The 288,358-nt window shown below is 37.9% G+C and overlaps 5 protein-coding genes and 4 long non-coding RNA genes across 13 annotated transcripts; 6 read left to right on the top strand and 3 right to left on the bottom strand.

Moving 5' to 3' along the window:
- Positions 1-26,444: 26,444 nt before the first annotated feature.
- Positions 26,445-30,276, top strand: LOC141359315 (uncharacterized). Its single transcript, XR_012365730.1, has 2 exons — positions 26,445-26,897; positions 30,169-30,276. It is a non-coding gene; the product is annotated as an uncharacterized lncRNA (long non-coding RNA).
- Positions 30,277-54,039: 23,763 nt separating this feature from the next.
- On the top strand, positions 54,040-68,418 carry LOC129454145 (protein NLRC3-like). Its single transcript, XM_055218643.2, has 8 exons — positions 54,040-54,372; positions 56,832-57,034; positions 59,006-61,057; positions 61,497-61,667; positions 61,751-61,924; positions 62,000-62,176; positions 66,331-66,380; positions 67,033-68,418. The coding sequence occupies exons 2-8, from the start codon at positions 56,919-56,921 to the stop codon at positions 67,575-67,577; spliced, it is 3,285 nt and encodes a 1,094-aa protein (XP_055074618.2). The 5' UTR covers positions 54,040-54,372; positions 56,832-56,918; the 3' UTR covers positions 67,578-68,418.
- Positions 68,419-71,300: 2,882 nt separating this feature from the next.
- On the top strand, positions 71,301-176,037 carry LOC129454148 (sialoadhesin-like). Its single transcript, XM_073861513.1, has 7 exons — positions 71,301-71,349; positions 71,558-71,635; positions 84,759-85,106; positions 165,867-166,076; positions 166,213-166,530; positions 166,721-166,930; positions 175,692-176,037. The coding sequence occupies exons 1-7, from the start codon at positions 71,316-71,318 to the stop codon at positions 175,715-175,717; spliced, it is 1,224 nt and encodes a 407-aa protein (XP_073717614.1). The 5' UTR covers positions 71,301-71,315; the 3' UTR covers positions 175,718-176,037.
- Positions 72,668-76,115, top strand: LOC141359300 (sialoadhesin-like). The gene is made up of 3 exons (XM_073861551.1): positions 72,668-73,050; positions 73,221-73,430; positions 74,742-76,115. Exons 1-3 carry the CDS (start codon positions 72,702-72,704, stop codon positions 74,747-74,749), a joined length of 567 nt encoding a protein of 188 aa, XP_073717652.1. The 5' UTR covers positions 72,668-72,701; the 3' UTR covers positions 74,750-76,115.
- Positions 90,745-93,630, bottom strand: LOC141359307 (uncharacterized). The gene is made up of 3 exons (XR_012365719.1): positions 93,483-93,630; positions 92,247-92,295; positions 90,745-91,384 (listed from the first exon to the last, which is right to left on the bottom strand). It is a non-coding gene; the product is annotated as an uncharacterized lncRNA (long non-coding RNA).
- On the bottom strand, positions 141,316-144,734 carry LOC141359603 (solute carrier family 2, facilitated glucose transporter member 9-like). Its single transcript, XM_073862319.1, has 10 exons — positions 144,626-144,734; positions 144,326-144,475; positions 143,863-144,008; positions 143,577-143,709; positions 143,204-143,391; positions 143,017-143,127; positions 142,478-142,579; positions 142,265-142,340; positions 141,674-141,801; positions 141,316-141,558 (listed from the first exon to the last, which is right to left on the bottom strand). Exons 1-10 carry the CDS (start codon positions 144,732-144,734, stop codon positions 141,316-141,318), a joined length of 1,386 nt encoding a protein of 461 aa, XP_073718420.1.
- On the top strand, positions 155,257-208,427 carry LOC141349208 (uncharacterized). Of its 5 annotated transcripts, XM_073861523.1 has the most exons (6): positions 201,769-202,029; positions 204,798-204,875; positions 206,878-207,225; positions 207,299-207,511; positions 207,648-207,971; positions 208,162-208,427. In XM_073861523.1, exons 2-6 carry the CDS (start codon positions 204,830-204,832, stop codon positions 208,410-208,412), a joined length of 1,182 nt encoding a protein of 393 aa, XP_073717624.1. In that variant the 5' UTR covers positions 201,769-202,029; positions 204,798-204,829; the 3' UTR covers positions 208,413-208,427. The 5 variants fall into 5 exon arrangements, 1 of the variants encoding a protein (XP_073717624.1); XR_012365707.1 differs by lacking the exons at positions 201,769-202,029; positions 204,798-204,875; positions 206,878-207,225; ... (1 more) ...; positions 207,648-207,971; positions 208,162-208,427 and adding exons at positions 155,257-155,377; positions 156,554-156,631; positions 156,966-157,235; XR_012365708.1 differs by lacking the exons at positions 201,769-202,029; positions 204,798-204,875; positions 206,878-207,225; ... (1 more) ...; positions 207,648-207,971; positions 208,162-208,427 and adding exons at positions 155,384-155,639; positions 156,577-156,631; positions 156,966-157,235.
- A 36,521-nt stretch (positions 208,428-244,948) lies between these two features.
- Positions 244,949-250,926, top strand: LOC141359309 (uncharacterized). Its single transcript, XR_012365723.1, has 3 exons — positions 244,949-245,223; positions 247,806-248,024; positions 250,821-250,926. It is a non-coding gene; the product is annotated as an uncharacterized lncRNA (long non-coding RNA).
- Positions 250,927-281,922: 30,996 nt separating this feature from the next.
- LOC141359308 (uncharacterized) lies at positions 281,923-283,851 on the bottom strand. The gene is made up of 3 exons (XR_012365721.1): positions 283,380-283,851; positions 282,642-282,766; positions 281,923-282,315 (listed from the first exon to the last, which is right to left on the bottom strand). It is a non-coding gene; the product is annotated as an uncharacterized lncRNA (long non-coding RNA).
- Positions 283,852-288,358: the final 4,507 nt, after the last annotated feature.

The raw sequence follows: 288,358 nt of genomic DNA, 5'->3' as shown, positions 1-288,358 counted from the left end.
TGAATGTCGAGATAACGAACTGGGAAGAGAGCCATACCTATCCAAAGCTGTAGTCAGCGACGAGGTGAGAGAAACCATTGGAAACCGATTCACTGTGCCCTTGTGTCCTAGCAGTCACCTGTGGAGAGAGAGAGACAGCGTGAATGTCGGGATAACGAACTGCGAAGAGAGCCATACCTACCCAAGGCTGTAGTCAGCGACGAGGTGAGAGAAACCATTGGAAGCCGAGTCACTGTGTCCTAGTGTCCCAGCAATTATCCGTGGAGAAGGAGAGAACAGGGAAGGAGAGTGAGTCGATCAGCAAGGAGCTGTGCGCGATAGGCGGTGAACCGCCTCGAGAGAGCCACAGGTACACGGAATAGGAACAAGCTTATACGAACACTGACTTTGATTTATTCTGCCTCCAGGAAGGAAGAGGAGCGCGCCACGGGTAGAGGGAACCAGAGGCGGGAGCCGTTCCCCGACGTAACCCCCACCTCCTGTCACTCACTTGCTCGTGGCTCCCCTGGAGGGCAGAGCCGCACTTTAGTTTTAATTTCCCTTTTTCCCCATTCCCCAGTACTTTTTAAATATTTAACTAAATAAAGAATATTTTTATACTTACCTGTTCCTCGTTGTTGTCTGGTCATTGGGTTGGTTTTGGGGACCTCCTCGAGGTGGAAGTTAGAAGGGGCGTGGCTTAAACAGTAGCGGCCCGCCCTTGGCTTGTGACAAAATAATCCGTTTTTATAATAAATCTTTTAAAATCAACTTATGGATTTGAATTTTTTATGTTTATATAACCTAAAGATGCTATGTGAAAGTTTGTAACAGAAAAAAGTTGTTTTCATTTGTCACTTTCTTGGTATAGAAAACACGTTTTTACCAAAATTTGTCAAAATGGATTTATTGCGTTTTGGAACCAAACTCTTCATATATAAAAAATATATATACAGATGCATAAAAGTAAACAAGTTGATTTTTAAAACAAATTGAAACAATTTTAATGATTAAAATCTAAATTTAAAGATACCAGTGTGATTGCTAAAAGACACTGGCACTGACACTGTATTCCCCCTTTGTGCAGGAGGCATAGCCCCCCATATGTATATATAGTACTTTTTTTTCAAATTAAGCTACAGCTTTGGAAAAATGATATCCAGTTTACCCCAGGGACCAAACACCTGACAGCCTGTGATAAAAGAAACAGAGGAACTTGTAGTTACTGTATATAAAATACATATAATTACAGTACACAGTCAGTGAGTTATCATTGAGCTTAAAGGGACAATATGCAATATTCACCACTAGAGGCCGCTCAACAACAACAACAGCCACAGTTTAAATAACGCTGTGAAAGAGTGAGGAATGATAAGAGTTGAGGTCTTTACCTTCACTGTTGATATAAATCAATCTGACCATACTCATAAATCATGTGACATGTCCATGGATAATATAATAAAATAAAGTTTTTTAACCCACAGTTTGCACTCTTAGATCAGATGTGTTAAAAACAACACATTAGTGTTAGTTTAGAGACAACACAATAAATTCTCTGGATTCAAATAGTTTTGGATATACTGTATTGTTTTTGTACATTTTAAAGCAAAAATACTATATATTGGAGCTTTAAGTGTCTTAAACAAGAGAGGGCACAGTGGTGAAATGTCATAAATCGCCCTTTTGGGATTTAAACCTGCAGGGTTTCTGTTATATGCCCACATGTGCAACCATTAAACCACTAGCAGAAACATGGGATAAAACATAGGAAATTAAAAGTTGTATATAGTTATTCATGATTACATTGAGGATTGAGGTGGGTCAAAGGTCGCTGGGCCTCCACGATGGCATTCAGGAGACCTCTGAGTCCTGCTGACACATCAAAAGACACAGGGAAAACAATAAAAGACAAAACTTACACCACATACAGCTAGTCAACTCCATTTGCCATAACATGTGCTTGAAAATGTCATGACACGGAGGTGGAGTGAGGACACAAACCCAGAGTTCGGAAAAATAAATAACATTTAATAATAAAACTGGAACAAAACAAGAGGAGTACAGGTAAGCAAACACAGGAACATCCAAAATGTGACACGGGGAACAGACAGGGTAGTAATGACAATCTTCCGGCGACAAGTGTGACACAGACAGCAGTATAAATATACAAAGACTAATGACACACAGGTGGAATGAATGAGGTGATAATTAACAATTGTCCAGGTGATGACAATATGGAACACACACAAAACAGGCCACGGATCACCGTGACATTACCCCTCCCTCTAGGAGGGGCTACCAGACACTAATTACAAAAACAAACAAAGTCTGGTAGGGTGGGTCCCGGGGAGGGATGGAGGGCTTGAAGACCCTGACGAAACCGGCAGCCGCCGGGACGAAGCCAATGGGCGGTGAGCCGGCCTGGCCGAACCGGAGCGACCCTCATGAGGACTGAGGCAGACTAATTACCCCCTTCTGGGAATCGCCGGGGATCCGATGTCCCCAGAAGTCGTGTCCCGCCATCTCGGGGAACGGGCTCCCTCACGGTGGCGACCACCCTGGGGAAATGATCGGGCGTGGTGTCCGTTCTGAGCCCCGTCGAGCACAGTGGTGGACCTCTGAGGAACCAGAGACGACGACTCAACCGTGCAGAGACCGTCTGGGCCGATCCCCTTCCTGCCGGAGCAAGCGATCTCTCTCGGTGATCCCCAAGAGACATCGGGGCGTGCTCTCACTACTCCCCCTCAACGAAATTCTTGGGGAAGCAGCCCTCCCCGAACTCGCTGCGTCCAATGATGGCCGGAAGATTCTGTCATGACACGGAGGTGGAGTGAGGACACAAACGCAGAGTTCGGAAAAATAAATAACATTTAATAATAAAACTGGAACAAAACAAGAGGAGTACAGGTAAGCAAACACAGGAACATCCAAAATGTGACACGGGGACCAGACAGGGTAGTAATGACAATCTTCCAGCGACAAGTGTGACACAGACAGCAGTATAAATACAAAAAGACTAATGACACACAAGTGGAATGAATGAGGTGATAATTAACAATTGTCCAGGTGATGACAATATGGAACAGACACAAAACATGACACGGATCACCGTGACAGAAAAGCGTTAAGTGTAAACTTGACTGCGATTACTTGACTCCAGCTCAATATACAAGTTGGGTTGATCTGGTCCAAGCTCCTTGATCCTTTAATTCTTCAACTGAACGGCTTTAAAAGTGTGATTTTTTATGTTTTGGTGAACTTAAGGATTTTCCATATTTTCTTTCATCTCAAGATATTTTGCTGTAACTATCCGTTAAATGATCTGCTAAGTGGTTATGAGACTCTGAGAACGGTCCAATCACATGAGGTCAAAAACATAAACAATATTGATTTGCTAACAACAAAAGTGTGTTTGGGGCAAAGACTGCAGCGCCCCTAGAACAATTTGAAACGAGCCAATTAGTGCTCAGCCTCGAATCACATGCTTTTAAACAGGTTACTGATACACACACACACTCACACATAATGAACGAAAAACAATGTTTTTTTTATTTTTTTAAATAAATGATGATATGACTAACAGTGAAATATTATGACTTAATGATTTTATTTTGTATTAACTTTCACTATATATTTAACTATTAAAGTACTTTTCTGTTCTGGTCAACTTTAAGCGGGCACCGCCCCAACGCCCTCTTTGGATCAGCCACCACTGACAATGAGTAAGGGTTTTTTGTCGTCATGTCCAAGATGTGTTAATTAATTTGCTGCAATCTTTACTCCATAATGTCCACTATAGTGACGGACGCCACAACAAAATGTCTGTCCCTTCAAAATGTGTGTAAGGGTGGGGTTACTTCAGACACAGCCCTACTTTACTACTAATGCAGTAACCCTGAAGAAGTAAATAAAAACAAGTGGGTAAATTAGGACACTAAGTGTAGCGAACAGCCGCAATATCATTTTAAGTTAAGCTTCAGGAATTCGTTTGTGGTGAACCTCACAGTGGATGGGTAGTGGCAAGCTGTGGCTGTACATCAAATGCACATTTGTTATTGTGGTACATCACAGGATTTAATTAGTGCACTCAAAATTTTCCACTTCGATTTCAAACACTGCTACAAAATGTTTATGCCTTTAAACACTCCACTAAATAATGACATCATAAAAAACTGAGCTTGACTATATGCACACCAAAGAAGTACGTGATACACAGTTTCTAATCTATGACATTAAGGTGCTTCCTGTACCTGTTGATATAAGAGAAGCTTAAAAAGGTCATTCAACAAATAGACACCAGAGAAGAGTAACAGAATTTCAGTAGTACTGCTTTAACATTCAAAGACCCGGGTTTTGGTTTGTCTTTTTTCAGATTTCTACCAGCTATTTTGGGGTTAGGAAGAACCAATAAATATAATAACCAAATTGTTTTCTACGAACGTGTATTTGTCCATGTTTGTGTACAAAAGGTTCCAGTTATAACTAATTAAGTGTTATGATCAGGGACGTCGTTAGGCCTATTTTAGGGGGGCTGAAGCTACCCCAAAATGTTCCTAAGCCCCCCTAAATGATTATAAGAACAACAGTAAAATTTGATTTAAAAATCGTATCCTCATTAATATTTAGACTCAACAAATGTTATATATCCAGCTACAAAAAAAACATCTGACAAGTCGGACAGAATACGCTAGATGTCGAACGTCAAGTGACCAAACCGGAAAACGGCGATCGCTTCCGGTTGCCTGTATTAGTGATGGGTCGTTCGCGAACGAGCGGCTCTAAGAGCTGATTCTTTGTAGCGAACGAGCAGAGCCGAATCTTCAGACGCATGCAGGGGAGCCGGCTCTTCTAAGGAAGCCGAGCCAGAAGAGCCGAATCTATGAAAAGAGCCGGACTGCCATCACTAAAATGTAGAGCCAGCGCTTGAGCCGAAAGAGCCGAATCAATGGAAAGAGCCGGACTGCCCATCACTAATACACACGCTAGTACGCACGCTAATGGAAATAAAGATTGGTAAGTGTCGTGATACGGAGGAGTGAAATTGTAAGTTGTTTTTAATTACCTGCTGGCTGCTTACCTTTAGCTACGTTTTCTTGAGGTAAAGGAATGGGAATATTTTGGTTTGCTATTATTAGTCTTGCACAAGCAAAATACAAGAAATTGTTAACTTAGCAATCTAATCACAACTCTTTATTCTTTGCCAACAATATAGGCCTAATAATCTTTAAAATAAAATATCTCTAAAATAAAATATATCTAAAAGAGGCATATTCAACAGTATCAATCCCCATAGAATGTTGTGGTCACTGAAAACTAAATGTCATTATAGGGTCCCTGTTAATGCAATACTGTTGTATCCTTCAATTCATTGAGCAGATGAGATGGATATTAGAAAATATTTTAGGAGAGAGAAAGAGAAGCAGCTGCAGGAGATTGGCAGGCCAGTTGATTCTGAGGGAGCCGGACCAGGTGTGATTGAGGTCAGTAATGGTCTATAGGTCTAAGGATTGTTTTTCTTTTCTTTTCTTGAATTTCTTATAACAATAAGCATTTGTTGGCAGGTCTAGGCACTATGCATAGCATACACTACATTTTTTTCATTATATTTAATATGCTAGCTATATTCTAACTAGGCCTGAGACTATTTTAATCATATAATGCAGGGGTCTCCAACCTTTTTTCACTGGAGAGCTACTTTCTAAAAAATAAAAGTGGTCGAGAGCTACTTGTGTCACGTATATTAGTGAGTTAATAGACACCTGTCTATTAACTCACTGTGATTTGAACTCTTTCCCCGCCAGCCTTTTTAGACAACAACAAAAAACTTTCATGTTGTCTTTATTTATACTTTTTTATCACCTCTTAGATATGGGTAGGATTCTTCAAAAAAAAAAAACACGTTTTGAATAAAAAAATAATTTATTAAAGATCAGATTTTGAAAGATGATCCAAACATACACAGAATATTTACTGCTTTTGGATTCATAATAATAGGGATGTGCATGTATGTCATTTTTTCATTTCGATTAATCCATAGGTCTGAAACTGGATTAACTGAGGGCGGGGCAGTGAAAAGGGCGTCATTTTGAAAATGAAAATATTTTTATTAAAAACACTCAAATAAAACTTAATTTTGAAGAAACTATGACAGAAAAATGAACCCATCCTAGATTATTAATGAAATAAATGTTTTTTTAACAGAAACCTCTAACAGGAATAGATGGGTGATGAAGTGAAACTAAGGGTTATAAAAAAAACAGACTGATGCGCTTTACATAATATTAAGCCTTAATACAACATAAATGTATTATACAACGTGCATCTGCACAAAATGCAAGACTTAAACTAAGTTATGTACTGGACAGAAAGTTTAACTCCTGTTGTGGATGCGCATCATCAGCATGCTTTTAAACACGTCCAGTCAAAGCACAAGCTTCATAATATTAAGCAGCTTTAAGTCTTTTGCTATCATTTTAGCGATTAACCATAGCTGTGTCATGTCGTACTCTCACCTGTTCTCAGTCAAGATATAATGCTCGTATGGCTCTCTTGGTAGGCTATCTCTTGACATTTGATGTTTAAGTATGAGATGATAACCCATTGAACTTGTAATGACGACTGTATTTTCGTTTTATCAAAAGTGAATCCGAAAATCACGGCATCCTTTTTAACTATAGTGCCTCGACTCGAGGTGTGTCAGGCTTAACAGCATTGCGCGGATCGTCCGGTTCCCGTGGCGCTGGCTTCACAGCATTGGGCGGATCGGCCGGTTGCCGCGCGCGGGCTTCAAAGCGTTGCGCGAATCGGCCGGTTGCAGCGGCGCCGGTGCGCGGACTTATCTATTTGTTAAATTACTGATGTCATATGATACGCCGGTCTATACCGCTCAACGCGACATCAAACACGCACCCAGTCTTTACTACCACAGGCGCTTTTAACACTAACCAGACATCCAAATGCGTCATAAGAACCACAGAAAATAAATAAATAAATACACCCACGAGCGAGCTACCTGCAATTGAGACGAGCTACCAGTAGCTCGCGAGCGACGTGTTGGAGACCCCTGATATAGACGGGTTGCACGGCGACGTCACTAACTGGTTGCGCGCGCAACCGAGAGGCAGAAAGAAGAGACGTGCATTGTGTTGTATGCTAGTAGTGGTGTCTGTAAGTCAAAATGCCAAGAAATTGTTGCGTGGAAAATAGTACCAACAGAGTCAGTGGTGGGTGCCTGATGTTAACATACCAGTAGATGCGACTATTACGTTACTAGCATTATAATTGTAACATTATAATTCATACATGTATCACCGTAACACTGCAAAAATAAAGACAGCAAAACAGATCCAACTAAAATCAAGTCTTATTTATATACAAACAATAAAGAACGCTTCAATAATTAAGGTTGTTGCAGTAGCGGATCAGCTCACCAATCGGGCTTTCTGCCTCCTGGATGCGCGCGCACCCGGCAATGTTTGTAAACTTGCAACCCCTCTATAATGTGATAAATTAAATATTAAATACGTAGATGTTACCTAAAAGTAGGCTAAAGATGAGTAAATGCCCACACTCTCCACAGATACACATGTGAAACAAAAATGAAAGCAGTCTTACAGTACATATTATACAGTAATCATTACTCCAAATCTTTTATTCCTTTCGCCATCAGGTTATTGTATTTATACAGTAGCCACTTTAAAAAGGATCCATATCAATAGCTTACCTGGTAAAATACTGCCTGTCTGTTTGTTGTTGATTTATATTATACATTGTATTCATTTGGCAGAATAAATCATCTTTAATTGAGAAATGCTCAAACCTGTGTGTTGTCAAATGTCACTATGACTTTAAAACTCTAGTTCTTGGGTTAAACTGTATGCAAGTCAAACAAAATTGCACTCTGATTGAACCTATCCACCATAGCATTCTGTGTGTGGACAACTTAATATAGAAATTAGATATAGTATGCTATTACTTTATCATACAGTTACAAAAGCATACAGATAGCATTTAAGTCATTACTTATAGAATAACTAATCAGGAGCAAAGTCTGGCCTAAATTCCCCCATGCAGCTTTGATGTGTCTAAAAGCTAACATTACAGTAACTTTTATTTAACAGAGTAGAAATGGAAGAGGAGGATATGTCTGTCATGTTTTACTTGTTAACATCTTGGTTTCTTGACTGGTTGTTGACATAATTGTAGCTCAGATGTGAGTGCAAAAATTTTGCAAACACAAGTTACAAATACTCTGTGGGCTGAGCCCCACCTGTCTTCCAATCCTAGTGACGTCCCTGGTTATGATGCAAACATCAAAAAAATGTCATGTCCACATACGTGGACGTCCAGGTCTTAGGAGGTTAAACTGCTAGGTTGCTTATAATTTCCAAAAACTATAAATGGCGTACAAATGGCATGTCTTAAAATCTAATTTTTTAAATGCTTTGAGCAGTTGCATGCCTTTTTTTTGGTGATCATGGATCCATGCAAAAGGTCAAGGTGTTTTAGCTGCTGAGAGATATGATCAGACAGTGATCTGTTGAAAGATTATTGCACAGCTAGGGGATCTCAAACCTGCACAATTTTGTGTTTTTTTTAGATGAATAGTGAGAATATGAATAGCTGTGTACTCAGTTTTCTGAAAAAATATTAAAATATTAGCAAGGTCAAAGGTTACATGGATTTGTTTTACATTTATTGCTTGACATGATTAAATTGATTACACAAATGCTGTATCTGTAGGCAGTGTTGAATGAGAGAGTACAATGTGGTCAGAGCAAAATTACTTCCTATTTTACAAGGACAGTTTTTTTCTTGTCTCTTTCTTTGTGTCTTTGTTTCAGATCTTAAATGCTGTGTGGAAGAAGAAGTGGTTTTCATTAATCATATTCAACTTTTTAAGCCAAGCATCAACATGAGGATTATTCAGTTTCAGTTTTGTGAGTTTATTACAGGTTATTAATTTTGATGAAATGTTTTTGTTATGAATTGTTTGTTATTGCTAAACAAAATCTGAAGGTATTTAATTTAGTTTACCTGTGTTTTTGTCTAATAGATGTGTTAATGTGGTGTCAAGCTACGAAGACTTTAGATCAACTTACAGATTTGGGACAAAATGTGACTATAAACTGTGATCTGGACTCAAATGAAGTTTTTTGGATTTTACTGAAACATTCAGATTCTCATACAGTGATACTGCGCTCATTCTCAAACTCACCATTAACTCTTTACTTAAATAAAAAGTTTAAAAATAAATATTCAGTAGAGTCTAAACACCGTCTGGTGATATATAATATTACTGTAGGCGAGTTAGGGTTTTATTACTGTATGAACACAGGCACAGGATCTCCAAAACTCAGAAACAGCACAAGACTGCTCATCATCGGTAAGTACATTTGCTCATTTATTGATCTAAACATATTAATACATGTGATTATTAACATAAGCGATTCACTTCTTTAGTTTTTTACTGAATTATAACAGACATAACTGAGGTTCTTATTGAATGATATTGTACTCAAATCTTTAAAAAAAAACTTTTCTTAGTCCCAGACTAAAATACATCTTTGAGCTGTCTTAATTTAAAAACAGCTTGCATGGACATACCTTCTATTGTTTTGTCTCAAAATGCACACCAGTATTGTTTATTTGTAAGTCATGTTTGTAAAACCTGCTTAAATGTCCTAATAGCCTATAAGGCTAGTCCTGGATGAATCAAAACCCTGTCTGGGAAACCACCCCATTGTGTATTTATCTTTTTATATATGCATTTACATATATATAAATAATTTGATTTAAGAAAGCATAATAACCTTAAACTGGTATGATATTCTATATGTAAAAAGGTTTTGAGCAGACCTTTGGATTTTTTATGTTGTTGTTTATGGATGTCATATTTATTGAAAGCCTACAGTACCTTGAAGTTTTATACTTTCAACCATTCAACAATCCATTGTAAAATAACCAGTCAAATAAATTATTAAAATAGTGAAAAGCATTAAAATCAGTAAAACATGAATACAGTTTTCTTCACACAAAATCCAAGATTTTAAATTCCTGCATATATTATGGTTTTACAGCAATATAATTAAAATTTCTCTGTATCATTCTTAGGACTAGTAAAAGTTTGTTTTACTGAAAATGGATGTTGGATCGGATCTGAAAATAGTTCAGGACAATTTCATAACACCGAACAACAGCAGACACAAGTTACAGTACAGGTAAAAGCATTAATATCAATACAGAAATTCATTACAGTATTGATAATTATTGTTAAACTATTAGGTCACCTACTGCTGAATTTTAAGTACATCTACTGCTGAATTTTAGTAATGATTTCTTGTTGTTCTTTTAGTATGAGGCGGTGGACTTGTCCAAGCCTAGCAAAGACAACAGACTTAGCAAACAGACTTAACAACAGACTTAACAAAGACAACAGCACGTATGTGTTATCCTGTCAGCCCTGTATGTCTTTTTGCCTTGTTTCACGTGACAGAATCATGGCAGCCCTTATTGTTGTCTTATACCACGGGTCTGTTGAATGCTGCATTCTGATTGGCTGAGAAATGTTCTATGGGTGTTGATTATTTTTCTGTAAACCGCACACCTATCTTTTCAAATGTCTTAAAACTAGGCACCAGAGCAATGTTTGTGGTAACCGTGGTATAAGTGGAATAATTGACTCCGGTCCTTTGAATTATTTGAAAATAATGCACACCTGCGGTGTAACGGCACTCCGCTTCGCGTCGTGCCGCATTACCACCTTGGTGTGCATTATTTTCTTATAATTCAATGGCCCGTCGTCAATTATTCCTTACTTGTTTGCGTGACAGCATTCTGCTGTAAAGATCAAGAACACAAGAATATTAATGATCTCATAATCATCTTGTACAGTACAAGATTAAAAATAGTTATGTTATTGTATAAACTTATTTTAATATCTCTTTTGGATTTCAATTCATTAACAGTACTGACATTTTTAAATTAACATTTTATATCTTCAGTTGCGGACTAGACAACATCAAAAACAAGCAAAATTTCATCAAATAACAGAATTTGAGTTACTGTTGAAGTCATCTGTTAAAGCATAACAAATAAATGTACTTTGAATCTGCAAATTTGAGCAATGTGGGTTTATTATCAGTAATGAACTAATGAAGGTAATCACACACACACACACACACACACACACACACACACACACACACACACACACACACAGTAAAGTTTACCTTTACTCTCGCTCTCATTATGTCCACGCAAAACCAGCTCAAATGCGGCACAAAATTCACAAAAACAGCAAACAGTGAAAACAATAAAAGGCATGACTTACATAGCATCCACACACGGTGTAAGCTCGACCGGGATCATTTGACTCCTGCTGGTTGATCTGGTCCAAGCTCCTTAAAGTGATTTTGTAAGGATAAAATCATATTTTTCTTCATCTCAAGATATCCACACACACACACACACACACACACACGACACACACACAAGAAACTCAGTTTTTAGTATAACTAAATCTATTTTAGTAAACTTTTTTGTATTAATTGCACAATATATTTAGCTTTTTAGCATGTTTAAATAGCTTTCCTCTCTACTTTAAGGGGCGGCTCATGTTGAATGCTTTATTCTTATTGTCTGTTAAATGTTCTATGGGTGTTGATTATTTTTCTGTAAACCGTACACCTAATCTGTCAAATGTCTTAAAAATAGGCACCAGAGCAATGTTTTTGGTAACTGTGGTATAAGCGGAATAATTGATTCCAGTCCTTTGAATTATTAGAAAATAATGCACACCCAAGGCGGTTATGCCGCACGACTTTAGAAGGTGACCTGCAGATGCTTTTTAACTTCTATAGTAGTACCAAACGGAAATTATAAACCAGTAAATTATGTCAAAACATTATTGTTTTATTGTAGAAATTGGGTCAAAATGCAGTTCATCCAGCAACTTTAATAAAATGTTTTTAATATTGTTATTACGCTTATACGTGTATTCTCATTTGCTATTTCACTATGCAAAAGTGGACTTTTCAATACTGTGTAAAAGGTTACAGCTGTATAAATAGCAAGATTAAACATATCTCACACATCCAGTTGCAGTAAACAGCTTTTTTTTCATGATGTTAGTACCTCATCGTGCGAGCACTGACCACAATGTAACTTCTGTTATGAGCTGTTGCTCCTAATTGTATCTTAAACTCCACAGATAGTGAGATATTTGCATAGGTTATAAAAACAAAGTTATTAATTGTGATATTTACATACATTTAAATTCATTAGATTTTTTATATTGACATACACTATGCACGTTTTTTTTTTTTTGTATTACTGGCTATATTAGTGATAACTGCATTGATCATAACAATATTTCTTCATATTTCAATTCATCCGAATAAAATATATGTGGTGTTGAAATGGTCTTTTGAATTATTGTTTTTCTAATAGGACTGAACATTTCATCTCATGGGCTATTTTTAGTGGTGTTTGCATTTATGCACATTTTTATTAACGTAAAGCTGCTTTGGAACAATAAAACAATTGTGAAAAGGGCTATGTAAATTTTATTTAATTGCATCACTATTGTTATTGTTAATCCTTATTAGTGGTGCTTGTATTTAACTCAACTTGTGAGTAGAGACACACACACTATAAGTCATGAACACAAACACACCCAGAGCAGTTTACAGGAGCTTCCTGCCAGCCATGACAACCTTTGAAATACAAGTCTGCCTTTCTAACCAATATAGGCCATAACTGCCGACCAAACCCATCTTGGCTTGATCGGATAATCTAAAGTGATTTGGTTTGTTTTTAAACATGTTTCATCTTATTTTGTATTTCTTTCTTTTTAGGTGTCTGAAGAAATATCTCTGAAGAGGGTTTTTAAATTGTCGTGCCGTAAACCTCTGTGTTATGGAAGTTTTTTCTGCCTATTTAAAAATAATTAATTAAATGATACCATAAAAATAAAAGCGCAAAATATGTTCTGAATTTGAAAATTAAATGCTGAAATAAATAAAATATATATATATATATATATTTTTTTTTCATTTTTCAGGTGATAATGCATCTTTCCTGCCAAATTGAAAAAAAAATGCAGTTGATGATTTAAAATTTAATTTTCAACACAATCTCGAGCCAAGACAGCAAGGATTAAAATTAAAAAGCAAACTTGAAAAGGAATCTGTAAATATATTTTTAAAATGCTTTTTATTCATGCCCAAGCAATAATAGTGTCAAAATTAAAATGCAAAGTTCAGTTTTAATTTATGTTCTCTTTTATTTATTGGTTTTCTTTTACATTTTGTTTTCATTTTCAACTTGTAGACAAATTATATGTTAATCAGTGGGCGTGGTTTACTTGCTCAAGAAATGGGGATTGGCTGAAGCAGTGTTGCCAGCTTAGCGACTTTATTGCTACATTAAGTGACCCATTCAGACAAACCTAGCAACTGTTTGGATTAATTTTAGCTTCACATCTGTACAGATAGACTCCTGTGATGCTTGTACTCCCCCATGAGTGCTGGGTCTTGCTGTCCCGGTGAAATGTGCGTCTCTCTCACCGTCTACACTACACTGTGCGTGGAGCCGAGCAGTGAGCAATATTTAAACCATACGACCATTACATTATAAAGGAGCAACCAACTGTCGCTGTGTATGTCTGCAGCTCGTTTGACTGACGCCTTACCAGATCAGATGTGTGAAATTACGCACATACATAACAGCGGACCAGCCACTAGTGTTAGTTATCTCCTCCTTCTTCACCACGTCCTCTTCCTTTACCTAGTCCTCCTCATCTCTGGTGTAAGCACTGAGAAATGTAGTATGTAGAGTTTTGCAGTAACAGTTCACCAAATCTGACCCGTGTGTTAACGCAGGGGAATACTGTTTATAGTTTGGTTTTGAAATTTAAGTTCAAAGCCTGGTTATAGTGTTTTAGCAATAAAAAAATGTAATTGTGAAATTGTATTAATTTATTAATTAATTTTAAATTGCCAGAAATAACCTTCCATACTGTTTTGTATGTGTATGTATTAGGGTTGCAAAGGGGCAGAAACTTTCCATTATAACTTAATCAGGAATTTGTGGGAATTGATGGGGATTATTTGGAAATATATAGAAAATATCTATATACTATATCATATACAAACATAAATAAACATTTTGTTTGGTCATAAGCAGACATGCATGCAAGGTAATACATTTTATCATGAATTCTTGACTGATTTAATTGTAAGTAAACTTTAATTGAATCTTTCATTGAGTACCACAAAATCATAATAATCATCATTATAATAGTGATAGTCTACATTTAGATATCTGATTTACTTGCTAGCTAGCTAGACATGAGACTCAAACTCTATAAGCTCGACTCTCTAACAACAGCCCCACCAAATGTGCATGATGATCGCTGATAATGTAAATGTACTGATTGAGCAGTAATTCAGCAAAATGACTGCTCTCAAATACAACTTAAAAACAGTGCACAGCTCAGATTGTTAAAATAAGGCCCCAAGTGCATTTTGTCAATCAAGAATCAAAACATTGTGACCTCTAGTGGTTATCAAAGAAAGTTCTGCTTTACAAAAAGTTCATTCATGATACATGGTGTTATAAGCAACATTAAATGTTATTATATTAAACGTTTTGAGAGATGAAGCAGGTCAAAAGCAGTTCAGTTGATGTAAGTGTGTCTAGACATTTCAAACAGCTCTTTATAATCATTTCAAAAGCTCTTAAGTATAAAACACCTTCATATGTACATTCAATGAGTGCGTTTAGCTGGTCCTACAGTCTGGTGTTATGAGGGCATCGAGTCACCATAACTATTTCACCTATACTAAATGATGGTTAGTCCCAGGCATTCTTCTCTAAAGTCATTCTTCTCTGTGTACCTCGGTTAGGGGATCACAGTTTGGTACAGATATGGTATAATAGAAAAAATCTACAAATACCTAATGCTACAGGTAATTTACATTTATTTTCAGGGTTCCCATGGCTCATGGAAGTTTTAAAAGTCTATTCCGGAAATTGTTTTTATAAATGTTGTTGCAAAAGGTACGGCTTATTTTTGTAGGCCAAGCCAGAAGTGCAGGACACTCACTCTTAAAAATAAAGGAGCTTTAAAGGTTCTTCACAGTAATCCCATATACAATAGTCAAATACAACGACTGCTGCACATTTAAGTCTGGCATGTGCAATGATAAAAGTTTTTTGATCTTGGCCCACTTTCATTCATAAGTCCCACCAAGCACTGCAGACGCGCTGCTCCATAAACATCGAGTGACCTGCGAGTCTAGCACGAAACAGCTGACAAAAAGAAAGCAGGGCGTTCATGTCAGGTGTTACTGTGTTTAATGTCATACAATAAAACATGAAAATACATTGGGGTTATGTTAACCAAAGATCTTGAGTTTCAGCAAAAAACCAATAAATGAAAACTATGAAGTCGGTAGTGTTGAAATGCTGAAGTAACTCAAAACTATTTTTTTTTAAGTTGAACCAACAAATCTTTTTTACAGTGAATTAAATATATAGTAAAAGGCATCAATACATTTTTCTTAAATGATTTAAAGTGTTGATGGTCATATAAGGTAATTGAGAGTTTTAAACTGTTTGTACAATGTGGTCAAAGCAAGCTCACTTCCTTTACTTGATGTGGGTTAGATTTTTCCTTCGCTCATAAACAGACAGCAGTAAAGTTTATTTGTGTTTTATTCAGGCAACAACATGAGAATCACACAGCTTCAAATCTGTGAGTTTCTTTACATAAGATGGATATCTTTTCATTTGATTTGTGTTTCATTTATTTCTATATCTTAATTTTTATGACTTTGTTTTTCCTCATCTCACAGATCTGTTCATATGGTGTCAAGCTGCAGAGACTTTGGATCAACTCACAGATTTGGGACAAAATGTGACTCTAAACTGTGATCTGGATGAAGAAGAGATTTATTGGTTATTACTGAAAACACCAGATCCTCCTGTGATGATATTACGCACTTTATCATCAAAACCTTTATTCTTCAACAAAACATTAAGAAACAAATATTCACTTCAATCTAAAAATCATCTGTTTGTAAAAAACATCACTATTGATGAATTAGGAGTTTATTACTGTATGAAGAAAGATACACATCCAAAATTTAGCAGTGGCACCAGACTACATATAAATCGTAAGTCCTCATGCTGAAATCAATTTAAATTTGTCTTTAATATGTTGTAATAAAATAGATTGTACACAGATTGTACTGTTTCTTTCCAGAGCCAACAGAAAGACCAAACCAAGTAACTTACATACAGCCGAATCATACAGAAGTGAAAAACATTCAACAGAGTCAGACATCATGTCAGATTCTTACTATCATACTTGGTCTGCTGAATGGTGTTTTGTTCATTGTGGTCATAGGTGAGTAAATAAGTTCAGGCTCTAAATATAAATGTCATGTTACATCTGATTTTTTTTTCTAAAAGGACTATTAAAGGTTTTCATTGTTGGAAGTAAAAGATTTAAAGATTGTTCACAACAACTTCATGACACTGAATTACAACAGGTGACCTACAGATGTTTATCAGCAAGTCACAAACCAGTTACAGGTTAATCATTTTAAATCACTAAATATATCATATTACTAAGCTTGAGTTGTAATTATTTTTTTAGTACTTTTAGTATTGTTTGGATTACATTCACATTGCTTATACTAGTATCCGTTATCTCTTTCAGTTTGCAGAAGTGAATTTTTTAAAGCTGCATAAAAGTCTCTCCAAAACAAATCCAGTATAACTTCTGTGTTGATCTAATGCTGACATCTCATAGTTTACACGAGCTGTTATTGACACTTTATTATATCACACCACTCATTTATTATGTCTCTTAAGAGTGTTAAGTGAGCAAAAAAGGTTGTAGATTTGATATCATTAACAGACACTGAAAAATGTAAATGCACTTGCATGGACTGTAAAGCGTCTGTGCAAAATGTCTATAAGTGATCAGACTGAAGTTCTTTACATGTACTGTAGTATAGATCATAGTTTCATATATGAAAGTCTTCTTGGTTAACAATTGTTTTTATTTGATTCTTATGATTTTGGCACAGAAAAGCCATAATGTAGCTGACAGTTTTAGTTTCCAATTTAGCCTTAACATCCACTCAGATGATGGAAAATGAAGATTTTAATATTGTACTGTGATGTAATGTACTGGATCTGTGCACTTTATTGTCTAGATTGAAAACATTTAGGGGTGGATTCCCAGAAAAACTACTTAAATGTCCTAATATAACTAAGGCTACTTATTTATACTGTATTCTACTGAATTTAATGATGCATTTATGATGCAAATGTTTCTTATTTATCTGTTATAATTCATAACCTATCATTATAAATGCACCATGCTTTAAAGAGAAGCATTTCACTTATCTTCACTACACACAAATGTAAACAAACTGCAAGTAAATAAATACATCAGAATTATAAACCAGTTTTTTTTCTTTAAAAGTAAATTTAATATTTCACAATAGTGAGCCCCATTGAAAAGATAAAATAATGGCATTTTAATACTGAAGTAAAGAAGTAATATAGATCTGGGACAACCTAGGGTGAGTAAATTATGAGAGAATTTTCATATTAAAAGTCCACCATAAGTACCTTTAAGATGTCATAAAAGTGCTGAAAAACCAAATGTATGTCTGTATATATTTCATGTATTTTGTTGTTAACAAAACGTTAGGCTACACAGTGTGGTTAAACCAAAACCAGAGATGTTTTTCCACTGGTTTGGTTTCTTTACCTAGTGTCACCTTTAACTAGACCCGTGGTTTAACCTTGCACCGAGTTAAGTTGTTTATTCAGAGCATTAAATCCACTCTGAATTTAGATAAAGAAAATACTTTTTCTGAGCAAAATCTTTCTTTTCACCACCCCAGTGATGTTGCACTATTATTACTTGTCAAATAAATTCAGAGGAGCTGTTATATACATATGTTTTGTGTATAAGATGTTATAGATTGCTTGTTTTACTTGTATTACTTAATTCATTTTGTAATCATTGAAAAATCTTTTACACAGCTTTTGACCGAACAACAGCTCATGCCATGTCGCATATAACCACCTTGCGTGTGCATTATTTTCAAATTATTTAATGGCCCGTCGTCAATTATTTCTTAAATATCCACACATGAATTTTATTTAGATTAGCATAAACACCCATAATGTTTGTTAGTCTGGACATTGACTCATGAGTTTTACATCAAGCTCTTGTTGTCAATCAACATTCAGAAACAAAAGACACTGTGACCTCTAGTGGTTGCAACAGGAAGTCAATAAAGACTTTATACAATTATGTATTTTTATTTGATTAATTACATGAAAGACAAAACTTCAGCTGACATTACTGTATTCAGATTCTTCACAGTGTGGATAAACCTACAGCAATATACTGAAGACAGAAAAACAAGAGAAACATAAAATCATGAGTGCACTTTGCATTCAAATTATGATTCATGGCATTTTTACAACATTTCTACAAATCAAACAATCAGACAGTTTAACATTATTTCAACTCTTCAGTTTGTTTTAGATACATACATTTATTCTTCTGTAAATCTGTATCATGTTTTAAACTTTCTCAAGAGAATAAGCTTTGTCAGGTGAGGTGCCTTCATCCTCCACCAGAGGGCACTCCTTCTTAAACATATCTATCATATAGTGAACTACATCCCCCATAATGCTTTGCTCAGACTCGTGATTAGTTCAGATTACATTCACATGTGTCTTGTTAAACCTCAACAGGCAGCCTATTTATACTTGTGCAGCGGATTTTCGAAACAGTTATGATGTAATGAAGCCTCGTTTGCTAAAATCACGTGACTTTGGCCAGTTTGAAACAAGCTCCGAACCACTGAATCGAAACAAAAGATTCGTAAATGTTTCGAAGCTTCATGAAGCAGTGCTTCGAAAACGACCATCACTATGTAATCTCTAAAATTATGCTTTCGGAGGACGCATTTGAAGGCATCAAGGCACAGCCGAATCCAGTGTTTATTTACCTGCTGTCTCCTGAGATACTTTCCTCGTCTTGTCCTGGATGTGGATGGGAAATGTGATGTTCAAAAAATTAAATGGCTGCCAAGAAAGCATCTGGAGCACAAATTTAGTTTAAAGTAATTTTTTACTTTTTATACATTTTAATTGCATTTCTATCAAGAAATTAGTATTGTAGTTTTTGAATATGGGATTAGTTATCATAAAGGCGCTCTGTTTTATTACAAACAGAATTACATTACGCTGCCTATAAAGTCTGTCTGAATGCGTTTCCTGGAGCTGCCTTCACGCCGCCGAAATCATTGCCTCATGAGGTCAGCTAGCTACCACAGATTTCGAATGCATTGATGGTGTTTTAATTCTTGCTTTCTGTCACGCGATTGCTCACCTGACAGCCAGACCCAATATAATTTAAAGACATACAAACAAAACAAATAAGAGGAATACAATGGTTAGATAACATGTAAAACCATTAAATCCATGCATTTGGCAGATACCTTTTATCCAAAGCAAGTTTCAATGCATTACAAGGAATATATTTTCAACATGTCTTCCCTGGTTTCAAATCCATGACCTTTTGAGCTACTACACAATTCTTTACCACTGAGCTATATAGGAGCACCATTAAAACTTAAACATATATAAAACCATTATAACATACAGTAATCTGAGAGGTGAAACATGAGCCCTGTATGACAGTGAATGCAGTAATATTTGATCTGTCTGTTACTTTTACTCAAGTAGTGGAGTTTCATAGTAGGATAAACAAATACTATGGAAGCAATGGGAACTGTCAACTGTATGCGTACCATCATTTATTTATCAAAATATTGTCTTTTGTGTTTAACAGAATAAAGAAACTCATAGAGGTTTAAAACAACAAGAATTTATGTTTTGGGTGAACTATCCCTTAGTCCCATCATCTCACTTAGCCTAGTTACAAGAAAAGAAATCGCTTTAACAAGTTCTGTGCAGGTATTTATATCACCTAATTTGAGGAAGAAACTAAAATCAACAGCTTGTCTACTATCAGCTTCTTAAACTGAGATCTTTAGAAACCACTGCTGCAACTTAAAGTCAGACAACAGCACAGTATGTATATATTATATTATAGTACTGTAAAATGTTTAATCTTCTCATTATGATTGTTGTCATTTCAGTTGTGTGTTACTGTAATTATGATTTTACTGTAATGAGGCAGATCTGAACTACTTTATAATAACCATAAAAACGAAATGGATTTTCTCTTTCTTTTCTCTCTGGAATAATAAAAGAGTTTTGGGTCTTACATTGTGAGTTTTTACAAAGTGTCTCAAATCATGAACTCCAGACTCTCATCATTGATCCTGCTCTTACACATTCAAGGTATGAACACTACTTAGTTAACAACAGTTTACTTGGGGTCATTTAATAAGGATTTTTCGTGATTGTGTGTGTGGTGTGTGTGGTTCTGCAGCTCTTATAACACGTTGTCACTCTTCATTTGCTTCAGTGGACAGAATATTTTGAAACAGAATAATTTTTTATCCCCTATATAGTGCACTATGCCATTTATGAAGTGTATAATAAGGAAATAATCATGAAATAGGAAAATAATTGCATGCACTGCAAAAAATCACTTTCTTACTTAGTATTTTTGTCTTGTTTTCAGTAAAAATATCTGAAAATTCTTAAATTAAGATGTATTTTCTTGATGAGCAAAATGACCTAAGAAAATAAGAAAAAAATATAAAATTTAAGCCAATTTGTGCTTAAAACAAGCAACAACAAAAAATCTGCCAATGGAATAAGAAAAATTTAGAAATAAGAAAATTGTTTATGAAAAAAGTAAACTTATTTCAAGAAAATCTTTCTTATTCCATTGGCATTGCATGGGTAGTCCGTCCCGTGCCTATTGATTTTTGACCCACATCTGCACCGTAATGACGCATTAGTATAATCCCACTTGTTACATCTGTCCAAGCGGACAATGAGCTTTGCACGTACAAAACGGTGTTTTAAGATTTCAAAACAAAAGCGTAACCAACAATACACAGATAAGTGACTGGTAATTGGATACGCTGTTATTATGTAAGTAACTCACGCTTCAGCTCTGTAAGGTCTGAAAGAGAGAGAGAAGAACGGAGCTGATGTGTGAAGGAATACAAAACAGTTTTACCAAGGACCAGTGACTTATCTGTGTATTGTTCGTTCCTTCTTCAAAATATAAACAATTCTTAAACAAAATGCTGTTTTGTACATTTTGTACATGCAAAGCTCATGCACGCGTCAGCTCTTTATAGTGTGAACTAAATGCTGCTTAGCTTAGTGTGAGTATCACGAGAGAGACACATATTTCATACAGATGTAAAGTAAGGTTCATCCAAACAGTTGGTTGATTTGATGTTAGTCTCTAAAAGAATCTAAAAGTTGCTAATGCTGGGTACACACCAGAAGATTTTTTACATCTTATAAGATTTTAAAAATGTGATGGACCACAAACTTGAGGATAAAAAATCCTAGATTTATCCGTTTTGCTCCTATAGTGTGTGGTGTGCCATTATGTGTTAAAGACAGCACACCACACACAAACAGATTTTTAATCAGAGTCTCGACTGTGAACACAGGAAATCCCACAAAATCTCGCAAGACTTCAAAACAAGCATGGCGGACGATATGCAGGAAGACATTTCAATGATAGTGCTTGGAATTATTTTTTACAAGACACGTTGTATAAACATTCGTGCTGTTGCCACAAATCAACAAGCTGATCCTCCATCTCTACTGTCCACATCAACTTCACTTTGGCCGTTTCTCAATCCGAAGGCTGTAGCCTGCTGAGGTCGCATATGCAGACTGCATACGTCATGAAACCTGGTTTATTCAAGTTAACTGAGCATTACATTCACAAGTCATAAGTTTATTAAAACAATATAGAATGAACAACGAATAACAGCCAATTTTATATATTCTGAAATAAGACAGTCTTGATGACGTATATACAGCCTGGAAATGCGACCTACGGATTGAGAAGCGGCCTTTGTGCTGCACTATGACTGCTTCTGTCTTCCCTCATCTCACTTTCTGATTGGATATGGTTTCGTTTCACGTGATAATCTCAATAGCGTGCTCGCGTTTGTCCTCGGGATTCCCCACACACATCAGGATTTCTGATCGTAAATATTCAACATGTTGAATATTTACGATTCGCAATCGGCGCGGCTCCGACGTTCTTCCGAGCAGGTTTGGACACTCTTAACACACCTCACATGAAGGGACAATCTGATAAGATAATCTGTGAAACCTTCGCGATACTCGGGACATAGCTAGGATTGTCGGAAGGGGGGAAATCGGCCCAAAATCAGCCCGATTATCTTTTGGTGTGTACCCGGCTTAACACTGCCTCAGACAGTCTGAGGTGAAGAAGTGAACCCCACCCACTGATTAACATAGAATTTGCATACAAGTTGAAAATTAAAACCTTGAAATAAAAGAGAACATATAATTAAATCTGAATTTTACATTTTAATTTGAATTGATCGTTTTCATTTTCATTCTCGTTTCATTTTCAACTCGTATGCAAATGATGTGTTAATTAGTGGGTGGGGTTTACTTGTTCACAGAATGGAGATTGTCTGAAGCAGAGTTGCCAACATAACCACTTTATTGCTACATTTAGTGATTTTTAGATCCATTTAGACAAACCTAGCAACTGATTGAATGAATCTTAGCTTCACATCTCTAGGCTACTGTGTCACTTGTACCGCCCCAGCAGTGCCAGGTCTTGCTGTCCCAGTGAAATGCGCATCTCTTTCAGCATTTACACACTGCATTGAGATGAGCAACATTCAGATCATACGAGATGACGTGTGGATGAACTTTGCACGCACAAAATGTGTTTTGTTTAAGAGTAGATTGCATTTCAAAAGAGGAACCAAAACAAAGTGGCTGGGCCTCTGTTATTTATGTGTGTATAGCTATTTACACACATCAGCTTTGGCAACCAGTCACTTACTGTTTAACTTATCTCTGTACACAATCGATGTTGCTTTTGCATTGGCACAGTGAGCTGAGAAGAGCAGCACATTTCAGTTCCAGACTCATGCACAAGTAATTAATAAAACACCTGACCCGACAGCAGCATTAGTTTAATTCTGTACCCGACACATTTGACATAAAGAATGTGTTTGTAATCACCAAATTTTGGAATCTAGGCTCATATTCTTATTGCACTCTCTAAAGAGGGAATCTCTCTTCTGTCTACAGTGATGTCATCTTTACTGTATTGTAGGCTACATGTTACAAATGCCAATAATGTTTCTTCTTCAGGGTATCTAACTTTGGATAAGTTTACTGTAACCTGTGATAAACAGAATATTTGTGCTGTGAGAGGGGAAGACGTGACAGTGAGGTGCTTTTTCTCCAACATCAACATCATAACTGGATTCTGGTTTAGTCAGAAACAAAGAACAAACTGGAGAAACAAAGATAAACCTGAATGTTTGACTTTAGATTCAGATTACTCAGGACGAGTGAATAAGCAGATCAGTAACTGCTACTCAGGACTCACAATAAGAGATCCAAGAGAGAGAGACAGTGGAGAATATCAGCTCATGATCATTATGAAGGATGGAGTTAAACATCTCAGCTCAGTCACAGTCAATCTAACAGTTTCAGGTACATTTACATTCTCATCAGTCCAGTTAAACTCTTTTCATTTCTCATCTAATGTAAGATTTTCATTATTTAGTTTTACAGGTGAAGATGAATCCTGAATCTACAGGACAGCGAGTAAAACTGAGCTGTGATTCCTCCTGCCCAAAAACATCTGAAAATGATTACTACTGGTTCAAGAATGGACAACATTTTACATTTGACCAAACTATATTTGTGTCATCCAGTGAAAACACTGACAGTTATTCCTGCTCTGTTTATCCAAACTACTTTGAAATCAGTCCAAACTCCATCAGTCCCTCTGTGTGTAAGTGTGATAGTTATAAAATGTAATATTATATTTATTTTACTTTAGGCAACAGCATTAATGAAGTATTGTTGTTCTCTTGTTAAATTGTATGCAAGTATATTATTTGTGCAGATGTTTTAAGTAATTGTGAATGTTACAGCAGTATTTTGTGACTCTTTCAGGTCTTTCTAACAGTAGCTGTTGGGTTGTGACTTACACCTCTAGAAGAGTTTGTGCTTTAGTGGGATCAACAGTAAATATTCACTCTTCATACTCACATCCCACTGGATATACAGTAGATAAAACATACTGGGATTACATTAGTTCTTAAGAAACTTATCTTTGGAGGCACCGAGTGCAAGTATATCGCTCATTGAAATTTAATTTTCTGGATTTACAAGATCTACGTGAGGTTCAACAGTTTGCTGGTCGAGTGGAGTTTGTGGGAAACACATTAAGAATTAAAGATGTCAAGATGGGTGATTCTGGACAAGTTCTAATCAGGATCACTGACATGTTCGGCGGTGAATTTACCGGTTCTCCTGGAGTCTATCTTACTGTGACGGGTAACTTCTCATTATAAACTCTCTGTAAAGCTGCTGTCACTGATCAGATTTATATTAATTTATTTATACAACTGATGAATGGTACAAGTAGCAAATAAGCCGTATAGAGATTTGTTTTTCAAGTTTTCAACAGCGTGTATTCTGTTTTTGTTTTGGTTACAGTTACACCAGTAAAATTACACCATAATTTACTCATCCTCATGTCAGAGCAATTGTTCTTCAGTTGAACACATGCAGTCACAGTAACATTAAATAATTTTCTGGCTCTTCCAAGCTTTATAACGGCATTAATGGTGCTAGGTTTGAAGCTCCAAAAAGTAACTAACTAACATGAACAATTGTATTGGCATTAACTAACATTAACAAAAAATGTTTACAAATAAAGTGCTACATGGTCATTATATGTTTGCTTAAGATAAATTATATGTTAGTGAGGGAAAAAAATCATATTTTGAGCTTATTTAGTGAACGATATGTCGCATTTGAATCACATGTCTCATGACTAGTCTCCATTTGCGTTGCATGAGTGCAAGTAAATCATGGGGTAATTTTAAGTTTTTGCATGAACTATTCGAAGTTGAAATTGTTTAACTTAATTTGTTAAGTTAAAGTTACAAAAATGTAGGTTGATTTGACAAAAATGCTGAATTTTTTTTTACAGCGTAGCAGAATTATGCCAGACCAGAACAATGTCAACACTATTTTAGGGTCTTTACCTGCCTGTGTGGACACTTGACAGAATACAAAGAAAAATCAATAGACTTTGTTCATTATAGATATAGATTGATATACAGCAGAGCAGCTAATCCAGAAATATGTATCAGATCCAGTAATAGTTCATGTCGTTTCTGTTTTCAGATACACAGGTGAGAAGCAGTCCAGACCCTGTAATAGATGGAGAAAAAGTGATATTAAGCTGTTCAACTGAATGCACTCTGGATAACAAACATACTTACATCTGGTATAAGAATGGACAACAGGTAACAGATGGATTGACATTATTAAACAAGCTGTACCTGGACTCAAACAACAGTGAGGAGCTACAAGAGTATTCCTGTACTGTAAGAGGTAACACAACATCTCATCATACATCTGATGAAATTATATAAGAGAGAGTTTTAGTCCTTGATGCTGATTGGTTTATTTGCAGCTATGACATCATCACTGGGCTACTTTAGGTCTCATTGTGCAGCTGATCATCAATATTGTAGCAGTTATAGTTTATCTGTTAAACACTTCAGTATATTTCATAATGAAAGAAACATTTGTGTGATTATTATTTTCATTTTATAGAAACTGGTTTATTAAAAGATTTCACACATTTTTCTCTGTGTCAGTCTGTAAGTCACGAGTTAAAGGTCATTGCTCTTAAGTTGTGATGATATTCATAATGTAGCACAGCCTCTCATACCTGCATTCAGGTGATCTATCTGATAGATTTACTGTATTGATTTTAACATCATGAGTCTTTGTAATGAAGAGAGTGAAGTTATGTTCTGAATATTCTGGGGTTTGTCTTTCTTCAGAATCAATGGACAAAACCAATAAAACAACTGACAGAAAAAATGAATAAATGTAGTGTTCAGTGTTTGTCTCTCTGTTGGTGTTTCTGCCTCAGTTTCTCATTATAGTAGCTGTATGGATCTGGTAAGTAAAAATATCAAGTAAAACTCAAAACTGCATAACATAAAGTGAATATTCTGATATGAATTCAGATTGTAAGAGTGTGAATTTTGACTCTTCAGGTTTTTCATCAGCATGAATAAATTGAACTCATCTAAAAACAAAACTGATGACAAACAAATAGAGATGAGAAATCTGTAAAGAGAATCTTCTGTAATACAATAGACTAATGGTCAGATTTTATAACATTATCTCTTTCTATAGGCCAGTTTACACTGATCAAACTGACAAAACTTCCTGCTTTGCTACTGTTCGGACGCTTTTATTTGCGCTCTGTGCTTTGCGCTTTTGCTTTTTCGCTTTTATCTTTTGATTCAACTACCAGCAGTTCAGCACAGTGCTCAAACTAAACAATTGGGCACTCACACTAAAACTACAAATTCCTGGAACTATATTGATATTTGGAATATTCAACAACTTGGGGTTTCTATCATAGCGGTCTACCAGTCTGCTATTGCCGGCAGCTGACAATCCTAAAACAGGACAACACAGCTGCCCACACTCAAACAGAAGAAAAGAAGAAAAAATGCCTTCTTTTGGATCTCAATCCACCTGCTGCTCAAACTGCCACAGACTTTTACAAAAGATTGCAGTTCTCGAAACAAAGTTACTTGTGGCACTGCCGACCCTGCCAGAACATACAGCGGAGCTTCATCGAGGTGCTTCACAACATAAAGCTGGTGAGTCCTGTGAACCTAATGCTTTTAACCCTCTGGGGTCCGACCATTTTGGGACACTCTCAGAGGTTCTGACATGCTCTTACATTTGGTCTTTTTTCAGTTGCTTTAAAACATAATAATGGGAAGTGTCTCATACCACTGCGTTCAGCACAAACTGGGCTAAAATATTATATGAGCTACATGTATGTACATGTTTGTATTTTTGAGAGAAAAATGTTTATGCGTGGTTTTTAAAAAAGCAAAATTTTTTAGTCACTGATATAAGTCCACAAAACCCATACTAAACATGTTTTAACAAGACTTTCCTAAACATAATCTAGTAGTCTACAGTTTTTTCTTTAAAATGATGTGACAATCACCATGCCTACTTATTCACATAAAACAATGTATTGATTTAGAAATTGTAAGACACTTTTTGTTTAGACGGGCCGTATGCGAGAAGGATTGATTGACAGCAAGCAAACAAAGGCTCGCATAATGAGCTGCATAATGAGGCAGGAATGTGAGAATGAACTACAGTGAAGAATGTGATGACAAATGTATACATGTTTGTTTGAGGTTTATTAAGTTAACAATATAATCAAAATATAAATGATGGTTAGTAGGACATTTTAAGTTTATTTGGAAAGAAACCCTATTCAAAAACTTTGTATAAACTAAGAAACTGATACACAACAGAGCTGTAAACTTCATGTGGCTCATGTTACCATATAACTTTATGTTCAAAAAGTGTTTTTCCACTTCATAGTTTTGTACTGATGAGAGAGATGCAGACCTCTAAGAGAGTTATAAACAGCTGTTAGCATAAATTGTCCACAGAAATACCCTTACTTATATAACTGATGGGTAAATATCACTGATACTACATTCATATAAACTATCTTGTACATAAACTTAATGTCAGATAAACATCTGCAGCAATTAATATAAAAAGCTGTTTTCAGATGACTGTTTTCAGATGCCCATCCCCTTATCGTCTAGCTTCTGTTTAAAACGTGTTTCTGTAAGCGCGTATGAACTTTAAAAACACATCGCATGTGCGCGAGCTCGCGTCTCCGTGTAACGCAGCGCTCATAAAAACGGTGTCGCGTGTAAAGCGCAATGTATGGAATTACCTTGCATGTAAACAATATGGAATCATTTTACAGCAAATCCCGCAGTGCAGCATTTACTCAAAGTTGCCATGACAGATACAAAAGTGAATAACTGTGTCTTAACACTGTACAACATGTAACAGATATCCGCCATTATGGGAGGTCACGCGTACTCGTTTGTAAATAAGCATGTAAACATGGAATCATATTACAGCACACACTTAAAAGATACAGCAGTTCAGGCTTACTGAAAGTTTCCATGAAGGATATAAGTGAATAACTGTGTCTTAACACTGTACAGCATGTAACAGATATCCGCCATTACGTGAGATCGCGTCCGTTTGTAAACAATACGAAGCGTGTAGTCTGCTAAGGTTGCTTAACGTTACTGTATGTAGGCTGAACTGCACAAGCCATGAGCATATTAAGTTACATGATAGCAAATATAAATGGTATAAATTAACTGTTAACGTTACTTACTTCTAATCCAGCAGTGCGTTCTCCATTGTCCTTCTTAGGTAACGTTAAAGATAAATGCTTCTCTTCCTCAATGTCCAGACATAAATGAAGATATTCCTCACGTGTGTGAATAAAGTTTATAATCCAAACATGCGGTAAAAAGTCTTTAAATCTGATCAAACTTTACGCTTTGCTTGTTATGGTTGAACAGCTCGTGTCTTCATTACCATGTCAACAGCTGTGGGCGTGACCAAATTAAAGATAATGAAGTCAGCCAGGAAAAACGGTACTCTCTTTACTTCAATGCAGATTACATAAACTGGCAATATTTGTTTTCGATTATATTTAGCTTGTTTAAAAGTAGACATTTCAGGCTTTCTTTGGATGTGTGTATCATGCTTGTGTGACGAGTAATCGCGGAGTTTCAATTGATTTTTGTAACGTGTTTTGAGAGACAGCTGGCGGAGACAGAAATGTCTGGATGGACACCCTGTTTATTTTCTTTATTTGACAAAAACACAAAGATCTGTTGTTATTGTGAATGAACACATATTAAAGAAGACCCTTTACCGTTTCAAATGATGTCAAACACGTAAGTGTATGATTATTAATGATGGAGTATTTTAAGTTGATTCTGCCATGATAAGGAAAAAACGCGTCAAAACGCGGCCCCGCGTTTTTGGACCCCAGGGGGTTAAAATGTTCTAATGTAACTAAGGTCTAGTCCTGGATTAATCTAATCTCTGCCTGGGAAACCAAACCATAATGTTTAGTTTGACAAGCTGAAAGTGAAATGGTTACTTGAAGGGGTGTGCAGAAGACTGACATAACACCTTCATAATCATGACATGACATGTGCTATGAACATAAGGTAGATTTAATGCACGTTTATTACAACTCAACGGCTCCTAGTGTCTTTCTACCGCTGCTATATCCTTACATATTGCATGCTGGTGTGTTATGGTAGGTGATAAGAAGGCTCTTCAAAAAGCTCCACAGATCATCACAAAGCAACAGCTGCCTGCCCTGGACGACATCTTCTCCTCACCTTGTCTACAGAAAACCCACACAATATTCTAGATGACGTTTATCATCCAGCACATAATCTATTTCAACTTTTGCCATCCAGCAAACAATACAGGTCCATTAAAATACGTGCCACAAGATTCATTAGTTTTTATCCAAAAGCAATAACCATGTTGAACACTGAATGAAACTGAACTGAAAACACATTCTTGGCTATATTGAATATTACACTGAAAGTACTTAACATTAAAGAAAGACCGGTCATACACATTGAGCACTTTACTCAATTGAATCACAGTGTTTTTTATAATTATAATTATTTTTATCTAATTATAATTCTTATTTACATTTATTAGCTGAATATTTCAGAAAACATTAATTCATTGGATGCATGTTCAATGAGAATAAAATAATTCTGAATTCACTCAATTATGTAATTTTTAATGCAAAGATGACATTGTTTGAGATGTCTTTGTTATGACAACTTGACATTACCAAGATAACATAACTTGTCTTGTCATAATTATAAAGGTGTCATGTAGGTCTCATCCTGTCAGCCACTGCTTACTGAAAAAGAAATGACTTCATTCTTTAAAAGAGTTTCAGACTCTATATAAAGACATTATTCTGGAGAAGCTGAAAGCAAGTGTCAGATATGTGCATGATCTTATCTACACATCAACTTCATTTAGGAAAAGGAAGCAAATGAGATCATCAGATCATCTATCAGGAGCTAAAACTGACAGAATCTAACAAACCACTGCTGCATGGACAGATAACTGCACAACAACTGCACTGTGTAAAGTATTCATGATTAATCTTTTAATTATATGCAATTTAAACAAAATATTACAATCTTAATGATTTTAGTTGTAATAACAGTTGTGTGTTACTGTCATGATGATTTTACTGTAAAGAGTCAGATCTGAACAATAATTACAGATAAATGAATTGAGGGTAACAATGAAACTAAATGTGTGTTTTTATTTCAGGAATAATAAAACTCTTCTTAGTTTTGTAGCTGGTATATGTGAGTTTCTACAAAGAGAAATCATGAACTTCAGACATTCATCACTGATCCTGCTGTTACACATTCAAGGTATGAATGTATTAAATGTGTTATATATATGTACTGAATCAATTTCTCTTCACTTATTCATAAAGAAAATTACGTCCAGGTTTGATTGTGTATCGTTGTGAAATTATTGTTCAAAAGTTGATCCTTTATATGCAGCAACATATTTTTTTCTTTCGCTGTTAATTGTCACAATATTGTTTCTATGTGAAAGTTTATATGAATTGAGATGCAACACAAATTACTATTTGATTATGCAATTAAGTTATCATAATTTTATATTATTAATTTATATTTCTTATATCCTTTTTATATCACTTCTAAAAATGCTGGATTATTTTAACCCAATTACCCAATGCTGGGTTGTTTCAACTCAATGCTGGATTGTTTAAACCGAAATGCTGGGTTATTTTAACACATGGTTGGGTAACAACAATCCAGTATTGGGTAACTTTTGACCCATCAGTGTGTTCTGTCCAATGCTGGGTTAAAAATAATTCTTAATATAAATCTCTCATCTGTCTCTATGGTCATTTTAATGAAGTTAAATTTACAGCAGGGCTTTGAACAATATTTTTTCCCAATTGGTTCGTTCCGTACAGAAACAGTATTTTAACGTTTCCAGTTTTCGGTTCAACCCTAAAATTGATGTTCCTGAACCGATTAGAAACAACAAAATAAAGTTCCCGAACCGATTAATAATGTTTCATGTCAGCTGTGGGACATACAAATAAATAGGTTGATCCTTAGGACATTAAACTTAAACTATTAGTCTACATAATTTTCCTTAAATCTCTATCTTGTCATCAAACATTACAAAAAGGCTTCATTATGTAAGCGGCATAACTGTATTTCTGACATGCCATCATTTGTTGAGTGCACTTAAACACGCACACACACATAGACAGAGGTCGAATTTCAAACGGCGCTTCAGGAAGAAGATGCAGCATAAACAGCCGCTCCACATAAAGTGAAAATTACGTTGTTTTTCAGTGCTTTATTCGCCAAATGTATTTTAATCAGTCCCTCCAGAAAAACGCGATTGTGCGATCGCACGATATATTGCATAGTCAGCTAAAGTCCGCATATTTCGCCGCATTAATTACATATTTCCGCGCACAAAATATGCGGGGCGTACATGATTTCATAATCTCCGCATTTTCGTAGCAAAAAGTCACATATATATTAGCAGAAAGTTGAAAAATGTTGCATTTACTTCCCAAAAGCGCAGCCGTGTCCTCTATTGACATGGGAACGTTATGAAGTGAAGAGTTTATGTGACGTGAACATCATTGCAGCTTTTGCAAGTTTCTGCAGTTTTTGCAAGTTCCGCAATTTTCGCAAATTCCCGCAATTCCATCGCATAAATTGCATAAATATCCCACATATTCCATCGCATTTTTTAAGAAAACGTGCCGCAAAATCAAGGATTTTTGCCCGCAACAATCACAAAAAATCCGGTTTAATGGACTACAGTATGAGACACAGAAGCGCAACTCTTTCTCAAGTTTATACATCAAGAGTTCTAATATTTGAAGGGCATAGGGATAATCACGTTTGATTGGAGATGGACCGGACATATTCAACCACATATGTGTCTGCACGTACAGAAAATTGTTTACTTTATCCCCTTTTTGTCATTAAATTGTTTATAATCAATTCAGTGTTAACATTTGCAAGCCTTTGAAACACGTGCAAATTATCAACTTTCACCCTGTCAGCATCCTACCTCCTGTTGTTCGCCTCCTTGCCTCTAGAGGTCCCCCTAGTTGGATCTAACCCTTTCTTGGCTATACAGACATAATCCCATAATTGACTGGCCCACTGGCACCATTCTTAGTTGCGGTTCTACTTGCCAACTTCCCTGTCTACCTCAGAGTCTCCTTACCACCTCACTGCACTTATGACTGTGCTATTGATCTTCTCCCTGGTTCCTGCCCTCCTCTTTATCTCATCTCAAGCGCTCAGCAATGAATGTCTAAATTAAGGAGTCCTTGGCAGCCGGCATCATCCGGACTTCCACTTCTCCAGCTGGGATGGGTTTCTTCTTTGTTGAGAAGAAAGCTGGAGGTCTTAGGCCTTGTATTGATTACCAGGGCCTCATCAAGATCACAGTTTATAATCCATACCCCCTAGCTCTCATGGCCACTGCTTTTGAGCTGCTTCAAGGAGCTTCTATATTCACTAAGATAGATCTCCGTAATGCTTACCATCTCATGCGGATCTGGCAAGAGGATGAATGGAAGACAGCCTTCAACACTCCCACAGGCCACTATGAGTATCTTGTGGTGCCATTCAGGCTTACCAATGCCCCAGCTGTGTTTCAGGCACTAATTAATGACATTCTTCGGTACCTGCTTAATAAATTTGTCTTTGTATATCTTGACGATATACTCATTTTCTTGAGGTCACTGCAGGAGCTTGAGGGGCATGTTAGCAGGGTTCTCCAGAGACTCCTTGACAATCACCTCTACGTAAAACCAGAGAAGTGTGAATTTCATGTAACCCAGGCCCAATTTCTCGGATTTATCATCACTTCTTGCCACCTGGAGTTAGACCCCAAGAAGTCAAAGCAGTCCACAACTGGCCCATTCCTGCCACAGTCAAGGAGGTTCAATGTTTCATTGGCTTTTCGAACTTCTACAGGAAGTTCATTAAGAATTTCAGTTCTGTTGTGGCCCCCTTGACAGCACTTAACAAGGGAGGAGGAACCAAGATTTACTGGGGTCTGGAAGCAGCAGGGGCCTTTGAAGATCTCAAGTGTCGATTCACTTCTGCTCCTATTCTTTTTTTCCCTGACCCAAAGAGACCCTTTGTGGTGGAGGTGGACACCTCAGAGGTGGGGCTAGGAGCCATCCTGTCACAAAGGGCTGAAGATGGAAAATTACACCCTTGCGCCTTCATGTCTCGCGGCCTGTCGGATGCTGAGCGCAACTACCATGTGGGGGATTGTGAGTTGCTTGCAGTAAAACTTGCTTTGGAGGAGTGGCGCCACTGGCTTGAGGGGGGCTCAGCATCCTTTCCAGGTTCTTACAGACCACAAGAATCTGGAATATCTCCAACAGGCTAAGAGGTTGAACCCTCCGCAAGCTCCATCGGCAAGATTCCAGTTTCTCCTATCTTACAGAATTGGCACCAAAAGTGGCAAGCCGAATGCCCTGTCCCGAGCATACTCTTCTGAGACACAAGAGAAGCCTTTGGCATAGATTATTCCTAGGTCTAGGATCATTGCATGCCTTCAATGGGAACTGGAGAGACCTGATCCAGGTGGTGGTCCCACTGGACGCCTTTACGTTCCTAAATTTGCCCGGGCCTGCGTCCTGCAATGAGGTCATGAGTCTCCCTTGACATGCCATCCAGTAAGTGCTTGCACACTTGACTTCCTCCAGTGGCGGTTTTGGTGGCCGTCAATCAAGAAGGATGATAAGGTGTATGTAGATTCCTGCATCAGGTGCAACCAGGGAAAATCTACACATCAGCGATCTCAGGGATTGCTTCATCCCTTACCTGTTCCCCGCAGACCATGGTTGCACCTTTCTCTAGACTTTGTGACAGGACTACCACCATCCCAAGGCAACACAGTCATCCTGGTGGTTGTAGACCGGTTCTCTAAGGCTGTCCAGTTCATTCCCCTGCCCAAGCTACCTTCTTATTGCACAGAAATCTTGTCAAAGAATGAAATAATAATGGTATTAACCGGTGACCATTATTTGAAATAAACAGTTCTGTTCCGGAACATATATTTTTTGAAAGTTTCTGGTTTTGTTTCTGTTCCTTGCAAAACATCAAAAGTTTCTGGTTTTCGTTTTCATTCCATGAACCGGTTCAAAGCCTTGATTTACAGTAAGCTGCAAATATTAATTATGTTACCGTTTCTTCTTAAGGGTCCCTAACATTGGATAATTTTAATGTAACCTGTGATAAACTGAATATTTGTGCTGTGAGAGGGGACGAGGTAACAGTGAGGTGCGATTACTCAAACATCAACATCACAACTGGGTTCTGGTTCAGTCAGAAACAGAGAACAAACTGGAGAAACAAAGATGAACCTGAAGATTTGACTTTAGATTCAGATTACTCAGGACGAGTGGATCAGAGGATCACTAAAGATTACTCAGAGCTCACAATAATAGATGTGAGAGAGAGAGACAGTGGAGAATATCAGCTCATGATCATTATGAAGGATGGAGTTAAACATCTCAGCTCAGTCACAGTCAATCTAACAGTCACAGGTACATTTACATTCTCATCAGTCCAGTTAAACTCTTTTCATTTCTCATCTAATGTAAGGTTTTGATTATTTAGTTTTACAGGTGAAGATGAATCCTGAATCTACAGGACAGCGAGTAAAACTGAGCTGTGATTCCTCCTGCCCTTTAACATCTGAATATGATTACCACTGGTTCAAGAATGGACAACATTTAACAAGAAACCAAAGCATATTTGTGTCATCCAGTGGAAACACTGACAGTTATTTCTGCTCTGAGGGGTATAATTCAGAGCCCTCTTCATCTGTATGTGAGTCTGACATTTAAAAAAAATATTTAAATTAAAATTGAAGAACAAACTTTGCAGTTTTCTTTTGAACGGCAGTCAATTATATTGCGACCAGGTGATTGCTATTGGACTAATTGACTGCCGTTCAAATGAACTTGTGTTTGCATGTGTTTGTTACACCCTGACGAAGGCTTGTTAGCCGCAAAGCGTAGGTGTATTTGTCACCTGTTTTTAAAGATTAAGCCATGTGAAATAAAGGCTTTTTTACACCATTCGAGTGCCTTGGATATTTCTTGTATATTGATTAGAATTATCCCTTGCATCCAAAGAAAACCGAGAAGAGCATTTTACACCCCATGCAGCACTTCGTTTGCATTTTTTTGCTTTGCAGTTTTCTTGTTGATTCATATACAGTATGAGTGTGTTTGTAATTGATTGTGAATGTTACAGCAGTATTTTGTGACTCTTTCAGGTCTTTCTAACAGTAGCTGTTGGGGTGTGACTTACACCTCTACAGAAGTTTGTGCTTTATTGGGATCAACAGTAGATATTAACTCTTCATACTCACATCCCACTGGAGATACAGTAGAGAAAACATACTGGCATTACCTTTATACTGGGAAATTCAGAGATCTGCGTGAGGATCATCAGTTTGCTGGTCGTGTGGAGTTTGTGGGAAACACACTGAGAATCAAAGACGTCAACAGGAGTGACACTGGATTATATCAGTTCAGGATCATCACTAACACATCAGATGAAGTTTCTGGTTATCCTGGAGTCCATCTTACTGTTACAGGTAACTGCTCATAATAAACTCTCTGTAAAGCTGCTTTCACTGATCAGATTTGAGGGATATATTTATGCTACTGTTTTAGAGTCCTTCTAATTTTTGTTTCATTTATTTTTTTTAAACAAAAAGTAGATTATGTTTTAAATATTAAAATGCCCAATTGTGTCAATCATTTTAGATATTCATCTAAAATGTCATCTTTTAGATAATGATGTGATGATAAAATTAGATAATGTGTTATGGTTCCTGCATATGTGATGCTGCTGTATCTCAATGGGTTCATTGCTTTGGAATTTTAACTCACTTAACCAGCAATACCAGTTAGACCATGCAGTTTACCATCTTGTAAACATGGTTGACCAAATTTTGCTGGTGAGTGTGAATATGTAAACCAGTATTTACCAGTCTAATCCAATATTAAAACTGAAGCTGGTATAAACTGGTTTCATGAGTTGTCACCCGGTCTCTTCCTGTTTAAGTGGGCAATTTGTGGAAAACTTGCAAAGTTGATCAAGACTTTATGTTGATGTTGAGGACACTCATCAGAGAGGTCTTCAGAATTAAAACAAATACACTAATCAACATTTGACATTGATCAAAAAAGTTAATCAAAGTTTCTCTTAGACAAAAAGTATTGTATTGTTCAAAACACAAAAATAACTTTTATGAAAGGTTTTGATCGACTTCAAATGTTGACTGTATATTTATGTTGCACTCCAGCATTTGCCAGATGCTTTTATTTAAAGCAATTTATGTTCACATATATATAATTTTATATATTTTATCTGTATGTGTGTGTTTGACTGCATGACCCATTGTTCACATCATACTGAATTGAGCTGAATCAAACATTTCAGACCTAACTTTAAAAAGAAGTTGACGTGAATAATTTTTTATTAAATTTCAGATACACGAGTGATAAGCAGTCCAGACCCTGTGATAGATGGAGAAAAAGTGATATTAAGCTGTTCAACTGAATGCACTCTGGATAACAAACATACTTACATCTGGTATAAGAATGGACAACAGGTAACAGATGGATTGACATTATTAAACAAGCTGTACCTGGACTCAATCAACAGTGAGGAGCTACAAGAGTATTCCTGTACTGTAAGAGGTAACACAACATCTCATCATACATCTACGGTGGCCGTGAGGTGCAATTTTATTTACAAGATTTAAAACAAATTTACAAGTTTTTTAACAAATTTACAAGTTTTTTTAAAAAATTTACAAGTTTTTTAAACAAATTTACAATTTTTTAAATAAATTTACAAGTTTTTCAACAAATTTACAATGAGTGAACACATTTACAAGTTTAACAAATTTACAAGTGTTTAAACAAATTTACAATGAGTGAATAAATTTACAAGTTTTTTAACAAATTTACAATGAGCAAACAAAATTACAAGTTTTTTTAACATATTTACAATAAGTAAACAAATGTACAAGTCTTTTTTAACAAATTTACAAGTGTTTAAACAAATTTACAATGAGGGAACAAAATTACAAGTTGTAAAACAAATTTACGTTTATTACGGATGTAAGGAATGCTCAGGAATACTGGGATCCATTTTGCCGTGTTTATTTAAAACAAACCAATCAGGCAAACAAACTAAAACGTCAGGCATAAGAGTAGTCAGAGTTCAGGCAGGCAGATCAAAACACAGATAGGCAGTCCAATCCAGGCAAACAAAACAAAGGGCAAATCCAAAGGCAGATAAACAGATATAACAGGCAGATGGTCACAACAATAGGCAGTCAGAATAACACTCAGAAAACGCTTGGTATGCAGGTAAACTGGCAATACTTCGCGCTAGCCCTAGGCTAGCTTGAAACTTAAATAGGGACAAACAGGAAACAGTCAGAGAAGCAGAGGGCGGCGCCATGTCAGTACTCCGGCGAGGGCTTCCTCTGGCGGCGTGGCGGTATGGACGTTACAGAATCCCCCCCTCTAGGAGCGCCTCCTGGCGCTCTACGGGGCCTTCCTCTAGGGCGTGGTGCAGGACGGTCAGGTCTGGCTCGGTGGAACTCCTCGATGAGGTTGGGATCCAGAATGTCGTCCGAGGCTACCCAGGACCTTTCCTCAGGGCCATAGCCCTCCCAATCGACCAGATACTGGAGACGACCCCCGCGCCACCTCGAGTCCAACAACTCTCTCACGGCGTATGCCGGTTCCCTGGCAACGTCGAGAGGAGCAGGTGGCTCAGGAGGCTCGGCGTTGGGGTTGTACTCAGCATGGTAAGGTTTTAGCAGGGAAACATGGAAAGAGGGAGAAATACGATAATTAACAGGCAGCTCTAACTGGTATGTAACATCATTGATTTGTCTAATTATTCGGAAAGGTCCTACGTACCTCGGACTTAGTTTCTTAGACGGGAGCTGGAGTTTCAGCCAGACCCTCTGACCAGGCTGGTACGGGGGATGAGGACGTCTGTGACGGTTGGCGTGGAACTCTTGGTTGCGGATCGCCCTCTGGAGTCTAACATGAGCGCTTTCCCAAACTTCTCCACTCCATCCAGTTATCAACGGCCGGAACATCCGAAGGCTCTCCTGACCAAGGGAACATGGGGGGTTGATAGCCGAGTACGCACTGGAAGGGGGTGAGATTGGTGGAGGAGTGTCTCAACGAGTTCTGTGCATACTCGGCCCAGGGCAGGAATTCTGACCAGCGGTGTTGTTCTCGGGTACAATAGGACCTCAGGTAGCGCCCAATCTCTTGGTTTAATCTTTCCACTTGGCCGTTCGACTGGGGATGATAACCAGATGTTAAGCTTACATTTATGTCCAGATTATTACAAAACGCTTTCCAAACCTGTGAGGTGAACTGGGTTCCACGGTCAGAGACGATGTCTTCGGGTATTCCATAGTTTCTGAACACATGGTGAAACATAGCTTCGGCGGTTTCCATTGCAGTGGGTAAGCCTTTGAGGGGTATAAGTTGGCAGGATTTAGAAAATCTATCAATAATGACTAAGATGGCTGTATAATTATTAGAGCGGGGCAGATCAGTGATGAAGTCAATACTGAGATGGGACCAGGGACGTTGAGGTATGGGTAAGGGTTTAAGAAGACCGGAGGGTAATTCTTTAGGAGTTTTGGATTGGGCACACACTCTACAAGATTTCACAAATTCTTCTAACTAAAGCTATTTCACTTACCTGAAAATAAGGTCCAATATCCCTTTGAGTCACTCGGGAATAGATGAAAGGATATATATTATCACTCGCTTTACGTTAATAGGATGTACAGCCTAATACACAACATCGCATTTGCAACTCTCATGTGATTCACGGCGATACTTCCGGGTTTCTTCCCACGTGACCGGAGTCTCGGATGCGTGACGTCAGCGTATTGTACCTACCCTTTCCGTAATAAACGTAAATTTGTTTTACAACTTGTAATTTTGTTCCCTCATTGTAAATTTGTTTAAACACTTGTAAATTTGTTAAAAACTTGTACATTTGTTTACTTATTGTAAATATGTTAAAAAAAACTTGTAATTTTGTTTGCTCATTGTAAATTTGTTAAAAAAAACTTGTAAATGTATTCACTCATTGTAAATTTGTTAAAAAACTTGTAAATGTGTTCACTCATTGTAAATTTGTTGAAAAACTTGTAAATTTGTTAAAAAAAACGTGTAAATTTGTTTTAAATCTTGTAAATAAAATTGCACTTCACGGCCACCGTATACATCTGATGAAATTATAAAAGAGAGAGTTTCAGTCCTTGATGCTGATTGGTTTATTCACAGTTATGACATCATCACTGAGCTACTTTCAGTCTCATTGTGCAGCACTCATAGCTGATTTATTAAAAGATTTCACACATTTGTCTCTGTGTCAGTCTGTAAGTCACGGGTTAAAGCTCGTTTCTCTTCGGGGGATCTGTCTGATAGATTTACTGTAATGATTTTAACATCATGAGTCTTTGTCATTTAAGATGAAGAGTAAAGTTATGTTCTGAAATTTCTGGGGTTTGTCTTTCTTCAGATTCAATGGACAAAACCAATGAAGTAGTGGACAGTTCAGTGTTTGTCTCTCTGTTGGTGTTTCTGCCTCAGTTTCTCATTATAGGAGCTGTATGGATCTGGTAAGTAAAAATATCAAGTAAAACTCAAAACTGCATAACATACAGTGAATATTCTGATATAATTTCAGATTGTAAGAGTGTGAATTTTGACCCTACAGGTTTTTCATCAGCATGAATAAATTGAACTCATCTAAAAACAAAACTGATGACAAACAAATAGAGGTGAGAAAATCTGTATATCTGTATGTTAAATAAACTAATGCTCAGATTTTATAACATTATCTCTTTCTGTGTGTTTGTCATTGTTAGATGTTGCAGGTCTGTGAGTAGATCAGCTGTCTGTCCATCAGAACTACTGGAGTGATGTTGTAGCACATGTGTCAAATAGTATTGCACTTGTTACTAAGGTTATCATAGGCCAATAGGTTCGACTATGGAGATGTAATGAAGACAAAACTGGTTAAATAAAAGTAAGTATTTGTATTTAAATGAATGATAAGAGAAATTGGTAATTGTTGAAAGAAAAATTAAATAAAATACTTAGTCAATGTTGTTCAGATGCAAAACACAGTATTTAAAGACTTTTAGTTCAATTGAAGTAAAGTGAATAAAGAGTTATTCTGTTGTGGGTGCACCCTCTAGGCTATATGAATTTCCTAGGACACTCCATCAAGTAACATTCACATTCAAGTAACATTCACAAGTTCACAGTTGTAACTTGAACAGTTCACTCAAAATCACAATTAACAAGAAAAATAACAATTCAAAAGAACAGTTAATTGAATCAGTTACAAAAAGATTGTTTCTGAAAAGTTCAGTTCTGAAAAGTGTGTGTTCAAACAGTTCAGATGGAAAAATCCGTTCAAAAGATTCGAATCAAGGATTCGGTTCAAAAGATTCGGTTCAAAAGATTCGGTTCAAAAGATTCGGTTCAAAGGAGTCGCTTCGGTGAATCGAAAGTTCGTTGAATCGCGGAAAAACTCCAAAACAAAACAAAATCCGTTGGAAGGGAATTACTTGCAATTACTCAAATAAAGCTCACTTCCGTTGAAGAAAACTAGCAGGAAATTAGAACTTTCCTACCAAATCCACAGGTGTTGGTTTGAACTCAACTCTCACAATCAACGTTCAGTTCACTGGAGGCTCGCCATCATTAATCGTCACGCTGAATCGAACACAGTTCCAGCGTAGCACAAAAAACCTGACCTGCATATGCAACAGGCAGTATTTAGTTCACAACACACATTAAATTAACTGTTTTTAGTTCAACAGCAATCACATATTATTCTGTTCAGCATTTACTGCTACATTTTTATAAAAAGTCAACAGTTTAAATAGCATTGTGCTACATAAACAAACAAAACAATTCCTTCAATATCATTAGCAACACAATATAAACATTTAGAACTCACATATACATATTTTAACATATTAAACATCAGATCTCATCAGCATTTCATTTAGATAAAGAAACACGGTTTCATTCTCTCTCAGTTTTAAACATAAGTACACATTTAAACACATTTATGACAGTTTACACATATCAAAATGTGTACTCACCAAAAATCCAAAGAAAATATTCCATAAAACCTTTATGGTCTTATCCTCTCTGACGATTTTAACTTTAACTCAAAGTTACAATGCTGCTCGTTTCATCAGTCACACAGAGAGAACTAAAATGGCGTTCCCCATCCAGCAACTAGCGTGGTGGGGCGGGACTTCAACAGAACACTCACATAATTGGACGGTTACTGACATGTCAATCATCACACTGACATACATTTATCTTTGATTTTATAATTTTTTCCTTTCACTTTTATACACATCTGGTTAGTTTATTATTTTAATAAACTCATAAACTATTTTCTTTTAATAATTAATTAATTAAATTATACAGGGTTACATCCTCCCCTCTTAAAGGTAAGTAAGTCTCTTTGCGTTTTTTTTTCTTTACTTGACCTTTCATTAACTCTTAGGCAGCATTAAGTCATCAACTTTTGGTAATTCTGCACTCATTGAATTAACCACTGCCTCACTCAAAGACTGGAACAAGTTTTGGACTACTGAGGTAAGGGGGTTACCCAACTGTGGGTAATGGAATTTTCTTGCAGGCTTTGGGACCCTGTTTGAACGTCTTAGGCTATGATCTGTACTGGATCTTGCATTTGCATTAACTTGTTCTGTTCTTTCTTCCAGATCCTGGGATTCCTCTGACAAATCCATTTTCTCATCACTATCTGGATCGTATGGTGGTAAGTAGTTGGTAAGTCCTTCAACTTCATTTCCTGATGGTATAGTCTCCTCTACTTCAGGATCTGTAGGTTCATTCATTTCCATCACCTCTCCTAGACTTTCATTCAGTGGAAGAATGATAGCTGGATTGCTCACAGTCTGAGGTAATTCAGTTTCATGAGGTAGGTCTGGTTCCTGAGGTAGGTCTGGTTCCTGAGGTAAGTCTGGTTCCTGAGGTAAGTACTTCTCTCTTTCATTTTTTATTTTTGACTTTGCAATGTCATAGGCATAGGTAATCTTGGTTTCTCCAGCAGGAATTCTACTGAATATGCAGATTTCATCCTCTGAATCAGATTGTCCTTCATTCAATTGTTCCTCATCCAAAAGTTCTTTCTTTCTTTGGCTTCGTGTCTTAGGCTTTGAGATGTTTTCCGGATCAGGGACACTTTCCTCAGAAGTACTTAGGAAACCACAAGGTAATAGTAGATCCCGGTGCAACACTCTTACAGGAGCATCTTTATCCTGTGGGTGAACTTTATAAACTGGCAGGTCTCCTACTCGTTCCGCTATTATATGGATAGTAGGCTCCCACTTGTCCGCTAGTTTATGCTTTCCCCTGATTCGTACGTTCCTCACCAAGACCTTATCTCCTACTTCAAGGGTTGATTCCTTCACTCGTCTGTCGAATCTTTCCTTATTCCTCATTGCGGACTTTGAAGCATTTTGAGTGGCAATTCGGTAACTCTCCTCAAGTCGGGCTTTGAGAATTTGGACATATTTGGAATGTGACTCGTGGACAGGTTTTTCTACAGGTAGCCCAAAGGCTAAATCCACTGGCAGTCTGGGTCGTCTTCCAAACATGAGTTCGTATGGCGTAAATCCAGTTACCTCATTTTTTGTGCAATTATAGGCATGCACTAACGGTTTCACAAAGTCGTGCCAATGCGACTTATCCTGCTCCTTCAAGGTTCCCAGCATGTTTAGAAGCGTCCTATTGAAGCGCTCTACGGGATTACCGCGAGGATGATAAGGAGTTGTGCGCACTTTGTGTATTTTTGCCATCTCGCAAAGCTCTTTGATGAGTTTAGATTCAAAGTCAGCGCCTTGATCGCTTAGGATCCTCTCCGGAAAACCATAATGGACAATGAATCCGTCCCAAAGGCACTTTGCTACAGTCCTTGCCTTCTGGTTGTTAGTGGGTATGGCAACTGCATACTTAGTGTAATGATCCGTCATGACAAGTACATTCTGGACATTACTTCGGTCTGGTTCGATGGACAGAAAGTCTATACAGAGCAACTCAAGGGGCCGTGTAACCTGGATGTTGACCAAGGGTGCAGATTTTTCTGGCACAGCTTTCCGTTTAACACACCGTTCACAGGTCTTAACCTTGCTCTCGACATCAGCACTCATCTTTGGCCAATAAAAACGGGAACGGGCAAGGTCGAGGGTACGGTCTACTCCCATGTGGCCCATCTGATCGTGCAGACTCTCTAGCACCATAGCACGGAACTTCACAGGTAGCACCAACTGGTAAGTTGTGTGATCGTCACACTGCCGTCGCCTGTACAGACCTCCATCTTTCAATTCTAAGCGGTTCCACTCCCTCAGCAACAAGGGTATGTCTGGACACTCATACCTCACTGCCCTGCATGGCATTTGACCGTCCTCTATGTGATTGATGACTTGGCTTAAGACAACATCTGCTCTTTGTTCTTGTTGCAGGTCTAGACCAGTGAAATTGGGTACTCCAGCCTCATCTTCGGTCAGGTCTTGAGCAAAACAACCAGGGATGGCATCCTGCTCCATTGCCAAGGACTCCACTAGAGCAACATAGTCTCCATTCTCTTGTTGAACAATGTGCTTATCGAGCACAGCTTGAACAACTGCACAATCCACGACTCGACCACCTAGATGTTTTTCAGTGAATTGCTTGATTCGTTCCTGTTCCTTTTGTGATACACCGTCATTGATCAATTCGCCATGGGGACGTCTTGATAGCCCATCAGCATCCTGGTTTTGTTTTCCCGATCTATAGGTCAGATCAAAAGAGAATGAGGCTAACGTTGACAACCAACGATAACTTATGGCATCAAGCTTCGCAGTAGTTAGAATATAAGTAAGAGGATTACTGTCAGTTATGACAGTGAAGTGGTTGCCGTACAAGTAGTCAGAGAATTTTTCTGTCACTGCCCACTTTACAGCAAGAAACTCCAACTTATGGGCGGGGTATCGAGACTCACTTCTTGAAAGACCTCTACTGGCGAAAGCTATGACCTTTTTCTCTCCACCTTGCTCCTGATACAATGCGGCGTCAAGACCCGTGGTACTCGCGTCTGTGTGGAGGATGTAAGGTAAGGTCGGGTCGGCAAAGCCAAGTACTGGTGCACTGGTAAGTTTGGAGATAATTTTGTTGAATGCTTCATCACAAGCAGCTGTCCATCGGCTCCCAAATGACTCTTTCGGATTAAGATAATTTCCTTTTAACTCACTGTTTATGGTCTTACGATTCAGTGGGGCATAACCAGCAGTTAAGTCATTTAAGGGTTTTACTATCTTGGAGTAATCACAGATGAACCGTCGATAGTATCCCGAGAATCCCAGGAATGATCTCAATTCTTTTAAGTTCTTTGGTTTTGGACAGGTTTTTAGAGCACTGATCTTTTCAGGATCTGTCTGGACTCCTGTCTCTGATATTATGTGGCCTAGGTACCGGACTGAAGTTTGGAAAAATTTGCATTTTTCTGGGGACAATTTCAACCCATATTCTCTCAGTCTTGTTAACACTTTTAGGAGACGCTCCTCATGCTCCTCAAGAGTTCGGGAAAACACAATCAAATCATCAAGAAACACCAAGACTTCGGAAAGATGTAGATTCTCCATACACTTTTCCATTAATCGTTGGAATGTACTTGGTGCATTGGTTATTCCTTGAGGCATGCGATTAAATTCCCAAAATCCTAAGGGACAAGAGAAAGCGGTTTTGTACTTGTCAGACTCCTCCATTTCTATCTGGTAATAGCCAGACTTCAAGTCCAGGACAGAGAACCACCGGGAACCTGTTAAGGCTGAAAAAGACTCTTCGAGATTCGGCAAAGCATAGGAATCTTTCACAGTTTGTAAATTCAGTTTCCTGTAATCCACACATAGTCTTACATCACCATTCTTCTTACGTACGACTACGATTGGGGACGCGAAAGGAGACTCAGATTCTCTGATAACTCCTGACTCTTTTAAGCCTTGCAAGTGCCGTCTGACTGCAGCCAGATCATGAGGGTGAATAGGACGTGCCCTTTGCTTAAAGGGGGTTTCGTCAGAAAGCTTGATGTGATGCTTGACTTTAGATGTTCGACAAAAATCAAGGTCATGTTGTGCAAAAACATCTGACATCTCACTGAGCTTCTTACTGATCTTATCCCTCCACTCTTGGGACAATGGGGAGTCCCCAAAGTTAAAGGTAATCGCTGCATTAGAACGATTCTGACACGTGGGTACGGATCCCACCACACATTCTTGAGGGATGATACTCTCAATGGCATACACTTCGGCCACCACGGCATTTGGCTGCAGTACTACATCCCGATTCAACTCATTCCGTAGCTGGATGGTCAACTTTTGGGATGGAAACGATGGTACTTGAATTACACCACTAGGGAGAAGGACACCCCCAGGAAGTGAGAAAGTTGTTGGGGGCTCCAGAAGAACACATTCTTTAGCAGGTAAGCAATCCACATTTGTTCTTCCACAGAGAGCAACTGTCTGCTGTGCTGGAATGACTACGGGTTGCTTGCTTTGTAGTCTCACAAGTCCAAGACATACATTGGCATACTGTTTATGCCGTAACTCCAGAGTTTTAAGCACAGCACTGTATCCATATCGTGGACAATGGTGTTCAAGAAGATTCAAGTCAGAACATTCAGCATACAAAGAATCAAGAGTGTTTGTACCGATCAGGACTTGAGACTGTTTTTCAGGGTTGAAATCAGGAACAACTAGAGCAAGTGTGGAAATTTCAACCTCAGATCCGACCATGTCCTCTGGGAAAGTGATTGGAATTTCTACATATCCTTTATATGGAACTGGTTGACCATTGGCACCACTGACTTCAAGCAGAAGATTCAAAGACTTAATTGGATGATTAGTCAAGCAAGCTTGGTAAAAGGACCAAGGAACTGTGGTCACCTGCGACCCTGTGTCAAGCAAGCAATGACATTCGGTACCTGAAATCTTGACTTGTGCGGTACACTTGGATCCAACAAGACGTTGAATATGGGATTTGTGGTGTGTGCCTGAGAATTTTCTTAAGGGACCACCTTTTTGTTCACCAGCTCCAGTTTGTCCCACAACTGGAACTGTTAAGCGTTTAAAGAAGAATTTTCACCAACATGACCGTTCTCTCTGTCCCACTCTTGTTGCTTCAACCTTAGTTTGTTTCTTTTCTCTTCAACTAGCTTGGGGTTTGAAGTATTTTCACAAGTCACAGAAATGTGGCCATCTTCACCGCATCTGAAACAGTAGCCAGGACGTGGTCTGAATTTCGTGACAGGATGACCAGCTAACTTGAGCGGTTGTTTAGCAGCAATTTCTGAAGTGGTAGCAGATAGTGATGTCTTATGCTTGGGTTTGACAGTCTTTCTAGGCTTTGGGAGAGTCAGTGAAGTTAACTGTTCCCTTAGCTCAGCAATCTGCTTTTTCAATTCAGCAGTCTCGGACAACAACTTTGACTCATCAGGGGAATTGCTTGACATGACAGTATCTTGACTGTAAGCATGAGCAGATCTAGGCGATGGCTGCGGTTTTGGCTTAGAAACACCAATATGGCTTCTCATGCGCAGCAATTTCTGTGCACTTTTGTCTTCTCTGGTTCTAAGAGAACGTAATAAGTCTTGGAACTCAATAGGGTCATCTCTACTAGTTTCGAGGCGAAGTTCAGAAATAAGAATGTCATCCCAGCAGCCTCTGCAAAACTGCCGTAGAAGATGGTGGTTGGCTTCAGATGATTTAATTCCACCTCCCCTAACTGCCTTGCTAAGAGCAACTTGAAGTCTTTGGAGGTAACTGGATGCTTTCTCGCCTTCATTCTGGAAAGTGTTCATAAATTTTGAGAACAATTCATCACCATCGTCGATGCACCATAAGCTGAATCAAGCATGTTGAGGTAAGCTCTTGGAGATGCACGGGACCCCAAAGACTTAACAATATCAGTGGCAGGGGGCAAAAGACTCTCCATAATTCTTCTCACTCTTTGTAAGTCAGACACAGAAGGATCATCGAAAAGTAATTCAACATTACAACGCCAAGTGTCATAATCAGACTCATTATTGGGTTGGGGAATTCTCCCTGAGAAAGGGCAGAGCTTAACTACAGCAGTGGATGGGATTGCAGCAGCAACTTCACTCTTAACTATATGCTCCACAATAACTTTCTGCACCTCAGCAGGGTTGAGTTGAACATGACTCATAGCACCTGACAGCCGTTTTTCAGAACTTGGTAAGTCATTTTGATCAAGTGTTGGCACATTCAGTATGGAACTAGGTCTCTGGATATTGATATTGGAAACATTCTCTTCTCGGACAGAATTGAGCTCATCAAGCACAGGCTCATCCTCCTCATCCACCTCATCTGCTACTAAGGAGCTTGAGATCTGAGAGAGTTCTTCTCGTAACAAAGCGCTGAAGGATTTTCCACTTTGCTTAGCAATAGTTTTCAAGGTGAATAAGTAAGAGGTTGTAGCATCAGAACTCTCCTCAAAAGAGTAGACAATACTCAGGGCTCTTATTTGGTAGGTTAAACTTGGGTTTTCTTTGACTGTGTGGCTAAGGGGTAGCAAGGGGCTTATTGATTCGATGGCTGATCCAAGTTTGTACTCTACAATGGTGTGATCATGATATTTGGACTCAGGATCATTAATGGAAAGCACTCTTGCGATGGAACCATGACATTTTAAAAGGTCAAGGACTTCTTCACTTTCAAGGGTATTAATTGGTCCATTGATTAGAAGAGCATTTAGAACTTTGATGTTTTCCTTCTGTATTATTTCCATGTTCTTGATGTTGATTTACTTGCTACACAATTAAACTGATTTAAATGTCTCTTTTGTTGACTACTTTTTCTTTTTGAACTGTTTAGTATCAATAAAACTATCAATTACATCTCCTGGCTGGCTCGCCACTTTTTATGTAGCACATGTGTCAAATAGTATTGCACTTGTTACTAAGGTTATCATAGGCCAATAGGTTCGACTATGGAGATGTAATGAAGACAAAACTGGTTAAATAAAAGTAAGTATTTGTATTTAAATGAATGATAAGAGAAATTGGTAATTGTTGAAAGAAAAATTAAATAAAATACTTAGTCAATGTTGTTCAGATGCAAAACACAGTATTTAAAGACTTTTAGTTCAATTGAAGTAAAGTGAATAAAGAGTTATTCTGTTGTGGGTGCACCCTCTAGGCTATATGAATTTCCTAGGACACTCCATCAAGTAACATTCACATTCAAGTAACATTCACAAGTTCACAGTTGTAACTTGAACAGTTCACTCAAAATCACAATTAACAAGAAAAATAACAATTCAAAAGAACAGTTAATTGAATCAGTTACAAAAAGATTGTTTCTGAAAAGTTCAGTTCTGAAAAGTGTGTGTTCAAACAGTTCAGATGGAAAAATCCGTTCAAAAGATTCGAATCAAGGATTCGGTTCAAAAGATTCGGTTCAAAAGATTCGGTTCAAAAGATTCGGTTCAAAGGAGTCGCTTCGGTGAATCGAAAGTTCGTTGAATCGCGGAAAAACTCCAAAACAAAACAAAATACGTTGGAAGGGAATAACTTGCAATTACTCAAATAAAGCTCACTTCCGTTGAAGAAACTAGCAGGAAATTAGAACTTTCATACCAAATACACAGGTGTTGGTTTGAACTCAACTCTCACAATCAACGTTCAGTTCACTGGAGGCTCGCCATCATTAATCGTCACGCTGAATAGAACAAAGTTCCAGCGTAGCACAAAAAACCTGACCTGCATATGCAACAGGCAGTATTTAGTTCACAACACCATTAAATTAACTGTTTTTAGTTCAACAGCAATCACATATTATTCTGTTCAGCATTTACTGCTACATTTTTATAAAAAGTCAACAGTTTAAATAGCATTGTGCTACATAAACAAACAAAACAATTCCTTCAATATCATTAGCAACACAATATAAACATTTAGAACTCACATATACATATTTTAACATATTAAACATCAGGGGCCTCATTTATAAAACTTTGCGATTTAAGTGGCGTACGGATGAAACATAGGACGGGCGTACGCACAGAAATATTCGGATTTATAAAACCGTGCGCACGCACATCCTACGCATTTTTCCCTTAATAAATCACAATCAATTCTAAATGTAGCGCAGCTTTTGCGGCTTCATGACACGCCCATAGTTGCCCATGAATAGTCCGTGAAACGCCCACAAGTTAATATGCATTGATTGCGAAATCATGGCAAACACATAGAGGAAATAAAAAAAAACGTAAATTCACTAAATGTGAAGTAGAAGTTTTCGTTGGCGAGGTGGAAAAGAGGAGAAAAACGTTGTTTGGAGGGCACAGTGTGGGCATTACGCATTGTGATGGGGCATTTTATTTCCATTCATTTAATTGCATCTGACAAGCTACAGATGTCGGTAATAATCGACGTGGAAATGGGACATTGTTCAGCGCAAATGTAATTTCTTGTTGCTTCCTGAATGGTTGAGACATACGCCATACATTGTTTTATCAAAAATAAACACACTAAAGGCATATGCATGAATACCATAATTCCGTAGATTATGAAGATATGGTTTACTATGAAAACAACTTTCCCCAGTGGACAATTAATACATCTATCTATTTATTTATCTATCTATCTAACTATATATCTCCTTAATTATCTATCTATCTGTCTATGTAATTGCATCTATATATGCTCCGCCAGACGGACACATTGACAAGAATATCAGTTTTGTACATTATTTCTTTCTGTTAACTATATTCTTTATGAGGATGAATTGCACAACATGCCAATATTATTGCAGAACCTATTTCACTTTTCTTTTAGCAAATATGTGTTCATTTGAATTTCTGTTGTAATTTTCGATTTCTTTATTTTTTTGTTTCACTGCTGATCGATCAAACGGGTGTTCGTGTAGGCTGTTAATTGTAAGACTTGCTTTGTGAAGTGTTGTGTCGAACTCAGTTCCCCCTATGTTTCCCTTCAGTGTAGTGCCCTTATAGCGCCTTCACCACGTTACATTTAGAAAGATTAAAGATTTTAATTGGTTATACTAAAAAGGCATAATATCATGTATTTTATAATACAATTTATTAAATATTTCATACATTTGACAGTTTTCTATTAGGGTATTTCTTTTAAAATATAGCCTGTCTTTTTCTTTTTTTTTCCTTTACTGGTCGTTTTAAAAATGTAATGTTTGCATACATAGTTAAATAAATATTATACATATAATATGATTCATACTGTAAAAATAATTGACTTACCATTAAGAACAATACAGATACATTACAGAAATGCACACATATACATCTCAGTAGCCATTAAAACTTTAAATATATAAATAATAAAACCTATAACGTGATAAAAACGCCATAAAAACACTACACTGAAGGGAAAAATAGGGGGAACATAGTGGCAACAGACTTCGACACAACAGAAGTCTTCATGTTATTTATGAGAGGTAGTGTTGTCATTTTTACTTTCACTTTCACGTGTTCCTTCCATCTGCCGTCGGTGTCGCCATTTCTCATTTCACCCGTTTTTGTGCGTACGCCTGGGTCCGAGCTTGCGTGACGGACCGCACATTTTCCCGTCAAGTTTGCTTTTTATAAATAACAACTATTGCGTAGAGAGTGGCGTACGCCGCCTTTTGTGCGTACGCAACGTTTATAAATGAGGCCCCAGATCTCATCAGCATTTCATTTAGATAAAGAAACACGGTTTCATTCTCTCTCAGTTTTAAACATAAGTACACATTTAAACACATTTATGACAGTTTACACATATCAAAATGTGTACTCACCAAAAATCCAAAGAAAATATTCCATAAAACCTTTATGGTCTAATCCTCTCTGACGATTTTAACTTTAACTCAAAGTTACAATGCTGCCCGTTTCATCAGTCACACAGAGAGAACTAAAATGGCGTTCCCCATCCAGCAACTAGCGTGGTGGGGCGGGACTTCAACAGAACACTCACATAATTGGACGGTTACTGACATGTCAATCATCACACTGACATACATTTATCTTTGATTTTATAATTTTTTCCTTTCACTTTTATACACATCTGGTTAGTTTATTATTTTAATAAACTCATAAACTATTTTCTTTTAATAATTAATTAATTAAATTATACAGGGTTACATCGTCACAACTCTCTTTATGACATCATCACCTAGCAACAGTCTCTCAGCAGTGACATCAGTGATGCAGTGATGTCATATACAGTGATATATTAATGACAGTTCAGTGTAAATAATCTAATGTTCAAATAGATGAATTATTCATTGAAGTATTGAGTTTATCATTCAACAGTCTTGTGTCAGTGTCAGATCAACTGTAACATCACAATACATAAATCCTGTAAAAACTTTGCTATAGTGCATCTTTATGTAGATGATACTGTGATCTACTTTCATCTTCACTATAAGTCAGGCTGTTATTCAACTCAATGCTGTTTTTAGTTAGGTTAGGATTTTATTACAGGGCTGTGCTTTAATCTTGCAGTTAGGAAATCATTTGTTCAGTTTATTTTAAAATGTTTTGAACTTTGGGGACATTATTTACATGCATGTTGATTTCACTGCATTTCACAGTTTAGACACTGACTGTGTATCATAGCTCTTTATGTTTTATAATTCATTGTCATTGTTGTATATTTTATAATACAGTCTTTGGTTTCATTAACTTTGAGGAGACTGCAGCATTGATTTATTTCTTTAAGCCGTATTCACGTATGAACTTTTTTGTCTTCTTTCACTTACAAATAGTTGCTATGATTTTGTCTCTTCTAGATGTCGACTCTTCAGTGTATTTTGGTTTCATTCAGGACTCAGTAGAAAATGTTTTGTTTATTCTGCACTCTGGTCATGAATTAATCTTCAGAATATAACAACAGCTTGGTCATTTTATTACCATTGGAAAGTTTAAAGCACGTATTAAAAGTTTAATATATATATATATATATATAAAATATAAAAAGCTTATAAAGAAGTTTATCTGTTGTAAGAGTGTGTTATTGCAATTTTTGGGCTGGATTTTGTATAAATACATTTACATAACATTTCAGTATTTACATAGTATTTACTAAGAATTTACTTTATTGTTTTTAATTTCATCTTTCTGTACTAATGTGTCTTCTCTGAAAGGTCTCACTCAAAAAGAGTTGGGAGACTTAGTTAAATAAAGATGACTAACCTAATTACTTAGGTTAATTTGCTCACCTATTTCAGGCAAAATCAACATCAATGCGCAGAGGATTCACACATTACAATAAGGAAAATATTTAGATTAAGTAATTTTCTTGAAACATCACACTAACCGTGTGCATGTCTGTGTTTAGTTAACTTCTTCATTTAGGTTAGATGTAATCAGTTCACCCAATACAGCCAAGTCAACTGCTTCTAGTGGACAAAAACAACACTGCACCAAATATACAAGAGTCTCTCTGTGGTGTACAGATCTAAAGGATTTCCAAAATTAATTCACTAAATAACACAAAACAAAGTCATGTTTAATTTAAAGGGGTCACATCAACTTGAAAATTCTGTCTACATTGTTGAACTTTCACAGTTTATTAAAAAAATGTTCCCAAAACTGTCACTTGGCCAGTACCCTTTGTAAAGACCCCATTTAGGTACAGATATGTGGTGTCAGTATGAACCTCGAGGTATTATTAACTCTTTATGTGCACAGATGTACTTTTTGAAAGGGTACCGCCCCAGTGACAGCTAGAGATCATTTATAACATTTGTTTCTGACAGTGTATGGATTATATTATTACTGGGAAACATGAAGACATGATGCACTGCTGTAAATCTACCACATAAAGACTTCAAGTTTATTCCAGGAGAGGGCGACACATAACAGAGTCTAATGTACTACAACATACACAAAACAATGAGAGACTCTTAGAGTTTAGATTGACAGAAATTATGAAAGGAGGAAATTAACTTGAAATCTAATTGTAAGTTATGTCAATATTAATTCACTAAAGTTTTAAGTATGATATTGTATTATTTATAGCCTACAAAATTTGTCACTGAAGCACAAATGCAGCTTTGATATTTTGTAGCTACAGTTTTTTTGTTGTCTCTTTTGCAGTGTATTATATAGCATGTTCAGTTTCATAACTGCAACATTGCAACTTTTAATAACACTATCGCATACCTTCTCTGGATCTGTTCCATGTCGAATGATCTGCCGGTTGCTTTAAGATCTGCTGATTTTGTAGCCATCTTTAAGAATTGTCAAAAACCATCTCTTCTGCCAACACCTCACTTACTAATACAGAGCTTAATATCTTTTTCTATTTTTCTGTCTTAAAAAGAGCTAACCCATGATTATGTACACTGTGTTAGACTTGAGTTCTAGTGGACTTATGTTTTGCTGTTCTTGTGTCGTTCTAATTGCTTCTATTTACCTCATTTGTATGTCGCTTTGGACAAAAGCATCTGCTAAATGAGTAAATGTAATAGTTTTGAACATGCTTTACAAATAAAAGTGACTATCACATTGTGATGCATTTTTTTTCTTTTACATTTTTGTCTCCTCATTGAAAATATAGGTTGCAGAAAAACTTTTACCTCTGGCCGCTGGTGGCTTATAGCACTTTTAAGTCACAACCTAGCTTCATACCATCTTTCGCTGTTCCAACTCCTAAATCATCTTCATTCTAGATCTCTTTTGTAAAGATTATGATTGAAAGTTTCCACCCAAACAAATAAGACTGATTTTAATTGTATATAACACAGCTGTAACTTCTGGCCAATCATGTAGAGGATGAGATGTCTCTAACAAGTTAACAAAACTTTCCCCAGCTGAAAACACATTCAAGTCATGCGTACAAGAACACAAATATATTTCCAAAAACTTTTTAGGCATGCAGGGTATGCAAGCAAGTGGGTGGATTCAACCAAACAGGTCGGACGAGTTAAATGAAAAGTAAAATGAACTGAAGTAGAAAAAAACAACATTCAGAAGCTGGATCGTTTCTCACGGTACGTACATTTATAATCCTGTTCAACAGATGTTTGTCATATAATTTATTATTTTAACATATGTGTTTGATTGAAACCTTATGACAAGATTTGTGCTAGATGATGTAAAGATGCCTGAAGAGAGTAAAGCAAAAGTACGTTAATCAATAAAAAACTCTTTAAAGTGGAGATGATCGTAATATTTATGTATTTATTGCTTTATTTTGTTTTTGTGTTTATACAAATAGAAATCATACTGAATGGCATTTCTTTGCAGCTGTTGTTTTAAAGGACTCTTGGTAGTACTAAAGTCATCCCAATAAACTTTGAAACTTTCCTTAAAACATTTATCATCCAACAAGGTTGTATTGAAATGCCAATAGAGACAGAGCGCAGTTATGCAGATTTGGGGGCCACGCCCACCGGGGGGGAGTTCAGTCCAACCGTCTCCATTGGCTTTGTGTTGCGGGAGGCCGCCTCCTTGTCATTTCTGGCTTATAACAAAAAACTGAATAATGCCTAAAAGCTGCTTTGGGACAATATGTACAGCTAACAAGCCAAAGAACACAGAAATAAGTTTTTATAAGCTGTCGGGCCGTAGAACCCAGCCTTTGAGAGGGAGGTGGATTGCCGACTACGTTTCCCCCTGGTGGACGCAGTTCTACTAATAGAAGTACTATGAAAAGTTGCCTGTATCCATTTTTGTGTCTTTAGGCGCTCGTTTTTTGGGGTCGACAGCTTATAAAAACTTATTTACAGATTAAACTTAAAAACAGAATAATACCTAAAAGCTGCTGTGTGACAAAGTGTACATCTAACACGCCAAAAAAATTCATAAATACGTTTTTATGGGCTGTCGACTTCAAGGGGCGAGCGTTTGGACGCGGAAGTGGAGACAGGCAACTTTTCATGGTACTCCTATTAGTAAAACTCCGTCCAATAGGGGGAAACGTAGTCGGCGATCCACTTTATTCTCCTTAAAGGCTGGGTTTTACGGCTCAACAGCTTATAAAGGCTTGTTTCTGTGTTCTTGGGCTTGTTGGCTGTACGTGTTGTCCCGGGGCAGCTTTTGGGCATTGTTCAGTTTTTTGTTATAAGCCAGAAATGACAAGGAGGCGGCCTTTTGCAATACAAAGTCAATGGAGACTCTTGGATTGCTTTCCCCCCCGGTGGGCGTGGTTTTCAGGTTGTGACGCGCTGCGCTCTGTCTCTATAGGCACTCAATGGCTTAATAGAGTTTAGAAAAACTGACAACTGCACCATTTTGTGATCTGATAGACTTGATAAGAAGAACAGAAAAAAATCATCTGTGAATATTCCTTTCTAATCATTGGCTTTTTTAATGGAGCAAATAAAAGTGACAATATTGTTTAGAATCAGATATATTTTCATGACCAATAACCTCACCAACAGCCAAGCATTATTTCTCAACACTAACTGCGAATGGAATTTATCTTAGAAAGTTATTTTACTGACAAACCAGTTTATCTGGCCTTTTGGTTTTGAAAGACGCCGCAGTCTGAAGGGTTTCTTTCATTTTCACTGTGGCAGTCATATGACAAAATGGTTGTTTTGCAGGCTAGTAGTAAATCAAGTTTTGGCCAGCAATGATGTATTTTGTTGTGTTATTTGAATGTATGAAATTTATCAAAGTTATTAGGTTGTGACTAACAGTTGTGTGTACATTGAATGTTCATTTGTTATTACAGTGCATGATGGGATTGAATGAGTGCATACTCTGACATAGCTGTCCTCTCAAATAATGGACTATATGAGGGTATATGTGGCCGTGCAAACCTTCGCTTTTCCATTGCATAGTACCCCACGGTTTGGGTCGGGTCAGCTTACTTTTAAGATCTTTTCCACTGGGTTCAGTTCGTACTACCCAATACTTTTCTAGTACCATCTCGGATGGGGTTCCAAGCGACTCAAGCTGATACCAAAACGTGACATGAAAACACTGTAGATCACTGATTGGTCTGAGAGTATCGTCACTACCAGCGTCATCGCTATAATATAAAGATTACATTTACCTTCATGCTTGTGCTGTCTCGAGCAAACATTCACAGGTTGAGAATCAGGAACACCATAACAGTTTTTCCAGACTTGTAGTTTGTGGTGGCAGATTCGCGACGCGCACATCCGCATATATGCTCAAAAGCAAGCCAAAGTGAGGTGAGCTGACCTGAACCTAACCAAACCGTGGGGTACTATGTTATTTTTGACGAGGTATTTGTTCAAGACTTCATGTTAGCCACTAGTCAGACCATTAAATACACAGAAACTGGAAGTAAAGTTAAGACCAGATGCGTAACGTGACAACGGATGTGCATCCAAAGAAACCGTCTATAGATGGCTATTTCAGACAGCCAATGTTTTCTCTCAAATTCAAACCTGGGATCTTTGTGTTATTAGTGTTATGTGTTCAAGCCGCAGTCAGACAATGTACACAAATATATGAATAAATACACATTGTGCAGGTGTCAAAGTGGATTTATTTTTGATGGAAAGAAGAGCAGCACGGCCTCTAAAAACTCATCTTCAGAAAAAATAATCTCAATAATAAGATGGAGGAAGGTACTTCAGTTTCTCCAGAACCCAGCTGTCTGGCTATGAAGAGTGACAGATCCATTATTGCGAATCCTCCTTATCTAAGTAGTGGAGAAGTGACTTCTGACTTCAGGTGAGCTATTATTTATTAAGGCCCTGTGTCCACTGGATTGTTTAATCCTGCAGACGGCGTATATTTTCAGTTGTTTTCAATGTATGAGCTGCAGCTGGTGGTTTTTGTCCATGCTCAGTAAAAAAATTAAACTTTGGGGGAAACGCTGAACTCGTCAAAGACTCCTTTCCAGCTTAGAGCTTGTTGTTTATAGCCACGTTTAAGCGATCCAGTGGACACAGAGCTTAACCCTCTGGGGTTTAAGGGGTTTTTAGGGCCCTGGGGAAGTTTTGACATGCACTAACATTTGTGCTTTTTTCAGTTGCTTAAAAACATATTAATGGCAAAAGTCTCATAACACTGCGTTCAGCACAAACTGGGCTACAATATTATATGATCAACATGTATGCACATGTTTGTATTTTTGAGAGAAAAAATGTTTATGCGTGGTTTTTGAAAAGCTACACTTTTAAGTCACTGATAAGTCCACAAAACTCATTCTTAACATGTTTTCCCAAGACTTTTCAAAACATGATCTAGTAGTCTAGAGTTTTTTCTTCAAAATGATGTGAAAATCATCTGGCCTGCTCATTCACATAAAACAATATATTGATTTACAATCTCTAAGATACATTTGCTTGGGAAAGGCCATATGCGTGGAGGCGGGAAAGCTCCTGAATAATCAGTGATTGACAGCTGAGGAACAAAAGAGTTGAATAATGAGCCACATAATTAGCCTTGTGGGGATGTTCAACATGAATGCAACTTTGTAGTAAAACCATGATAAGGTTTACTTGTGAATTTATAACAAAAAAATATATATATAATGTGTGTGTGTATATATAGAAATAAATAGAAATATTTTCTACGAATTTCACAAGTATACATTTAGTAAAGGTACTGTTTGGCCATTGTAAAAATTAACCAAGTGTTTGGTTGGCCAGCAAGAGGTTTACTTTTGTGCAGTAAAAGCTCAAAAGACCTGCCTATCGTTGTCTGGACTCTTGTTTGTGTTTTTGTAATTATTATAATATAAACACAACAAGGGACAAGCGTGATAAACTTATCAATGTTTGTTTACAGCCGCCGCCACCATTACTCCCTCACGTGTTGATCATGAAAGCACTATGTGTGCACATGTGAGTGATCCTGTGTTTAATAAACTTGCTTAAGAATACCAAAAAGCACGTCAAAATCCGTGACTCGTGTGTTTGTGTATGTGCGCGTCGCTTGAACTGTTTCACAGAAGAACAAAGAAAACACTCGCGTCTGGAAATACTGACAAACATACGCAAGTAAATAAGGATTTAAATGTCAGGTTTGGTGCACTCGGATGAAACAACAAGGAATGGAGAGACTGGATTGTGGATTGCATATCCATTGACTGCAGGAGGCACGGGTTATGCATGTAGTGTTTCTGCTCGTTCACTTCAATGGCGCGGGGGTGTGGCGATCTCTTCTCATTACAGATAAACAGGTAACAGGAGAAATAAGGTACCTCTCCTCCTTCTCATAAAGTTTACACCGAATGACAATTATGTTTTCGATCTCACTTACATCATTTAAAAGCTGACATTCCCAGTATTATGTAGACATTTATCTTTTGTTTCTATGACAAGTATTCGTTAAGTTACAGTTCATTTTTCTGATGCGTTTCTGAAAGGACTTCACTGAGGGAGAGAAAACAAAACACCCATCATGTTTATTTTCTTAATTTTGCGAAAAGCACAACATTCTGTTTTTATTCAAAGTGGACAGAAAAAAACTAGACACTTTAACGTTTTAAATGATGTATAAATCTTACAGTATCTGTATGTCCAAAATCAACAGAGTTATCTAAGTCTCTTTGCTGAGTGATTGAAAAATAAAGAGTTTGCGGCGCCCCCGCCCCGGTCGACCCCAGAGAGTTAAGGCACATAAGAAATACAAGTTTTATTAATTAAGAAGCAGATCAGACAAACTATTTTTTTTGTATTGTATGATTTTAATCAGGAAGAAACAGATTCAGAAAGCTGCATCTCCAGAATCCGGTTGGGTGTCTATGAAGAGTGACAGATCCATGAATCCGGAACTACCTAATCTAAGTAGTGAAGCAGTGACCTCTGACCTCAGGCAGCTCTACACAGAAGACAACCTGCTGGAGGAGACTAAAGACCTTCTTCAGGATTCTTATCAACCAGTGGATGATGTTCTGGAGAGAGTCAAAGACCAACACAAAACCATCATGAAAAACAAGTATGAGAGTTTATTTGAGGGAATCAAACAACAAGAGAATCAAACCCTCCTGAAGAGGATTTACACACAATTGCACATCATAGAGGGAGAGAGTGAAGGAGTAAATGAAGAACACGAGGTTATAAACATGGAGAAAAACACCAGAACACAATGCTTGCAAGACACAATAATCTACTGCAATGATATATTTAAACCCTTACCTGAACCGGGATATAAAACAGAGAAAAGAAGAAGAAAAGACAAAATCAAGAGCGTTCTTACAAAAGGCATCGCTGGAATTGGAAAAACCGTCTCTGTACAGAAGTTCATTCTGGATTGGGCAGAGGGAACAGCCAATCAGGATGTAGATTTCATGTTTGTGCTTCCATTTCGAGAGCTGAACTTGATACAACATGATGAGTACACTCTTCACAAACTTCTGCTCGACTTTCATCCTGAACTTCAAGATCTAGACTCAAAGGTTTATGATGAGTGTAAAGTTGTGTTCATCTTTGATGGTCTGGATGAAAACAGAATGACACTGATATTTTCAGATGGTGAGAACGTTTCTGAAGTGACTCAGACTTCATCGGTGACTGTGTTGATATCAAACCTCCTGAAAGGAGATCTGCTTCCCTCTTCTCTGATCTGGATCACCTCCAGACCAGCAGCAGCCAATCAGATCCCATCTAAATACATCAACCGTGTGACAGAGATCCAGGGATTCAAGGATGCTCAGAAGGAGGAATATTTCAGGAAGAGAATCAGTGATGAGCATCAAGCCAGCAGAATCATCTCACACATTAGAAGATCAAGAAGTCTCCACATTATGTGTCACATACCAGTCTTCTGTTGGATCTCATCCACTGTGCTTCAAAACATCCTGAAACAAAACTACGAGAGTGCAAAAATCCCCAAAAATCTGACTGAAATGTACATCCACTTCCTGCTGATTCAGATGAATATGAAGAAGGAGAAGTATGATGAGAGAGATCCAGAGAAACTCCTGCAGTCCAACAGAGACGTGATTGTCAAACTGTCTGAAGTGGCTTTCAAACAGCTGATGAAGGGTAATGTGATGTTTTATGAGGAGGAGCTGAGAGAATCTGGCATAGACATCATAGATGCCTTGTTGAATTCTGGAATTTGCACTGAGATCTTTAAGGAGGAAGCTGTGATTAATCAGAGGAAAATCTACTGCTTCATACATCTTAGCATCCAGGAGTTTCTGTCTGCCTTCTATGTGTTGTACAGTTGTTTAATAAAGAAGACAGAATCACTGCAGATGTTTCTGAAGGAGAAGAATGACTTTTACTGGTACAGCAGATACTCAGACAATGATAATCATAGGTCTGAGGAGATCTCTCTGTCTCTTCTTCTACAGTCAGCAGTTGATAAAGCTCTTCAAAGTAAAACTGGACATCTGGATCTTTTCCTGCGATTCCTGCTTGGCATCTCATTGGAGTCCAATCAGAGACTCTTACAGGATCTACTGACACACACGGTGGACACCTCACAAACCATCAGTGAAACCACACAGTACATTAAAGATAAAATTAAACATGATGATCTCTCGGCTGAAAGATCCATCAATCTGTTTCTGTGTCTTCTTGAAGTGAATGATCAGACTTTGTACATAGAGATTGAGGAGTTTGTGAGATCAGACAAACACTCAGAGAAGAAACTCTCTGCTGCTCACTGTTCAGCTATAGCCTGCATGCTTCAGATGTCAGAGGAGGCGCTGGATGAGTTTGATCTGAAGAAATACAACACAACACAGGAGGGGAGAAGACGACTCATACCAGCTGTCAGCAACTGCACAAGAGCTATGTTAGTATTCATTTATAATATATTAGACCTACTACAAAGAAAGGACGATTTCAATCCTTTGATGTTTGTTTTGCAATGTCAGCTGTGCACAGATCAGTAGGTACCACGGTTAAAAAAACAGTTTGATACAATTTTAAAATTTGTTTACAGCAGAGTAGTCATGGGAAATTGAAGCTTCATGAGCTACTTAAGTCTTTATCCTGACTGTAAAGATTTAAAGCTGTCAGCGTGTCAAAAACAGCGCCATCTGTTGGTTAATAAAATATAGCAGTCGCCTTTGCAAGAAGCAATCAGCAGACGAAATTCTGAAAATTGTTAAATGCATAAAAATGTTAATGTGTGTAGGTAAAAAATGGCTCCATATAATAGAATAATTTACCATTACTTCAGTCAAGTTGGGTTTCAATTAAATGTGTTGTTTGTTTTTTCCTGCACACAGTTTACAGAGCTGTAATATGACTATTGAGTGTTGCAAAATTTTGGCTTCATGTCTACAATCCCCAAACTCACCTGTGAGAGATCTGGACCTGAGTAACAACGACCTGGATTCAGGAGTGAAGCTCATCTTTGATGCTCTCAAGAGTCACAGCTGTAAACTAGAAATACTGAGGTCAGTCATTTTCAGTATAATTATTCAGGTACTAAAACAAAAATGAAAAACTACTTGAAGATCATTTGTTTTGTTCTGTTTAGATTGTCAATGTGTAATCTGACTGGTGGGTGCTGTGAAAGTTTGTCTTCATCTCTACAATCCTCACGGTGTCTCCTGAAAGATCTGGACCTGAGTAACAATGACCTGCAGGATTCAGGAGTGAAGCTCATCGCTGATGCTATTAAGAGTCACAACTGTAAACTACAGATACTGAGGTATTTATATACTGATTTATCACAGAAAAAGACAAACTAAAGATTATGAAGACATGTTGATGTTTCTCTCTTTAGATTATCTGGTTGTATGGTGACAGATGAAGGTTGTTGTTATTTGGCTTCAGCTCTGAGTTCAAACCTATCATCACACCTGAGAGAGCTGGATTTGAGCTATAATCACCCAAAACACGCAGGAGTTCAGCTGCTTTCTCAGAGACTCTGTGATACAAACTCAACACTCAACGTACTCAAGTATGAACTAAACACTAAAGCCTGAAGTATAGTTACGTTTTAATATGTACCCCGGTCAGATTTTTTTAACCATGCATGCATGTACATGCACTGGGCTTAACAAATTATGCGCCTTCTGGATACAATCCTCAAAGGTGGAGGACAAAAAGCCTGCAGTATTATGGGGCGTGGAATATTATTCAAGATTCCAAGATTCAAGAGTTTTATTTGTCACATACACAGTTATATACAGAATATACAACCGGCAGTGAAATGTAAACAGGTCCGCTCCATGGACAGTGCAATATAACCAAAAAATAAATAAATAGATAACAAAAGTACGGAAATATAATGTGCAAACAGCATTATAACAAGTTGTTCATGGGAACACCTAGAGCCTAAAGCGCAGTACTATATCAAATGTGGAGTTTACGTGTTGTTAGTTGCAGCATTCAGAAGTCTGATGGCCTGTGGGAAGAAACTCCTCCTGAGTCTCTCAGTTTTGGCCATCAGGCTTCGAAAACGTTTCCCAGATGGCAGCCGGGTGAAGTGGGGGTTAGCCGGGTGATTAGTGTCTTTGATTATTTTTGTAGCTCTACATCTGCATCGTTTGATGTAGATGTCCTGCAGAGACGGGAGAGCTGACCCTGAGATGCGCTCGGACAAGCGCACAACTCTTTGCAGGGCTTTGCGGTCCTGGCTGGTGCTGTTCCCGTACCACGTTGTGATGCACTGAGACAGTACACTTTCTATCGCCCCTAAATAGAAAGTTCTCAGGATAGCTGGTGAGACCCTGAATTTCTTCAGCTGAGACAGGTGATACAGTCTTTGCCTGGCCTTTTTCACCTGTGTCTGGATGTGTGCAGTCCAGGTCAGGTCCTCGGAGATGTTTACACCCAAGTACTTAAAGCTGCTCACTCTCTCTACTTGTGTCCCGCTGATCATAAGAGGGGAGTATGACCGGTTCTGTCTCTTCCTGAAGTCCACAATCAGTTCTTTGGTCTTGCTAACATCCAGAAAGAGACAGTTGTCCTGGCACCATGATGTCAGTTGCTCCACCTCGTCCAAGTATGCGGTCTCACTGTTGTCGGAAATGAGGCCCAGGACAACAGTATCATCAGCAAACTTGATGACAGAGGTGGAGCTGTGTGTGGACAAACAGTCATGTGTGTAGAGAGAGTAGAGCAGGGGACTGAGGACACAGCCCTGTGGAGCTCCCACACTCACAGTGATGGAGGTGGAGGTGACCTGACCTACCCTCACCACCTGAGGTCTGCCAGTGAGGAAATCATTAATCCAGTGACAGAGAGAAGAGTTCAGGCCGAGATCCAGGAGTTTGGTGATTAGCTTAATGGGAACTATGGTGTTAAAGGCTGAGCTGTAATCGATAAATAGCAGTCTTACATAGTTCCCCCTCTTGCTGTCGATGTGAGTGAGGGAAGAGTGGAGGACGTGAGAGATGGCATCTTCAGTCGATCTATTGGGACGATAGGCAAACTGAAGAGGGTCCAAAGTATCAGGAATAGAGGAGCAAATGTTGTTTTTGATGAGTCTCTCAAAGACCTTCATGACTATAGATGTGAGAGCCACTGGACGATAGTCATTTAGGCAAGAGGGTTTACTGTTCTTAGGGACAGGGATGATGGTGGATTTTTTAAAGGAGATTGGGACCACACATGTAGCAAGGGACTCATTAAAGATGGATGTGAAGAGCCCAGCGAGCTGATCAGCACAGGACCGCAGAACACGGCCTGAAACACCATCCGGTCCAGCAGCTTTCCTAACATCCACCCGCTTGAGTGCCCTCCGAACCTCATCCTCCGAGACGGTGATCACGTGATTGTTGCTGCTCTGAGTGATTCTCTCCGACGCGTCACTCTGCGGCGTCACGATGCCGCGATTACCATCAAAGCGAGCGTAGAAAGAGTTTAACTCATTCACAAGCAACGGATCAGCTCTCACCTCTGCCGAGGATTTAGATCCAAAAGCACAGATGGTCCTCAATCCCCGCCACATCCGCCGTGAGTCGTTAAGCTGGAAATACGACTCCACGCGATCCCTATAACGGAGCTTTGCAGCTTTCACGGCGCGGCGGAGAGCATAACATGATGTTTTGTAGTCCCTCATGTCCCCTGATAGTAGACCGGCGTTGTATGCGGCAGTGCGTGCGTTTACTGCAGCGCGGATTGAGCTGTCCACCCATGGTTTCTGATTAGAGAATGTTGTTATTGTTATTGTTTGTGTGGCTTGCTCTGTCAGTGTGTTGATGAAGCAGAGCGCCACCTCCGTGAACTCGCTGACGTCATATGAGCTCGCCCGGAACATGTCCCAGTCGGCGTCATCGAGAGCTGCCTGTAGCGTGATCTCTGAATGTGGTGACCACCGTTTAACTACCCTCCTCACCGGGGATTCCTGAACAAGCCTTTGTTTGTATTCAGGTGTGAGGAGAATGGCTGCATGGTCTGATTTACCAAAGGCTGGTAGAGAACGAGCCTTGTAGGCGTCCTTAAACAGAGAATAGCAGTGATCCAATATGTTTGCTCCTCGTGTGGGACAGGAGACATGCTGGTAAAAGTTTGGCAAAACTTTCTTAAGGTTCGCTTTGTTAAAATCACCCGCGACGATGAAAGCAGCATCGGGGTGTCTGTTTATGTAGCCGCTGATGACATCATGGAGGCCAGCTAACGCCAGTCCCGTGTCTGCCTGTGGGGGAATATAGACCACAGTAGCAATGACCGATGAAAATTCCCTCGGCAGATAGAAAGGGCGGCAAATGATTGTTAAATGTTCCAAGTGAGGCGAGCAGGATCGCGAAAGGATGGAGATGTTTCTGGGATCGCACCATTTCTTGTTGATCATGAAACACACTCCTCCGCCTTTGGATTTACCGGCCTCGGCTGTTCTGTCCATCCGAAAAACAGAGAAGTTCTCAGACGGCGTCACAGCTGTGTCCTGGTTCCATTCAGAACCTTAGGGATGTTACCCGGTCTAGAAAAGCCTTTATCATGCAAACTCCAGGCAGCTGAGTGAAACTGAGAGAGCCTCTAAATCTCCTACCCTCTTGAGGGAGGTAATAGCTAGGGTAAATATCGTTTTCAGTATAAGAAACTTTTCTGAAATGGTATCCAATAGCTCCAATGGTGCCCCTGATAATCCCTCCAGGACCATAGACAGATCCCACACAGGGATCCTAGAATGACTCACAGGCCTCAGCCTCTTAGTGCCTCACCGGAAACGCATGACTAGTTGGTCCCTACCTAATGAGGGACCAACCACTACGGTGTGGAAGGCAGATAAAGTTGCCACATAAACCTTAAAGGAGTAAAACGTTTCCATTTAAATTTGCATAATTTCCTGGTTCCATGGCATCCGAGCAGAGCTGGGTGAGTGAAACAAATCAATAGAGGACAATGAGAGTTCTCCTGAGTCGTAAACAGGTCAGCTTTCATTTAAACCTGAGCCAGATTTGCCAGATTTGGAACCATGGTCTCTTCCATAATATAAAGGCACAAAACATCTGCGTGTGACCTAGATTATGCAAAACATGTTCCCCCTCAGGGCACCCTATGGTCAAAGGATGGAGTCTATAAGAGCAGGAGACAACTGTGCCTGAAGTCACTGAAATCCATTCTACGCCTAGGAAAGAGGTCTTCTGAGCTGGAGAAGCACCATTTCCCTGACGTCTAGCTGATAGGAGAATTGTCCCTTTTGGCCTTCCATAACCGATCCTTAGCCTAATAGAGATGTATTTGTTGTTAATGTCATGCGGTGACAGACCGGACCTAACCTCAGGCCTTGAGAAGGAAACCAGAAATCTTTCCATATTCTTAGGTTTCGAAAACATGTGGGAGCAACCCTGAACATGCAAAGGGGTTGCCCCTCGAGGAAAAACCCTGGTTTGAGCCAACACTTGTTATGTGATCGATCTAGCTTCATCTCGTTTACTTGGACGTGAAAATGGACGTGAAACGAGCAAGAGACATCTTTGACTCAAATAATTACAGTTATTACCATATGAATGAATGCAATGCATTCCTTTAAATGGGAACTAAATATACTACAGGCTTACTACTCACATACTCTACTGTGTGCGCATTTTGCACAAATGTATTTACTGTGTGTCAGAAGCAGAATTTAGAATCATGTTTGTGTATTTTATTTGTGTTTGTGTATAGTTTGAATCATGGAAGAGAGGAATTAAGAATTACTGCAGGACTACACAAGTGTAAGTACACACACAGACAGACACACATTAGGTTTCTATGCTTTGTAGGGTTTTCCATAGACATGAGGACTTTTATTATGTACATAATAACTGTTAAACTGTATATTGTATCACCCTCACAGAAATGTTTATCAAGTAATATCATCATAGTCATTTATTTAATAATCTATTCCTTGTGAGGACTACATGGCAGTCACACAATATATGTGGTCCTGATGTTTACCATCTTGTAGGATGACATTTAGTCCTTAAAATGTAAAACACATACACACACACACGCACGCACACACACACACACACACACACACACACACACACACACACACACACAGGTTTCCATGTTTTCTGGGGAAATTCCATAGACGTAATGCATTTTATACTGCACAAACTGTATATTCTATTCCCCTAACCTACCCCATTCCCTAACCCCAACCATCACAGAAACCCTTCTACTACTTCACATTTTCAAGATACATAATTCTGTTTGATTTATTAGCTTGTTTCCTCATGGGGACATCAAAATGTTGGTATTCCTATCTTTGTGGGGACAATTGGTCCCCGCAACGTGATAATTACCAGGTACACACACACAAACACACACACAGTTATATATGTTATAAAAATTGTTATAAATGTTCATCCTTGTTTTCAGATGCCTGTGATCTTACATTGGATCCAAACACAGCAAACACTCAGCTCATACTGTCTGAAGACAACAGAAAGGTGACATGTGTGAATGTGGAGCAGTCGTATCCTGATCATCCAGACAGATTTGAGTGTTATCCTCAGGTTTTATGTAAAGAGCCTCTGACTGGACGCTGTTACTGGGAGGTTGAATGGACAGGCTGCGGTGTTTTTATATCAGTTTCATATAAAAACATCCGCAGAAAAGAAAGGAGGGATGACAGCGTGTTTGGATTCAATAAAAAGTCATGGAGCCTGCACTGTTCTGATCGTAGTATACGTGCCCGTCATGATAATAAGGGAACAATGGTATCTGCTTCCTCACCTCCATCTAATAGAATAGGAGTTTATCTTGACTGGTCAGCCGGCACTTTGTCCTTCTACAGCGTCTCTGATACACAAACACTCACACACTTACACACATTCAACACAACATTCACACAACCTCTATATGCTGGATTTAATGTTTATTTGACTTCTTCAGTGTCTCTCTCAGGTAAAACAACACAGTGACTGACTCAAAAAAATACAGAGACTCGATCTGAAATCAGAAAATCATGATGTGGTAGACAGACAGACAGACAGACAGACAGACAGACAGACAGATACTTTACTGATAACTACTCACTAGAGACTTAATTTCCAACAATGCTTTGATTTTTGTCCATTTTCAGTCACACCTTCTATACTTTACCTGTACTATTTAACCTGTTACACCTCACTCACTCCTCATGAAGTATTGTTTGACCTGGCTGCAATTCTGAACATTCTAGTTTATTATCTTGTTTAGTTTTTTTTTTTTACTTTGCCTGGATTTATATCTCTCGAGTGTTTTGTTTTTTTCCTGCACTCAGTATTATTATTGTTCGCTGCCTGCCTCAACCCGATGCCTTTTTATGACAATATTTGGATTTATCCGCTACTCTACATGGCATGTCTACAGGGCATGGTGACCATTGCCTCTCTGATTGGATCCATTTGTTTATAGTATTTATTAAAATCAATACTCAGGATCAGAGAGGCAATGTTCAAAATGACCATGACATTATAAGACAGTGCAGTACAAAGAGTGCAAACTGTCCAACAGATTATTGTAAAAACATTATAGACAGTTCACAAACTATATACATACGTAATAAATATACAAATTTAACACAACATTAAATGTATAAATAAAATCCAAATGAACGAAATATAATGTAATAATAGCAACTATATTGTATAAAGTATGTATGTAAAGTTTATATTAATAAAATATTATAAAACATTGCTAGATGTAATGTAAATGAGTGGATGATCCAAGTTCCTATGATAGAGGTTAATGATACCTCTGCATGAAGTTAATAAAGTAAAATGGCAGCAACATGAATGACCTCCTAGTGCTACATGTTGCACCAAAGCTAGATAGTGTTTCCAGCTTAGTGGGTTGGTTGCTAGATTTAGAATCTCTTTTTTTTTACATAAAAGTGCTTAGCAATAAACCTACTGACTCTTTGACTCATTCAGATCTGACTATACTGCCTTGCAATTCACGAGGTTTTGCTTTCCCGAGCCGGCGCCCATCTGTGTTCACTCTGGACAGGGAGTTGAGCAGCAGCACATTCAGATCTGACTGTACAGAGATGACACGTGAATGAACTGCACATTTACCAAACAGTGAGGAAACACTCGATTATCTGTGTATTTGATTGTTCCTCATTTATTTAAATTTGAACTGGTTGGATATACAAACATGAACACAGCTCAGTTGCACAGCACACAGATGAAATCAGAAAACCTTTATAAGGCATTCGGCTATATATAAAAAAACATTTATGACCATTACTTTAAGAGAAAACTAAAACAGATTTGGGGTACCATGTGATGTGATAATGTGACTGGTATGCTAATTGGTACATGGTGTAATCAAACAACATTTAGTAACTTTTCAAGCAGGCTTTTACTACTATCCACTGAAAATAGTTGGAAACAGATCTGATGTGGTAAAAGATGTATAGGGGTCCCCACTGCCCAGAGGGCCCCACGAAATCCAGAAGTTTTAATATACTGGCCCCCATTATGTTAATAATATATAGTAGTATAACTTAATGAAAACCAAAGCAAAAAAATGCTATTTGATGAAAAAACTTTTCAAAATAACTCATTCTCTCCCCTCTAAAAATGCAACAAGAGTTATTAAATTATACAGTTCAGTCCGTGATAAACATCAGAGGGAACCAATGAAACTGTAAGTCTTGTAAACAGAACCAATCGGTAAGGCTGACATTTGTAGTCTGATTTATGGTCTGTAGCTACGCTGTAGGCTGTGTAGCCTGACGTGCACCTCTCTTAAAAATATCAACACATCCATTCTAAGCGGACTGCAAGCGCTGTGATTGGTCCGCTAGAACCCCTCCCGTCAGGTCAAAAATATCTGCAGACCATTTCTTCATAAGGCATTTTTGCTTGCGATGGTAAATGCAAAACTGTTGTTGCCACTGCTGCAACTTATGGCACTTTTCCATTGCATCGTACCCAACGGTATGGTTTGGGTTAGGTCAGGTCAGCTTACCTCACTTTAGCTTGGTTAGCTCTTCCATCGAGTTTAGTAACACTTTGGAGTGGGAGGGATTATAGGCATTATAGTGGGAGATCATACAAGTGAGAGCATTGTTGTACATTCCCATACATTTATTTATTTCTCAGTCTGCCACAAAATTAATATTGGCCACCACAAATAAATGTTTGCACATCTTGTTTATCACCAGCTCTGTCTCTCATGACAGTTTCTGTACAAACACCCGTGCCGTCAGTCGACACGCTCTATTTTTGTTATACACTTATGTTTTGGTTTTGAAGCTCTTTTAAACAATCTAAATGTATCTGCGATTACATAAAGCTAAAGAAATGTACCATATAATAATTTGCAAGGTAACTTCTTGTTAGGAAATACAGCTATAATGAGTACAATATTTGTGTGTTTCTCCTTTAACAGTGTTCAGTCTGCCTCTGTGTCCCGCCCACTTCTGAGATTGACAGCTTACATGCTGCTGCTACGACTGCAGTTTCACTACAGATACAGCTTCTCAAACTGTCTTTTAAGCACATTGTGTATTTATTTATGTCAAACAATCTCGCAGGCACAACGTTAACCACTAAATGAAGCATATAAATGAATCACATGTGAACACAGACATATTATTCTCAACTAGTCTGTACAAACACTGCAATAGCTTAATGTTAAACACTTCAGCACATGTGCTTGATGGTTTAAAAGGCGATAAACCAAACTCTGGACTTGCTGACCAAAGGCAATGAAGCTTTGCAACTGATAAGTATTCTAACTTTGCCATCTCATCGTGTTTAAAATGTTAGGTTTCTTCAACCCATCTAAAGGTAATGAAGCTGTTGAGACTCACTTCTGAGTCTTCATCAATAACAGAAACACCAGCAACACAAGCACCGCCATGTCAACCAAAGATATGACCCTCTACAATACTGGCCAACATTTACCCGTTACACATTATATTTGTATGTCCATGTAAGCTGGTATTTCTCAAGGCTATTTGATCATAGAGAATGAACTTTAGTGAGGCTATGCAATTTCACTTAAAACTTAAATTCCTCTGTCCTTGGGTCTTTTCCTTGCATCATTCCCTCACATCCTATGGAGGTGGAGTTTAGACGCAAGGACAGGAAACAATGATACACAAATAAGAACTGAAAGACATCCACAGACTGTGAGGAGCGAGCAGGAAATGGAAAACCTGGAGTGGATCTCTAGTGGACTGATAACAGAATGATTTCAGTGGGAATTGGGAATCAAATCCACTCATACATGCTGAGGTTCTTGTGTCCCAAATATAATAAATATTATCTGTAATTTAAAGAAAACATAAGTTCAAAATTAACTAACTTCATAAGCTGGCTATAACCTCTACTAAGGTAAACATGAAGGTAAATGTAGTCAAGATCTGTTGTTGCATCTTCTGCTTTTCTAAAAAGTTTGATGTTTGTAAGTCTGTGTTTTAAACTTACAGGTAAAAGGTAAAAGTGAAACAGCGTTATAATGTTTAGTTTGACAAGCTGAAGTCAACAATTATCATTTCCTGAAAGTTTAACTCACTGACATTTACTAATAAACAAGAAATAGACGAACTACAGTATTGTAGGAAGGGTACTAGCAGGAACTGAGATTTTTCTTCACAATGACAGGAACTGAGATCAGCAGATCATTTAACAAGAGCTAAAACATACAGCTAAAAACCACTGATGCATGGACAGAGAACTGCACAACAACGTGTTTGTATGCATGTTTTTATTGTTTTATTATATGCAACTTGAAAATAAAATATTTTAATTTTAATTATTGTTAGTTAATAACAGTTGTGTGTTACTGATTTTACTGTAAAGAGGCAGATCTGAATAAGAGATGAATGAATTTAGTGTCACAGTCAAACTAACATTGTGTTTTTTATCAGCAATAAGAAAAGTTCTTGTTTAATGTTTTGTAGCTGGTATATGTGAGTTTCTACAAAGTGAAATCATGAACTTCAGACTCTCATCACTGATCCTGCTCTTACACATTCAAGGTATGAAACACAGTTTTGTTGTTGTACTGAAATACTTCAATTCATTATATATTTGTTAAAAGTATGTCAGATTTTAAACTAGTTTAGTCTCATTTAATTTACATCGCTGTACTCCAAAGGCTGAATTCTCCATTTGGATCAGTCTCTAAAATGTTTAAAGTGAGTTTGTATATTTAAAACCGAACTTAGAGATTTATGTTTTAGAACAAAATTGATGAATCTGAGTTAATATCCTTACAGGACTGTCTGAATCTCTCATCTCGCTCTGTAATTTTAATGAAGTTAAATACAGATAAGCTAGAAATATTATTAATGTTACTGTTACGTTTTTTTCTTCAGGGTCCCTAACATTGGATAACTTTAATGTAACCTGTGATAAACTGAATATTTGTGCTGTAAGGGGGGGACTGGTGATGGTGAGGTGCGTTTACTCAAATATCAACATCAAAACTGGGTTCTGGTTCAGTCAGAAACAGAGAACAAACTGGAGAAACAAAGATGAACCTGAAGATTTGACTTTAGATTCAGATTACTCAGGACGAGTGGATCAGAGGATCACTAAAGATTACTCACGACTCACAATAAGAGATCCGAGAGAGAGAGACAGTGGAGAATATCAGCTCATGATCATTATGAAGGATGGAGTTAAACATCTCAGCTCAGTCACAGTCAATCTAACAGTTTCAGGTACATTTACATTCACATCAGTCCAGTTAAACTCTTTTCATTTCTCATCTAATGTAAGGTTTTCATTATTTAGTTTTACAGGTGAAGATGAATCCTGAATCTACAGGACAGCGAGTAAAACTGAGCTGTGATTCCTCCTGCCCAAAAACATCAGAATATGAGTACAGCTGGTACAAGAATGGAGAACATTTAACAGACGACCAAAGCATATTTGTGTCATCCAGTGAAAACACTGACAGTTATTCCTGCATTAAGTCTGATTCAGTTCCCTCTTCATCTGTGTGTGAGTCTGACATTTACACAATATTTTAATTAATTAATTATAGCAGTTTTCTTGTTGATTCATATACAGTATGAGTGTGTTTGTAATTGATTGTGAATGTTACAGCAGTATTTTGTGACTCTTTCAGGTCTTTCTAACAGTAGCTGTTGGGGTGTGACTTACACCTCTACAGAAGTTTGTGCTTTAGTGGGATCAACAGTAGATATTCACTCTTCATACTCACATCCCACTGGATATACAGTAGAGAAAACATACTGGCATTTGGAATACAGTCATTTGGATCTGCGTGAGGATCATCAGTTTGCTGGTCGTGTGGAATTAGTGGGAAACACACTGAGAATCAAAGACGTCAACACAAGAGACGCTGGAAGATATCAGTTCAGGTTCATCACTAACACATCAAAAGAAGTTTCTGGGTATTCTGGAGTCGCTCTTATTGTTACAGGTAACTGCTCATAATAAACTCTCTGTAGTGCAACACTCATTATACTGAAGCACTATAGCTGATATCAGCACGACTGTGATTAGAGGTTTAGGTAATGCTTTATCAATTGAGCTAAATCAAAAATATGAGGCCCAACTTTGAAAAGTAGTTGATGTTTTATGAAATTTCAGGTACACAAGTGATAAGCAGCCCAAACCCTGTAATAGATGGAGAAAAAGTGATATTAAGCTGTTCAACTGAATGCACTCTGGATAACAAACATACTTACATCTGGTATAAGAATGGACAACAGGTAACAGATGGATTGACATTATTAAACAAGCTGTACCTGGACTCAATCAACAGTGAGGAGCTACAAGAGTATTCCTGTACTGTAAGAGGTAACACAACATCTCATCATACATCTGACTTTACTCTTACACTGTAAAAAAATTAACAGTTGGATCAACTTAAAAAAATAACTTTTAATAAACTTGTTTTAGTTACAAACTGAAGTAACTATTTAAAGCTACAGTCGGCAATTCTGGAGGATTGAGATGATTTCGAATGTTTTCAATTTTTATGCCCCTCCCACACTACCACCTAGCAACCTCATATCGAGCTCGTCCTCAGCAGTGCATTTTTAAGCATACTTAGATTACTTACATAACACTCAGAAATACAATAAATGGTTGATAAAGCACAATTACCTGTCAAGAAGAAATGTGTCAAGCTCTGCATCCAGCTAGAACCCTTTAAAAGCTCATAGATCCCTCCACCTTTCAAATGCTGGTCCGATATTGATCCTAGTTTTATTACAGGCACGGTCGCTTTCTATCTTCGTTTCCTTGGTTGTTTTCTTTTCATTGGTTGTTCTGCTAGCTCTAGTTGTTAGCCAAGAAATCGGAAGTTTGTTAGTGAATGTTCTCTCCGCCATCACGCTGCATTCAATATAAGGTGGATTCATGTGATATTAGGCTTGTTCGACTTCAAGCAGCACCACAAGAACCGATCTTGCCGACTGCAACTTTAAGTAGATCCAACTTTTCACTTGTTACAGTGTAAATGATAAATAGATAGTTTCAGTCCTTGATGCTGATTGGCTTATTGTCAGCTATGACATCATCGCTGAGCTACTTTCAGTCTCACTGTGCAGCACTTATTGCTGATCATTAATATTGAAGTAAGATGCTACAAAATTACAGCTTCTGCAGGTTTCAAAGTCAGGTGTCGGTGTGCCGCGTTGTTTTGTGTACCATCATTACTGGAGAAACCCCTAAAAAAAGAAGATGAGGAAACACAATCAAGGTGGAATTATTATTTTCTAATGCAAGTTGTACTTTAAATGTACTAACACAACCAAAAGTGAAAGTGTTTTAGCGCTGCCAGTGGCACTGAACGTCATAGCACATCACTCAGAACTTTTGTGTTATTTTGAAAATATGCACACAGCTGTCATGATGGTTATTTGCTGAGTAGCGCTGTGATAACGGCTGCAGTGAGACTGAAATCTGAGAATCACAGAAAAGTCAAATTCTGAATGTTCTGCCTTTTCTGAAAATAACTGAGTTTGTGTCTTTTTTTCAGATACGATGGACAAAACAAATGCTTAAATACATAAAACTGTATGATACTGATTAAAACAAGGCTTGGCTTTCTGAAGGTTTGCTACTATAATGTTTTAATAAAGCTTTTTTGTACCTGCCTTTCAGAGATATGACACACCCTGAACTTGTGGACTTCCTCAGAGTCGACACGTTGATGACATCATGTAGTGCAGACTTTAGGGATACTTGCACACAAGGGCACACCAGAGCCGTGTTTTGGAACAGAATCGAGCGTCATGCCGAAAATAAGAAGAGAAGTTGCCCATCAGTGTGTCTGATCTAAATGAGCTTTTTTATTAAACTGTCACAGCTCCAGATTGTCTGCCAGCCTTTAAGCTCATTTACACGCTGCTTATTTTTAGACCCACATGAGTTGCATTGGAAAGTCTGAAAGTAAGTTTTGCATCATCTAAATTTAACACTTTTTACAGGTTTTAAATTAATTACATTAATTTCTTAATAATTTCTCCAAATACCATTTTAGAAACTATAAAACATATGCAGATTATTGTCTCAGTTTATTAGTAATGAAAGGAACAGGTTTATAAAAATATAAAACATAATCTGTCCTGTGAATGGAGTTGAGACTGTTTCTCAAGAATAAGAGCACTAGCAGTAAAAAGATGAAGATTAATGATTAGATTTTGTTCTGCTGGAGACATAAAAGATGAAGTAAAGATAAGAGACATCTTTTACAGGACTCAGCAATAATTAACAGCTATAAATTAACTTTTAATATAATAGTATGTAATAGTTGTCAAAATATGTAAAATCCAAGCATGTTATGAAATGCTTTCCTTCTTCTTATGCTATAAAAAGTGTCAAAAAGAGTTTCTTTAACATCCGCTTGAGTACGAGAAAATGAGATAAAATCATTAAATGATCTACTACAACTTCAACTGCTCATAATAATGCTGTATTTACACATTTATAAGGACTAAAGTGATGCTATTGATAATATGAGCTTTTACCATTTGTGTTTTATTTATCTTTTGTTAAACAATAATTAAATAACATTTTAAAAACTGAAAAAGGAAATTAAAAAGCCGTGTCATGAAGTGATGTTTATGTTGTGAATTTTACACTTGTTTTTGAGGTTGTCTCTGATATGATGTGTTTTGCTTACAAGGCTAATCTAGTATTAAACTGAAGCTGGTATAAACTGGTTTTCTGGGCAGAGATGTCTATCACACAGTCTCATCCTGTTTAAGTGGGTGGTTTGTGGCAAAGCCGATCAAGTTTTTATGCTGATTCAAGAACACGACACTCATTTTTAATCTGTCTTTAGAATTTAAAAAATATATATTTGTGTAAGTATGTATCTGTCGTCTGATTGGTCGGACTGCTCTTTCGCAAGGACTTCTGGGTTGGTAAAGTGCGCAAAGCCTGCTGCAGACAGCATCAAGGGGGCAAAGGGGGCGCTGATGAGCACACTTCGAAGTCTAAAAATTACACATGTGAAACCCAAAGAACTCGTAGTAGACTAAGTGAGCGCACACAATTTGCTAAATATGTTACTATCAGCTCCATTTAACATTTTTGTTAACAAGTTTTACAATTTCAGAGAAACAATTACATTCAGTTTCCCTAAAAGTTCAATGTAAATATAAAAAATGTGCAGATTATTTCTGTCTCAGTTTATTAGTAATGAAAGGAACATGTTTATAAAAATATAAAACATAATCTGTCCTGTGAATGGAGTTGAGACTGTTGCTCAAGAATAAGAGCACTAGCAGTAAAAAGATGAAGATTAATGATTAGATTTTTTTCTGCTGGAGACATAAAAGATGAAGTAAAGATAAGAGACATCTTTTACAGGCAGTGCCGTCTATATGCTTGTTGTATCTCACAGTAAGTTTGTTTCTGCAATATAAAAATGAGAGTTATGTGATTCCTATTACAAATCCAGACAATAAACAACTAACAACATTCATTGCTGGTGTTTGTTAGTTCAGTTTGTTAGATCAGTCTGAATCGTAATCTAATGCTTCACCTTTTTTTCTTATTTAGTTTTTTTAGTAAGATCAGACTGAAGTTGCAGTAGTGTATAAATTACATTGTTTTAAATACATCATATAAGGAATTTGCAAGCAAAGGATAGATCTGAGAGGGGCTTGAAAATATTTTTCTATACAAAAGGAGGCCGATGGAAAAACTTTGGGAACTACTAGCTTAAGGTTAAACCAAGACCTTTATTTTTTAAAGAGAATAATTCTGTATCATGTTGAAAAGGACAATGGGCACTATTTCTATTTTTTAAACCAAGATTTTTTTGTCTTATACCATGTTATGTTAAGCAGTCCAAAATAAAATAAATCTGTTTTTATATGTCTAACTTAATTCTATATACTCAATATTACTGTCATGCAATTGAAATGAAAACCCTTCAGGCAATGTTGGGGCATGTGGGGCTCCAGTTTCTTGGACTTTCTTTAGGCCCCCAAAATGGTAAACATGTCACTGTTTACAGGACTCTCCAACAAATAACAGCTACACGTAAAGATAAGAATAGTTCAATTCAATTTCAAGTTTATTGTCCACAAAAAGTGGAAATTTGTCTTTGGCTCCACAGGTGGATTTCTAAAACACATACACAATGAATAGACAATAAATACAACATGCAAACATCACAGTAACCCTTACAAACAATACTAGATAACACCTTCGTCACACACCAATAGATATCATGGACTATTGTGAGTTCAGTAATAATATAGCGCTCGGTATAAATGACTTTTTGTAAATATTTTTTGTTGCTAATGCAGCTGTGTACCTCCTTCCTGATGGTAATTTCCTAAATTCTGTGAACAGAGGATGCACTGGGTCAGACACAATGTGGTGGGCCTTACGTCTCATATGTGTAGTATATAAATCTGCCAATTGTCCCTGTCCTTTACCAACAATTTTACTGCCCAGCTTAACAATTCTGGATAATTTGTTTCTGTTCTTAACCCCCAGGTTTCCAAACCAGGTACACATATCGAATGTCAGCACACTCTCAATCAAACTCCTATACACAGTCTCTAGGATTTCCTTTCTGACCCCATATGAGTTCACCTTCCTAAGTAAATATAGGCGCTGCATTGCCTTTTTAAAAATATACTCAGTGTGTTTAGTAAAACTAAGAGTGGAATCAAAGAATGTTCCTAAATATTTAAACTCCTCTACCTCCTCTACCTTTTTATTATTGATTACAACAGGTATAAGATCATGGCAGGAATTTTTCTGCCTCCTTATCACCATCTCTTTGGTCTTCCCTTCATTAAGGAGAAGGGCACTATCGTGGCACCAGTTAATAAGCTCCTCAATAACATTAAAATATACAGATTGGTTGACCGTATTCCCTGCCTGCATTAGACCAACAACAACCATATCATCAGCATACTTATACAAGTGACAGGTGGAGTTCATAATATGCATTTCATTGGTATACAAAGAAAACAGGACAGGTGAAAGAACGCAACCTTGTGGTGCCCCCGTATTTAAGATTACAGTCTCAGAGGTAATGCCGCTGAATACAACTCTTTGTGGTCGATCTGTAAGGAATTCTTTTATCCACTGCACAAGGAAACTATTTGTGCCAATTTCACATAGTCTTTTAACTAAAATATGTTTCTGCATACAGTTAAAAGCTGAACTGAAGTCAATAAATAATAGTCGTGCATAGTTTTTTGGCTGCTGTATGTGTTTGCTAACCGTGTTCATCAGTGTCAATGTTGCGTCACCCGTTCCCCGCCCCCTCTTATATGCAAATTGGAGTGGGTCAAAATGTTCTTCAAGTGAGGATGAAAGATGGTTAACTATTACCCTCTCCATACACTTGCACAGAATACTGGTCAAAGCAACTGGCCTAAAATCATTAAGCTCTGTGGCTTGAGATTTCTTAGGGACAGGAACTATATGTGAAATTTTCCATGACTTTGGAACTTGATGGTTATTCAATAAAAGCTGAAACAGTTTTGTGAACACAGGGGTGAGCTCAAACCTACATGTTTTAATCACCCTAGCCTTAAGTCCATCCGGGCCGGGAGCTTTACCTAGTTTAATTCTGGCTAAAATGGTTGCTACCTCTGTCTCCGTCAGTGTTATTGGTGAGTGTGCAGTTGTATTGTTCAATATATCAAAGTCAATGTCATCAGAGTTAGTATATAAAGGGAGATCAAATCTTGAATAGAATTGATTTAGATCATTTGCAAATGACACCCCTTTATTCTCTAGTGCATTATGTTTCTTCCCCTTCCTTCCCATCATGACATTAAGTCCATTCCAGGCTGCCCTAGCATTACCAGGGCAAAGTTGACTCTCTACCTTTTCTTTATATTTCAGTTTATTTCGCTTTATTATTGACCTCAGTTCCCTCCGTTTCAGCTTAACAAGATCATTTTCCCCATTAATAAAAGCGGCTCTCCTCTCCCTTATACACTTTTTCATTTCTGCAGAGGCCTCTAATTTATCATTAGGGTAAACTGTAATCAGTTTCTTAGTAGTGACATTAGCTTCACAAAATTTCATATATTCAGTCACAGTCTCAGTTACTTCATCCATGTCATTACAACATTCAAAAAACATTTGCCAGTCTGTATCTCCAAAACAATCACGGAGCATCTCCTGACTCCTAACGTCCCATACTTGAATCTCCTTAACAACCGTTTGTTCTCGTTTAACTTTGGCTCTGTATTTGGGAAGCAAATGAATAACATTATGATCCGATTTCCCTAATGGCGCACGGCAAAGTGCTCTGTACGCGTCAGGTATGTTACCAAAGCATCGATCGAGAGTTCTAGTTCCTCTGGTTGGGCAGTTTATATACTGATAAAGCGTAGGAAGATGGTTTGCTAAATCACAGTTATTAAAATCTCCGAGTACAAACACTGGCTGATCTGGCGAACGTAAGAGTGCGGCATTATAGCTTTCAGCTATCCTACCTGCAGCCTCTTGATGTTTCGTCCCAGGTACGTACGTCAGGATGATTGTGATTTGTCCAAATTCCCTTGGGAGATAGAAAGGCCGAAACGATACAGTCAGAATTTCGTACTCCGGAGTACAGACTTGTTCCTGAATATGCATCTGCGTAGCCCATTTATTGTCCATAAATATGCATAATCCCCCGCCAATTGATTTCCTTGACAGGAGCTCATCTCTATCTGCCCGTATTGTTGTATATCCATCAATATATACTGCTGTTTCAGGTTTTAACCATGTCTCTGTTAGGCAAATTAGATTGCATAGCTTGAAATCTGTTTCAAAGTTTACCCGAGCAGCTAATTCCTCAACCTTATTATTAAGGGAGCGCACGTTGGAGAGTGTAATGACAGGTAGAGGAAATCTGGAGCCGCGTCTCCTCAGTCTCGCACGTACTCCTCCTCTCGAACCTCGTTTCTTTGCCTTTGTGTTCTTTCTTATTATAGTCCATCTCCCTTTGTGTTGTTTCAGAATTTCTGTACAGTCCATAGGAATTAGATGTTCAAATTTGCCGGCTTGGTCCTGCAGCGTCAGCAGCTGATCTCTAGTATAGGTTAAAACAGCGTGGGCATCATGCCCTCTGCTTGAGACGATCGCCGATAGCAGCAACACGATGTAAATTACCAGCCAGGACTTTAAGAATTCCATGTTAAAGCTGCTCGTTTTGTTGTTGACAATCAGACCTATCACATTGACGTTTTTTAGACGAAGTTAATGGACAAACAAAGTTAATGAACAAACAAACAGGAAAACCACCTGACGTGAAGCGCTGGGTCAGCGGATGTACCGCGCCCCCTGTCAGATTATGTAAAATTCAAGCATGTTATAAAATGCTTTCCTTCTTATTATGCTATGAAAAGTGTTTAAAAGTGAAGGAGAGTCTTTCTTTAACATCCGCTTGAGTACGATAATCAGATCATTAAATGATCTACCACAACTTCAGATATTGACACAACTTTACAAACCGGTTAAAGTCAAAGATCTCCACGAGCACGTATGTATACACATTTATTTGTATTGAATCTTTGAAATGTTATGAAAAACAAGCATGTTAGTTTTATTTTACTGTAATAACTGTCTGATGAATTGATCGTCACAATGATGTTTTATTTTTTTTCAGGAATAAGAAAAGAGTTTTGGGTCTTATGTGACTTTCTACAAAACTACATCATGAACTTCAGACTCTCATCATTGATCCTGCTGTTACACATTCAAGGTATGAACACTTTTGAGTAGATGACAGTTTTGTGGTTGTTGGACATTTGGGAAAAGCATCAGTGTTGTTTACTGCATTAAGACAGTGATATAAGACAAGAGTCAGTACAAACCTTAATTATTCAAACGAAAAAATGTAGAAGCTGTCACCGGGGCAGTGCACTTTCAAAAGTAAACTTTATTTTTACCTAAACAGTGCATATAAGTATCTCAAAGGTACATATTAATACATCTGAGGTATGTAAATACTTATTAGGACATAATATTTCTGACAGTGTAAGCTGGAGATAACAACACTGAAATAAAACTTGAATTGGTTAAACTATAAATGCATGAAATGGTAAATAATACAATTAACTGTTTCAAACGTGTATGAGATATTACCTGATAGTATAGAGAACAGAGAAAGAAAGAGAGACACCACTAGATACGTCTGTTTGTAATCGTATTGAAAAGCCTTCATGTAGTTGGAGCTGATGGTGTAGTGGGCAGCGCTCCAACATGTGGTGCTTTCGCACTTTTGGTGACCCAAGTTTGATTCCCGGCTCGTGGTCATTTGCTGATCTCATACCCTTCTCTCCTCCCTGTACTTTCCTGTCCTCCCCTAACCTCACTATTGAACAGTGGTGGACGAATTACACAAATCATGTACTTGAGTAAAAGTAAAGATACCCAGGGTAAAATATTACTCAAGTGAAAGTAGAAGTACTTGCTTAAAATTTTTACTTGAGTAAAAGTACAAAAGTATCTGCCTCAAAATGTACTTAAGTACAAAAGTACTGTGATTTATTATGGCTGTATCATTTTTTGTCACAAACCTCAAATAATGTGAAATAACTCTCTTGGCTAACCAATCAATTAATAAAAGGACATTAATAAATCAGACACTGATGTCTATTAAAATTATCATAAGCCTAAAACCTTAAAAACAAAAATTTCCTTTAGCATCAAATGAAATAAAAGGATTTGAGAGCAGTAAGTCTCATTTCAAGATTTATTTGTTAAATAATTTAACAGTTTAAGTGTAATAAAAACTTGACTTAAGCACAGGTTCACAATAGTTTTCAAAACATTAAATACATAACGTTATCTAGAAATCAGTCTCCCTTTCTTTGACAAATAAAACAAGCCTTACAGAATATAATTTCAGAAACGTTTCATGTGCTTTAGCATGTCATATGTATATTGTAATACATAATTAAATGTATTTATATATTTTGGAAGCAAAACTTGAAAATATTCATAACAATCTCAGTTAATAGGGAGCACTCCAATCCACCTGCCTGTTTAAGCATCATACACTGCATGGCTAGTCAAAATGTCATTTATATTTTACAACAGTGTTGATAGTGATTAATTGTCATTTCAAAATAACAGAGCACTGAGCTTCAAATACAATGAACTTAAGTAAAACAGCTAACTATACGGCTAAAACTAGCTTCAGCCTGCATAGCTTAAAAGTTCATTCATGATAACGTTGTATATATTTTAGCAACACAATTAACAGTTTTCTGCAAGCTACTGTTAAGATTGCTCATTTAAAAATATAACCAGAATAAAAATGGCTTACCTCTACGCGATTCCTTAGATTTGAAAGAGTATTCTTTTAAAACGAAATAGCACAGTTTCAAGGCAGGCAGAGAAGACACGAAGGACTCGTTCTTTTATTCAAGGACTTGAATAAAAAATGCGCGTAAATAAGGCCATTGTTGTTGTGACGGGTCAGTTATCTCCTCCGTTGTTTTTGAAAGCAGTTTCATTCTCCAAACGATGCATTGGCTGGCTGCTGCACTCGCGTGACTCGCGTAGCTTACGTGAAACAGCGCGGCAACCAAAACAAGTTTGAAACTAAGCGCATGCTGTACCCTGATTGGTGGTTTGACGCATCACGTGTGCATCTTAGTTTTTTTGTGCAGCTTTAGTTTGCCCAGTTACGTTTTTTATCCACTGATAAATAAAAAAGAACGACCGATTTTTTAAAATGTAGTGGAGTAAAAAGTAAGATATTTGACTTTAAAATGTAGTAAAGTAAAAGTAAAAGTCTCCCAAAATAAAAGTACTTGAGTAAAGTACAGATACGCGAAAAAACTACTTAAGTACAGTAACGAATTACATTTACTTCGTTACTGTCCACCACTGCTATTGAATAAAGACAAAAACTGGCCAAAAAACATAACAAAAAAAAGCCTTCATGTAAACACCTAAATCAATACGATTGAGGTTGATCGGATGCAAATTTGTATCGTATTGAAGGGGTTGGTGTTCTTACACATGTGTACTCTGCTAGTCTAGTAAGTTATCGTTCAAGTTTACTGTTACGCATTCAAGTAGTTCCTGTCATAGTTTTGTGTAGTCTTATTCTGTTTATCATCTGTCTTTGTTGGTGCCTTTAGGTGTTTTATAGCCTGGTAATACCATCCTCTGCTATTTTGCTTCGCTTCATAGACAGAGTCTGGCTGGGCATAATTGACAATCGTTTTCCTTCTCGTGGGAGGGGCTTGTCTGAAGTTTAAAATCATTGGTCTAAACGTAAGCCAATCACACATAACATTTGGATATGATGTGCTTTATGCGCCGGATCAGCCGCATCGAATCTCTGCTGTAAAATACACGTATGATGTGAAAACAAACCCATCGAGCGAAATACCAGAGTTAACATGGCTATGAGCGACTTTTGCAGATTATGTAAAGTAAATCGGGCCAGAGCTAGTTGAACACTATCCTTACGGTGGCTTTCCACTCACGTCTAACGGGAGGAAAGCCCCTCTCTCCTCTCAAACTCTTCCACCAGACAACCATAACCATATGTAAATTAAATCTCCCTACCTTATTTTCTGGTTAATCAGGAATGTCACCAAAGAATGCTTGCCCACGCGTCCTCCACCATTAAACTGTGAACAATATAATTCCCTTCCATGATTTCTCGATCGTTGTGCACGTCAAGCTGTGCTGCACACAGTTTCTCGCTGACGATCGGTAAAGTTGATAAATTAAACTTTTCCAAAAACTTGTCGGGAGTAGGGCAACAACATAATCTCCATTCAAATGTTTAACAAACACTTTTCTTGTTCGGGTTTAAGTTGGCAAGTGCCGGTTCTCCACAACAGAGCTTTCTGTGTCTCCATGTCCTCAACAGACTTCAACCGTGATTCGGCGTTTAGCGTCTACGTCACGGCTCTCAGCCCGCCCTCTGTTCGTTGATTGGACGGTCGTTTTGAGACCGGTGGAAAACGGTTTGAATGGGAGGTATCTCAGACTGAGTACAGAAGCGTAATGAAATTTAGCGGAAGTACGAAGTCTGACGTAGTCAGGCTAGGTGTTTTAGGCACCAACTGGGTTTTCTTTTGTACCCAATAAACCTTTTACTGTATCTGTACATGCAAAGCCTGCATCTGAGTCTCTCTCTCTCTCTCTCTCTCTCTCTCTCTCTCTCTCTCTCTCTCTCTCTCTCTCTCTCTCTCTCTCTCTCTCTCTCTCTCTCTCTCAGAGTAATACATTCCTATATTTTCTCTTCTATCAGGGATTCGTGGTTGTGATTTATATCAGCAACTCATTTGGAGAGTAATGTAATGACTTAGATAACGCTGTTGGGTCAGTTTCCCAGACAGGGTTTAGATTAATTCAGGACTAGGCTTTAGTTATATTAAGACATTTAAGTAACTTTTACAAGCATACCTTACACAAAAATACTGGTGTACATCTTGAGATCAAACATTGGCACCGATAAGTTTAGATGATTGGTAACATTTTACAATAACGTTTAATTTGTTAATATAATTAATACATCAGCTAACTTCAGTAGGTCAGATTAAAAAGAAAAACTCATAAATAAACTCAGATTTATTCAAATTAATTTACATCATTGATCTCTAGTGCAGGATTTTACATTTACATTTACATTATACTGTGTTAGAAATGTCAATAATATTTTATATTTATTTTCAGGGTCCCTAACATTGGATAATTTTAATGTAACCTGTAATGAACAGAATATTTGTGCTGTGATGGGGACACGGGTGACAGTGAGGTGCGATTACTCAAACATCAACATCACAACTGGGTTCTGGTTCAGTCAGAAACAGAGAACAAACTGGAGAAACAAAGATGAACCTGAAGATTTGACTTTAGATTCAGATTACTCAGGACGAGTGAAACAAGAGATCACTGAAGATTACTCACAACTCATAATATATAATCTGATAGAGAGAGACAGTGGAGAATATCAGCTCATGATCATTATGAAGGATGGAGTTAAACATCTCAGCTCAGTCACAGTCAATCTAACAGTCACAGGTACATTTACATTCTCATCAGTCCAGTTAAACTCTTTTCATTTCTCATCTAATGTAAGATTTTGATTATTTAGGTTTACAGGTGAAGATGACTCCTGAATCTACAGGACAGCGAGTAAAACTGAGCTGTGATTCCTCCTGCCCTTTAAAATATAATTACCGCTGGTACAAGAATGGAGAAGATTTAACATTTGACAAAAGCATATTTGTGTCATCCAGTGAAAACACTGACAGTTATTTCTGCTCTCAGTCTGATTCAGATCCCTCTTCATCTGTGTGTGAGTCTGACATTTACACAATATTTAAATTAAAGGATAATTCCGGTATTTAACACTTTGAGTCTCATTTCTGGTTTGTTTTGGATGGGCTACAGTGATGGACGCAGAGGTTTTGACGGTGGGTCGAGTCTTGACTTTTCGACTCGTTTTGGAGCGTCTCTTGACTGCTTCAGAATGGAGGTCAATGGCCATGCACAAACATGTCATTAAAACAACACTTAACGTTCATTTTCAAAACTGTACTACTCACCGAGTGGTTCGTGGTGTTCGTTGATGATTAAAAACAAATATATTGGCGCAATGTATGATTTCAATCCGTGTTATTTGCTATAGTGGAACTATTTTTTCAGATACCTCACAACCGCGTATATACTTCCGCTCTATATTTGAGTCTGAAGCATGAATGAATGTAGTCCAACAAACTGTAATAAAACGGTAGCATACTTTCAAAATCAAGTTTATTTAAAACACTTACACATCCAATATGTTTTTTCATCAGCAAAACAATAAAGAAGATATTTTGCAGAAACCCCGGTGCTCCGTCATGCAAGTCAACAGATCCGCACACTTTAAGAGCTAAAGCATATATATCCAATACAACAGTAATCCCCCATAACTCCGTGTGACATATTGACATCTTGTGAAGCAAATCAATCAGTTTTTGCAAGAAACTGAACGTTATTTACAACACTATTAGCGTGAATGCCAAAGCAGGAAGCGTGCTTTCCGTTTGAGGTGATCTCTTCCACTAGTGCTGCTGTTGGCTATGGATGTTGGTCTCTCTGCGCCACCTATAGAGCGGGAGCGTGAAGCGCACTTCCTGCTTGGCAAAAGCTCTGCATTAACGCTGTAAAATATTTATATATATATATTTGAATCTCAAAACTGAAAATCGAATATCAACCCACGGAACGAATATTCGAATATTCTGGTCCAGCCCTACAAATATGGGAAAAATTTCTTCTGAGAGAAACTGAGCGAAAAAACTACAACCACATGTAAAAACAAACAGACCCTTTTCTGTTTCCCGGCGGCGGAGTGATATATCAGCGAGCAAACAGTCTTCCAAGAGAAGTCAATGGAATTTTACAAAATGCCAAATAAAACACGACAGAAACTGTATTTCGCTACACAACTTGTTTTTAATCATCAACGAACACCACGAACCACTCGGTGAGTAGCACAGTTTTGAAAATGAACGTTAAGTGTTGTTTTAATGACATGTTTGTGCATGGCCATTGACTTCCATTCTAAAGCAGTCAAGAGACGCTTCTAAACGAGTCAAAAACTCAAGACACGACCCATTGTCAAAATCTCTGTGTCCATCAGTGTAGTTCATCCAAAACAAACCAGAAATGAGACTCAAAGTGTTAAATACCGGAATTATCCTTTAAAATGGAAGGGCAAACGTTGCAGTTATCTTGTTGATTCATATACAGTATGAGTGTGTTTGTAATTGATTGTGAATGTTACAGCAGTATTTTGTGACTCTTTCAGGTCTTTCTAACAGTAGCTGTTGGGGTGTGACTTACACCTCTAGAAGAGTTTGTGCTTTAGTGGGATCAACAGTAGATATTAACTCTTCATACTCACATCCCACTGGATATACAGTAGAGAACACATACTGGGATTACAGTCTTTATGAGGAATTCAGAGATCTGCGTGAGGTTCATCAATTTGCTGGTCGTGTGGAGTTTGTGGGAAACACACTGAGAATCAAAGACGTCAACAGGAATGACACTGGAGATTATCAGTTCAGGATCATCACTAACACATCAGATAAAGTTTCTGGTTTACATGGAGTCACTCTTCGTGTTACAGGTCACTGCTCATAATAAACTCTCTGTAAAGTTGCTTTCACTGATCAGATTTCTGAATATATTTATGCTACAGATTTAGGGTCTTTACAATTTTTTATCTTTTTATCTTAAACGATGAGTAGATTACATTTTAAATATTAAATGCTAATGCTATCAATCATTTGAGTTTATCATCTGAAATTTCATCTCGTCTGAACACTGTATGATGTTTATGTTGTGAATTTTACACTTGTTTTTAAGGTTGTCCATGTTGAAAATAATATGATGTGTTTTGATTACTGCATATATGATGGTCAACATGTAAATATGTTGGTCAAGCAGCCAGGCCAGCATAAAACCAGCATTTACCAGTCTAAAACTCATGCTGTTATAAACTGGTTTCATGAGTTGTCACACGGTCTCTTCCTGATTAAGTTGGTGGTTTGTGGCAAAGTTGCTCAAGACTTTATGTGGATGTTGAGGACACATCTTGAGATTTAAAACAAATACCCTAAACAAGATTTGACGTTGATCAAAAAAGTTAATCAAAGTTTCTCTTAGACAAAAACTATTGTATTGTTCAAAACCCAAAAATAACTTTTATGAAAGGTTTTAATTCACTTCAAATGTTGACTGTATATTTATTTTGCACTTGTGCATTTGACAGATGCTTTTATTCAAAGCAATTTAAGCTGTGTTGTTCACATTATATGTTTATGTGTATGTGTGTGTGACTGCATGACCTTATCATTGTTCACATCATACTGAATTGAGCTGAATCAAACATTTCAGACCTAATTTTAAAAAGAAGTGAACGTGAACTCTGTTATATGAAATTTCAGATACACGAGTGAGAAGCAGTCCAGACCCTGTGATAGATGGAGAAAAAGTGATATTAAGCTGTTCAACCGGATGCACTCTGGATAACAAACATACTTACATCTGGTATAAGAATGGACAACAGGTAACAGATGGATTGACATTATTAAACAAGCTGTACCTGGACTCAATCAACAGTGAGGAGCTACAAGAGTATTCCTGTACTGTAAGAGGTAACACAACATCTCATCATACATCTGATGAAATTATATAAGAGGGAGTTTCAGTCCGTGATGCTGATTGGTTTATTCTCAGCTATGACATCATCACTGAGCTACTTTCACTGTGCAGCACTCATAGCTGATCATTAATATTGTAGCAGTTATAGTATATATGTCAAACACTTCAGTATATCTCATAATGAAAGAAACATTTGTGTCATTATTATTTTCAATTTTTTTAAAATTTGTTTTATTAAAAGATTTTATTCATTTGTCTCTGTGACAGTCTGTAAGTCACGGGTTAAAGGTCATTGCTCTCTTCAGTTGTGATGATATTTATAATGTAGTACAGCCTCTCATACCTGCATTCAGGTGATCTATCTGATAGATTTACTGTATTGATTTTAACATCATGAATCTTTGTAATGAAGATGAAGAGTAAAGATATGTTCTGAATTTTTTGGGGTTTGTCTTTCTTCAGATTCAATGGACAGAAACAATGAAACAACTGACAGAAACAACGAAGAAATGGACAAAGCCACTGAAGCAGTAGTGTACAGTTCAGTGTTTGTCCCTCTGTTGGTGTTTCTGCCTCAGTTTCTCATTATAGGAGCTGTATGGATCTGGTAAGTAAAAATATCAAGTAAAACTCAAAACTGCATAACATACAGTAAATATTCTGATATGAATTCAGATTGTAAGAGTGTGAATTTTGACCCTACAGGTTTTTCATCAGCATGAATAAATTGAACTCATCTAAAAACAAAACTGATGACAAAGAAATAGAGGTGAGAAAATCTGTATGTTAAATAAATTAATGCTCAGATTTTATAACATGATCTCTTTCTGTGTGTTTGTCATTGTTAGATGTTGCAGGTCTGTGAGTAGATCAGCTGTCTGTCCATCAGAACTACTGGAGTGATGTCACAACTCTCTTTATGACATCATCACCTAGCAACAGTCTCTCAGCAGTGACATCAGTGATGCAGTGATGTCATATACAGTGACATATTAATGACAGCTCAGTGTAAATAATCTAATGTTCAAATAGATGAATTATTCATTGAAGTATTGAGTTTATCATTCAACAGTCTTGTGTCAGTGTCAGATCAACTGTAACATCACAATGAATAAATCCTGTAAAAACTTTGCTATAGTGCATCTTTATGTAGATGATACTGTGATCTACTTTCATCTTCACTATAAGTCAGGCTGTTATTCAACTCAATGCTGTTTTTAGTTAGGTTAGGATTTTATTACAGGGCTGTGCTTTAATCTTGTAGTTAGGAAAGCATTTGTTCAGTTTATTTTAAAATGTTTTGGACTATGGGGACATTATTTACATTCATGTTGCTTTCACTTCATTTCACAGTTTAGACACTGACTGTGTATCATAGCTTTTTATATTTTATAATTCATTGTCATTGTTGTATATTTTATAATACAGTCTTTTGGTTTCATTAAGCTTGAGGAGACTGCAGCATTGATTTATTTCTTTAAGCCGTATTCATGTATTTACTTTTTTGTCTTCTTTCATTTACAAACAGACTCTTCAGTGTATTTAGGTTTCATTCAGGACTCAGTAGAAAATCTTTTGTTTATTCTGCACTCTGGTCATGAATAAATCCTCAGAATATAACAACAGCTTGATCATTTTATTACCATTAGAAAGTTTAAAGCACGTATTAAAAGTTTAATATATACATAAAATATAAAAAGCTTATAAAGAATTTTATCTGTTATAAGAGTGTGTTATTGCAATTTTTGGGCTGGATTTTGTATAAATACATTTACATAACATTTCAGTATTTACATAGTATTAAAAGTCTAAAATAGTGAATTCTCTATTTGTATTGTTTTTAATTTCATCTTTCTGTAATAATGTGTCTTCTCTGCAAGGTCTCACTCAAAAAGAGTTGGGAGACTTAGTTAAATAAAGATGACTAACCTAATTACTTATTTCAGGCAAAATCAACATCAATAAGCAGAGGATTCACACATTACAATAAAGAAAATATTAAGATGAAGTCATTTTCTTGAAACATCACGCAAACCGTGTGCATGTCTGTGGCTGAATCCCAAACCGCCTACTTCCATACTATATAGTATGTAAAAAGAGCTTTTTTGCGTACTATATAGTATGGAAGTAGGCGGTTTGGGATTCATACTTACTGTGTAGGTACTGAATTTTATTGGGTACCTACTTAACGTGCGCTATGGCAGTATGTACGTTAGCGTTAAGTATGTACAGCATTCGCCATGTTGACGTTATAATGTGACATATGACGTAGTAGACTTGTTCGAGTTCATGCGGAACCAGAGCCGGATTAAATAAATGCCCCGGTGAAAAAATAGTATGCTAAATATATTTAATTTTGATATACTTAAGTATACTTGCAGTCACACTAATGACCAGTATACTTAAAGTGTGCTATTGATTAGTTTATTTAAAGAGTGCTATTTTGGAACAACTAATTTTGTACTTAATATATATATATTTTAGTTGTATATTAATTGTAACAAAGTACAACTTTAAGTGTATTTAGTGTACTTTTGTGTGCTAAAGTGGAACAACTTTAAGTGTATTTAGTACAATTTAAGTACATGACTGTTTTTGTGCTAAATTCATGCTTGATAAGTGAATTTAGAGTGTGTTTTATTTATGTTAGGAGTACATTACAAATGTATTATGAGTGTCTTGCAAACATACAATCAGTATATCTTAAATAGACTGTTTGCGTACATTCTATATATTTTTGGCCAATCCAAAATTCTAAAAACTGCCCTGGTGAAAAATGAATATGCCAAGTACATTACATTTTGTATACTTTTACATACCTGCAGCTAGATTAGTAATGAGTATACTTCAAGTGCGTTAATGATTAGTTAACTTAAAGAGTGCTATTTTGGGAATAGATTACTTGCTGGTAACATAACCAAAATAATTTTTTCCAAATAAATAAAAGCTGATTAAAACAGTCAAAAACAATTCATTTTAAATATATTTAAAATATAGTTTTATTCACAGCATTCAAAGTGTACAGTATTTGCCTAAAAATTGAACAATTACTCATTGAAGAATGTCAAGATGATTGAGTTTACAACGTCTTTCTCTCCCAAATTAACTTTAGTCTGGCAGGTTTTGGTTCAGCCTAAGGAAATCTGAAAAAGAGAGACAATAAGCTCAATTAAAAAGTGTTTAATAATAAAACATTACATTTATTTAAGACTTATTGTATTAAATCTATAGTTTACTGGCAGAGATTGTATAGCAGATATATTTTTACCTAAACTAGAGCTTGACTTAAATGTCATCATATATATTAAGGGGCGGTTACCCAGACAGGAATTAGACTAGTCCTAGACTAAAATAAATGTAAGAGCTGTCCAAACTGAAAACAACTTGCTCTGACATATCTTAAAATACATCAGTGCCCATTGTTTTACATCGTTATGCACATAAGTAATGTTTTTAGTAAGGCATGTTTGTTAAAACTATCCTAATTGAACTAAGGTCTAGTCCTGGATAAAGCTAATCCCTGTCCGGGAAACCACCCGTAAAAGTTTTCATTATAATGACTTGCCTATATGGGCTGCAAAATCCTCGTTACATAAAATACTTCAGCTCCTAAAGAAAGATTTTATTGTATTAAATTTAAATGTAAAACTTGTCAGAAAGAAAATGCAACAAGCAGACAATTGGGTGGTTTCCTGGAAAGGGATTAGCTTAAAACATGACTAGGCCTTAGTTTAATTGAGAAATATAACTAGTTTCAAAAAACATGCCTTAATAAAAACATTACCTGTGTGCATTTTGAGGCAAAACAAAGGGCACTGATGTATTTTAAGATATGTCAGTGCAATTTGTTTTCAGTTTGGACAGCTCTTACATTTATTTTAGTCTAGGACTAGTCTAATCCCTGTCTGGGAAACCGCCTCAATATGTATATAACGTTATCTAAACTGAAGCTTGATTTACTACTACGAATGAATTATTATATCTTAAGAGTTTAAAATGACTTACCATTAGCTGCAAAGTCCTCCCTACAAATGTCTTTGAAAAACTTTAGCTTCTGAGGAAAGAATGCAGCATCATTAATACTAAATACAGTTAGGTAAAAGCCTTACCTCTAAACAGTCAATAAATGGTTAACTTTCACGCTACATTTAAAAAACAGATTTTCTGACGCTACCTTTTTTCATTAACATATACATACACACCAATAGGGCTTGGGCGTCGTGACGTCATTACTTGTCGTGGCGGCCATGTTGGTTGCCTCCTTTACTGCTGCGCTCCATGCTGCGCTCTGTTTATAGACATACTTTCTCTCAATCGTGTGTCTTAATTTGATTAATTTGTCGTTATTTTTTCAACCATGGTAAACCGTTGCTGTATTAATAATAAAGTAACACATTAAAAGTAATTTACATTAAAAATGACAGATAAGAACAAAACTTCATTATGTTTTATTCAATATCGGAAACCAAACATTAACCTCAACCCCTCAGTAATGTGTATACATGACATATAAATGACATTTATATATACGACAGTGAAGTATAACATCTGAATATTAATTTATATAGCTTAAGTCAACATTGAACATAAGGGAAATGTCCCGGTTTACTCGCCCAAAATACGGGAACATTTCAACATTCATCTTTCTGTTGCTATCCCTCTGCTGACAGCATTAACTAAGCTAGTTGTGAAGCTATGTCATACGTGACTTTGCTTACAGATTGGCGTGAAATCGTGCTCTTACAAACAACCACGCTGTTATCTTAAATGACTCTTTTTTCATATGGATCCCAACCGTTAATAGTTCCGATTTTGTCCACATACCGGTCCCTGCTTCCCTGTTTAACGTATCCCAGTAAATTACACATACTTTTCCGGATTTTAACATCTTTTTTCTTTCTTTTAATTCTCCCAACTCTGCCGCTTCTCCTCGTTCAACTTGCTGTATGATTACATTCGCGAGGCCACCAACATGGCCGCCACGTCCCAGAATGCAACGCGGCGCCCAAGCCCTATACATATATTTAACAAAACAATCGGGTGTACTAATTCGATATAACAGGCTAACAGTGCTATCTTTCAAACCTTTAACATTAGCTATAAGCTAAGCTAAGCTACACAGCGAGTTAGACACCGCGTTACTGACAACATTTCGCATTCGAAATATGATAGTCTACTGATAAACTTCAGAATGGTCAAACGATAATCAAATATAATTAATTTTAAGATATTTTAACGTACCTTGGGACTGAATCCGTCCGCCTTGAACGACTGGTAAAAATCAAAATACGTGCGTCGTGACGTCATCACACACACGTCAGATGCATTATTCAAATCTTAGAATTCACTTTTCTCTGAAATGCATTTACGAAAACTGTTTAAGTTAATTAAAGTGATACCATGTAATTTTTCAACCTTCATAATAAATTTTCAAGACCCTTGTGATAGTACATCGACTTTAAATAGGTTGAATGACATGTCTACCATAGCCTGACGGGGTCTGTATCACTTTTACTCGTATTTTAAAACTTAGGGTTTGTGGTAGTAACCAGAGCACAAAAAAAACTACAAAATTCGACTGCTTTACGGCATACGTCACTTCCTCCACACAATTTGTTTTTAACGTGAATTTTGCTGGAGGCTACTTAAGGAGTGTAGAGAGCAGTTTCTATTATGTGACTCTGTGGCACAGTCTTTAGTGTCACGGACCTATGACACGGGCGACCCGGGTTCGATTCCCCTTTAAGGCAATTTTTTATATAAACTGTTGATTCATACATAAATGCGATGTTCTTTATAAATTACGGCGATTATATTGCATATAGTTCCCTGTATTCAGATGCTGTGTTCACGTATTTACCTTTCTTTTTACTGTGTCTATGATATTTACATTACAATCCAGGATGCTATAGCACTCAAACTTGCTCACAGTGTAAAACCAAACCCTATTCATTCACCAATCAGATCCGAGCGTTTCTCTCTTCTCTCTTCCTCATTTGCTGCGTTCCGCTGTCACTCGCGTGACGTATTACAAAGCGGCAGACCTAAACGCATCGGTTTACTTGGATTTGGAGCGATTTTCACACAAAAAAGAGGAATAACGAGCGCCATTGCGGAAAATCCTGGTGGCGAGGGAGAGAGAGAGGATGCAACAATATTTGTTTGGAAAAAGGCAAGGAAATACGTCTGGTCGTTTCTGAATTGGAAGGCTGCAGCCTCCGGAGGTCAAATATGCAGGCTGCACACGTCATCAAGCCTGGGTTATTAAGGTAAACTGAGCATTACATTCGCAAGTCATAAGCATACTGCAACAATTTACGATTAACTAAGTATAATAGTCAACTTTGTAATTGTTAATATTGTGAAATAAGACAGTCTTGATGATGTATTAGAAATACGACATCCGGAGGCTGCAACCTTCAGATTGAGAAATGGCTTCTGCCACGACGAGTTCCTCATCAGAAAGTTGTAACATGACTGCGTTTCTCCCTGTTGTCTCAAAATGTTGATCGTTTAGCATTTTAAATGTTTAGTTTTTAGTTTAGTTTTAAGGTTGGCCAGTTCCTTTCCTTTGCGACAGTGCTGCGGCGCTTGTGGGCTCTAGGGGCGCTAGAAGTGAAAAATACGTGTCTAGCACCCCCTAGTGGCCAAAAGTTTCATGGTGTCCCTTTAATGTGTACAGCTAAAAGCGGTATGCAATTGACTCAAAAACTACAAAAAAACAAACACTCATATTCCCCTTACGAAAATGAATGTTTTTTTATGGTAAAAGTTTAGTAACCATGTTTTTTTTTGGTGTATGATTATTATTAGCAAAACCATGGTTATTTTGTGGTAAAACACAGTTAATTGGTTTATCCAATGCTTGACTATAGTGAAGTTAAAGTGTACCTTATTATGTTAATAGTATATTACAAATGTATACAATATAAAATGTAACTGAACATACTGCTCTCTCGTAATTTTAAGCCCACGTTATTTCTCCATAAAATAATATACATTTGTACACCCCATATACTTTCAAAATGTACTTAAAATATACTGTTTCTAAAGAATACTAAATAATGTATTTTAGAAATATACTGTCAGTGCATTATTATAATGATAACTTTAAGCATACCGATAAAGTATACCTAAAATACATTTTAAAATAAGTTTAAATTTAGTATACTTTAAAAATTGCACAAAACTTTAACTTTAAGTATATTTTTCTAAAGTATACTTTTAGAAAATATACTAAAGTATAATTATTTTGAAGTATGTTAAAAGTTTAATTGTAAAAAATACGCGCAAATATGTTTTAAGCATACTTTAAATATGTTAAAAGAAAGTACATTCCTTTGTAAGTATATTTGTAATGTACTATTGCAAAGTTAAATATACTTGAAATACAATAAAGTATATTTGTTTTTCACCAGGGTGGACTACACTAGGCAGGCTGCATTTTTTGGGCCCCCCCATCGAGGTTATTTATGAATTGAAATCTGAAACTTACCAAAGTTACTAATAAAAGTGAATTCACATTTTACATAGCCTAGTCTTTGCTTACAAATTGGTTGTTTGTATACCAAATTAAGTCATGTGTTGTATATTAACCAGTCTATCAGACAATGTTTTGCTAAATTTATTATTTATACGTCATTACACGGCTCTATTAAATGCTATTAAATTATCCTCACCTTATCCATTGGGAGTGTCATTGTTAAGGCAGTAGTACAAGTAAATAACCAATAGGTGTCAGTAATCCGCGGGAGAGCTTCGCTGCATATTTCTCTTCAAGATTGAGAATCGCAACGAAATCCTCGTCGAGCAACAGGTCCACTGAGGTAAAGTTCCTCAAAACACTGGCTATTTATGTTTCAGTTATATGAATTATATAATAACAGTTTTTATATTATGTATAACAGTTTTATCTCGAAGTAATGGTAGTGCTAAACTCTAATGTATCCTTTCTGAGGCGGCTAGATTTTTCTTTACGCTATTCACGTTTGTGAAGTGAATTTAAAGCACAGATTGCTTGCATTTGACTTAGTTAGCCACTATCCATTGGTTTTGTTATCATGTTTGGTATCTAACGTGATTTTTGTGGGGCTTAAAGAAAAAAAATCTTGACCCCGCTAGTTCTGCCATTGCAGTCATGAATTATTATGCAAGGAACTGTTTTTTTTTTGCCTCGTTATTATACGCAAACATGCCTTATATAACGTAGGGAAATGATCGTTTGTCCTTTATTTATTTATTTTTTGCAGCAACCATGTCTGTGTCCTTAAAGGAACTCTGTCAGGTACAGAGTCGAACGATGAACTTGAAAATCAACCATTCTGATGACTGGCGTCCCCATCCGAGTCACCACCTCAGACAACAACAGTCATAAACTCACAAACACAAATACACTCAGTAATGGGCTTAATAAAGAAAGACTTAACTATGATTTTATCTGTGTTAACCTATGATATCAGTTATTGATGTATTTTAAATATTTACGTATTACTAGGCTTATCATACATGCATTGAAGTTTTAAAATGTATCTAATATAATACTGTAATTAAATTGAATGTTTTGGATACCACCATTAAAGGCGGAGTCCACAATGCTTGAAAAACATGTTGGAAAAGGAGCAGGCCCACTACCAAAACACACTTTAGCCAATCAAATCAAATCAAATGCCGGGTTGCGTATGTGTGGGGCGGGTCTATCAACAGAAGGTCCAGATTCTATTGGGGTAGGGGCGTGTTTGTTTAGCTGATTTCAAATATCAACATTGGCTTTCAAACATCATGGACTCCGCCTTTAAATTATTTTGTGCATGTAAAACACAAGCAGCAATGTTTTTATTGAATTCAATTTTGAAATACATTAAATGTTTTGCATACCACCATTAAATTATTTTGTGAATGTTTAACACAGGTAAATGTTTTATTTATTGGAGATAAAATGGCTGTTTAATTAATATAATACTTCTGTTTGTTAGGCACTAACAAGTAAAAATAGTTAGGTTTAAGTACATTTATTAAAACTCGATAGCTGTAATGCTTCTGTGCAGAAGGAAGCCCGTGAGCCACGAAGGTAAGTTTGCGAGCAGATTCATTTCCACTTATTAGACAGCAGTCCGCTCATCGTGTTTTGTATTGCATCACTTAAAGATCGTAAACCTGCATCGTCTTTAAGGCTCAATGTGACCGCAGTATTTGTTAAACACTGCTGGCAGCGGCGACGTCTGTGTCCGTACCATTTTATCAATGAGAGCATAAGTTTGTATCTCTCTGCTCCCGAGCCATAAAGCTCGTCTTTAATTGAAATAATGTTTAATAACTTAAAAAATACGGCGTTTTTTTAATTTCCTGAAAAATAATGGTTTTGGAGATACGGGGATCCCGCCCGACAGCGGCGAAATTGTAGATGGGACATTTGTAAAAAAAAAAAAATTCCCCCTCTGTCTGGGCCCCATCCCGCCAATCGGGCCCTAGGCACGTGCCTAGTTTGCCTTTGGGTTAATCCGGCTCTGTGCGGAACCACAAGAACCGACAGGAGATTGACATCACAATACCGCGAGAGCAACTCGAAATCAGACTTCTCCGTATGATTTCTGGAATCGCTCTCACGGTACTTTGATGTCATCCACATGTTAGTTCTTACAGCGGTGCATTAACTCAAACAAACCTATTAACAGACATGAAAACATATGCGTGTGTATGAGGGACAGGTGCACTAACACCTGATTGCATAAGTAACTTGATCTGTAACAGTGTTACAGAAATATTACACATTATTTTGTAGGGGACAAAATAAGTAAAACAAGCAGATTGTAATTTAATATCTATTGTCAGATGACAGCTGTGCTTGAATACAAACTAGAAAATGCAGGCAATGTGATTATATACATTTTAGTGAAGCAATCTGTATTTACTTAAAACGACAGGAAACATGAATAAAAAATGAATGAATAAAACGATCACAATAAATGTAAACGTATTGAAACGTATTGTAAGGTTTTGTTCTGTGCTTTTCTGTTTTCTGTGTATTTTTGTCATTTGAACTTGTACTTTGTTATCCTGCTCTGTTCGGACTTTTATTTTGAAATTCATCATGCCATGTCACGCTTCACACTTCCTGTCTGTTTTGTATTTAAGCACTTCCTGTATACCTGTTCACTGCTGAATATTACAATAGTAAGCCCAACCTGTTACCTCTCTGAATCTGTTTCTGTTGTCTGCTAATCTGTATCTGTATCTGCCTGTTTTTTGACCTGTGCCTGTTATCTGGATTTTGCCTGTACTGCCGCCTGCCCTGACACATTGCCTGTATTTTGGATTACGTCTGTTGGTTCTGCCCTTACTGAATTTGTTTGCTGGCCCTTTTGGGATTTTACAAATAAACACCTTTTGCACATGGATTCACACCTTCATCGCTTTCTTTAAAGCACACCATTACAGAATATTCAGCCTATACCAGAATCCAGCAAAGGATTGTATTTCCCACCAGCATTATGAACCCCGCAGTAAGATCACCACGAATCACTCGCTGAACAGATCGTGCATCGGAGCTCCGTCGAGTTCTTCATCTAAAAGCCTTTTTTTTACTATCTTATTCCTATTTATATATTAAGTTTTACCTAGGAATACTTTACCGTGAGGATTATTGAGCAGTACTACCACGTGAAACTATTTATCACTAATAAACACCCACAGTGTTAGCATATAGCCCGCTAGCTTCAACAAACGCTGCCGACTGAAGCTAGCATTTTCCGATCTAATGGCGGATTCATCTGATATATGCTTTTCTGACCTGTCCTCGCCTGAGCGGGAAGCTACGAAGGAGTTGATCGGTTTGAGCAGATCCAACGCGAGCTACAGCGCCCACTTCACCATGTCTCCGGACGTCCACAAGCGACCGAGGAATGCGACAAACGAGTACTCCACGCGATGCAGCTTTACGGACCGTAAGCGAGTGAACGGAGACGCCATTGCCCAACATGAAAGCGATCGGGAAGCTGTGGAGGAGCCGCTGCCCGGCCTTCGCAGATTCAGCATGCCCAACATCACCCTGGACCCAGACGTTCGCAGGCGACTGAGGCGTACCACAACCAAACCCCCAACGCGATGCAGCTCCGCGGAGCGCGTTCGGGTAAACAAAGACGCCATCGCCCAGCATGAAAGCGGTAAGACTCCGCTTGTTATTGTAACATGTACTACTTGCTACATGTATAGTTTAGCTTCTGCCGTTAGCATAGATGGGTTTACATGCACTAAGTGTATTGAAGTATTAAGATTAACTGAGAAGGTTGCTGAACTAGAATCGCGCATCCGAACGCTAGTTGAGGATAGCAAAACCGCTAATGTTACTGTTGTAAATACTGTATCGAGCGAAAAGACTAATGGCTCGGCTCCGACATCAGATGCTAATGTAAACATTACAAACAATGTATCGAGCGCACATAGTGTTCCGACATCAGATGCTAATGTAAACATTATAAATACTGTATCGAGCGCGCATAGTGTTTATCATAATACACATGGCTCGGTTCCGACATCAGAGTCAAGTCGGCGGTCTAACTGGGTGACTGTCAGGCGGCATAGTCATATACGGCGTCCATCTAAGACCCATAACGTTACGGTACTTTCTAACAGATTCGATCCCCTAAGGAATACACTAGCTGAAACACCTGTTAAAAGTGCCCTGGTCATTGGAGATTCTATACTCAGGAACACTAACATTGAGGCACCAAACACCCTAGTCGACTGTATACCGGGAGCCAGAACGTCTGACATTAGATCCAAACTTAAAGTGCTGGCTAATGCTAAACGGAAGTTTTCTAAGATTGTTATTCACGCCGGAACAAATGACACCAGACTCCGACAGTCGGAAATCACCAAAGATAATATTAAGGAGATGTGTGAAATTGCAAAAACAATGTCAGACAATGTAATATGCTCTGGTCCCCTCCCCGCCTACCGGGGAGATGAAACACATAGTAGATTAGTGTCTCTCAATGGCTGGATGTCAAAGTGGTGCCCTCAGCATAATGTAGGGTTTATAGACAATTGGAAGCATTTCTGGGGTAGACCATTTCTCCTAACCCGAGATGGCCTTCATCCGACATCAGAAGGAAGTGCTATACTCACCAGAAATCTGATTAATATTCTTAATTCTGATATAGTATGACTATCCAGGGCCCAGGTCAGGAAACAGACGGATCAGCTTAACTGTCCGTCTGTTAGCTGGCATGATATGTCTAGATCACATATATCCCAGAACTTCGAGTCGATCTTACCAGAATATCAACACATTTCAACTGTATCTGTTCCCCGAACAAGCAAATACAGAGCACCGCTTGCCACATCACGTACAAATTTGACCAACATAAAATTAGAAAACAATACATTACAAGATGAACCTCGAATGTTAAAATTCGGCCTTCTTAACATTAGATCGCTTACCAATAAAGAACCTATTGTTAATGAAATAATTAATGACCAAAACTTAGATGCACTCTGTTTAACAGAAACCTGGCTTAAAGCAGACGACTACATTAGTTTAAACGAATCCACCCCACAAGACTATTATTATAAACACGAACCTAGGTTAAAGGGGAGAGGGGGTGGTGTAGCTACAATATACAACAAAATTTTTAAAGTAAACCACAAATCTGAACTAAAATTTAAATCATTTGAACTAATGTTGTTAAATATGGAAATAACTGATCGTAACCACAAACAGCTCTCTTTTGCCTTAGCTACAATCTATAGACCTCCGGGCCACCATGCAGATTTCCTTAAAGAAATAGCAGATTTTCTGTCTGAGCTTGTAGTCACTGTAGATAAAGCTCTTATCGTTGGTGATTTTAATATTCATGTGGATAACCATAAAGATGCATTAGGACGTGCGTTTATGGATGTTCTAAATTCTCTCAATATTAGACAAAACGTGACAGGGCCAACGCATACTCGTAAGCACACATTAGACTTAATTCTGTCACTCGGGCTTAATATTAATGACATCAAAATATCACCTCAGAGTGATGCAGTTTCTGACCATTACCTTGTGTCATACACTGTACTTCTAGATAGGATCACTCAATCCACAACATGCTACAGATTAGCCAGAACAATAATTTCCACCACTAAAGATAGCTTTATTAGCACTCTTCCAGACCTGTCCCAAATTAAACATGCAGATAACTGTGATGATCTAGATATTGTAATAGAAAACCTAAACAATGTCTGTTCTAACACATTGGATGCCGTTGCTCCCATTCGAAAAAAGAGAATCAAAGAAAAGCCGCCAGCTCCATGGTATGATCATCACACCGCAGCTCTTAAAAAGGCAACTAGGAAAATGGAAAGAAATTATAGAAGCACAAAATTAGAAGTATGGCGTGCAGCATGGAAAGATAGTGTTAAACACTACAGACAGGCTATTAAAACCGCCAGATCTACCTATCTTAGCAAGCTTATAAATGAGAATCATAATAACCCTCGTTTCCTCTTTGGCACCGTTGCAAAACTGACTAGAAACAAAGAACAAACAGAAACCAATAGTAAACTCCAACACAATAGTAACGACTTCATGAACTTCTTTTCTAACAAAATTACGGCTATAAGGGAAAACATCGTAGCTACACAGGCAGCCACCACTCTACCCGTTAGTTCACTTAACACTAGACTACCACACGAACATCTTGATTCATTTAAACCTACTACAATAGAAGAGCTCTCTAAACTAGTAACGTCATCCAAATCATCGTCCTGTATATTAGACCCCGTTCCCACAAAACTACTTAAAGAGGTATTTCCTGTAGTGTCAACCCCGGTTCTAAATATCTTTAACTCATCGCTAGAAATAGGATACGTTCCAACATCTTTCAAACTAGCAGTTATTAAACCGCTGATTAAAAAACCACAGCTTGATCAGGGAGAGCTTAATAACTTTAGACCAATCTCAAATCTCCCTTTTCTTTCGAAAATATTAGAAAAGGTAGTGGCAAGCCAGTTACGCACATTTTTGACAAATAATAGTACATATGAAAAGTTCCAATCAGGATTCAGGCCCCACCATAGCACAGAGACAGCGTTGCTTAGAGTTACAAATGACCTCCTATTAACATCCGATCGTGGTGAAATCTCAATTCTTATATTATTAGACCTTAGTGCAGCCTTTGACACAATAGATCATACAATCTTACTCAATAGACTAGAAAACTATGTTGGTATCAGTGGTCAGGCGCTAGCATGGTTTAGGTCGTATCTAACCAATCGCTATCACTTTGTTTATGTAAACGAGGAAGAGTCATATCACTCCCTGGTTAAATACGGTGTACCGCAGGGATCGGTTTTAGGTCCTATCCTGTTCTCGTTATACATGTTACCTCTAGGAGACATTATCAGGAAACATAACATAAGTTTTCACTGCTATGCGGATGATACCCAGCTTTACATCTCCTCACATCCCAGCGAAACACACACGTTTTCTAAGCTAACAGACTGCCTTAGCGATGTTAGTGACTGGATGGCACATAACTTTCTTAAGCTGAACTCCAATAAGACAGAGATACTTATTATTGAACCGAATCGCTACAAACATAATATGTCAGATTACACGTTGCACATAGATGGCTGCACTGTGGTGCCATCTTCCACGGTAAGGAACTTAGGTGTGATGTTCGACAGCAACTTATCCTTCAATAGTCATATCGCCAACGTCTGCCGTACAGCTTTCTTCCACCTTAGAAATATCTCGAAAATACGCCATATACTGTCTACATCTGACGCAGAGAAGCTTATCCATGCTTTTATGACCTCCAGAATAGACTATTGTAACTCGCTACTCGGGGGATGCCATGCAAATCAAGTAAACAAGCTTCAGCTAGTTCAAAACGCTTCCGCAAGGGTACTTACTCGATCTAAAAAGTACGACCACATAAGCCCAATTCTGGCATCTTTACACTGGCTACCAGTTAAATATCGCATACAATTTAAAATATCACTACTCACCTACAAAGCTTTAAATGGCCTAGCACCCTCATACCTTAGAGAATTACTATCAGAATACAATCCATCACGCACACTACGGTCACAAAATTCTGGTCTCTTGATTATCCCTAGACTATCAAAAGTGTCTAAAAGTGGAAGGTCATTTTCCTACTTAGCCCCTAAGCTCTGGAATGATTTACCAACCGATGTCCGAGAATCAGACACAGTCGATAATTTTAAATCTAGACTTAAAACTTTTCTCTTCAACAAAGCATTCGCATAATTTGTCTAGTAAAAGTACTTAACTCGAAATAGTTATTTGTACCGAACAAAGCACTCGCGGTCATAAAACAGACCAACCAAATAAATAAATAAAAACCTTATCTTAACGTATAGTCGGATTGCGATTTTGGAACTTTCGTGTTCTTGTGAATAGTATGCCATACAAACCCGTTTGCCACTGATCGTGCATTAACGGCGTCAGTGGGGCATCCAGCCTTAGTCAAACGGGTTGGCACGTATGGTTGGGTTGGGCTTTTGGCGCTTTCTTTATATTGCGAATACTATGCCATACAGACCCGTTTGCCACTGAACCTGCATTAACGACGACAGTGGGGCTTCCAGCCTTAGTCAAACGGGTTGGCACGTATGGTCGGGTTGCGATTTTGGCGCTTTTTTGTGTCTTGTGAATAGTATGCCATACAGACCCGTTTGCCACTGAACCTGCATTAACGACGACAGTGGGGCCTCCAGCCTTAGTCAAACGGGTTGGCACGTATGGTCAGGTTGCGATGTTGGCGTTTTCTCATGATCTTGTAAATAGCATGCAATATAGACCCGTTTGCCACTGAACCTGCATTAACGACGACAGTGGGGTTACAGGCCTTAGTCAAACGGGTCGACAGGTTTCATTTTCTCTTTCTCTTAAAAATCAGAAGGTGACCCTTAGTTACCATATATACCGTCGCAGTGGGCCCCCAATTTGCAAAATCCTCAACTGTGGATAATATAATTATGCCGCAATAGTTAGTCTGTCTGAAACTAAGCTGATTAAACCACATCACTGTGTGACACTTGCATTACATGTGAACGGCCCCTACGCTAATATGATTTTGTTTTTCTCTCCCTGTCCTGTCCTCGACCCTGAGGACAATGGGACAAACAGACCCAGTTCCGGTAGATGTGAAAGTCGACTCACCTCTGATCTACTGGTCGTCCATCACTGTGATGCCCAGCTGATGCCTGACCAACGACCACCGGCAGAACCCGCTTAAACCCCGCTTAATCCCCGCTTAATCTCCTTATCCGTTTATATGTGTTTATATACATATATATCTCCCAAGGGTTTTTCCCTCCTAGGACTTTTTATTTTTTTTCCCCCCGGCTCAACAACCCGGGGTTTTTGTTTTTTTCTCCTAGGGGGTTTTTTACCCCGGGGAGGTAGCCTGCTTGGGCTTAATTTAGCATCTTCTCCTAGACGTTACATTAGTAATACGCTCGTTCATAATGTCGAGTCATAGCCTCAGCAAATTTGACAGCTTATGCTATTGTGTATTATGTTGTGCTATCTGTCATTTTTCTGTGCTTTTACTGCTTCTATTAATGTAAAGCTGCTTTGAAACAATTGAGTATTGTGAAAAGCGCTATATAAATAAAATTGAATTGAATTGAATTGAAAAGTCTGTTACGTCTTCGTCAGGGCAACTGCCCCATTGAGAATTATGTTCAGGATTTTTGGACTTATGCTATTTAGTCGATTATAATGATGTGGCTCTCATGGACTTATTTCGTTGTGGTTTGGATTATGATGTGTCCCGCCTGATGCCAGTGAATACTATTCATTGGAAGTTAGAAAAGTACATTGACTTAGCGTTGATATGGAGTGGGTCTTCCTTCACTGTGGGAGCCATGAATGAAGAGCTCCACACTCCCACAGCACCCATCTCACCAGCAATAACTAAAGCCATGCCTGTTTCTAAAATGGCCACCACCATGCCTGTGTCTGAAATGGCCGCCACCATGCCGGTTCCTGAAATGGCCGCCACCATGACTGATCACAAAATGGCCGCCATCCTGCCTCTTCCCAAAATGGTCGCCATCCTGCCTGTCTCTGTACCTGTCTATGAGAGAGCTACCACCATTCCAGCACCTGTGTTTCAGAGGGCCATCATCACCACCACACCTGCACTGATGAGAGCTATTGTTTACCCTGAATCTGCTGTCAAAATGTCTGTCATGCCTGAACCGACTACCACAAAGGTATGTCTTATTGACTCAGTAATTTCTGAATTTGCCATAGCCCTGTGGTGTGTTTGGTCTGCCGTTTGCTCTGGTATTTCCCATGTTCCTCAAGGCCCTGAACCCGAACCCCTGGACTCATCTGATTCACTCGACCCATCTAACTCATCTGATCCGCCCGACTCATCTGATCCGCCCGACTCATCTGATCCGCCCGACTCATCTGATCCGCCCGACTCATCTGATCCGCCCGACTCATCTGATCCGCCCGACTCATCTGATCCATCTGTCCTGCCTGATTCGTCTGTCCCGTCTGGTTCACCTGTCCCATCTGATTCACCTGGCTCAACTGGCTCACCTGTCCCGTCTGGTCCACCATCTGGAATATCATCACCCTGGTCCACGGAAGCTTTTCCAAGTTTTTTTTTGGGGGGGTAGTACCCGGACACAGGAAGGAGGCAGAGGACACCGAGGCGGAGGCCGAAGTGTACTCTGATCCTTCCTTTCCTTGTGATCTGGGTCTATTCCTACCCCATGACCAAGCTTCATGTATGCCCCTTGATCCTGCTCCATGTCTGCCCGTTGATCCTGCTCCATGTCTGCCCGTTGATCCTGCTCCATGTCTGCCCGTTGATCCTGCTCCATGTCTGCCCATTGACCCAGGTCCAAGCCTGCCCCATGACCCAGGTCCAAGCCTGCCCCATGACCCAGGTCCAAGCCTGCCCCATGACCCAGGCCCACATCTGCCCCATGACCCAGGCCCACATCTGCCCCATGACCCAGGCCCACATCTGCCTCATGATCCAGGACCATGCTGGCCCCACGACCCTGGACCATCCTGGCCTCATGACCCAGGACCTCTCATGAACTGCCCTGCCTTTGCCAAGAGGTCTGTACTGCCGCCTGCCCTGACACATTGCCTGTATTTTGGATTACGTCTATTGGTTTTGCCCTTACTGGATTTGTTTGCTGGCCCTTTTGGGATTTTACAAATAAACACCTTTTGCACATGGATTCACACCTTCATCGCTTTCTTTAAAGCACACCATTACACGTATGAATCCCAAATGAAACAAAACTTTATTAAAATATTTTTTTTTTCTAACATATTTACTGTCATCTCAACACAGCTGTGACAATTCTACAGCTTTATTTTCACGAATCAGCTGAGCACTTTGTGGTATATCCTTTGGGTCTGTGCGTGAAGTCAGGGTGCTGAGGAACAGTCCTGTGTAACGTATCAAAATCACCCGATTGGTTAGTCTCCAGTCGATTGCTTTGCTTTCCCGTGGCATCATGGGAAAGCTGGGATAGAAGTGTCCATCCGATGCACGCTTCAGAATCGGGGCGGACTCAGTAGGGCATCCAGGGATTTCTCGCCTACTGATTTTATGGATACTGAGGATTCGGACGTACTACTCTGTTCACGTGCTGTTTCCCCTACTACATTTTCAGTAAGTAGGCGGTTTCGGGCAATACTCAAGTACACGTGCCTCTGAATCTCGCGAGAAATAGTCCAAAATCCTGCTAATTCTCGCCTACCCTTTTACGTATACTGAGGTTTCGGACATACTATTCGTTTGCCTACTGCTTTTTGCCTACTATATAGTATGGCAGTATGCGGTTTCGGATTCAGCCCCAGAGTTTAGATTGACAGAAATTGTGAAAGGACGAAACTAACTTGAAATTTAATTGTAAGTTATGTCGATATTAATTCACTAAACTGCACTGTTAGACATTTCTGTACAGTTATTTACTGCATATCACTTAGTATAATACTGCAAACTATTTATACAGTAAATAACTGTAATTCAGATTGCATTATGGGATTTTTCTGTGACATCAAACATCATGGAGCGACCTATCATTCTCTGTCATCCCTCATTATTAAAAACAGTTAAGTTATCAGTGAACACTTGATCATAATGAATCCAGTACACACTTGACTCAGCATCTATTTCTTCTCATGTCTCTATCAAATGTTGAAATGTACAGTAGTATCCTAGCACTTAGGGATAATAGTTTTCTAATTTTTTAAAGGCGGGGTGCATGATTTTTGAGAAACGAGTGATCCAAGTACAAAAACACACTTGTAGCCAATCAGCATTATGGGGCGTGTCTACTAACTGACATCATTGCCTGGGTTGCGTATGTGTAGGGTGAGTCTATCAAAAGAAGGTCCAGATTTTATTGGGGTAGGGGCGTGTTGTGTAGGTGATTTTAAATGTCACTTTGTTAAATGTCACCTGAACTTGTTAAGGGAGAGATGGTTAGCTGTTTAGCATTCTTCTCCAACTAACCTCTTGGATTATTTGTCTAATTTAAATCCTTGACTTAGTAGGGCATGTGAACTGGCAAAGAAAAACTTGAAGGCAGCTCAAGAGAAGATGAAGTCATGGTGTGATAGAAAGGTAAACGTATGTTTAGCTCAGGAGACCAAGTACTTGTACTTTTACCAATATTTGGGTCTGCATTGGAGGCTAAATATGGTGGACCATATATCATTGATCGTAAATTAAAAACTTGCTTGTGTCATGTTAATCTATTGAAGCCTTGTGTTGATCGAAGTCAAACAGAGTCTACAAATGACAAGACTCTGGTAATGTTGAATGATCCATCTGCATGAATAAAGCTGTATACGGACAAATACCAGATGAGAAATTCCTGCTTAAAGGCGGAGTGCACAATGTTTGAAAAACGCTTTGGAAAAGGAGACGGGTCGACTACCAAAACACACTTATAGCAGTAAGGAGCGTGTCTACTAACCGACATCCTTGCCGGGTTGCTTATGTGTGGGGCGGGTCTTTTAAAAGAAGGTCCAGATTCTACTGGGGTATAGATGTGTTTGTTTAGGTGATTTCAAATATCAACATTGGCTTTCAAACATTGTGCACTCTGCCTTTAACTTTAGTTGTGCTTGGAAAAGTAATACACAGAAGTAAACTCATGAAACATCCAGAAACCTTACCTATGTGGATGTATATAGGAACTGGTGTAAGTTTCCAGGAATCCTCACAGCTGGTTAAAAGGAGTGGTGGCTGTGAGGTGTGAAGGGCTTTTATGTGTTAATGACCAGCAGGTAGAGGTGCTGTCTCTGTTTTCAGAGCTGAAGACGGGTAAATTAACCAGATCTCTTCAAGACAGCACGTATTGTTGTACATAAGAACAGGAAAAAACACCATCAACAAGTGTTTTACTAAATATGTTTATTATTACTATCATTTAATTTGTCTATTTAAAGCTGTAGTCTACGATGTTGAAAATCTGAGACGGTTAGTAAGTTTTAAAAAACTCATCCCGCCCCTCTGTGCTACCTGATCCCTCCCCCCGGGAAACCACCTGAACAACGTCACTCATTCAATCTGTGATCACTGGTAGTAAACATCAGAACAGAGATTTACCGAGCAGTAAACACATAAGGCTTGAAGGAATGAACAATTATGATTGTAATTGACGTTATTTACTTTCACAACAACGTTTGGCATACATTTCCCCTCCTGAGCTTCAAGAAATTACTTTATGAATATAATTACTTTGAACCGTGATACGCGATGCTAAACGGCTAACAACGGCAAAAATTCTTCTCAACAGGTAACAGTGATTATTCTTTCTTTGTGGATGTAATTATTGTTGTATTGTTATTCAGGTATATTGATGTTGTTATTGTACTGTAGTTGTTAGGCAGTGACCAGTCTGCTACATGCTAATTGAAATGGGAGTAAGTTAGTGTCGACTGATCTAACGCTTTAACGTCTTATGTGTTTATTATCATATCATTTCACATAATGAATCCACTGACGCGACACAGCAGCCGGTGGTAAACAAACACTCGTTCAAATATTCGTGCACGAGTTTTGGAAGGCGTTCCCTAAAAATGAGCTGGGAAGGAGGGAGGCTGTTTTTACGCATGCGCTCATTTAAAAAAAACTAAGTAACCGTTTTTGGATTCTCAGTCGGAGAAAAACATCCTCTTTTGTGCCTTTAAGAAAACCTCATTTAAAATCATTCAAAAAACCTGAAATTCAATAAACACAATTAGCATTTTAATTTGTGAACATTACTTTTGATATGTGTCTGACTCTTCATGTTTAATGTAGTCAAGAGGAAAGCAACAAATGCTATTTCAGATAATATATTTCAGACACTCTGAAACCGATACTTGTACAACATCCTGACATGGGCCAGTGGCTCAATACTGCAAAAATCCTTTAAAAGAAGCATTACAAATGAGATCTGGGTATTTTGTTGCACATTTTTTGCTGGCTATGTTGAGAAATTCAATACCATAAGTCAGTGAAATGTAAAGCTGCTTGTTTTGTTGATAAAGTCTCATGATATGAACTTTACTGTTTCTGGGGTTATTATTATTCTGTTCAAACATTTCATTAAAGGGCTGTTTTTGTGTGTGTCTTTTTAAATGCAAAGAAAGCTTCTGTTCCCCTTCCCGTATGCAACTGTCATGACTCTGTTCTGTGCTCCCCTGTCCCATGCTCTTAGTTAAAGTTATGTCTCTGTTTGCCATGTTTGTAGTTCTGTGTAGTTCTTTTGTTCATTGGTCTGTGTGCTGATTGTTCCCCAGATGTGTCTTAGTGTATATAGACAGGTTGCTCGGCGACGTCAATAACTGGTTGCGCACGTAACCGAGAGGCAGAAAGCAGAGACGTGCCTTGTGTTGTAGGCTAGTAGCGGTGTCTGTAAGTCAAAATGCCAAGGAGTTTTTGCATGGATAATAGTACCAACAGAGCCAGTGCTGGGTGCCTGATGTTAACATACCAGTAACATTATAATTCATACATGTGTCACAGTAACACTGCAATAAAAAAAGAAAGAAAAACAAATCCAACTAAAATCAAGTTTTATTTATATACAAACAATAAAGAACGCTTCAATAATTAAGGTTGTTGCAGTAGCGGACCAGCTCACCAATCGGCTTTCTGTCTCCTGGATGCACGCGCACCCTGTAATATTTGTGAACCGGCAACCCGTCTATAAGCCCAGTGTTTCATTTGTCCTATATAAGTCATAGTATGTGGTTATCAGGTTTTGGTTTCGTGTTTTATCTTTTTAGTGTTTTCTTTATTTTACTTTGTTTAATGTTATTAAAGTCATCTGCATTTGGATCTTCTGCATCTGCCTGCCTTTATCCACAAACATTACAGAACGACTGATCAACTATGATCCGGCAGTGACTTTCACCAGCCCATGCCACACCATGGACCCAGCAGATTTTTGGTCTCCAGCCATGAGACTCCTCATGCTCCGCTAGTGCTCCCGCTCCCTTAAGGGTCACACAGGACTTCTTGGACCTTGTTCCACACACCCATTACCCAAATGAGTCACTAATAGTTTAGCATGATCCTCAGGGGAGTTTTAAGAACTTTGTGGAGCTAGCCCTGGTGTTGTGCGGGTTTCCCTTTGCTGTGGGTGAGGTCGAAGAAGAAGCCTCACCTAAAAAATTTTAGGGGGACCAGTAGGCATCAGGCTCCATTGGAGGGGGAGCCAGACCAGCCACGGACCCCTGTATGCACTACGGTTACTCTGTCCAGTCCTGTTCTTACATGCCCAAGAGAAGCAAAATTGAAGAGGGGTATCTGGACTAATTAAATGACAGTAAACAGTGGGCTTGTCTCGGACGCTGTGCGCCACCCCCTAGATGATTTTTCATAACTTAGAAAACGCATAAGGGGGGTGGTCCCTGCCCGGGGATGACGCGGAAGAGTTTTCGAGGCCCTCACCACCAAGGGGGCCTGTGAAAATCCCAGTAAAATGCTCCCTTGTTGTTCTTTTGGCAAGGGGGCCTACAGTAGCAGTGCATCGCCACCGGGGGGCACAGCGCCTTCCGGACACAGCTTAGGTGACCGCGCCGTTTATTTGACATGGTTGATTAGGTTGTCATTGTACATCCCAACCATAACATATTTGACGTCACGTGAGCAAACTAGGCTGTTGTTGTACATCCTGAATGTAACTATTTTGACGGAAACAAACTAGGCTGATCCGTGCCAAAACTTATTTTTTGTTATTTTTCTCATATTTCTCTGCACCACATAGACTCCATAGCACCACATGCTCATGGAGCAGTTTTTTTAGAGTGCAAGACGTGCTTGCGAAGGGCCCAGAGCTGCATAACTCCAGGCCCCGACCCGGGGGCCCTCGCTTTTACGTTGTGCCGCAGTTTTGGGGCCCTGTGGCCTTAGACACCTTGAGATATAGAGCTTTCCATTTGCCACGTAATAAGCTACAGGTGGGACTTCCTGCGACACAAAAAGGGCACCCAGAGTGCGGAACTTGGGGACTCTACCTGGGACCCCCGGCCGATGTGCCGTGCCAAATTTCGGGGCCCGAGGAACCCCAAACTTTGCATCCTGGTTCCCTGCACCCCCCATCATATCCGAGGGCCGGTTCCCTGGGAGCGAGGCGAAATTTTTTTGAGTCGTTTAAAAAAATCTCTCATGTAGGGTTGCATGTGGCCTCTAGACCCTTTTGAATGGAAAATACCTCAAATTTCATTTTATGCCCAAGAGGCCAAAAATCACACTTAGGTACGACGCTAGAGGTCCTCTGTACTTCGGAGGCGAGGGCCCATGACGAGAAAAACAAGCCGCGTTTCGAGGCCCCCAGCTCCACGGCTGCCGTTTTTGGTCAGGGAAGGTCTAGGAGAGGCTTTTCAGAAAGTTTTTCATATCAGAGATGTGAAAAGGCACTGCTAGATGGGGGTTTCATGACACTTTAAACCCTGTCCAGGAAATCGACTCATAGAGGCAGTTTCACACACACAGAGCTTATTCTGTTCTAAAAACATCTTGCACTGACATCTTAACATACATCAGTGACATTGTTTTGTGTCAAGATGCACACCAATATTGTTTATCTGTAAGGTAAGTTTGTGAAAACCACTAAAATGTCCTAATTAATCCCTAGTCCTGGATAATCTAAACGCTGTCTGGGGAACCAAACCATAATGTTTAATTTGACAAGCTGAAATTAATAATTGTGATATTCTGAATGTTTTGATCCTTTGGCCAGCCACTGCTTACTGAAAAAAAAATGACTTCATTCTTTAAAAGAGTTTCAGACTCTATATTAAGACTTTATTCTGAAGAGGCTGCAAGCAAGTGTCAGATATGTGCATGATCTTATCTACACATCAAATTCATTTAAGAAAAGCAAGCAAGTGAGATTATCAGATCATCTATCAGGTGCTAAAACTGACACAAATGTACAAACCACTGCTGCATCTACAGATAACTGGACAACAACTGCACTGTGTAATGTATTCATGTTTAATATTTTAATTATGCAACTTAAACAAAATATTACAATCTTAATGATTTTAGTTGTAATAACAGTTGTGTGTTACTGTCATGATGATTTTACTGTAAAGAGGCAGATCTGAACAATAATAACAGATTCATGAATTAAGGGGCGGTTTCCCGGACAGGGATTAGACTAGTCCCAGACTAAAACATTTTTAAGAGCTGTCCAAACTGAAAACAACTTGCACTGACATATCTTAAAATACATCAGGGCCCTTTGTTTTGCCTCAAAATGCATACAGGTAATGTTTTTAGTAAGGCATGTTTGTTAAAACTAGTTATATTTCCTAATTAAACTAAGGCCTAGTCCTGGATTAAGATAATCCCTGTCCGGGAAACCACCCCCATGAGTCACAATGAAACTAAACATGTTTTTATTTCAGGAATAATAAAACTCTTCTTTGTTTTGTAGCTGGTATATGTGAGTTTCTACTAAGAGAAATCATGAACTTCAGACTCTCATCACTGATCCTGCTGCTACACATTCAAGGTATGAAACACAGTTTTGTTGTTGTTTATGTATTGAAACGATTTCCCTTCACTTACAGAATTACGTCCAGAAAATAACCCAGCATTTTTTTACAGTTTATAACTGTCTGAATCTCTTATCTGTCTATGGTCATTTTTATTAAATTAAATTTACAGTAAGCTAAAAATATAAATAATGTTACTGTTTCTTTTTCAGGGTTCCTAACATTGAATAACTTTAATGTAACCTGTGATGAACTGAAGATTTGTGCTGCGAGGGGGTCACGGGTGAGAGTGCAGTGCGATTACTCAAACATCAACATCATAACTGGGTTCTGGTTCAGTCAGAAACAGAGAACAAACTGGAGAAACAAAGATGAACCTGAAGATTTGACTTTAGATTCCGATTACTCAGGACGAGTGGATCGCAGGATTACTAACCGCTACTCAGATCTCATAATATCAGATTTGATAGAGAGAGACAGTGGAGAATATCAGCTCATGTTCATTATGAAGGATGGAGTTAAACATCTCAGCTCAGTCACAGTCAATCTAACAGTTTCAGGTACATTTACATTCTCATCAATCCAGTTAAACTCTTTTCATTTCTCATCTAATGTAAGATTTTGATTATTTAGTTTTACAGGTGAAGATGAATCCTGAATCTACAGGACAGCAAGTAATACTGAGCTGTGATTCCTCCTGCCCTTTAACATCTGAATATGAGTACTTCTGGTACAAGAATGGACAATATTTAACATATGACCAAAGCATATTTGTGTCATCCAGCGGAAACACTGACAGTTATTCCTGCTTTGAGTCTCATTCGGAGTCTTCTTCATCTATGTGTAAGTTTGACATTTATACAATATGAGGAGCTCAGATGAAAAAGCTGCTAAACGCGGTAAAAATTAGAAAATGATATTTACTGAATGCTCTCAGCACGTTTGTGCATAAAAGATTAATTGATTAAAGGGAAGCGCGTGCAGGTTAAGGTGCAAGAGCTTTTTACTCAATAAAATGAGGTTTATTGAATAGCCTATAAATTTTTAATCCAGTAAAGAGAGACTGGAGATTTCTGTATGTACTTAGTCAGTCCCATTTGTTAAAGACGTTTTTCTCAGGTTTTCAGTTGGAAAAAGAGGACAGACAACCTTAATTCAAATGTCTATATCTTTAAAACCATTCAATGTATGACTTTGAATGTCATTTGAAAGCTTATGATCTCCTCTCTCATGATACCAAAATCTCAATTTTGAAATTTGGGTCACTGTGACTCATTTTGCTGGATCAGGTCACATTTTATGATTAATTGAGATACATTTCTTACATACTGTTCCTTTAAGGGTTGAAATTGGCTTTGTGAGATCTGTTGTGTCTTGTGACAAAGTCTCCTGGTTCAATTTTGTCCCATTTCAGAGAAACGTGTGTGCCAAAATTGTTGTAACATATTTTTCTGGCTGGTGTATTTTTCTCAGGGGCATTTTTCTCAGTTTCAGTGTTTGCGTAGTTACTGCACTTAGCTTTTGTAGGGCAATATACTGCTGTGTCATTTTTTGTCAGATCCAATATTAGTGGTGCTTTTAATCACAGTCTCTTTGCAAATCCAGCATTGACTTATGGCTTCTTTACAAATGAATCTGTGGTACACAAAGCACAAACATACCCGCCCCACGCGAGCTGGAACTTCTTTATAAACAAACTTTAACCACGCATTCCTAATGTTATGTTCCAAGCCTCTGATTTAAAGGGGTCATATCATGAAAATGTTAGCATTGCCACCTTGTAGGCCCGAGCAAAAATGTGTCGTCTAGGGTGTGTTTTTTAAAATGCAAATGAGCGGATGAAGTTCAAACACTGATCACAATGATGGTGGTTTGTTGTAATTCAAACTCAATTGTGCTGTCAAGTCCTTCTTTTCTCTCTCTTTCTCTCTGCACTAAATAGCAGTGCAGTGGTTGGATAGTGCAGATTAAGGGGGCGGTATTATTCTAATAAGATATCCTTATGACATCATAATGAAAGCCAAATCTAAATGACCTATTTTTGCTCAAACCTACAAAGTGGCAATGCTAACATTTTCATGATATGACCCCTTTAAAGTAATCCAGCGTCTGTGTTGTTCACAGACGGCACTTCCAGAACCGAACACTCCGTTGGGTAAAATAAAAGTCTCTCAGGAAAAATGTATTTAAAAGTCATTTTGGTTACATTTGGCAATCTTTAAAGACATGTTTACTGATTGTTTAGACACTAGATGGCTTGCTTTGCCACTGGCCCACACGTGTGTCACGCTAAGCTGTGGGCGGGGCTACAAAAGTGGTCGTTGTATGGAGGAGGTGTTTAAATTCTAATCTGACGTCATATTTCAGCACATACCTGAATCGACTGTTTTAATGGCTTGGTGCCAAAAACTGTTATATTTCAGTAGCACAGACGTTTTCAGTTTTCAAGCTTGCAGGATTGTCATTTAAGTATGATGACCTCTTATATATTACAATATCAAGTTACAATTGATGTCTTGATTCACTGCTCCTTTAATACAGTATCGGGCAGTTTCTCAGATAGGACTTAAGTCTAGTCCCAGATTAACTTAAATGTTAGTGTTGTCTTGATCAAAAACAGCTTGCTTTGACATCTTAAAATATATCAGTGCGAGTGTTGTCTCAAGATGCACACCCGTAATGTTTATTTATAAATTATGCTTTTTGAATGAATTAACTATAATGCCTAGTCCTGGCCTAAAATAATCCCTGTCCAGGAGACCACTACTATGAGTATATTTGTAATTAATTGTTAATATTTTTCTTTTTTAAGAAAAACATTAATTGTGACTCTTTCAGGTCTTTCTAACATTAGCTGTTGGGGTGTGACTTACACCTCTACAAGAGTTTGTGCTTTAGTGGGATCAACAGTAGATATTAACTCTTCATATTCACATCCCACTGGAGATACAGTAGAGAAAACATACTGGCATTTCGATTATCGTGGGGAATTCAAAGATCTGCGTGAGGATCATCAGTTTTCTGGTCGTGTGGAGTTTGTGGGAAACACACTGAGAATAAAAGACGTCAACACGAGTGACTCTGTAGAATATCGATTCAGCATCATCACTAACACATCAGATAAAGTTTCTGGTTTTCCTGGAGTCTCTCTTACTGTTACAGATGTGGCCCTTAAAAATGCGCGTCTCTGAGAGCAGAATGCCGCGAGGACTTCCGAAATTCTGCGAGATCCCGCAGAAGGGGGGTTCGGTGGGGGATGCAGGAAATACAAAAACCTGTAGATGGCAGTCGTGTTTCATGTAGGCCATACTGACGACAATTTGTGTGCTTAACTTCATGCTGAGCGTATACTCTATGATATTGAAGTAACATGACACGGATTTTCTGTGTTTAGGAGATACTCTTTGATGCCATACAAATGCAGGCTTTTTTTGGCAAACCTTTCGTTGGCGAAGTTTTCTTTGCCAGTTACATAAACAGTGACATATTCTTCATAAAATTTCGACTCAAACGCGCATCATTTGTCTTATTTTTTTTCCGTGTACTTACAGTAGAAGAGACGTGATGTATGATAACTGAGTCTTATAACAAAATAACTCGCGAAGACCTTTGAAGAGACCGAGCGCATTTACGCAATATCAATAACTAATTTATCTAATTTTACATTTAGTTCATTTTTGCATCTGAACGTTTAATAGCTTTAACATGGTTGTGTTGCGCTTTTCTGCATTACTGAACAGTAGGAATATAAGTAGAAATATAAGAAAATATAAGTTAAGCGTGTTGTGTGTATTTCCTAATTATAAGCCTTTGGGAAATTGCACCAAATCCAAACGTGCATAAAAACATGAACATGTCATTTAAATAAGCGAAAAATCTTTTTTATGAGCTCAAAATTTTGAATATAATGTGCTATTGCAAAAAATTGAATAAGAAGTGTGCACATCCAAAAATATTATGAGACAGGTGCTCGATCACAAAAACACTAAATCACGAAAAAACAAAGAACGGCACACTGCTACTATAGCTCTCAATATTTATTATTTAAAAGACAACGTTTTGGTCGAAACGTTGTCTTTTAAATAATAAATATTGAGAGCTATAGTAGCAGTGTGCCGTTCTTTGTTTTTTCGTGATTGCAAAAAATTGCCCATCTCTAAAGGAGAATATTCATCTTTTAAGTTGAAGAAACCAAAAAGTATGTACTGATAAGCATTCGTCAAACATAAATAAATAAATATATATATTAGGGATGTGCCCGAAGCCGAATACGTTATTCGCAAGGGCACGGATAATGGCTTTAAAACGAATAACGAATTCATCCGAATAGCAGAAAAAATATTCGGCCAGACATAATCAAGTGTTTACAGCTAAATTATAAAGCCCTTAAAGCACGCATAATATGTGTGTTAAGTGAATGAGTGTAATCTATAAAATTACATGAATGAATGACATTTTCTGCGCGTCCCTTATTTAGAAACTCGAGATGTTTTGGAATTAGTTTTAAAACGCTCCTAATATCAAGCTTCTTTTAATCCAACTGTAAAAAATTACCATTTTAGTTTTTTTGTTTTATTTAATTACACAAGACCAGAAAACCTTGATAAAATGCTGCACTCTGATAATAAAATATTCGTTAATAACTCCGTGTCTCCGTGACTTCGGTCACAGATGATCTTTAAATTACTTCAAGTTAAAGCCAGCTTCATTGTCAATCTAGGTGAATATAAAATAAACAAGTAAATAGATAAAAATATGAAAATGTAACATTTTAAAAGCAAAATGTATACTGAAGATTATTATGACATGAATTGCAATTAACATAAAAAAGTTAGTAAATAACAGCTGAAACATTTGAATTACAACTTTCTAATTACCTTGTTTAAAATAATTTTGCTTGTTTTGAACTAAAACTGACTTTAAATAATAGAGAATACTGTTATTTAAAATTATAAACGAATATCTGATTATTTATTAATTTAGATGAAGATTAATGAGAGAGTTTTTTTTTAACAATTCGTTCTGTTCGCGCAAACGCTGTAGGCTATGGACATATTTAATAATGAGCTTAACAAGTTTTTTGTAATGCTTAATATGCTTTCGTAAATTCTTGCCAAAACAGATTTTTTTACTATTCTGTCTGCAGGTACTTGCGTGTCTGTGCGTTGGTTTCGGATCTGTCAGTCAGTACGAGTCTTGTTGATCTTAATAACTTTTTAACATAAATCAGTCCCGAACTTTATCTCTCTTAATAACTTTTTAAACATCAAGCAAGTTCCGGATTTTATTTTCAAATTCCTGCATGTTTTTAAACCGAAACCAAGATGTCAGACATGACATGCATCTTAGTATTAATCATTTCACTCTCAGAAAACGTATTTGATGTTTAATTAATAGGGTATTTGAAAACATCCCACTCATTTAGACAGAATGGGTCATATATGTAATGTGCTGAAAGACACAATAAACGCTTACAGCGCTCTCAAGTTCAACGCAGATAGGCACAAGCTGTATGAGGGTTTAAAAATTAGAAGTTTGTTTTCCATGCCTATTATTAATGAGAATCAAGTTATTTGTCTTTTTGATAAAAAAATGTGTAATATTATTTTTAATATTACACATTAAAAATTACACATAATATTTTTACAGTTATTTAAGTTATAATTATAATAAAAGCAAAAATTCATTTAAAATTGTAATACATATTTAATGCTAACTTTACTTACAAATTCAGAAAATATTTTTTACAGTGTATAAATAAAACGACATGAAGGAAGTTCATTCCAAAATGTAATGTGTCTAGTAGCAGCTACCACTGACACAGAAAGTCAAGAAATTAAAAACCACCCACCCCCAGGTCTGCCAATTCTTTGCCAACCCCCAATTCTAATCTCCTCTCAGCGAGCGAATCAAAAGAAAACCTTGCAGTTGTTTTGTTTAAACGCAAATCTAGGCCTACTACGCTGTAAGTTATTTTAAATGAATTTCTATAACTAAAATTAAGTGGATATCGGGTAACTTAATTTGACATAATCAGTTCACACGCCAAACCAAGCTATTTTTCCCGCTGAGAAGTAAAAAATAAGTTTTCCTGCTATACAATTAATAAAGGAGGTGCTGGTATACACAGAGAATTCCTGTCGAGTTTAGCAGTACGGTTTTTAGGTGTGGTCAACTTTACGCAGCGCCGCAAGAGCAGACAAGCAGATGACATCAGAGTACCGCGAGAAATAAGGCGGAGGAGGTTGGTTTCAATCGCTCTCGCGGTACTCTGATGTCATCCACTCATGTTTGAGTCTGTATCAGATGAAAATACAGATTTTGAGGAACAACTTATTGTTTGGAGATTGTCAATGGACGTTTCTTAGTGGTAAGTTTGTTTTTCAGTATGGACCAAAACGCCAAATGCATAAAATAAAAATGTAGTAATATTTTAATGTCTTGGCATGATATGTTTTCTAAAATGTTTAAAAATGAACAAATCAGTTGTGCGAAACTACACAGATATTTTTTTTAATGAAACATATTCAGTGGTTTCAGACAGTGCCTCATGGTGGTTCACTTTGCCCCACAGCCACCATTTTGGGAAAACTGCCTAGCTTAGTAATTCAGGCTAATCTTTAGCTAAATCATTCGCCTATCACCAATATTTATGGTATATTTAGACCTGAATAAATCTACTTTGACATAACCACCTGGTATGTATAAATTTTACTTTGATAGGATAGGATTTTTTTGTAAAAAAAAATCACTTTAATCATAACTCTTTAATTTGTCCTTCCCCTTAACATAGCCAAATATAAATTATGGTTGCTACCTGTATTTGTGGTCACTCGGCTACAAATCTGTATGGTTGCCTAGATAAAGGCTTATTTTGCTCCACTCTCCTGTACTTTGTATTAAGAAACGGCTACAGAAGCCGGAGCGCGAGCTACAAACTACAGAGCGAGTGCGCGGGTGCACAATGGTGAAAGAGCAACACACGATGTAAATAACTAGACCAGTGCTCGCAGTACAGACACTTTATATTTTAGCGTACTGCGTACTTGCGTGGCGCCGCAAGATCGTCAAACAAGCGCTGAGCATTGAGTCAAATAAGACAAGCGTCAGAAAATTACCGAGGTCCGGACGGCCATGCCCTTTGTTTTGCCTCAAAATGCAGACAAATAATGTTTTTAGTAAGGCATGTTTGTTAAAACTAATTTTATATTCTATTTAAACTAAGGCTTAGTCCTGGTTTACGCTTATAAAAAACCGTCCTACAGCTCCTGAGGGGGTGCTCTCTCAGTATTCACATGTAAATAAAATGGTTAGAAACCGGTTTTTCTGGTTCTCATTGCAGGACTGTGCGGGGGGAGGGCATTCCGTTTTCATGTGGAGACACTTAACAAACACATTTGAAATACACCAAGTTCCAGATTACAAGCAACACCAAAACACATCACGTTTGGGAGCAGTGCATGTAGGCCCTACTTATTTGAGTATAATGGTAGAGTATTGTGTTGGACACTATTTCAAATTGTCCTTTTCTCCACACAAATAAAACACTGATGTGCATGTCCATAGATCTTAGAGTCATTGCTATCATTTTCACTTTGTGTTGGGTTAATTCCCTGACCGGGCCTCGATCGTTTTCTTACGCTCGTCTTATAATTTGGCTCGACGCTCAGCGCTCGTGTGGCTTCTTCCTGCGCCGCGCGGACCGATCGGCATGTGACGTTTTAGCAGAGGTGGGACAAAGTCATTGTTATGCAAGTCACAAGTTTGCTCTAATCAGACCTCTTGGTGATGTCAAAGTACCGCGAGAGCGATTCAAAGCGGATTTCTCCACGTGATAACTGGAATCGCTCTCGCGGTACTTTGCTGTCACTCGGCTGTGGGTTTTTGTAGCGCTACACCAGTCTGCTCCCCAGTCACTTTCGCGCCGCTATAGTAATTTCATATGCCGATTGGATCGCGCAGTTCGGCAGAAAGTCAAACACACCAAATATATAGCCTAATATGTATATGCATTTCAACCCGCTAAAGTAGCAAGTGTAGCATGCTAATGGAGCGGCGCGGCCGTGTGAATTTTTTGTGAAATGGGTCAGTTGCTGCTGATTCTTGCCATAGCTCCGTTGCCCAAATGCGCACGCATACGGTGCCATGTCATCATTGTGTACAAACAGTTAAATGGTCTATTAAGTTTTAAGATGAAGTCAAAATGAAACCGAGATGACCAATAAAATCAAACCAGTCAGACAGAGGTGCAACACAGGTCAGATGCGCAGTTAGTGGTAGTGCAAGAAAGATGTAGCCTAAGTAATCAAACGCTGACTATTATATACAGCAGTTTAATGACGAGAAATGTGAAACCGCAGTGACTGTCAAGGTGACAGGACAAGAAACATTACTGCAGTTGAGCACATATGGGTGTCCAGATTTAATGCGCTGCTCTTACTCCCTTCAGTAATTCACTTTCCGTTATTCAGCGTGTTTATTAACAAAATTCAACGCAACCCTTTAATTCTTGAAGATATGTTTTTTACTGTATAATGATTAGATTCACTGTGTTGCGCTGCTAAGCTTGAACTTGAAAACGATGCATCACGTGCGCGGTACAACGCTTCATCCACCCGTAGTGCGCGTGCACGGAGTTTAAATTTTCATATTTTGGCTTGAACATTTTATTGCATTTAGTCCTAAGGCCTACCTGTTAAAGTCATTAAAGTTAATTAAATAACAAAAGAAGAGAAAGTGTGCAGCAGTGTGCCCAGGATGGTAAAATAATTATTACAATGTATTCCTAATGACCAACAAAAGTTTTCTGCATACTAATATGGTTTGAAATCTATAGGTATTTGATTCTTTGGTTTTCTGATTTATTAAAATTCATATATGTAGAGCAGGGAAATAAGAAGTTTTTTTCCTGGGGTGCATGCCCTAGAAAATACTTATATGGACCTCGGTATTTATAAAATCATGCAACGCGGCGTGTTTGTCTTTATACACATGTTATGAAATTTATTATTTTAAACACACATTTCACAAAGTATATATTGTAAGTGTAAATATTCATAAACTCAACACTTCCGAGGCGTTTTTTCTAAAAAATAATGTTTAAACTTTATTGGTGGTGGTTGAGAATAATTCCTCTTTCCATATGTAACGCATTTTAGCGCAATGTAAATGTATCATATTTAATATATAAGAATACTAATATATTTTTTACAACATTTATAACATATATATATATATATATATATATATATATATATATATATATATATATATATATATATATATATATATATATATATATATATATTTACATATATATATAGATGCTTAGTACAATAGCTTTGCTTCATAGAAGTTTCTGTAATAAATCATTAAATCAATCACAAAACGTGTTGACAGTGGCAAATAAAATTCTTGTTAATTTAAACAAGGCAGAAAGGTGTATAAAACCGCTTTAATTAACAATATCTGAACTGTGCTCTTTTGCACACTTCTAATTTTCTCATGTCATAATTTATAATTATTCATTAGATTTAATATAAATACGTTTTGAAAAGTGTTGAATTCGAACGTGTAAGATATCTGAAAGGCGACGCAGCGTGTTTGTCTCTACAGCCACATGTTATAAAATTATTACACACACATTTCACAAAGTACATATTGTAAGTGTAAATATTCATAAACTCAATATTTCTGAGGTGTTTTTCGTCCGCAAAAGGCACAGTTTCTCTGTTCGCTATTTTATTAGATGTAGCCTACGTCTTAATAATAACATAAAAATATCTGTTATGAGAAGAATTCCTCTTTCCATATGTAAAGCATTTTAGCGGAGTATAAATGTATCATATTGTCATTCTTAAAATATAAGAATACTACTATATTTTTTACAACGTTTTAAACTTTAAAACATGTCTTTTTTATACCACATTAATCTCTTTAAAATATTGATACTTTTTTGAAAAACTGACAATTATAAATATTATGAACAAACAATGAAACGGTGTCAAAATTCGACAACACAAATAATTAAGATATTCATTGTAAATAGCAACCCTATATCACGAGTCGCGTTTATTAGGCTCACACTAAATTATCTGTTGCACTTACTATAAATGCGCATTGCACGTACAGTCATCTTTATATTTGTATGCGCTGTTATGCTGGCAAGAAGGGGTTGACATATCACTTCAAAAACAGCAATTCAATGTAAAATATTCAGCAATGCCCTTATTAACTTCTGGAAACAACGGCAATGACAATGTTTTTATGCGCCACCTGGTGGATATTCTTTGAAGCGAAACACATTAAGGGAAAGGGAAAAGTAGCCCCCCCGAAAGCACTTGCAGAATGCTGCGGGACTCTGCGAGACGAATTGGCGAATGCCGCGGGAGAAAACGCGCGTTTTAAAGGCCACATCTGTACAGGTAACTGCTCATAATAAACTCTCTGTAAAGCTGATCAGATTTGTGAATATATTTATGCTACAGATTTAGGGTCCTTACAATTTTTTATCTTTTGTTAAACGATGAGTAGATTAAATTTAAAAAATGTCAATGCTATCAATCATTTGAGTTAATCATCTGAAACTTCATCTCGTCTGAACACTGTATGATGTTTATGAATATTAAACTTGTTTTTGAGGTTGTTCATGTTGAAAATAATATGATGTGTTTTGGTTACTGCATACAGTATATGATGCTGCTGTATCTCAGTCGCAGAGGTGGACACTACTTGAGTATTTTAAGTACATTTTCCAAGTATCTGTGTTTTATCAGAGTGTTTGTCTTGGGAAAAAAATACTTTTCTAAAAAAATATTCACTACATTCTAAATCATGAAATGTACTGGAGTAAAAAATATGATATGGTTGGGAATTTATATTTTCCAAAGAAAAACACTGATAAAATATGAATACCCAAAAGTTTACTTTTATGTAGAAAGTAAAAATACTTAAGTAGTGTCCACCTCTGCTCAATCGTTTCATTGCTGTGGAATCTTAACTCACTTAACCAGCATTACCAGTTAGACTATGCAGTTTACCAGCTTGCAAGCATGGTTGACCAAATTGTTCTGGTAAATAGTGTAAATATGTTGGTCAAGCAGCCAGGCCAGCAGCAAACCAGCATTTACCAGTCTAATCCAGTATTAAGACTATGAGCCAGATTTACTAACAGTTTGAACTATCATTTTGGCGTTAAATTACGACTGTTGGGATTTACTAAAGATGTGCAATGAATTATTGGAGCTGTAAAAGGTGTGGTCTGGTTATTTTTGCATTTTTAGAAGTTTTGCTTTCAGATGCAAAACGGTTATTTAAATGATTCCTGCAACGCGATTTACTAATATTTGCGCACACTGTAAAAAACATATTGTGAAATTCACAGTAATTAACTGGCAGCAATTGACAAGTAACTTACTTTAGAAAAAGCACAGTAAGTTACTTGTCAATTGCTGCCAGTTATCTACTGTGTTTTTTTCTATAGTAAGTTACTTGTCAATTGCTGCCAGTTAACTACTGTGTTTTTTTTCTATAGTAAGTTACTTGTCAATTGCTGCGAGTTAAATACTGTGTTTTTTGTCTATAGTAAGTTACTTGTCAATTGCTGCCAGTTAACTACTGTGTTTTTTTCTATAGTAAGTTACTTGTCAATTGCTGCCAGTTAAATACTGTGATTTTGCCGTACTGTAAGTTACTTGTCAATGGCTGCCAGTTAACTACTGTGATTTCTTTTCCACAGTAAGTTACTTGCCAATGGCTGACAGTTAACTACTGTGATTTCTTTTCTACAGTAAGTTACTATTGTCAATGGCTGCCAGGTACTACTGTGATTTTTTTCCACAGTAATTTACTGGCAGTCATTGACAAGTAACTAAGCAGAGATTATATATTTTTAATATGTAGTTCATTGAGGTTTTCCCTACAGCATTTGATTGGTTAGCTATTTTCTGTAAACATTCATCAATGTTAAAATAAAGTTGTAATGGTTAGCCTTAAAGGTTTAGTTACAATTATTTAAAAACTCAAGACTGTTAAATGAAGGAAATACAAAAAACAAATCTAAAACAATATAAAAGTCCAAGCGTGTTAAAAGTCCAAATGTGCAAAGTTTCCACGGTGTATATAAAATCCAAGAAAGTGATATCCAAAGTCCATAAAACATAACTGGAACGGTACCCCCAAATACACAAACTCCACACACCAGCAACCGCTTGTTTTAGCTATAGCGTCAGCTAACCATGTGCTCCTGCTCCTTTCTTTTATACAAAGTTCCATGTCATGTGACCCCTCACATGACAGGCAGACGAGGCAAAATAAAAGACATACACACATAAAATAGCAAAAGGATAAAATGGCTAAGAAAACATGTAAAACTAATTTAAACTGAAATATACATAAGTCACAATATAATGAGTGGTAAAACATGTATCTTGTGTGATCACGTCACAACGTTAATAATCTAATTTAAATATGCTAAATTACAAAAAATACAATACTTTTCTGATTTGAGGGAAAATGCTATGCTACTGTTTCACAGATATTTACTAAATTTATTTTTTTACAGTCAAATACATTCAATAAATGCATGCTAACATTTGTAAAATAACATTTTAATTTGGATGAAAAAGGATGAATTCCCAAGAAATGCATCTTAAAACATCTTAAACTTTTGTTACAATCTAAAAATAACTAAATATAATTCAGTTTGTAGATATACAGGACAATCTGTAAATAAAACAAAATAATTAATTATCAATCAAAAGTACACTGCAAGTAAACTGTAAGTTTCCTTCAATTCTTATTAAACACAATATTACTGTGAAGTATAATAACTGAAATGCAAAACAAATTTATGTCTACAATATTTTCACTCCAAAATGAATAGTTCTAGACAGTGCACAACACAACCATTGATTCTAAAAATGATTCTAAATTTAGAATCCTAATTTTACAGTGTATAAGTAACATTAAAACATGCCCAAAAAGGTCAATGAAACCATACCACAACAGACAATGTTAAGAGATTGAAAAGTTATTTTCATTTAAATTGCTAGTAATCTACTGGATCCTACAGTATGAATAAACATATTTACAAGATTTACTAAAAGTTAGAATTTATGTTGTAATTCTATTCAACATGCTTAAACACATTATTGTTTAATTTACATTAAACGTGCCTGTATTGACTTTTAAGTACGAAACAATATCAGCTTTGAGTGGACTAGTTATCCAAACAATGGACCTTTTCCTATATTATATGTATCATATATGTGAACAAAGTTATTTATTACGTTATTTATACACACTTCACTTTGATGAAACTGTGCAATTTTATTTTCTGTATGCAGGTTTAGCCACTGGTAAAACTCTAATGGGCATGACTGCTCTCCATTCAGAGGGCTTATGTGTTTTCATGTCTCACCAGCCAGTAAGATGATTTCAGTGTAATACTGTTTAAAGTATCTATTAGCCTACCATGTGTATTTTCTCTAAAATTAAATATTTAAGATTGTTTTTCATAATTAAGAACATAAACACTTATGTTAGGTTCGTACAAGAAAAAGACAGATGAAAAAACAGCTACAATCAACACTATTAAAACTGTACTTGTGTGTGTGGCACTTAAACAGACATACTGGGTGCATCCCAATTCAGGGCCTGTGGCCTTCTAAGGCCGTATCTGAAGGCAAATGACATCAAAGGCTGTCACAATTCGAAGGCTCCTTCATATAAAAGCCTCTTGCTGTGGCCTTTTCCCCCCTGAAACCGAGTTATGGCTGTAACGATATATAGCTTGTCCCATTAAAAAGACCTGCCTGATTATGCATTGCTGCATCGCGATTCTGTGTTTCATGCACAGCTTGTGTGTGTACTATGGCGTTTTGGTCAGTAAGAAGTCCTTATCAATCTAAAATCATTATGAATCGGAGTCGTTTATAACGTGCATTTTAAAAAGCAATGCTCGTTAAACAAAATCATTGAAAATATTATTTATTATCATGAAAATACCTGAAACAATTTGAAGAACAGCAATATAAATATTCCTGTAGACATTTCCTGGAATAGCGTTTGCTATGCTAGCCTACTTCTTCTGTGGCACAAAGGAGGTTTCTGCACGAGAGCGCCCACTGGCTTTTGGATGTGGCGGCATTTCACCATAATTCATGCAAATTAATTAATTAATTGAGAAAACACGCATTTGCACGATAAATCGTTACAGCCCTACCGAGGATCCATAGATGTATCCTTCACAGCCTTGGCTATCCCAAAATTCAATATGAAGTGTATATTTTGCTAATTAAAGGTCCTTGTGTCTGTTTTACTATTATAAATGATGTTTTAGTGATGTAAATTAATATTATTGCTGCAATGTTGTGTGTTGCATTTTGCTTTTGTATATTTCTAAGGTTGGTGAATTTTACTGTTGGATAGTGTAAACTGCATCAATGTGTTATATTTTCTAAAATAAAAAAATCTGCCACCATATTTATTTTTAAAAGTCTGATAGGTCTCAGCTTTTGTGTCCCGGTGACAATCGTAGTGGGCGGGAAAAGCAAGTGATGCCCCCGTAGGCTAGACCGTCTCATTTCAGTTCACTTCGTGGCATTTAGAGGCTGCTGCCTTTAAATATTGAGCCTTGCCTTCAAAGTCTGCGGCCTTAAAAGGATCCAGACCCTGAATTGGGATGCACCCTCATTTTGTTCAAACTAAACCAATGCTCACACAGCAGTCATTGGCCAGTTTACTGAATGACAGTCATATTAACCAATCATACTCAAAGCAACATGAAGAGTCAGCCTATACAATTTGGTAACACTTTATTTCGATAGTCCACTTTAGACATTTTACAAATTATAAGTAACTTTGCAACTACTTATCCTACCTATCTTTACAGTATTAGTAGACTGTCTGCTTAATATCTACTAACACTTTATTGTGATGATCCCTCAACAGACATTCAACTGACTATAAGTATCTTTGCAGGTGCATGTCAACTTATTCCACTAACCCTAACCTCTTCCCTAACCCTAACAGTCTACTAATACTCTAAGGACAGTTAGTTGAAATATAGTTGCAATAAGTTGGTTGACATAGTTAAAAAGTTATTTATAGTTGTATAAGTATTAAGTGTAACCTATAATTTATTTCAGTGTGGTAGCATATTAAATGGAATGTTGTGTGTACCATATTGTAGACAAAACAATAATCATAGTGAACTTTCTCCTTTAAAGAAATAGAAAATTAATCTAATTTGTCATTACTAGCATAATACTTAAAATAATACAAAATCAAATATACTTAAAAATGTTTTCCCAACAAAGATTATTGAAGAAATTATTTTCTTCAATTTATTTTGTGTATCCTGAATAAGATTAGACATCACCATTTTGCTAACAAAAATTGTTGTTGACTGGACTTAAATACATTTATGAGTTTGCAGAATGTAAAATGTGCTGTAACACATCATGAAGTTTGATTTCTCAGAGTTTTTCAAAATAAAAGTCAATTGGGTTTAAATGTCAGGAGTTCCTGTCGGGATGAACACTTGTTACTCTTCTCCCACTGCCAATACTGTTGCACTATATTGAAAATGTATATTTTTTATTTGATTTAATTTTATTGTGTTCAAACTGTTAAATTTTTTTGTTTTTTTCAACAATTCAAGTTTGTACTGTCAGGTTGCTTTAGAAACATTTGATGAAACCAAAATTTTTTCCGAAAATACATATAAACAAGATCATAGTCATGTTTATTTACTAAAAACAAGTGTAACACAAAAATCTATCTTGTTCTGTTTTGTTACTTTTGAGCCACCTGTGTTACTTTCGTCCCTGCTGACAGAGTCTATAAGGCCACAATGCCAAAATTTCACCTTGAATTCATAGTCCACACTTGAGTACCGATCACAGCAAAAATATATCTGTCTAAAATATATCTTTTAAAATAATTTTTTTTTCTGAAAAATTGTACTGTCGCCCCTGCTCACCCCTCCTGTGAGTCTCTACAGTACAATGTTGGTTACTGTGAGTCTCTACAGTACAATGTTGGTTACTGTGAGTCTCTACAGTACATTGCTGGTTACTGTGAATCTTTGCAGGAAATTTTATTCACTGTGACTTTCTACAGCACATACCTTTTTTACTGTGATTTTTACAGTTTTAAAACACTACTGTGATTTCACACTGAATGCACTGTAATCCACTGTGAACTTTATTACAGTTATTTGCTGTGCATGAACACAGTTAATTACTGTAGATTTCACAAGCATTTTTTACAGTGCATGTGTTATGACGTGGTATTTGCACCATTATTTAATGCTGGAAAAATACATGTCTTAAATTATTTTGCGCTAGAAATGTCTGCAATTATTGCATAAAAAAAGGCATCACAGAGATCAGCGAGCGCGTGGTACAAGGCAGATTATTTTTGACATCCCCACTGAAAAATTCAGCTAAAACCAGCATAAGCTGGTGAGCTGGTTTTAGCTGGTCCCCAGCTTGGTTTTAGCTGGTTTTGCTGCTGTAGCAAGCTGGTTTAGCTGTGTTTTGGTCACATTTTAAGCTGGTCTAGCTGGACTTAGCTGGTCTTGCTGGAATACCAGCTGGCCCACCAGCATGACCAGCTTTGTCAGGCTGGGAGGACCAGCGTAAACCACCTTAAACCAGCTACCAGTTATGCTGGTTTTAGCTGGAGTTAAAGCTCACGTAACACACGCTGTTTCTGCATTTCTGATGTTAATTTTGAGTACCTATAGAGTAGTATGACATCCTTTATATCTCCGATGACTCTTTAGTTTAATCAGATTTATAAAAGAAAGATTAGCTTTACCGAATCTTTCTGATAACATACGGAAAAATGAAGAAGGAGGAGTTACTACCGCGGGTGGAGCGAGTACGAGTCATGCAACACTATACAACACTGGTTTAACTTATGATTCACTACATGTTCGTGTCATTTATATAATATGCACGTGCATATTTACAACATAAGACAGAAGTCTTACTTACCGTATGCAACTCGTGACCCGGTTCGAAAAATCCAGGGCATCAAACACACACGCAAAACTCCGCTGCTTCCCCGGATAATAAACTATATCCATTGTTTTCATAAGGCTGGATGTCTTCTCCTTACATCCAAAAACACACTTCTTCTTTCATGCCATTGTTGAGTTTTGAAATTAAACAAAGCTGCCTCGCGTGATAAGATGTTTGCAAGTGCTAGCGTCTCCCGTTGATTGACGGGTGGGCGGGGTTTTCCGGGGGAAGTGCCCATATAAAGAAGTGATACGTGTAGAAAACCCCTGAAACGGACCTGTAATCGAAAAAAACTTTCCGAAACTTGTAGGAACCCTGGCGAAGTGCATTCGGCACAGAAATACTCTGTAACATGTCCAACTGCTTTTTCGACACTTTGCCTACGTTTAGCATGAGGAAACAACTCTATAACTGTGTTAATAAGTCAGAATGCTGAAATACCATTGAACCCCCCCTTTAACTAAGAGAAGTCACAAGAGAAGTAGGTCACACAATACCAGACGTTTTAAACTTTTTTGTTCTACAATTATTTTCGGTGTACTTTGTACTTAGCTGTAATTTCACACCCCACATTTTACGCTGAGATGTCCGTGGCGCTGAACTCAAGCACATCAGTAGATGCTATTTGTGACCCTCAACTAATTTGCGCTGTTCTTAGTAGATAAATATATTATCACTCCCATCTGCGCTTTTTTGGATTTGCGCTCTCACGCTAATTTGCCCTGTTTAGTTAATCTGGCAAACTGGTTTTGTGGGCAGAGTTGTGTCAAATGGTCTCTTCCTGTCTAAGTGGGGGATCTGTGACAAACTTGCAGCTTTATGTTGATGTGAACACTCATTACAGAGGTCTTCAGAATTAAGACAAATATTTATGTTGTACTCGTGCATTTGACAGATGCTTTTATTTAAAGCAATTTAAGCTGTGTTCATGTTACACTTTTAAGAAGGAGGCGGAGTCCATTCCAATGCAACACATTTATTTCTGTAGAAATACAGGAAAAATAACACAGATTAATAAGGAGCACTCTCTGTTCTCTGTTGCACGTGTAGTGAAGCTCATGTACTGACACTAACCCTCTGCTTCTATGAGCTTCATCGACTGATTCAGTTGTGTGTATGTGAGAGCGCCCCCTGCTGACGAACATGAGTTCAGCAAACGCAATTACAATCAGAACAGTGCGAAACGTCTCGGTTACGGATGTAACCCTCGTTCCCTGAAGGAGGGAACGGAGACGTCACGTCGTGACCGACGAATTGGGAGCTCGCTTAGAGAGACCAATCTGCTTCGAATACTACTAAAACGCCAATGAACTTGGCATTGAGATATTTGCATAATGCTGGCGCCGCCCCGCCAGGTGCGTATATAAGACGCACGTGCAAATAGGGAAATCAGCTTCTGTTCGCTGAGAAAGCCGGAAGGTGACCGGCCTAAACAGCAGGTGGCAGCACCTGTGGCGACGGGACGTGACGTCTCCGTTCCCTCCTTCAGGGAACGAGGGTTACATCCGTAACCGAGACGTTCCCTTTCAGTCGGTCACTACGACGTCACGTCGTGACCGACGAATTGGGAAACCCTACTAAAACGCCACTAGGGGCTGACCTCTTCCAGTGTCTGCTTAAAGCCCTCCGGTTCCACTTAAGGATAGGAGAATTAGGTTTCAAGGCAGAAGGCCGGGCACTAGATGTTCCTTTAACCCCACAGTAGTGCCAGCGACTGGGAAGCGCCCTAACTGAGCGGTATAGGGACGCTACGGAAGCCACCGCCCCGTTAAGGGCTAATGGTGGACGAAAGTCAACCGTAGTTGAGGTATAAAAGACAGCCGTGGCTGTGTAAGCAAATCAGTGCTCTGCTAAGGGAAACGTGGGCTGGTAGGATTAACCCCACGGAATAATACTCACAAAGGAACCCGTTGGGACACAATGTGGGGCCCTGGCCAAACACGTAGGTTCGTAAGAATACAACTAGTGAAAGGCTGACAGCCAATGCTCCGCAACAAAAGCTGTCAAGGCAGTGGAGAGAGCAAATCAAACCATTACGCATTTTTGCTCTGTTAGCCTTCCATACTGAAACTCAATTTGGAGCCTCAGTCGGAGGCTGCAAGCCGACTTGCGAGTCTGCTCTCCGTGTCCTCCCTGGTGAGGACAGAACACGAGAGGATACAGGCTCGATACGAACATTGTAGAATCTAATGAACGTATTAGGTGTCGCCCAACCAGCAGCTCTACAGATGTCTGTTAGCGAGGAACCACGAGCTAATGCCCAAGATGAGGCAACACTCCGAGTGGAGTGCGCTCTCAAATTAAAGGGGCAAGGAATGCCCTGCAAATTGTAAGCCAGGGCGATAGTATCAACTATCCAATGAGACATCCTCTGCTTAGTGACAGCTTTCCCTTTCTGCTGGCCACCATAACAAACAAAGAGCTGGTCTGAGGTCCTGAAGCTTTGCGTGCGGTCCACGTAGAATCGCAGTGCGCGTACGGGGCACAACAAAGCCTCGGTTGGGTTTGCCTGCTCCAAAGGCAATGCTTGCAAGCTCACCACTTGATCTCTGAAGGGAGTAGTGGGAACTTTGGGCACGTAGCCTGGTCTGGGTCTCAAGGTCACGCTCGAGACAGAAGGACCAAACTGAAGGCACGAATCGTCAACAGAGAATGCATGTAAATCCCCTATTCTCTTCACCGAGGCCAATGCTAGTAGGGTCAGAGCCTTCATGGATAGAAGCTTCAGACTCGCAGACTGCAAAGGCTCGAACGGAGGACTCTGTAGCGCTTTCAGCACCATGGACAGGTCCCAGGGAGGAATAGAAGGAGGGCGCGAGGGGTTTAGCCTGCGAGCGCCTCTCAGGAATCTAACAACCAAATCATGCTGGCCCACTGATCTGCCGTTAATAAGTGAGTGATGCGCAGATATAGCGGCGATATCAACTTTAATAGTGGACGGTGACAGCCTACCATCTAACCTATGTTGAAGATATAAAAGCACAATGTTAATAGGGCATTCTCTGGGGTCCTCGCGTTGCGAAGAGCACCAGGTGACGAAAAGGTTCCATTTTAACGCGTAAGCCCGTCTCGTAGACGGAGCTCGTGCCGCGTCAATAGTGTTAGATACCGCTTGGGGTAAATCACTTAAACCTTGCGCGCGCTCAACGACCAAACGTGGAGATTCCACAGGTCGGGGCGCGGGTGCCATAATGTGCCCCCTCCCTGAGAAAGAAGGTCCTTCCTCAGGGGAATCCGCCAGGGAGGGGCTGTCGCGAGGAGCATTAGTTCCGGAAACCAATTCCTGGTCGTCCAATATGGGGCGATCATTAAAAGGCTCTCCTCGTCCTGCCTGACTTTGCACAGAATCTGTGCTATTAAACTCACTGGGGGGAACGCATATTTGCGCAGGCCCCGCGGCCAGCTGTGTGCCAACGCATCCACGCCGAGGCTGCCCTCGGTTAGTGAATAAAACAGGCGACAATGGGTATTGTTCGGTGACGCAAATAGGTCTATCTGCGCTCGACCGAATTTCCTCCAAATCAGCTGGACCGTCTGGGGGTGGAGTCGCCATTCGCCGGGGCGCGCTGCTCGGGAAAGCGCGTCTGCCGCTGTATTGAGCGAGCCCGGTATATAAATGGCACGAAGGGACCTCAGATGCTTCTGACTCCAAAGGAGGAGATGACGAGCGAGATGCGACAGGTGATGAGAGCGCAAACCGCCTTGACGGTTGATATACGCTACGGTCGCAGTGTTGTCTGAGCGTACTAGTACATCCTTCCCTCGCAGCTCCTGAGCGAAGCGTACGAGTCCCAGATATACCGCCCATAACTCGCGGCAATTGATATGCCAATGCAACTGGGGTGCTGTCCACACCCCCGAAGCCGTGAGCTCGTCGTACGTGGCTCCCCAGCCCGTGTCGGAGGCATCTGTATGCACAACAGCATGCCGGGAGACCTGTCTCATGGACACGCCGGCCCTGAGAAACGCGGGGTCTGACCACGGGGGGAATGTTAGGCGACACGCAGGTGTAATGGTTACACGATGGATGCCAGCGCGCCACGCTCTCCTCGGGACTCGATCGTGAAGCCAACGCTGAAGCGGTCTCATATGGAGCAGCCCGAGCGGTGTCACGGCCGCTGCTGCTGCCATACGCCCCAGGAGTCTCTGAAATTGTTTCAGAGGGACCGCATTCTTCCCTCGGAATGAACCGAGGCAAGTCAGAATTGATTGGACGCGCTCTTCTGTTAAACGCGCCGATAAATCGATCGAGTCCAGTTCCATACCGAGAAAAGAGATCCTCTGCGTGGGGCAGAGTTTGCTCTTTTCCCAGTTGACCCGAAGACCCAAACGGGCGAGATGTTGAAGTGTTAGATCTCTGTGTTCGCACAGCGTCCGCCGAGAATGCGCTATTATAAGCCAATCGTCGAGGTAAGCCAGAATGCGAACACCGCTCTCTCTGAGGGGCTTTAACGCCGCCTCTACCACTTTCGTGAACACACGGGGAGAGAGAGACAGCCCGAACGGTAGTACTTTGTATTGATATGCCCGCCCCTCGAACGCAAACCGGAGAAACGGTCGGTGACGAGGGAGAATGGACACATGAAAGTACGCGTCTTTCAGGTCTATCGCTGCAAACCAATCTTGGGGGCGTATTGCACTGAAAATTTGTTTCGGTGTAATCATCCTGAAAGACCTCTTCTGAAGAGATTTGTTCAGGACACGCAAATCCAAAATCGGTCGTAACCCGCCGCCTTTCTTGGGTACTATGAAATACGGGCTGTAGAAACCCGATCTCATCTCGGTAAGAGGGATCGGCTCGATCGCGTCCTTCGCCAGCAGGACTTCGACCTCTGCACGCAGTACATGTGCAACGGACGCTTTCACCGTGGTGAAACGTATGCCCGCAAATTTGGGAGTGTGCCGATTGAATTGAATTTCGTAACCGAGGCGGATTGTGCGTAAAACCCAACGAGACGGACTGGGAAGCTGAAGCCAAGCCCCCAGGGACCGTACGAGAGGAATTAACGGCACTACCGGTGTACCCGCGGCGGGGCAGCGAGGCGGGACAGGCGGGACTGCCGGTGCGTCTGCCGTGACAGCATAAGCATCTACAGTATGTGTGTGTGTGACACTGACCTGAGCCCGCTGAGGTAAACGGTCGTCCGGTCTCCTCAGCTGAGGACGCAGACTCCGAAGGGGTTGCTGGTGGTCCGGTCTCCGAAGGGGAGAGCTCGAACTCCTCAGAACACCCACTGGCGACAGAGGAGAGGGAGGAAGAGCATCTGACTGCCCGCTCACATCTCTCTCGATCCTCTGGAGACCTGGAGAAGGAATAGGAATGCACTCTTTTTGTGGTTTTGTGGGTGCCGGCTGAGAAGCCGGCGGAACAGAAACAAAACGAAACAAAAGATTTTCCACCTGGCCCTCTACCGGTGGAAGGAGCGGTGCCGTCACCGTCTCCCGTAGAGTGATCCCATCCAACTCCAGGTCGCCCGTCTCAGGGCCGCTTCGATTGGCCTGGTGGACCTGCAGCAACGCCATAGCGTGCAGGGCTGAAGCCGCCTCTCCACATGCATGATAGGCAGCCCCCGTTAAACCGGAAGACTGTCTGCAAGCACGGGAGGGGAGGGCTGGGCGATCCTTCCAGGTGGAAGCGGTGGCCGGACACAATTGCATCACAACCGCACGCTCCACGGGGGGGATTCCCGTATAGCCCTTAGCGGCTCCATCGGTGAGGGAGGTGAGGGGGGAGGGCTGAAACGGCCGTAAACGGGTAGAATACGGCGACCTCCAGGTCCTGGTCAGCTCCTCGTGCACCTCGGGGAAGAAAGGTACCGGCGGAGAGGGCTGTGAAACCCGGGCAGCTCCAAAGAACCAATCATCCAGGCGGGACGGTTCGGGCTGTGGGGGGTGAACCCACTCCAACCCGACGGTCTCCGCCGCTCGAGAGAGCACGGCCACCATCTCTGGATCGAAATCCGGCGTCACGACCCGTCCGGAAGGGGGGAGGACATCCAGATCCTCAGAGGTAGAGGGCCCACCCTCGGATGCTGCGGTCTCCGTGGACCCGGAGGGAGGCACGACAGATCCAACAGACATCGTAGAACACGACTCTGAAGTTTCCATCGGCGCATCAACCGGCTGTGGATGAGGAGGCTGAGAGGCAGAGGACGAATCCCCTGCCCGGTTCAGCACAGTGATGCGGAGATCATCCTTCGAGAGCTTCACAGCCGCACCGTGGCGGCGATCAGAGCTCGTCGGACGTGGGTTGCGTTTTTCCCGGAGGAAAGACAACCGTCTCCGCAAATCCACAAGGGACATGTTCTCGCAGTGAGAACACTTACCCCCAGCGAACGCTGCCTCAGCGTGCTCGATGCCCAAGCACGAAAGACAACGCTCGTGACCGTCCTTCGGACCCATATACTTCCCGCATCCAAGATCGCACGGACGAAAAGCCATCCTGAAAAGGACGCTAATGTCCGGATATACGAGAGAGTGGCTGCCTTTAACAAGGCACAAAGCTCTCTCGTATCACTCTTTTAGGGAAATTCACTCAGATGCTCAGTTGATGATGCGCACAGGGAAGGCAACGCACACACTAAACTCAAAACAAACAAAAAAGATGCAGAGCCTGTGGAATACTGCGAAGCGTCCGCTGTGGTACTGCCAGTCCAACCAACTTCCGCAATCGATCCCAACAGAGTGAAGTAGCTTCTCAGTAGCAGATACTGCCGGCTTTCGAAGCGATAAAAGGCTGATTTCCCTGTTTGCACGTGCGTCTTATATACGCACCTGGCGGGGCGGCGCCAGCATTATGCAAATATCTCAATGCCAAGTTCATTGGCGTTTTAGTAGTATTCGAAGCAGATTGGTCTCTCTAAGCGAGCTCCCAATTCGTCGGTCACGACGTGACGTCGTAGTGACCGACTGAAAGGGAACCAAAATACATGCTGTCACAAACTAAAATTTAAACTAAACTTATATTGTTCTCACACAGCAATTATTGTCAAGTTTAAAATTTAAAGGGGGGGGGGGGGGTGGGGGCGATAAGAATCTGCCTAATTTAAACCCTCAGGGCTACACTCACATTATACATTTTATCTGTATGTGTGTGTGTTTGACTGCATGACCTTGCCATTGTTCACATCATACTGAATTGAACTGAATCAAATATTTCAGACTTAACTTTAAAAAGTAGTTAACGTGAACTCTGTTTTATGAAATCTCAGATACACGAGTAATAAGCAGTCCAGACCCTGTAATAGATGGAGAAAAAGTGATATTAAGCTGTTTAACTGAATGCACTCTGGATAACAAACATACTTACATCTGGTATAAGAATGGACAACAGGTAACAGATGGATTGACATTATTAAACAAGCTGTACCTGGACTCAATCAACAGTGAGGAGCTACAAGATTATTCCTGTACTGTAAGAGGTAACACAACATCTCATCATACATCTGATGAAATTATATAAGAGAGAGTTTCAATCCTTGATGCTGATTGGTTTACGCAGCTATGACATCATCACTGAGATACTTTTAGTCTCACTGTGCTGCACTCATAGCTGAATGAAGACTCATAATGAAAGAAATATTTGTGTCATTATTGTTTTCATTTTTTACAAACTGTTTCACAACTGCTTCAGTTGTGATGATATTCATAATGTAGCACAGCCTCTCATACCTGCATTCAGGTGATCTGTCTGATAGATTTACTGTATTGATTTTAACATCATGAGTCTTTGTTATTTAAGATGAAGAGTAAAGTTACAGTATATTCTGAATATTTTGGGGTTTGTCCTTCTTCAGATTCAATGGACAAAACCACTGAAACAACTGACCGAAACAATGAAGACATGGGCAAAGCCACTAAAACAGTAGTGTACAGTTCAGTGTTTGTCTCTCTGTTGGTGTTTCTGCCTCAGTTTCTCATTATAGGAGCTGTATGGATCTGGTAAGTAAAAATATCAAGTAAAACTCAAAACTGCATAACATACAGTGAATATTCTGATATGAATTCAGATTGTAAGAGTGTGAATTTTGTCCCTACAGGTTTTTCATCAGCATGAATAAATTGAACTCATCTAAAAACAAAACTGATGACAAACAAATAGAGGTGAGAAAATCTGTATATCTGTATGTTAAATAAACTAATGGTCAGATTTTATAACATTATCTCTTTCTGTGTGTTTGTCATAGATGTTGCAGGTCTGTGAGTAGATCAGCTGTCTGTCCATCAGAACTACTGGAGTGATGTCACAACTCTCTTTATGACATCATCAACTAGCAACAGTCAAAACTTCACATTATGTACTCTGGTGACAAAGATTTATTTCACATTTGAATCTTAAAAATTATTTTAAAATGTCCCTTTTTAATGACAAGCTCAGTTTAAATAATATAATGCTCAAATACATGATTTTTTTTGTTATGTTAGGATTTTTTACAGGGCTGTACCTTAAACTTGCAGTTATGAAAGCATTTGTTCAGTTTACATTTTACATTTGATCATTTTATTATCATGGGAGAATTAAAGCACTTATTAAAAGTTTTAAGCTTTTGAAGATGTTTATCTGTGTGTGTGTTATTGCTATTTTCAGGCTGGGTTTTGTATAAATAATTTACATGACATTTCGGTATTTAAAAATAGTATTAAAAGTCCTTTATATTAGTGAACCTTAATTTTGTTCTGAATTGTTTTGTTTTTTTTTTGTCTATGTAATAGTGTGTATTTTTCATCCAAGTCTCCCTCAAAAGGAAATAAAGAGTTCTTGGTTAAATAAAGATTTATTAAAATAAAAATACACATAAAAGTTGATTCTAATTGGTCAGTAACACTTTTAAAGGGACAGTTCACCCAACTCTGTCATCATTTCCTCAGTTGACACTGACAGTATTCAATGACTTCCATATTTGTTGTTTCTACAATGTGAAATATCTTCATTTTGTGTTCAACAGAATAAATGCAGGAAATTAATGTAAGTAGTCTAGTGATTGTCTTAATTTCCCTTTCATAACATATACAAGTAAAACATAGTAAAAAAGATGGACATCCGTGACGTCACCCATAAGAGCATTTTTAAAGCCGTCGCCATCTTGACAGCGCGTCACCGCACATCACTTGCAGCCAAAATGGGTAAAGAGGCAGGACATGGGTGAAGCTGAGTTGGCTGGTTGCTGAAACCACACCCGCCTCGACTCTAGTGACAGCAGTGGCTGTTCAACTGTCACTCAAGTGGCCACGCCCTTAATTATGCAGAACTTTAAGGTTTAATATCATTTAAACAGATGAGTCACAAAAAACTCACCCCCTCACAGTTGTCATGAAATTAAATACATACCAAAAACTATTTTTGTATCAGGCTGTAAACATTTTTTTTATGTAAATTAAGTTAAAAACTATTTTAAACAATTGAGTAATATATTTGAAAGCATAACAAAAATAATCTCAGATTTTGATGGCACTGTGAGCAGCAGTGTTTAGTAGGGGTGTGCATTGCCAGTGCCCTCACAATGCAATTCAATTACGATTCACCAGGTAACGATTCAATTCGATTCGATTCTACGATGCATTGCGATGCATCAGAATTCTACTGTACACAACAAGGCAAATTTTTTAAAAAGTCAAGTGCAACTATTCTCAACAAAAACGGAAGCTGAGCAGCTTTAAGACAATGACAATTATATACCTGAGCAGGGCTCGCAAAATTTTAAAATCCCTGGTAGCCCTTCGGGCAGACACTCTTTACTTTTTTGGTAGCCCGAAATGAATATAAGTAGCCCGAATAAAAAATGCACTGATTTCCATGTAAGCCAACTATTCCTGCCCATCCCCAGCTAACAATTTGGTTCCTAAAACGTTCCCCTCTTTTCCAAGGTTTTTGGTTAGTGTTTTTTTAAAGAAAATAAACATTCCCCTAATGTTATTTTTAGGTTATTTTAACGTTCCCCTAACGTTAGAATAATTAAATTGTTATCTTACTGAAATATTATATTAATGTATTATAACACAGGTTATTTTTTAAAAAAATACCTCAACACATCACACATTGTATTTAGATAACATGGTATTTTATCAAATATATTACAACCACGGACTTTAAACACAATATAGAAGACTTAAAGCAGATATTTATTAAAAAGGAATAAACATTTAATTCCCTTTATGTTCCCCTAATGTTAGACTCTGAGGTAAAACGAAATGACAAACACACATTCTATTCGCTTTAGGTAAACATATCTTACCACTGCTGTTTAGTCACCTATCAGCTTGTAACATCATATCCTCTCAATAGCCTAGACATGTCAAATCGATCGGAAATCACTCAAACATATTTTCCTTCTCACATATTTAAGTTATTAACTGTAGAAAGAAAAAATAAACGCTAAAACAATGTTAGTCTATGAGGTAAAAATGAAATGACGTTATTTTATTAAATGACTTCGCGCAAGCAGGTGCTCGTGAAGAGCCTAGCCAGGTGAAGCGCGTGCAGAGGGTCGCGCGCATATCAGACGTGCACATTAAAGGATGGGTTTATTTAAGCTTTCACTCGATTTCCTGACAGTTTCACTTGTTACGTGAGGATAATGACTGACAAGAGGACGCCAAAATACATACAATATAATTACCTAACTAAATCTGAGACAAAGCAAAAACATTAAAATATTATTTCCTCCCCAAGATACCCCGATGGGCAGGGTGGAGAAACATTTTGGTAGCCCGACAGGAATTAGCCCCGAGACGTCGGGCTAGTGATTTTGCGAGCCCTGCATGCCTGAGATGAGAATTTTACACACAACGTAAGTCTTGTCTAGTTTCCCATTAACTTCATAGAATCCGAAATGTGCCCATATGTCCAATTTCCATGGAAAAGGGTGTGTTTTTATTTACCCGTCTATCACGGTCATCTCTCTCCAGAAAATAAACAGTGACATAATCGATTATGGCAATTGCTGCATCGATGCTGAATCGGGCATGCGTGCATTGCGATGCATCGCCGAATCGATTATTGTTGACACCCCTAGTGTTTAGAAGCATCAGATCACAGCGTACAACATCAACATGATTTCTCCAGATCTGCAGACACAACACTTCCATATCCATTCATCTTTTTAAGACTGAGTTGGTCAGTGATAGCCAGGGGCTCTTTTTCAATTTCATGGCTATTTTTTAAAGCAAACATCTGACTGATCTCCACAAAAGTTTTGTTCTTTGTCTCAGGGACAACGAAATAGACATAGAGCACCACGCCAACACAAACACCACAAAACACCAGATAACAGAAAGCACCAGCTGACATCTGGAAAAACATTGAACAATATATCAAATAAATATGAAATAAATGAAATAATCTCATTTGTATCTCATATATGTAAATATATCATATATGTTCATGTTCCCTGAGGAAGTCTTACCTGTAGGAATGGAAATACAAAGCCCACAGTGAAGTTTGATATCCAGTTAAGAAATCCTCCTACAATGTAGGCAGCAGGTCGATGAGACTGTTTAAAGAGCTCTCCTGTCAACAATAATGAGACACCGGCTGCACACAAGATGTATTTGGGTTTTAATTGTATTGAAAAGTGAGTTATAAAAGGTTTTATTATTATGTGTTACACTCCACATTCATTTTAAAGAAGGACATTCATCTTTAAATAGCAGAGACCTGTAATACTAATCTGCCCCTAGGTGGCACTAGTTGCTCAATTTAATACATTAAACTTTTAATTAGAGATCTTTTGGGGTTTGACAAAGTAATAAACACCCAAACTTTGCAATTATTTCTTGTTTGTCTTTTCTTTTTGTCTTTTTTGAGCTCATAAATCAGTTAAATGTGTCGTGAAATTCTGTGAGCCCATTTAGTGCAATATCTGTAAACATAACAGCTTCATTAAGAAAGCTCAAACTTGATCTTTTAGATATTTTATGACGACTCTTCAGAGATAAATCCAGTAAATGAGCAAGCAAACAATGTGTAATGATGAGACGCAATGTGATGTCCTCACCAGGCCCTATACAGAATCCAGCAATAATCCCAACCACACAGATCACACTGATATAATGCATGAAGGACACGTGAGTCTGACAACAGAAAAACACAGACACAAGTCACTATAAATCTGAAATTATAATAATGATTACAATTAAAGTAAAGACAACTTAAAAGTAAAAGTAAATAGCGTATAACCAACAAAGAGTTCAGAAATCATCAGAATTACCTGTAACTGAAGTGAAAAAGTAATTCCAGCACAGCAAATGCACATAAAACTTAAACCAGCAATCATTAGCGGCCTCCTGCCAACACGCTCAATAATGAAGCACTGAAGATTCAGAAAAACACTGTTAGACGCTTTCAACTCAAGGAGTTTATGTTCATACAATGAAAAAAACAACAAACAAACAAAAATATAAAAACAGTTTTAGACGTTTCTGTGGAGTTATGTGAAAGCAGTTGGGTACAAAATGCTTATAAAGCAAAATCTGTTGCAATAAAAGTTATAAAGTTATACATTTTTATGACTTGTCATGTAATTATTTTATTTATTTATTAACTTTGGTATTACTCTTCTATATATTATACCTGCAAACAATATCAGATTTTACTGTAGAAACACAATCTGAAGAGTGTAAATTGAGTTTCTTCATATATTGTCAGCCTATAGTTAGATCAATCATGCCCAAGAGCACCGCTTACTCGTGATTAAATCATGATAATGCACGAGATCTTAAACTTTTTTAACATTCAATGTAATCTTACACCTATGAGTCCAGCGATGACTTCTATAGCTCCTGTGCCTACTGTTGTATACTGGATCTGATGAGCAGGAATGCCGGCATTCTCAAAGATTGAATTGGTGTAGAACCAGATCTAAAAATAGAGAAGTTAAATCAGTCCTGTTTTTATCTACGACAACATTATTGTCTCTTTCACACAACATTCACACCGCATCGATTCCCGACAGCTGCATTCCCGCATTGACCACAATGATGGTGATAAGTTGCCAGCGCACGGACGAATCCTTGAAGAGCTGTAATACTGAGACAGTCTTCACTGAGGTCAAAGTTCGCTGCTCTTCCTGCATCTCCTCCACCTCAGCCTGGATGTTGCACTTAACACGATGCCACTTCAATGCTACGTCAAGCAGGACAGAAAAGCATCATAACACAAAAGAATCAGACGACAAGATCACGTGATATCATATAATGACAGAGTTGCTCAAAGAGACGGAGCAACACAGAAACAAGACGAAACAAGGTACTAAAACCACAGAAGACACAGACCAGGATGTCACAATCTTTGTATCTGAAAGTCTTTACCTGTGATTGTGGCATGAATGTTCTGCTTTTCTATCAAAAGATATCTTGGACTCTCTGGGAACCATGACAAGAAGACGAGCTGTATGAATGTGGGCAATATGACAAGAGAGAGTAACAAAGGCCAGAACTCTTCCTGTGTGGAGACATCAGATCAAAAATACAACAACACTTTACAATAAAGTTCATATTAGTAAATACATCAACTAAAAATGAACAGCAGTTTTTAACACAAAAATAGTTTTAAATGATTTCAATAAAGGATTGAGGACTTTCAATCAAGACTCACCTTGCCTAAGATCTCATGAAGCCCCAGAACCTGAGCAATAAATACACCCAAACAGATGAAAATGCTGGGCATGAGTCCCAGGAATCCACGGAGATTCTTTGGAGCAATTTCTCCAAGAAACATGGGCACAACGCTGAGAGATATCCCTACAACAGCACGACAGACAGAAGACACATCAGTAAAGCAGATAAATGCATGAAGAGACATCACAACTGTAAGATTACTAATAGCACAAGAAATGCGAGGCAAAAGATTGTTTTTAGCAAAAGATTGTACATTTTTAAGACATTGCTTTACCTGAATGTATTCCTGTAATGAAGCGACCGTGTCAGACAATGAAAACAGAAGATCCCAGTGCGGATAACAGAAGACTTTATTTAAATGATAATGAGAGGAAAATGTCAAAAGCACGTCTGGGCTCAAAGCCACACCAAGGCAGACGGCTGGGGTGGAGATCACACACTGGCACCGGACCGATGAACCACACACGTTCGGGCTCCGGCCAGACAGACGAACGGTGGGAGAGAGTATGAAGACCCCGATACGGGGTATGGTGCGTAGACCGCTTCCGTGAGCGCCGCGTCACGGAAGCCACTGGGACAGGGGGTAAATCCTGCGGCGGGCAGAGGGAGAGAGAGAGAGCGTTAGAGAAACAGATGAGAGCAGCTGGACAGCTCCAGTGATGAAGGACCTCTCCGGTGGACAGCGACAATGCCGCGATGAGCTTCTGCAGTTAAGTAATAGACCAGTCTGTAAATCCAACTGAGGTTGAAGACAGTCTGTAACAGGCAGCAGAGAAACAGTCCAGAGAGCTGAGGGTATAAACAGAATCCCAGCGATAAATCCTGGACAGCAGATAGCACAAATGACATGAATAAATCCAAACAAGAAATCGACACAAGACAAGACTGGAAACTAGCAATGCTAGTAATGGCGAGAACATATACAGACGAACTTGCAAGGAGCAAACACACACACAGGGATTAAATACTAAACCGATTGGGCATCAAATGAATATCAGGTGAGAGACGCAGGTGCAAGAAATGGCACTAATGACACCCGTGACAGAGCCGCGCATGTGTGAAAACAGTCAACACAGAAACATGAACAGAGAAACAAAAATACAGCAGTATCAAAAACCAAAGTCACGACAGGACCCCCCCCCCACGACCGCCCCCAGGCGGTCCATGGGAGGGCTCACCTTGTCGCCGACGGAAGTCCACAATCAGGTCAGGATCCAAGATGTCCCGGGCCGGTACCCAACACCTCTCCTCCGGACCATAACCCTCCCAATCAACTAAATACTGAAAACCCCTGCCCCGCCGACGCACATCTAAAAGGGATTTAACAGTATAAACTGGGGCACCGTCCAAAAGCTGCGGGGTGGGAGGGGTGGGAGCAGAAGGGACAGGGTTAAGGGGAGAAAAGAAAACAGGCTTCAGTTTAGACACATGAAAAACTGGGTGAACTCGACCGAGAGCAGGAGGCAATCTGAGCTTAACCGTCACCGGGTTAATAACCTTTTCAATAGTGTATGGCCCAAGGAATCGAGGTGCCAGCTTACGAGATGGCCCTCGGAGAGACAGATCCTTGGAAGAAAGCCATACCTTTTGCCCACAGATAAAACGGGGCGCGGGTCTACGGTGACGATCAGCCGTGGCTTTGGTCCGTCTGGAGGTCCTGAGTAATGTATTTCTAGCCCTTCTCCAGGTGCGTCTGCAACGTTGAACAAAGGCTAGCGCAGACGGGACCACCGCATCGAGTTCCTGATCTGGGAAAAGAGGGGGCTGAAACCCCATGGAAGCCTCAAACGGAGACATCTTATGGGAAGAAACAGGAAGAGAGTTATGTGCGTATTCTACCCAGGGTAACTGTTGGCACCAAGAGCTCGGATATTGAGATGTCAGACAGCGGAGCGCACGACCAAGATCCTGGTTAGCCCGTTCACATTGCCCGTTGGTCTGTGGGTGATAACCTGAAGACAAGCTGGCTGTGGAGCCGATCTGTCTACAGAATTCTTGCCAAAAACGGGAGATAAATTGAGGACCCCTATCAGAAACTACGTCAGAAGGCAGACCATGTAAGCGAAAGACGTGTTCTATCATAATCTGAGCCGTCTCCTTGGCAGAAGGAAGCTTGGGCAGAGGGACAAAATGCGCTGCCTTAGAGAAGCGATCGACAATGGTCAAAATTACAGTGTTACCTCTAGAACTGGGTAAATTGGTAACAAAATCAATGGCTATATGAGACCAGGGACGGGAAGGGACAGATAAGGGCTTAAGCAGACCTACTGCGGCTTGATGAGAAGCCTTATTGCGGGCACAAACCTGACAGGCTAACACAAACTGTCTGACATCGGAACCCATAGAGGGCCACCAAAATCGCTGACGGACGGCAGCCAACGATCTCCGAACCCCAGGATGACAGACTAATTTGGATTCGTGACCCCACCGGATGACCTCGGAACGGAGCGATTTAGGAACCCAAAGCAGACCCGCTGGGCACCCCTCTGGCACTTCCCCCTCTCGTCCGGCCTCTCTCACCCGCTGTTCGATGCCCCAACGCAGAGCGCCCACCACTCGCCCTTTTGGGAGAATGGTTTCGTCTCTGCCCGAATCGGAAACATCGAACAAGCGAGAGAGAGCATCAGGTTTAGTGTTCTTTGAACCAGGCCGGTACGAGAGGACGAAGTTAAACCGGTCAAAGAAAAGTGCCCAGCGAGCCTGGCGAGACGTTAACCTTCTGGCTGAACGGATATACTCTAAATTTTTATGATCCGTCCAGACCAGAAAGGGTTCCGAGGTCCCCTCCAACCAGTGACGCCACTCACCCAAAGCCAATCTGACGGCCAGCAGCTCCCGATTACCTATGTCATAGTTCCGTTCCGCAGGGTTAAGCCGGTGTGAGAAAAAAGCGCAAGGATGCACCTTGCCATCCTTACGAGATCGCTGAGACAGAACAGCACCAACCCCGACATCAGAAGCATCCACCTCAACAATGAACTGGGAGGTAGGATCTGGAATAGAAAGAACAGGAGCAGTGATAAACCGGTACTTTAAATTATCAAAGGCTTCCTGAGCCTCCTTTCCCCAGACAAACCTCTCCTTAGTGGAGGTGAGAGCCGTAAGGGGTTGAGCAATCCGACCAAAGTTTCTAATGAATCGCCGGTAAAAATTGGCGAACCCTAAGAAACGCAGTAATGCCTTACGAGAGTCGGGGACAGGCCACTTTGCCACCGCTCTGACCTTATCTGGATCGGGACGTATCTCACCCTCGGCTATCACAAAACCCAGAAACGAAACCGACCTCTTATGAAACTCGCACTTCTCCGCCTTCACATATAACTTGTTCTCAAGCAAACGGCGTAAGACTCGGCGGACATGCTGAGTGTGTTCCTGCATGGAGGAAGAAAAGATGAGAATATCATCAATGTACACAAAGACAAATTTGTTAATCATGTCTCTCAGCACATCATTAACCAAAGTCTGGAAGACAGACGGAGCGTTACAAAGCCCGAAAGGAAGAACGCAGTACTCAAAGTGACCAGTAGGGGTATTAAATGCTGTCTTCCACTCATCGCCCTCTCTTATGCGCAATAGATGATAGGCGTTGCGCAAATCTAGCTTAGTGAAGAACCGCGCTCCCTGCAAAAGCTCAAAAGCAGAAGACATTAAAGGAAGAGGGTACCTATTCTTAACAGTAATGTCATTCAAACCCCTATAATCAATACAGGGACGTAGGGAGCCGTCCTTCTTTTTAACAAAGAAAAACCCCGCCCCTGCGGGAGAGGTGTAGGGACGAATGAGACCTGCACGAAGGGCATCACTAATATAACGGTCCATAGCCTCTCTCTCCGGACCAGACAAAGAATAAAGTCTACCTTTAGGCGGAGAAGTGTCTGGGAGAAGTTCAATAGAACAGTCGTATGGCCGGTGGGGAGGAAGGGAGGTGGCCCGGGCTTTACTGAACACCTGACCGATATCGGCATACTCCGCCAGGACTCCGGTCAAATCAACCGCCGAAACCTGAGGGAGAGAAGAAACAGAACCCGAAACAGCAGAACCAAGACAAGACACATGACAAGACTGAGACCAAGCTAAAATAACATTGAGTTGCCAATCAACGTGGGGATTGTGTTGTGCCAACCATGCATGCCCTAAAATAATGGGTGAGAGCGAGGCATGAAGGATGTACAACACAATCTCCTCACGATGATTGCCAGAAATAAAAAGACTTACAGAAGGAGTGCAGTGCGTGATTTGTGCCATCTGCTGACCCTTGATGGACCAGACATCCAGTGGAACCTCTAAAGGGACAGCAGGAATGCCGCACTCATGAGCCAAATCCTCACTAATAAAGTTGCCCTCAGCGCCCGAGTCGAGCAACACAGTAGTAGAATGATCGAGGCCAGCATACGACAGGGTGACAGGTAGCTGAGTGCATGAAGTCGGGGAGGATTTCCTAGAAGTGGCGCCCACCAGAACTGCCCGGTTCACTGATGGGCGGTCCGCTTTTACCGGACAGTCCTTGGCAAAGTGTCCTGGCTTGCCACACTAAAGACACAGAGACTTCTGAAGGCGACGCTCTCTCTCTCTCTGCGAAAGACGCATTCTACCCAACTGCATGGGCTCAGTCTCCGTAGTTAAAGGAACACTGCTCTGACTGGACTGAGAGATCTCACTCTGATGGACACGATGACGCAGTGTGCGACGTTGATCACGAAACAGCATCCGAGCCTCCACCCTCAGTGCTAACTCGATGATACCATCCAGAGTGTGAGGTAAATCGTGAGTTGCAATCTCATCCTGAATGTTGTCGCTGAGACCCTCAAGAAATAGTGCCCGGAGTGCCGGCTCGTTCCAGCTGCAGGCTGCTGCCAAGGTCTTAAACTGGATGGAATAGTCAGTGACGGAGCTGGCTCCCTGCGTGAGACGGACCAACCGGGCAGCAGCGGCATCTCCACGAGCCGAACGGTCAAAAAGTTTCACCATCTCCTCACGGAACTCCTCGAAAGAATGGCAGCAAGGATCCTGGGCGTCCCAAACAGCGGTGCCCCACTGGCGTGCTCTCCCAACCAACAGAGTGATAACATAAGCAATCCGAGTACGCTCAGTCGCATAGCGGCGAGGCTGGAGGGCAAATACCAGTGAACACTGGGACAGGAAAGCCCGACAGGAGGAGGGGTCACCGTCGTAAGGTGGAGGGTTGGCGGCATGGGGCTCCGAATCTCGGGAATGATGAGTCCGATCAAAACGTGACGAAAGCTCATTAAAACGAGCGGACAAATCCTCCATCTTCCGAGCTGTTGTAGAGAGCTGATCGGTGTGTCTACCCAGCCAAGCCCCTTGCTGAGCGATCGCTGAACGAACGGAATCTGCATCTGCGGGATCCATGATGGCAAGTTCGTTCTGTCAGACAATGAAAACAGAAGATCCCAGTGCGGATAACAGAAGACTTTATTTAAATGATAATGAGAGGAAAATGTCAAAAGCACGTCTGGGCTCAAAGCCACACCAAGGCAGACGGCTGGGGTGGAGATCACACACAGGCACCGGAACGATGAACCACACACGTTCGGGCTCCGGCCAGACAGACGAACGGTGGGAGAGAGTATGAAGACCCCGATACGGGGTATGGTGCGTAGACCGCTTCCGTGAGCGCCGCGTCACGGAAGCCACTGGGACAGGGGGTAAATCCTGCGGCGGGCAGAGGGAGAGAGAGAGAGCGTTAGAGAAACAGATGAGAGCAGCTGGACAGCTCCAGTGATGAAGGACCTCTCCGGTGGACAGCGACAATGCCGCGATGAGCTTCTGCAGTTAAGTAATAGACCAGTCTGTAAATCCAACTGAGGTTGAAGACAGTCTGTAACAGGCAGCAGAGAAACAGTCCAGTGAGCCGAGGGTATAAACAGAATCCCAGCGATAAATCCTGGACAGCAGATAGCACAAATGACATGAATAAATCCAAACAAGAAATCGACACAAGACAAGACTGGAAACTAGCAATGCTAGTAATGGCGAGAACATATACAGACGAACTTGCAAGGAGCAAACACACACACAGGGATTAAATACTAAACCGATTGGGCATCAAATGAATATCAGGTGAGAGACGCAGGTGCAAGAAATGACACTAATGACACCCGTGACAGAGCCGCGCATGTGTGAAAACAGTCAACACAGAAACATGAACAGAGAAACAAAAATACAGCAGTATCAAAAACCAAAGTCACGACAGACCGATAATAATAATTTCTGGTGAGCCACATAACCGACTGAAGCCCATCAACCCTCCACCTACAAACACCAGAACTGTGCTGCGTATCAGCGTCCCTTTCCTACAAATTAGACAAACACACAAAGTTGCTTTGGATTAAAGTGTCTTATTACATGCATGTAAATATATTTTGTACACATTTGAGATTGAAGAAATTAGTCTTTAATAACTGTGATAAAGAGCTTAACCTGTACGCATTTATTTCTAACATTACACTATTAGATTTTTTATCTTTCATTACAAAATATTATTAAATAAATTAATTCTGGGATCTGAAGCTTCGTTTTCTACCTTCCAAATTTGGTAACCTGTATTCCTACTGTGAGAGAGCCCAGCAAGCCTCCAATGGCAAATATAGACACAGTGATTGAATAGAAAAGTGTAAGATGCTCTTCATCCACTCCTGACCCATAACGTCTCACAATGGTTTGGTTATAAAAGTCCTTAATGTACTAATAAAGAACAAGAACAATGAAAAACATCATCATTTATACTGAAGAGTTTTTCCTCTGTGAGCAAACAAACACAAAATGTCTTGGCATTGACAATAATGGTTGAACATCTCTTTTCTTCCTTTCTATGTAGTCTAACATCATAATATTCAAATATTAAATTAATAATATAAAAGTTGATTTAAATGATGAGATCAGTATTTTAGGTGGTTCCAGAGTCCAAACAGCAAGTCCCGTTATACAAAACAGTATTAGTTTCACTCGTATTATTCATATTTAGGTCACTTACTAGCGCAGGAGAATTAACCACAGCCAGATTATAACCATAAAGCAGAGAGCTTCCCAATGACAAGAGCAACGCTACTGCCAACAGGGACAAGGTAAGATGCTGTTAAAAAAGTGACAAATAATCATTCAAACACTTAAAATAACATTCATTAAAGAGATTTTATCTAACAATTAAAACAATATATATTTTATTATCACCACACTAATCACTCCTATAGGGCTTTCTTGTACTAAACCAAATCTTTTTTTTGGTGAACAGTGCCTTCATCTTCTCAGACTTCGAGAGGAGATAAAGATTTCTGAATGCCAACAAATAGGTTTGATGAAAATCATGACATATTCCTTTATATTTCTTATATTTAATATAAAATAAAACAGTCTATTGCTGTTTAAAAGTCAAACCTCTCAAGAGAAAAGTATACATTAAACCTAAATTAAAGCTACATACCCTTGTACATGTCCTGTTAGGATCTTTCAAAACCTCCTCTGCCATTTGTAGGACTGAATGTAAATAAAACTAAAACAGCAAGCGGGTGTTGTGTATTACATTAAACTTTTAGCTAGAAAAATCCCATTGCTGATTATTTGGGGAAGAAGGTTCGCTGTCTATGGTGGAGCTTTGCCCATTTAACACTGATGAGAGAGAGATCCTGACTTATGAAGAGTACAAAATGTTAAACGCACTGTCACATGCTAACACTCGCATGATTTAACACTTTATTCACATTATATCCACTTGAACGAATGCTTGAGTAACTATTCAAGATATGAGTGTTTGTTTCACGTTTAATTGATGTAATTGATATTGAACATTTGTACAGGAATAAAGTAATATAATAAAATAATCAAGATTAAGGAAAAGTGAGTATCATTTATGAAACGAGAAAAAAAACTATTTTAATATTATTTTTAAGAGCTGCAAGTACCAGATGACTTTAATGTCCTAATATATAAAACTATGATGTACTTTCTGTTTCACATGACTGTAAGTCACATTATGTATGTTAACATAATGAAAAAATGATCAATGCTGTATATACTGTATAGAAATTATAGAAATAAAGAACAAATGACTGATTTATATCATTGATTTAAACTCATGTGGGAGACGATAAATGAACACTAATGTTTCTGTTTTCACATTTATTGTTTTATGACTGCAAACTCTTTTAAATCACTAAACCATTAGTTATGTGTATAACAGAACAATAAGTGCTCTTTATTCTGTCATCTTTGCATCATGATCAGGGAGATACTTTTAAATCGGTTTATGTTATGAGTATAAATTAAGGGCAATAAATATTCATATTCATTTTCATTATGGAAATGATTTAAAACGTTCATTTGCTCTGTGACCTTTGACTTTATTAAAATAAGAGTTTTGTGTTCTGTTTGTGGCATCATCGTATTAAACAGCTTCTGGCATCCTTTACTGGTCCTCACATGACTCTGTGCTGATGCTTCACTGTACAAACATCAATATTTCGAAAAAAAAAAAACGGTCTTGAATATCACAGATGCATGTTAATACATTAATCATAATCTGCATTTAAGTACACTAAATAAACTGTTAGCATGTCATGTATGATTTGTTTTGTTTTATATTTGAAGAAAGTGATTTTAATAGAGAAAGACTGGAGTTGAATTGTGTCCATGTGCTGTTTTTAGGTAAAATAGTTTAGTTCATATGACTCTCAGTGTTGAGTAATGTCTGTAAAATCAGGCAGCTTTTGTAAAGAATCAATTACTGTCTCACATGCTGGATTATTCATGCTAACAGAGTTCTTCCTTTAAATTACTTGCTTCACATTAAAGATGCTATTGGAAAATGCTATAAATGCATAAATTAGGTGAGATTTGTTTGCCCGCAAGCCTATTTTCAGCCCAACAGATAATAACAGAGTGATATAACACAAGTAAAAACGAAATAGATATGCAGTAATCAGTATATTAAATCATTAATTTATTAAATCTCTCGAGGTAAAATTAAAGAGCCACACAGATCCAAAATCGAAACTAACCTTTATTGCAGTGTGTCGTGTAGCTGTCCATCAATGTAAACAACGTGTAAAGTAGTTGAACCAAAAAGTGCACGATTAATAAAGTTATTGGCTTCTAAAGCAGGGAGTCGACTCTGAATCGCTAAAACGAGTCGTTATAGGGAGTGAGTCTTCTTCCTGATATTATCCACGTCACACGAACTTATCCACGTCACATGAGATATTAATCTCCGCCTACAGCCTTGCCTGCGGGAGAAACAAAAACTATGACCCGCCCACAGCTAGCTAGTGTGTGAGTGTAAACATCAGCTCACGCTGTTTTCAGCTTGTGTTGTTTTCACTACCAAAGGAGACCTTTTCAAGGAGGGATATTCTAAATGTGTCTGGCTGTGAAGAATCAGTGGTTAAAATAAATTTTTAACGGAGGGATTTAGACATTTGGCAATGAAAGATGGTTCAGTACCCACTTTATTTTGAACAACATGCGTCTCCTGACCACAACCTGTAAGTATGATTATAGCTAACTTACATACTTGCTTAAATGAGTGTAAAATGTCTATAGTCGTTTTATTGCTTGGATTAATGATGAATGATATCGTTGTTTAAACTCTAACTTATATATTGTCAGAGCCACGATAGCAAGCAGTTTTGCTTTAGTTTAGATAAATGCTTAAATGAGTGTAAAATTGTTAGTTTCAATCGTCGTTTGTATTGTTTGGATTAATGATGAATGATGTTGTGTGTTTAAACTGTTAATTTACTGTCAGAGAGTCACGTTAGCAAACGGCTAATGCATGCTTATTTACGGTTTTGCTATGACCCGGTTAGTTTAGATAAATGCTTAAATGAGTGTAAAATGTTAGTTTCAATCGTCGTTTGTATTGCTTGGATTAATGATGAATGATGTGTATTGATGTTGACAATGTCTTCTCAGTAAATCATGTTAGCACGAGGTCAATACATGTTGCACTGTTGTTGGTCTGTGCCGCCGATCTGTGGTCTGTGAGACTGATCTGTGATCTGTGCATCGTGTGCAAAGACACTCTGTCAGTTGACCAATCAGAGCAGAGTAGGCTACTGAAAGGTGGGGTTTAGGCAGGCTGAGTCGTTGAATGGCTTCACACGAATCGTTTGGGGATCTCTGAGAAATGGGGTAATTTTAAATTTATATTTTGAGAAAGTTACAGTGTTTTTTGAACTTGCATGCATTTAAACCTGTTGTCCGGGACTTATAAATAGTGATAGGATGCTTAAAATTGTTATGTTACTGGCACTTTAACTCCACCGAATGCTAGTTATTCCTTATTAAACAAAGAATGAAGAGAGTCTTTGAACTTCAGTCAATTCGTTTTTTCGTTTATAAACCAAAAACAGAAGTCACGTGGTCTATTCCTTTTGTGAAAGCGAAAATAAAATCGGTAACACTTTCAAAATAAAAGTCACTATAGTTAGGTGATTGTAGACTAAAACTGAACTATATATAACGTATTTAGTACAACTAAAGTAGCACTGGGTGTAAAAAAACACTTTAGTTAACTGAAATAAAAATTAAACATTTGTAAGAGAATTGGTGACTTCAGATTAAGTGCACTCATTTTATATGTAGTTTAGGATAGCAGGTAGCCTATTTATTTATAAGTTTCTATTATTTAATTAACATTTTAGTTTTGTAACATTATTTATAGCCCTTCTTGCTTTGTGGAAGCTCAACCAGCAGAGGTCACTCTACCCCCTTCTGTTTGAAGGGTGTGCAGAACTTCACCTGCCTTCCAGCTCCAGCACTATAGCTGCTAAAAACTCTCAGTTTTTTTATTCTATTACATTGACTACGCCAAAAGATAAGATATTAGATTCACAAATGACTAGATTCACTGTTTAGAGTTACGTGAAGTGCAGCATTGAGGACATCTGCTGTTACCCGCTGTGTAAATACATCAAGAACAGCATATTTACACATTCAATGACATTTAAACAAAAGTTTTTATTACAGGAAATATGTAATATGACATTGAAGTAAGTGATTGCGTGAGTACCGCACGCGTGATATAATTAGCATAAAGTTATAGTAAATGTAGCTAGTTATAATGTGAACGTGCCTAAGACTTTTCTCAGTAAGAACTGAGAAACAAAATAGAAAAATGTAGCCTATCAATTACTAGTTTTCTTTTTTCATTTTATAAATGGGAACGATAAATGAAAATACAACTGGTTGATCGTTTTCCGTTTTTGTTTTTAAAACGGATATGGAATGGACGGAAGATACCCAGGGGCACGTTCAAGCTCACACAGGTGCGCAACGTTTTGCTAAGGTTTCCGGGCTGAACGACATGTTTCCTGGAAACAGTGTGCAACAGGTTTTAGATGCGTTTTCTCTTGTTTGGTGTGTGTCAGAAATGTCGGCCCAATCAGCGGCAAGATGTATAAAACCACGCGGTAGTAAAGAGACAGCTCACTCAATGGGTTCAAGTTGGAATGTTGCCTTTCATTCTGGACGGTAAGGTCAGTGACTGTAACATCGAGGGTATTTTACAGTATTTAACACACATTTAATGATTTCATCAGATTTTAAAAAGAACACAAAGAATGGCCTCTCAGCTACCGTAGTTGCAACTCTTGCGTCATCACAACAGAGTGTTCAACGCATCACTGTTTCTGTTAAATAAACGTTGTGCAACGTTTTGTCGGGGCAGATTTTCCCCTGACCCTGCAGGCACCATCTCGTGATCATCCACCATCTAGACTTTTGTTAAGAGTTACTAAGGTAAAATTAAAACAGCTTTTATAATGTTTAGTTTGACAATTAAGCTGAAGATGACAATTAAAAATTTCCTAAAGAGTTAGCTCACTGACCATTTAATACCTAGATATAGATACACTTTTCTGGGGAGGTTGCTAGCTAGTAATATCTTTTCACAATGGCTATGTTTACATGCACAAAATTTGTCAATCCGACTAAATTTAATACGATTGAAGGTTACGACAATACAGTTTGCATGCACCCTAAACATTGCAATCTGATTTAAATGTTTGTTTACATGTACATTATAGAATCCGAACCGAACGTCTGCGCAAGCAAAGGCAGGGTTGCCAGACTCACATTTCAAAACCATCCGACTGGACGTTCAAAACTAGCTCAAAACCATCACAATGACTATTCACAGCCTAAATACCAATAACTTATCAACGAAATCATTTAATCTTTAACCCGCAGAAGAAAAAAACAACTGGTGGAAATAGTTTAAACATTATCCCAAATCTAAACTCGAAAAAAGCAAAGGACTTGGCAACGCTACGCTTGCGACAGCATCTCTCGTTGGAGTTCACGCTTTACTCTGTATAAAAGTCAAAACTGAGTTGGAGTTGTTCTTAAGAAGTTTTCCGATATAGGTAATGAAAACACACTTTTCAAAAGTCAGAACACTATTTTATTGCTTTAAGCAGCCTAATGTTTTAAAATTATAAACGCTGCAGAATTTAGTGCGCGTGACCCCATTAATGCTGTTGTTGTTGCGTGTTTCTGTGACGAGATTCATAAATATAATACGTGAACTTGGAGCGCAAATGTTCTGCGCATGTGCACAACGTATTTTTGCATCCGATTGAAAAAAGTCACAGTCAAACTAACATTGTGTTTTTTATCAGCAATAAGAAAAGTTCTTGTTTAATGTTTTGTAGCTGATATATGTGAGTTTCTACAGAGAGAAATCATGAACTTCAGACTCTCATCACTGATCCTGCTGTTACACATTCAAGGTATGAAACACAGTTTTGTTATTATACTGAAATACTTCAATTCATTATATATTTGTTAAAAGTATGTCAGATTTTAAACTAGTTTAGTCTAATTTAATTTACATCGCTGTATTCCAAAGGCTGGATTCTCCTTTTGGATCAGTCTCTAAAATGTTTAAAGTGAGTTTGTATATTTAAAACTGAACTGAGAGATTTGTGTTTGAGAACAAAATTGATGAATCTGAGTTAATATCCTTATATGACTGTCTGAATCTCTCATCTCACTCTGTAATTTTAATGAAGTTAAATACAGATAATCTACAAATATTATTAACGTTACGGTTTCTTCTTCAAGGGTTCCTAACATTGGATAAGTTTACTGTAACCTGTGATGAACAGAATATTTGTGCTGTAAGGGGGGGACTGGTGACAGTGAGGTGCGATTACTCAAACATCAACATCACAACTGGGTTCTGGTTCAGTCAGAAACAGAGAACAAACTGGAGAAACAAAGATGAACCTGAAGATTTGACTTTAGATTCAGATTACTCAGGACGAGTGAGTCAGAGGATCACTAAAGATTACTCGTATGTCATGATAACAGATCTGATAGAAGGAGACAGTGGAGAATTATGAAGGGCCATACAAGACAAATTTCATTCTGGCACTCTCACACACATTCATTCTCCTATCACATACAAGTATTTTTACTCTGACACACTTACATTCTACTTTCACATACATGTATTCTCCTTTCACATACATACATTTCTACTCTCACACACTTACATTCTCCTTCCACATACATATATTTTTTCCTCTCACATACATGCATTCTCCTTTTACATACATGTATTTTTACTCTCACACACTTACATTCTCCTTCCACATACATATATTTTTTCCTCTCACATACATGCATTCTCCTTTTACATACATGCATTTTTACTCTCACACACTTACATTCTCCTTTCACATACATATATTTTTTTCCCCTCACATACATGCATTCCCCTTTTACATACGTGTATTTCTACTCTCACACACTCACATTCTCCTTTCACATACATATGTTTTCTACTCCTACACACTTACATTCTCCTTTCACATACAGTACATCTATAGAATGTATGTATGTCTGAAGAAAATGTGCGTATGTAAGAGAAGTATGTATGTATGTGTGAGAGAGAGTATAGTGGAAACGGAAGGCGTATGGTGGAAAAGGAAGCCCTGTGACGAGCGGCTTTTATTTTGAAAGGACTTTTATTTAAAAACTAATAAAGGCTTTGCACTTTATTAATGGTCATGCACTGCGTACATACATCTCCGTTGGCACAATTATTCCATCAGCAGGGCTGTCGCCCATCCTTTAAAATACAGAATCATCCAGTATTTGAGAATTAAATAGCTCATCCGGTTTTAAATCATTGCGGAGGCTGGAGAAAACTCGCGGATGACGAAGCTGGAAGCAGCTCGCGGAGGCCGAAGCTGGAGGCAGCTCGCGTCCACGTCCGAAAGTTTCAGAGCTGGGAGAAGTCAAATGCAGGCTGGAAATTGTCGGTGGAAAATAGTACAGTATAAAGCCAACTGCACTATTTGTCAGCGAGTCTGCTGGTGCTGGAGATGCATAAGGAGAGCAATTCCCGCAATGTTAGAGCTTACAGCAATCAATTTATCGTTTTACGATTCTTCATGCCTCAGGCATCTTCAGAGGTAGCATAAGAGTTAATAATGTTAATGTAAAAAACGAATCTCATCCCGACGTTATAATATTTATTTTCTAAGGCTGAGTCATACACATAAGCATTTATTTAATGAGAGTTAGAGAGATAATTCAATGATAATTTTTAAAAACAGTGTGTTTTAATACTGATTTAATCAAATACAAATGTAAAAAGTTTAAAATTATTAGTCTTGTATGCCATTGATAATTCATTTTTTAAATATTAATTCGTTTTCTTTTTATGTCAGTCTGCCCCTTATCTCTGTTTGTTAGTCACGTTTTGCGTTTGTACATTTTGAGTGTTTACTAGCGTTGTTTTGTGACTTTGTTAGTTTCACGTATAGGGATTACTTTAATATAAATAAATTAATAAATTAAATAAATACAGTTTTTTCCACTATATAGGCTATGTATGTTGTCTTTCGTCCCTGACACACACACGCAAGCACGCACACACCAAATAATTAAAAATAACTAATATACTTCAACTAAACAACTAAAACAAAATAAATAACTATTAAAATTAAACATATTTTATGTAAAATGTACATATATTATTTAGGTGTATAAAATAAGTATTTAACTAACAGATTATTTCTAATGGATATCCTTAATATTTTTTAATAATATTCAATATTATATAATCAATATAATTTGAGAATGTCACACTTATATATTTAAGTTTTTAAAACTGTGATAACTATTCAGTTCAAATTAATATTTTATGTATTTAACATCAGCTAAAAAAATAAGATTAAAAGATTATTAAGAGTTGCACAAATATATAAATATAACTAAGTTTAAAAAAATTAAGCTTATTGCAGGAAGACAAACACCTCAAAAGCTCCTCAAATATCCTGGTTTATGACTACATACACATGTTTTTTTATTGAAATATTGACTGCGGTCATTTTTAAACAACTTAACCCCCTAAGACCCGAGCTTTGATTTGTCCCCCCCCCCTTAGATTTCTTACAGCTGGGGTATAAGGAAGAACCAATTAATATAATAACCAAATATTTGTCTTTGATAATGAAGCCGTTTAATTGTCCACGTTTGTGTACAACAGGTTCCAGTTACCAGGGGCGTCATGCACCAATTTTTTTAAGGGGGCACAGTGTGCACAGCTCACAGAAATTTGTGCATACACAGACATCAAACGAAATATTATAGAGCTTTCAGTCTTTTCCATGGCCCTTACATTTCTAACAATGTGAGCCCCCCTGCCTTCATGCAAAAACCTCCTAAATTAAAGTGTTGACTAACTTTTATATCAAATACTATTCAATCGGAATAATTAAAAAGGCTATTGGCACCATAATTACATCTGAAACGGCATGTTTTGTTTATTTACGTTTTGTTTAATGACTTGTTTAATTGTGTCATTTATGCATTTTGCACAACAACTGCATTATCATATTAAATGAATGTCATTTTAAATCCATAAAGTATATAAACAACGAAAATTACATAAGCTATAGCCACGTGATAGAGTTTAATGCTCAATAATGATTAAAAAATGTTTAGATAAAATTATTAGAGGGAACGGATTATTGCATTAAATTTTACCTGCATATGTAAGCATGTGTGATTCCGCGCTCCCGTGAACTCTGGCAAGCTTTGGCATTGTACCAAGATGAATCTAGAAATCTCTAACTTTGAGACAGTCACATTTTAAACTATACATTTTCTACACATAGGAGGTTAACTGTACATTACCGTACTGGGATTTGGAAATGTTGTGAGCGTTTCTTACACGTTTTAATTCCTCAGATAGCAAAATCCAGCACCGCCAGAATAATGTAACATAATCAAAACACTATCAAAATGGCAAAAATCTCTAAACAGTGACAAGGATGTAGCACAGACTTAATAATATTTTGCATATTAAACAGATTAAAAGACAAGTAGCAGATTAATGGACACTCCTTTGATTTTGAGGTTGCATGCAACAGTTTGAATGGGCATGACGCCTCTGCCTGTTACACAGAATTAAGTATTATGGTGCAAACAACAAAAAAGTGATGTACACGTATGGTCTTAAAAGGTCTTAAAAGGTTAAGGTGTATTTATCTGAATAATTTCGGAGCCATATTTGTTAACTGGGTACAGTAACAGCTTTCTGTGCACATACTGCATCACTTGCGCGTGCTTGTACTGCGCGAACTGAATGCACAAAATGGCAGTGATAGTGCATGTCTCGTGGTCAATATTATCACATACAGATTGGCATTAAATCATAGTAATTTCATTAGAAATGTAGGGCTTTATGATTAAATATAAAGTTTATGACTAAAATCCCGAAATAAAGCGAATTATTCATGGCTTAATTATATAATAAAACAAAGTTTTATTGGAAAAATCTTATATATTTAAAATGTATTTAAAAATTCTGTATACATGTTTATATTAGTATTTGTTCATACGTCAACTTTTTAGCATTGTATGTGGTTCAACAGTAAAAGGTACTATTTCAACAGGTTTTAACAGTCAAGGCATGATTCTGACTATATGTCTACTTTCATAATTTAATAAAATAAAAGTGCCAGTTTTCATCAAAAATAATTTGAGCTATTCTGATTCTGTTTCAGAAACTTTACTTAATGCATTGGTAAGTTTGGCTTTACTAAAGAATGCGCTAGATAAATATACAAATGTATCTTGCAGGAGCACGACCTCGCGCGTTAACAATGAAATGGGCAGTTGTTTTACTAGTTACATTGCTTTGCAAAATATTTACTATGGATATGGGTTGCGATATTGGACACTGGACTTTTCACTTGGAAAAATGATAAAAGTTACTTTTATTTGACCAAAAACCAATGTTGCCACAACTTAAAAAGGTGAGACCCCATCCGTTTTTCGCATTGGATTGTTTTATCTTTATTAAGAATCAAATATACCGTGGCAAGTTTATATTAATTGTACAATGCTTATCTAGGAACTTTAGTAACTGCATTCAAATAAAATACAGGTCTTAGTATTTTTGATAAACTAAACTAACGAAAATTAGAAATGCGAAATGCTTTTGCAATAAGCTTGTTTGGTAAAGTGGAACTGAAAAGTTGAAATATAAAATTAATAACTCGACATTAAAAACCGAACTAACACAAAATTAAATTATTAAATTAAAACTAAATTAAAAACTAAACTAAACAATAAAGTACAAATAAAATAAAAAGTCGATAACAATGTAGATACATTTAAAAATATATATATTAAATTATAATAAAATATCAATTAAGGCAAAAAATATAAAAACTGTGTACTGTGTAATGAAGACGCATTGTCTCCTGAGGATGCGTATAAATAGCACGAAGTGTAAAACTCGTGCAATACATACGCCAAATTCCACTTTGGCGTGCATATGATACGCAAGTCCTTCCCATTCACTTAAACGGGGCATCTTTTTTTGTCGTTTTATTTATTGGTTTCTCAATTTTTTTCTGTTTTTTAAAATATTTTCGCTTGGGTTTAGGGTTAGATTTTAGATTTGCTTAATGAGGTTATTTAATATACAGGTTTCTCAATGTTTTGTCCATATTTAAGCCATGGTCGCTTGGAGTTGGGGTTAGAGTTGGGGTTTGGGTTAGGATGTCATTTTTATATAACAAAAAGTTGTTCTAACCGTAAACCCAAGCGAAAATGGTAAAATAATAGCAAAAAAATTGAGAAACCAATAAATAAAACGACAAAAAAAGATGCCCCGTTTAAGTGAATGGGAAGGACTTGCGTATCATATGCACGCCAATGTGGAATTTGGCGTATGTATTGCACGAATTTTACACTTCGTGCTATTTATACGCATTTTCAGGAGACTGGGCTGGATGCAAATGAAAGTATAAGTGCCGATTTTGGTCAAAATTGAGATTTTCATATAAATAAGTACATTAAGCCCTCGTCTAGCGATCTCAATGCTCTAAGTCAATTGTAAAAATATCTGTTTAGACAAGAATTCATGCAGGTAGGACCTATAATTTGTTATTCTTAAGTGAATGTTTGGTTAACTTTTGGGAAAAATATCTGATGTGTAACATTACATAGATCCTTGCATTACATCTTAAAGTTGCCTCAATGTCAATCAAACAACAAAAGAAAAACAAAGTTTAACATAGGGCTCTATTTTACACCCGGCGCAAGTGTCTTTCGCTAGTTTCCAACCTAATTTTCACGTTTAGCGCCGCGTTGTTTAAATAGCAAATGCATTTGCGCCCCCTTTTGCGCCCATGGGCGTTCTGGTCTGTAAATGAGGTGTGTTCAGGCGCATTGTTGACGCGTTGCTATTTTGAGGCAACTAAAATAGACTACACCATTGACCAACAAAAACCTGCTCTAAAGTCTAAAGTCAATGGCGCAATGTGTTTTATGTTATTTAAAGAGCGCATTAGTAATATGCGCTTATAAACGGGAGGAAAACGCTTGCTTATCACAAAGTACATGAATGCGCAGCATCACAAAAATGCTTTTAAATATGAAAGATTAAAGGATTGAATGTAAAAGATTATTATTGAGTCTCTTGGACATAAATGAGGACTAATTATGAGACGTTAAAAGGCGCAAAGAGCTGCTTCGCCTGCAGCCTGGTAAGTAAATAAATGCTTTGCTTTGAACATATGCATCTGTTTTTAAATGTTTTTTTTAATGCTACCTCACGGATTTATTGTATATGATGACTCTGTACCTGCGGAAATGTTGAGATGAGAAACATTTTTAAGTAATGCTTAAAAAAACTCTTAGCTAAAAAAAACGCTGTCCAAAGTGCTGAAACGTGAGGAGAGCCGTTTGTAAATTCTCTATCTCCTGTTTGTTACAAATAAAGTATTTTTAGAGTACAAACCTTATCTTACATACTTGTAAATTATGTTTTGATGATATTGGATAGCCATACATTTAAAGCAATTACAAGCCTGCTTTTTACTTCCATGACTAAAAGAAAACGGGTTTTAAAGGTTTTAATAAAAAAAATAACAATTTCAATACAAGTGAAAAACAACACAATTATTTAACATTAATCTTAAACCGGGGATCGTCTTCCTCCGCTTAGTTTTTCAGTTTACAAAGTTCGTCATCTAAATAGGGATTAGACATAGCGCCAGCCCAACTTGCTTTTAAAGGGGATGAGAGCTAAGACTCTCATTGGTTTACTGCACGTTACGCCCAAAATACTCCCATTACAATAGGACCAACCCTTTTCGACCATGCGCTCGGCGCACAAACCATTTTTCCCGTCTTTAAATTAGCAAAAGTGGATTCGGACACGCCCATTTAGACGTTGCGCTGTGCGCTTTAGACAATGCGCTTAGATCGTTAAAATAGGGCCCATATTCTTCCTATATTGTTTTTCACTTTGTGTGTGCTAAATCTGTAAGTTTTACCAGCGATTTTATATTCGATTTTTCAAGAAACTCGATTTTTCAAAAAATTGACTATGCTAACTCTGTCAACTTAAAACAGGTGTAGCTCTGTCATTTTTTGTCAGATTCCAACAAATTATACATAGAGAATGTCAAAATATAAATAGCTCATTTTTGAAAATTAGCTCTTGCAGACTAATTTTGCCAGCATGGGTCACATATCTTCTGTTGGCTTTATGTTGGATTATTTATTATTTATTTTGTAAATGTTTATATAATAGTATTATATAACAGTTTAAATCATGGGACTGTTAAATGCTTATTTGGTTGAGAAACATTTTACGGGTGTGTATTAGAGTAGTTCCAGGTCTGTGGGCAGCATTACATTCCATATCACTATACACCAAGTTTAACTGTAATAAGATTTATTTAATTTTTAACAAATAAAGCATATACAGTACAGGTATGTGTGATAGCAAAATAAATTAATTGGAAAGAATGAATAAAGCAGTAAACTAACAATGATTGCCTGCTTGCTCAGTTTTGTTTTTGCTAAACTTCTGATAATATAAAACTAGAACAAATTATACATAAATACCAGAAAAAAAGTATAGAAATATTAATAGGCCAACTTGTTCCCATTGTTCCCATTACTCCAAACTCAAGTGTAAACAATTTGCAAGTCAATTCATCATACTATTTTAAGTTTTGGCTTTAAAAAGTTAACATAACTTAAAAAAATTAGTTAAACAATTTCAATCTGAATTTATTAGATAATGTAACATAAAAATATGTTTTGGTTTGATAAACATACTGTGTATTTTTTACAGTGTACTCACCATTAGAAATAATGCACCTCTCATGGTGTATCGGCCACGTAGCGCAAAGCAATACCAACTCGAGTGTGCATTATTTTTGAATGGCCCATCATCAATATTCATTAGTTACCTTTTCTGTTGCTATTATATTTGTATTTGACAATTATTTTCCCAAATTACCTTTTCTTTATTTTTACGATTTAGTCCCAACAGTCTGCATGATCACAAAGTTCTCTATGCCAGCCTATCATGCCTTAAATAATAATCATCTGCTATCATTTTTATTTGTTCAGTACATTCCAGCACGTCTGATGTCATGATTATTGCAAATTTTTACCAAAAGTGTACTTTAAAAGAAAGCAGGATGACTTTGAATAGCATCATGGTTAAGTTGTGAGGAAGAGCTGATCAAGTCTTGCACATGTATTTCCTGGTCTAAGAGTGACTTCCTGCTAAAAGAGGAAATAATGGATACCAACAGGAAAACCATGTGTAAGGAGAATGTATGTGTGTGAGAGTACAAATATATATATGTATGTAAAAGAAGAATTTGTGTATGTGAGAGAGAGTAAAAATATATGTACATGAACAGAGAATGTATGTGTGTGAAAAAGTAGAAATGTATGTATGTATGTATGTAAATGGAGAATGTATGTGTGTAAGAGTAGAAATGTATGTATGTGAAAGGAGAATGTATATATGTGACAGAGAGTAAAATATATGTATGTGAAAGGAGAATGTATGTATGTAAGAGAGTAGAAATGTGTGTATGTGAAAGGAGAATGTATGTGTGTGAGAGAGTAGAAATATATGAATGCGAAAGAAGAATGTACGTGTGTGAGAGTAAAAATATATGTATGTGAAAGGAGAATGTATGTGTGTGAGAGAAAGAGAAATGTATGTATGTATGTGAAAGGAGAATGTTTGTGTGTGAAAGGAGAATGTATGCGTATGAAAGCAGAATGTATGTGTGTGAGAGTGTAGAAATGTATGTATGTGAAAGGAGAATGTATGTGTGTGAAAGAAGAATGTATGTGTGTAAAAGGAGAATACATGTGGGTGAGAGGGTAGAAATGTATGTACGTGAAAGGAGAATGTATGTAAGTGAAAGAAGGATGTATGTGTGTGAAAGGAGGATGTATGTGTGTGAAAGGAGAATGTATGTGAGTGAGAGTGCCAGAATGAATTTTGGCTTGTACGGCCCCTCATAGAGAATATCAGCTCATGTTCATTATGAAGGATGGAGTTAAACATCTCAGCTCAGTCACAGTCAATCTAACAGTCACAGGTACATTTATATTCTCATCAGTCCAGTAAAACTCTTTTCATTTCTCATCTAATGTAAGATTTTCATTATTTAGTTTTACAGGTGAAGATGAATCCTGGACCTAGAGGACTGCGAGTAAAACTGAGCTGTGATTCCTCCTGCCCTTTAATATCTGAAAACAGATACCGCTGGTTCAAGAATGGACAATATTTAAAAATTGGCCAAAGCATATTTGTGTCATCCAGAGGAAACACCGACAGTTATTTCTGCTCTGTGTCTTTTTCATCACCCTCTTCATCTTTGTGTGAGTCTGACATTTATAAAATATTTAAATTAAAATGGAAGAACAAACTTTGCAGTTTTCTTGTTGATTCATATACAGTATGAGTGTGTTTGTAATTGATTCTGAATGTTACAGCAGTATTTTGTGACTCTTTCAGGTCTTTCTAACAGTAGCTGTTGGGGTGTGAATTACACCTCTACAGAAGTTTGTGCTTTAGTGGGATCAACAGTAAATATTCACTCTTCATACTCACATCCCACTGGATATACAGTAGAGAAAACATACTGGCATTTGGAAGACAGTCATTTGGATCTGCTTGAGGATCCTCAGTTTTCTGGTCGTGTGGAGTATCTGGGAAACACACTGAGAATAAAAAATGCCAGCATGAGTGACACTGGAAGATATCAGTTCAGGGTCATCACTAACACATCAGATGTAGTTTCTGGTTCTCCTGGAGTCTATCTTACTGTTACAGGTAACTGCTCATAATAAACTCTCTGTAGTGCAGCACTCATTATAGTGAAGCATTATAGCTCGAGTAGGAGTCTGAAATTAACATGACTGATTTGAGGTTTAGTTAATTCTTTATCAATTGAGCTAAATCAAAAATATGAGGCCCAACTTGGAAAATTAGTTTATGTGAACTCTGTTTTATGAAATCTCAGATACACGGGTGAGAAGCAGTCCAGACCCTGTGATAGATGGAGAAAAAGTGATATTAAGCTGTTCAACCAAATGCCCTCTGGATAGGAAATATACTTACATCTGGTATAAGAATGGACAACAGGTAACAGATGGATTGAGATTATTAAACAAGCTGTACCTGGACTCAATCAACAGTGAGGAGCTACAAGAGTATTCCTGTACTGTAAGAGGTAACACAACATCTCATCCATCATACATCTGACTTTACTGTTACACTGTAAAAAATACACAGTTGGATCAACTTAAAAAAATAACTTCTGTTGGTAATACCTATAACATTAAGTTGTTTCTTATTGTGAAATTCAAGTGAAATTTTAAGTAGTTTTAGTTACCAACTGAAGTAACTCTTTAAAGCTACAGTCGGAAACTCTGGAGGATTGAGATGATTTTGAATGTTTTCAATTTTTATGCCCCTCCCACACTACCACCTAGCAACCTCATATCAAGCTCGTCCTCATCAGTGCGTGTTTAAGCATACTTAGATTACTTACGTAACACTCATAAATACAATAAATGGTTGATAAAGCACAATTACCTGTCAAGAAGAAATACCGGTATGGCAAGCTCTGCCTTTTAAAGCTCATAGATCCCTCCACCTTTCAAATGCTGGTCCGATATTGATCCTAGTTTTATTTCCGGCACGGTCGTTTTCTATCTTCATTTTCTTCTTTTCCTTGGTTGTTTTCTTTTCATTGGTTGTTCTCCTAGCTCTGGTTGTTAACCGAGGAATAGGGAGTTTGTTAGTGAATGTTCTCTCCATCATCCCGCTGCGTTCAATATAAGGTGGATGCATGTGATATTAGACTTGTTCAATTTCAAGCAGCGCCACAAGAACCGACAGCCAGATGACGTCAAAGTACCGCGAGAGCGAGACGAAATTAGACTGTCTGATTTCTCTCATCGTTTTCGCGGTACTTTCGCGTCATTTGACTGTCGGTTCTTGTGGTGCTTCATGGAGTCAAACAAGCCTAATGTAACACACGCAGGGGGGGAGGGGGGATCTGTGGCGTGTGCAGGAACTGTGATTGACAGGTAGATTTTACACACCCCTGCGCTGATTGGACCAGATGAACCGAGAGCGGTGGATTTTTGCTAACCAAATAACAGGCTCTATGTGGAGGTAGAAGCGTGTTTTTTTTTTAATGAATATGAATATGATCAAAAAAATCTTGCCGACTGCAGCTTTAAGTTGATCCAACTTTTCACTTGTCACAGTGTAAATGATAAAATAGATAGTTTCAGTCCTTGATGCTGATTGGTTTATTTTCAGCTATGACATCATCACTGTTGGACTTTAAGGGTCCATTGCATGTTCATAATTAGAGGAAAGACACGGTATTAAAATTAAGTTATTTATTGATCAGATATGAAAAAGTTTTACAGCGCTGGGTCATCTCAAGCAATGAACGACCTCAAAAAGTAACATGCATATTTATAAAATATGTGACGTCGATCTTTCTTCTTAGAATCTCCACCCACAAAGGCCGTTCCCCTCGTACATCTGACTCCATCACCACCCAATTTTAGCCTGCAGAAGATAGACACACACACAGCAAAGAAAAAACAAACTTTTCTCCGCTCATCCCTGAGGGCCATGCAGCCCGTAACTTCCTCCCCAGTACTCCTCCACTTCACATATGATTGACTTCACATAGAATATAATAATGCTTTCTTAAAACCAAATCATTAATAAAACATTCATTTATTCATAAAAAACATAAGCTGTAAAATGAAAGTGATTATTATGTAAAACACATTTCAATATCATGACATCATTTCATTATTCGTAAAATTGGTTATATGAATAAGGCACACATTAACTTCTTTAGATAGATAAACACATATTAAATCTTTTACTGCAATACTACTTCTAAGCAAACACTTTAATCATTATTAAAAAAACATCTGTTAGGGAAGAATACACACACAAAGAACAAACACAGGAGGTTCTGTTCTTCAAGGTTAAGCTGCCATGTCTCCATTAGGTTATTCTGTATACAACCTTCATTTCATTGGTTAATACACATTTATCAAAGACAACATTTTATATTTATTACATCAATTATTCAATGATTAATACTGATTAAGTAAGAAATATTTTGCATATTTTATCCTGTGAATATTAAAACATTAGTTAATACATGGTTATCTGTCTGCTTTTCTTCTTTAAGCCTCGCTCTTTATCTCGACCGTTCCCAGCTGCAAATTCCTCACTAATCCAACCACGACCTTGAAACTTTTGAAAACACAGAGGCTCACAGAGGCCTCTCAGTAACTTTCCACTCTCTCAGACAAACACAAACAATCTTTTACTTCAGCATACTATAATGATTATTGAAAACACTTCTAAATACAATATTAATAAAACATATGACATTAAAATCCCACAATTCCCTCTCTTGACCTCTGAAAGAGGTCACACATTTTCTCCTTCATCATTCTCTAGGTTCTGTAGGCCTAATAGGGGCATGCTGTATGGGGGTGGATTTTCTTTTTTCTCTATTGCAGACACTATCAGCCTGTTACACAGGGATCTGAGACAGGGGATACAACAACATCCACAAGTGACCAGTATGGCCACAAATACTCAGATGGACACCACTATAGACATTACTATTGCCTCCACAGTCTATCATACTGCATAAATCAAAGGTGTATGACGTCGTTAAATTTTTTGTGTAATTCAATTCAATTCCCCCATATCTCTGTACACATGAATCTTGTGGTGTTGTTTTGGACCTTTTGTCAATTTTCTGATTACCTCCATTGCTTATGCCAAATATTATGGTGATTATTATTGCAGCTATAACCCCTAGTGCCCACAGAACCTTCCAATCTCCATATAGCTTCATCCCTGTGGAAAAAATACACTTATGCCTATTGGCTAATACTCAAATAACAATCATAAATTCAAAAAAATTGAAATGTAAAATTAATGCTGTAAAATTGTATAAGAAACTTAAAAATTAGGTTCAAAAGGAAACATTGAAATGTAAGATTATATAAGAAACTTAAGAAATTCAAAGGTCAATATAATATGTAGCTACCCAGGTTATAATGAATAAACAGTAATTGTGATGTTCAGGTCCCTGAACACTTCTGTCAGGATTTCCAGCACTTTGACTTTGTGGAAATCCACTTTATCCAGGCCACACCCCAGCCGGGGAGTGGATACACTTGTTATGTTTTCTTTCTCACACCACTCTCTCATACATCTGAGGCTGTGGGTAAAATTCTCATATGTTGGTAAATCAGTACAGTTTTGTTTTGTTATTAAATGAAAAATCAATCTGCCGTCGTCCTCATGGGTAACTGCACATTCACCTGTGTGTTTGTTCTGTCTTACAACCTTTTGTGGTTCTGTTTCTGGGCTGGAAAAAATGTCACCTTTTTTATGCACAATTTTACAGAGTGTTTGTTGACTTTGTTGTTGGTGTTGTGCGAGTGTTACCCCTGATGTTTCACTTCCTGTTTGTTCTCTCTGTATTCCAGCTGATTTACTTTCACTTTCACTTTCAACACTCTCCCTCTCTTGGACCTGAGTCCTCAGGTCCACACCGATTTCTGTGAGAGACCTGCTGGGAAAATCACATTTAACACAAGAAAAGAGATGGAACCAAGTGTCGCCTTTGCCCTGTAGCTGAACACAATGTTAGGTTTTTGCTTTTACTCTCGGTGGCCTGGACCGTCTCGGTTCGGCCCAGCACCGTCTGAACACCTTCACTTTCACTCAATCATCATTTGTAACAGCTTGGTCGTTGTCCCGGTGTCGTGTAGCCTGGCAGGAAAAATGTTTAATCATAGCAGTTAGTTTGTAGAAATAAACATCATTAGTTAGTGGCAGGATTGGATCCTACACCAAGGCGTTCCGTGGGCCTGGAAACTGTCGACCTGTAAGCAATTCAAAGGATGTGAAACCAGAAATCCTGTTAACAGAAGAGCGAATAGACATTAATGCAATTGGTAATTCGTCAAGCCATGTTATTTTTGTCTGTGCACAGATTTTGTCAAGTCAAGTTTTAATGTCAAAGTCAGGTTCATTATGTCAGCTTTGCTCTGGCATTGGGGCAATGAGCAGCCCCGAAACTATATGTCAATTCCAGTGCGTGCTTGTCAATTTTGTCAGATCTAACTTTGTCTTGGGAAACCATGGTTGGGGATATAAGTGGTTTATTAGGCAGTTGACAACAACCACTTCATTAGGTACCTTCACAGCCTGTATTATATGTCAGGCTTCGCTAGCATTTATTTATTATAGGCCGGCCTTTCCTGGTTTCTAACCCACCTATCTGCCATATGGCAGTTCCATATATACTGCACCAATCACATATGCAGAGTCACTATAAATAATCACCCTCTCTTCACCAGTGTAGTGCAAGGCTTTAATCAAAGCTATCATTTCTGCTCTCTGTGCTGATTGTTTACCCTCCAATTTGCCACTTACTCTTGTCACAAAATCATTTTCAACCTGTTCAACAACTGCAAAACCTGCCTTCAGCGTACCATCTGATGCTCTAAAACAAAGCCATCCGTAAATAACGTGATTACCGGTGGGGGAGTTGTCAGTGGTACCGCGAACAAACCATCTCTCAATTTGTTTGCTTTTTCAGTCAATGGTATGCCATCATGTGGCTCACCCTCAGTGATTAGATCAGTCATGTTTACACCCTCATGGACATAATTTCAGGTTTGGCTGGCCAGGATTTTTTGGTAAACTTTATCTAAGACACCGTTTTATATATTGGTACATACCTTATTATCTATTGTTTGTTGTTTATAAGGCCCCCTAAAAAAAAAAAATATATATATATATATATATATATATAACATAAGTCTCTGGTCCTGGATCAGACATAAGGCTCTATCTCTCCATAGTTTAATTAGCCATTCATTTGTGCCCCATCCGTCCGGGGGCACATTACAACATTGACAGGTCATTGTAATTTCTAGGTCCCTTTCTATTATTAACAAGTGTGTTGGAGGAATACAGAAATGTGTGCAAACTAGACTGGTTTGCTACCTTATAGGGTAGAGATTTGTTGATAGTCACTTTTCAATTTTACCAGAAACCCATTATCTCCACCGTTGTTGAAACTTTTTTTTTTTTTTTTTTTACGGTGGACTATTTAGGCCCATTATCCACTAGGGCTCTAAGTGGTCCATGAGAGGTCCAGCCATTCCTTTCATGGTGGGTTCCTGTGTGCCCCGTTATTCATCCGCATCACTCCCTTTGGCCCCATGTTGGGTGCATAGGCGCCATTAAATCTGGTTGTGATGGGTTGTGTGGCGCTGGTGGTCCCCTGGCAAAACCACCATTTCCACGCCCGCCACCTCCTCTATTGGGACCCCATCCCCTTGCATTTGGTGCGTTAAGTGGATACCTTACACCTGAATATTGGGGCTGTGACCCATTTTGAGGGCATCTTCTGGCCCAATGACCTTCTTGTCCGCACACATAACATGTATTCCTTACAAAACCTCCAAAACCTCCCCGTTTTAGTCTACTACTCCTCCTTGGCCCTCCCCTTCTCTGTTGGTTATATCCTTCCCACGGGTTTCCTTTATAGGGTGGGCCTGTATATGGATCTATGGGCTGATTGGGATATTGTACGTTGTCCGGGACACTAGTTGTCATAGCTACTGGTGTTGGTTGGGCCTGCTGGGGCATTTGTTTCTTTTTTGTGTTGGCCTGTTTAGTCTGTTCTAGCTGCAGTTTCAAAAGCTTATTCTTAATCTTATCTACCTCTACAAGTTCTGTTTGTGTGATTTGTTTATGGCCCTGTCTGTGTAATACACAAGATCTCTTTCCCATGTTGCTATCATTTGTATTTCTCTGTAATCTTAATAGAGTTGTGATTATCTCTCCCTGTGTCATAATTGTTTGTTGTAATCTTTCCATTTTTCTTTTCAGGGCCTTTATTTCATCAAATTCAACATCTAGTTCACCACTGTTTACTGTTAACACCGGCTGTTGCTTTGAGATCGAAACAGACTTTTCCTCATAAGGAGGAGGTGTGTGCAGTGAGGGGTATAGTGACTTCACTTGAGGAGGAGCCATGGGTGGGGCTGAGGGTACTGGCTCAGTGCCTCCTAGTTCTACTTCCTGTTGCTCGCTCACAGCACAACTGTCAACTTCCCCTTTTCTCTTTGTAATCGTCTCGACTTCAGCTGCAACAAAAGCGATTCTCGTCCCCTTTCTCAAATCTGTTTCTGAGTCTTTTACAGTTGGTCCCTTTCCAAACTACTTGCCTTTTTGCCATTGCACATACACTGTTAGGCAACCATACTCATCACATTTTTTTTAAATTTAGCCATTTTCACACAATTTACAAGCATTCAAAACTTCAAAAAGCACAACACGTCACTCTTTTCTAGCAGAAAGATATATACACCAGTAGTTTTCAGGAGTTTCACCCGCAATACAAACACAATACAACTTTCACAGAAATGTCACAAAAATAACAACAATATATCAACAATACTATTCACATTAAGACGTCACTTCTTCTTTCCAGTATTCGTGGACCTCTCATCCACGGGCTGCTGTACACCCCCTACAGGCTATACAACCTGAGTCGGTACTTTATAACACCTAATGCGTTAAAGGCCTCCAACCTATTATTTAATTCTCTTTCAGTATTCGTGGACCTTTCATCCAACGGGCTGCTGTAACACCCCCTACGGCTTCAACCGAGTCGGTACTTTATAACACCTAATGCGTTAAAGGCCTCCAACCTATTATTTAATTCTCTTTCAGTATTCGTGGACCTTTCATCCAACGGGCTGCTGGTACACCCCCTACAGGCTACCACCTGAGTCGGTATTTTATAATACCTAATGTATTAAAGGGATCCTCAACCTTTTATTAAATTCCTGCGGCTACAACCGACTTAGTTTCCTATAATGTCTACGGCTACAACCGACTCGACATTCACTACGGCTACAACCGTCTTCCTTTATAATACTGCGGCTACGACCGACTTGATATTTATTCTATCAACAGGCTTCAACCTTTTATTAATAACACAATTCAATGTCAAAAAGTTTTTCACTCCGATCAACTTATAAAAAATTTAAATTTGTAATTCAGTTCGGATCTCCTTATCAACACAAGTAATTTGGTATATCCAATTAGCAGAATTCGATAAAACAGGCTTCTGCTTACCTTTTTTAGTAGAGCGCTCTTTTTGTGTTGAAAACGAGTCCTCCCTTACTCTGGTTTCTTCAATATGAAACCTTCCTTCTTTCCTTCTCTCCTTCCCTCCAAAGAACGTCGGGGTCACCAATTGTTGGACTTTAAGGGTCCATTGCATGTTCATATTTAGAGGAAAGACACGGTATTAAAATTAAGTTATTTATTGATCAGATATGAAAAAGTTTTACAGCGCTGGGTCATCTCAAGCAATGAACGACGACCTCAAAAAGTAACATGCATATTTATAAAATATGTGACGTCGATCTTTCTTCTTAGAATCTCCACCCACAAAGGCCGTTCCCCTCGTACATCTGACTCCATCACCACCCAATTTTAGCCTGCAGAAGATAGACACACACACAGCAAAGAAAAAACAAACTTTTCTCCGCTCATCCCTGAGGGCCATGCAGCCCGTAACTTCCTCCCCAGTACTCCTCCACTTCACATATGATTGACTTCACATAGAATATAATAATGCTTTCTTAAAACCAAATCATTAATAAAACATTCATTTATTCATAAAAAACATAAGCTGTAAAATGAAAGTGATTATTATGTAAAACACATTTCAATATCATGACATCATTTCATTATTCATAAAATTGGTTATATGAATAAGGCACACATTAACTTCTTTAGATAGATAAACACATATTAAATCTTTTACTGCAATACTACTTCTAAGCAAACACTTTAATCATTATTAAAAAAACATCTGTTAGGGAAGAAAACACACACACACACACAAAGAACAAGCGCAGGAGATTCTGTTCTTCAAGGTTGAGCTGCCATCCGCCCATTAGATTATTTTGTATGCAACCTTCATTTCATTGGTTAATACACATTTATCAAAGACCACATCATATCTTTATTACATCAATTATTCAATGATTAATATTGATTAAGTAAGAAATATATTGCATATTTTATCCTGTGAATATTAAAACATTAGTTAATACATGGTTATCTGTCTGCTTTTCTTCTTTAAGCCTCGCTCTTTATCTCGACCGTTCCCAGCTGCAAATTCCTCACTAATCCAACCACGACCTTGAAACTTTTGAAAACACAGAGGCTCACAGAGGCCTCTCAGTAACTTTCCACTCTCTCAGACAAACACAAACAATCTTTTACTTCAGCATACTATAATGATTATTGAAAACACTTCTAAATACAATATTAATAAAACATATGACATTAAAATCCCACATCACTGAGCTACTTTCAGTCTCACTGTGCAGCACTTATAGCTGATCATTAATATTGAAGTGAGATGATACAAAATTACCGAAATGTTCAAGTACAAGCACACATCTTGGTTAGTTATTGCCTAATAAGTCAAATAAGTCACTGGCGCAGCTTCTGCAGGTTTCAAAGTCAGGTGCAGATATGCCGCATTGTTTTATGTACCATCATTACTGGGGAAACCCCTTAAAAAGAAGATAAAGAAACCCAATCAAGGTGGAATTATTATTTTTGAATGCAGGCTGTACTTTAAATGTAATAACACAACCAAAAGTGAAAGTGTTTTAGTGCTGTCAGTGGCACTGAACGTCATAGCGCATCACTCAGAACTTTTGTGTTATTTTGAAAATATGCACACAGCTGTCATGATGGTTATTTGTTGAGTAGCGCTGTGATAACGGCTGCAGTGAGACTGAAATCTGAGAATCACAGAAAAGTCTAATTCTGAATGTTCTGCCTTTTCTGAATATAACTGAGTTTGTATCTTTTTTCAGATACGATGGACAAAACAAATGCTTAAATATATAAAACTGTATGATACTGATTAAAACAAGGCTTGGCTTTCTGAAGGTTTGCTACTGTAAATGTTTTAATAAAGCTTTATTAATCCTGCATTTCTGAGATATTTTTCCACATATTATATTTGTATTAAGACATTCACAATCGTCAGATAAATGTTTTGAATATTTCTCTGTTTTCTGTTTTGACTGCAGTATGTGGTAACACTTTCTATGAAGTCTGTGTTTATAATGCATTATTGCAGGTATATTCCCGTATAATAAACATTATTATACTGTATGTTGTATTCGCTAATAAATAATCAGTATAACAGTTTCAATACATTATTTGTGGTTGTACCATTTATGAGTATGATGATTTATAACACATGACGAACTCCATATTGTTATCTTGTATTATAAGTACACGTTGTCATGTATTTTAAATGTCATATATTTACATTGTATAATTGTCACTTGACCTAAAGCAGGAAATAAACCATAAGTCTTCTTATAAACATCCACAATGCTTTACACACAAATAACTGAAACAATCAGAAAGCTACAGATTGGGCTTTAATGTTCTTTAAAGTGAAAACGTGTCAGAAATCTCCAACATATGTTTGTTACCAGTCTTACTCCACTATAGTGGGTCAATATTTATTAAAATGGCACTCATAATACTGGCAAAGGCTTTAGTGGAGCTTTTGTAGAGCATCAATGATCAGTGTACTGGCGATGTCATGTAAACTCAACTATATCTTTAGTCAAACCTGTCCAGAAAAAAATGTTTACTAATTCTGTGACACATTTTGAGTCGTCCCAGATGAGCTGCCCAAAGTTTAGTTTGTCCCATTGTTAAACCTGTCCTCCATACACTATAAGAAAGAACTATTTGCTGATTTCGATACAGAAGATTATTATGACAAAAAGTATCTAAAATAAAAGCCTATAATATTAATGTATACTCTTCTATAAATTATATAAAATTTTATAAATGATATAAATTATAGACTATAATACAATACACTAATGGTCAGATTTCATTTTTTATCTCTTTTTGTGTGTTTGTCACTGTAAGACTCTATTGCTGCAAATGTTTGTGTGCAGATCAGCAGAATTGCTGGAGTGATGTCACAACTCTCTTTATGACATCATCACCTAGCAACAGTCTCTCAGCAGTGACATCAGTGATGCAGTGATGTCATATACAGTGATATATTAATGACAGCTCAGTGTAAATAATCTAATGTTCAAATAGATGAATTATTCATTGAAGTATTGAGTTTATCATTCAACAGTCTTGTGTCAGTGTCAGATCAACTGTAACATCATAATGCATAAATCCTGTAAAAACTTTGCTATAGTGCATCTTTATGTAGATGATACTGTGATCTACTTTCATCTTCACTATAAGTCATTCTGTTATTCAACTCAATGCTGTTTTTAGTTAGGTTAGGATTTTATTACAGGGATGTGCTTTAATCTTGCAGTTGGAAAAGCATTTGTTCAGTTTATTTTAAATGTTTTGGCTGCAGCAGTGTGGACTTCGGAGTGTAAAAATGACAGATGGGACACCCTACGGACTCATAGACTGAGCGAGCGTGCACAATTTAAGGCCACGAGACCGAAAGCCCACATAAGGTGCGCTATTAGGGACAGGACCTTAGTGGAGTAATGTTGAAGTTTTATGTGTTGTAGCTGTTGGGGTGTGACTAACACCTCTACAGAAGTTTGTGCTTTAGTGGGATCAACAGTAGATATTAACTCTTCATACTCTTCATACTTTGCTGGTCGTATGGAGTATGAAACATATGCAGATTATTGGCGCAGTTAATAAGGAACTAAAGGAACAGGTTTATAAAAATATGAAACATAATCTGTCATGTGAATCAAGTTGAGACTGTTGCTCAAGAATAAGAGCACTAGCAGTAAAAAGATGAAGATTAATGATTAGATTTTTTTCTGCTGGAGACATAAAAGATGAAGTACAGATAAGAGACATCTTTTACAGGCAGTGGTGTCTATATGCTTGTTGTATCTCACAGTAAGTTTGTTTCTGCAATATGAAAATGAGAGTTATGTGATTCCCAATTCAAATCCAGGCAATAACCAACTTACAATGTTCACTGCTTGTGTTTGTCTGAATCGTAATCTAACCTTTTTTTCTTATTTAGTTTTTTTAGTAAGTTCACAGACTGAAGTTGCAGTAGTGTATAAATTACATTGTTTTAAATCCATCTCTGCCATAAGAGTCTTGTTATATATTTATGTTTTATCGTGATGGCAGGGTTCTGACAGTCTCTTGTTCCATGTGGAGGCTCATGGCCTTGTATATTGGGTCATGTGCCTCTGGTGTCTCGTTCCTAGTGCCCGCCCCCTTGTTCTCCTTGTTAATTATTCATTATCAGTTCATCCCATTCACCTGTGTTGCCCTTGTTATCTTGTTTAGTTTTTCCCAATTTACTCTCCTCTTGTCTCTTATCTTGTGCTGGTTCATTGTGTACAGATGTGTTGTACTTTGTTGAGTTCATGTTTGATTTCAGTCTTGTTTTATATCAAAGTCTAGTCGGTATGTCATGTTAGTATTTTGTATATCATGTTTAGTGTTGAGTTGCCCCCTCGTGGGTTTGTTTTCTGTGTTTCATGTTAATAAATGTTCACTTTCCCCGACATCGTCTGCGCTTGGGTTCTCTTGTTCATTGTCAAATCCTCACACATCCTATAAGGAATTTGCAAGCAAAGGATAGATCTGAGAGGGGCTTGAAAATATTTTTCTGTACAAAGGGAGGCCGGTGGAACAAGTTTTTTTGTCTTATACCATGTTATGTTACGCAGTTCAAAATAAAATAAATCTGTTTTTATACATCCAACTTAATTCTATATTCTCAATATTACTGTCGTGCAATTCAAATGAAAAGTATTCAGGCAATGTAGGGGCATGGGGGGCACCAGTTTCTTGGACTTTCTTTAGGGCCCCCAAAATGGTAAACACGTCACTGTTTACAGGACTCTCTAACAAATAACAGCTACACGTAAAGATAAGAATAGTTGTCAGATTATGTAAAATTTAAGCATGTTATGAAATGGTTTCCTTCTTATGCTATGAAAAGTGTTTAAAAGTGAAGGAGAGTCTTTCTTTAACATCCGCTTGAGTACGAAAATCAGATCATTAAATGATCTACCACAACTTCAGATATTGACACAACTTTACAAACCGGTTAAAGTCAGAGATCTCCACGAGCACGTATGTATACACATGTATATGTATTGAATCTTTGAAATATTACAAAAAACAAGCATTTTAGTTGTGTTTTATTTTACTGTAATAACTGTCTGATGAATTAAGCGTCACAATGATGTTTTGTTTTTTTCTCAGGAATAAGAAAAGAGTTTTGGGTCTTATGTGACTTTCTACAAAACTACATCATGAACTTCAGACTCTCATCATTGATCCTGCTGTTACACATTCAAGGTATGAACACTTTTGAGTAAACATCAGTTTTGTGGTTGTTGGACATTTGGGAAAAGCATCAGTGTTGTTTACTGCATTAAAACAGTGATATAAGTCAATAGTCAGTCCAACCCTTAATTATTCAAAAAAGAAAATGTAGAAGCTGCCACTTGGGCGATACCCTTTCAAAAGTAAACTCTATCTCTACATAAACAGTGCGTATCTCAAAGGTACATATTGATACATCTGATGTATGTAAATAGTTCATATTAGGACATGATGTTTTATAAACAAGGTTTGGGAGGAGCTGATCAGTCAATGAACACAGCTGGCTCTCGATCATTGAGCAATGAACACGGCTGGTTATCAATCACTAATCAACACAACAACTTAGTACCAGCTCTATAAATAATCAAGACCCCTCATTTATTTCGCGCTCGTCCGGGTAAAGACAAAGAGAACAACAACTCGCTGGCTGTTGTTAATGTTGGCGAAGTAGTGCAGGCTGGACCCTCAAACGTTGATCCACCTATGGCGGATGATAGTATAGCGGAGGAAAGAGCAGTAGAAAACCTGCCCGTGAATAAAAGTGTGGTGATTCGGATAAGTGAGAGCGTAACTAATGAAAGTTGCTCGAATATCGAAGCCTCCAAAACTATTAACTGGTGTTAATACAGATACAGTGATAGTGACTTTACTGTTTCACAGCCTAATTTGCATTGGAATAACCCTGAAATGATGACAGAGATGGAACAAACTATGTTTAAAGTTCCTTCTAAAAGGAAAAAATCTGGAGATTCCCAAAATGTCAGAGCTAAAAAAGCGGATGTAGAGGATGTTATTGATGAAGACGAAATGGAAAGTGGCAATGAATCTTCTGATTCTAGCATCAGTTTGTCTCAGATTGATTTTTCTAACTACACTTAAGAATATGATGAGATCAAACTCTTTCTTAGGACTACCAAAAACAAGAGTGGGGTTTGTTGTAAAGCAGTTTTTCCTGATTTGTGAATAAGACACTTTATGTCAGAAAGGTTGTTTACAAACAAAGAGATTTAAAGACTCAAGAAAATAGTGACGAAGCTCACTTCTGACAATGTTAATGGAGGTAGTGATAAAGCCTAATAGTGCATTTTTAGATGTGATGTTTGTGTACAGAGTGTTTATTTTTTTCTTCTTGTTTTTTTCTTTTTCTTTAACTATCGGGGAAGTAAATATTGCAACAGTAAATGTTAATGGAGCAAGGGAAATGGAAAAGATGGCAGAACTGTTTCAAGTAATTAAGCAAAGAAAAATTGATGTTGCCGTGTTGCAAGAGACACACAGTGATTCAAGTCACAACACCTAACTTAGTGGAGGAGGAGCTATTCTTTTTACTAAGAGTTTTACTCCACACTCATATCAGATTTATGAGATAATCAAGGGTAGGCTTTTAAATGTAAGAGCAACTTTTGAAAAGAATTTTTACCCAAACTTAATATTGGGTGGTGATTTTAACTGCACAATGTCAGATTTGGGTAGAAATCATGTCGAACGGTTTTATGTTCAATGAGTGCATACTGGCAACTTAATAATACTAATACTTGTTGGGTGATAAATATTTTCCAGGACACCTCAGGAAACCTCTGCCGCCATCCTGCTCAAGAGTTTTGCACAGCTCCCCAAACATAACAAAAATGTATTTAAATTAGGGCTGTCAAAATTAACGCGTTAATAACGCGTTAACGCAAATTCATTTTAACGCCACTAATTTTTTTAACGGAGATTAACGCAACGCGCAATTTCTGTTTGACCCTTGGTCCAGCCCATAGTTGAATGAACAGAGACGCAGACAAATGTGACTCTCTCTAAATGAGTAAAAGGTTTTCATAGAAATAAGAACATTAAGCAAATCGTCTACCAAATCCAATGCTCTAAATGTTCGTTGGACATCTGATATGATCTTTATTTATACGTCTGAGAGGTGTAACGTTACCGTCCTCCTAATGCTTAATCTAATACAAAAATGCGTCTCAATTCATTTTGGTTTCGCTTTAATGCATGACTTAGAAAATAGACTGCAGGACTTGCTTGATGTTAAAAGAGTCATTAAGAGAGATAAAGTTCGGTACCTGATTAATGTTAAAGAGTTATTAAGAGCGACAAGACTCAAAAGCGATCCCCTCACGCTGACTGACTCATATCTGAAGCGCGTGCACACAGACGCGCGAGTGCGCGACCCGGATATATAGACATCTACACAAAATTACAGTTTTACAAATATCTGTTTTGATAAGAATTCACGCAGGTTGTTATGTCTCCTGATGCAAACTCGATGAATGAAACAGCAACTGACAACACTCGAAAGATACTTGAGTTGGAGCTTTACTTAACCATGTCAAACTCTCCATACAAGTGAACATTATTCTCTCGTCCTGTAGAGGGCAGTAATACTCCTCTAGTATTTACTTGCTAACACAACATCCCCCTTTTAAGTTCTGTAATTCTGAAACATTTATTCAACTTATGTTTTAACTGTCTATTGGCTATCAAACTCAATTGTTCCAACTTTTCAAAACATGAAACATTTCCTGTCTTCTTTTTCTGGTAACCGGTCTAAGGTTTCTCAATAAAATTAATGCAAAGTTCTTAAACACAGTGTAAACATAAACTTAATCCCCATTCATTGTTACTTTTCTTTTACATTCCCCAACACATTACTTAACTATGAAGGTGGGGTAGACTACCCAATCCTTCAGCTGAGTGAGGGGATTATTCTGCCCCTTGTGCCACTCAGAAAGCCTAGGATTACCTGCTAACTAGTAACAAAGTCCTTCAGGTACCCTGGCACTGTTCTCTCTCTCACTGGATACCTTCTTGGCTCAGGACTGCTGGGCTGCATATGGATAGGTCCAGCAGAACTGTGGACTGCTGTGGGTGGTTCAGCTGCAATCGTGTCAGGTGGGGTCTCAGGTGAATATTCAGATATTCCTGGAGCCACAGGTGTATTTGTAAGATGGTATCGATTGCGACGGAGCACGCCGCTAGGAGTCTCAATTAAGTAGGATCTTGGTGTGTTAGCGGGTCTCAACACTGTTCCTCTTTCTTTTGTGTCTGACACCCAGACATGATCTCCTGTATTGAGCCGAGGCAGAAGGTAAGTCTTGTGTCGTCTGTCGTAGTTCAGTTTTTGTTTCCTATTGTTTTCCTTCTCCTCCTGTCTCAGCAGCCGCAAGTTAGTCCAACCTGGATGGAGGGAAGATGGGATGATAGGGACAGTTGTTCTGATGCGTCTGCCCATAAGTAGCTCGGCTGGGCTGTGGCCGTTGGAGAGAGGGGTTGCTCGATAAGCCATAAGGGCTAAATATGGGTCTGACTCTTTCTGTAGCAGTCTTTTGACTGTTCTGACTGCTCGTTCGGCCTCTCCGTTGCTCTGGGGAAACCTTGGGCTTGATGTGATATGTTCAAATGTCCATTTTCTTGCAAACTGGCTAAAAAGATCGGAAGAAAACTGGGGCCCATTGTCACTTCTTACTATAGAAGGAATCCCATGTCGAGCAAAGAACGATTTCAGATGGTCAATAATGGCTGATGATGTTGTACTAGACAGTTTAGCTACTTCCACGTAGCGGGAAAAATAATCAACCACTAAAAGATACTGGTGGTTATTCAACTCAAATAAATCTGTTCCTATGACGTCCCATGGTCTCTCTGGGAAATCTGAGGGAATCAGTGGTTCTTTATGGTGAACTCTTTCTCTGGCACAGGTGTCACATGATTCAACCAGGTTCTTGAGCTGAGTGCTGAGTCCTGGCCACCATACTGATTGTCTGGCTCTCTCACGACATTTAACAATGCCGAGATGGCCCACGTGCAGTTTCTCCAGTATCTCAGGCTGTAGTGTTTTGGGTATAACCAGTCTTTTGTTTCTGAGTAGCAGACCTTTTTCTACCGTTAGCTCTCCAGCAAACGGGGCATACTGGTGACATCTCCCGTCCAACATAAACTTGTCTGGCCAGCCTTCATGGCAGTACCACTTTACCTCTCTCAGTATCTCGTCTCTGTCTTGGTGCTCTTTTATTTCCTGCAGCCTCTTCTCTGTGGCAGGCAAGCTGTTCATAACCATGTTCACATACAAGTTGAGATCTGTTTCTAGGTAAGTGTCGGTCATTTCTTTCTGAGGTGCTCTCGATAGGACATCTGCCGTGGCCATGTTTTTCCCAGGTACGTGAGAGATTGTATATCTGTATCGCATTAACCTCATTCGTAGTCTTTGGATTCGTGGAGGTAGTTCGTCCAAGTCTTTTGAACCTAACAGCGGTACAAGTGGTTTGTGATCAGTTTCAATATGGAAGTCTATGCCCACTAGAAAGTCGGAGAAGCGTTCGCATGCCCATGTAGTAGCTAGGGCCTCCTTCTCGATCTGGGCATATCTTCTTTCTGTGTCACTAAGGGCACGTGAAGCATATGCCACTGGCTTCAGAGTGTGGTCCCCTTGCTGTTGTAGTAGGACAGCTCCCAGTGCATATGAAGACGAATCGGCCGACACAACTGTATGTGCTTGAGTACTGTACAATGCCATAACGGGTGTGGTGCTCAGCTCATTCTTGATGTGGTCAAATGCCTGCTGCTGGGCGTGTCCCCACGTCCACATGTTTCTTACACGCAGAAGATCTCGCAGCGGCTGTGTCTTCGCTGCCAACTGAGGTATGTATTTCCCGAGGTGATTCACCATGCCTAGGAAACGTCTCACACCGCTGATATCACTTGGTTCTTCCATAGCGGTGACAGCTTTCACTTTATTCGGGTCTGCCCGCACCCCCTCGGCATCAATGATTTGACCTAGAAATTTCACTGAGTTTTTTGAGAATTCACATTTTTCTGTTTTTAATGTGACTCCGTTCTCCTCTAGTCTTTTCAACACTTTCCAAAGACGCTCATCATGACGTGCCTTTGTCTCTGCGTACACCAGAACATCATCCATCTGACATACTACACCCTCCAAGCCTTCCAGTATACGGGACATCCTTCGCTGGAAGTGCTCTGGTGCCGATGAAATGCCAAAACACAGGCGGTTAAAACAGTACCGCCCGAATGGTGTAATGAACGTGGTTAGTAGTCTGGAGTCTTCAGAGAGGGGGATTTGCCAAAATCCGGAATTAGCATCCATCTTTGAAAAAACTTTGGCTCCCTCTAGCTGCCCTAAGGTGTGTTCTACTGCAGGCAGCATGTGTTTTTCTCTCTGCACTGACTGGTTCAGCTTCGTCAAGTCTACACAAATGCGGACCTCACTGTTTGGCTTTGGAACCGGAACCATGCCAGCACACCAGTCAGTAGGTTGTTCGACTTTAGAAATAACACCTAGATCTTCCATGCGTTTCAACTCCTGTTTGACCTTAGACATGAGGGGCAGTGGTATGCGTCTTGGGGTTGAAAGGGAGTAGGGTTTTGCACCTGGTTTGAGTTTAATTTTGTATTCCCCATTTATCTTTCCCAGACCGCTGAACAACTGTGGGAACTGCTCAGTCACCGTCTCTGGGCAGAAAGTGGCATCAATTCTAGCAACAAGTCCCAGTGCTATGCTTGCAGTGCGGCCTAATAATCCTGACTTCAACCCTGATACAACATACACATCTTGCAGGCTGTTTTTTTGGCGACTGCTTGTCAGTGTGGCAGTGAATTTCCCTTTAACTGAGAGACGATTCATTCCTGCTCCGTATAAGACTTTGTCTGTCAACTGTAATGATGGGAAGTCTTTACATGCGGTGTACTCTGTTTCCGGAATGACCGTAACATCTGCTCCTGTGTCTATTTTTAGCTGTGTGCTATGATCATTAATTTTTACTTCTGTAATCCATTTATTTTCTGAGTTCTCCGAGTTAACTAACCCCAAATATGCTGTATCCTCATCATCAGTTGATTCATCCGGTTTGATTTCTATTTCTCCTACTACTCTGTTCCTGCATACCCTTGCAAAGTGCCCCCTCTTGTGACAACTGTTGCAATTTTCCTCTCTCGCTGGACATTGTTGTTTTCTATGAGCAGGTGCTCTCCCGCATCTGTTGCATGCGTTGTCTTTCTCTATTGCTAGCTGTTGTTTTGGAGTAAAAGTTTTAGCCTGTGTACGCGGTCTGTCTTGGATTTTTCTGTATGTTTTCTGATAGAAACGAACACTGTCTACATTTGTGCCAGCTTCAGCTTTGAAGTTAGTTTTCATGAGCTCCTGCTGTTTCTTTACTTGCTCGCTCTGTCGTGCACGAGTGACTGCCTTTTCTAGTGTTAGCTCAGCATCCATTTGAAGTTGTTCTGCTAACTTTTTATCTCGTAAACCCACAACAAGTCTGTCGCGTATCATCTCGTCATGTAAGGCTCCGTAGCCACAGTGTTCTGCTAAACAATAAAGCGCAGTGATAAAATTGTCTGTTGTCTCTCCGTTTTCTTGGTGTCTTTGGTTGAACTTTGCACGTTCAAAAATCACATTTCTTCTCACTACGAAATGGTTTTCGAGTCGGTTTATTACAACTGCATAGTCTGTCTGCTCTGCTTCTGTTAGAGCGAGAGACGTTATAACGTCCTCGACATCCTCTCCCATAGTGTATAGTAAGGTGTTTACCTGATTTTCACCCGGCTGTGCGTCTAGCCGTGATGCTATCCGATATCTTTCAAACCTTTTTCTCCACCTGGGCCATTCCTCTGGCTTCGAAACGTCAAATTTTTGTGGTGGGGGAATTTGTAACCGCTCCATATTCCTCACTTCCATCTTCCGGTAGGCTAGTTCGCACGCTGTTTCTTTTCAAATCGTCTTAAAGTTAGACCGAATTGTGTCTGTCTGTTTCTAACACACTTCTGACACCATGTTATGTCTCCTGATGCAAACTCGATGAATGAAACAGCAACTGACAACACTCGAAAGATACTTGAGTTGGAGCTTTACTTAACCATGTCAAACTCTCCATACAAGTGAACATTATTCTCTCGTCCTGTAGAGGGCAGTAATACTCCTCTAGTATTTACTTGCTAACACAACACAGGTAGGCTCTATAATCTGTTATGTTTTAAGTAAATGTTTGGTTAACTGTTGGGTAAAACTATCTGATGTGTAACATTATATTAGATCACTTAGATTTTAAGCAGTCTGTCTCAATGTCAATCAAACAAAAGGAAAAAAAGTTGAACATACATTGATGATGTTTTTGCTTTGTGTGTGCTAAATCTATTAGTTTTACCAGTGATTTTAAGGTATTGATGTGGTAATATAATGTATGGATGTGGAAATTTTTGTGGTAATTTGACTCTTTCAACTTCAAACACGTGTAGTTCTGTCATATTTTGTTATATTTCAACAAATCATGCATTGTTCTATGTTTTAATAGAGAATGTAAATTTGCTAATTCCGACTCAACTTGCCTGCACAGGTCACAAATGATGCAGCAGCAAACAAAAATGGAGAAAGAAAAATCTTCTGAAAGGAAAATTCATATACAAAACAATGGCTGGTGATTCTGTTAAAATGTAAACAGGCTGTTGTTAACATACATTTGCATAAAGCATCTATATATGTATATATGATTAGAATATTAAAAACCTGAAAAGTGTTAAATTAGGGTAAATTTAGAATGGATAAAAATGTGCGATTAATTTGCGATTAATCGCAGTTAACTCATGAAATCATGCGATTAATCTAGATTAATTTTTTTAATCTATTGACAGCCCTAATTTAAATGTTAGGTTTTCTGTTACTAGCCATTTTACATGCTTTTTGTGATTTTTGCCTTTCATTTCCCTTTTTAAGGAAATGTTCAACCTTCAATGGTTATTTTCTGAATCCTTTGCTCCTCCTGTCAGCCACTGCTTACTGAAAAATAAAAGACTTCATTCTTTAAAAGAGTTTCAGACTCTATATAAATACATTATACTGAAGAGGCTGCTAGCAAGTGCCATATATGTGCATTTAGAAAAAGGAAGCAACTGAGATTATGGGATCATCTATCAAAAGTTAAAACTGACAGACATTAACAAACCACTGCTGTATGGACAGATATCTGCACAATAGTATTTTACCAACAAAGCCTCATATGTCAAATAATAATAAATTACTTTCATACTAAAAGGTTTTGAAATATGGACACAATTTCTAAAAGCCATAGATATCTAATGGTTTATAGGTTGTCATGATTTTTGTGGATTTATAATAGGATATTATTGTTATGAATATATAAATATTAATATGCATTATTACGGGTTCAGTGACAAAATGACTGTCACTACATCATTTCTACAATCAGATGGCCTTGAAATATGATAACTGAGCTTACCAACAATATATAGTTTGTTAAGATGTTTTTTTTTAAATAGGATATTTGCTATTTGCTGACATCTGCTGGTCAAACACGTGTTAACGCTTCCATGACATAATGTTATGAAAATAAACATCATATTATATATATACAGTACTTTATGTAGCAAACTTACATTGATTTCAGCACTGTGTTTTATTTCTTACCTGACAGAGCTCTTATTTGCGTGTTAAATGTTTATTGATATTCATATTTGCCATGTAGGCCTATTTGTTCTTGACATTTCAGTTAAATTTTCATGTTAATCTGTTTTATCTTGTATAAAGTGTACACTGAAATTACTTAAGTTAAATGATGTGTTATCAGTCTTGGAACAAGACTTTCTGTAAATATGACTAAAGTACTACAGCATGTGAATTTGCACATTTATTTCTTCACAATGGAGGATGATGGCTCCACTGAGGCCCTTTCCCAAATGACACGGACTTGTGGACTTCCTCAGAGTGCACACTTTGATGACATCATGTAGTGCAGACTTTAGGGACCCTTGTAAACAACGGTGCACTAGAGTCGTATTTCGGGACAGACTCGAGCATCACGTTGAAAATAAGAAGAGAAGTTGCCCATCACTCCTCCCATCCGTCGTCTGATTGGTCTGATTGCTCTTTCGCAAGGACTTCTGGGTAGGTAAAGTGTGTGAAGCCTGCAGCAGTGTGGACTTTGGAGCATAAAATTGACAGATGGTACACCCAACGGATTCGTAGACTATAAGGGAGCATGCACAATTTAAGGCAACTAGACCGAAAGTCCACATGAAGTGCGCTATTTGGGACAGGACCTTACTGGAGTAATATTGAAGTTTTATGTCTTGTAGCTGTTGGGGTGTGACTTACACCTCTAGAAGAGTTTGTGCTTTAGTGGGATGAACAGTAAATATTCACTCTTCATACTCACATCCCACTGGATATACAGTAGAGAAAACATACTGGGATTTGTCAAACATCAATGCTTGGAAACTAAAGAATCTGCATGAGGTTCATCAGTTTGCTGGTCGTGTGGAGTATGAAACATATGCAGATTATTGGCTCAGTTAATAAGGAACTAAAGGAACAGGTTTATAAAAATATAAAATATAATTTGTCCTGTGAATCGAGTTGAGACTGTTACTCAAGAATAAGAGCACTAGCAGTAAAAAGATGAAGATTAATGATTCGATTTTTTTCTGCTGGAGACATAAAAGATGAAGTAAAGATAAGAGACATCTTTTACAGGACTCAGCAATAATTAACAGCTATAAATTAACTTTTAATATAATAGTATGTAATAGTTGTCAAAATATGTAAAGTTCAAGCATGTTATGAAATGCTTTCCTTCTTCTTATGCTATAAAAACTGTCAAAAAGAGTTTCTTTAACATCTGCTTGAGTACAAGAAAATTAGATCATATCATTAAATGATCTACTACAACTTCAACTGCTCATAATAATGCTGTATTTATACATTTATAAGGACTAAAGTGATGCTATTGATCATAAAAGCTTTTAACATTTGTGTTTTATTTATCTTTTGTTAAACAATAATTGGATATTTTGAAATGAACTGATGTTGATGTTGTGAATTTTACACTTGTTTTTGAGGTTGTCTCTGATATGATGTGTTTTGCTTACAAGTCTAATCTAGTATTAAACTGAAGCTGGTATAAACTGGTTTTCTGGGCAGAGATGTCTATCACACAGTCTCATCCTGTTTAAGTGGGTGGTTTGTGGCAAAGCCGATCAAGTTTTTATGCTGATTCAAGAACACGACACTCATTTTTAATCTGTCTTCAGAATTAAAGAAAATATATTTATGTTATGTATCCGTCGTCTGATTGGTCTGACTGCTCTTTCGCAAGGGCTTCTGGGTTGGTAAAGTGCGCAAAGCCTGCTGCAGACAGCATCAAGGGGGCACTGATGAGCACACTTCGAATTCTAAAAATTACAGATGTGACACCCTACGAACTCGTAGACTAAGTGAGCGCACACAATTTACTAAATATGTTACTATCAGCTCCATTTAACATTTTTGTTAACAAGTTTTACTTCAGAGAAACAATTACATTCAGTTTCCCCAAAAGTGTAATGTAAATATAAAAATGTGCAGATTATTTCTGTCTCAGTTTATTAGTAATGAAAGGAACAAGTTTATAAAAATATAAAACATAATCTGTCCTGTGAATCGAGTTGAGACTGTTGCTCAAGAATAAGAGCACTAGCAGTAAAAAGATGAAGATTAATGATTAGATTTTTTTCTGCTGGAGACATAAAAGATGAAGTAAAGATAAGAGACATCTTTTACAGGCAGTGGCATCTATATGCTTGTTGTATCTCACAGTAAGTTTAAATCGTAATCTAATGCTTCACCTTTTTTTCTTATTTAGTTTTTTTAGTAAGATCAGACTGAAGTTGCAGTAGTGTATAAATTACATTCTTTTAAATACATCCTATAAGGAATTTGCAAGCAAAGGATAGATCTGAGAGGGGCTTGAAAATATTTTTCTGTACAAAAGGAGGCCGGTGGAAAAAGTTTTGGGAACTACTAGCTTAAGGTTAAACCAAGACCTTTATTTTTTTAAAGAGAATAATTCTGTATCATGTTGAAAATGATTACTATCACTATTACTATTTTTAAACCAATAATTTTTGTCTTTTATAAAACTGTAACAAATTTATGTTAAGCAGTTCAAAATAAAATAAATCTGTTTTTATATGTCTAACTTAATTCTATATACTCAATATTACTGTCGTGCAATTCAAATGAAAACCCTTCAGGCAATGTTGGGTCATGGGGGGGCTCCAGTTTCTTGGACTTTCTTTAGGGCCCCAAAATGGTAAACACGTCACTGTTTACAGGACTCTTCAACAAATAACAGCTACACGTAAAGATAAGAATAGTTGTCAGATTATGTAAAATTCAAGCATGTTCTGAAATACTTTCTTTCTTCTTATGCTATGAAAAGTGTTTAAAAGTGAAGGAGAGTCTTTCTTTAACATCCGCTTGAGTACGATAATCAGATCATTAAATGATCTACCACAACTTCAGATATTGACACAACTTTACAAACTGGTTGAAGTCAAAGATCTCCACAAGAACGTATGTATTCACATGTATATGTATTGAATCTTTGAAATGTTACGAAAAGTTGTGTTTTATTTTACTGTAATAACTGTCTGATGATTTGAGCGTCACAATGATGTTTTGTTTTCTCTCAGGAATAAGAAAAGAGTTTTGGGTCTTATGTGACTTTCTACAAAACTACATCATGAACTTCAGACTCTCATCATTGATCCTGCTGTTACACATTCAAGGTATGAACACTTTTGAGTAGATGACAGTTTTGTGCTTGTTGGACATTTGGGAAAAGCATCAGTGTTGTTTACTGCATTAAGACAGTGATATAAGAAAAGTACCTTTCAAAAGTAAACTTTATTTTTACATAAACAGTGCATATAAGTATCTCAAAGGTACATATTAATACATCTGAGGTATGTAAATAGTTCATATTAGGAAATAATTTTTCTGACAGTTTAAGTAAAGACGAGCTGGAGAGGCCAGAATGTAACCACAAAGTTGTCTTCCTACAGACGCTTTACATGTAATTTACTGCTTTGTGTTTGTAAGGGTGGATTCTATACAATGATTCAGTCTGTATGAATGCTGAAATGACTGAGAAATGTTAACAGCAAGTATTTCTTGTCAATTATCACCCTTCTGCAACTTATACCAGCGATGGAAATAAGCGCAGTTATGATAGCAAAATATGTTGGAGAGCATTGTAAGAATATAAATATATATTTCTCAATCGGATGCAAAAATACATTGTTCACATGTGCAGAACATTTGTGCTCAAGTTCACGTCTTATATTTAACTCTTATTTACATCTCACATAATTCTCATCACAGAAACATGCAATAGTAAGGTAATGGCCATGTATTTTATGACGTCACGTGCTGTACATTCTGCAGCATTCATGAATACTTTCATAACATTAGGACAAAAAGCCTTTTGAAAATTGTATTTTTATTGCCTATATCTGAAAACATCTTAAAAACAAATTTCTCCAACTCAGCTTTATACATTTATCCAGAGATAAAGTGTGAACTCGACAGAGATGGTGTGCGCTGGGTGGGGTTGCCAAGTCCTTTGCTTTTTTTCGGCTACTGTTTAAACTGTCTCCACGGGTTGTTTTTTCATGTGGGTTAAAGATGAAAGGATTTTGTTTATTAGTTATTGGTATTTGGGCTGTGAATAATCATTGGGATGCTTTTGGGCATGCATGTAAACTGTATTGTTGTAACCTTCAAACGTATCAAATTCAGTCGGATTGACAAAATTTAGTGCATGTAAACATATCCATTGAGAACTGAAATCTAGGCCTAATGGCCTGAATCCCAGAGCTTAAGTAAAAAAGAAAATCATAGAAAATGAACAGAACCCAAAAGCAGAGCACATGAAGACCAGAACAAAGAAGGATGAGCACAAGAAGAAAAAACAGACAGAAGACACTTTTACTAAAGGGATTTACTAAAAATGCATGGTTGATAATTAGCTTTAAAAATGTATCATCTAGTTATTTTTGCATACGCATTTCTAGAGGTTTCGCTTTCAGACGCAAAATTTATGCGAGGATATTGTTTAAACGATTCACGCAATGCGACTTACTTTTTTCCCCGCGTGTGATATTACTCGTATTTGAGCCAATATTTAATGCCGAAAAAAGCATGTCATTTTGAGCTTGAAATGGTTGCTGATAATAGAGACATTAGATGTGCGTTGTACAAAGGAGAGGAACACGTAACACTTTATTTGGAATTCCAGAGGAACATATTATACCCCAATATTATTAACCCCAATATTAAACTATCTCTGGAATATTGTCAAGATAGTATTCATTTTCTTGATATTACTATCTCCAAAGATGAGGATGGTGCCCTACATACGACAGTATTTCGAAAACGTACTGATAGAAACACCATTCTACATGCTAAAAGTTTTCACCCTAAGTTTTTGAAGGATAATGTCCCCTACGGACAATTCCAGAGAATAAGGAGAATTTATGATTTGGATAATTTGTTTGAGGATGAACCAAAAGAAATCGCGCTTTAAGGAATGGGGTTACAAAGACATAATCCTCCTAAAAGCATTGAATAGTGCCAAATCTCTAAATAGAGAATCACTTTTATTAAGAGACCCACCTAAACCTAAAAAAGATAGTCCTATTTTTGTTACAACGTACAGCACAGAGGCAGAACAAATTAAGAGCATGATAAGGAAGAATTGGGGTACCATTCAAAGTGATGTCACGCTTGGCCAATTGTTTCCAGAACCACCTTTGGTCAATTTTAGGAGATGTCCGACAATTCGAGACAAATTGGTCCGGAGCTATTTGAAACCAGAATGTTCACAAACGTAGTTGAAATCTAAACCCAAAGGTTCTTATAAATGTCACCATTGCAATCATTGCACTAATGTTGTACAGACTAAAACCTTTGATGATGTAGTATCCCATAAACAATACAAAATTAACCACTTTATAAGCTGTAAAACTGTCTTTGTTATATGTAAGGAATGGTTGACGACGGGCCATTGAATTGTAAGAAAATAATGCACACCCAAGGTGCAATGGGGCACGACACGAAGCGCACCGCAAACCGCGGGTGTGCATTATTTTCAAATAATTCAAAGGACCGGAGTCAATTATTCCTTTTATACCACGGTTACCACAAACATTGCTCTGTTGCCTAATTTTAAGACATTTGACAAGTTAGGTGTGCAGTTATCAGAAATTAATGCATACCCACGGAACATTTCTCAGCCAATAAGAATACAGCATTCAACAGACCCGTGGTATAAACAGATTGGAATGCCCAGGGTGCAAAGTGTTTTATATTGGAAGAACTAAGAGACGTCTACAAGACAGACTGGCTGAAGTATGCAATTCGAATAAGTAATATAAACTATCCTATGGCAAGACACTATAGGGAACACCAAGAGTGATCCATCGACCTTACAGGTCTGTGGCATTGATCATATCCCACTGTCACTAAGAAAACGGGATAGACAAAAACAACTGAATCAGAGAGAAAGTTTTTGGATTGATAAATTACAGGCTACTAGATACCCAGGTCTTAATGAAGAGCTTGATATGAGTGTCTTTCTTTAATGTATTGATTTATTCTATTTTTTTGTGAGTATTATATTTGACACTTGCTTGTATATTTAGTTAGATTTTTTGTGTTTATTGTGATTTTTTTGAAGGACCTAGGAGGACATCTAGTGGACTGTTTATTATCCTACAACTCTGTACCTTAATTTCTAACAGATGGTGTTATTCTGATTGGTGTCAAAGGTTATAAATCTCTTCCTGTTTGTTGAAATGTGTTTACTCCCTGACAAAGGCTTGTTTGCCGCAACGCGTAAGAGTTTTTATAGGTTTATTATGACCAAGCCGTATTAATAAAGGCTTTTTACTTTTTTAGAGAGTGCCTTTGAGTTTTTCTTTGTTTTTGTTATGTCTGTGTTTAATTCCAACATGTACAGCGTTTCTATTCTGCATACAAATTCACATTTTGGTGACTATAATGATTGTATCTGTTGAAAATGTGACAATGAGTTTACTGTTTTAGGGGCAGTTTCCCGGAAAGAGCTTATCCTAGTCCCAGACTAAAATGCATGTTGTCAATTTCAAAACACCTTGTACTGACATATTTTAAGATATATCAGTGCCATTGTTTTGTCTCAAGATGCCTACCAGTATTGTTTTTTGTAAGGTATGTTTGTAAAGACTTCTTAAATGTCCTAAAATAACTAAGGCCTAGCCCTGGATTAATCTAAACCCTGTCTGGGAAACCGCCCCATAGAGGCCTAAGCAATGTTGGATGACGAACATGTCTGGTGTTCCTTATGGAGTTCTTCTGTAACTCTTATAAAACTGTTATTATATGGTCACAGTTCACTGTTAAATGGCACATTTCTAAAGAAATGTATTTGGTTGTTTTAATGAAAGTAATATTCTTGCATTTTATAATTGAATTAAATGTTAATATGTTTAAATGTTAACACACAAATAAAGTTGCTGAAGTGAAAACCATCTTGTTTCAGTTATTTTATTAAGTGTTAACTTTTAAGAAAATAACTATACAAATGGGAAATTTAATTTAGCTGTAATGTTTAAGTTAATTAAATGAAAAGATAAAACATTGGCAGGGATAAGTTATAAAATTTTACAATAAAGTTGAATTTGTTAACATTATTAAATACATCAGCTAATTTGAGGTCAAATAGGTGAGATGTAAAAAAAAACTCATAAATAAACTCAGATTTATTCAAATTAATTTACATCATTGATCTCTAGTGCAGGATTTTACATTTGAATCTCTAAAATAGGCTTACATCTACATTATATTGTGTTACTAATGTCAATAATATTTCATTTTTTTAGGGTCCATAACATTGGATAACTTTAATGTAACCTGTAATGAACTGAATATTTGTGCTGTGAGGGGGAATGGGGTGACAGTGAGGTGCGATTACTCAAACATCAACATCAAAACTGGGTTCTGGTTCAGTCAGAAACAGAGAACAAACTGGAGAAACAAAGATGAACCTGAAGATTTGACTTTAGATTCAGATTACTCAGGACGAGTGAATCAAGAGATCACTGAAGATTACTCAAAGCTCATAATACATGATGTGAAAGAGAGAGACAGTGGAGAATATCAGTTCATGTTCATTATGAAGGATGGAGTTAAACATCTCAGCTCAGTCACAGTCAATCTAACAGTTTCAGGTACATTTACATTCTCATCAGTCCAGTTAAACTCTTTTCATTTCTCATCTAATGTAAGATTTTGATTATTTAGTTTTACAGGTGAAGATGAATCCTGAATCTACAGGACAGCGAGTAAAACTGAGCTGTGATTCCTCCTGCCCTTTAACATCTAAATATGATTACTGGTTCAAGAATGGACAACCTTTTAAAAATAGTCAAAGCATATTTGTGTCATCCAGTGAAAACACTGACAGTTATTACTGCTCTGAGTCTTTTTCAGATCCCTCTTCATCTGTGTGTGAGTCTGACATTTATAAAACATTTATATTAAAATGGGAGAACAAACTTTGCAGTTTTCTTGTTGATTCATATACAGTATGAGTGTGTTTGTAATTGATTGTGAATGTTACAGCAGTATTTTGTGACTCTTTCAGGTCTTTCTAACAGTAGCTGTTGGGGTGTGACTTACACCTCTACAAGAGTTTGTGCTTTAGTGGGATCAACAGTAAATATTCACTCTTCATACTCACATCCCACTGGATATACAGTAGAGGAAACATACTGGAATTACTTTTATCGTAGTGAATCCAGAGATCTGCGTGATGTTCAGTTTTCTGATCGTGTGGAGTTTGTGGGAAACACACTGAGAATCAAAGACGTCAACACGAGTGATTCTGGATATTATTACTTCAACATCATCACTAACACATCAGATGTAGTTTCTGGTTCTCTTGGGGTGCATCTTATTGTTACAGGTAACTGCTCATAATAAACTCTCTGTAAAGCTGCTTTCACTGATCAGATTTGATGAATATATTTATGATACAGATTTAGGGTCCTTACAATTTTTTTAATGTTTTGTTAAACAATGAGTAGATTACATTTTAAATATTAAAATGCCAATGCTATCAATCATTTGAGTTATTCATCTAAAATTTCATCTCGTCTGAACGCTGTATGATGTTTATGTTGTGAATGTTACACTTGTTTTTGAGGTTGTCCATGTTGAAAATAATATGATGTGTTTTGTACTGCATATATGATGCTGCTGTATCTGAATGGTTCATTAGTTGGACTATGTAGTTTACTATCTTGCAAGCATGGTTGATCGGATGCTGGTAAATAGTGTAAATATGTTGCTCAAGCAGCCAGACCAGCAGCAAACCAGCACTTACCAGTCTAATCTAGTATTAAAACTGAAGCTGGTATAAACTGGTTTTATGAGTTGTTACACATTCTGTCTAAGTGTGTGATTTATGACAAACTTGCAAAGTTAATCAAGACTTTATGTTGATGTTGAGGACACTCATCACAGAAGTCTTCAGATTTAAAACAAATACACTAATCAACATTTGACATTGATCAAAAAAGTTAATAAAAGATGCTCTTAGATAAAAATGTTTTTAATCACTTCTAAAGTTGACTGTATATTTATGTTGCACTCGTGTGTTTGACAGATGATTTTATTCAAAGCATTTTGAACTGCATTCACATTATATATTTTATCTGTATGTGTGTGTTTGACTGCATTATCTTGCCATTGTTCACATCATACTGAATTGAGCTGAATCAAACATTTCAGGCCTAACTTTAAAAAGTAGTTTATGTGAACTCTGTTATATGAAATCTCAGATACACGAGTGAGAAGCAGTCCAGACCCTGTGATAGATGGAGAAAAAGTGATATTAAGCTGTTCAACTTATTGCACTCTGGATAGCAAACATACTTACATCTGGTATAAGAATGGACAACAGGTAACAGATGGATTGAGATTATTAAACAAGCTGTACCTGGACTCAATCAACAGTGAGGAGCTACAAGAGTATTCCTGTACTGTAAGAGGTAACACAACATCTCATCATACATCTGATGAAATTATATAAGAGAGAGTTTTAGTCCTTGATGCTGATTGGTTTATTCTCAGCTATGACATCATCACTGAGCTACTTTCACTGTGCAGCACTCATAGCTGATCATTAATATTGTAGCAGTTATAGTTTATATGTCAAACACTTCAGTATATCTCACAATGAAAGAAACATTTGTGTCATTATTATTTTCAATTTTTAAAAAATTTGTTTTATTAAAAGATTTTATTAATTTGTCTCTGTGACAGTCTGTAAGTCACGGGTTAAAGGTCATTGCTCTCTTCAGTTGTGATGATATTTATAATGTAGTACAGCCTCTCATACCTGCATTCAGGTGATCTATCTGATAGATTTACTGTATTGATTTTAACATCATGAATCTTTGTAATGAAGATGAAGAGTAAAGATATGTTCTGAAGTTTCTGAGGTTTGTCTTTCTTCAGATTCAGTGGACAGAAACAATGAAACAACTGACAGAAACAGTGAAGAAATGGACAAAGCCACTGAAGCAGTAGTGTACAGTTCAGTGTTTGTCCCTCTGTTGGTGTTTCTGCCTCAGTTTCTCATTATAGGAGCTGTATGGATCTGGTAAGTAAAAATATCAAGTAAAACTCAAAACTGCATAACATACAGTGAATATTCTGATATGAATTCAGATTGTAAGAGTGTGAATTTTGACCCTACAGGTTTTTCATCAGAATGAATAAATTGAACTCATCTAAAAACAAAACTGATGACAAACAAATAGAGGTGAGAAAATCTGTATATCTGTATGTTAAATAAACTAATGGTCAGATTTTATAACATTATCTCTTTCTGTGTGTTTGTCATTGTTAGATGTTGCAGGTCTGTGAGTAGATCAGCTGTCTGTCCATCAGAACTACTGGAGTGATGTCACAACTCTCTTTATGACATCATCACCGAGCAACAGTCTCTCAGCAGTGACATCAGTGATGCAGTGATGTCATATACAGTGACATATTAATGACAGTTCAGTGTAAATAATCTAATTCTCAAATACACAAATTATTCATTGAAGTATTGAGTTTATCATTCAACAGTCTTGTGTCAGTGTCAGATCAACTGTAACATCACAATGCATAAATCCTGTAAAAACTTTGCTATAGTGCATCTTTATGTAAATGATACTGTGATCTACTTTCATCTTCACTATAAGTCAGACTGTTATTGAACTCAATGCTGTTTTTAGTTAGGTTAGGATTTTATTACAGGGCTGTGCTTTAATCTTGCAGTTAGGAAAGCATTTGTTTTTAAGTGTATTTTTTAGGTTATTAAGGCTTTTTTAGATAATCTTCTTTCACTTACAAATTGTTGCTTTGATTTTGTCTCTTCTAGATGTCGACTCTTCAGTGTATTTAGGTTTCATTCAGGACTCAGTAGAAAATCTTTTGTTTATTCTGCACTCTGATCATGAATTCCTCTTCAGAATATAACAACAGCTTGATCTTTTTATTATCATGGGAAAGTTTGAAGGAATGGTCTACTCATTTTCAATGTTGAGGTATGTTATAACCTTAGCTAGGAATTGTTGATACATCCCTCTATCATCTGTGTGTACTTCGACTCGCCTGAAAAGTCTGCTCCCCTTCTCACTCTCATAATGGGAGAGGGAGGGTGTTACTGCGCCGAGTCGAAGTACTCACAAAAGTGCTATTACGCCATAAAATATAGTTCCTCTTTTAAATCCGCTTAGAAAAGCGCTACGTTTTATTTTGTACCACCAAACTTGCTCGTATAACTACCCGTCTTAAATAGGAAAAACGTTGATGTGTTTGGTCACTTCTAACTTTATCTCTAAATGGTAACATTGAATGAATGGGGCTAAGCTAAATGCTATCGAAGCATCGCAGCGCGCTCCAGCGCTTACGTGCACGCACACAGATGATAGAGGGATGTATCAACAATTCTTAGTTAAGGTAATAACATAGTTTAATATTGAGAATGAGTAGACTATTCCTTTAAAGCACTTATTACAAGTGTTAAGCTTATAAAGACGTTTATCTGTTATAAGAGTGTGTTATTGCTATTCTCAGGCTGGATTTTATATAACGTATTTAGTACAACCCAGTGCGGGTGTGAAAAAACACTTTAGTTAACTGAAATAAAAATTAAACATTTGTAAGAGAATTGGTGACCTGTAACTTCAGATTAAGACAAGTGCACTCATTTTATATGTAGTTTAGGATAGCAGGTAGCCTATTTATTTATAAGTTTCTATTATTTAATTCACATTTTAGTTTTGTAACATTATTTATAGCCCTTCTTGCTTTGTGGAAGCTCAACCAGCAGAGGTCACTCTACCCCTTTCTGTTTGAAGGGTGTGCAGAACTTCACCTGCCTTCCAGCTCCTCTTTCTATGACACTATAGCTGCTAAAAACTTTCAGTTTTTTTTATTCTATTACATTGACTACGCCAAAAGATAAGATATTAGATACACAAATTACTAGATTCACTGTTTAGAGTTACGTGAAGTGCAGCATTGAGGACATCTACTGTTACCCGCTGTGTAAATGCATCAAGAACAGCATATTTACGCATTCAATGACATTTAAACAAAAGTTTTTATTACAGGAAATATGTAATACATACACGCGTGAGATAATATGCATAAAGTTATAGTAAATGTAGCCTATATAGTTATAATGTGAACGTGCCTAAGACTTTTCTTAGTAAGAACTGAGAAACAAAATAGAAAAATGTAGCCAATTCCTAGTTTTCTTTTTTCATTTTATAAATGGAAATGATAAATGAAAATACAACTGGTTGATCGTTTTCCGTTTTTTCATTTTAAAACGGATATGGAATGGATGGGAGATACCCAGGGGCACGTTCAAGCTCACACAGGTGCGCAAGGTTTTGCTGCGTTTTCCGGGTTGAACAACATGTTTCCTAGAAACGGTGTGCAACGGCGTGCAACAGGTTTTAGAAGCGTTTTCTCTTGTTTGGTGGGTGTGTCAGTGTTGAGATCTATAAATTGTATGCTCTCATTTGTATTTGTATATGTATTTGTATTTTTGTTTATTTTCTCTGTTTGGGACAGGCAACCCAGTCACACTGCGAGATGTCATGTGAACTTATTAATGACTGAGTGAAATCAGGTGTTTCTTTTGTTTTAATAAAAATGCGCCAGTCAGAACGACTGCGTGGCTGATAGTGAAACGTATCTTCTTGTCTTATTTGAACGTATCTATTAACAGGTTATGGGCCCAGAGCGGAGTTAAAGTAGAAAAGTTTGAGTGTTAAGACGCCGGGTAAAAGTCGCGACGGATAGCGTGTACCTGAGTCTTTTAACATGAAACGAAGAGAAAAAGAAACCGCGACGAGCCGCTGGTCTCGATTAGTCTTTGATGGAGATGAGAAAAACTACGAGCTATGGGAGACAAAGTTTTTAGGTCATCTTTATTTACAAGGACTGAAAGAGACTATTTTAAGCGAGTCTTTTGAGGAAGACGAGGAAGATACGGCGAAAAACGCCGAAGCCTATGCAGAGCTGATACAGTTCCTGGATGACAAAAGTTTGTCGCTGGTTATGAGGGAAGCAGCAGACGATGGAAGAGCAGCATTGAAGATTCTTCGGGAATATTATGCTGGCAAAGGAAAGCCCAGAGTGATTAGCTTATACACAGAGCTAACGTCATTGCAAAAGTCGCCCAGTGAGTGTGTTACTGATTATGTCATCAGGGCTGAGACCGCAATCACCGCTTTGAGGAACGCAGGTGAGAATCTGAGTGATGGACTTTTAATAGCAATGGTTCTGAAAGGACTTCCAGAGACATTTAAGCCATTTGCCATTCATGTTAGCCAGAGAGATGATTAATTGAGTTCTGCAGAATTTAAGATGAGGCTTCGAAGTTATGAAGACATGGAAAATATGCGGACAACCGTATCCGAGGACAATGTTATGTAAGCTGGTGCGCAGCCTGGAAGAAAAACCGCTTTTGTGGGTACAGCTGTTTGTGGTGCTGGTACAAACATTGTTTGTTACAAGTGTGGTACAAGAGGCCACAAAGCAAGAACATGTCAGCTTAAACAGTGGTGCAGTCAGTGTAAAAGTAACAGTCACCGCGACGGAACGTGCAGACGGGGAAGGCAGCGGGACAATGCACAAAAAGTTTCCGCAGAGCCAAGTGACAAGGAGTATGCTTTTCGGGCAAGCGACGCTGAGATGCGGGTACAAACTACCAAGAGGAAAGGCCTAATGGTGGATGCAGGTGCAACTTCCCACATCATCACGGACATCGAGAAGTTTCAGAGGTTTGACAGAGGAGCAGTTTTCAGGCCAACACACATTGCTTGGAATTGGCTGACGGCACTCGGTGTAACGGGGTCGCAAAGCAAAGAGGAGATGCGGAGGTATATTTGATTGACTACACGGGACGACGCGTCAAAGCGATGCTGAGAAACGCGCTGTACATCCCAGCATATCCACAGGACATTTTCTCTGTTTGGGACAGGCAACCCAGTCACACTGCGAGATGTCATGTGACTTAATTAATGACTGAGTGAAATCATTACTAATGTTGGCCCAATCAGCGGCAAGATGTATAAAACCACGCCGTAGTAAAGAGACAGATCGCTCAATGGGTTCAAGTTGGAATGTTGTCTTTCATTCTGGACGGTAAGGTCAGTGACTGTAACATTGAGGGTATTTTACAGTATTAAACACACATTTAATGATTTCATCAGGCTTCAGATTTTAAAAAGAACACAAAGAATGGCCTCTCAGCTACCGTAGTTGCAACTCTTGCGTCATCACAACAGGGTGTTCACAGTTCAACACATCATCTGTTTCTGTTTAATAAACGTTGTGCAACGGGGATGAACCCAGCTCAGATTTTCCACTGACCCTGCAGGCACCATCTCGTGATCATCCACCATCTAGACTTTTGTTAAAGAGTTACTAAGGTAAAATTAAAACAGCTTTTATAATGTTTAGTTTGACAATTAAGCTGAAGTTGACAATTAAAATTTTCCTAAAGGTTTAGCTCACTGACCATTTACTGATAACTAGATATATTTGGGGAGGTTGCTAGTGCTAGATATTTTTTTTTCACAATGGCTATGTTAACATGCACAAAAATTTGTAAATCTGACTAAATCTGTCGCATCGCTCAGCATTTGCATAAAATAGCCTGCTTGTCTATTTTGGCCCCGCCTTGCTCGCTCAGCGGCGAGCTCGTCGCTTAGGGCTCGCCGCTGGCAAACGGCCACTTCCATTGAAAATGAATGGTAGCCTGTCGCTCTGTCTCTGTCGCTTGTAACTAATGTGACTGGGGGGTTACTCTGTATAAAAGTCAAAACTGAGTTGGAGTTGTTTTTAAGAAGTTTTCCGATATAGGTGATAAAAACACACTTTTCAAAAGTCACAACGCTATTTTATTGCTTTAAGTAGCCTAATGTTTTAAAAGTATAAACAAACGCTGCAGAATTTAGTACAGCGCGTGCAGTGCCGTTTGAAGGAATTTGGGGGCCCCAAGCAAAATGGACATGGAGGCCCCCCCACACGCACGCAAAGCCTACAGGAACCACAGCATAGCCATACAGTTTAAGGTTTACAGTTTGACAGCACACACTTATCAGTTTAAACTCTGGGCTGTGCATGATATCAGCTATAATTATAGAGCTTGTGGTACCTTGTGCTATAGAAGAAACATCAGCATTGAGAAGTGATCGTCTGTTGATGTTGAGGATGACGTTGATGGTGTAGCTGGGAAAGTAATTGGAAAAAAAAATCTGAAATTACCTGTTAAGTACATTTCACCATTTCACTGTTAGCATATTGAAAGAGGTCACTATAAACAGCTCAGCTCAGTGAGAGAAATTCACTCTACCTTCATCAGTGGATGTATCCTTAGGAAGAACCTGTCCGCTGAGAAATTTTAGCAAAGCACCTTGAGAGAGAAAGAAAAGATGGTAACACTTTATAATAACAATCATATAAAGATGGTAAATTGATAGTTAATTAATCTTTAATTGTCATTTAGCTGTTAGCAAACAGTCTTTTTACTGTTAACAAACAATGAAATTATAATTAAATGACTAATTATTAGTAGTGTTGTAAATTAACAGTTTATTGTAACACACATATCTATCATATAATATATTAGGTATCGGGTAATGATTAAAAATGCTTGTAGATCTTTAAGAAACCATTTTTAAAACATCTATAAACATTACATAGATAGACGGACCAAATATTCCTAACACTTTGTTAAGGGTTACTAACTTAGTTGGTTTGTAAACTGTCTATAAACATAGACAAAGTTGCAACAAATGACTATAATACTATAATACTTAAATAGTTAATAAACAGTACCAGTGAAACATGTTTGTTGTCCTGATACTGTACTTGTAACAGTGTAAACATTGCTACACAGAATAAAGTAACTGTTCAAGATCTGTTGGTAACTAATGTCATATTTGCATAAACTGTCACTACTGTATATCCTGACACTAGCACATTAAGATAAGCTATGAAAAAATAATGTTCCTCTGCGGCTCTGCCTCTTTCTGGTAAATAACATATAGATTGTTTACAAAGTATTTATTAAGTAAAACGATCGGTTTGCTAACAGTTAAATGACAATAACTAAAGATTAAATAACTAACAATTTACCATCTATAATAATGGTTATTATAAAGTGTTACCGAAAAGATATGTTAGCAATAACATTTCCATATTTTGATATTTATAAGGGATGCGGCTGCTTTCACAACTACCAATGCTTAAAAACTTCCCAAGCTATTGTTTGATGCAGATAATTTATGGTGTGGTTTTCCTAACCCCCATTTGGTAAATAGATTATTTTGGTAAATAGATTATCACGGTGGAATAGTTCATTTTATTAGCACTTTCATTTAAACCTATTACTAAGCTACAGCAACGTCATGGAATTAAACAGCGATTTTGAAACAGATATGCGTCCTCCTTATCTTGTTAAAAAAACATATGTAACCATATTCCGTTTGTTCGAGAAAAACGTTGACTAACTGTTCGTTACAAGCAGCATTTGCCGTCAGGCAGGTATAGCTAACATAAACAGATTTTTGCTACTGCCTATCTGCTGCAAAATTACATCATTTTCACAAGACAAGTAGAGCTATTTCATCCAATGTAAATTATTACTTACCACTATCTTGTTTTTTCTTATACTCCTCTTCCTTTCTTTTCTTTCTTTTCTGGCTTCCAGAAGCATAAATCCGCTTCATGATGACTGCCGAAGTTTTGTATTTTGCCGGCAGCAGAGATCACATGGTTGGCTGGCTGCCTGTTGTCAGCGACTAGTACTGAGAGGGGGCCCCCTTGAGGCGGATTCCGATAATAACAGTGTCGTTGCACTTTACTGCATTGCATTGACTATCAAAGGGACACAGTTTGTCGTTGCATTTATTCTCAACCAGTCGTTGTCTTGGGGCCCCAGAAAATTCCGGGGCCCCAAGCAATTGCTTGGTTTGCTTGCCTTGTCGCGACGGGCCTGAGCGCGTGACCCCATTAATGCTGTTGTTGTTGCGTGTTTCTGTGACGAGATTCATAAATATAATACATGAACTTGGAGCGCAAATGTTCTGTGCATGTGCACAACGTATTTTTGCATGCGATTGAGAAAGTCACAGTCAAACTAACATTGTGTTTTTATCAGCAATAAGAAAAGTTCTTGTTTAATGTTTTGTAGCTGGTATATGTGAGTTTCTACAAAGAGAAATCATGAACTTCAGACTCTCATCACTGATCCTGCTGTTTCACATTCAAGGTATGAAACACAGTTTTGTGTTATACTGAAATACTTCTATTTATTATATATTTGTTAAAAGTATGTCAGATTTTAAACTAGTTTAGTCCAGGGGCGGAGGGGTGGCTTATGGGGCTCAAGCCACGAATCTTTTCAGATCTGTAAAATGAATTCATCCAGGACACTAGGTGGCGGCACTCAGCTTTAATTCTCCGGTCCCCCACTCAACTGAAAATGAATAAAAGATGTTGAAGGCAAAATAATATGCTGAATCTCCCCACAGTTAACGCATTTTCAAAGTGTCTTTATTATTACAGTGCCTTCTTTATTACTGTAAGTGTATATTTATAGTTATGTGATGTAAATACTGTTAAATAGCGTCAACTGATATATTATCTACATGGCTAACGTCTAACTTACTGTGGTGCTCTGGTCTAGTCTGCCTCATTGGTCATTTGTAAGGTTGTATTTAAAGTACATTTAATAACTTTAAAAAACTTGCTCATTGTTGCATATATACTTTTTTATAGATGGATATACAATTTATATTTTTAAAGACGTCAGAAAAGAAGGTGAGAAAGTATATAGTTAGTTAGGTAGCTTATGTTTTGTCCATATGCATTTGAAATTCGCAATGATTTTACCTCAGAAATACATTGATAGACCGTTATAAAATGTGAATCCCCAATCTCTTACATTAAAATATCCTTATGTGTGATAACTGTCAGTGCAAATAGGAAGAGAGGAGGGTGGAGAGAGATCACAGACAGACAGATAGACAGAAAGAGAGAGAAACGCTTTCATAAGCTGGTGAGAAATTGTTCTGTCAATGAAGTCAAACATTGTTATTATTATGTAGTTTTATAGTTACTGGATTAGCCTTCAGCAAACATGTTTGCCTATTTTTGGATAAGAGAAGTTAAAGTATCATTGTCAAAATGTGTTATGTTGCAGTTTCAAAATGACAATACCAGTGTTGGGTAAGTTACTCAAAAAAGTAATTAATTACTAGTTACTAATTACATCTTCAATCATGTAATTAAATTACTTTACAAATTACTCTCTCCAAAAAGTATTTAATTATTATGAATTACTTTCTAAATCCTATTTAGTACATGATACAAGGATAGGCTTGAAATGGCTCAAAGAAATAATATATAAAAGTACATAAATTATTCTGGTCCCACTTTAGGGTTCATTTCTCTCTATTAATTAACTATTAACTATTTTTGTCTCAATATACTCCAACTACTGCTTATTAATACTAAAGTAGTTGTTTATTTTAAGTATTTGTATAAATGGGGAGGGTTAAGGATGTAGAATAAGGTTTTGCAGAATCAGGCATTAATATGTGTTATTTAAGTAGGCCTACTAAAAAACAGTCAACATCTCAGTAATATTAATGCTAATAATCAACCAGTTAATAGTGAGAATTGTAAACTAAAACCATGTTTAATCCACTATTTATTATAGTATACATAATTGTTCTACAGTCCATTGACAGTATTTAGTTACATCAGAAGTAACTGTAATTCGATTACAAGAAAAATAAGAGTAATCCCTTACATTACTTTTTCAAGTAATTAAATTACAGTAACAAATTACTTAGTAACTAGTTACACCCAACACTGGACAATACAGAGAACACTTAGATTAAAAAATAGTTTATAAAGCTGCCGTAAATGGAGAAAAAATATCAACAGGGGACCAAGCTTTGAAACCCCTAGATTTGGGCTAAGCCCCCAATGTCTACAATGTCTGGCTCTGCCCCTGGTTTAGTCTAATTTAATTTACATCGCTGTGCTCCAAAGGCTGGATTCTCCATTTGGATCAGTCTCTAAAATGTTTAAAGTGAGTTTGTATATTTAAAACTGAACTTAGAGATTTGTATTTGAGAACAAAACTGATGAATCAGGGTTCATATCCTTACAGGACTGTCTGAATCTCTCATCTCACTCTGTCATTTTAATGACGTTACATACAGTAAACTACAAATATTAATAATGTTATGGTTTCTTTTCAGGGTTCCTAACATTGGATAATTTTAATGTAACCTGTGATGAACTGAATATTTGTGCTGTTAGGGGGACACTAATGAGTGTGAACTGCGATCACTCAAACATCAACATCAAAACTGTGTTCTGGTTCAGTCCGAAACAGAGAACAAACTGGAGAAACAAAGATGAACTTGAAGCTTTGACTTTAGATTCAGATTACTCAGGACGAATTGGTCAGTGGATAACTGAAGATTACTTAGGACTCTCAATAGATGATCTGAGAGAGAGAGACAGTGGAGAATATCAGCTCATGATCATTATGAAGGATGGAGTTAAACATCTCAGCTCAGTCACAGTCAATCTAACAGTCACAGGTACATTTACATTCTCATCAGTCCAGTTAAACTCTTTTCATTTCTCATCTAATGTAAGATTTTCATTATTTAGTTTTACAGGTGAAGATGAATCCTGAATCTACAGGACAGCGAGTAAAACTGAGCTGTGATTCCTCCTGCCCTTTAACATCTGAATATAATTACCTCTGGTACAAGAATGGACAACATTTTAAAAATAGTCAAAGCATATTTGTGTCATCCAGTGAAAACACTGACAGTTATTCCTGCACTGAGTGGTCTCGTTCAGGGCACTCTTCATCTGTGTGTGAGTCTGACATTTATAAAACATTTATATTAATATGGAAGAACAAACTTTGCAGTTTTCTTGTTGATTCATATACAGTATGAGTGTGTTTGTAATTGATTGTGAATGTTAAAGCAGTATTTTGTGACTCTTTCAGGTCTTTCTAACAGTAGCTGTTGGGGTGTGACTTACACCTCTACAGAAGTTTGTGCTTTAGTGGGATCCACAGTAGATATTCACTCTCCATACTCACATCCCACTGGATATACAGTAGAGAAAACATACTGGGATTACAGTCGTTATGAGGAATTCAGTGATCTGCATGAGGTTCATCAGTTTGCTGGTCATGTGGAGTTTGTGGGAAACACACTGAAAATCAAAGGCGTCAACACGAGTGACACTGGATATTATCAGTTCAGGATCATCACTAACACATCAGATGTAGTTTCTGGTTATCCTGGAGTCTATCTTTGTGTTACAGGTAACTGCTCATAATAAACTCTCTGTAGTAGTGCAACACTCATTATACTGAAGCATTATAGCTCGAGTAGGAGTCTGATATCAATACGACTGTGATAAGAGGTTTAGGTAATGCTTTACCAATTGAGCTATATCAAAAATATGAGGCTTTGAAAAGTAGTTGACATGAACTGTGTTTTATAAAATCTCAGGTACACGAGTGATAAGCAGTCCAGACCCTGTGATAGATGGAGAAAAAGTGATATTAAGCTGTTCAACTAAATGCACTCTGGATAACAAACATACTTACATCTGGTATAAGAATGGACAACAGGTAACAGATGGATTGAGATTATTAAACAAGCTGTACCTGGACTCAATCAACAGTGAGGAGCTACAAGAGTATTCCTGTACTGTAAGAGGTAACACAACATCTCATCATACATCTGACTCAATTATATAAGATATAGTTTCAGTCCTTGATGCTGATTGGTTTATTTACAGCTATGACATCATCACTGAGCTACTTTCAGTCTCACTGTGCAGCACTCATAGCTGATCATTAATATTGTGTAAGTTATAGGAAATACTTTAGTGTAACACGACTGCAGGAGGCACAATAATATTACGCAGTGCCCGAACATAGTCCCCTTATTAAATTTCAATAGCACGGGACTATTTTCGGCTGCTGCGTAATATCACTACGCCTGCTGCAGCCATGTTAAAGCAGCAAATTTCTTGATTATTACTCCAGAATGAGAGTATAGTCCTAGCCATATCTGCCTAGAAAATCACAACTTTTAATTTAACTACAGAAGAGTCAAGTTTTAAATAGGAAAAATATTGAAAGTCTTTGGTTATTTTTGTCTAAATTATGCTTAAAGTGGTCCTGCCGGACCCGGAGATTAGCTGAATGGTTTCCAAGAGGTAAAAATCAAATGTTTAACTCTAAAGTGGAGTGTTCCATTAAGTCTGAGAGGTTTTGCATGTTGTTGATGAGTCGCTTAAACAGCAACATCACAGGATATTAAGTGAACAGTGTCTCAATGTCAAGTGAGCTAGAGCCCTTACCAGTTCCCGAACTTGCATACACGATATACTGATTCACGACCTCAGGAGCTAGTGAACAGATTGAGACCCAGGGTATGACCCGAAGACAGGACCATGACAATGCATTGACCAACACAATAGGTTGCTTAAAGTTAAATATGATTTACTGTGCAAACTTGATGTGAGAGCACTGCTGAGCTTAAAGGAATAGTCTACTCATTTTCAATATTAAAATATGTTATTACCTTAACTAAGAATTGTTGATACATCCCTCTATCATAGGAGCTATATTTTTTGGCGTAGTAGCACTTTTGGGATTACTTCGACTCACCTGAAAAGTACGCTCCCCTTCTCCCTCTCATAATGGGAGAGGGAGGGTGTTACTGCGCCGAGTCGAAGTACTCCCAAAAGTGCTATTACGCCATAAAATGTAGCTCCTCTTTTAAATCTGCTTAGAAAAGCGCTACGTTTTTTTTACCACCAACCTTGCTCGTATAACTACCCGTCTTAAATAGGAAAAACGTTGATGTGTTTGGTCACTTCTAACTTTATCTCTAAATGGTACCATTGAATGAATGGGGCTATTGAAGCGTCGCAGCGCGCTCCAGCGCTTACGTTCACGCACACAGATGATAGAGGGATGTATCAACAATTCTTAGTTAAGGTAATAATATATTTTAATATTGAAAATGAGTAGACTATTCCTTTAATATTGCAATAGTCATAATGAATATCCAGGGCTCTATTTCAATGATCTAAAAATATTTTAATGATCTAATTCATAGATATGTAAAAACACTTTATTGTCTCGCCCACGCTGCTGGTCAATTGAGTGGAACGTCCGCATTTGGCGGCCATCTTACTACAGGCAGCTCGCTCACTCGTAGCATTGAGTTTTAATGGTGCAGGTACTTTAAAAAGACCATAACTTGCTCAATCTTCTATCGATTTTTAAATGGTTTGGTTTGTTATAAACGTCAAAGGTGTACCTCTGCATACTTATAAAAAAAAACATGAAACATGTTAAAGCATCCAGAATTATAGCCATGTTAATAACGTTTGAAAGAAACCAAACCGTTTGAAAATTGGCAGAGAATTGAGCAAGTTATGGTCTTTTAAAAGTACCTGCACCGTTAAAACAAGTGCTACAGGCGAGCTCCCCGTGGTAAGATGATGACATTAGAGACTCCGCCGTAACACATCTAGCCTTTATACATATAGGCTAGATGTGTTACGGAAAGTAGGGACACAAGTCGGATCTGGGCCATTTTGAGGTATTCTTAAGTTATTCTTCTGAAAGTGCAGTTTCTAAGCTTTCCAACGATGTGTAACACATGGAAATCTGATACGATTTGGAGAAGTTGTGGCCATTTGAACATAGGAACTCAAAAACACTCAAACCGAGAAAATCGAGACGAAACGGACTCTACTTTCCAGCTAAGCCATGCCCCCTGTAAAGCCGTTTTGAGATACAGATTTTCTAGCATCATATGTAGTATTTTGTGACAGAAGTCTGGATGACAACATCCAAAAATAAGCAGGACTTTTTATCTTTGTGTAGATCACAAGTGAAATCCAATCGGTTTCAGATGTGTGAATCATCCAATGAACATTTTGTCCACAAATGGGTATAATCCGTGAAATATAGATTTATATAGTCTATTGTTTACATCACATTTCGCATGAACGTCTGGTAATACATTATAATATACAATCTGATGACTGTTTACATCGTAACATGTAAGGGTATATGAGTTTACATTCCGGTAATTTACGTTCCGTTAAACACATGAACCCGCCTTCAAAGTTTGTATTTAAAATAGGGAGGTAGTATAATAGATAATCCAAACAGCGCCGTGGAAACCATGAAGTCCTTTAGGGATGTAACCAATCGCTCACTCGTTCCTCCATCAGCCAATGACTTCATGGAAAAAATGGATAGACAAAACATGTAGCCAATTATATAATTAATTCAACGATCTCTGTGCAACTTGTGTGTTTGACTTCATGCTGCGCTGCAAGAACTGACAGAGAGATGACGTCAAAGTACCGCGAGAGCGAGTCAAAATTAAACTACTTTGTAAGATTTCTTGAAGAGCTCTCGCGGTATTTTGACGTCATCCGACTGCGGCCCCGCATAAAGTCAGGCTGACGAATGACGCGGCTGTCTGTTATTTGTTCCGCCCCAGCTTCTTTTATTTTTCTTTTGTTTTGTGCGCCTGAGCTTCGTTTACAGTCTGGGGAGATGCACGCTATAAGTTTGAAAAAAAAAACTTGGCAAACATGTCTGAGGAACAGGGCAGCCGCGTCACTGGCCCTGTCCCAAATGGCGCACTTCATGTGGACTTTCCGGTGGGAAAATTACGTCACCGCGGCAACCCTAGTCATTAATTACATTATTTTCATTTTTGGGCAAACTATCCTTATTTAGTAGTCACGCTGTTCCCTTTGGGGGCGGAGGCGAGAACACAAGCTTATAGGGAATGTTAATGTACGTCACCGCAGTGTTGCATTATGGGACGTGGGCGCCATGTTTAGAGGCACCGCCGACCGCTATGCCATTTAATTGTGGGCATGTTAAGCTAAAACTAGGTAAAATTGAAGAAGAACGGAAGAAATCGAGAAGTTGAAAGAAAAAGAGAAGGGACCCTATCGGGAGAAACTAAATGCTACTGCCAAAAAACTTTATTTGGACAAATAAACAACATAGATCCATATGATTTAGCAGCCCAAGACTGGATTACGGACCTCCGCTTACATATCTGGTCAATTACCTTGTTTTTGCAGGACTTTATTTACACTTTGCAGGAGTTTAAGAGCTATAAATCCCTTAAAGCTTATAGTAAGGTGACACTTCTTCTTTTGGAGTCACCAGCTATTTACTGACAATGTGTTAATACCTACGTATCTTAATGATTCTATAAAATAATTTCTCCGTTGTATTCTGTGCGATGAATCAACACATGTTCAAAAGATGGCACTTCTGTTTTGGCCAAGTTATTAAAACAAACAAAATGCTAAATATTTAGCTAACGTAGTTATTTAAAGAGTCACAAGCAGTGAGTTTGAGCAGTTGCATTTAATAAAAAATATGTGTTACAATCCTCAAAATTGTCTAAATATTTATTTTTATAACTCATGTGTTTAGGGTGATCAGAAATGAATGAATGAATCAATCAATAACTTAAATTTGCAAGTTAGTTTGAAAATTTGCAAGTTAGTTTGACAGTGTTAGCATAAAAACAAGACAATTTAAGTGGTTCTGCTTTTATTAATCACAAATTACTGAATGACTGAAAATGCAGCGAACACACTCTCGCTGATGCAGGGATTTTTTTTTTTGAAAAGTAAAGGTTTTTCTCCTGATTGCAGCAGGCAAACCACGCGATCCGGCGTCTTTTCGTCAGCTCCTGCACCGGCTTCCTTTGTTTTTTCCACGAATAAAAGCTGTAAAAACGTATTCCGTTGTTCAGTTTCCTCCCTGAACGATCGCGTGACCTGCTTGATCGAGCAGTACTGACGAAACATATCGAAGTTTATTAAAATCTCGACAGAAAATACAAAAACAACCTCCAATACATGAACTCAAATACAGCGGGATAGGACGCGTGCCTGCAAATATGGCGGATTACACATTACGCAACACCGCGTGACGTCAACTCCACATTCCCTATACAGTATGTATATACACACAGACAATGACGCCCCCCGCTGCACGCTAAAATCTCCGTAAAAAAAATGCCAATTTCAACCGCAAAATGTGTAAGTGGCCACCAGAGGTCAATAAGTTTATTTTTCCATTGAATGTCAATCACATTACCGGGTTGAGACTGTGAACCCCGGAATCTGAATAGCGACAGAGGGTTTCTCTGCTTGTGTTTTTCTTGCCCGTCTCTGGGGGATTAGGATATGTCCTTTGATTATAAAGTAAGTCAGCGATTGTTGCAAGCAGCATTATACTGAAGATTTGCAGTTGCACCCCATGGTGAGCGGAATGAGGTGTGTAGTTTGTGTTATGTTTATGAAACTTTATCTTTGTTTGTGTCGTTGTCTGTTTGCAAGCTGTTCGCGTGGTCTGAAGTGCTTCACGTGTTAACACAATGTTTATATTTTGTGCCTTTTTATTTCTATGTCTTAAATGTAATTTAAAATACTGTGATAAACTTATAAGTATAAAAATCAATGTTAACAGATCTCAACTAACAGAATCTGCAATAAAATGAAAATCACAAATTTTGAAAAAAACACGATTCTCATTTTCTCGAAACTTGGGCTGCCGACTTGTTTTAATGGTTTCTGTGACGGTTCACATATTTTAATGAACTTATTATTGATTAATGATCTTGCCTTAAGCGCACAGTCTAATTTCACGACTGGAAAAATGGTTTATGCACCAAGCGCACAGTAAAAAAGGGTTGTTCCTATTCTCATAATGAGTAACGGGTGTGTTTTAGGCATAACGTGCAATAAACCAGTGAGAGTTTTTAGCTCTCATCCCCTTTAAAATGACGATTTCCTATTTTGTTAAAGGAATTATAAACTGAAAAACTAAGATGAAGAAGAAGACCACCAGTTTAACATTGATGAAAAAAATTGCATCGTTTTTATTTGTATTGAAATTGTTATTTTTTGTAATAAAACCTTTAAAAGACATTTACTTTCTTGTGTTTAACGTGTCGTGTATAAATGCGATCCATTCATTCATCAATAAACAGCTTTCCCATCATTGTTGCTGTTAAATAAATGTTATAATAAAGATACGGTGCGCATGTGTTATGAACATGTTCTTATGCACCACTTCTGTGTAGAACAACTCGCAGGTATCACACACCAGATGTGCACGTTAAATAGCGCAAGCTTAGTCAGACAGAGTCTACTTCAAAATGCTATATTTCCAAACGACAGCCACGCACTGCGTCTTTGGCTATATCTAACAATTGTGCAATTAAAATGGAGCAGAGATGAGAGAGAATGGATAAAATAGCCCTGGCCACAAATGCAGCAAGATGCTACAAAATTACAGAAATGTTCAAGCAAGCAGGTCTGTCAAAATTACAAGTACAAGAACACATCTTGGTTAGTTATTGCCAAATAAGTCCAATAAGTCACTGGTGCAGCTTCTGCAGGTTTCAAAGTCAGGTGCCGGTGTGCCGTGTTGTTTTGTGTACCATCATTACTGGGGAAGATAAGGAAACACAATCAAGGTGGAATTATTAATTTTGAACGCAAACTGTACTTTATGGGGCGGTTTCCCAGACCAGAATTAGCTTAATCCAGGACTAGGCCTTAGTTTAATTAGGAAATATAACTAGTTTTAACAAACATGCCTTACTAAAAACATTACCTGTGTGCATTTTGAGGTAAAACAAAGGGCACTGATGTATTTTAAGATATGTAAGTGATGAAAGTTGTTTTCAATTTGGAGAGCTCTTAAAAGTGTTTAAGTCTAGGACTAGTCTAATCCCTGTCTGGGAAACTGCCCCTAAATGTACTAACACAACCAAAAGTGAAAGTGTTTTAGCGCTGTCAGTGGCACTGAACGTCATAGCGAATCACTCAGAACTTTTGTGTTATTTTGAAAATATGCACACAGCTGTCATGATGGTTATTTCCTGAGTAGCGCTGTGATAACGGCTGCAGTGAGACTGAAATCTGAGAATCACAGAAAAGTCAAATTCTGAATGTTCTGCCTTTTCTGAATATAACTGATTTTATGTCTTTTTTCAGATACAATGGACAAAATAAATGAAGCAGTGGACAGCTCAGTGTTTCTCTCTCTGTTGGTGTTTCTGCCTCAGTTTCTCATCATTGAAGCTCTGTGGATGTGGTAAGAAAACATATCAAGTAAAACTCAAAACTGCATAACGTACAGTGAATATTCTGATATGAATTCAGATTTCAAGTGTATGAATTTTGATACCACAGCTTTTTCATCAGCATGAGTAAACTGAGTTCATCTAAAAACAAAACTGATGAAAAAAACAAAAAGAGATGAGAAATACTTTATAATTTTCTGTAATACAACAAACTAATGGTCAGATTTTATAACATGATCTCTTTCTGTGTGTTTGTCATTGTTAGATGTTGCAGGTCTGTGAGTAGATCAGCTGTCTGTCCATCAGAACTACTGGAGTGATGTCACAACTCTCTTTATGACATCATCACCTAGCAACAGTCTCTCAGCAGTGACATCAGTGATGCAGTGATGTCATATACAGTGACATATTAATGACAGTTCAGTGTAAATAATCTAATGTTCAAATAGATGAATTATTCATTGAAGTATTGAGTTTATCATTCAACAGTCTTGTGTCAGTGTCAGATCAACTGTAACATCACAATACATAAATCCTGTAAAAACTTTGCTATAGTGCATCTTTATGTAGATGATACTGTGATCTACTTTCATCTTCACTATAAGTCAGACTGTTATTAAACTCAATTATGTTTTTAGTTAGGTTAGGATTTTTTACAGGGATATTACATAATGGGAAAGTTTAAAGCACTTATACTTAAAAAGAAGTTTATCTGTTTTTAGGGTGTTTTATTGCTATTCTCAAGCTGGATTTTGTATAAATACATTTACATAACATTTAAGTGTTTACAAATAGTTTTGAAAGTCGTTTATATTAGTGAACTTTGTTCTCTATTTTTATTGTTTTATGTAATTTTATCTTTGTGTAATAATGTGTCTTCTCTGCAAGGTCTCCCTCAAAAAGAGTTGAGACTTAGTTAAATAAAGATGAAATAAAAGTACACATAAAACGTTAATTTTGATTGGTCATTTACTGTTTTAACAGGAGAGTTTATTTAATCATAAAAGTGCTGTCATCATTTCCTCACCCCATTTAGGTACAGATATGTGGTGTCAGTATGAACCTCGAGGTATTAATATGAACTCTTTATGTGCACAGATGTACTTTTTAAAAGGGTACCGCCCCAGTGACATCTAGAGATCATTTATGTAGCCGGGTTAAGAGTACCTTTGTTTAAAATAAAGGAAAACAAAACAGTGGCTTAACATTAAACTGGGGTCCTTTTATTCCTGACCACACTCAAAAGGAGTGCAGCATTAAAGGGATAGTTCACCCAAAATTGAAAATTCTGTAATCATTTACTCACCCTCATGTTGTTACAAACCTGTAAAATTTACTTTGTTCTGATGAGTACAAAGGAAGATATTTTGAGAAATGTTTGTAACCAAACCGTTGGTGGACCCCATTCACTTACATTGTAGGAAAAATAATACTATGGAAGTAAATGGGGTCCACAAACGGTTTGGTTACAAACATTTCTCAAAATATCTTCCTTTGTTTATAAGAAAAATGAAATTGATACAGGTCTGCAACAACATGAGGGCGAGCAAACGATGACAGAACCCCCAATCCCGGGCGAACCATCCCTCTAAGTATTTTCTTGCTTTCTTTTAGTGTTGGTTTTGACAATTTTTAAAGTGGACAAAAAACATATAACACTGAAATAACACAGGTTACTTCAATTGGCATAACACAGAAATAAAAGAAAATAAAAAATTAAATTGTTTCTTTGGCTGTAATACTCCGTAATGCACACAAGCCCCTTAGTTACACAAGAAAACACTACTTTTCACTTAAGCAAACAACGGTAGTGGCCCAATTGTGCTCTGAAAGATAATACAAATACAAAAAGATACATATAGGGCCAATTAGAATTCACTTATCACTCACATTACATAATAACACAAGCAGCATTTAGTATTTTAACCCCAATCAAACAAAAGCACAATTATCACATGAATAGCAAGTATAAACACATTCAACACGCATCCATTACATTTTAAGAAATCAAAGACACATCAGCAAAGAAAATAATAAACAAAACTTACTTTGCAACAGTCTCCTTTAGCTCACGTGACATACAGGTTTGCGTGTGAACTCACATTTAACCTCTCCCCTCTAATACAACAAAGAGAGAGAGAGTTTCCAAACCCTTAGTACAACACTTTATTAAACATTAGCTGCATTACAAATTACAAATGTATCACTCAGTATCATAATACAGCACTAACGCTCAATATACGGACTACCGGCACATCCGGGAACTTGACTGTAAATTTCGTCACCGCCCCTTTTCGGGGGATAAAAAAGCAGCGCTTCCATTGGCTTCCATTCAAAACAGCGGAACAAAGCAACGTTCCCACACAGCCGGCAGGCGCAAACAACCTATGAAATCACCCAGATCAAACACGCCGAGTACCTAACCGTCCACCCTGCCTGCCATAGAGCGCGAAAGATACATTAACACATTTAATTTGGTCAATATAAAAACATGTCCCTTTCATTCTCACAGCGTCAAACCTTGTGTAACAACGCTATCCAGTGTTAGCTAGAAATATCGCTAAGCCAGTTAGTTGTATGGCTGGACGGAAAAGTGCACTCATTACTCTAAATATAAAGACATAATATATACGAAGTAACTTTCAAATACGAAGTAAAATCATTCACTTGCTTCCCTGTTGACTCGATGAGGTACGAGTAAATGTCCGGGTAAGACACCTCTGGCCAATAGGGAGCGTTGTGACACAAATTTGATGCTGGGAGAATGAAAGAGACATGTTTCCACATTGACCAAACCAAACGTTAATTTATCTCTCGCGCTCCATGGCAGGCAGGGTGGACAGATAACTACTCAACATGCCCAATCCGAGTGACCTCACAAGCCACCTACGCCTGCCGGCTGTGCACGAAGGCCGCCCCGCTCCGCCACCTTGAATGGAAGCCAATGGAACGTCTAGTGCGATTTCCCCCAAAAGTGGGCGTGAACCTGTTCAGAGACATTCTATGACGTTGCGCCGGTTGTGCGTATGAGAAATCTCCAACCAGCACAAACAACGTGACGAAAACCGCTCGCTCGAGGAGATCAAAACACAGCACAAACCAACAACACGAATCAATCTTTAAAAGATGCAATCATTACACACTCACAAGTTGATATTTTATGTTTTGTCCTCAGTTTATAAACTTTATCAACGCTTTCTCACCGCATGGAGCTTTGTTTACTTTCTAGTCTCTCGCGCTCTGCGCTCAAGCTCACGTGCTCCTCGTATACTCGTGCCACAACACTTTTTTTATTAAAACACATTACTGGTCATTATTTATTTACACAAGCAAGAACGCTGTTTTAAGTGCATTAAATTAATGGTTTATCACATGCTTTGTTTTATTTAAGTGCAATTAAATTATTTTACCCGGTTATACTTATAACATTTGTTTCTGACAGTGTATGGATTATATTATTACTGGGAAACATAAAGACATGATGCACTGCTGTAAATCTACCACATAAAGACTTCAAGTTTATTCCAGGAGAGGGCGACACACAACAGAGTCTAATGTACTACAACATACACAAAACAATGAGTCCTCAGAAACAGAGAGAGACTCTTAGAGTTTAGATTGACAGAAATTGTGAAAGAAGGAAACTAACTTCGAATTTTAATTGTAAATTATGTCAATATTAATTGACAGTCCTGTACATTTTACACCTATTTACTGTATAGCACTCAGTATAATACTGCAAAATATTTATAAAGTAAATAACTGTAATTCACATTGCATTATGGGAATTTTCTGTGACATCAAACATCATATACAGTAATTTAAATGACCAAGCCAGCTATAACAATCACATCATGATAGATCTGCAGGAGAATGAGATTACATTTTTAGACAAGTGCAGTGTTTTTCTTTGGAAAACTTATATTCCAAAGCATATTATCATAATTTTTACTCCACTACATTTCATAATTTCAAGTTTTTGGTTTATATTTAAGTACATTAAACATCTACTTTTTTACTTTTACTTAAAAAGTACTGTAGAACACAATTTTAATGTAATTTTTACGTAATTATGTATGTTATGTATTAGGTATTAAATTAATTTTAATATGAATGAATTGGCTGTGAGAATTTTCAATCCAAATAGCGGCCGCGCTACTGAAGCGCCATCTAGTGGCTGTTGCTAAAAACGAATCAGAGTTTCCCCTCTTGTTCCTTCTTACTCTTTGCAGAGCTTTGACGACTCTGTCACAACAAAACCCTCTCGTTTTATAGCAACTTCCCATTACCTCCTCATGCCTGTATCACTGGGAAACCTTCAAATGTCAAGAAAAAACAGCGAGAGATCATGAGAGAGAGTACCAGTTCCTGCTGAACATTGACATAATATTATAAATAATAACGTAAAATAACCAAAATGATTATTTAATCTTACTTGTGAAATGTAATCCCATGTGATCTGGAATCAATATTGCGCCGGTTATTGCAACTGTAAACTACAAAAAATACGGCCATAGTATGGCTTTCTTTCCGTTAACTCCCATTGACTCTGGTGCTAGCGTAGCTCTAAGAGCTGATTCTTTGTAGCGAACGAGCAGAGCCGAATCTTCAGACGCATGCAGGGGAGCCGGCTCTTCTAAGGGAGCCGAGCCAGAAGAACCGAATCTATGAAAAGAGCCAGACTGCCATCACTAAAATGTAGAGCCAGCGCTTGAGCCGAAAGAACCGAATCAATGGAAAGAGCTGGACTGCCCATCACTAGTGAGGAGACCCATCCAATATGGCGCCGACGCTTGATGCGTTCCAGCACGTCTTCTTCTTCTTCTTTTGAATTTACGGCAGCATAGACGCATCACCGGCGTATTACTGCCCTCCTCAGGTCATTAAGGGACTCGGTTAAGCCTTTAAATCCTTGCGTACAGTCCAGTCTTGCGCAGAAACTTTAAAAAAATCTTTATGGACTCATAATCCTTTGGGTTAAGAATAGTCTGTACAGATATATTAGAGATTCCACACTCCAATAACTCTGAAATCATGTGACGTCTTGCTGTATAATGGATGGAACACTCCATTATCACATGATTTACAGTTTCTTCTTGTCCACATCTACATCTGCCATCTGGATGTTTCCCAACCCTTGCTAACCCAAAGTTTAATGTACAATGGCCCAACCTTAATCTAGTCAAAATGACACTATCTTTCCTTTCTAATGTTCTACTTACATTACATCCTACTATTGGCTGAACAGAATAATAATGTCTGCCTTTATATCCCTCATTCCATTCTTTTTGCCATAATTTTATTGTTCTTTCTTGGATAATACTTTTACATTCTACCCTACCGAACATAACCTCCAACTCCACTTCACTTCTATTTACTGCACTTCTTGCCATTACATCTGCCTCTTCATTTCCCTTAACCCCAATGTGAGCAGGTACCCAAATAAATCCCACTATACTCCCCATTTTATTAACTCTATTAAGTGTTACTAAGATTTCTACAACTAGATCTGCCCTGACTTCACTTTTTCTTCCCTTTAATGCCATTAAAGCAGCACTTGAGTCTGAACAAATTATTCTTTTCCCCGATCCATTTTCCTCCACCCACTCCAAGGCCAATAAAATAGCCACCAACTCTGCAGTAATGGCTGACATATTATCTGTTAGCCTCTTTCCATTCATTACTTTCAGCTGAGGGATACTTATTCCTATTGCTGTTCTCTTACTTCTTAAATTCATTGAACCATCCGTAAATATCTGCACATACTCGGGCCAGCTCTCCTTTAAATGCTTAAATCCACAGGGTTACCTTCATATTCCTTTATTTGCTCTAAAATACTTAGGTCCACTTTAGGAACTGGCAGTAACCATGGAGGTACTGGAGGCCAAATAATTACTGGTGCGATCATGATATCGTTCACTCCTGCATTCTGAGCTTCCTTACCTATTGACGTCTTCCTACTCTCTTTTTTATTTCCATCCCTTTCCTGAAGTTCCCAGTGCTCCTCTAATAAAATCCTAGCTGGGTTAACACAATTATAACTTCTTAACTTTGTCCAATAAAACAGGAATAATTTATTCCGTCGGAGCTCTAGTGTAGTCTCCCCCATTTCAATTAACAAAGCATTAAGTGGCGTAGATCTCATTGCTCCTCCACAAAGTCTCAGTGCTTTTGCTTGTACTACATCCAATTTCTTTAAAACAGATTCTGATGCTGATCTATATACCATACACCCATAATCAATATTAGCTCTAATTATTCCCCTAAAAATCATCATTAAACACTCTCTACTTGCACCCAAGTCCATTCCCACTAAACATCTTAAGGTATTAATAACCCTCTCACACTTTTTAACTGTATTAATTATGTGCTCTTTCCAAGTCATTCTTTCCTCAAACCAAACACCTAAGAACTTAAACGATTTAACTTTTTCTATTGGATTATTATAAATACTTAAAGTCTTATCTAAACTGCTCCACTTGAGACCCACCACAACCTATTTTGATTTTGATACTGAAATTATAAAAACCCATTCATCTGCCCCTGCCTCTACTTTATTAATTGCTTGTTGCTTTTGTTTATAAATATAATTCAAATTCCGCCCTCTTTTCCAAACAGCTGCATCGTCAGCAAATAATGCCATTCCAAAACCTCTATTTAACTTACTAAAAATATCATTGATCATTACATTAAATAACACTGGGCTAATAACACTTCCCTGAGGGGTTCCATTTTCCACACTTTCCTTTCTGGACATAGACCCGTCTACTTTCACCTGAATGGTACGCTCCTTCAGAAAATCTTTAATCCAATTTAACATCCTACCTCTTACCCCAGCATCATATAACTTTATCATTAAGCCCTCTTTCCATACTGTATCATAGGCTTTTTCAATGTCTAAAAACACACTCATGACAACTTCCTTATTCGCCATAGCTCTTCTAATATCTAAGTCCAACACTAATACAGAGTCCATAATAGACCTTCCCGCTCTAAAACCACTTTGGTACGGAACAAAGAATTCCTGTTTCTCATACTAACCGATCTGTAACCATACGTTCCATAATCTTGCATAAAACAGCTGTAAGAGCAATTGGGCGATATGATTTAGGATCATCTGCCTTTTTCCCCGGTTTTAATATTGGAACAATCGTTGCATGTTTCCATTCCCTCGGCAAAATACTACATTCCCATACTACATTAACTAATTCCAACACTTCCTCTAACACGACATCATCCAAATGAAGAAATATTTGATATCCTATTCTATCTCTACCAGGCGTTGTATTTTTCCCCCTAGCGATTGCTTGTTTTAATTCTTCCAATGAAAAATATGCATTCACCACCCTCATGTTATCTTTATTATATTCAAGTTTATACTTCTCATTTTTTAATTTCTTTTCTCTTTCCTTTTTACTAATTGGGGTAATGCTTTCTGAACTATGCACCTCCTTAAAAGACTTAACTAACAGATCAGCTTTCTCCTTATTTTTAACTGCTTCCTGTCCCTCAAATTTTAACACCGGAATTTTATTAGTCCGATACTCTCCTGTCATCCTATGCACCAGTGCCCATAACCTCCTACTATTTGTTTCAGGTCCTAAAGTACCAGAAAAACTTACGCCAGCTTTCCCTCTTTGCCTCTTTTATAACTCTTCTAGCCTTAGCCCTTAATCTCTTATAATCTATTGCGTATTCTTCCATTGGACACTTCCTTACCTTTCGATATGCCTTATTTCGAGCTAACACTGCTTGAGTACATTTCTCATTCCACCAAGGCACAATTTGCCGTTCTTTTGGACAATCATACTTTGGAATAAACTCTTCTGCTACCTGAATCAACAGAATCATTCCACTTGTCTATATCATCTTTAACCACATTATTAATCTCTTCCTGAGCTCTTATATTAAATTCTTCCCATCTAGCCTTAGAATAATTATATTTTTCTGACCTGTATTCCTGCTCTTTTACCAATTTCCTCCCAAATCTACTTAAAACTGGGACATGATCACTCCCAATCGTATATCGGTCCATTATATCCCACTCTGCTCTCATGGCTAACTCTGGAGAAGCAAACGTTAAATCTAAACAGGAACTACCCCCTTGATTAACCTGAAATCTAGTAGGTCTACCATCATTTAACACCACAAACCCATGTTTATCCAAAAATTCTTCTAAAATTACCCCATTTCTATCCCGAAATCTACTGCCCCATAAATCACTGTGCGCGTTAAAATCTCCCACCCATATTACTGGTAGCTCAACCTTATCCATTATTCCTTCTAATTTTTCCTCCTCTAACATTAAGCCTGGATTGTAATAATTAATTACAGTGATTTTCCCCGATCTGACCAAATTACACCCACTACACATTCAAGTTCAGAATTTATCTCAATTCTTCTATGTTGTAAATCTAATTTTATAAAAGTAGCACACCCACCTCCTGCTCGATTACCTCTGTCAGCTCTTAAAATTTCATAACCTGGAATAACAAAATCCAGGTTTGGTCTAAGCCATGTCTCCTGTACACATATCACATCTGGTCGCTCTACAAAAGCATCAACAAATCTCTTAAATTCCTGCCCATTGGCTACTAAACTCCTAGCATTCCATTGCAATATATAAAACATATTTAATACTTAACCCATTTCGTCCTCTGATGACTCACGTCTTTCCCCAGATTTACCTTTCTCTCGAATGAAAGGAGCTTGCTGGCTTCCTGTTAATCCTCCATGCATATACTTATACAGCGTTTCTGGATGTATATCTTTGATCCCTAGAAATCTATCCGCCACCGCAACTACTTCCCTTGCAACATCTGATTTATTCTTAGCTCTCTCTATAATCCTCCACACAGCTTCTGAAAAAAAGCTAAAAATTCTGTCTTTCCGATAACGATGTCATCATCGGGCGTTTTCTCCCACATCTGTTGTTGTTTTTCCGGGCCTACTTCATGACCAGCACTTGTTCTCTCAATTCTTTTTAACGCTTCTGCATATGACAACTTATTCTCGTCCCTCATCTTCTGTACTGCTTCAGCTTTTGCATGGACTGGGCATCCCCTAAATGCAGCTACATGACAACCCCCACAATTACAGCATTTGATCTGACTTTTACATTCTTTAAAATCATGATCTTCGCTACATTTCCCACACCTACGTTTACCCTTGCAAGCCACTGCTACGTGCCCGAATCTCTGGCAGTTAAAGCATCTTAATGGTGGTCTTTCATACTTCTTAACTCTAAAGCATAAGTAGCCTAACATAACTTTCTCTGGTAGTGTTTCTTCCATGAACGTCAACATTACTGCAGAGCTTTCCCGCCCATCATCTCTTTGCTTTTTCCCCAACCGTCTTGCTTTGATCACTTTCCCTCCTTTTAAGTTACTTTTTAGATCTTCCTCAGAAATTTCATATGAGACATTAAAAATAACTCCTATTGACTCATTATTTCCAGGAATAAATCCTTCTACACCCTTTCCATTTAGGTTCTTTACTTTACAGGCTTTCTTTTGCTGCTCAGAAGATTTACAAATGATCATTAACATTCCGTTTGCCATTGTCTTAGCATGTCTGATATCACCTATCTCTTGATTTATAGCGCTAGATAACTTCAAAGGGCTAATCGATCCAAAACTCCCTTTTCCATCTCTTACTTTAAAAATCACTTTAAATTCTTCATCTCCTTGAATGTTCTCCATCTTCCTACTCTTAACTTGTCTATCTATATCACTATCTGTAGAATTTCCGACTTCCTGAGGGATTTTACGATCTCTTTTCCCTTTTTTACCCTTCATTTTCATCCATTCCCCTCCAACTTTCTCAACCCCCCCCCCCCCCAGATCCATCCAACATAGGCTGAATGTCAGATTATTCACCCGAAAGTGAAATATAGTTCATTCAGTTTCAATCAAAAACCTGCTGTTCTGGCGGAAAACAAACTGCTTCTCAGATGCGAGAGTCACTTCCGCATTTACGTCTGTCGTCTTAGAACACGCCGTTCCAGCACGTCATGAGGTGTCTACGTATATGTCTATGGCTGCTACTACGACTGCAGCTTCACTACAGATACAGCTTCTCAAACTGTCTTTTTAAGCACATTGTGTATTTATTTATGTCAAACAATCTTGTAGGCACAATAACCACTAAAGGAAGATATAGTGTTGTCAAGGTTCATCTGTCCATGCAAGTGGGTATTTTTTTCCAAGGCTATTTGATTATAGAATGAAAATAATATTTTCTCTGTAATTTACAGAAAACATAAATTTAAAACTAACTTCATAAGCTGGCTATAACCTCTACTAAGGTAAACATGAAGGTAAATGTAGTCACAATCTGTTGTTGCATCTGCTATTCTAAAAAGTTTGATGTTTGTCTGTGTTTTAAACTGTATTAAGAAATGTCTAGGGCGGTGTATGAAATAACTCCCTATACAATTCATTCACTATTCCCTACATTAGTTTATACAATGAGTGTTTACAAAATTTTGTCAATCCGACTAAAGGTTACGACGATACAGTGTACATGCACCCTAAACATTGCAATCTGATTTAAATGTTCGTTTACATTATTTAAAATCCGAACGGAAAGCCTGCGCAAGCGCACAGCCAGGGTTGCCAGACTCACGTTTCAAAACGATCCGACTGGACGTTCAAAACTAGCCCAAAAGCATCCCAATGACTATTCACAGCCCAAATACCAATAACTTATCAACGAAATCATTTAATATTTAACCCGCAGAAAAACAACAACTGGTGGAAACAGTTTAAACAGTATCCCAAATCTAAACTCGAAAAAAAGCAGAGGACTTGGCAACGCTACGCTCGCGACAGCATCTCTCGTTGGAGTTCACGCTTTTATACTCTGTATAAAAGTCAAAACTGAGTTGGAATTGTTCTTAAGAAGTTTTCCGATATAGGTAATGAAAACACACTTTTCAAAAGTCACAACACTATTTTATTGCTTTAAGCAGCCTAATGTTTTAAAATTATAAACAAACGCTGCAGAATTTAGTACAGCGTGTGACTCCATTAATGCTGTTGTTGTTGCGTGTTTCTGTGACGAGATTCATAAATATAATACGTGAACTTGGAGCGCAATGTTTTGCGCATGTGCACGACGTATTTTTGCATCCGATTGAGAAAGTCACAGTCGAACTAACATTGTGTTTTTATCAGCAATAAGAAAAGTTCTTGTTTAATGTTTTGTAGCTGGTATATGTGAGTTTCTACAAAGAGAAATCATGAACTTCAGACTCTCATCACTGATCCTGCTGTTACACATTCAAGGTATGAAACACAGTTTTGTTATTATACTGAAATACTTCAATTCATTATATATTTGTTAAAAGTATGTCAGATTTTAAACTAGTTTAGTCTCATTTAATTTACATCGCTGTACTCCAAAGGCTGGATTCTCCATTTGGATCAGTCTCTAAAATGTTTAAAGTGAGTTTGTGTATTTAAAACTGAAGAGATTTGTGTTTGAGAACAAAATTGATGAATCTGAGTTAATATCCTTACAGGACTGTCTGAATCTCTCATCTTGCTTTGTAATTTTAATGAAGTTAAATACAGATAATCTACAAATGAAGAGTTTCGTTGCAAAATGAGATAAATCCATTTTTTTACAAAAACATGTTTATTATTATGTTATCATGTTATTATTTTGTTTTATGGTGCTACTTAGCTGTATTTTTTAAGTCATGAAGGTTTAAATCCAAACAAACCAGCTGCAGTTGAATTGAAATTAATTGGAATGCACAACCAAAAAACGAGATTTCTGAACAATTAAAAAAACGGTGGTTATCTCATTTTGCAACAAAACTCTTCAAATATTATTAATGTTACGGTTACGGTTACTTCTTCAGGGTCCCTAACATTGGATAACTTTAATGTAACCTGTGATAAACTATATATTTGTGGTGCGAGGCGGACATGGATGAGTGTGAGGTGCTTTTACTCAAACATCAACATCAAAACTGGGTTCTGGTTCAGTCAGAAACAGAGAACAAACTGGAGAAACAAAGATGAACCTGAAGATTTGACTTTAGATTCAGATTACTCAGGACGAGTGGATCAAGAGATCACTAAAGATTACTCACAACTCTCAATAAATGATCTGAGAGAGAGAGACAGTGGAGAATATCAGCTCATGATCATTATGAAGGATGGAGTTAAACATCTCAGCTCAGTCACAGTCAATCTAACAGTTTCAGGTACATTTACATTCTCATCAGTCCAGTTAAACTCTTTTCATTTCTCATCTAATGTAAGATTTTGATTATTTAGTTTTACAGGTGAAGATGAATCCTGAATCTACAGGACAGCGAGTAAAACTGAGCTGTGATTCCTCCTGCCCAAAAACATCTGAATATAATTACTTCTGGTACAAGAATGGAAAACATGTATCATTTGACCAAAGCATATTTGTGTCATCCAGTGGAAACACTAACAGTTATTACTGCTCTGTGTCTGGTTCATTGCCCTCTTCATCTGTGTGTGAGTTTGACATTTATAAAATATTTAAATTAAAATTGAAGAACAAATTTAGCAGTTTTCTTGTTGATTCATATACAGTATGAGTGTGTTTGTAATTGATTGTGAATGTTACAGCAGTATTTTGTGACTCTTTCAGGTCTTTCTAACAGTAGCTGTTGGGGTGTGACTTACACCTCTACAGAAGTTTGTGCTTTAGTGGGATCAACAGTAGATATTCACTCTTCATACTCACATCCCACTGGATATACAGTAGAGGAAACATACTGGAGTTTGCCATTCACTCATTTGGATCTGCATGAGGATCATCAGTTTGCTGGTCGTGTGGAGTATCTGGGAAACACACTGAGAATAAAAAATGCCAGCATGAGTGACGCTAAACAATATCACTTTAACCTCATCACTAACACATCAGATGTAGTTTCTGGTTCTCCTGGAGTCGATCTTACTGTTACAGGTAACTGCTCATAATAAACTCTCTGTAGTGCAACACTCATTATACTGAAGCATTATAGCTCGAGTAGGAGTCTGATATCAGCATGACTGTGATTAGAGGTTTAGGTAATGCTTTATCAATCGAGCTAAATCAAAAATATGAGGCCCAACTTGGAAAAGTAGTTTATGTGAACTTTGTTATATGAAATCTCAGATACACGAGTGAGAAGCAGTCCAGACCCTGTGATAGATGGAGAAAAAGTGATATTAAGCTGTTCAGCTGAATGCACTCTGGATAGCAAACATACTTACATCTGGTATAAGAATGGACAACAGGTAACAGATGGATTGAGATTATTAAACAAGCTGTACCTGGACTCAATCAACAGTGAGGAGCTACAAGAGTATTCCTGTACTGTAAGAGGTAACACAACATCTCATCATACATCTGACTTTACTGTTACACTGTAAAAAGTAAACAGTTGGATCAACTTAAAAATAACTTCAGTTGGTAACACCTAAAAAGATAAGTTGTTTCTTATTGTGAAATTTAAGTGAAATTTCAAGTTGAACAAAACTTGTTCAATCTACATTACTGAGCTGTGATTCCTCCTGCCCTTTGACATCTGAATATTAAAGGGAATAGATTGAGACACAGGGTATGACCTGAAGACAGGACCATGACAATGTATTAATCAACGCAACATGTCGCTTAAAGTTAAATATGTTTTACTGTGTAAACTTGACGTGAGAGCACTGCTGAGCTTAATATTGCAATAGTCATGATGAATATCCAGGTCCCCATTTTAATGATCAAAAAAAAAATTAATGATCTAATTAATGATTAATGATCTTGCCTAAAGCACACAGTCTAAAACGCGTGTCATTGTCGCGGTTAAATAAATGTTATAATAAAGATACGTGTGCTTGTGTTATGATTATTTAACATGTTCTTATGCACTGCGTCCTGTGAAGGACAACTCGCAGGTATCACACACCAGATGCATGTGCACATTAAATAGCGCAAGCTTAGTCAGACAGAGTCTACTTCAAAATGCTACATTTCCAAACGTCAGTCACGCACTGCCTCTTTGGTTATATCTAACAATGCGTCCCCTTGGAATTATAAGGTTCTATCTGCGTTCTGAGCAGTTTTGAGATATTGAGCTTCAAAGTTTTTGCATTACATATAGGAAAACTTACATGGGGAAGAAGTTTCTTTCAAACATGAAAATAACAGGGACCCTAAATGTATTCTAAATATACAATATCAAAATCCTCTCAAATTTCTAAATGTGGATTTTTGGAAGGGGTCAAATGCAGATAGAACCTTCTAATTCTAAAACAACACTTTTCGCTAAGAATTATAAGGAATTATTCTATCTGCCAAAACATTATTTAAACATTAAATATAAAATTAATGTTGTAACATTTTTTTAACATGTGTTAGAAAGTAACATTTTAATCCTTTCTATGACATTTTATATTTTTATTTTTAGCACTTTTATCTCTAAGAGTCTGATTTTACATTGCTCATTTACAACATTGCTCCTTCCCTCTTCTGCCTCAGTTTCTCTACCATCCTCCTGTATATGTCGGGTTCATTACAAAATAGACAATTTTGTTTTAGCATGTTATACCATTCCCTACTGAAAAATCCAGCTAAGACCAGCATAAGTTGGTGAGCTGGTTTGAGCTGGTCTCAAAACTTGGTTTTAGCAGGTCTCCCAGCTTGGCCCCAGCAGGTTTGCTGGCGTAGCAGCTGGTCCAGCTGTGCTTTGGTCACCTTCCAAGCTGGTCTAGCTGGACTTAGCTACTACCATCTTAAACCAGCTAAAACCAGCTACCAGCTTATGCTGGTCTTTGCTGGATTTTTCAGTAGGATTAAGCAGCTACAGGCTACAATCATTCTGAAATCATTGTAATAATGAGGTAACTCTGCTTTAGTAATCTTTCTCATGTTTACATTTTGACATTACAATCATAACTTACTGTAAACACACTTTTTTTGGGTAGGATAGGTTAGATAGTTTTTTCTGTATTTTTTATCTTAGTGCTTGCCTCTTAATATCAGGAACTAAGAAGCTAGCATTGCTGGCTAGTGTGGTGTCTAACTATGAAAACAATCTCCTCAGCAAGACCTAAAAAAACTGTCCCTACTGAAAAATCCAGCAAAGACCAGCATAAGCTGGTAGCTGGTTTTAGCTGGTTTAAGGTGGCAGTAGCTGGTGTAAGCTGGTCCAACCAGCCTGGCAAAGCTGGTCAAGCTGGTGGGTCAGCTGGTCTTCCAGCATGACCAGATAAGTCCAGCTAGACCAACTTAAAAAGTGACCAAAACACAGCTAGACCAGCTTAAAAAGTGACCAAAATACAGCTAGACCAGCTTAAAAAGTGACCAAAAACACAGCTAGACCAGCTTAAAAAGTGACCAAAACACAGCTAGACCAGCTTAAAAAAAGGACCAAAACACAGCTAGACCAGCTTAAAAAGTGACCAAAACACAGCTATACCAGCTTAAAAAGTAATCAAAACACAGCCAGACCAACTTAAAAAGTGACCAAAACACAGCCAGACCAGCTTAAAAACTGCCCAAAACACAGCTTGACCAGCTTAAAAAAGTGACCAAAACACAGCTAGACCAACTTAAACAGTGACCAAAACACAGCTAGACCAGTTTAAAAAAAGGACCAAAACACAGCTAGACCAGCTTAAAAAGTGACCAAAACACAGCTAGACCAGCTTAAAAAGTAATCAAAACACAGCCAGACCAGCTTAAAAAGTGACCAAAACACAGCCAGACCAGCTTAAAAAGTGACCAAAACACAGCTTGACCAGCTTAAAAAAGTGACCAAAACACAGCTAGACCAACTTAAAAAGTGACCAAAACACAGCTAGACCAGCTTAAAAAAAGGACCAAAACACAGCTAGACCAGCTTAAAAAGTGACCAAAACACAGCTAGACCAGCTTAAAAAGTAATCAAAACACAGCCAGACCAGCTTAAAAAGTGGCCAAAAACACAGCTAGAACAGCTTAAAAAGTGACCAAAACACAGCTAGACCAGCTTAAAAAAAGGACCAAAACACAGCTAGACCAGCTTAAAAAGTGACCAAAACACAGCTAGACCAGCTTAAAAAGTGACCAAAACACAGCCAGACCAGCTTAAAAAGTGACCAAAACACAGCTTGACCAGCTTAAAAAAGTGACCAAAACACAGCTAGACCAACTTAAAAAGTGACCAAAACACAGCTAGACCAGTTTAAAAAAAGGACCAAAACACAGCTAGACCAGCTTAAAAAGTGACCAAAACACAGCTAGACCAGCTTAAAAAGTAATCAAAACACAGCCAGACCAGCTTAAAAAGTGACCAAAACACAGCCAGACCAGCTTAAAAAGTGACCAAAACACAGCTAGACCAACTTAAAAAGTGACCAAAACACAGCCAGACCAGCTTAAAAAGTGACCAAAACACAGCTTGACCAGCTTAAAAAAGTGACCAAAACACAGCTAGACCAACTTAAAAAGTGACCAAAACACAGCTAGACCAGTTTAAAAAAAGGACCAAAACACAGCTAGACCAGCTTAAAAAGTGACCAAAACACAGCTAGACCAGCTTAAAAAGTAATCAAAACACAGCCAGACCAGCTTAAAAAGTGACCAAAACACAGCCAGACCAGCTTAAAAAGTGACCAAAACACAGCTTGACCAGCTTAAAAAAGTGACCAAAACACAGCTAGACCAACTTAAAAAGTGACCAAAACACAGCTAGACCAGCTTAAAAAAAGGACCAAAACACAGCTAGACCAGCTTAAAAAGTGACCAAAACACAGCTAGACCAGCTTAAAAAGTAATCAAAACACAGCCAGACCAGCTTAAAAAGTGACCAAAACACAGCCAGACCAGCTTAAAAAAGTAATCAAAACACAGCCAGACCAGCTTAAAAAGTGACCAAAACACAGCTTGACCAGCATAAAAAGTGACCAAAACACAGCTAGACCAGCTTAAAAAGTGACCAAAACACAGCTTGACCAGCTTAAAAAAGTGACCAAAACACAGCTAGACCAACTTAAAAAGTGACCAAAACACAGCTAGACCAGTTTAAAAAAAGGACCAAAACACAGCTAGACCAGTTTAAAAAAAGGACCAAAACACAGCTAGACCAGCTTAAAAAGTAATCAAAACACAGCTAGACCAGCTTAAAAAGTAATCAAAACACAGCCAGACCAGCTTAAAAAGTGACCAAAACACAGCCAGACCAGCTTAAAAAGTGACCAAAACACAGCTAGACCAGCCCAAAAAGTGACCAAAACACAGCCAGACCAGCCCGCCACACCAGCAATACCAGCAAAAACCAAGCTGGGAGACCAGCCAAAAGCATCTCACCAGCTTAAGCTGGATTTTACAGTAGGGTGAACTTGCCTATAATTCGGGCTGTCGATCTTAAGGTTTCTTCAAAACCTTGCGTTGCGTGCCATAATCCTCACAGATATTGTGTGTCTGTGATTTTTCCTATCGTCAAGGACAAAGCCGGCAACACCACATATAGGAACAGTTTCACAGACAGGGATTAGACTAGTCCTAGAATAAAGCTGTCCAAACTGAAAACAACTTGCACTGACATATCTTAAAATACATCAGTGCCCTTTGTTTAGCCTCAAAATGCACACAAGTAATACTTTTAGTAAGACATGTTTGTTAAATATTTTCTAATGAAACTAAGTTCTAGTTCTGGCTTAAACTAATCCCTGTCTGAGAAACCACCCCATAAAGTTGATCCTGATTGGTCCCCTTCTGTGCATTTGAAGTGCTGATTAGCTCACGCAGATAGAACCTTATAGAGCCACGTTAGAGTTCGATTTTGTAGATAGAACCTTTTTGTTTTTTTAATAAAACGTCCCAAAATGTACAAAACTTAAAATAAAACATCACATAATGTAAATAAGTTGTCACAGAGTAAGAATATGCGAATAACTCAATTTTGACAAAAATGTTAGATAGAACCTTATAATTCCAAGGGGACGAATTGTGCAATTAAAAGGGAGCACAAACACATGGATGAGGAGAGAAGGTAAAAAAGCCCTGGCCACAGACGCAGCGAGATGCTACAAAATTACAGAAATGTTCAAGCGAGCAGGTCTGTCAAAATTACAAGTACAAGAACACATCTTGGTTAGTTATTGCCTAATAAGTCAAATAAGTCACTGGCGCAGCTTCTGCAGGTTTCAAAGTCAGGTGCCGGTGTGCCGTGTTGTTTTGTGTACCATCATTACTGGGGAAGATAAGGAAACACAATCAAGGTGGAATTTGATTGTGGCACTGAACGGCATAACGCATCACTCAGAACTTTTGTGTTATTTTGAAAATATGCACACAGCTGTCATGATGGTTATTTGTTGAGTAGCGCTGTGATAACGGCTGCAGTGAGACTGAAATCTGAGAATCACAGAAAAGTCAAATTCTGAATGTTCTGCCTTTTCTGAATATAACTGAGTTTGTGTCTTTTTTTTTAGATACAATAGACAAAACAAATGAAGCAGTGGACAGCTCAGTGTTTCTCTCTCTGTTGGTGTTTCTGCCTCAGTTTCTCATCATTGAAGCTCTGTGGATGTGGTAAGAAAAAATAACAACTAAAACTCAATTAAGCAATACACTGCGGGAAGTGTCTTTCTTGCTTGGTGTTTTTGTCTTGTTTTCAGTAGAAATATCTAAAAATTCTTAAATCAAGATGTATTTTCTTAATGAGCAAAATGACCTAAGAAAATAATACTAGTTTTTAGACAAAAAAAATATACAATTTAAGTGAATTTGTGCTTAAAACAAGCAAAATTATCTGCCAATGGGGTGAGAAAATTTTACTTGAATTAATTGTTTAAGAAAAAAGAAATCTTATTTCACAATTTTTTTCTCACTCCATTGGCAGTTAATTTTGCTTGATTAAAGGACAATTTCATTTAAATTGTTTATTATTTGTCTTAAAACTAGACTTATTTACTTAGGTCATTTTGCTCATCAAGATAAAGCATCTTAATTTAAGAATTTTTAGATATTTCTACTGAAAACAAGACAAAAATACTAAGTAAGAAAGTCATTTTTTGCAGTGTATCGCTCTCGGAGTCGTCTGATATAGCTCTATATCATCACGGCTGTGATTAGGCCAGATGCACGAGGCCGTAGGCTTTTATACAACAGTTCGACAGCACACATTTGAAAAAAGAAAACTAGAAAACAACAACGGAGTTATTTTAAAAGCCTCTTTGTTTGGGAACTACTTTCTTCCACCACGGATTTGAGGGCAGCCAGAATGACAGGTAAAACTTTCGGCTGCTTTGAAGCTCATAACAACTCAATGGACGGAGTAGCCATTTCCTTATATTACCGTTTCTTGGTCACAATGTCACAACAGGGTAGGGAAGTAGGACGCATACGCAGAGTTCACAAAATAAATAACATTTAATGATAAAATAGGAAACCAAAAACACGAGGAGTAAAATGACGAACAGGTAGCAAACACAGGAACATCCAAAATGTGACACAGGGAACAGACAGGGTAGTAATGACAATGATCCAGCAGTGAGCAAACAGAAGACAGAGGTATATATACACAGACTAAATGACAAACAGGTGTGATGAGGCAGGTAATTAATCAATGAATGTCCAGGTGATAACAATCGGAACAGAAACAAGACATGACACGGAATAACCGTGACACACAAAGTGTAGTTTTAAGATTAGTTCAGTCGAGAATGTATATGTATTATATTTAAATCTGCAGATTAGTAAAGATAGCGCCTGTTTGAACGTTTGCTTAGTAAGATTCGGTGCGTATGAGAACCAGAGCATGAGCGGACGTCAGTGTTCACTCGCCCCGCTGACCACCTCCGTCTCTGGGCTACATCTTTGACATGGATTCACTGGCTCTGATGTTGTCTCTGGCTGTGTTTGATCATCAAAAATGAGATCAAATCAGCAGTATTTGGTGTCATTATGAAACTATTACTTGTTTTCTTATTCATATTTAGTGTCTTTTGTGTTGTTGTTGTTTTGGCGCGAGGTAAAAGTTAATAAAACTATACTTATATAATGTTACTATTGCTTTCCCATTTAATCTCAACGCGATACGAGCACTCGATTATTATTAAACTTTGTTCTTGTCAGTACTATATAAAACTTTTTATAAGTGTCAGAGAGATGTTTTTGCATGCTGCTTATAAATATATCAGTGGTGATATCTCATAACGTGTTTTAATAGTCACGTCACGATAAAATAAATGATCAATGTCCACATTTAACAGCTGTGGTGCTTACCTGCGGTTCCACGGTGTTTTCGCGTTCTGAGGAGAGAGATCGCTCCAGAAAAAAATATTGTTTGCATTCCTCTTTCCAAGTGTTAATCGTCCACACGATGTGACAAGACATTACTCCCATTAAGTTTATTGTAACATCCAAGAGCGCTGATCTTTGAAGGAATAATCACTTCTGATTGGGATTCACACACTGATTCACGAGTGTCAATGAGACACACGGTCGGAGAGTGTTTAAAAACAGCGCGTGCCGTCGGTGTGTGTGTGCGTGCAGTTTTTCCAGTCAGAGATGAGCCTGTATCACTCATACTAAAATGACCAGCAGGTGGCGGAATGATACAAAATGGTGAAGCGGTTACTGTGCCGTTATCAGTAGAATATCGCACCCCTCTTAGCCAATCAGATTCGAGAACCAGAAAGAAATGTTGTATAGTGAATATTCTGATATGAATTCAGATTTCAAGAGTATGAATCTTGATACCACAGCTTTTTCATCAGCATGAATAAATTGAACTCATCTAAAAACAAAACTGATGACAAACAAATAGAGGTGAGAAAATCTGTATATCTGTATGTTAAATAAACTAATGGTCAGATTTTATAACATGATCTCTTTCTGTGTGTTTGTCATTGTTAGATGTTGCAGGTCTGTGAGTTGATCTGGGGCACGTTCAATCTCACACCGGTGCACAACGTTTTGCTACGGTTTCCGGGTTGAACGGCATGTTTCCTTGAAACGGTGTGCAACGGAATGCAACAGGTTTTAGAAGCGTTTTCTCTTGTTTGGTGGGTGTGTCCGAAATGTCAGCCCAATCAGAGGCAAGATGTATAAAACCACGCGATAGTAAAGAGACAGCTCGCTCAATGTTTTCAAGTTGGAATGTTGTCTTTCATTCTGGACGGCAAGGTCAGTGACTGTAACATCGAGGGTATTTTACAGTATTAAACACACATTTATAACGATTTCATCAGGCTTCAAAACATTTATAGAAGATAACAAAGAATGGCCTCTCAGCTACCGTAGTTGCAACTCTTGCGTCATCACAACAGAGTGTTCAATGCATCACCGTTTCAGTTTAATAAACGTTGTGCAACGTTTTGTCGGGGCTGAACGCAGCCCAGCTGTCTGTCCATCAGAACTACTGGAGTGATGTCACAACTCTCTTTATGACATCATCACCTAGCAACAGTCTCTCAGCAGTGACATCAGTGATGCAGTGATGTCATATACAGTGACATATTAATGACAGTTCAGTGTAAATAATCTAATGTTCAAATACATGAATTATTCATTGAAGTATTGAGTTTATCATTCAACAGTCTTGTGTCAGTATCAGATCAACTGTAACATCACAATACATAAATCCTGTAAAAACTTTGCTATAGTGCATCTTTATGTAGATGATACTGTGATCTACTTTCATCTTCACTATAAGTCAGACTGTTATTGAACTCAATGCTGTTTTTAGTTAGGTTAGGATTTTATTACAGGGCTGTGCTTTAATCTTGTAGTTAGGAAAGAATTTGTTCAGTTTATTTTAAAATGTTTTGGACTATGAGGACATTATTTACATGCATGCTGCTTTCACTGCATGGGAATTACCTGCATTATCATGGGAAAGTTTAAAGCGCTTATTAAAAGTTCGAAGCTTATAAAGTTTATCTGTTATAAGAGTGTTTTATTGCTATTCTCAAGCTGGATTTTGTATAAATACATTTACATAACATTTCAGTATTTACAAATAGTATTAAAAGTCCTTTATATTAGTGAATTTTAACTTTGATATCTATTTTTATTGTTTTTAATTTCATCTTTGTGTAATAATGTGTCTTCTCTGCAAGGTTTTACTCAAAAAGAGTTGGGAGACTTAGTAAAATAAAGATGAAATAAAAGTAAATATAAAAAGTTGATTTTGATTGGTCATTTACTGTTTTAACAGGAGAGTTTATTTAATCATAAAAGTGCTGTCATCATTTCCTCACCCTCATGTTGATCTAAACCTGTATGAGTTTCTTTATTCTGTTGAACACATGAGGGTTTTTAATGATAAAACCACACAGTTGACAGCAGAGGTGGACAATAACTTATTGGTGGACAGAAACTTGAGTCTGTACACAAGAGAAAAAAGTCACTGAGTAAAAAAGTAGTAATTTGAGTAAGAGAATTGTAATTTCTTTTCTGTAACGTGATTGTTTTTAGCAGGAGACAAACAGTCTATCAGTAATAATCTTGTAGGGTCATGTGTCATGAAGTTTTGATTGTTTTTTTAACCAACTGGCGTCATTCACAACAAAATGGATGAAGGCAGATCCTGAGTGCAGTGATCGCATCCATGACCTTACTTAAAGAGTATGAAGTATGAATTATGGTCGGGCAAATTATTTTTGTATGTATTTGCTCACCTGTTTCAGGCAAAATCAACATCAATGCGCAGAGGATTCACACATTACAATAAAGAGAATATTAAGATGAAGTAATTTTCTTGAAACATCACAGTAACCGTGTGCATGTCTGTGTTTAGTTGACTTCTTCATTTAGGTTAGATGTAATCAGTTCACCCAATACAGCCGAGTCAACTGCCTCTAGTGGACAAAAACAACACTGCACCAAATATACAAGAGTCTCTCTGTGGTGTACAGATCAAAATGATTTCCAAAGTGAATTCACTAAATAACACAAAAGAAAGTCATGTTTAATTTAAAGGGGTCACATCAACTAGGGGTGTGCATTGGCACTGCCCTCGCAATTCAATTCAATTACGATTCACAAGGTAACGATTCAATTCGATTCTACGAAGCATCAGAATTCTACTGTACACAACAAGGCAAATTTTTAATAAGTCAAGTAAACTCAAGTGCAACTATTCTCAACAAAAACGAAAGCTGAGCAGCTTTAAGACAATGCCAATTATCAGAGGTGGGTAGTAACGAATTACATTTACTTCGTTACATTTACTTGAGTACATTTTTTGGGTAACTAGTACTTTTAGAGTAAATTTAAGGATGGGTACATTTTACTCTTACTCAAGTACATTTCTAATGAAAAAACTGTACTTTTACTTCGCTACATTGGGTGGCGTTACTACGCTACTTTCAAATGGTAATAATTAATGAATATATTTTATTTTTTAAGTTTATATGGCTTGCTCGAAAGTCTCGCGAGACGTTAGAGAGGCTGCGTGCGTTGCGAGGGGTGGCTACGTACCCTTTAGCGCGCGTAGATGAAACATAGATGAAAGGAGATGACTGAAGCGGAGGATGACCTATGCAAGCTATCGGAGGCAGATCACGCGTGGCCTCAAGTTTGGTCTATGTTTACACTACAAAAGGTCAAAAAGAATAGTTTCATAATGCGATGTATGCTTTGTGCACCAAAACGAACTGACATCTCAGCGTACAGGAATTCAAGCTCCAACGCGGCGGTACGTGTCACTTTGTGCAGTGCCTTATTATAATATAATTGCATGCACTGTTTTTGTCATATGCGCTCTTGTGCAAGCAATGAAAATTACTCTAACCTTACAAACATACTCACGTCAATTCCAAGATGGCGGCATGTGTGGTTTGATGTGTGTTTGTCCTCTTAACCTAAACTCATTTGATTGTTTTTATGCACGTATACGGAGTAAGACATTTTTTTTAGACTCTATGATTGAGTTCTTTGGTTTTAGAAGAAATACTTTTTTATTGGATTATGGACAATCTTGCTGCGGAAAGCCACCACCTCCAGGCTCTACTTGGATTCTGAGGCCTTGTTAGCTTATAGGCCCTAGCAGTCAGCTTCTATCTCTAGGTCCCAGGCCCTGGTTGCCCAGCTACCATCTCTAGGCTCCAGTCCCTACCAGCTCAACTACTATCTCCAGGCTCTGCCTGATTTCGGAGGCCCGCCTAGCATCAGGCACTAGGCACCATCTTTAGGCACCAGGCCCTGGTAGCCTAGTTACCATCTTCCTTCACTAACCCAGTCCCAGCCCAGCCTAGCTATCATCTCCGGACTCCAGGCCTTAGTAGCCCAGTGGATATCTTCAGGCTTTATTTGGGATCCAGAGGCATTTTTGATCTCTTCAGGCCTTAGCAGCTTAGCCACCATCTCCATGCTGTAGGCCCGAGCAGCCGAGCTACGTGGATATTGAGGCCCTGTCAGCTCTTCCAGGTTTTGCCAACATCTTCTGCTAACATGATTCTTCTCTTAATGCTGCTTTGCTCACTGTTTGAGCAGAATTTAAGATCAAATGATTCACACTGGGTGAGTACATCTTACAACATTTGTGGCTCTTTGGATACAGCAGACATTGGATATGGTTTTAATTGCTCAGCCTTTGTGCATTCCCCTCAATTGCCAAAAGAGTTGGCAGATGACTTGATCTTAGGCGGGTTGTTGCACAGAGATATTCTTCAGCTTCAAAGTCTCTTAATTTTAAATGACTATTTTGCATTTGATTACAGATATTACTGGGACTCTCATTTTAAAAACTCTACAGACTTTTCATATACTGTTGGTAAACAGAGATGGTTAATATTTTTATTGTTGCTTTTATCTGGTAATGTGCAACCAAATCCAGGCCCTGAGTTACAATGTATCTCATTACCATCTGATGTGAAATCCATGTCTGGTTTGAGTGTAATTCACCTTAATGTTCGCAGTTTGTTATCCAAAATGGATCAGCTTAGAATTTGGGTGAATTCAACTGATGCAGATATTGTTGTGTTATCTGAAACCTGGCTGACAAAATCAATCACTGATATGGATATCGGTATGAGTTGTTATAATGTGTTTCGTGCTGATAGACAAAGGAAGGGTGGTGGGGTTGCTATTTATGTTAAATCTAAATTAAATGTGAAGCTAGTCCATTCAGAATCATTTGATAAGCAGCTAGAATTTCTAGCAGTGAAGGTGGAGTTGGCAAACAACCTTTATGTTACTGTTGTTGGGTGTTATAGGCCTCCCTCTGCCCCAAGCACTGCATTGCAGACTCTTATTCAACTCTTATCCAGGATGGACTATTCTGAAATTATTTTAATAGGTGACCTAAACTGGGATTGGCTGAAACCTTGTTCAGATGAATTTAAGGCATTTTGTGATTCTGTTAATTTTACACAGTTAATCAATTCTCCTACTCGTTTAAATCTTAATTGTCATGAGAAGTCTACCTTAATTGACTTAATTTTGACTAATGTCCCGCACAAATTTGCTGCTGTTGGTGTTTTTTGTAATGACCTAAGTGACCACTGTGTTGTTGCTGCTGTAAGGAATACTAAAATGCCTAAAAGCAAACCACGCGTAATATGTAAGAGGAATCTCAAAAAATTTAATGTACAGGGCTTTTGCCATGATTTGTTTAATTGTGATTGGAGTAGAATAGAGCTGATTCCCGATGTGGAGACAGCCTGGATTTTTTTCCGGGATAGCTTTTTGCAAATAATAAATAGACACGCCCCACTAAAGAGATTTAGAATCAAGGGGCGGGACAATCCGTGGTTCACTTCTGAGCTTGGAGATATTCTTCATGACCGCAACTTAGCATGGGCCGAAGCAAGAAAAACAGGCTCTTCGTCTGATTGGCTTGTTTTTAGGCAGTTAAGAAATAAATGTTCCTCTCTCATTAAGAAAGCAAAATCAGACTATTATCTATCGGCCACTACTAACACCTTAAATGATCCCAGAAAATTTTGGAAGGCTATAAAATTACTCTCTTCAAACAAAGATAGTATTAATATTCCCTCTTTTATTATGAAAGAGTCTACAGTAGTTCATGACAAGTTGGAGATAGTGAACCATTTTAATGAGCATTTTATTCAGTCTGGTTCGTTATTTGATACTGGTTGTCCTTATACTGTGACACCTTGTAGAGATGAACCAGTCTCTACAAGTGTCTTTAATCTTACTCCATTTTTAGTGGCCGATGTTCAAAAAGCTTTAAAAGGGCTGGCTCCTGAAAAACCTCCAGGCCCTGATCTTATAGAGCCATACTTCTTAAAAATAGCTGCAGACTGCGTAGCACAGCCTTTAACATACCTTTTTAATCTTACTTTAGAGAGCAATACTATTCCAAAAATATGGAAATCAGCATTTGTTTGCCCCATATTGAAAGGGGGTGACTCGTCAAATTTAAATAACTATCGGCCAATTTCTAATTTGTCCGTTCTAGCCAAAACGCTTGAATCCCTGGTGAGTGATCAGATGAAAAATTTCTTATATGCTCAGGACATTTTATCCCAAGATCAGTCAGGTTTTAGAAAAAAACACAGTACCATCACAGCTGCCATGAAGGTGATAAATGATATCTCTGTTGCTCGTGACAAGAAGCAGCATTGTGCAACACTTTTTATTGATTTGTCAAAAGCTTTTGACACGGTTGATCATGATGTTTTAAGGACTAGGCTTCTTAATTCGGGGTTTTCGGAGAATACTGTCTCCTGGTTCACAAATTATCTTAGTGACAGAACCCAGTGTGTTAAGTATGATGGTGTTCAGTCTGGTATTTTACCAATTCTTAAAGGGGTTCCACAAGGCTCGGTTTTAGGCCCTATTTTATTTACTATTTATATAAATAATCTTAATCGGAATGTGTCTGATGCAAAGTTTCATTTTTATGCAGATGACACAGTCATTTACTGTTGTGCCCCCTCTCTTAAACAAGCCATTGCAAATTTGCAGAATGCCTTTTTAGTGGTCCAAAACACATTGCTCCAGCTGAAACTTGTGCTCAATGCAGAAAAAACCAAATGTATGCTTTTCACGGGACCCCGGAGTAGACCACTGAATATACCCTCAGTGGTTACTCTTGACGGACGTGAAATACAGATTGTCTCAACCTATAAGTATCTTGGTTTTGTGATTGACGACTGCCTATCCTTTAAGCCTCATGTTCACTGTTTAGTGAGAAAGTTGAGGCTAAAATTGGGTTTTTATTTTCGAAACAAACTGTGCTTTTCTTTTAATGCAAAAAAACGGCTAGTGGCATCCACTTTTTTATCTGTGTTGGACTATGGGGACATATTATATATGAATTCATCTGTTCAATGCCTTCATATGATTGACACAGCCTATCATGCATCGTTAAGATTTATTACTAATTGTAAAGCTCGCACCCACCACTGTGAGCTGTACTCTCGTGTAGGGTGGCCTGATTTGGCCACACGGAGGCTTTGTCATTGGTACACATTCATATACAAGGCTATTCTTGGTATGCTCCCATCCTACTTGTGTTCACTTCTTATGAAAAAAAGTGCTGGTCATTATTCTCTCCGCTCTCAGGCTGTAGTCCTGTTTTCAGTTCCGCACGTAAGGACTGAGTTAGGTAAAAAGGCTTTTGTTCACTCTGCTCCTTTTACATGGAATTTGTTGCAGAATAACTTAAAACTCAGTGAATTGATTTCGTTGAGTGCTTTTAAAATAAGAATGAGGTGTCTTGAGTTGAACTCCCTCACATGTCAATGTTTTTAATTGGGAATTCCTTGTAAGTGCATAATTGACTCTCAACTTGTTTTTATTTAATTATTTGTGTTTTTGTGTCCTTGTATGTATGTAATGTTGTGATGTAATTTAGCTGCCTATCTTGGCCAGGTCTCCCTTGAAAAAGAGATTTTTAATCTCAATGGGTTTTTTCTCCTGGTTAAATAAAGGATAATAATAATAAAACAACACACGTTCACATCTGCACATTTCCATATAATTTCCTCATAAAACTAAACAAATTGAACAGCATAGTGTTAAGTCTTGCATTAATATAATACGGGAGAACCGGGGCAAAAGTAACACTAAACGAAAGTAACAAAGCGATTTTCTCAGAGGACTGATAACATTTGCATCCCAAACTATGACAGCATCTTTGCAACCTTTGACAGAGTTGACAAATATCGCGTTATTTACTCACCATTTTCCGGGTGTAGATCCAGAAAGGTGTTTTCAACCATAAGTAAATTCCAAAAGCGGTCATTGTTTTCTTATAACGCGTTATGTTTCTCGTTTCATCAATCTACAGGTTATTTAGTGCTCTAACACATCCTGAAGTTTGACTTCTCAAGAGTTTTTCAAAATAAAAGTAAATCTGGTTTAAATGTGAGGAGATCCTGTCAGGACGAAAGTAACACTTACTTTTGTACCATTTATATTATTCTAATTTTATGTAATTTAATTTTCATAGTGTTCAAACTGTTGAATTTAAGTTTGTACTGTTTGTTGCTTTTGAAACATTTGATAAAACTGAAATTTAAAATGAAAATATAATTTCATTATTTTTTTACAAAGATAAATTACAAAATATGTTTGCAGTTACATATTAAAGAGGTCATAGTCATGTATAGTTAATAAAAACAAGTGTAACACGAAAATCTACATTGTTTTGTTGTGTTAAAAAAAAGTAACAATTCACCACTTATGTTCAAAGTGAAATTATACTAGTCATTTTACATTTGTTCAAAATTCCACCTGGTATTGATAGACCACACTTGTGAGTTACTGACCACAGCAAAAATATATCTCTGTCTGAAACATTATCTTTAAAAATTTTAAAAACTTAAAAAAAAATCTGAAAAATGTCTCCCCTACACATAACCGGACACCTTACTTAAATGTAGAAAATACATACGAATAAAAACTGGATTGTATTTTATTTAATTCCTTCCTAAATAATCTATATACTTATAAAAATAAAAGAATAAAGTATGTTTTTAAAGAAACATGTTTTATATATTATAATAAATGTAGAGTTGATTTGCAAAAACTGAAAAGTTCCATTTGAAATTCTAAAATAAGCATTTTATCAAGCTCCTTATGTTCATTAATTGCACATTAATGACAATGAAAATAACCTATTCATATAAAAACATGATAAAAAACAGCACACACATTCTTTTTTGCTTACTGTAAGCTTGTCTAAAGGCAGATCCAGCCAAATTTTGTTGTGAACGTGAAAATAAAGACACAGTTAACTGTCAGAAAACAGTCAGTGTTTGTTTAAGATTTTTTTTTAATGACACGTTATGTGGTGTTGGAGGACTGAGATAGACTGCTTTACTTTAACCTAGGTTTATTAGTAGTATATAAGCAGAACAATGAGACTTTTAAGGAGAGGTTTGTGAAAGCCCTCCAAGTAGTCTGAAATTCAGGGATTTTACGCTTCCTTTCAATCAGATTGGAAGTAACGAGTAACTAAATACTTGAGTAGTTTTTTCATCTAATACTTTTTTACTCTTACTCAAGTAAATAATTAGATTGTTACTTTTACTTTTACTTGAGTAAATTTTTGTATAAGTACTTGTACTTTTACTTGAGTACAGATTTTGGGTACTCTACCCACCTCTGCCAATTATATACCTGACCAGGGCTCGCAAAATTAATATATTATTTAAAATCCCTGGTAGCCCTTCGGGCAGACACTCTTTAATTTTTGGTAGCCCGAAATTAATATAAGTAGCCTGAATAAAAAAATACACTGTTTAATGTAGAATATTGATAAATCCTGGATTTCCATGTAAGCCAAATATTCCTGCCCATCCCAGCTAACAATTTGGTTCCCAAAACGTTCCCCTATTTTCCAAGGTTTTTGGTTAGCCAGGAATGTTTTCTTTAAGAAAATAAACATTCCTCTAATGTTATTTTAAGATTATTTTAACGTTCCCCTAACGTTAGAATAATTAAATTGTTATCTTACTGAAATATTATATTAATGTATTATAACACATTATTTTTTATAAAAAATACCGTAACACATCACACATTGTATAACATGGTATTTTATCAAATATCGCTAACAGTAACAACAAAGCCTATTTATTTATAGATTTTTTCTATAACGTTACTCTGGTGTTACGTCAGTGCTTTGTTACGACCGGCTTTTATTTTGATAGGCTCTATTTAATAACTTCCGCGTCACGTGGCCAACCTATCTTTATTTTAATGTAGATCTTCAAACGGAGAAATGAAAAAAAAGGGTTTCAAAAACCAAAATCGAACCGTTATTTGAATTTGGTTTAGTCGTTTTTCGTTTTTAGATTCAGAAACCAAAAACGGAAGAACGGCTCTTTTTTTAGCGTTTTTTTTAAACGACAAACGAAAAACGTGCGGATTTCTCGTTATTTTGTTTTTTGGTTTAAACGAAAAAACAAACTATCAAAACGTACACGGACCCTTCAAATGGAAAAGTACGAAATAAAACTCGCGCATCACTTTCAGGTCAGTTCACATTCATAAGCCTGTGTAAATGTGTAAGTTAGCTGACTGCTGACACCAACTCATCTGTGTGATTTAAATAGTGTAACAATACCAATTTATATCATGTCACTTCAGTTGTTCAACTTAAATGACATTGTGCTGCGTTGCGTTTTGAAGCATGGCAAAGATATCTATGCTAAAGACATCTGTTGTTTTGTATATATGCTAAAAAATAATCAATCAAACACATAACCATACATACCAACTTTTGCTTTTGTACATCAGCTGTTTCCTTAAACCTGTTTCTACAAGAAAGACATTGAGTAATTCTCCAAAATTGCTGGGATTTATACTGACTAAAGTAAAGTGTACTGAAGTCCATTAGCTACACAAGTACAGATGCAGAAATATAGGCTATAATATATAATTGCATATTTGTAGTTTGTGTTGCTGTCAAAATACAATTATAAATGATAACAATAGCATATTTCTATTCTCACCCATACTATAGTTGTGTGTGATTTTGTTGTTTTTTAACTAAAGAGGGCACCACTGTAAAAGTTTTGCCAGCAGCGACCCTGCTCTGAAGTTTGACTTTTTGCACCATTACAATATTTATAGGCAACTAGTCATTATATCTTCCTCTCTATGGAACACATGTTAATGCTCAGTAGTACACATTTGTGGTTCTTTAATGCAGAGGTTATCAAACCTTTTTTATGCAGCCTCCCTTGTGTACAGTGGATTCCTTTGCGGCCCCCCAAAGAAAAAGTATGACAAAAACATTCTAAAACTTAAAATTTGAATTAAACAAAACATTAAATTATACAATGTATTGCTTTTGTTTAGTAGCCTTATTTTTCTAAGGTTTAGATACACAGAATTTATAATAAAGTAATGTATTTCATAAAATATTATAAAACTGGGGCCCCTGGGACCACCTCGCGACCCACCATCTTGAGAACCACTGCTTTAATGTATTTTGCATTTTTGCATTGTATTGAAATGCGTTCATTTTTATTGGGCATATACCGTATGTGGTTGAAACAGATAGCCTAGTGCAGGGGTAGGCAACATGGAGTGCCGATGTCCTGCAGTGTTTAGCTTTAGATCTAATCAAGCAGACCTGAACAAACTAATAAAGGTCTATAAAGTCACCTGAAACTACAGGTAACCAAGGTTTTGTAAGGGTTGGAGCTAAAATCTGCAGGACATCGGCACTCCAGGACTGACGTTGCCTACCGCTGGCCCTAGTGCATCCCACATTTTTTTACATTAACATTTTAAATATAACACTATAGTTATTATGGCCTTTAGAAACATTTTTTAGAGGAGATAGGGTAGTGCACAATAGGCCCCTGTGGCGCGGTCTAAGCTTTTTTCCGTAATGACATTTTTTTTCCTTACATTATTTTTACTTTTATACTTTAAGTAGTTTTGAAACCAGTACTTTTTCACTTTTACTTGAGTAAAAAGCTTGAGTTGATAATTCAACTTCTACAAAAGTCTTTTTAAACCCTAGTATCTATACTTCTACTTGAGTAACTTTTGACACCCCTGTTACCGACTTACGAAGATTATTTATTAACATAAAAATGCTGCCTTGTGTCCCTTTAAACTAGAATCTTAACACTGAATCAATGCCTTTGTGCGTTAACTAGATTATTTCTTGATGTTTACTTCAGGTTGTACAAAACTTTTGTACTTTTTAAATAAATGGTTGTGTTTTACATCATATATTTCATTTTGTAATAAATGCATTAATCAGCGTGCGTGTTGCATGAACCACATATTTGTATTTAAATATTGATTTAAGATTGAATTTTACAAGATGTATATGAAATAAATTTATCTCAGTACAAGCACAAATAACAATACTAAATTTAATCTTGATGATAATGTGGATCTACCGTATGAAATCGTGAAATTGAGTATTAGCATTACTTTTTGTTTAGATAACATTGAATTTTCAGTAATGAATAATTGACTACAGGCTGTTGAATTTGTCGAAAATAATGCACACACAAGGTGTAAATGCGGTCTACAAACATTACGCTAACGTTACCTAAACGTTCTCATAACATTCTGATATTGTTCCCCTAACCTTTTTATTGTGATATTTATTTAAATTATTTGCATTCAGGCATATCATGTGTTAAAAAGTGTTTATTATTCAGAGAACATGAACTGGAGCTTGTTTTTATAAAAAAAAAAAAAAAACATCAGCATTACGTTTGTATAGATAACATTGTCAATTGTATAAGAACATTTTTCTTGAATTAAGTGTTTATGAAAAATGTAAACTTATTTCAATAAAATTTTTCTTATTCCATGGGCAGATTTTTTTTTAGCTTGATTGTTTTAAGCACAAATTTACTTAGTTTATATTTTTTGTCTAAAAACTAGACTTATTAGGTAATTTTGCTCATCAAGAAAAAACATCTTAATTTAAGATTTTTTAGATATTTTTACTGAAAACAAGACAAAAACACTAAGTAGGAAAGTCATTTTTTTCAGTGAACATAAAACATTAAAAAGACTGAAACAGATGGTGAATGTTTTAATGATAATAAATGTTTTAATGCCTCTTCTTTCACCTTTAGTTCACACATATAGAGTGAAAGTGATTGAGACCTTCAGTGAATCTCCTCCTACAACAATCCACCAATAAATGCTGGAGTCAAACACACAGAGAAATCACTCCATGTGTGACAACTGAAATCTTCATGACATAATGTTGATGCTGGTAAAAGAGGAGCTTGAGAAGATGACAGATCCACAACCATGCAGAATAAAGGATGAAGATACTGAGGAACAAATAGGTTGGTGTCTATTTTATAATCTTTATTATTGATGGTTGAGGAATAATTATAAAAACATTGAGAAACATGAGGGGAAAATAAACTAAAATCCATGAGATGACAACTTTCTGCATCTATAATAGATTCAGTAGAATTAGATTGAAACATCAGGTAAAGAGTTTTATCCAAAGCAACCTTCAGTGGATTGAATGACTGTGATCTCCATGTAATGCTCTACTACAGTTAAACCTCATGTTGTGTTCCAGTCATTATAGAGAGAATGTTATTGCATCGGACTGAAATATATTGACTTGGTAAATAAAAACTTGTAAACCAAGTCATTTATTTATAAAGACTACAACAATCTCTCTCTCTCTCTCTCTCATAAATGACCGGCCTACAGAAAATAGCTTATAATAACCTGGGCCTTTAAATGTCTCAGACAGAAGAGAGAAAGGGAAGAGATGCACATTGTGTGCCCCAAAAGATTTCCAAACAAGCACTGTCTGTTTTAAATGCAAAGCGCCCATTAACAAGGCACATAAAATAGACTATTGTCATTCATGTGCATACATTCAGTAAATGCATTAGATGCATGCTTCATTTACATGAGCTCACACAAAGTTTTTTATTTTGGTTTGTTCTTAAATGGGTAAATTGAATGACTTATATTTTACCGGGAACGGCACGAGTCTTACTTTGCTCTCTGTTTTAGAAAAAATAATAATTTCAAAATAATTTTCTGTGTTTCCCAATTCAACATTAAAGTAGACTAGTGTGATAAACACTGCAAATTTTTGTCAGATTTAAATATTGCCAAAATTATTGGGTGGAAAGTTTCCAAAAACTGTTCAGAAACTTTTTATTGGAATCTAATCTGGGGAATTTTGGAAAAATATCAAACTGGAAATTTAATGGGAATTTTTTGGACATTTAGGGATATTTATATAAACTACATTATATACAAACACATATAGGGGTGGTTTCCCGGACAGGGATTAGACTAGTAGCCTGGTAATACCATCCTCTGCTATTTTGCTTCGCTTTGTAGACAGAGTCTGGCTGGACATAATTGACAATCGTTTTCCTTCTCGTGGGAGGAACTTGTCTGAAGTTTAAAATCATTGGTCTAAACGTAAGCCAATCACATAACGTTTGGATATGATGTGTGTTATGCGCAGGCTCAGCCGCATCGAAAATCTGCTGTAAAACACACGTATGATGTGAAAACAAACCCATCGAGCGAAATACCAGAGTTGTGAACAACTTTTGCAGATTATGTAAAGTAAATCAGGCCTCCATGTCCACTACAAACTACAACCGTACATTCAGCGCTTAGCGTCTACGTCACAGTCTCAGCCCGCCACTTTGGGAAGTGCAAAACTTCCTGGTATACACAGTAAAAACACAGTGGACCAACACCAGCAGATGGCATGGCATCCCAAACTATCACTGACTGTGGAAACTTTACACTGGTACTCAAGCAGCGTGGATTGTGTGCCTCTCTTTCTCCAGACTCTGGGATCCTGATTTCCAAAGGAAATGGAAAATTTACTTTCATCAGAGAACATAACTTTGGACCACTCAGCAGCAGTTATGTTTTTAGCCCAGGCGAGACGGTTCTGACGCTGTCTGTTGTTCAAGAGTGGCTTGACATAAGGAATGCGACAGCTGAAACCCATGTCTTGCATACGTCTGTGCGTAGTGGTTCTTGAAGCAATGACTGCAGCTGCTGTCCACTATTTCTGAATCTCCCCCACATTTTTGAATGGGTTTTGTTTCACAATCCTCTCCAGGGTGTGGTTATCCCTTTGCTTGTACACTTTTTTTCTACCACATCTTTTCCTTCCCTTCGCCTGTGTCTATTAACTTGCTTGGACACAGACCTCTGTGAACAGCCAGCCTCTTTTGCAATGACCATTTGTCTCTTGCCCTTCTTGTGCAAGGTGTCAATGGTCGTCTTTTGGACAACTGTCAAGTAAACATTTAAAAGCATTTGCAGGTATTTTGAGTTAATTATCTTATTGGATTGTGGCAAAAGGTGTCTTCAAAATTCACAATATTCTAATATTCCGAGATACTGGATTTGGGATTTTTCTTAGTTGTCAGATATAATCATCAAAATTTAAAGAAATAAACATTTGAAATATATCAGTCACTTTTTGATGAATTCTAATTATATGACCAGCACCTGTATTCCTGTTAATTCCCATGGAAAGATTCTAGCTTGGAAAGTTCCTGGGATTTTGCAACACTATTCACATATAATGCTATTTTCTCTGAAATATTGAGGTGCATAAGCTCAGATTAATTAGGCCTATGATTAATTACTTCAAAAAAGATAAACAAAACAAAACCAGTCCTAACTGAAAGAAAACAAGTTGACAAAAAGATAGAATCCAATGTTTGGTGATATTTAAAAAACCACAAGTGTTAAAGAGTTTTGAACACAGCACAAGAGTTAAAGGCGGAGTCAATGATGTTTGAAAGCCAATGTTGATATTTGAAATCACCTAAACAAACACGCCCCTACCCCAATAGAATCTGGACCTTCTGTTGATAGACCCGCCTCACACACGCAACCCGGCATTTGATTTGATTTGATTGGCTATAAGTGTGTTTTGGTAGTCGGCCCGTCTCCTTTTCCAAAGCGTTTTTCAAACATCGTGGACTCCGCCTTTAAACTACAAGAGCAGAAATTGACAATAGAAATGACATAATGTACTTCACATTAAAAATAACATGGATACATGACATCTCAAATGTGTTTTGTTACTCTGATTTATTAACCTGAACTATTTACTGTCTTTATTTTAGAAATGATGGAAGTGAAAGAGGAGAGTCAAACTGAAGTGGATGAGAAACATCAGATTGTAAAAAGCAACCATACTGTTTCACAGAAAGAAACTCTGAAGACAGAAGACTAAGGGTGGGTTGCACCAACAAGGATTAGGCCTAAATCTGGTTTAAATCAAAGCTTATTTAATAATTCCGTTGCACCAAACTTTAAACCTGTTTAAAAATAAACAGGTTTAAATTTAAACTGTCATTTTGATCCAGGTTTAAATCTTACAGTAAATCTAGATTATCTTTAATCCTGTTGCTCCATTACTTTAAACTCCGTTTTAAATCTCAGTGAGGGATTAACTTTAAACTTGCATATGAGGAGGTTTAAATATGTTTTTTACAATTAAATGTCTGGCCAAATTATTAGAAACACATACCGCGAGCATGGTGGCGCTATTCAAAGATGCGTTTATTATAACATCTCAACAAAGTGAGTTTGGCGGCTCAAAAAGATTATTAACAGCACCGGTGACAGCTACCGATGCTCGTATGTGCTTCTCCTCTGTCACGCGCGCTCCAGTCAGACGAAGGACAGTGAATGAACGGACACACGGTCGTGCTTCATGACAAATGCGTCGACACATCTTGTTCATTATAGCACAATATCTGAGCTTTGCGATATTTCCTGTCACAATATTTCCTGGTCTGTTAATTGTTTTAAAAGATTGTCAAATGTTTTTATTTGAATCAGGCCTTTAGATTAGCCTACCGGTGTATGTAGGTGATTTATAATACAAGAATTACATTACCTTTGCTTGCATAAACTGTTTATTTCCTTTTTGAATGACAACGTCAACATTGTTGCTGTTTAATTACACCGGAAAATTCAACATGGCGGACAAAATACATCGCAGATGAAGGATTTAATACAGTTTAAAGGTTTAATCTCAGATTTGTTAATCTGTGTTTAAATTTAAGTGGTGCAACACAACTCGAATTAAAATTGGGCTGGGATCAACAAACCCTGGATTAGCTCTAAACTCTGCTTAATTTAATCCTTGTTGGTGCAACCCACCCATAAAGTCTGAAAATAGTTCCAGTGAAGATGAACGACCTGCAGATCACAAGAGGACTCACAGTGAGGAGAAACCTTTCACATGTCAACAGTGTGGAAATAGTTTCAGAAGAAAAACTCACCTTAACGTACACATGATGATTCACACCGGAGAGAAACCATTCACGTGCCATCACTGTAAAAAGAGTTTTACAACTGCATCTAACCTTAAGAAACATTTGAGAATTCACACTGGAGAGAAACTTTACACTTGTCAAGAGTGTGGAAAGAGTTTCACCTTTCAAACAAGCCTTAAAGTACACATGAGGATTCACACCGGAGAGAAACCACATCTGTGCCATCACTGTGAAAAGAGTTTTAGAACAGCAAGTAAACTTAAGACACACATGATGACTCACACTGGAGAGAAACCTTACACTTGTCAACAGTGTGGAAAGAGTTTCTCTATTGAAAGAGACCTTAAGATACACACAAGAATTCACACTGGAGAGAAACCGTTCACATGCCATGAGTGTGAAAAATGTTTCAGAAGGAAGAGTATCCTTACAGCACACATGACAATTCACAAAGGAGAGAAACCATATGTGTGTTTTCAGTGTGAATGGTGTTTCAGTATGGAGTGTCAACTTAAGAGACACATGATGATTCACAGCGAAAAGAAACCTCACGCATGTCTTCAGTGTGAAAAGAGTTTCATACAAAAACGTGGACTTGAGGCTCACATGAGAAGTCACACTGGAGAGAAACCTTACATATGTCTTCAGTGTGAAAAGAGTTTCAGTTTAAAGTTTCACCTTAAGAGACACATGATGATTCACAGTGAAAAGAAACCTCATGCATGTCTTCAGTGTGAAAAGAGTTTCATAGAAAAACGTGGACTTGTTATTCACATGAGAAGTCACACTGGAGAGAAACCTTACGTATGTCTTCAGTGTGAAAAGAGTTTTACAAGTGAAGGTAATCTTAAGACACATGTGAAGATTCACACTCGATAGAAACCATTAATGTGTCAACAGTGTGGATATGGCAACAACGTTTAGAAATCTGCTTGGGTCTTATTAATGAAAATTAACAATTTGCGTACGATTCTTACTAACAATCTAAATTCGCACAAAAGCCAAAAATGGCGTACAGCAAAAAAGATTCGGGCCGTTCCTCAATATGCGTTCCTGTCTGTACTTGTGTTCTTGTGAAACGTCATCAGTCACGGCTCAAGAACTGTTCCAATTCTAAGTTTACATCAAGTCAAGTTCACATGTCCTTGATCCGCTCATTTTATCAAGGATGCATAAGAGGTGACTTGTGACAGTCAAGTTTCCCAGAATGCATTTTGCGTCAATGGCAATGAAGCTTACAGGACAAGTTCTGTGTTTTGCACTTGAAGCCCTGTTTTCGGATGGTTTGTGATGAAATAGAGCGGGTTTGACTGAAAATTGGACATATGCTGCTGCCCCGAGAATTTTCGTCTTCTGTGGTGTCACCCCCCACCACACACACGATGGCTGTGTGGGTGCACGGGAACAATCCTTCCTAGGATGCATTGAACTTTCGTTTGCGGGGACCTGAGGCTCACCGAGTGGTCGGGGGTGTTCGCTGATATGCTCACACAAAAATCCCTGGAAAAGATGCTTTCCAACAGCTGTTTTATCGTCGTTTTTGTCCAACTCCATTGACTTGTATTAGATGTGCTGCGAGGTACGGAATTACTTCGCCGCCAGAAACGGAAATGGAGTTGTTGGTATTTTTGCAATTGGCAAAGGCGGATTATCGCCACCAACTGGGCTGGAGTGTCTATTATTCAAGCTCTCAACGGAAGAATATACGGGTGTGAGGCGTTTGGAAAAATAGGTCCACAAGTTTACAACGAATGCTAAAACAGCTGTTGGAAAGCATCTTTTCCAGGGATTTTTGTGTGAGCATATCAGTGAACACCCCTGACCATTCGGTGAGTTTCACGTCTTTGTAGACGAAAGTTTGATGCATTTTTGGAAGGATTGTTCCAGTGCACCTATGCAGCCATTGTAGAGGTGTGTGGCGGGGGGGTGATATCACAGAAATTTTCGGGCTAGCATTATATGTCAAAATTTCAGTCGGAACTGTTCTGTTTCATCGTGAGCAATCTGAAAACAGGGCTTTGAGTGTAGAATACAGAACTTGTCTTTTAATATTCTAAATATAGCTCTTTCTGTGTTATAAAATGTAGCTGTTTAGTTGAGAATATAGATGAATAAATTTTGGATATGTGAGTTCAAGTTGATCAGCGTCGTGTACACCGCAGAGGGCAGCCTTATTTTGGCAAGTCCTTCATGAAATATTCCCTTTGGATATATCTAAATGGCATTTTTTTGTCTCATCAATTTAGTTTTCTTTATTATTCATTTGAAGTCTGTTATTTGTTATTTTAAATGTTTCAAAACTTGAATCACATTTATTTTCTATATAATCTTAACACTGAATTAGCTTTTGTATAGATTTTTTTCTTGTGTTTACTTTGTAAATGTTGTAGAAAAGTTTGGTTCTTTTCAAATGAATGGTTGTTTTATATCATATTTTTGAAGCTAGTCAGCCTATGTGGAGATGCAGATTTCATTTTCCAACAGGACTTGGCACCTGCACACAGTGCCAAATCTACCAGTACCTGCTCATACTTTTCATGTTCATACTTTTCAGTTGGCCAAGATTTCTAAAAATCCTTTCTTTTTTTTGGTCTTAAGTAATATTCTATTTTTCTGAGATACTGAATTTGGGATTTTTCTTAGTTGTCAGTTATAATCATCAAAATGAAAGAATAAACATTTAAAAATATATTAGTCTTTGTGTAATGAATTAATATAATATACAAGTTTTACTTTTTGAATGGAATTAGTAAAATAAATAAACTTTTTGATGATATTCTAATTATATGACCAGCTCCTGTTGCCCCACACCCTTTTAATGCTCATGACAAAAAGCGTGGCCGGCAAAGTATTTAAGTTAATATGACGTTTATTTTTAAAAGTGTGGCCCTGACCGCGCACGTCCTTCGCTGGCGAGACAGAAACTGCAAAATGCACAATCGGCTAAGGTTCTAAAAAAAATGTGACTTTGATTTTTTAAAAGTCAGAAGCATGCAGCAAACATATGTGCCTCTACATCAAGCTCTGATTGCGCATGCAAATTTAATTTCTGTGAACTGAAGGCAAGTGATATACTCCGTAATATGATTTTGCACATCCAACAACAACTATATTATTGCAAACTATAATACAACATGTTTTGGCATTCGGTAACATATTGCAGTAGTTTGTATTTATTATGCATCCCTGAGATGCACGATGTTCTCTTTAATGTTCTTTGACATTAAATTCACAAAACCTATCAACAAAACATAAATTAAATTTAAGAAAATAAAAATATATTAAACGAAATTCGTTTTAAGGAAGCAAACAAAACTTAAATCAAACTCTAAAATTCTCCCATTTCTACCGTCATATTAGTCTTCAATACATTCCAGATCTAGACTTAAGATTTAATTTATGTTAGATACACATTTAGGCAAATTTGGGTTAATAGAAACCAATAAATCCACTTGTGGGACAGTAGAGTATGTGGCGTATATGACATTATCTTCTCCAAAAAGTTGAAGCGCATGCCTTTAAATGTCAGAGCACCTCATTTATCCTGTACTGTGGGAAGTCACATGGCTGGGGCATGTCAATCTCACACCGGTGCGCAACGTTTTGCTATGGTTTCCGGGTTGAAGGACATGTTTCCTGGAAACGGTGTGCAACGGCGTGCAACAGGTTTTAGAAGCGTTTTCTCTTGTTTGGTGGGTGTGTCAGAAATGTCGGCCCAATCAGCGGCAACATGTATAAAACCATGCTAATGTATTGTTAATGTAAACAAATAGGCTACAACCTCATTGTAAAGCGTTATCGATAATTTAGATTTACAACAGTTCACAACACACCCGTTGCGGTGGACACAAATAAAGAGGGGTGCACAGCTTTCACATCGCCTACATAGTAATATACACAATCATATAGCAGTCACTATTACCTAAAGCAGGGGTGTCAAACATACGGCCCGCGGGCCGCATATGGCCCACAAAGGTGTCCAATCCGGCCCGCATGATTTATTAAATATGAAATACATATTTTAAAAACCCTTTCAGGCGGGTGTCTAGTTCGTTTTTAATATGAGAGACTTGCGGAAAGCAACAAAACACGGAACATAGACAAAACACCGTGCCCAAAAATCTTGCTGTTGTATTGTTACTGCTCCGCTAAAGATCCACTTATTCCAGTGATCCACTTCGTGTTTTCCCGACCGCTCCGCAGCATCTCTGTGTGCACTCTCTGCCTGGAGAGCGAAGATGACAGTTTTCGAAGTTCGTTGCATTAACAGGTAGATTAATTACATTAAATCAGTTGTTAAACAACAGAATTAGTAATTTGTAAGTTTGTTTATGTATTTCTTCCGGTAATGATTTGCTGTCGGTGTTTTAAAAGTGCTAACAACTTAGCAAGCAAACAACAACAAAATAGCCACATTCTTAGTATTAACATTACAATTCATGTCTAATCGATTTAATCTTCCCGATCAGATCTAAGTTAATATAAACACTAAATTTGCTGTTGTTGGCACACTTGCCTTCACAAAATAACGACAGAGAAGGGAAAGAGAGGCTGCTAAAGGCAGTTCAACATTGCAAACATGGATTCAAAGCTCCATCAAGCCAGCAGGTAAATCATATTGAATATTTAGCAGATTGTAACACTTTAATTCTTGCTATTATATTTCCCATTATAATCACATGCTACTAATATAACACATCATATTTATAATACTTTATTAAAACCATAATAATAGTACCACCCCCCTTAGTGCCCTTTTTGGTTTGGGCCACTGCCCCATCTAGCATTTTCATTTTTGACTGTTCTCATTACAAATATATTCCAAAGAAAAGTGAATGATTTATAAATAATTTTGGCATTAAGGAATAATGCAAAAGAAGTTAAATTAAGGCTTTTCAACCTAAGGCATTGAATTTTGAACAGATGTAAATTTGTGTGTATAATATGTACAGTATGAGTGTGACCTTATGAAATGTAGTTTTCACAGAGCTGTGTGTTTCTCTAGTTTTCTTGCTGAACAAACTAATTAATTGGTTTGTTTAGTTAATATTAACACAATTATCAGCACACTAAGGTTTAAAAAAATTATCCGGCCCTCACATCATGGCGTTATTAACCATCCGGCCCTCAGCCTAAAATGAGTTTGACACCCCTGACCTAAAGCTACTAGAAGTGAGAAAAACAACAACAATACTATTTATCATAATAAGGAGAAAATAATATAAGCTGACACACAAAGTTTTAACAGTTTTTAGAAACACGTTGTTATTACGTTTTTTAATTAATGCCGTTTGTCAGATCCCTACGGAAGCGTATTGCATTCACTTGAGGAAAAAAATCTACTCTGTTTTTCTGAATTAACGAGTTAATTATATCAGAATTACGAGAGAATTTTTTATGGAAAAAAGTTTTTGCTCTGTTTTTCTGAATTGTTGAGTTAATTATCTCAAAATTATGAGATACATTTTTCTTGAAATAAAATGTATTTGCTCTGTTTTTCTGAATTGTTGAGTTTATTATCTCAGAATTATGAGAGAATTTTTTATTAAAAAATGAATTAGTCGTCCATATGATCATGTCTCATGTCTAAAGAGTAGCCTACTGGTGAATGCAGGAACTGCAGTACAGTTGTCAAAACTCAGTAATTCTATTGTGTGAAACTAAATTTGTGTGTGTTATCTGCAGTAAAGACCCGATTTGCTTGAAAACATCTGTACAAAACGGTTGTTGTTTTAACCCAACAGCTGGTTTATTGTTAATCAACCATCTTAAAACAACGAGATAGAAAGTCAAAATTATGACTTTAAAAGTCATAATTATGAGATAAAAAGTCTTATAATTTCGACTTTAAAAGTCATAATTTCGACTTTAAAAGTCATAATTTCGACTTTAAAAGTCATAATTTCGACTTTGTATCTCATAATTATGACTTTAAAAGTCATAATTTCGACCTTAAAAGTAATAATTATGATTTATCAGAGCATGATTTTTTTCTTATGTGGCGGAATGGGCTTCCATACAGTTGCTGTTATTAGCAGACTTAAACTGTCTGTAGAAACATATTAAGTGGCTTAACATTTTGTTAGTATACTTTAAGGTCCATTTAACCAAAAATCAATTATAAGCCTTTCACACAATGTATGTTATATATGCATGTGGATACATTTTCATTTTTAAGTGATTTAGATACATGTACCAATATTTTAAATCTACTTTTATGTAAGCTTTCCTTTCTGTTAGCAGTTTAGGAGCATACTTTTTGGGACAATTTAAAAGAAATGTTCTTGTAAAATTGCATTTTCATTGAAAAATTATAATTTACTTGGACCCTGAGGTAATGTCATGTTAAATCCAAATTTTGTCAGTGTTTGGAAATCTGTTTTAACATACAGCACTGTACATTAGAAGGTGTTCTGCTTTTTACAAATAAAAAGCACAGGTTTCTCTCTTGTTTTGTACAGATGTTTTCAAACAAATCGAGTAGGCTACTCTTTAGACATGAGATATGATCATATGGACGACTAATTATTTTTTTTAAATAAAAATTATCTCATAATTCTGAGAAAATTAACTCAACAATTCAGAAAAACAGAGCAAATACATTTTATTTCAAGAAAAATGTATCTCATAATTTTGAGATAATTAACTGAACAACTCAGACAAACAGAGCAAAAAACCTTTTATTCATGAAAATTTGTCTCGTAATTCTGAGATAATTAACTCAACAATTCAGAAAAACTTTTTTTCCTCAAGTGAATGCAATACGCTTCGGTAGAACCGTACTGAACATGCTGAAAATAATCAATCATAGTCATGATGAGATTAGAGAAAAACAGGACATAAATTGAGGACATTTTCATTCATACGGATGAACTCGCGCTTCAAGCTCCGCCCACTAGATCCAGCGAAGCTGTGCAGCACTGCAGCGAGCGAGCTCCATCTCGAGCATTCTGGTCTTGGAATGCTGCCTCAGAAGACGGCAATTTGGAGATTTCGGACGCAGCCAGTGTGTGTTTCGAGTCTGATGTCTTCAGCTACGTGTAAATGCTTCGGTGTGCACTGAAATAATTAATCCTTCTTCGATTATTTTATTGGTTTGTCAACAGAAGACAGGATTTCTTAATACGCTAACCGTTAGCAGTGAGATGAAGTTGAAAATCTGACCCGGACTCACTGTTGTCTCTGGAGCAGGGATTCATTGTCCGTACAGCGTCATAAACATCTCCTGACTCATACACATGTGTACTTTGAAGTAATGTCCAGCACGTTTAATACCAATATTATTAAGTGTTTTTACTCATGTATTATGAACCAGTGTACTGTGGAGATCGAGGACTTAAAACGAAAGTTGTGCGCTATTCAGACAACTTTAAAATTAACCGAAAACTGCATCTGTATTTACCACTTTTTATTTTAGTTCTTATATTTATCAACTAACGTTAGAGGAGAGCAGGGGTACAAATTAAGGCTCTGGGTGATTCCCCTCCATTTCCCAGGCCTTGACTACCACAGAAGCCACACTTGCATTTGAAGTAAGTTTTGATGATAAACTTGGATAAATATATTTGATCTATGGTATTATAGTTTAACTAGCAAATACCAAAGTATGTTTATACAGTAGCTAGCTAGCCAGTAAATCAGTTACCTAAATGTAAGCGAGCACTATTATAATAACTATAATAATGTTAATTATGCTTTTAATGAAAGTTTTTTTTAGTAAAAGACTTAAAGTTCTACTTGCAATTAAATCAGTCAAGACGTCATTTTTAGCATTTGTATAACTTGCATGCATGTCTGCTTATAACCAAGCAATATGTTTATTTATGTTTGTATATGATACAGTTTATATACATTTTCCCAAATATAAAATAAAAACAGCATCCACAGATTAAAAATAAATAACATAACATAACAAAAATGTGTTTTTGTAATCTGGGTGGTAAATAAGACAATCAATACTTCAGTTTTATGGCGACTTTAATGCCTCTTTTTGTCTCTTTTTTACACCCATAGAGTGAAAGTGATTGAGACCTTCAGTGAAGCTCCTCTTACGACAATCCACCAATAAATGCTGGAGTCAAACACACAGAGAAATCACTCCATGTGTGACAACTGAAATCTTCATGACATAATGTTGATGCTGGTAAAAGAGGAGCTTGAGAAGATGACAGATCCACAACCATGCAGAATAAAGGATGAAGATACTGAGGAACAAATAGGTTTGTGTCTATTTTTCAATCTTTATTATTGATGGTTGAGGAATATTCATAAAACATTGAGAAACATGAGGGGAAAATAAACTTAAATTCATGAGTTGATAACTTTCTGCCTCTATAATAGATTCAGTAGACTTAGATTGAAGCATCAGGTAGAGTTTTATCCAAAGCAACCTTCAGTGGATTGAATGACTGTGATTTCTGGGAATTGATCCATGTAATGCTCTACTAAAGTTAAACCTCATGTTGTGTTCACGTCATAACCGAGAGAACTTTCTTTTACCCAAAAAAATAGTAATTAATGTTACTGCATCAGATTGAAATTTATGGACTTTGTTTAAAAAGACTAGAACAATCTCACTTATACAAAATTGTCGATTTTTTTAAAAAAATTTCCCCCACCTTGTTACACTTGTGGTGTTTCTGGTCAAAAATGACCGGCCTGCAGAAAATAGCTAATAACCAGGGCCTTCTAATGTCTCAGACAGAAGAGAGAAAAGGAAGAGATGCACATTGTGTGCCCCAAAAGATGTCCAAACAAGCACTGTCTATTTTACAGTGAGGAAAATAAGTATTTGAACACCCTGCTATTTTGCAAGTTCTCCCACTTTGAAGTCATGGAAGGGTCTGAAATTGTCATCGTAGGTGCATGTCCACTTTGAGAGACATAATCTAAAAAACAAAATCCAGAAATCACAATGTATGAATTTTAACAATTTTTTGTATGATACAGCTGCAAATAAGTATTTGAACACTTTTCTATCAGCTAGAATTCTGACCCTCAAAGACCTGTTAGTCTGCCTTTAAAATTTCCACATCCACTCCATTTATTATCCTAAATTGGATGCACCTGTTTGAGGTTGTTAGCTGCGTAAAGACACCTGTCCACCCCATACAATCAGTAAGAATCCAAATACTAACATGGCCAAGACCAAAGAGCTGTCCAAAGACACTAGAGACAAATTCAGGCAGCAGACACATTCAGTTGTTAGTGTTGCTCTCTCTAACGAAACTAAATGATTTAATTACAAGAAAATATCAAAACGCTGGTGAAAGACGGTGTCGCGGTGGGCAAGTGATCTAACCGGTGAGAGGCTGAAACACCGGTAATCACAGTTTCACCAACTATGGCAACAAGCCTATTTGTAATCTGCTGTCAATTTGTTGAACATTTGCTTAGAACGATTCGGTACGTGAGAACCAGACCCATCAGCGGAAGTCAGTGTTCGCTCACCACGCTGATCACTGCCCTATCTGGGCTACATCTCTGACAGAGATTCCCTGGCTCTGATGTAGGCCTCTCTGTTTTTGCTGGTCAATAATAAGATAAAACCCGCAGTATTTGGTGTCATTAAATTGTTAGTTGTTTTTTATTCATATTTAGGGTCTTTGTTGTTTTGGCGCGCTGCACATTTTAATAAAACTATATTTATATGCGGACAACACTCAACTCCACTTGTCATTCCACCCTGATGATCCCCCGCATCTCGGCATGCCTAAGGGACATCTCACTCTGGATGAAGGATCACCATCTCCAGCTTAACTTTGCAAAGACATAACTGCTTATCATATCATCTGAACCAAAGATTCAGCACAACCTTTCCATTCACCTTGGTTCCTCGACCATCACGCCTTCCAGGACAGCCAAAAACCTGGGAGTGGTCATTGATGATCAGCTTAGCTATACGGAGCATGTTGCCAGCACCACTCGCTCTTGTAGATTCATCCTCTACAATATTAGGCCTTTCCTAAATGAGCACGCTACACAGATCCTTGTCCAAGCTCTTGTCCTTTTCAGGCTGAACTACTGCAATGCGCTACTGGCTGGACTTCCAGCCTGCACAACCAAACCCCTACAGATGATTCAGAGCACAGTGGCAAGAGTGGTCTTCAATGAGCCAAAGAGGGCGCACGTGACTCGTCTTTTTGTCAAGTTACACTGGCTTCCTATAGTAGCTTGCATCAAATTTGAAGCTCTGCTCCTGGCCTTTAAAACCACCACTGGGTCAGCAAAAAAAACTACTAACAAAAATTTACTACCCAACCCTTGTCTATGTATACTTGATGACTTGTGGCGCTTTTCCATTGCATAGTACCCCACGGTTTGGTTTAGTTTGGGTCGGGTAAGCTTACTTTTGGGAGCTTTTCCATTGGGTGCAGTACGTAGTACCCAATACTTTTTTTCGTACCACCTCGGTTGGGGTTCCAAGCGACCCGAGCTGATACCAAACGTTTCGCGAAAACACTGTAGATCACTGATTGGTCTGATAGAAATGTCACGTCATCGCTATAATGTAAAAGATTAGCTTTACCTCAATGCTAGCTTGCGCTGTCTCGAGCAAACATGTTGTCATCTGCTCTGCTATAAGTTCCCGAACTCCCATTTAGCGATGAAAAACAAGTTGAGAATCAGTGACACCATAACAGTTTTTTCCAGACTTGCAGTTTGTGGCGGAACATTTGCGACGGGCACGTCAGCATTATATATGCTTAAATGCAACCTAAATGAGGCTCTGTGGAGCGCCGTCGGCTGACGCGGGTGTTTGTACAGAAACTGTCATGTGAGACAGGGGTATAGTGATAAACGCGATGTGCAAACATCTGTTTGTGGTAGTCAATTCTAATTTTGTGGCGGACTGAGAAATAAATAACTGTATGGGAATATACAAGGACGCTCTCACTTGTATGATGTCACAGCAGGCAGCGCAAATATAACGACACGCCTATAATCCCTCCCACTGCAAAGTGATACTAAACTCAATGGAAAAGCTAACCACGCCAAAGTGAGGTGAGCTGACCCAAACTAAACTAAACCGTGGGGTACTATGCAATGGAAAAGCGCCATTGATGAGACTATTTCCAGTGCACTTATGTATTGCTGTTCTTGTGTTGCTATAATTGCTTCTATTGTTTACCTCATTTGTAAGTTGCTTTGGACAAAAGTGTCTGCTAAATGTAAATGTTATATAGTATTGCTTTTCCATTTAATCTTGACGCGAAACTAGCGCTTTTTTATATATATATATTTTTTTTTCAATTTCACACACCTCTTTAATAGTATCTTTGGTGATCTCCGACTGGCGGAGTCTGGTGTCATTTGCGCCGGGCGTGATTAACAATTTTAGAAAACTTACGCTTAGCATTAGCCAGCACTTTAAGTTTGGATCTAATGTTTGACACTCTGGCTCTTGGTATACAGTCAACTATGGTGGCTGGTCCCTCAATGTTCACGTTCTTGAGTATCGAGTCTCCAATAACCAGGTCACCTTTAACAGATGTCTCAGCCGGTGTATTGCTTAAAATGTCGAATTTGTTAGAAACTACTAGGAGGGTCTTCGATGGGCATCGAATATGACTATGCCACCTGACAGTCACCCAGTTAGTCGGCCGCCTTAACTTAGTTGCCGGAACCGAGCTATGTGTATTACGCGTTACCGTAGGCGCACCCGAAACAATGTTTGAAACATTAGCATTAGCGGACTTACTGTCCTCAACGAGCGTTCGGATGCACGCTTCTAGTTCTGCAACCTTCACCGTCAGCCTTACGACTTCAATACACTTAGCACATGTAAGCCCCTCTGTGCTGATGGAAGAAGCTAAACTAGATAGTAGGAAAATAGGATTTAGATGATGAACTCGACGGAGCTCCGATAACAGTGTTGCCACTCTCTTATTTTATATGTTTTCGTCACGCTCAGTCTAACATGCGGAGTTAGCCACGTCCACTATTTTACATTCTGCAGAATAGACAGAATAGAAAAATCTGTTACGTCTGACATTTTATTTTGCGGTAACGGAATGTACCGTCATACTGCCCAGCCCTAGCATCTGCTCTCCACCTCTTTTATTAAGCGAGGGCGTAAAATTGCGCAAGTTTATTTAATCAATTGCTCTTAAATGAGAGATTCAGTCACAACACAAGCAGCTGTAATCTCATATACTTAATCTCATATATAATCTCCGCTTGCATTTTTAACAACTCACAAGTGGACAAAACGCGAAGTCTAAATGGGAATCTGTCTCTCTCGTCCACTTATAATTAGGGATGGGTATTGTTTGGCTTTTTTCGATACCGGTGCCAAATCGATACTTTTAAAACGGTTCCGGTGCCTAAACGGTGCCTAAAGCGGTACTTTGAAAAAAGGAGTCACAGAAAGATGGTAGATGAAAGTACAGCATAAAACACAATAAAAATTCTTCTCTGTTTGTCATTTGTTTATTAATGATTTGCCTAAAGCACCATCATCTTTTAAGACCTGCATTCTTGATTTCTTTTTTATGAAATTTTTGATTTGTGAATTAAATAAAATCTTCTCAACACTCCACTTTGAGCACAGAAAAATGTTCTATGATTGGTTGTTAATAATCTGTTCAATGATTGGTTAAAGCCTATGCGGCTGCCGCTCACAAAAAGATAAAGGGCGAGTTCTAATCGAAAGTGATCCTCTCTATGCCCTATTCTCTTCGAAGATCAGATCTCTTGAACTCTAGAGAAAGCTGCGCAATTGTGTTTCATAGTGTGGCTAATTAAACACACTTGGCAAATAGAGCAATAAAATACAGCGTCTTTTTCTCTTTATTTGGATCGACTGTTCATGGGAAATCCTCTTCGTGAAGTGCCCTTCAATGGCGCAAAACGGAATTCACCCCAAATATTTTCTTATCGGCTTGTGAAACCATTCACGTTTTCTGCATGTCTCCGATGAACTTGACACTCGTGACTGCCGCGGCCCATCTCAGGCCAATATCAGCCGAAGTACTAATAAAAACATTAGTGAGGTAATACGTTTTAGCAAATTCTCTGAAGGAATGTTACCATATAAAATATAAAATAAGCTGCCGTCAGATCAATTGCGGCATTCACGCGCTCCTCTGAGGATCTCATTTTCTAAATTGTTCTTTTAAGTCAGAATATAAAAATAACCTGGACATATATTCTTACAAAATTTGTTCGATTTGTATTATTAGGGATGTGCAGATGAGGATTTTTTTCACATTTTAAACTTATTAAACACACCGCATATTTTAAATGAAAATATATTTGGCAAAGAAGTTTAAAAGTTGGCTATTTAATCTTTAACATTAGATTATTTAATATTTCCATTTATTAATAAAATTAATTTTTAAAATGTTTGTTCATTATTATTCTTAACGAAAAACTCAACTCCAATAAAATAGTAGCTCCAATGACAAACTTGCTTTTATTGCTTGTTTATTAATAAAACGAATTCGACGGATGGTATCTGCGTTAAAACACAAATAAATGAAATATTTAATTGACATAATTTTCATTACTACGAATGCTTATTTGTTCATTATTTTTTTTATTAAAACAGAACAACAATAAAAATGTAAAATGACTCGCTTATATTAGCCTAAACCAAACGTTTAACAAAAACGAATAGACGGAAAACATTTTACCCGCTCTATAACATAAATAAATCTAAGATCCTTAGATTTTCAAAACAAATGATTGGTTTCCGTTTTTTTATCAATATAAAACTACAATAATGTAAAATATGAACAAACTCACCTAAGTTAAGAGAAGAAATCAAACTTGAATCACCTGTACTATCAAATCTTTCCGACTTTCACATTCACGTGAATTTTGTAAGTGAGGAAATTATTTACACCATATGAGTGCAGTATAATTTAACTAGCGATTGTGCTGTGCTTGTGTGATTATGCTTTTTGCGCTACAGAGAGCAAAATACGTCAGTCAACCATTCATGCATCAAGAGGCACCGAAATGAGGCACCGAAATCTGTGTTCTGATTCGGTCCGGTAGGTACCGCCCATATAGGCTTCGGTGCCATAATGGCACCGCGTTTCGGTACCCAACCCTACTCATTACAGAAGTCTTCAGATTTAAAACAAATACACTAATCAACATTTGACGTGGATCAAAAAAGTTAATCAAATTTGCTCTTAGACAAAAACTATTGCATTGTTCAAAACACAAAAATAACTTTTATGAAAGGTTTTGATTCACTTCCAATGTTGACTGTATATTTATGTTGCACTTATGTGTTTGACAGATGCTTTTATTCAAAGGAATTTAAGCTGTGTTCACATTATATATTTTATCTGTATGTGTGTGTTTGACTGCATGACCTTGTCATTGTTCACATCATACTGAATTGAGCTAAATCAAACATTTCAAGCTTAACTTTAAAAAGCTTTAGTTGACGTGAACTCTGTTATATGAAATCTCAGGTACACGAGTGAGAAGCAGCCCAGACCCTGTGATAGATGGAGAAAAAGTGATATTAAGCTGTTCAACTAAATGCACTCTGGATAACAAACATACTTACATCTGGTATAAGAATGGACAACAGGTAACAGATGGATTGACATTATTAAACAAGCTGTACCTGGACTCAATCAACAGTGAGGAGCTACAAGAATATTCCTGTACTGTAAGAGGTAACACAACATCTCATCATACATTATATAAGAGTCCTTAAAGTTATGTTCTGAATTTTCTTGGGTTCATCTGTATTCAGATAAAATGGAGAGTTCAGTGTTTGTCTCTCTGTTGGTGTTTCTGCCTCAGTTTCTCATTATAGGAGCTGTATGGATCTGGTAAGTAAAAATATCAAGTAAACCTCAAAACAGCATAACATACAGTGAATATTCTGATATGAATTCAAATTGTAAGAGTGTGAATTTTGACTCTACAGGTTTTTCATCTGCATGAATAAATTGAACTCATCTAAAAACAAAACTGATGACAAAGAAATAGAGGTGAGAAAATCTGTATATCTGTATGTTAAATAAACTAATGGTCAGATTTTATAACATTATCTCTTTCTGTGTGTTTGTCATTGTTAGATGTTGCAGGTCTGTGAGTAGATCAGCTGTCTGTCCATCAGCACTACTGGAGTGATGTCACAACTCTCTTTATGACATCATCACCTAGCAACAGTCTCTCAGCAGTGACATCAGTGATGCATTGATGTCATATACAGTGTCATATTAATGACAGTTCAGTGTAAATAATCTAATGCTGAAATAGATGAATTATTCATTGAAGTATTGAGTTTATCATTCAACAGTCTTGTGTCAGTGTCAGATCATCTTATAATTGTGTTCTTGCTATATATTTTGTATTAATACATTTACTTTGCATTTCAGTATTTACAAATATTATTCAAAGTCCTTCATATTAGTGAATCTTAATTTGGTTTTCTATTTTTATTGTTTTAAATTTTGTCTTTATGTAATATTGTATCTTCTCATCTAAGTCTCCATCAAAAAGAGCTGAGGGGTTCTTGTTTAAATAAAGATAAAAAATACATACATACAAATACATACAATAGTTGATTATTTGTGACACTTTTGGGGGGCGGTTACCTGGACAGGGCTTAGTCCTAGACTAAAATGCATATTTGATCTGCCTTAATTTAAAAACACCTTGCACTGACATATCTTGACATATATAAGTGACATTGCTTTGTCTCAAGATGTACAACAGTATTGCTTTTTTGTAAGGTTTGTTTGTAAAATAACTAAGGTCTAGTCGTGCATTAATGTAAACCCTGTCCAGGAAACCACCCCATAGTGTTTCACCAACAAAGCCTTCAATGTCACAAATTAATAAATTACTGTCACTGCATTAATACTTCTGCTAAAATGTTCTGAAATATGGACATTCTTAGAGCCATATATATCTAATGATTTATGATTTTTAATACCATCAAATGTCGAAATGTTAAAATATGATAACTGAGCTTACCAACAATATATAGTTTGTCAAGATGTTTTATAGAATAGGATATTTGCTGACATCTGCTGGTCAAACACGTGTTAACTCTTCCATGACATAATGTTATGAAAATAACCATCATATTATATATACAGTACTTTATGTAGCAAACTTACATTTATTTTAGCACTGTATTTTATTTCTTATCTGACAGAGCTCTTATTTGTGTGTTAAATGTTTATTGATAATCATATTTACCATGTAGGCCTATTTCTTCTTAACATTTCTTTCAAATGTTCACGTCTATCTGTTTCATCTTGTCTTGTGTACACTGAAATCACTTAAGTTAAATGATGTGTTATCAGTCTTTCTGTAACTATGACTAAAGTACTACAGCATTTGAATTTGCACATTTATTTCCTTGATGAAAATGAACGAGGGTTATTTGTTATTTTGATGTATTGTGATGAAGGGAAATATTTCAGATAACATTTATTAAGTAGTAAATGATACAGATTCAAATAAAGAGTGACTCACATGAAAGTGTTATGGCCAGCTGAAGCTTGTGTGTTTTATGCTGTTGTGTAGTCATTTAAAGTCACAGTAATGAGGCCCAAAATGTGATTTTAATTTATATTAGGGTCTATGTTGATCACAGAGATTTTTGTTAACATAGACTATACTGAATAGTGACTCTAGAGGTTTTAGGACGCTGTGTTGAGCTCTGTCTAAATACAAAACTTGTTGTTACAATCTGACAGTCCTCAGGACTCAGTTGCTCTTAAAGGAACACGCCCAGATTTTTGGAACTTAGCTTATTCACCGTATCCCCCAGAGTTAGATAAGTCCATACATATCGTTCTCATCTCCGTGAGTGCTGTAACTCTGTCCGACGCAGCCCCCGCTAGCTTAGCTTAGCATAAAGACTGGAAGTGAATAGCTCCAGCTAGCAAACTGCTCCCAATAAGTGACAAAATAACGCAAACATTTTCCTATTTATGTATTGTGATTTGTGTAGTCACACCGTGTACAAATAACATGGTCACATGAGACACAGCCATCTTTTAACCGTACTGGGAACTACATTCTCAGAAGACGAAGCACTGCTACTTAGGCGGAGCATTCTGTCCTGTGAATCGAGTTGAGACTGTTTCTCAAGAATAAGAGCACTAGCAGTAAAAAGATGAAGATTAATGATTCGATTTTTTTCTGCTGGAGACATAAAAGATGAAGTAAAGATAAGAGACATCTTTTCCTGGACTCAGCAATAATTAACAGCTATAAATTATCTTTAAATATAAAAGTATGTAATAGTTGTCAAAATATGTAAAGTCCAAGCATGTTATGAAATGCTTTTCTTCTTCTTATGCTATAAAAAGTGTCAAATAGAGTTTTTTTAACATCCGCTTGAGTACTAGAAAATGAGATAAGATCATTAAATGATCTACTACAACGTCAGATATTGACACAACTTCACAAACCGCTTAAAGTCAGAGATCTCCACAAGCACGTAGGTGTACACATGTATATGTATTGAATCTTTTATTTGAAATGTTACAAAAACAAGCATGTTAGTTGTGTTTTATTTTACTGTAATAACTGTCTGATGAATTAAGCGTCACAATTATGTTTTTTTTCCTCAGGAATAAGAAAAGAGTTTTGGGTCTTATGTGACTTTCTACAAAACTACATCATGAACTTCAGACTCTCATCATTGATCCTGCTGTTACACATTCAAGGTATGAACACTATTAAGTAGACGACAGTTTTGTGGTTTTTAAAACGCTAATTGGGAAAAAGCATCGGTGTGGTTTATAAAGACAGTGATATAAGACAAGAGTCATTACAAACCTTATTAACACTCGCAGAAGAAAATGTACAGAAGGGCGATACCCTTTCAGAAGAAAACTTTATTTCTACATAAACAGTGCATAGTATCTCAAAGATACATATTAATACACCTGAAGTACATAAATAGTTTATATTAGGACACATTTTTTCTGACAGTGTAAAGACAAGCTGGAGAGACCAGAATGTAACCACAAAGTAGTCTTCTCACAGACGCTTTACATGCAATTTACTGCTTACAACAACACCCTGAATCTGTTTAGGAGCTTCTTACTTAGTGCCAGATTATCAATAGACGGATTGGCCAATAGGGGGGCACCAAGAGCTCCAGACTGCGACCAATCTTTTTGGTTATTTTCTGACTAGAATTAGTCGAGGGGGTTATATGATTCTGTGGTTCACGACTTCTTGAACGTTCATCAATTGTGCATTATGGCATGTGCAATAAATGCATAGAGAGTTAAGTCTATTTGTTAGAAAATACACTTATTTTGGGGGAAAATGTGAATAATTGCATTGCAGGCTGATTTAAGCCGCGGTCACACTTTGGTCAGACGTTGCTGTGGGGAGCAGCTCATCAGGTTGATCTTTTACTTCATTTATTTGTACTTTTCAGTAGAGAGAAGTGAAGTACCAGTTTTGTACTGATTACAATGCTCCACGTGATATGAATTCACAGAGCTTTGACTTGAACTTTGCTATGCAGCAACCTGGAAAATATATTGACATACAAGCTTGTGTTTCCGGTCTGACGCATTCGCTTGTGTATGAATGAAAGTCAATGGAATGAAAAGTGTAGTGTGACTGGCCCTTTAAGCAGCGCAGCATCTTCTTTTCTTCTTGCTAAAACACAAATTTAAAGTGGCGGTGAATTTTTCGATTTTATTGTTTTATACTGTTGTCTGATGTCTACTTGTGATGTTCGCGTGGTTTTTACATTCAAAAACATCAAAATCAACTAGAAAATGCATTTCCGGAGGAACTGCAAAAGTGTGCTTGCTCTGGTGCCACCGATTTAGTTTGTGCATCATCACATTGGAGTCCCAAGTTCATGTACAAAGTTTGGTTTCAATACGTAAAAGCGTTCCTGAGATATAAACTACTTCCTGTTTGGCGACGTAAAATTTTAGAAAAAAATTTGTTCTTTTGATGTTGTGCATCCTCACATTGGAGACCCAAGTTCATGTACAAAGTTTGGTTTCAATACGTGAAAGCGTTCCTGAGATATAAACTACTTCCTGTTTGGCGGCGTAAAATTTTTGGAAAAAATTGTTTCGATGTTGTGCATCCTCATATTGGAGACCCAAATTCATGTACAAAGTTTGGTTTCAATACATGAAAGCGTTCCTGAGATATAAACTACTTCCTGTTTGGCGGCGTAAAATTTTTGGAAAAAAAATTCTTTTGATGTTGTCCATCCTCACATTGGAGACCCAAATTCATGTACAAAGTTTGGTTTCAATACGTGAAAGCGTTCCTGAGATATAAACTACTTCCTGTTTGGCGGCGTAAAATTTTAGAAAAAAAAATTGTTCTTTTGATGTTGTGCATCCTCACATTGGAGACCCAAGTTCATGTACAAAGTTTGGTTTCAATACGTGAAAGCGTTCCTGAGATATAAACTACTTCCTGTTTGGCGGCATAAAATTTTAGGGGAAAAAAATGTTCTTTTGATGTTGTGCATCCTCACATTGGAGACCCAAATTCATGTACAAAGTTTGGTTTCAATACATGAAAGCGTTCCTGAGATATAAACCACTTCCTGTTTGGCGGCGTAAAATTTTAGAAAAAAAAGTTCTTTTGATGTTGTGCATCCTCACATTGGAGACCCAAATTCATGTACAAAGTTTGGTTTCAATACATGAAAGCGTTCCTGAGATATAAACTACTTCCTGTTTGGCGGCGTAAAATTTTTGGAAAAAAAATTCTTTTGATGTTGTGCATCCTCACATTGGAGACCCAAATTCATGTACAAAGTTTGGTTTCAATACATGAAAGCGTTCCTGAGATATAAACTACTTCCTGTTTGGCGGCGTAAAATTTTTGGAAAAAAAAATTTTCTTTTGATGTTGTGCATCCTCACATTGGAGACCCAAATTCATGTACAAAGTTTGGTTTCAATACATGAAAGCGTACCTGAGATATAAACAACTTTCTGTTTGGCGGCGTAAAATTTTAAGGAAAAAAATCTTCTTTTGATGTTGTGCATCCTCACATTGGAGACCCAAATTAATCTACAAAGTTTGGTTTCAATACATGAAAGCGTTCCTGAGATATAAACTACTTCCTGTTTGGCGACGTAAAATTTTTAGAAAAAAAAATTGTTCTTTTGATGTTGTGCATCCTCACATTGGAGACCCAAATTCATGTACAAAGTTTGAGAGCACACTTAATAAGTAACAGGCTATTTTGTAACATGGATTAGTGGCTGTCTGTAGAAATGGTTCGTTTGAATGGGCGGGCCGCATTGAAGACCTGGACGTAAACACCCACTGCTACGATTGGACAGCTTCATTCCCCGTCATTACATGTGGGGAAATGTTTTAAAAATGTTCATGTGTAAAAATAGCAGACAAACACATATATGTTTGAGACACAAAAGATTCTGGGTGCTAAACATGATACACATAAATGACAATACGTATAGTAAAGTATAAACAAAACTTTAAACTCCACATGACTAAATTACCTTAAACAACACAGTAAGCGCGCATCAGAATCTAAACTGCGGCTGATAAATCCTTATCAATAACTTTGTATATTTATATTGTGCTTGTGAGGTTGCTCTTAGATACACGTCATGTTACATACCACAGTTATATGATAAAAAATAAGCTTTGTTGAGTGTTTGACCTTTCAAACGCAACTTGCCTAAATTACCGTATACAACACAGTAACTGGGCATCAGAATCTAAATTGCGGCTGGTAAGTCCTTCTTTAACACTATCCTTGTATATTTCTACCGTTAAATTACAGTCGTATTGTTAAGTGTTGTACCTTTATTAATCGTTTAAAGTTTTTAGTAAATTAAAACAGTTAAACATCCGTGTTTAGACACGGAAGTTACAACAGGACATATCAAGCGATCTCTTCTAACAAACAAATAGTGAAACGCAGTAACTTAAATAAAGTTAAATGTTTTACTCACTGTGTATACTGCTGTGTCATTTTTGTCAGATCCAATATTACTGGTGCTTTTAATCACAGTCTCTCTGAAAATCCAGCATCGACTTGCTTCTTTACAAATGAATCCAAATCTAACCCTAAACGGAAGCGACAATGGTTTGAAAATAGGAAAAAGCAGATGAGTAACCAATCCGTGAGAATGCCACGAAAAAATGAACAAAAATTCCGTGACTATCCCACATAACTTTGTGAGATCATGTTGGCCTGCTCAAGAAGAGCACTAGCAGTACAAAGATAAAGATTAATGATTCAATTTTTTTCTGCTGGAGACTTAAAAGATGAAGTAAAGATAAGAGACATCTTTTACAGGACTCAGCAATAATTAACAGCTATAAATGAACTTTTAATATAATATCATCAACCTGTGTATTTATACTCCCTGTTCAGTTACTTCCTTGGTTGGTTATTGTTAATGTGATGTTTGTATTTATGCTATGTTGCTATTTAATTCTTCATTAAAACCTATATGTTATTCATATCATCGTCGCCTTGCCTTCCTTTAAGTGGAAACGTTACAGAATAACTGACCGTAAAGACATGATGGACTCACCCACACTTGTTGGACTTTAAGGCGTCCATTGCATGTTCATAATTAGAGGAAAGACACGGTATTAAAATTAAGTTATTTATTGATCAGATATGAAAAAGTTTTACAGCGCGCTGGGTCATCTCAAGCAATGAACAACCAGCTCAAAAGGTAACATGCATATTTATAAAATATATGACGTCGATCTTTCTTCAGAAAATCTCCTCTCCAACTGGTCTTTCTGTTTATCTGACTCCATTACCCCACCCAATCTGTTAGGGAAGAAATGATACACACACAAAGAACAAACACAGGAGGTTCTGTTCTTCAAGGTTAAGCTGCCATGTCTCCATTAGGTTTTTCTGTATACAACCTTCATTTCATTGGTTAATACACATTTATCAAAGACAACATTTTATATTTATTACATCAATTATTCAATGATTAATACTGATTAAGTAGGAAATACATTGCATATTTTATCCTGTGAATTTTAAAACATTGGTTAATAACATGGTTATTTGTCTGCTTTTCTTCTTTAAGCCTCGCTCTTTATCTCGACCGTTGCCAGCTGCACATTCCTCACTAATCCAACCACAACCTTGTAACTTTTGCAAACACAGAGGCTGCTTCCTCTCAGTAACTTTCCACTCTCTCAGACAAACACAAACAATCTTTTACTTCAGCATTGTCACGGTTAATCCGTGTCATGTCTTGTCTCTGTTCCGATTGTTATCACCTGGACATTCATTGATTAATTACCTGCCTCATCACACCTGTTTGTCATTTAGTCTGTGTATATATACCTCTGTCTTCTGTTTGCTCACTGCTGGATCATTGTCATTGATACCCTGTCTGTTCCTGTGTTCATGTTCCTGTGTTCCTGCCTTCACCATGTCTACCCTCGTGTTTTTATTATTAAATGTTATTTATTTTGAACCTTGCATTTGCGTCCTGTCTCTACTACCCTGTCGTGACAGAATGATCCAGCCAAACTGGACGCAGCAGGTTCACGGAGGGCGGCTCCCCCAGGAGTTTCGTCGAGGGGGAGTAGTGACATCGGGGTTCATTCCCTATCAGCCCTGATGTCTCTTGGGGACCACCGTGAGCGATCGCTCGCTCCTGCGGGAGGAGGATCGGCCCAGGCGGTCCCCCAACGGTTGAGTCGTCGTCGACGGTCCCTCGGAGGACCACCATCCTGCTCGCAGGGAGATCCGGAACGGACCACGCCCGATCATTTCCCCGGGGTGGCTACCGAGGGTCTCCGTTTCCGCGAGGGGATGGGAGATGATTTCCGGGGGCATCTGATCGTCGACGATTCCCAGGAGGGGGGTAATTCGTCTGCCTCGGTTCTCGGAGCGATCGCTCCGGTTCTCCTGGCGCAGTCCGGCCAACCGTCCTGTTGGTCTCATCCCGGCGGCTGCCGGCTTCGCCAGGGTCCCCAAGCCCTCCATCCCTCCCTTGGACTCTCGCTACCAGACTTTGTTTTTGTTGTGTTTTATGTGAGTGTCTGGTAGCCACTCGTAGAGGGGAGGGTAATGTCACGGTTAATCCGTGTCATGTCTTTTCTCTGTTCCGATTGTTATCACCTGGACATTCATTGATTAATTACCTGCCTCATCACACCTGTTTGTCATTTAGTCTGTGTATATATACCTCTGTCTTCTGTTTGCTCACTGCTGGATCATTGTCATTGATACCCTGTCTGTTCCTGTGTTCATGTTCCTGTGTTCCTGCCTTCACCATGTCTGCCCTCGTGTTTTTATTATTAAATGTTATTTATTTTGAACCTTGCATTTGCGTCCTGTCTCTACTACCCTGTCGTGACAAGCATACTATAATGATTATTGAAAACACTTCTAAATACAATATTAATAAAACATATGACATTAAAATCCCACACACTGCACCTACTTCTTTGTGCAGAGAACCGAGGGCTCATGGGATACCTGGAGATGGAGGGGGCTCTCTGTCCTTGCTCAAGAGCCCAAGGCAGTTTCTGAGCCGGAGCTTGAGCGTGCGGTCTATTGCAGAGTCAGCTGCAGACATTGACTTGATAGGCCTGTGGTTGACGGATCCTATTCCCACCAAAATTCCCACCCTTCTCTCTTCATCGGTTCCGTCCGAAATCCTCCATTGGCCCTGTACCCTGATCCCTCCTTTATCGTTGGTTCCGTCGGCACCCCTGTTGTAATCTTGCTCCTTGGCTCTGCCTCCACGGCTTGCAACGTGCAGCCCATCTGCATCGCCTCGGACCTCTCATACCCCAGTGTGGCCTGAAAGAGAGCCCCCGGCTACGCTTGGGGTCTCCGGTCCACCGCCGCCACCGCAGCTTGGCAACCCGTCACCTGCATCTTGGCTCACCACTTCCTCATCACACTGACTTCTGGCATTTCGGCCATGCCTCGTACCTGCACCCGTCATCTTGGACTCCTCTGACTTCCCTATCGCCCTCTCTCACCACATTGTTGCCCAATTCAGCCAAGTCCCCACCAGTGCTCTATCCCGGGAGTCAGCAGCTGGCCTCCATGCTCCCTGCGCATTGGTGTCATCCTGGTCCTTCGACCTCTCATTGCCGGTTGCCCATTTTGCCATGGCTCCGCTTCTGGTGTTGGAACCCTGGGATTCCCTCTACACGTCATACATTCCATCCTGGCTCCCCCCACCTTCAGCTCCACCATGGTCTATTCTGCTGACTCCTCCACGCCCTCCACCAAAGCCTCCGCCTCTTCTTCACTCCCCCTTTTTTACTGTCATTACGGCGCAAGGACGCGTCTATTTGAGGGGGGGTGTTATGTCACATGTTGTCTTGTTTGGACTTCACCTGTCTTTGTTTGTCATCACCCTGTGTATTTATACTCCCTGTTCAGTTCCTTCATTGGTCGATTATTGTTAATGTGGTGTTTGTATGTAGCTATGTTATTCTTCAGTAAAACCTATATGTTATTTTGTTACACAGTGCAGGATTTTCCATTTGGATCTCAAAAATATGCTTACATTACCTTTATACTGTATGCTACAAATGTCAATAATATTTCTTTTGTATTTTCAGGGTCCCTAACATTGGACAGTTTTAATATAAACTGTTATAAAGAGAATATTTGTGCTGTGAGAGGGGAGCGGGTAACAGTGTACTGCGATTATCCAAACAACAAAATAATCACTGGCTTCTGGTTCAGTCAGAAACAGAGAACAAACTGGAGAAACAAAGATGAACCTGAAGATTTGACGTTAGATTCAGATTACTCAGGACGAGTGGATCAGATGATCACTTACCGCTACTCACGGCTAACAGTATCAGATCTGAGAGAGAGAGACAGTGGAGAATATCAGCTGATGTTCATTATGGAGGATGGAGTTAAACATCTCAGCTCAGTCACAGTCAATCTAACAGTCACAGGTACATTTACATTCTCATCAATCCAGTTAAACTCTTTTCATTTTTCATCTAATGTAAGATTTTCATTATTTAGGTTTACGGGTGAAGATGAATCCTGAATCTACAGGACAGCGAGTAAAACTGAGCTGTGATTACTCCTGCCCTTTAACATCTGAATATAATTACGGCTATAAGAATAGACAATCTGTAATAAATAACCAAAGCATATTTGTGTCATCCAGTGGAAACAATGACAGTTATTTCTGCTCTAAGGAGTCTTCTTCATCTGTGTGTGAGTCTGACATTTACACAATATTTAGATGAAATAGATAATAAATTAGCAGTTTTCTTATCCAAATATATTTGTAATTGATTGTAAATGTTACAGCAGTATTTTGTGACTCTTTCAGGTCTTTCTAACAGTAGCTGTTGGGGTGTGACTTACACCTCTAGAAGAGTTTGTGCTTTAGTGGGATCAACAGTAAATATTCACTCTTCATACTCACATCCCACTGGATATACAGTAGAGAAAACATACTGGCATTACATTAAGTCTGAGGAAATATATCCTTGGGTATTTAATCTCGTGAAATTCAGTGATCTGCGTGAGCTTCATCAGTTTGCTGGTCGTGTGGAGTATCTGAGAAACACACTGAGAATCAAAGACGTCAGCATGAGTGACACTGGAGTATATCAATTTAGGATCTTCAACGGCACATCAGATGAATTTGCTGGTCCTCCTGGAGTCATTCTTATTGTTACAGGTAACTGCTCGTAATAATGCTGTATTTACTAAACTCATTTGTAAGGACTAAAGTGATGCTATTGAACTTAAGAGCCTTTTGAAATTAAAAAGCCCTTTAATGAACTGAAGTTTATGTTGTGAATTTTACACTTGTTTTTGAGGTTGTCTCTGATATGATGTGTTTTGCTTACCAGTCTAATCTAGTATTAAACTGAAGCTGGTTTAAACTGGTTTTCTGGGCAGAGATGTCTATCACACAGTCTCATCCTGTTTAAGTGGGTGGTTTGTGGCAAAGCCGATCAAGTTTTTATGCTGATTCAAGAACAGGACATTCATTTTTGCAGCTGTGTTTCCTCTCCTAATCTTTCATCTGTGTCTTTAGAGATATATGTTTATGCATTTGATAGATGCTTTCATGTAAACTGCTTTAATTTAAACTAAACCGATCAGAGACACCGTAGTATTATTTTTTCTGAATTTGCAAGTCAATAGGGCTTCTGATCGGTTTGGTTTCAAACATTACTCAAACTATCTTCCTTTGTGTTCATCAAAAAAAATAAAATAATAATAATACAGGTTTGTAACAACATGATAGTGAGTAAATTATGACACCTTTTGTCATCATTGTCATCTTATCCCGTGTTCAAGGAGTAGGGAGCAGTGAACACTGTGTAGGGACCCTGTCAATTGAAGCGCATCTTATGTGTGTTTTACTGTTGCTCACGCCATGCTTTGACAACTTTGAAAAGGAGTTTATAGGAATTCTGTTTAATTAAATCTCAGATACACGTGTGATAAGCAGTCCAGACCCTGTGATAGATGGAGAAAAAGTGATATTAAGCTGTTCAACTGAATGCACTCTGGATAACAAACATACTTACATCTGGTATAAGAATGGACAACAGGTAACAGATGGATTGAGATTATTAAACAAGCTGTACCTGGACTCAATCAACAGTGAGGAGCTACAAGAGTATTCCTGTACTGTAAGAGGTAACACAACATCTCATCATACATCTAAGGAAATTATATAAGAGAGAGTTTCAGTCCTTGATGCTGATTGGTTTATACTCAGCTATGACATCATCACTGAGCTACTTTCACTGTGCAGCATTCATCGCTGATCATTAATATTGCACACTCTTAAAACTAATGTGTTAAATTAATCTTGTGTCTAGTTAATTTAACACATCTCTGTGTTATTTTTAGAACAACACACTTTGTGTTGTTTTAACACTTCTTGTGTTGTCCCTTTTATTTATATGAACTCAAAATAAACACGAAATGACACATAATGTGTTAAATAGTTTAACACAAAGCAATGTGTTAAAATTAACACACCCAGGATGTGTTAATTTTAACACATTGTTTTGTGTTAAACTATTTAACACATTGGGCTCTATCATAAACCCGGTGCAAAGCAGTGCAATGCACGACGCAAGTGTCTTTTGCTAGTTTCAACCCTGCGCAATGATAATTTTCACGTTTAACGCAACGTTGTTTAAATGGCAAATGCATTTGCGCCCACTTTTGCGCCCATGGGCGTTCTGGTCTGAAAACGAGGTGTGTTCAGGCGCATTGTTGGCGCGTTGGTATTTTGAGGCAACTAAAATAGACTACGCCATTGACCAACAAAAACCTGCTCTAAAGTCTAAAGTCAATGGTGTAATAGTTTTTTTGTTATTTAAAGAGCGCAGTAAATTATGCGCCTATAAACGGGACGACAACGCGGGTTTGCTTATCACATACATGAATGCACAGCAGCACAAAAATGCTTTTAAATATGAAAATGTATTGAAATGTAAAAGAGAGTCTTTTGGACATAAATGAGGACTAATTATGAGACGTTAGAAGGCACAAAGAGCTGCTTTACTTGTAGCCTGGTAAGTAAATAAATGCTTTGCTTTAAACAAATGCATCTATTTTTAAAGGTTTTAAAATGCTACCCTACAGATTTATTGTATATGATGACTCTGTATCTGTGGATATGGTGAGATGAGAAACATTTTAAGTAAAGCTTTGTAAAAATTCCATGGCGCTGTTCTAGTGCTGAAACGCTTCGGCTCTCAGAGCGTTTTTAAATTCTTTATCTCTTTTTTGTATTTTTAGAGTACAAACCTTTTCTTGCATACTTGCAAATTATTTTATGAGATTACAATGATTATATCAATACATTTACAGTAATTAAAAGCTTTCTATTTGTACTTCTATGACTTGAAAGAAAACAATTTTTTTTAAGATTATTCTTAAACTGGTGGTCTTCTTCCTCTGCTTAGTTTTTTGTTAGTTTACAAAGCCCGTCATCTAAATAGGGATTAGATATAGCGCCAGCACAACTGGCTTTTAAAGGGGATAAGAGATAAGACTCTCATTGGTTTATTGCATGTTACGCCCAAAACACACCCATTACTCATTAGGTAAATATGAATAACCCTTTTCGGCCGTGCGCTCGGCGCACAAACCATTTTTCCTGTCGTTAAATCAGCAAAAGTGACATCGGACACGCCCATTTAGACCGTGCGCCTTAGACAATGCGCTTAGATTGTTAAAATAGGGCCCATTATGTGTTGTTTTTAACACAATATGTGTCATTTCGCTTAGATTTGAAGTACATATAAATAAAAGGGACAACACAAGATGTGTTAAAACACAGAGTGTGTTCATCCAAAAACAACACAGAGATGTGTTAAATTAAGGACAACACACTAGATGTGTTGTCCTTAACTAGACACAAGATGTGTTCATTCAACACATTCGTTTTAATAGGGTAGCAGTTTATATGTCAAACACTTCAGTATATCTCATAATAAAAAGAAACATTTGTGTCATTATTATTTTCATTTTATCGAAATTTATTTCATTAAAAGATTTCATGCATTTGTCTCTGTGTCAGTCTGTAAGTCACGGGTTAAAGGTCATTGCTCTTCAGTTGTGATGATATTCATAATGTAGCACAGCCTCTTATACCTGCATTCAGGTGATCTATCTGATAGATTTACTGTATTGATTTTAACATCATGCCTCTGTGTCATTTAAGATGAAGAGTAAAGTTATTTTCTATTTCAGAAACAACTGACAGCTCAGTGTTTGTCCCTCTGCTAGTGTTTCTGCCTCAGTTTCTCATTATAGGAGCTGTATGGATCTGGTAAGTAAAAATATCAAGTAAAACTCAAAACTGCATAACATACAGTGAATAATCTGATATGAATTCAGATTGTAAGAGTGTGAATTTTGACCCTACAGGTATTTCATCAGCATGAATAAATTGAACTCATCTAAAAACAAAACTGATGACAAAGAAATAGAGGTGAGAAAATCTGTATATCTGTATGTTAAATAAACTAATGGTCAGATTTTATAACATTATCTCTTTCTGTGTGTTTGTCATTGTTAGATGTTGCAGGTCTGTGAGTAGATCAGCTGTCTGTCCATCAGAACTACTGGAGTGATGTCACAACTCTCTTTATGACATCATCACCTAGCAACAGTCTCTCAGCAGTGACATCAGTGATGCAGTGATGTCATATACAGTGACATATTAATGACAGCTCAGTGTAAATAATCTAATGTTGAAATAGATGAATTATTCATTGAAGTATTGAGTTTATCATTCAACAGTCTTGTGTCAGTGTCAGATCAACTGTAACATCACAATACATAAATCCTGTAAAAACTTTGCTATAGTGCATCTTTATGTAGATGATACTGTGATCTACTTTCATCTTCACTATAAGTCAGACTGTTATTGAACTCAATGCTGTTTTTAGTTAGGTTAGGATTTTATTACAGGGCTGTGCTTTAATCTTGTAGTTAGGAAAACATTTGTTCAGTTTATATTAAAATGTTTTGGACTATGGGGACATTATTTACATGCATGTTGCTTTCACTGCATTTCACAGTTTAGACACTGACTGTGTATCATAGCTCATTATGTTTTATAATTCATTGTCATTGTTGTATACTTTATTATACAGTATTTTGGTTTCATTAAGTTTGAGGAGACTGCAGCATCTTCTTTCACTTACAAATAGTTGCTATATTGTCTCTTCTAGATGTTGACTCTTCAGTGTACTTAGATTTCATTCAGGACTCAGTAAAAAATCTTTTGCTTATTCTGCACTCTGGTCATGAATTAATCTTCAGAATATAACAACAGCTTGATCATTTTTTTACCATGAGAAGTAATTTTCTAGAAACATCACAGTAACCGTGTGCATGTCTGTGTTTAGTTAGTCTCGCGTAGCCAGACCTCAGGGACGTACTGGGACTGAAATTCAGCCCGGGACATTAAGATGGAGAGGCCTTTTACGCGAGTGCCCTTGGTGCACGAGCAGGATTTTTTGTAGTTATTTTAATTCTAGTAGTGTTTTTATGGTATGAACTTGAAGAGAATCAGATTATGCTGAAGACCTAAAAGAAACTTTAGGATAACACCTGCCTCCTCAGGTTGTATAAGCAAGTCACCACTGCACTAAACACAACCAGGTCAGCAAAACCTAATCTCGAACACATAAGTCACAGTATACTGCTAACTACCAGCATGTCATGTGTACAGTCAGTTGGAGTGATAAAATTGTTACAATTACTCACACATACCCACTCAGATAATCAAAAACTACAATACAGTCCTATAAAATAGAGATTGTGTGTGTACGTACTCACTTTCAACTCTCCCTGGCTCCACTTCCCCTGTGCTGGACCCTGCCTCTGCTTACTGATTGTACAGCTACATATGCATGAGAAGAACATCAGTAAAAAATATGACTAAGAATAATTCCTTTTTTTAATTCAATCTGTGCTTTAGTAAGGTTATAATCTAGTAAGTGGACTATTGCATTTTATCCTATATGTAAATATGTAATATTGTGCTGTATTTTTCTATTTGTGTGTCCTTAATAAAGCTTTGATTGATTGATTGATATGCCTACCCTGCTGAAAAAAAAACAGCATCAACCAGCATGGGAATTATGCTGGTCTATACTGGTTTGATGCTGGATTAGCTGGTTTTTCCAGCAGGGTAATATGATTGCCTACCCTGCCCTGCACACTGACCCATCACTGTTTTTGTACTGGTTCCATTCTCCTCCTCCTCTTGTTCTGCTTTCCTTCCTCCTCCTCATCAATATGACTGCAAGAGTCATCATCAACCTGTCTCTCTCCATCAGTGACCTTAACAGCTAATAAACAGACATACAGGGATTCCTTAGACCATTTTACTGTTTGAACACAATGATGACGTGGAAACGTATGCACGCGCATGTTGGCAATGGAAGTATGGCAAGAATCAGTAGTGAAGCAACACAGACAGAGAAATATATATTTAAAAGTTGACTTTATCAAGTTTTTCAACACAGCTACCAGATCCGTGTACTATAGTGGAGTGAATAGAAGACGTTAGCAGATGGCCAAATATAAAGTGACCATATATACGTATTAGTATATTATTAGTGCAACCAAACGCAAGTACCAGACATTTTGATGCTGGGAAACTGTTTTGATAAACTTACTGAGTTGCTAACACGTTAAAACCACTGGGGAACAACACCACTTCTGTTGCCAAAATACGCACGCAGGCTATTTCATCAATTTCATAAGCGGGATAATGTAGAGCGAGGCGGTTCTTATAGCGAATCCAACCAAGCTCCGCTTTGCGTGGGGTCCTGATAAGCCTGTCGGGGTTGAATTCGCTATAACAACCGCCTCGCTCTACATTATCCCTTATATATGCCTATATTTAAATGCAAATATAAATGATTTCAGTGTATAATAGATGCATCACTAATTGTGCACCTGTCCTGTCCATGCTGCTGGTCCTTCCTCATCTGCACCTCCTGCCACAGCGTCCTTTTGACTGCGAAAAAAGGTCTGTTAATTTGGCGCATTTAGCTGCCTCTTGTGCCAACATTTTTATGTTTTAGGCCCCACCCATTTCTTTCTCTTCTTTTCGCAATTTTTACCGTCTTGTCTTTGTTGCATTCACACGAATCCAAACCTGACCAAAAGTAAACTCTTTTGATCGGCGCCTTTGAGCCAATCGGATGTGAGGAAAACCGAGGATCAGTCCAAGTTGGGAGGGGCCGCTCTTATCCCCCCTCAAGATTTGAAGAATTGGTTTGGCCCGGTCTGAAACAGACACAGCGTTCCGCTGCAGCTGAGCGCCTGGTCAGGCATTAAAAAAAAAAATTTTAGACCTCCGGCCGGTTCGGCCTGAAATGGACCGGCCGTTCGGGATTGCTCCCGGAACTCCCGATGGCCAGTCCGCCCCTGCCAGACCTTCAATACTGAAGGTCTGGTGTTTTTTGTTGCTTTTTCTGGACAAAGCCCGCTCACGAGCTGTTTGACCGACATGTCAAAAAACCAATCACAGTTTGTTTCATCTAGCGTCACGTTTCGGACTCCCCACAATCACGAGCCGGCTGGCAACAAGTCAGTTATTGAAATAACCAGCCGCAACCAAATAGTATCTAAATAAACAACATTACTCACCATAGGACAACGTTGAGCACTTCATCAACAGCCACACAAATGAGACGATCCTGTTAAACGTCTGTTTGAAGCATATCTCTCCACTTTTTAACACATACAAGCAATTCAGGAGAACCAAACTTTTAAACTCCACTAACTGCCTTAAAGAAAACTCTTGGACGTCTTTTAGAGAGTCGATGCCGCGAACTACATTTACCCATTACACATTATATTTGTACATCCATGTAAGCTGGTATTTCCCAAGGCTATTTGATCATAGAGAATGAACTTTAGTGAGGCTATGCAATTTCACTTAAAACTTAAATTCCTCTGTCCTTGGGTCTTTTCCTTGCATCATTCCCTCACATTCTAGGGAGGTGGAGTTAAGACGCAAGGACAGGAAACAATGATACACAAATAAGAACTGAAAGACATCCAAAGACTGTGAGGAGCGAGCAGGAAATGGAAAACCTGGAGTGGATCTCTAGTGGACTGATAACAGAATGATTTCAGTGGGAATTGGGAATCAAATCCACTCATACATGCTGAGGTTCTTGTGTCCCAAATATAATAAATATTATCTGTAATTTAAAGAAAATATAAGTTCAAAATTAACTAACTTCATAAGCTGGCTATAACCTCGACTATGGTAAACATGAAGGTAAATGAAGTCAAAATCTGTTGTTGAATCTTCTGCTATTCTAAAAAGTTTGATATTTGTAAGTCTGTGTTTTAAACTTACAGGTAAAAGGTAAAAGTGAAACAGCGTTATAATGTTTAGTTTGACAAGCTGAAGCGAACAATTATCATTTCCTGAAAGTTTAACTCACTGACATTTACTAATAAACAAGAAATAGACACACTATTCTCAGAAGGGTGATAGCTGTCACGGTTTATGAATGCATTGTTTCCTTCCTGATTCACATGGCTGTGTTGTGTTTATGTGTGTGTGTCACAAGGTGACGATCTTTAGGGGCGGAACCAAAGTTAAGGAAGTTTGGTTCCGCCTGGAAGTGTTTCCACCCGGGCCGGAAAGGAAGAACACCGGAACTTCCGGTAACGCCGCGGGAGGGAAAATCGGCGAATTAGACACAGCTGTGACTAGTTAACGGGAGCGGCGATCATCGGAGGACACGCCGGGCAGGCCAGTATAAAAGAACAGTTTAAATCACAGTTAGAGGCTGGTTGTTGATGTTGTACTGAAGTGCTGCGTGTACTCATCGGGCACGTTGCTGGTAGCGGTCCGGCTCTCTTTCCCAGGCTGGAGCGGTATAGTTGGAGAGATATTGTGAACCTTAAAGGATGAAAGACGAACAGATGATATCGTAAACAAAGACACAACACAAGGAGAAGAACGGAGTATATGTGAGTACAGACCTGCAAGTGAATTGTGGAAACGCTGGAAGAGACGCCCTGTTCTGCAGGGTTGATGTTGCCTGTTGTGTGGACCAGAAGCAAAGGACAGTGAGACAAATAGTTCACAGTATTCGTGAGTATAATATTTTGTGAAGATGCTTTGTATACTAACCTGTCTTTTCAGTGGATACCTCCAGGAGAAGGAGGGCGGCCCTACCCCTAATATAGCGTGGTGGGTGAGCCGAGGGAATATTCGACGGAAGCTAAGCACAGCGACAAGACCATCAGCTAGACCGTATTTTCCATCACCAATCGGACCTGGGCAAAGTGGAAGGAGACGGGGGGCCTTTGTGTACACTTGAGCGTGGTGGGTGAGTCTTTGTGCTGTGGAAACTTTCACTTTTGACGTGGTGCTGTGTACTGCTGTGTATTGCTGTGTGTCTTGTCAGACAAACCCCCCCCTTCGTACACTTTGTCAAAGGAAGACGAAGAGGTTGCCGGTCTTAGTAAAGAACATCTGAATATATGTTGTGAACACGCTTCAGGCCTACGTAACGAAGCGGTGCCACGGAACGATCTCCCGTCCAGACGTCTGGGGTGTTCTAAAGAACGGCGGTGAAGAACTGGACGATTGGTGTACGTGTGAGTACGACTAAGGGTCACTACTGTTGATGCTTTTACCTACGTAATACTTACTGTTGTAGAGAGTGAGGTGTAGGAATTCCGCCGTCCCGTGGTCTCTACAAAGGGGCGCCCCTGCTCGGTATACGATCGCCTAACGGCAACCAGAGAAGGGCAGCGCTCGGCCTGGTGTGACGGTGCGACGTGTCCATCCCTCTGTGACCATCTAGCTCGTCGTGAGGGTCTGTCCCCGACGTTACCTGGAAAACTGCTTGTCGATCTGACCTATTGAGAGAAACCAATTGTTGTAAGTCCGCCACCTGGTTGTATTATATTGGACCCCTTTCTAAGTCTGTTGATTACAGGGACGGAGAACGCACCGCACCGAAACGGAACGCAAGGAGGATCCCAGAAGAGAACGAGCTGTGTGAAACCTGTACTTACAGCGAGCTGTAACCAGCAAAGAGGTGAGAACAAACCAAGTCGAACTAACTGTGCCTTTGTGTCCCAGCCGTTTGCCTGTGGAGAAAGAGAAAGAGAGTGAGCACCAAGAGAACGAACTGTGTGAAACCAGTACTTACAGCGAGCTGTAACCAGCGAAGAGGTGAGAGTAAACCAAGTCGAGCTAACTGTGCTTTTGTGTCCCAGCCGTTGCCTATGGAGAAAGAGAAAGAGAGTGAGCACCAAGAGAACGAACTGTGTGAAACCTGTACTTACCGTGAGCTGTAACCAGCGAAGAGGTGAGAGTAAACCAAGTCGAGCTAACTGTGCTTTTGTGTCCCAGCCGTTGCCTGTGGAGAAAGAGAGTGAGCACCAAGAGAACGAACTGTGTGAAACCTGTACTTACCGTGAGCTGTAACCAGCGAAGAGGTGAGAGCAAACCAAGTCGAACTAACTGTGCCTTTGTGTCCCAGCCGTTTACCTGTGGAGAAAGAGAGTGAGCACCAAGAGAACGAACTGTGTGAAACCAGTACTTACTGTGAGCTGTAGTCAGCGAAGAGGTGAGAGCAAACCGAGTCGAACTAACTGTGCCTTTGTGTCCCAGCCGTTGCCTGTGGAGAAAGAGAAAGAGAGTGAACACCAAGAGAACGAACTGTGTGAAACCTGTACTTACCGTGAGCTGTAACCAGCGAAGAGGTGAGAGTAAACCAAGTCGAGCTAACTGTGCTTTTGTGTCCCAGCCGTTGCCTGTGGAGAAAGAGAAAGAGAGTGAGCACCAAGAGAACGAACTGTGTGAAACCTGTACTTACCGTGAGCTGTAACCAGCGAAGAGGTGAGAGCAAACCAAGTCGAACTAACTGTGCCTTTGTGTCCCAGCCGTTTGCCTGTGGAGAAAGAGAAAGAGAGTGAGCACCAAGAGAACGAACTGTGTGAAACCAGTACATACTGTGAGCTGTAGTCAGCGAAGAGGTGAGAGCAAACCAAGTCGAACAAACTGTGCCTTTGTGTCCCAGCCGTTTGCCTGTGGAGAAAGAGAAAGAGAGTGAGCACCAAGAGAACGAACTGTGTGAAACCTGTACTTACCGTGAGCTGTAACCAGCGAAGAGGTGAGAGTAAACCAAGTCGAGCTAACTGTGCTTTTGTGTCCCAGCCGTTGCCTGTGGAGAAAGAGAAAGAGAGTGAGCACCAAGAGAACGAACTGTGTGAAACCTGTACTTACCGTTAGCTGTAACCAGCGAAGAGGTGAGAGCAACCCAAGTCGAACTAACTGTATCTTTGTGCCCCAGTCGCCACCTGTGGAGCAAGAGATACGACAGGGAACAGTAAAAGCACGTGTGGAAAGCCCCCGTGAGGAGAGAAAAGGTACGCAGACAGGAAAAATACGTCAACACTCATTTTGCTTTTATTCTGCCTCCAGGAAGGAAAAGGAGTGCGCCGCGGATAAAAGGGACAAGGCAGGAGCCTGATTTCTATGCCCCCTCCCCCTCTTCCCGTCATTGCCTTGGCCGTAGCCCACCTGGAGGGCAGAGCCAGAGACCCTAATTTTAATTGCCCTTTCCCCATTTCCCCCAAGTTCTTTTAAATATTTAAATAAATAAAGATTTGTTTTTATGCTTACTCATCCTCGTTGTTGTCTGGTCATTGGGTTGGCTTTGGGGACCTCCTCGAGGTGGAAGTTGAAAAGGGGCGTGGCTTTAGTCAAACCATAGCCAGCCCCTGGGTGTGACATGTGTGTAGTGGGCGTGTTTGGCACTTACCTCCAGTGCACCTGATTGTCATTACTCGCTCCAGCTGCAGCTCATTTACTCACCTATAGATACTCACCCAGTTCTCATGTCCTTTGTCAGATCGTTTGTGGAGGTCAGTGTTCGTGTTGGATTTATATT

This window comes from Misgurnus anguillicaudatus, chromosome 23 (genome assembly GCF_027580225.2).
Source record: "Misgurnus anguillicaudatus chromosome 23, ASM2758022v2, whole genome shotgun sequence".
Classification (NCBI taxonomy): Eukaryota; Metazoa; Chordata; class Actinopteri; order Cypriniformes; family Cobitidae; genus Misgurnus; species Misgurnus anguillicaudatus.
This window is presented reverse-complemented; position numbering and strand designations above follow the sequence as displayed.

What these genes read in the sequence shown, in the direction of transcription:
- LOC129454145 (XM_055218643.2), top strand. Translation starts at nt 56,919, where the DNA reads ATGGAGGAAGGTACTTCAGTTTCTCCAGAACCCAGCTGTCTGGCTATG. An exon ending in GAAGTGACTTCTGACTTCAG is followed by an intron (nt 57,035 to 59,005) that starts GTGAGCTATTAT and finishes GATTTTAATCAG; the next exon opens with GAAGAAACAGATTCAGAAAG. An exon ending in TACTGCAGGACTACACAAGT is followed by an intron (nt 66,381 to 67,032) that starts GTAAGTACACAC and finishes CCTTGTTTTCAG; the next exon opens with ATGCCTGTGATCTTACATTG.
- LOC129454148 (XM_073861513.1), top strand. Translation starts at nt 71,316, where the DNA reads ATGCATGGACAGAGAACTGCACAACAACGTGTTT. An exon ending in CCTGCTCTTACACATTCAAG is followed by an intron (nt 71,636 to 84,758) that starts GTATGAAACACA and finishes ATTTATTTTCAG; the next exon opens with GGTCCCTAACATTGGATAAT. An exon ending in GTATTCCTGTACTGTAAGAG is followed by an intron (nt 166,931 to 175,691) that starts GTAACACAACAT and finishes ATCTTTTTTCAG; the next exon opens with ATACGATGGACAAAACAAAT.
- LOC141359300 (XM_073861551.1), top strand. Translation starts at nt 72,702, where the DNA reads ATGTTACAGCAGTATTTTGTGACTCTTTCAGGTCTTTCTAACAGTAGC. An exon ending in AGTCGCTCTTATTGTTACAG is followed by an intron (nt 73,051 to 73,220) that starts GTAACTGCTCAT and finishes ATGAAATTTCAG; the next exon opens with GTACACAAGTGATAAGCAGC.
- LOC141359603 (XM_073862319.1), bottom strand. Translation starts at nt 144,734, where the DNA reads ATGTCATTTGTGCTATCTGCTGTCCAGGATTTATCGCTGGGATTCTGT. An exon ending in TTCATGAGATCTTAGGCAAG is followed by an intron (nt 143,710 to 143,862) that starts GTGAGTCTTGAT and finishes GTCTCCACACAG; the next exon opens with GAAGAGTTCTGGCCTTTGTT. An exon ending in AGCTGTCGGGAATCGATGCG is followed by an intron (nt 143,128 to 143,203) that starts GTGTGAATGTTG and finishes CTCTATTTTTAG; the next exon opens with ATCTGGTTCTACACCAATTC.
- LOC141349208 (XM_073861523.1), top strand. Translation starts at nt 204,830, where the DNA reads ATGAACTTCAGACTCTCATCACTGATCCTGCTGTTTCACATTCAAG. An exon ending in AGGGCACTCTTCATCTGTGT is followed by an intron (nt 207,512 to 207,647) that starts GTGAGTCTGACA and finishes TGACTCTTTCAG; the next exon opens with GTCTTTCTAACAGTAGCTGT. An exon ending in AGTCTATCTTTGTGTTACAG is followed by an intron (nt 207,972 to 208,161) that starts GTAACTGCTCAT and finishes ATAAAATCTCAG; the next exon opens with GTACACGAGTGATAAGCAGT.